Below are 286296 nucleotides of genomic sequence, written 5' to 3'. Positions count from 1 at the left end.
CACCGTTTTGTTATGGGTCCTCTTAGGTCATCAACATCACATATATGCTTCTTCAGAAACCTCTTTCTCATCCTAATGTCTGCTTTAATCTCTCTTCTCCTATGGAAGACTCTGAGACGCCCAACCTGTTCTGAGAGAAGCCCGCTCCCAGCACCTGACCTCCTGCCACAAGACTACGCAGACGACCTGACAGCCTGCTCTGCTATCATCAAAGGAGACCTGAAGGGCATCGACAAGGAGCAGCTCAGAAGACTTCTGAAAACAAAGAATAAGCCCACGTTTCTGTCTGAGGCGTTCTACCACGACGTGACCCGAAACTGTAAAACGTACGTTACAGACAGAGGGTTCGTCATGATGCCGCTGAGTGTGGAGGAGAGAGACTTCCCCATCGCCTACTCCATGGTGGTCCATGAGAAGATTGAGATGTTTGAGCGACTCCTGCGTGCAGTGTACACACCTCAGAATGTATATTGCGTGCATGTGGACCAGAAATCCTCAGAGGAATTCAAGACTGCAGTAAAGGCTATTGTGACTTGTTTTACCAATGTGTTTGTGGCAAGTAAGACAGAGAGTGTGGTTTATGCATCGTGGTCTCGAGTGCAGGCAGATCTAAACTGTATGAAGGACCTGTTGAAGTCACCTGTCCAGTGGAGGTACCTGCTCAATACCTGTGGAACAGATTTCCCCATTAAAACCAACGCAGAGATGGTTCAGTCACTCAAACTGCTCAACGGGAGGAACAGCATGGAGTCTGAGACCACCGTCGACTATAAGAAACGCCGGTGGCAGTATCAGCACAATATAACCAATAACATAGTAGTCAGAACGAGCGTTACGAAGAGCCCTCCTCCAATCAGCACCCCCATGTTCTCCGGAAACGCCTATTTCGTGGTCTCCAGGGACTTTGTCCATCACGTGGTTGACAGCCAGGAGGTTCGGGCCCTGCTGGAGTGGGAGAGGGACACCTACAGTCCTGATGAGCACCTGTGGGCCACTCTGCAGCGCATGCCCTCAGTGCCAGGGTCTAACCCTCCTCACGTCAAGTTCCATGAATCAGACATGAACGCCATCGCTCGCATGGTGAAGTGGAGTTCCCTGGAAGGAGATGTGAGGAAAGGAGCCCCATATCCACCCTGCTCCGGTGCCTCCAGGAGAGCTGTGTGTGTCTACGGGGCTGGAGATCTCCGGTGGCTCCTACAACACCACCATCTCATCGCTAACAAGTTTGACCCAGAGGTGGATGATGTAGCCATTAGATGTCTGGAGTCATACCTTCGTTTCAAAGCAACATATGGTTCATCTGGAAGTATCTGGAAAAAGCTACGAAATGAGAAAGGGTTGCACATACAGTAATGTAAAAAAAAATATTTGTGTTTTGGTATAATTTTTATATGTGGTTGTTTTAACTGTTGAATTGAATGCACTGATTGGAAGAGGCTATGGACAAGAGCATCTGCTAAGTTATACCTAAAATGTCATGTTGCATTTAGAATACACTCTCTAAACAACAGTTATATATTTACACAGTCTATATGATGTCAATATAGGTTGTAAAAAAAAAAATCATAATTGGGGTGTTCAAATAAAAATGATTTATTTACAACCTATAAGATGTTGGGAATAGTTAAACAGGAGAGCCTGAAACTAATGAAACACCCTAACCCTGTTCAATGTCAGCAGCAATTTCCGATGAGAAATTAGACAGTCAGAGGATTTTCTTCTGAATAACTGGTCAGGGTATACCACGTTCCATTCAGCTTCAGGCAACTTTGATGTAAGGCTTGATCACACCTGTACTGACTACTTCTGTCCGTCATGCCCATTGTTGCTTGTTGATTGTTCACTAGAAAAGGCAATCACTTGGTTGCGGTCACTGATAAACTTGGATAGCTGTGGATTAGTGAGGAATGTGGGCTGAGGTCAGGTCAGACGAAGAGAGAACCGTTTTATTACACACTTCACCTGTCGAGCAGCAAAGATGTAGTGTTTAGAGGTGCGAATAGGAGACTCTGCCTAAAGGAGGGTATAAATAATGGTGCTGGTGGGAACATGTTTTTGTCTTTTCAGCTGTTTGACCCAGTGGGTGAATAAACTTGGTTTGAGCTTTGACTAGTTTGTCAGAACCTAACACCTTGTTACAATAGCCTAAATATATAATATGATTGACACAACCGTAATAATCATCATGAAACAGCCTTGGAAGTGCCATAAGTACAAGCCAACATAATTCATTATTTTATGAACTTGTTTAACTGCAGTGATATGGATTAATTAATCAGTCTAGGCTCAAAATACAGTGCATTCGGAAAGTATTCAGACCCCTTGACTTTTTCTTGTTACAGCCTTATTCTAAAATGGATTCAAATGTTTTTTCCCTTATCAATCTACACACAATACCCCATAAAAACAAAGCAAAAACTGGCTTTTATTAATGTTAGCACATTTAAAAATAAAAAAAACTGAAATATCACAGTATTAAAAACTTTTTACTCAGTGCTTTGTTTTAGCACCTTTGGCAGTGATTACAGCCACGAGTCTTCTTGGGTATGACGCTACAAGCTTGGCCCACCTGTATTTGGAGAGTTTATCCCATTCTTCTCTGCAGATCCTCTCAAGCTCTGTCAGGCTGGATGGGGAGCGTTGTTGCACAGCTATTTTCCGGTCTCTCCAGAGATGTTCGATCGGGTTCAAGTCTGGGCCACTCAAGGACATTCAGAGACTTGTCCCGAAACCACTCCTGCGTTATCTTGGCTGTGTGCTTAGGGTAGGTGAACCTTCGCCCCAGTCACCACCATGCTTCATGGTAGGGATGGTGCCAGGTTTCCTCCAGATGTGACGCTTGGCATTCAGGCCAAAGAGTTCAATCTTGGTTTCATCAGACCAGAGAATCTTGTTTCTCATGGTCTGAGAGACTTAAGGTGCGTTTTGGCAAACTTCAAGCGGGCTGTCATGTGCCTTTTACTGAGGAATTGCGTCCATCTGGCCACTCTACCATAAATGCCTGATTGATGGAGTGCTACAGAGATGGTTGTCCTTCTGGAAGGTTCTCCTATCTCCACAGAGGAACTCTAGAGCTTTGTCAGAGTGACCATCAGGGTTCTTCTCCCCCGATTGCTCAGTTTGGCCAGGTGGCCAGCTCTAGGAAGAGTCTTGGTGGTTCCAAACTTCTTCCATTTAAGAATGATGGCGCCCACTTTGTTCTTTGGGATCTTCAATGCTGCAGAAATGTTTTGGTACCCTTCCCCAGATCTGTGCCTCTACACAATCCTGTCTCGGAGCTCTACTACCAATTGTTTTGACCTCATGGCTTGGTTTTTGCTCTGACATGCACTGTCAACTGTGGGACCTTATATAGACAGGTGTGTGCTTTTCCAAATCATGTCCAATCAATTGAATTTACCACAGGTGGACACCAATCAAGTTGTAGAAATAGCTCAAGGATTATCAATGGAAACAGGATGCACCTGAGCTCAATGTTAAGTCTCATAGCAAAGAGTCTGAGTACTTATGTAAATAAGGTATTTCTGTTTTTTTGCTTTGTCGTTACGGGGTATTGTGTGTAGATTGCTGAGTGAAAACATGTATCTTTATCCATTATAGATTAAGGCTGTAACGTAACAAAATTGATGCATGTTGTGTTTATATTTATGTTCAGTATAGTTAGTAAAAATGTCAAAAATATAATTCCTCTTTGAAATTATGGAGTATTGTGTGTGGGCTAGTGACAGAAAATCTCAATTGAATCCATTTTAAATTCAGGCTTTAACACAACAAAATGTGGAAAATGTCAAGGGGTGCGAATATTTTCTGAAGGCACTGTAACTGTCAAGGGAAGCCTCGTTGTTGCCTTTCTAACGAGGCAATCGAAGCAATAAGGAAAGCTGGAATGGAAATTTCAGTTTACTTCCTGAAATGTCCCCAACCAACCCCAGTCTCTCATGACAGGTTTAACTATTAAACTAAATGGAAGTGGTTCTGGATAAGAGTGTCTGCCTTATCATTAGACAGTATTGATGACGTCAATGGAGGTTGTAAAAAAAACTCATATGACGGGTGTTCAAAGAAAACTTTTGCCCCCTCAATTTTGCCTTTCATGTCTCTAAAAAGTTGGCTGCATTGTTTGTCACTTCCAAACCAAATAAACTGTTCACCTCAAGTAAATAAATGACAATATTGCTTGGCTAGTTGCCTTACTCTTTAACTCTCCTTTTCATTTGAAGAGAATGCCACCTGCTGATTGAAATGTGATATCAAATAGTCCTTAACTGACCATTTGAATTGATAAGGAACATTTCATGATCTCTTTTTTTCATGATAGCCATTTAACCCACTTTAGCAGACATTGTCCTGAGGCTGAGGCTGCATTCATCGTAGCTGGGGATTTTAACAAGGCTAATCTGACAACAAAACTCCCTAAATTCTATCAGCATATCGATTGTGCTACCAGGGCTGGTAAAACCTTGGATCATTGTTATACTAACTTCCGCGACGCATATAAGGCCCTCCCTCGCCCTCTTTTCGGAAAAGCTGACCACGACTCCATTTTGTTGCTTCCAGCCTACAAACAGAAACTAAAACAACAAGCTCCCTCGCTCAGGTCTGTTCAACGCTGGTCCGACCAATCTGATTCCATGCTTCAAGACTGCTTCGATCACGTGGATTGGGATATGTTCTGCATTGCGTCCAACAACAATATTGACGAATACGCTGATTCGGTGAGCGAGTTCATTAGAAAGTGCATTGACGATGTCGTACCCACAGCAACAATTAAAACATTCCCAAACCAGAAACTGTGGATTGATGGCAGCATTCGCGTGAAACTGAAAGCGCGAACCACTGCTTTTAACCAGGGCAAGGTGACCGGAAACATGACCGAATACAAACAGTGTAGCTATTCTCTCCGCAAGGCAATCAAACAAGCTAAGTCCCAGTATAGAGACAAAGTAGAGTCGCAATTCAACAGCTCAGAGACAAGAGGTATGTGGCAGGGTCTACAGTCAATCACGGATTACAAAAAGAAAACCAGCCCCGTCGCGGACCAGGATGTCTTGCTCCCAGACAGGCTAAATAACTTTTTTGCTCGCTTTGAGGACAATACAGTGCCACTGACACGGCCCGCTACCAAAACCTGCGGGCTCTCCTTCACTGCAGCCGAGGTGAGTAAAACATTTAAACGTGTTAACCCTCGCAAGGCTGCAGGCCCAGACGGCATTCCCAGCCGCGTCCTCAGAGCATGCGCAGACCAGCTGGCTGGTGTGTTTAAGGACATATTCAATCAATCCTTATCCCAGTCTGCTGTTCCCACATGCTTCAAGAGGGCCACCATTGTTCCTGTTCCCAAGAAAGCTAAGGTAACTGAGCTAAACGACTACCGCCCCGTAGCACTCACTTCCGTCATCATGAAGTGCTTTGAGAGACTAGTCAAGGACCATATCACCTCCACCCTACCTGACACCCTAGACCCAATCCAATTTGCTTACCGACCCAATAGGTCCACAGACGACGCAATCGCAACCACACTGCACACTGCCCTAACCCATCTGGACAAGAGGAATACCTATGTGAGAATGCTGTTCATCGACTACAGCTCAGCATTTAACACCATAGTACCCTCCAAACTCGTCATCAAGCTCGAGACCCTGGGTCTCGACCCCGCCCTGTGCAACTGGGTCCTGGACTTCCTGACGGGCCGCCCCCAAGTGGTGAGGGTAGGTAACAACATCTCCACCCCGCTGATCCTCAACACTGGGGCCCCACAAGGGTGCGTTCTCAGCCCTCTCCTGTACTCCCTGTTCACCCACGACTGCGTGGCCATGCACGCCTCCAACTCAATCATCAAGTTTGCGGACGACACTACAGTGGTAGGCTTGATTACCAACAACGACGAGACGGCCTACAGGGAGGAGGTGAGGGCCCTCGGAGTGTGGTGTCAGGAAAATAACCTCACACTCAACGTCAACAAAACAAAGGAGATGATTGTGGACTTCAGGAAACAGCAGAGGGAGCACCCCCCTATCCACATCGACGGGACAGTAGTGGAGAAGGTGGAAAGTTTTAAGTTCCTCGGTGTACACATCACGGACAAACTGAATTGGTCCACCCACACAGACAGCGTTGTGAAGAAGGCGCAGCAGCGCCTCTTCAACCTCAGGAGGCTGAAGAAATTCAGCTTGTCACCAAAAGCACTCACAAACTTCTACAGATGCACAATCGAGAGCATCCTGTCGGGCTGTATCACCGCCTGGTACGGCAACTGCTCCGCCCACAACCGTAAGGCTCTCCAGAGGGTAGTGAGGTCTGCACAACGCATCACCGGGGGCAAACTACCTGCCCTCCAGGACACCTACACCACCCGATATCACAGGAAGGCCATAAAGATCATCAAGGACAACAACCACCCAAGCCACTGCCTGTTCACCCCGCTATCATCCAGAAGGCGAGGTCAGTACAGGTGCATCAAAGCAGGGACCGAGAGACTGAAAAACAGCTTCTATCTCAAGGCCATCAGACTGTTAAACAGCCACCACTAACATTTAGTGGCCGCTGCCAACATACTGACTCAACACCAGCCACTTTAATAATGGGAATTGATGGAAATTATGTAAAAATGTACCACTAGCCACTTTAAACAATGCCACTTAATATAATGTTTACATACCCTACATTACTCATCTCATATGTATATGTATATACTGTACTCTATATCATCTACTGCATCTTGCCATCTTTATGTAATACATGTATCACTAGCCACTTTAAACTATGCCACTTTATGTTTACATACCCTACATTACTCATCTCATATGTATATACTGTACTCTATACCATCTACTGCATCTTGCCTATGCCGTTCTGTACCATCACTCATTCATATATCTTTATGTACATATTCTTTATCCCTTTACACTTGTGTGTATAAGGTAGTAGTTGTGGAATTGTTAGGTTAGATTACTTGTTGGTTATTACTGCATTGTCGGAACTAGAAGCACAAGCATTTCGCTACACTCGCATTAACATCTGCTAACCATGTGTATGTGACAAATAAAATTTGATTTGATTTGATGATTTGTTGAACAAAGTGCTCATTCTACTAGCAGAAAGTGGCGGTAGAGCTGCAAGCATTGCATTTGCCTTTGACATTAAGGGTGATGCACATGAATTATCTCTGGATGGAATGGCTAATGACATCTTTGAACGTAAATTTGCCCAACAGTTTTGATATCCGTTCATCATGATCCATTTAACCTCATGGGACAGCAAACTGCTTAATATTCATATAGGAAGTCCTCATGAGCACATGTGGGCCACTCTGCAGTGCAGGCCCTCAGTCCCAGGGTCTAAACCTCCCCACATAAAGCACCATGAATCAGACATGAAGCCATTGCTCGCATGATGAACTTACCTGGAAGGAGATGTGATGAAAGGAACCCATATACACTCTGCTCCGGTGCCTCCAGGAGAGCTGTGTGTCTCTACTGGGCTGGAGGTCTCTGGTGGCTCCTACAACACCACCATCTCATCGCTAACAAGTTTGACCCAGAGGTGGATGATGTAGCCATTTGATGTCTGGAGTCATACCTTCATTTCAAAGCAACATATGGTTAAGATAGGAGTGTCTGCTTAGTTATACCAAAAGCATATAGGTATGGCAATAAATAGGCCATAGTAGCGAAGTAATTACAATTTAGCAAATCAACACTGGAGTGATAGATGTGCAGATGATGATGTGCAAGTTGAAAGACTGGTCTGCAAAAGAGCAAAAAAAGTAAATAAAAACATTATGGGCATGAGGTAAGTAGTTGGATGGTCTATTTACAGATGGGCTGTGTACAGCTGAAGCGATCGGAAAGCTGCTCAGATAGCTGATGCTTAAAGTTAGTGAGGGAGATATAAGTCTCCAACTTCAGCGATTTTTACAATTCGTTCCAGTCATTGGCAGCAGAGAACTGGAAGGAAAGGCAGCCAAAGGAGGTTTTGGCTTTGGGGATGACCAGTGAGATATACCTGCTGGAGCGCGTGCTACGGGTGTGTGTTGTTATGGTGACCAGTGAGCTGAGATAAGGCGGAGCTTTACCTAGCAAAGACTTATAGATGACATGGAGCCAGTGGGTCTGGCGACGAATATGTAGCGAGGGCCAGCCGACGAGAGCATACAGGTTGCAGTGGTGGGTGGTATATGGGGCTTTGGTGACAAAACGGATGGCACTGTGATAGACTGCATTTAGTTTGCTGAGTAGAGTGTGGGAGGCTATTTTGTAAATGACATCACCGAAGTTGAAGATCGGTAGGATAGTCAGTTTTACGATGGTATGTTTGGCAGCGTGAGTGAAGGAGGCTTTGTTGCGAAATAGGAAGCCAATTCTAGATTTAATTTTGGATTGGAGATGTTTAATATGAGTCTGGAAGGAGGGTTTACAGTCTACCCAGACACCTAGGTATTTGTAGTTGACCACATATTCTAAGTCAGAACTGTCCAGAGTAGTGATGCTAGTCGGGTGGGCGGGTGCGGGCAGCGACCGGTTGAAGAGCATGCATTTGGTTTTACTAGCGTTTAAGAGCAGTTGGAGGCCACGGAAGGAGTGTTGTATGGCATTGAAGCTCGTTTGGAGGTTTGTTAACACAGTGTCCAAAGAAGGGCCAGATGTATACAGAATGATATCGTCTGCATAGAGGTGGATTAAGGAATCACCCGCAGCAAGAGTGACATCGTTGATATATACAGAGAAAAGAGTCGGCCCGAGATTTGAACCCTGTGGTAACCCCATAGAGACTGCCAGAGGTCCGGACAACAGGCCGCCCGATTTGACACACTGAACTCTATCTGAGAAGCAGTTGGTGAACCAGGCGAGGCAGTCATTTGAGAAACCAAGGCTGTTGAGTCTGCCGATAAGAATACAGTGATTGACAGAGTCGAATGCCTTGGCCAGGTCGATGAAGACGCCTGCACAGTACTGTCTTTTATCGATGGCGGTTATGATATTGTTTAGTACCTTGAGCGTGGCTCAAGTGCTCCCGTGACCAGCTCGGAAACCAGATTGCACAGCGGAGAAGGTACGGTGGGATTCGAAATGGTCAGTGATCTGTTTGTTAACTTGGCTTTCGAAGACTTTAGAAAGCCAGGGCAAGATGGATATTGGTCTGTAACAGTTTGGGTCTAGAGTGTCACCCGCTTTGAAGAAGGGGATGAACGCGGCAACTTTCCAATCTTTAGGAATCTTGGACGATACGAAAGAGAGATTGAACAGACTGGTCATAAGGGTTGCAACAATGGTGGCAAATAATTTTAGAAAGAGAGGGTACAGATTGTCTTGCCCAGCTGATTTGTATGGGTCTAGGTTATACAGCTCTTTCAGAACATCTGCTATCTGGATTTGAGTGAAGGAGAAGCTGGGGAGGCTTGGGCAAGTAGCTGCAGGGGGTGTGGAGCTGTTGGCCGGGGTTGGGGTAGCCAGGAGGAAAGCATGGCCAGCCGTAGAGAAATGCTTATTGAAATTCTCGATTATCGTGGATTTATCAGTGGCGACAGTGTTTCCTAGCCTCAGTGCAGTGGATAGTTTTAGGGAGCGTTTGACAGTGATGAGGGGTGGTTGTTTGATCGCGGACCCATAGCGGATGCAGGCAATGATGCAGTGATCGCTGAGAGCCTGATTGAAAGCAGCAGAGGTGTATTTGGATGGCAAGTACGATATCGCACCCGACGCCGTTCCACCACAGGGTGACCCACAACACTGTGGTCAGAATGGGCGTTATGAAGAGCCCTCATCCAACTATCTATAAGAAGACAATAGATGGTTGTTCCCAAATATATTTAGATGAATACAAATATATGGCTCTGGTTGTTCCTAAATCCATGTGAAAGATCACTTGAGTTTATTTTGGCTTGCTATGCTATGGCTCAACATCCACCATCATTTCCATCAGTAACATAGACTATTGTTTGTCTTTCTCTATCAAAATGCTATGGTTGAGTTTTGGTATTTGTTTTCTTCTGTTCATGGAATAATTTGTTTTCACATTTTTTCACTGTTTCCAAAAAGGTTAAGTTCCAGAAAGTAGATGAAGAAGAAATTAATGCAATGGTCAAAGAGGTCTATGATGCCCATTTGAATTGATGAGGAACATTTCATGACCTCTTTTCCGTTATATATTGTTTGTTTTTGAAAGCCATTTGTATTGTTACACAGTCACTAAACTCAGTGGTAATATTGTACCACCACCCTATTTTATTCCTATCCAGGCCTGGCCAGTTTGATGTGCAGTTCTCCTTTCTCTCATGACAAATGTTTACATGTAACTCACATGTAAATTGTGGAATCAAAGTACATAACTGACAGATGTTATACTAATTAACCCCCCCCCCCCCCCCCCCTATATAAAAAATAAGTATATGATGATGTAATCCTCACGAGCCATGTGTTTAAGTTTGTGTCTGCAGAGCCATTTACTTTATGTTCATGTTCTTATCTTTTATTATTTCTTACTGTTGCATTGTTGAGAAGGAACCTGCAAGTAAGCATTTCGTTGGACAGTATGTACCATGTGTATCATATACATATGACTAATAAAACTAAACGTGTGTGTGACTATGTGTATGTGTGCCAGGGTTGTGGTCAATTCAGGAAGTTAAGTGAAATTCAAATTCCACTAAAGAATTCCCTCATTGCCGCTCTTTGAGAAAAAAAATTGAATTCAAACTGGAATTTCTGTTTACTTCCTCAATTGACAGAATTGAAATGGAATTGACCCCAAACTCTGATGTGAGCGGAATATCAGTGACAATGCTCCCTTCTCTATCTGGCATTTGTGCGAGCTGATGTCTTCTGCTTTACATCAGCTGGCTGCTCTCTTGCTCCAAATGTTGCCAGACTTTTTATCTGAAGTGCTGACTGGCTTCTACCTCTGTCGCTGCTGCTTCAGTTTAGGCCTCTTGGACTGGCTCAGTTCCTGATCGAGACTATACCTCAGCTGCTTCCAGGAAAGGTACCCGGACACCTGACTGGCATTGGCACAGGCCTCCACATGCTTCACAGCACTCTGTGGCAGATCTGGATGCTGCAGGGCCTGCTGGGTCAGCTCAGGACACGACACAACCTTCTGAGTTAAGCCTAAACAACCAAACTTCCTCAGGATCATCTTGATCACAGAGGGGTTTCTGGGGTCAGCATACAGGGTTGACTCCCAGAGGACTGTGGCCTTGCGCTGGTCAGCAGTTCCAGCACAGTAAGTGGCTTGGACTTTGGAGTCAAGATATGGAGCTGTGGTCGGGTTGTTCTCACCCGAGAACAGACTTGACTGGTAGTCCACTTTCAATATGGAAACTGAGGTTCTCTAAGGTGTGTCCTACGGTAACCTCAGCACACAGATCCAAGAAAATTTGTTTTCTCTCAGAAGAGAGAATTAGAAGAGATTAATCCTATGGACACCTGAAAAATGGGGATAGTATTTCGATTTTACAAGCTAGTTGAATTTACACTATTTCTTAAAGACCCACTCCAGCCTCCCTAGCACCTCAGTTATCACCTGATTTACTTAACAAAAGGTGCATTTCAGTAGCTGGTGCAGATCTCCTCATGACATGGCACAAGTGGATGGGTGGGCCTTTTGTCTTCTATTGCTCCTCTATTGTTCCAGCAATCAAGGGGGAATGCTGATGACATCTGAGTGCACCAATCAGAGAGACCAACTCCTTGAATACATTTGTTTCTTCTCCTGAAAAACACTATTTTGCTCAAGTATGTTTACTTTACCCTTACGTGCCGGTACTTTACTGTATATATACTCAGAATATCTTTTTCAATGGTGGAAGTAAAACAAATAGCTAATTAATAAGACAATTATTTTGACTTTTTAGAGTGTTTGTCATAGGCCTACAGGTCAAACCAGTCCACTTTCTACTAATGTAGTTTATGAAAGTTAAATCAGGAAGGCTGGTCTGAATGCATAGCTGTGGGAAGTAGGGGTTCACCATCAGCACCCCCTGAAAAATCTGAAGAAATTTTGTAATATTTTTTGTTTATATTTATTTTTTTTTTGGGGGGGGGGATTCCCAACAAAAGTAGTGCACTGTGTTATTAATAGTTATGTATTAGCGGACCAATTAAGCCGTGTCCTCCTGCTCAGCATCATTCTGTTTCTCCAAACCTCAAATTTTGAAGTTGCTCCAAACGTAAGCAGTTAAGGGTTAAGGTTTTTGATAAGGTCAAAACATAAAGTTTAGGCATTCATTACGAATTGTTAACCTTTCTGAACCACCAATCCCGGATCCGGGATAATTGTCATCAGAAAGGCTGACTAGCATAGCGTAGCATAGCGCCACAGGTAAATAATATTACTAGAAAATATTCATATTCATGAAATCACAAGTGCAATATTGCAAAACACAGCTTAGCCTTTTGTTAATCCACCTGTCGTCTCAGATTTTGAAATTATGCTTTACAGCGAAAGCAATACAAGCGTTTGTGTAAGTTTATCGATCGCTCGACAAAACAATAAGTACACTTAGCATCAGGTAACTTGGTCACGAAAATCAGAAAAGCAATCAAATTAATCGTTTACCTTTGATGATCTTCGGATGTTTTCACTAACGAGACTCCCAGTTAGACAACAAATGTTCCTTTTGTTCCATAAAGATATTTTTTATATCCAAATACCTCCGTTAGTTTGCTGCGTTATGCCCAGGAATCCACCGGAAAGAGCGGTCATGACAACGCAGACAAAAATTCCAAATTATATCCATAATGTCCACAGAAACATGTCAAACGTTTTTTATAATCCATCCTCAGGGTGTTTTTCAAATATCTATTCGATAATATATCAACCGGGACAGTTGGCTTTTCACTAGGACCGGGAGTAACAATGGCTGCCTTTCCCTTTTGCGCACAACTCACTCTGAGAGCCCCCACCTATCCACTTACGCAATGTGGTCGTTCACGCTCATTCTTCAAAATAAAAGCCTGAAACTATGTCTAAAGGCTGTTGACACCTTAGGGAAGCCATAGAAAAAAAAGTCTGGTTGATATCCCTTTAAATGGGCAATAGGGATGCATAGGAACAGAGAGGTTTCAAAAACAGGGGCACTTCCTGATTGGATTTTCCTCCGGTTTTCGCCTGCAATATCAGTTCTGTTTAACTCACAGAAAATATTAAGACAGTTTTGGAAACTTTAGAGTGTTTTCTATCCTAATCTGACAATTATATGCATATTCTAGTTTCGGGGGCTGAGAAATAGGTAGTTTCAAATGGTTACGTTTTTTAGCCAAAAACGAAAATACCGCCCCCTAGTCTTAAGAAGTTTTAAATTAAGGGTTTGGAATACGGAAAACAATTGAAAAAATGAGTGTGTACCACTGGGATTAAACACGCAACCTTCAGATCCGGAGTCATGAGATTACGCCCATCTGCCACCCCCGTCCACAACGCTCTAGCAAAACCCAAGCCCACCGCTCCTAGAGGGCGGTTTTGAAGGCATTTGCCATCATCCTTCGGACATTTCAAAGTGATCTTGAGTGATCTTGAGCCTGATGTGGTGACTATTGGGAAAGCAGCAGGTAAAATTAAAGTGCTTATATCTAACCTGTGCTAATCCCAAATCGTGCAATTATAACAGTGCACACGTAAATAATGTTTCAGAACCATGGACAGTACTGCAATTTGAGTTAAAAATAGAAGACAGCTGATTGCTGATTTCAGCTCCTTGGACACTGAACAGCGTGGCACACAGTGCCGCTCCCAGCTCCCAACACAGACAATTATGGCAATACTGCTCAAGATCTCTGGTATCTAGTAGTTTAACCATGCTCTGATGTGCTACAATGGTATACTGACAAGGATCATTATGATATGACATGATAAGGGGGCTTGAAAGTGCATTATAACAGCATCATGCAGGCCTTTGTAACACAGGTAACACACAGAGACAAAGCTCAACATAAGGCATGTCATAAACTCTTTAGACACGTTCTTGTTGATCATCTTTTATCTACAGCTCAATTTAAATGTCAATCTTTGAACATCTTTGCCCAAATGTTCATATTCATTCATCATCATAGCACAACAAACTGCTTAATACCAATATAGAAATATATTACTTTTCTTTCTTCAAAAATGCATAAAACATTGTGTAAAAATATCATGAAGTCAACAACAACAAAAATACCCACAATCCTCTAAAAAGGAGCCACGTGTTAAGTTGTTGCAAGAACATAACATTCTTAAGTTGAGAGAAAATATTATGCAAGTTGTTTTTACATGCAATTAATCATTCAGTTTTGCAATATTTTAAATTGAATTTACATTTTCAAAAGTCAAGCTTTTTTAACACAAAAATTAAGTAAAACCAGAAACATGCATTTTTCTGTGAAAATAATAGCATTTACTAAGCCACTGAATTATTTTTTACACAATGCATCACCAGGTGGTTTGGACTTTACCACCACCTTCTCAGAAGGAAATCATTCAGCAGAAATAACATACTGTTTGACTGTGTCATTTATCACTACAACTTGTTAACTTGTTATTGTCATGACTTCTGCCGAGGTCAGCCCCTCTCCTTGTTCGGGTGGCGTTCCGCGATCGACGTCACCGGCTTTCTAGCCATCGCCGCTCCATTTTACGTATATCCATTTGTCTTGTCTTGTTTCCATACACACCTGGTTTTCATTTCCCAATTAAGCTACTTGTATTTAACACTCTGTTTCCCATCATGTGTTGTGTGTAATTGTTTTCATGTTAGGTGGTGTTTGTTTACGCGTTCTACTTTTATGTTCCGTTTTTTGAGCGCGTTTGTTTCATGTAGTGCTCTCGTTTATTTGGAACTATAATAAAGTGTGCCTGTTCATTCTAATCTGCTCTCCTGCACTTTACTTTGCCTCCAATACACCATCCTGACAGTTATTGCCTCTCTAATGACACAATTGAAGCGATAAGAAAAGCTGTGATGGGAATTTCAGTTTACTTCCTGAATTGATCTACTGTAATTGACCCCAACCATTTCCCTACCATAACCCGCTCCAACTGTGGCCAACTGTTTAAGATGTTCATAATTCTATATGAAAAAATATATATTGTAATATCCAATAATATTGGTTGCGTGGGGTAAATTGGTTGGAATTGTGTACTTTGGAGCATCATGCCATTCATTGGAACTGCTGAAAATGTTGGTATTGTAGGCTAGTATTTCATTTCAACCCACATTTGTTCCAAGTTTAGTACCTTTTAATTTAAAGTATTTCTAGACAGTACAAAGCCATGCCTACTAAAGTTAATGATTCCCTACTCATTTTAAAGTGAGTGTGTGTGTGTGTGTGTGTGTGTGTGTGTGTGTGTGTGTGTGTGTGTGTGTGTGTGTGTGTGTGTGTGTGTGTGTGTGTGTGTGTGTGTGTGTGTGTGTGTGTGTGTGTGTGTGTGTGTGTGTGTGTGGTGTGTGACATTAATCATTTAACAGAATTGCTCCCAGGCTATGGTCTGCAGAAATACTAATAATACATACAGTACCAGTCAAAAGTATTGTATGTCTCCAACAATATTGATTGCGTTGGGTAAGTGGGTTAGAATTGTGTAATTCAGAGCATCATGCCAATACTTGGAAATGCTGAAAGTGTGGTATTGTAGGTTAGTAATTCATTTTCAACCACATTTGTTCCATGTTTAGTACCTTTTAATTTCAGTAGCCATGCCTACTAAAGTTAATGATTACCTACTCACTTACCTACTCACTTTAAACTGAGTTGAGTGTGTGTGTGACATTCATTATTTAACAGCAGTGCTCCCGGACTATGGTCTGCACAAATGCTAATAATACATACTGTAGATAGATAGTTTTGTTATGGGTCCTCTTAGGTCATCAACATCACATATATGCTTCTTCAGAAACCTCTTTCTCATCCTAATGTCTGCTTTAATCTCTCTTCTCCTATGGAAGACTCTGAGACGCCCAACCTGTTCTGAGAGAAGCCCGCTCCCAGCACCTGACCTCCTGCCACAAGACTACGCAGACGACCTGACAGCCTGCTCTGCTATCATCAAAGGAGACCTGAAGGGCATCGACAAGGAGCAGCTCAGAAGACTTCTGAAAACAAAGAATAAGCCCACGTTTCTGTCTGAGGCGTTCTACCACGACGTGACCCGAAACTGTAAAACGTACGTTACAGACAGAGGGTTCGTCATGATGCCGCTGAGTGTGGAGGAGAGAGACTTCCCCATCGCCTACTCCATGGTGGTCCATGAGAAGATTGAGATGTTTGAGCGACTCCTGCGTGCAGTGTACACACCTCAGAATGTATATTGCGTGCATGTGGACCAGAAATCCTCAGAGGAATTCAAGACTGCAGTAAAGGCTATTGTGACTTGTTTTACCAATGTGTTTGTGGCAAGTAAGACAGAGAGTGTGGTTTATGCATCGTGGTCTCGAGTGCAGGCAGATCTAAACTGTATGAAGGACCTGTTGAAGTCACCTGTCCAGTGGAGGTACCTGCTCAATACCTGTGGAACAGATTTCCCCATTAAAACCAACGCAGAGATGGTTCAGTCACTCAAACTGCTCAACGGGAGGAACAGCATGGAGTCTGAGACCACCGTCGACTATAAGAAACGCCGGTGGCAATATCAGCACAATATAACCAATAACATAGTAGTCAGAACGAGTGTTACGAAGAGCCCTCCTCCAATCAGCACCCCCATGTTCTCCGGAAACGCCTATTTCGTGGTCTCCAGGGACTTTGTCCATCACGTGGTTGACAGCCAGGAGGTTCGGGCCCTGCTGGAGTGGGAGAGGGACACCTACAGTCCTGATGAGCACCTGTGGGCCACTCTGCAGCGCATGCCCTCAGTGCCAGGGTCTAACCCTCCTCACGTCAAGTTCCATGAATCAGACATGAACGCCATCGCTCGCATTGTGAAGTGGAGTTACCTGGAAGGAGATGTGAGGAAAGGAGCCCCATATCCACCCTGCTCCGGTGCCTCCAGGAGAGCTGTGTGTGTCTACGGGGCTGGAGATCTCCGGTGGCTCCTACAACACCACCACCTCATCGCTAACAAGTTTGACCCAGAGGTGGATGATGTAGCCATTAGATGTCTGGAGTCATACCTTCGTTTCAAAGCAACATATGGTTCATCTGGAAGTATCTGGAAAAAGCTACGAAATGAGAAAGGGTTGCACATACAGTAATGTACATTTTTTTATTTGTGTCTTGGTATCATTTTTATATGTGGTTGTTTTACCTGTTGAATTGAACGCACTGATTGGAAGAGGCTATGGACAAGAGCATCTGCTAAGTTATACCTAAAATGTCATGTTGCATTTGGAATACACTCTCTAAACAACAGTTATATATTTATACAGTCTATATGATGTCAATATAGGTTGTAAAAAAATAACATAATTGGGGTGTTCAAATAAAAATGATTTATTTACAACCTATAAGATGTTGGGAATAGTGGCACAGGAGAGCCTGAAACTAATGAAACACCCTAACCCTGTTCAATGTCAGAAGCAATTTCCGATGAGAAATTAGACAGTCAGAGGATTTTCTTCTGATTTTCTTCTGAATAACTGAATAACTGAATACCACGTTCCATTCAGCTTCAGGCAACTTTGATGTAAGGCTTGATCACACCTGTACTGACTACTTCTGTCCGTCATGCCCATTGTTGCTTGTTGATTGTTCACTAGAAAAGGCAATCACTTGGTTGCGGTCACTGATAAACTTGGATAGCTGTGGATTAGTGAGGAATGTGGGCTGAGGTCAGGTCAGACGAAGGGAGAAGGAACCGTTTTATTACACACTTCACCTGCCGAGCAGCAAAGATGTACTGTTTAGAGGTGCGAAGAGGAGACTCTGCCTAAAGGAGGGTATAAATAATGGTGCTGGTGGGAACATGTTTTTGTCTTTTCAGCTGTTTGACACAGTGGGTGAATAAACTTGGTTTGAGCTTTGACTAGTTTTTCACTCTGTTTGTCTGAACCTAACACCTTGTTACAATAGCCTAAATATATAATTTGATTGGCACAACCGTAATAATCATAATGAAATAGCCTTGGAAGTGCCATAAGTGCTAGCCAACATAATTCATTATTTTATGAACTTGTTTAACTGGAGTGATATGGATTAATAATTCAGTCTAGGCTCAAAATACAGGGCATTCGGAAAGTATTCAGACCCCTTGACTTTTCCACATTTTGTTACAGCCTTATTCTAAAAAGGATTCAAATGTTTTTTTCCTTATCAATCTACACACAATACCCCATAATGACAAAGCAAAAACAGGCTTTTATAAATAATAGCACATTTAAAAATAAAATTAAAACTGAAATATCACATTTACATAAGTATTAAAATCCTTTACTCAGTACTTTGTTTTAGCACCTTTGGCAGTGATTACAGCCTCGAGTCTTCTTGGGTATGACGCTACAAGCTTGGCACACCTGTATTTGGAGAGTTTATCCCATTCTTCTCTGCAGATCCTCTCAAGCTCTGTCAGGTTTGATGGGGAGCGTTGTTGCACAGCTATTTTCTGGTCTCTCCAGAGATGTTCGATCGGGTTCAAGTGTGGGCTCTGGCTGGGCCACTCAAGGATGCTCAGAGACTTCCCCCGAAGCCACTCCTGCGTTGTCTTGGCTGTGTGCTTAGGGTAGGTGAACCTTCGCCCCAGTCATCAACATGCTTCACGGTAGGGATGGTGGCAGGTTTCCTCCAGATGTGACGCTTGGTATTCAGGCCAAAGAGTTCAATCTTGGTTTCATCAGACCAGAGAATCTTGTTTCTCATGGTCTGAGAGACTTAAGGTGTGTTTTGGCAAACTTCAAGCAGGCTGTCATGTGCCTTTTACTGAGGAATTGCGTCCATCTGGCCACTCTACCATAAATGTCTGATTGATGGAGTGCTGCAGAGATGGTTGTCCTTCTGGAAGGTTCTCCTATCTCCACAGAGGAACTCTAGAGCTCTGTCAGAGTGACCATCAGGGTTCTTCTCCCCCGATTGCTCAGTTTGGCCAGGTGACTCTAGGAAGAGTCTTGGTGGTTCCAAACTTCTTCCATTTAAGAATGATGGCGCCCTCTTTGTTCTTTGGGATCTTCAATGCTGCAGAAATGTTTTGGTACCCTTCCCCAGATCTGTGCCTCTACACAATCCTGTCTCGGAGCTCTACTACCAATTGTTTTGACCTCATGGCTTGGTTTTTGCTCTGACATGCACTGTCAACTGTGGGACCTTATATAGACAGGTGTGTGCTTTTCCAAATCATGTCCAATCAATTGAATTTACCACAGGTGGACACCAATCAAGTTGTAGAAATAGCTCAAGGATTATCAATGGAAACAGGATGCACCTGAGCTCAATGTTAAGTCTCATAGCAAAGAGTCTGAGTACTTATGTAAATAAGGTATTTCTGTTTTTTTGCTTTGTCGTTACGGGGTATTGTGTGTAGATTGCTGAGTGAAAACATGTATCTTTATCCATTATAGATTAAGGCTGTAACGTAACAAAATTGATGCATGTTGTGTTTATATTTATGTTCAGTATAGTTAGTAAAAATGTCAAAAATATAATTCCTCTTTGAAATTATGGAGTATTGTGTGTGGGCTAGTGACAGAAAATCTCAATTGAATCCATTTTAAATTCAGGCTTTAACACAACAAAATGTGGAAAATGTCAAGGGGTGCGAATATTTTCTGAAGGCACTGTAACTGTCAAGGGAAGCCTCGTTGTTGCCTTTCTAACGAGGCAATCGAAGCAATAAGGAAAGCTGGAATGGAAATTTCAGTTTACTTCCTGAAATGTCCCCAACCAACCCCAGTCTCTCATGACAGGTTTAACTATTAAACTAAATGGAAGTGGTTCTGGATAAGAGTGTCTGCCTTATCATTAGACAGTATTGATGACGTCAATGGAGGTTGTAAAAAAAACTCATATGACGGGTGTTCAAAGAAAACTTTTGCCCCCTCAATTTTGCCTTTCATGTCTCTAAAAAGTTGGCTGCATTGTTTGTCACTTCCAAACCAAATAAACTGTTCACCTCAAGTAAATAAATGACAATATTGCTTGGCTAGTTGCCTTACTCTTTAACTCTCCTTTTCATTTGAAGAGAATGCCACCTGCTGATTGAAATGTGATATCAAATAGTCCTTAACTGACCATTTGAATTGATAAGGAACATTTCATGATCTCTTTTTTTCATGATAGCCATTTAACCCACTTTAGCAGACATTGTCCTGAGGCTGAGGCTGCATTCATCGTAGCTGGGGATTTTAACAAGGCTAATCTGACAACAAAACTCCCTAAATTCTATCAGCATATCGATTGTGCTACCAGGGCTGGTAAAACCTTGGATCATTGTTATACTAACTTCCGCGACGCATATAAGGCCCTCCCTCGCCCTCTTTTCGGAAAAGCTGACCACGACTCCATTTTGTTGCTTCCAGCCTACAAACAGAAACTAAAACAACAAGCTCCCTCGCTCAGGTCTGTTCAACGCTGGTCCGACCAATCTGATTCCATGCTTCAAGACTGCTTCGATCACGTGGATTGGGATATGTTCTGCATTGCGTCCAACAACAATATTGACGAATACGCTGATTCGGTGAGCGAGTTCATTAGAAAGTGCATTGACGATGTCGTACCCACAGCAACAATTAAAACATTCCCAAACCAGAAACTGTGGATTGATGGCAGCATTCGCGTGAAACTGAAAGCGCGAACCACTGCTTTTAACCAGGGCAAGGTGACCGGAAACATGACCGAATACAAACAGTGTAGCTATTCTCTCCGCAAGGCAATCAAACAAGCTAAGTCCCAGTATAGAGACAAAGTAGAGTCGCAATTCAACAGCTCAGAGACAAGAGGTATGTGGCAGGGTCTACAGTCAATCACGGATTACAAAAAGAAAACCAGCCCCGTCGCGGACCAGGATGTCTTGCTCCCAGACAGGCTAAATAACTTTTTTGCTCGCTTTGAGGACAATACAGTGCCACTGACACGGCCCGCTACCAAAACCTGCGGGCTCTCCTTCACTGCAGCCGAGGTGAGTAAAACATTTAAACGTGTTAACCCTCGCAAGGCTGCAGGCCCAGACGGCATTCCCAGCCGCGTCCTCAGAGCATGCGCAGACCAGCTGGCTGGTGTGTTTAAGGACATATTCAATCAATCCTTATCCCAGTCTGCTGTTCCCACATGCTTCAAGAGGGCCACCATTGTTCCTGTTCCCAAGAAAGCTAAGGTAACTGAGCTAAACGACTACCGCCCCGTAGCACTCACTTCCGTCATCATGAAGTGCTTTGAGAGACTAGTCAAGGACCATATCACCTCCACCCTACCTGACACCCTAGACCCAATCCAATTTGCTTACCGACCCAATAGGTCCACAGACGACGCAATCGCAACCACACTGCACACTGCCCTAACCCATCTGGACAAGAGGAATACCTATGTGAGAATGCTGTTCATCGACTACAGCTCAGCATTTAACACCATAGTACCCTCCAAACTCGTCATCAAGCTCGAGACCCTGGGTCTCGACCCCGCCCTGTGCAACTGGGTCCTGGACTTCCTGACGGGCCGCCCCCAAGTGGTGAGGGTAGGTAACAACATCTCCACCCCGCTGATCCTCAACACTGGGGCCCCACAAGGGTGCGTTCTCAGCCCTCTCCTGTACTCCCTGTTCACCCACGACTGCGTGGCCATGCACGCCTCCAACTCAATCATCAAGTTTGCGGACGACACTACAGTGGTAGGCTTGATTACCAACAACGACGAGACGGCCTACAGGGAGGAGGTGAGGGCCCTCGGAGTGTGGTGTCAGGAAAATAACCTCACACTCAACGTCAACAAAACAAAGGAGATGATTGTGGACTTCAGGAAACAGCAGAGGGAGCACCCCCCTATCCACATCGACGGGACAGTAGTGGAGAAGGTGGAAAGTTTTAAGTTCCTCGGTGTACACATCACGGACAAACTGAATTGGTCCACCCACACAGACAGCGTTGTGAAGAAGGCGCAGCAGCGCCTCTTCAACCTCAGGAGGCTGAAGAAATTCAGCTTGTCACCAAAAGCACTCACAAACTTCTACAGATGCACAATCGAGAGCATCCTGTCGGGCTGTATCACCGCCTGGTACGGCAACTGCTCCGCCCACAACCGTAAGGCTCTCCAGAGGGTAGTGAGGTCTGCACAACGCATCACCGGGGGCAAACTACCTGCCCTCCAGGACACCTACACCACCCGATATCACAGGAAGGCCATAAAGATCATCAAGGACAACAACCACCCAAGCCACTGCCTGTTCACCCCGCTATCATCCAGAAGGCGAGGTCAGTACAGGTGCATCAAAGCAGGGACCGAGAGACTGAAAAACAGCTTCTATCTCAAGGCCATCAGACTGTTAAACAGCCACCACTAACATTTAGTGGCCGCTGCCAACATACTGACTCAACACCAGCCACTTTAATAATGGGAATTGATGGAAATTATGTAAAAATGTACCACTAGCCACTTTAAACAATGCCACTTAATATAATGTTTACATACCCTACATTACTCATCTCATATGTATATGTATATACTGTACTCTATATCATCTACTGCATCTTGCCATCTTTATGTAATACATGTATCACTAGCCACTTTAAACTATGCCACTTTATGTTTACATACCCTACATTACTCATCTCATATGTATATACTGTACTCTATACCATCTACTGCATCTTGCCTATGCCGTTCTGTACCATCACTCATTCATATATCTTTATGTACATATTCTTTATCCCTTTACACTTGTGTGTATAAGGTAGTAGTTGTGGAATTGTTAGGTTAGATTACTTGTTGGTTATTACTGCATTGTCGGAACTAGAAGCACAAGCATTTCGCTACACTCGCATTAACATCTGCTAACCATGTGTATGTGACAAATAAAATTTGATTTGATTTGATGATTTGTTGAACAAAGTGCTCATTCTACTAGCAGAAAGTGGCGGTAGAGCTGCAAGCATTGCATTTGCCTTTGACATTAAGGGTGATGCACATGAATTATCTCTGGATGGAATGGCTAATGACATCTTTGAACGTAAATTTGCCCAACAGTTTTGATATCCGTTCATCATGATCCATTTAACCTCATGGGACAGCAAACTGCTTAATATTCATATAGGAAGTCCTCATGAGCACATGTGGGCCACTCTGCAGTGCAGGCCCTCAGTCCCAGGGTCTAAACCTCCCCACATAAAGCACCATGAATCAGACATGAAGCCATTGCTCGCATGATGAACTTACCTGGAAGGAGATGTGATGAAAGGAACCCATATACACTCTGCTCCGGTGCCTCCAGGAGAGCTGTGTGTCTCTACTGGGCTGGAGGTCTCTGGTGGCTCCTACAACACCACCATCTCATCGCTAACAAGTTTGACCCAGAGGTGGATGATGTAGCCATTTGATGTCTGGAGTCATACCTTCATTTCAAAGCAACATATGGTTAAGATAGGAGTGTCTGCTTAGTTATACCAAAAGCATATAGGTATGGCAATAAATAGGCCATAGTAGCGAAGTAATTACAATTTAGCAAATCAACACTGGAGTGATAGATGTGCAGATGATGATGTGCAAGTTGAAAGACTGGTCTGCAAAAGAGCAAAAAAAGTAAATAAAAACATTATGGGCATGAGGTAAGTAGTTGGATGGTCTATTTACAGATGGGCTGTGTACAGCTGAAGCGATCGGAAAGCTGCTCAGATAGCTGATGCTTAAAGTTAGTGAGGGAGATATAAGTCTCCAACTTCAGCGATTTTTACAATTCGTTCCAGTCATTGGCAGCAGAGAACTGGAAGGAAAGGCAGCCAAAGGAGGTTTTGGCTTTGGGGATGACCAGTGAGATATACCTGCTGGAGCGCGTGCTACGGGTGTGTGTTGTTATGGTGACCAGTGAGCTGAGATAAGGCGGAGCTTTACCTAGCAAAGACTTATAGATGACATGGAGCCAGTGGGTCTGGCGACGAATATGTAGCGAGGGCCAGCCGACGAGAGCATACAGGTTGCAGTGGTGGGTGGTATATGGGGCTTTGGTGACAAAACGGATGGCACTGTGATAGACTGCATTTAGTTTGCTGAGTAGAGTGTGGGAGGCTATTTTGTAAATGACATCACCGAAGTTGAAGATCGGTAGGATAGTCAGTTTTACGATGGTATGTTTGGCAGCGTGAGTGAAGGAGGCTTTGTTGCGAAATAGGAAGCCAATTCTAGATTTAATTTTGGATTGGAGATGTTTAATATGAGTCTGGAAGGAGGGTTTACAGTCTACCCAGACACCTAGGTATTTGTAGTTGACCACATATTCTAAGTCAGAACTGTCCAGAGTAGTGATGCTAGTCGGGTGGGCGGGTGCGGGCAGCGACCGGTTGAAGAGCATGCATTTGGTTTTACTAGCGTTTAAGAGCAGTTGGAGGCCACGGAAGGAGTGTTGTATGGCATTGAAGCTCGTTTGGAGGTTTGTTAACACAGTGTCCAAAGAAGGGCCAGATGTATACAGAATGATATCGTCTGCATAGAGGTGGATTAAGGAATCACCCGCAGCAAGAGTGACATCGTTGATATATACAGAGAAAAGAGTCGGCCCGAGATTTGAACCCTGTGGTAACCCCATAGAGACTGCCAGAGGTCCGGACAACAGGCCGCCCGATTTGACACACTGAACTCTATCTGAGAAGCAGTTGGTGAACCAGGCGAGGCAGTCATTTGAGAAACCAAGGCTGTTGAGTCTGCCGATAAGAATACAGTGATTGACAGAGTCGAATGCCTTGGCCAGGTCGATGAAGACGCCTGCACAGTACTGTCTTTTATCGATGGCGGTTATGATATTGTTTAGTACCTTGAGCGTGGCTCAAGTGCTCCCGTGACCAGCTCGGAAACCAGATTGCACAGCGGAGAAGGTACGGTGGGATTCGAAATGGTCAGTGATCTGTTTGTTAACTTGGCTTTCGAAGACTTTAGAAAGCCAGGGCAAGATGGATATTGGTCTGTAACAGTTTGGGTCTAGAGTGTCACCCGCTTTGAAGAAGGGGATGAACGCGGCAACTTTCCAATCTTTAGGAATCTTGGACGATACGAAAGAGAGATTGAACAGACTGGTCATAAGGGTTGCAACAATGGTGGCAAATAATTTTAGAAAGAGAGGGTACAGATTGTCTTGCCCAGCTGATTTGTATGGGTCTAGGTTATACAGCTCTTTCAGAACATCTGCTATCTGGATTTGAGTGAAGGAGAAGCTGGGGAGGCTTGGGCAAGTAGCTGCAGGGGGTGTGGAGCTGTTGGCCGGGGTTGGGGTAGCCAGGAGGAAAGCATGGCCAGCCGTAGAGAAATGCTTATTGAAATTCTCGATTATCGTGGATTTATCAGTGGCGACAGTGTTTCCTAGCCTCAGTGCAGTGGATAGTTTTAGGGAGCGTTTGACAGTGATGAGGGGTGGTTGTTTGATCGCGGACCCATAGCGGATGCAGGCAATGATGCAGTGATCGCTGAGAGCCTGATTGAAAGCAGCAGAGGTGTATTTGGATGGCAAGTACGATATCGCACCCGACGCCGTTCCACCACAGGGTGACCCACAACACTGTGGTCAGAATGGGCGTTATGAAGAGCCCTCATCCAACTATCTATAAGAAGACAATAGATGGTTGTTCCCAAATATATTTAGATGAATACAAATATATGGCTCTGGTTGTTCCTAAATCCATGTGAAAGATCACTTGAGTTTATTTTGGCTTGCTATGCTATGGCTCAACATCCACCATCATTTCCATCAGTAACATAGACTATTGTTTGTCTTTCTCTATCAAAATGCTATGGTTGAGTTTTGGTATTTGTTTTCTTCTGTTCATGGAATAATTTGTTTTCACATTTTTTCACTGTTTCCAAAAAGGTTAAGTTCCAGAAAGTAGATGAAGAAGAAATTAATGCAATGGTCAAAGAGGTCTATGATGCCCATTTGAATTGATGAGGAACATTTCATGACCTCTTTTCCGTTATATATTGTTTGTTTTTGAAAGCCATTTGTATTGTTACACAGTCACTAAACTCAGTGGTAATATTGTACCACCACCCTATTTTATTCCTATCCAGGCCTGGCCAGTTTGATGTGCAGTTCTCCTTTCTCTCATGACAAATGTTTACATGTAACTCACATGTAAATTGTGGAATCAAAGTACATAACTGACAGATGTTATACTAATTAACCCCCCCCCCCCCCCCCCCTATATAAAAAATAAGTATATGATGATGTAATCCTCACGAGCCATGTGTTTAAGTTTGTGTCTGCAGAGCCATTTACTTTATGTTCATGTTCTTATCTTTTATTATTTCTTACTGTTGCATTGTTGAGAAGGAACCTGCAAGTAAGCATTTCGTTGGACAGTATGTACCATGTGTATCATATACATATGACTAATAAAACTAAACGTGTGTGTGACTATGTGTATGTGTGCCAGGGTTGTGGTCAATTCAGGAAGTTAAGTGAAATTCAAATTCCACTAAAGAATTCCCTCATTGCCGCTCTTTGAGAAAAAAAATTGAATTCAAACTGGAATTTCTGTTTACTTCCTCAATTGACAGAATTGAAATGGAATTGACCCCAAACTCTGATGTGAGCGGAATATCAGTGACAATGCTCCCTTCTCTATCTGGCATTTGTGCGAGCTGATGTCTTCTGCTTTACATCAGCTGGCTGCTCTCTTGCTCCAAATGTTGCCAGACTTTTTATCTGAAGTGCTGACTGGCTTCTACCTCTGTCGCTGCTGCTTCAGTTTAGGCCTCTTGGACTGGCTCAGTTCCTGATCGAGACTATACCTCAGCTGCTTCCAGGAAAGGTACCCGGACACCTGACTGGCATTGGCACAGGCCTCCACATGCTTCACAGCACTCTGTGGCAGATCTGGATGCTGCAGGGCCTGCTGGGTCAGCTCAGGACACGACACAACCTTCTGAGTTAAGCCTAAACAACCAAACTTCCTCAGGATCATCTTGATCACAGAGGGGTTTCTGGGGTCAGCATACAGGGTTGACTCCCAGAGGACTGTGGCCTTGCGCTGGTCAGCAGTTCCAGCACAGTAAGTGGCTTGGACTTTGGAGTCAAGATATGGAGCTGTGGTCGGGTTGTTCTCACCCGAGAACAGACTTGACTGGTAGTCCACTTTCAATATGGAAACTGAGGTTCTCTAAGGTGTGTCCTACGGTAACCTCAGCACACAGATCCAAGAAAATGTGTTTTCTCTCAGAAGAGAGAATTAGAAGAGATTAATCCTATGGACACCTGAAAAATGGGGATAGTATTTCGATTTTACAAGCTAGTTGAATTTACACTATTTCTTAAAGACCCACTCCAGCCTCCCTAGCACCTCAGTTATCACCTGATTTACTTAACAAAAGGTGCATTTCAGTAGCTGGTGCAGATCTCCTCATGACATGGCACAAGTGGATGGGTGGGCCTTTTGTCTTCTATTGCTCCTCTATTGTTCCAGCAATCAAGGGGGAATGCTGATGACATCTGAGTGCACCAATCAGAGAGACCAACTCCTTGAATACATTTGTTTCTTCTCCTGAAAAACACTATTTTGCTCAAGTATGTTTACTTTACCCTTACGTGCCGGTACTTTACTGTATATATACTCAGAATATCTTTTTCAATGGTGGAAGTAAAACAAATAGCTAATTAATAAGATAATTATTTTGACTTTTTAGAGTGTTTGTCATAGGCCTACAGGTCAAACCAGTCCACTTTCTACTAATGTAGTTTATGAAAGTTAAATCAGGAAGGCTGGTCTGAATGCATAGCTGTGGGAAGTAGGGGTTCACCATCAGCACCCCCTGAAAAATCTGAAGAAATTTTGTAATATTTTTTGTTTATATTTATTTTTTTGGGGGGGGGGGGGATTCCCAACAAAAGTAGTGCACTGTGTTATTAATAGTTATGTATTAGCGGACCAATTAAGCCGTGTCCTCCTGCTCAGCATCATTCTGTTTCTCCAAACCTCAAATTTTGAAGTTGCTCCAAACGTAAGCAGTTAAGGGTTAAGGTTTTTGATAAGGTCAAAACATAAAGTTTAGGCATTCATTACGAATTGTTAACCTTTCTGAACCACCAATCCCGGATCCGGGATAATTGTCATCAGAAAGGCTGACTAGCATAGCGTAGCATAGCGCCACAGGTAAATAATATTACTAGAAAATATTCATATTCATGAAATCACAAGTGCAATATTGCAAAACACAGCTTAGCCTTTTGTTAATCCACCTGTCGTCTCAGATTTTGAAATTATGCTTTACAGCGAAAGCAATACAAGCGTTTGTGTAAGTTTATCGATCGCTCGACAAAACAATAAGTACACTTAGCATCAGGTAACTTGGTCACGAAAATCAGAAAAGCAATCAAATTAATCGTTTACCTTTGATGATCTTCGGATGTTTTCACTAACGAGACTCCCAGTTAGACAACAAATGTTCCTTTTGTTCCATAAAGATATTTTTTATATCCAAATACCTCCGTTAGTTTGCTGCGTTATGCCCAGGAATCCACCGGAAAGAGCGGTCATGACAACGCAGACAAAAATTCCAAATTATATCCATAATGTCCACAGAAACATGTCAAACGTTTTTTATAATCCATCCTCAGGGTGTTTTTCAAATATCTATTCGATAATATATCAACCGGGACAGTTGGCTTTTCACTAGGACCGGGAGTAACAATGGCTGCCTTTCCCTTTTGCGCACAACTCACTCTGAGAGCCCCCACCTATCCACTTACGCAATGTGGTCGTTCACGCTCATTCTTCAAAATAAAAGCCTGAAACTATGTCTAAAGGCTGTTGACACCTTAGGGAAGCCATAGAAAAAAAAGTCTGGTTGATATCCCTTTAAATGGGCAATAGGGATGCATAGGAACAGAGAGGTTTCAAAAACAGGGGCACTTCCTGATTGGATTTTCCTCCGGTTTTCGCCTGCAATATCAGTTCTGTTTAACTCACAGAAAATATTAAGACAGTTTTGGAAACTTTAGAGTGTTTTCTATCCTAATCTGACAATTATATGCATATTCTAGTTTCGGGGGCTGAGAAATAGGTAGTTTCAAATGGTTACGTTTTTTAGCCAAAAACGAAAATACCGCCCCCTAGTCTTAAGAAGTTTTAAATTAAGGGTTTGGAATACGGAAAACAATTGAAAAAATGAGTGTGTACCACTGGGATTAAACACGCAACCTTCAGATCCGGAGTCATGAGATTACGCCCATCTGCCACCCCCGTCCACAACGCTCTAGCAAAACCCAAGCCCACCGCTCCTAGAGGGCGGTTTTGAAGGCATTTGCCATCATCCTTCGGACATTTCAAAGTGATCTTGAGTGATCTTGAGCCTGATGTGGTGACTATTGGGAAAGCAGCAGGTAAAATTAAAGTGCTTATATCTAACCTGTGCTAATCCCAAATCGTGCAATTATAACAGTGCACACGTAAATAATGTTTCAGAACCATGGACAGTACTGCAATTTGAGTTAAAAATAGAAGACAGCTGATTGCTGATTTCAGCTCCTTGGACACTGAACAGCGTGGCACACAGTGCCGCTCCCAGCTCCCAACACAGACAATTATGGCAATACTGCTCAAGATCTCTGGTATCTAGTAGTTTAACCATGCTCTGATGTGCTACAATGGTATACTGACAAGGATCATTATGATATGACATGATAAGGGGGCTTGAAAGTGCATTATAACAGCATCATGCAGGCCTTTGTAACACAGGTAACACACAGAGACAAAGCTCAACATAAGGCATGTCATAAACTCTTTAGACACGTTCTTGTTGATCATCTTTTATCTACAGCTCAATTTAAATGTCAATCTTTGAACATCTTTGCCCAAATGTTCATATTCATTCATCATCATAGCACAACAAACTGCTTAATACCAATATAGAAATATATTACTTTTCTTTCTTCAAAAATGCATAAAACATTGTGTAAAAATATCATGAAGTCAACAACAACAAAAATACCCACAATCCTCTAAAAAGGAGCCACGTGTTAAGTTGTTGCAAGAACATAACATTCTTAAGTTGAGAGAAAATATTATGCAAGTTGTTTTTACATGCAATTAATCATTCAGTTTTGCAATATTTTAAATTGAATTTACATTTTCAAAAGTCAAGCTTTTTTAACACAAAAATTAAGTAAAACCAGAAACATGCATTTTTCTGTGAAAATAATAGCATTTACTAAGCCACTGAATTATTTTTTACACAATGCATCACCAGGTGGTTTGGACTTTACCACCACCTTCTCAGAAGGAAATCATTCAGCAGAAATAACATACTGTTTGACTGTGTCATTTATCACTACAACTTGTTAACTTGTTATTGTCATGACTTCTGCCGAGGTCAGCCCCTCTCCTTGTTCGGGTGGCGTTCCGCGATCGACGTCACCGGCTTTCTAGCCATCGCCGCTCCATTTTACGTATATCCATTTGTCTTGTCTTGTTTCCATACACACCTGGTTTTCATTTCCCAATTAAGCTACTTGTATTTAACACTCTGTTTCCCATCATGTGTTGTGTGTAATTGTTTTCATGTTAGGTGGTGTTTGTTTACGCGTTCTACTTTTATGTTCCGTTTTTTGAGCGCGTTTGTTTCATGTAGTGCTCTCGTTTATTTGGAACTATAATAAAGTGTGCCTGTTCATTCTAATCTGCTCTCCTGCACTTTACTTTGCCTCCAATACACCATCCTGACAGTTATTGCCTCTCTAATGACACAATTGAAGCGATAAGAAAAGCTGTGATGGGAATTTCAGTTTACTTCCTGAATTGATCTACTGTAATTGACCCCAACCATTTCCCTACCATAACCCGCTCCAACTGTGGCCAACTGTTTAAGATGTTCATAATTCTATATGAAAAAATATATATTGTAATATCCAATAATATTGGTTGCGTGGGGTAAATTGGTTGGAATTGTGTACTTTGGAGCATCATGCCATTCATTGGAACTGCTGAAAATGTTGGTATTGTAGGCTAGTATTTCATTTCAACCCACATTTGTTCCAAGTTTAGTACCTTTTAATTTAAAGTATTTCTAGACAGTACAAAGCCATGCCTACTAAAGTTAATGATTCCCTACTCATTTTAAAGTGAGTGTGTGTGTGTGTGTGTGTGTGTGTGTGTGTGTGTGTGTGTGTGTGTGTGTGTGTGTGTGTGTGTGTGTGTGTGTGTGTGTGTGTGTGTGTGTGTGTGTGTGTGTGTGTGTGTGTGTGTGTGACATTAATCATTTAACAGAATTGCTCCCAGGCTATGGTCTGCAGAAATACTAATAATACATACAGTACCAGTCAAAAGTATTGTATGTCTCCAACAATATTGATTGCGTTGGGTAAGTGGGTTAGAATTGTGTAATTCAGAGCATCATGCCAATACTTGGAAATGCTGAAAGTGTGGTATTGTAGGTTAGTAATTCATTTTCAACCACATTTGTTCCAAGTTTAGTACCTTTTAATTTCAGTAGCCATGCCTACTAAAGTTAATGATTACCTACTCACTTACCTACTCACTTTAAACTGAGTTGAGTGTGTGTGTGACATTCATTATTTAACAGCAGTGCTCCCGGACTATGGTCTGCACAAATGCTAATAATACATACTGTAGATAGATAGTTTTGTTATGGGTCCTCTTAGGTCATCAACATCACATATATGCTTCTTCAGAAACCTCTTTCTCATCCTAATGTCTGCTTTAATCTCTCTTCTCCTATGGAAGACTCTGAGACGCCCAACCTGTTCTGAGAGAAGCCCGCTCCCAGCACCTGACCTCCTGCCACAAGACTACGCAGACGACCTGACAGCCTGCTCTGCTATCATCAAAGGAGACCTGAAGGGCATCGACAAGGAGCAGCTCAGAAGACTTCTGAAAACAAAGAATAAGCCCACGTTTCTGTCTGAGGCGTTCTACCACGACGTGACCCGAAACTGTAAAACGTACGTTACAGACAGAGGGTTCGTCATGATGCCGCTGAGTGTGGAGGAGAGAGACTTCCCCATCGCCTACTCCATGGTGGTCCATGAGAAGATTGAGATGTTTGAGCGACTCCTGCGTGCAGTGTACACACCTCAGAATGTATATTGCGTGCATGTGGACCAGAAATCCTCAGAGGAATTCAAGACTGCAGTAAAGGCTATTGTGACTTGTTTTACCAATGTGTTTGTGGCAAGTAAGACAGAGAGTGTGGTTTATGCATCGTGGTCTCGAGTGCAGGCAGATCTAAACTGTATGAAGGACCTGTTGAAGTCACCTGTCCAGTGGAGGTACCTGCTCAATACCTGTGGAACAGATTTCCCCATTAAAACCAACGCAGAGATGGTTCAGTCACTCAAACTGCTCAACGGGAGGAACAGCATGGAGTCTGAGACCACCGTCGACTATAAGAAACGCCGGTGGCAATATCAGCACAATATAACCAATAACATAGTAGTCAGAACGAGTGTTACGAAGAGCCCTCCTCCAATCAGCACCCCCATGTTCTCCGGAAACGCCTATTTCGTGGTCTCCAGGGACTTTGTCCATCACGTGGTTGACAGCCAGGAGGTTCGGGCCCTGCTGGAGTGGGAGAGGGACACCTACAGTCCTGATGAGCACCTGTGGGCCACTCTGCAGCGCATGCCCTCAGTGCCAGGGTCTAACCCTCCTCACGTCAAGTTCCATGAATCAGACATGAACGCCATCGCTCGCATTGTGAAGTGGAGTTACCTGGAAGGAGATGTGAGGAAAGGAGCCCCATATCCACCCTGCTCCGGTGCCTCCAGGAGAGCTGTGTGTGTCTACGGGGCTGGAGATCTCCGGTGGCTCCTACAACACCACCACCTCATCGCTAACAAGTTTGACCCAGAGGTGGATGATGTAGCCATTAGATGTCTGGAGTCATACCTTCGTTTCAAAGCAACATATGGTTCATCTGGAAGTATCTGGAAAAAGCTACGAAATGAGAAAGGGTTGCACATACAGTAATGTACATTTTTTTATTTGTGTCTTGGTATCATTTTTATATGTGGTTGTTTTACCTGTTGAATTGAACGCACTGATTGGAAGAGGCTATGGACAAGAGCATCTGCTAAGTTATACCTAAAATGTCATGTTGCATTTGGAATACACTCTCTAAACAACAGTTATATATTTATACAGTCTATATGATGTCAATATAGGTTGTAAAAAAATAAATAATTGGGGTGTTCAAATAAAAATGATTTATTTACAACCTATAAGATGTTGGGAATAGTGGCACAGGAGAGCCTGAAACTAATGAAACACCCTAACCCTGTTCAATGTCAGAAGCAATTTCCGATGAGAAATTAGACAGTCAGAGGATTTTCTTCTGATTTTCTTCTGAATAACTGAATAACTGAATACCACGTTCCATTCAGCTTCAGGCAACTTTGATGTAAGGCTTGATCACACCTGTACTGACTACTTCTGTCCGTCATGCCCATTGTTGCTTGTTGATTGTTCACTAGAAAAGGCAATCACTTGGTTGCGGTCACTGATAAACTTGGATAGCTGTGGATTAGTGAGGAATGTGGGCTGAGGTCAGGTCAGACGAAGGGAGAAGGAACCGTTTTATTACACACTTCACCTGCCGAGCAGCAAAGATGTACTGTTTAGAGGTGCGAAGAGGAGACTCTGCCTAAAGGAGGGTATAAATAATGGTGCTGGTGGGAACATGTTTTTGTCTTTTCAGCTGTTTGACACAGTGGGTGAATAAACTTGGTTGAGCTTTGACTAGTTTTTCACTCTGTTTGTCTGAACCTAACACCTTGTTACAATAGCCTAAATATATAATTTGATTGGCACAACCGTAATAATCATAATGAAATAGCCTTGGAAGTGCCATAAGTGCTAGCCAACATAATTCATTATTTTATGAACTTGTTTAACTGGAGTGATATGGATTAATAATTCAGTCTAGGCTCAAAATACAGGGCATTCGGAAAGTATTCAGACCCCTTGACTTTTCCACATTTTGTTACAGCCTTATTCTAAAAAGGATTCAAATGTTTTTTTCCTTATCAATCTACACACAATACCCCATAATGACAAAGCAAAAACAGGCTTTTATAAATAATAGCACATTTAAAATAAAATTAAAACTGAAATATCACATTTACATAAGTATTAAAATCCTTTACTCAGTACTTTGTTTTAGCACCTTTGGCAGTGATTACAGCCTCGAGTCTTCTTGGGTATGACGCTACAAGCTTGGCACACCTGTATTTGGAGAGTTTATCCCATTCTTCTCTGCAGATCCTCTCAAGCTCTGTCAGGTTTGATGGGGAGCGTTGTTGCACAGCTATTTTCTGGTCTCTCCAGAGATGTTCGATCGGGTTCAAGTGTGGGCTCTGGCTGGGCCACTCAAGGATGCTCAGAGACTTCCCCCGAAGCCACTCCTGCGTTGTCTTGGCTGTGTGCTTAGGGTAGGTGAACCTTCGCCCCAGTCATCAACATGCTTCACGGTAGGGATGGTGGCAGGTTTCCTCCAGATGTGACGCTTGGTATTCAGGCCAAAGAGTTCAATCTTGGTTTCATCAGACCAGAGAATCTTGTTTCTCATGGTCTGAGAGACTTAAGGTGTGTTTTGGCAAACTTCAAGCAGGCTGTCATGTGCCTTTTACTGAGGAATTGCGTCCATCTGGCCACTCTACCATAAATGTCTGATTGATGGAGTGCTGCAGAGATGGTTGTCCTTCTGGAAGGTTCTCCTATCTCCACAGAGGAACTCTAGAGCTCTGTCAGAGTGACCATCAGGGTTCTTCTCCCCCGATTGCTCAGTTTGGCCAGGTGACTCTAGGAAGAGTCTTGGTGGTTCCAAACTTCTTCCATTTAAGAATGATGGCGCCCCCTTTGTTCTTTGGGATCTTCAATGCTGCAGAAATGTTTTGGTACCCTTCCCCAGATCTGTGCCTCTACACAATCCTGTCTCGGAACTATACTACCAACTGATTTGACCTAATGGCTTGGTTTTTGCTCTGACATGCACTGTCAACTGTGGGACCTTATATAGACAGGTGTGTGCTTTTCCAAATCATGTCCAATCAATTGAATTTACCACAAGTGGACTCCAATCAAGTTGTAGAAATAGCTCAAGGATTATCAATGGAAACAGGATGCACCTGAGCTCAATTTTGAGTCTCATAGCAAAGAGTCTGAGTACTTATGTAAATAAGGTATTTCTGTTTTTTTGCTTTGTCGTTACGGGGTATTGTGTGTAGATTGCTGAGTGAAAACATGTACTTTATCCATTGTAGATTAAGGCTGTAACGTAACAAAATTGATGCATGTTGTGTTTATATTTATGTTCAGTATAGTTAGTAAAAATGTCAAAAATATAATTCCTCTTTGAAATTATGGAGTATTGTGTGTGGGCTAGTGACAGAAAATCTCAATTGAATCCATTTTAAATTCAGGCTGTAACACAACAAAATGTGGAAAATGTCAAGGGGTGTGAATACTTTCTGAAGGCACTGTAACTGTCAAGGGAGTCCTCGTTGTTGCCTTTCTAACGAGGCAATCGAAGCAATAAGGAAAGCTGGAATGGAAATTTCAGTTTACTTCCTGAAATGACCCCAACCAACCCCAGTCTCTCATGACAGGTTTAACTATTAAACTAAATGGAAGTGGTTCTGGATAAGAGTGTCTGCCTTATCATTAGACAGTATTGATGACGTCAATGGAGGTTGTAAAAAAAACTCATATGACGGGTGTTCAAAGAACTTTTGCCCCCTCAATTTTGCCTTTCATGTCTCTAAAAAGTTGGCTGCATTGTTTGTCACTTCCAAACCAAATAAACTGTTCACCTCAAGTAAATAAATGACAATATTGCTTGGCTAGTTGCCTTACTCTTTAACTCTCCTTTTCATTTGAAGAGAATGCCACCTGCTGATTGAAATGTGATATCAAATAGTCCTTAACTGACCATTTGAATTGATAAGGAACATTTCATGATCTCTTTTTTTCATGATAGCCATTTAACCCACTTTAGCAGACATTGTTGAACAAAGTGCTCATTCTACTAGCAGAAAGTGGCGGTAGAGCTGCAAGCATTGCATTTGCCTCTGACATTAAGGGTGATGCACGTGAATTATCTCTGGATGGAATGGCTAATGACATCTTTGAATGTAAATTTTCCCAACAGTTTTGATATCCGTTCATCATGATCCATTAAACCTCATGGGACAGCAAACTGCTTAATATTCATATAGGAAGGCCCTCGGTTCCAGGGTCTAACCCTCCCCACATCAAGCACCATGAATCAGACATGAAGCCATTGCTCGCATGATGAACTTACCTGGAAGGAGATGTGATGAAAGGAACCCATATACACTCTGCTCCGGTGCCTCCAGGAGAGCTGTGTGTCTCTACTGGGCTGGAGGTCTCTGGTGGCTCCTACAACACCACCATCTCATCGCTAACAAGTTTGACCCAGAGGTGGATGATGTAGCCATTTGATGTCTGGAGTCATACCTTCATTTCAAAGCAACATATGCTTAATCTGGGAGTGTCTGCTTAGTTATACCAAAAACATATTGTCATAAACCTGGGGCACATAGAATGCACTGTCTTTACGACAGTTAATTCACTAGGCTTACGCAGTATAAAGAACATAAATGGAGGTTGTATAAAAAACTCATAATAAGGGTGTTCAAATAAGTCAATAAAGACTTATTTAAAACTTAATTTTACCCTCAAATTTGCCTTTCATGTAAAGTTGGTTTCACCAGTCAATAACACTTGCTATCTGAGCGTCATGTCTGTCATTACAGGAAATTGATCAGTATGTGAAATTGTATAAATGAGAAAACATCAGCTGTCAATTCTCATTCCTCCACAACACACCTGTTTTTACAAATGCACCGCTACTGAGAACAGCGGAGTCCCTGCATAACCTTACTGAGAACAGCGGAGTCCCTGCATAACCTTACTGAGAACAGCGGAGTCCCTGCATAACCTTACGGAGAACAGCGGAGTCCCTGCATAACCTTACTGAGAACAGCGGAGTCCCTGCATAACCTTACTGAGAACAGCGGAGTCCCTGCATAACCTTACTGAGAACAGCGGAGTCCCTGCATAACCTTACTGAGAACAGCGGAGTCCCTGCATAACCTTACGGAGAACAGCGGAGTCCCTGCATAACCTTACTGAGAACAGCGGAGTCCCTGCATAACCTTACTGAGAACAGCGGAGTCCCTGCATAACCTTACTGAGAACAGCGGAGTCCCTGCATAACCTTACTGAGAACAGCGGAGTCCCTGCATAACCTTACGGAGAACAGCGGAGTCCCTGCATAACCTTACTGAGAACAGCGGAGTCCCTGCATAACCTTACTGAGAACAGCGGAGTCCCTGCATAACCTTACTGAGAACAGCGGAGTCCCTGCATAACCTTACTGAGAACAGCGGAGTCCCTGCATAACCTTCCGAAAACATTTAAAACCCGACTTCTTTGAAGAGTAGGCCTATCTTAAATAACTTTCACGGCGCACCCGACGCAGTAACACCACAGGGTGACTCACAACACTGTGGTCAGAATGGACGTTATGAAGAGCCCTCATCCAATCATCTATAAGAAGACAATAGATGGTTGTTCCCAAATATATTTAGATGAACACAAATATATGGCTCTGGTTGTTCCTAAATCCATGTGAAAGATCACTTGAGTTTATTTTGGCTTGCTATGCTATGGCTCAACATCCACCATCATTTCCATCAGTAACATAGACAATTGTTTGTCTTTCTCTATCAAAATGCTATGGTTGAGTTTTGGTATTTATTTTCTTCTGTTCATGGAATGATTTGTTTTCCAATTTTTTCACTGTTTCCAAAACAGGTTAAGTTCCAGCAAGTAGATGAAGAACAAATACATTTTTCAAATTTATTTAAAAGGTATTACAGTGTTACTAATTTGTCACCAGGAAACAAACCAGTTGCCTTAATTTTTCACTTATTCTTCACATGAGTAGACTGCCATCTTCTGACGTGCGCCTGAAATGCAATGGTCAAAGAGGTCTATAATGATCATTTGAATTGATGAGGAACATTTCATGACCTCTTTTCTGTTATATTTTGTTTCTTTTTGAAAGCCATTTGTATTGTTACACAGTCACTAAACTCAGTGGTAATATTGTACCACCACCCTATTTTATTCCTATCCGGGCCTGGCCAGTTTGACGTGCACTTCTCCTTTCTCTCATGACAAATGTTTACATGTAACTCACATATAAATTGTGGAATCAAAGTACATAACTGACAAATGTTATACTAATTAACCCCCCCCACCGCCACCCCCCCAAAAAAATAAGTATATGATGATGTAATCCTTACGAGCCATGTGTTTAAGTTTGTGTCTGCAGAGTGTTGGGGATGAATCAGAATTAGTTGGGTAACATAGATAAGATGTTTTATTTTCATAATATGCTAGTGAGATACTTGTCATTGGAATGTTTCCCTTTGGACTATAGGGTTGCCAGTTGTAGTTATTCCTTCTCAGCTAGGGCTCAGAAACTTGGGGCCCAGAGAGGGGAGAGGTCAGGCTTGTCTTCTTATGGCAATGTGTCTGTAACTATTCCTAAACCATGTGAAGGGATGGCGTGATTAATGTGGAACCAGTTAGTTATCTCCACAATGTCTGTACGCCAGTCACTCCCTCCTTTTCTCATTGGGGGGAGGAGTTTGGCAGTGTCTGGAACCAGTTGCCCTTCTTCTCTTCTCTTGACCTAGTATATGACCTAGAGGCTCACTCCCCTCCGTGAGCTTGTCCAGGAGTGGGTGTATTTGAGATGGGTGTATCTAGAATTGACAATTGATATATGCCATTGGATGAGGTAATGTTTTGGTACCAAGAACGAGATTAGAACCTCGTTTTAGAGACCAAACTGAACGATAATTTATAGCGAATGCTGTCTGGCTATGGGATACCCCTCTCTCAAGTAAAAGTCTTTCTTTGTGAACAGTTCCTATTATCTGTGGTTTGTCATGTCTAGGAGGTGGATCTTTACTATAAAAGATCTCAGTTGCCATTATGTTGACCACTCTCAACTTTTCATTAGAGATACTGAAATGTTGAAAGTCAAATGCTATTGCAAAAGCTTAATTATTATTAAAGGTGAAGTTTAAGTATAACTGACTGGTGTGTGGTTTGCTCTCTCATCATTTGGTAATACAGGAAATTGCCACAACAAGAGCCATTTACTTTATGTTCATATTCTTATCTTTCATTATTTCTTACTGTTGCTTTGTGTATCCTGTACATACGACTAATAAAACTAAACTTGTGTGTTCCACTTAAAAATTCCCTCATTGCCGCTCTTTGAGAATAAAAAAAAAAAATCAAACTGGAATTTCTGTTTACTTCCTCAATTGACAGAATTGACCCCAACCCTGATGTGAGAGGAATATCAGTGACAATGCTCCCTTCTCTATACTCAGAATATCGTTTTTCAATGGGGGAAGTAAAACAAATAGCTGGAGAGTGTCTTTAAATACATGGACGTCTTGATTTGAAAGGCTCTGGGAAGATAATTATTTTGACTTTTTAGAGTGTTTGTCATAGGCCTACAGGTCAAACCAGTCCACTTTCTACTAATGTAGTTTCTGAAAGTTAAATCAGGAAGGCTGGTCTGAATGCATAGCTGCGGGAAGTAGGGGTGCACCATCAGCACCCTCTGAAAAATCTGAAGAAATGGTGTAATATTTTTTGTTTATATTTTTGTTTGGGCGGGGGATTCCCAACAAAAGTAGTGCACTGTGCTTTTAATAGTTCTGTATTAGCGGACCAATAAAGCCATCTCCTCCTGCTCAGCATCATTCTGTTTCTCCAAACCTCAAATTTTGAAGTTGCTCCAAATGTCAGAAGTTAAGGGTTAAGGTTTTTGATAAGGTCAAAACATAAAGTTTAGGCATTCATTACGAATTGTTAAATTAAGGGTTTGGAATACGGAAAACAATTTAAAAAATGAGTGTGTACCACTGGGATTAAACACGCTACCTTCAGATCCGGAGTCATGAGATTACGCCCATCTGCCACCCCCATCCACAACGCTCTAGCAAAACCCAAGTCTACCGCCCCTAGAGGGCGGTTTTGAAGGCATTTGCCATCATCCTTCGGACATTTCAAAGTGATCTTGAGTGATCTTGAGCCTGATGTGGTGACTATTGGGAAAGCAGCAGGTAAAATTAAAGCGCTTATATCTAACCTGTGCTAATCCTAAATCGTGCAATTATAACAGTGCACACGGAAATAATGTTTCAGAACCATGGACAGTACTGTAATTTGAGTTAAAAATAGAAGACAGCTGATTGCTGATTTCAGCTCCTTGGACACTGAACAGCGTTGCACAGTGCCGCTCTCAGCTCCCAACATAGACGATTATGGCAATACTGCTCAAGATCTCTGGTATCTAGTAGTTTAACTATGCTCTGACGTGCTACAATGGTATACTGACAAGACTTGTCATGAGTGCATGAAGGATCATTAGGATATGACCTTATAAGGGGGTCTTGAAAGTGCATTATAACAGCATCATGCAGGCCTTTGTAACACAGGTAACACACAGAGACAAAGCTCAACATAAGGCATGTCATAAACTCTTTAGACACGTTCTTGTTGATCATATTTTATTTACAGCTCAATTTAAATGTCAATATAGAAGACTTGAAGCTCAATGTACCATCTCAGAAAGGCTGCTCTGATTCTGACACAGCATGCTGAGTTGAACATACATAACCTGCAAGGTCCACACAAGTCATTTAATGTCCCCACAAGCCATTCAAGGTCCCTACAAGTCTTCCAGGTTAGATAGAGTCGTTGCGAAAGCTGGCCATTCCATGGGGCAGCATGTAACTTTCAGGGCCCACCCCTCACTGTTGGCTGCTCAGAACATACAGTGGGGAGAACAAGTATTTGATACACTGCCGATTTTGCAGGTTTTCCTACTTACAAAGCATGTAGAGGTCTGTCATTTTTATCATAGGTACACTTCAACTGTGAGAGACGGAATCTAAAACAAAAATCCAGAAAATCACATTGTATGATTTTTAAATAATTAATTTGCATTTTATTGCATGACATAAGTATTTGATCACCTACCAACCAGTAAGAATTCCGGCTCTCACAGACCTGTTAGTTTTTCTTTAAGAAGCCCTCCTGTTCTCCACTCATTACCTGTATTAACTGCACCTGTTTGAACTCGTTACCTGTATAAAAGACACCTGTCCACACACTCAATCAAACAGATTCCAACCTCTCCACAATGGCCAAGACCAGAGAGCTGTGTAAGGACATCAGGGATAAAATTGTAGACCTGCACAAGGCTGGGATGGGCTACAGGACAATAGGCAAGCAGCTTGGTGAGAAGGAAACAACTGTTGGCGCAATTATTAGAAAATGGAAGAAGTTCAAGATGACGGTCAATCACCCTCGGTCTGGGGCTCCATGCAAGATTTCACCTCGTGGGGCATCAATGATCATGAGGAAGGTGAGGGATCAGCCCAGAACTACACGGCAGGACCTGGTCAATGACCTGAAGAGAGCTGGGACCACAGTCTCAAAGAAAACCATTAGTAACACACTACGCCGTCATGGATTAAAATCCTGCAGCGCACGCAAGGTCCCCCTGCTTAAGCCAGTGCATGTCCAGGCCTGTCTGAAGTTTGCCAATGACCATCTGGATGATCCAGAGGAGGAATGGGAGAAGGTCATGTGGTCTGATGAGACAAAAATAGAGCTTTTTGGTCTAACTCCACTCGCCGTGTTTGGAGGAAGAAGAAGTATGAGTACAACCCCAAGAACACCATCCCAACCGTGAAGCATGGAGGTGGAAACATCATTCTTTGGGGATGCTTTTCTGCAAAGGGGACAGGACGACTGCACCGTATTGAGGGGAGGATGGATGGGGCCATGTATCGCGAGATCTTGGCCAACAACCTCCTTCCCTCAGTAAGAGCATTGAAGATGGGTCGTGGCTGGGTCTTCCAGCATGACAACGACACGAAGCACACAGCCATGGCAACTAAGGAGTGGCTCCGTAAGAAGCATCTCAAGGTCCTGGAGTGGCCTAGCCAGTCTCCAGACCTGAACCCAATAGAAAATCTTTGGAGGGAGCTGAAAGTCCGTATTGCCCAGCGACAGCCCCGAAACCTGAAGGATCTGGAGAAGATCTGTAGGGAGGAGTGGGCCAAAATCCCTGCTGCAGTGTGTGCAAACCTAGTCAAGAACTACAGGAAATGTATGATCTCTGTAATTGCAAACAAAGGTTTCTGTACCAAATATTAAGTTCTGCTTTTCTGATGTATCAAATACTTATGTCATGCAATAAAATGCAAATTAATTACTTAAAAATCATACAATGTGATTTTCTGGATTTTTGTTTTAGATTCCGTCTCTCATAGTTGAAGTGTACCTATGATAAAAATTACAGACCTCTACATGCTTTGTAAGTAGGAAAACCTGCAAAATCGGCAGTGTATCAAATACTTGTTCTCCCCACTGTATGTGATGACGTTCCAACACAAATGTCTTACATCCATTCAAGCGGTGTGTCAACATTATCTCATCCATTTTCTACTGTTTTCACATTCCAATGTTGAATCGTGCACCATTTGTGTCCATGAGCGAGAAAAATGACTTTCCTCAACTTTGTAAGCAACAATCCCTGTAGTCTTTCGTCTATCATTGTCAGTATTCTTCTCACAGTCTGCCACACATTTTGAAATTATTAGTGATTATGCCTCATCTGTTTGGGAAGGGACTGGTTAATGGGTTCGCTAAAAACGTTGTGCAAATTGATTGCCACATCTGAAATTACCAGTTGTCATAGGCTGTGGATTACAGTTTATTTCAATCCCTTTGGTGCAATTTTCACAAGTATGTGGTACATTTTCACAACAAGCACAAACATCTAAACAGATCATCAAAATGGCTCAGGTTTCAAAACTCTAAGCACATTTTCAATTGACTGAGTAGAACAAACAAATTCACAAAGTTACTGCATCAAATCACTCTTTCAATTTGGATATATATTCAATCTAAGTACCTGCTTTTCAAAATGCAATATTCCCTTTATTTTTTATATGGTTTTCTTATAATGTGTTAAGAATACAATTATCTATCACTTAATAAATCTGCTCAAAACTGATAACTACTGAACCAAAATGATGTAATGCCTACTTACGTATACAGTTCGATAACTGCTGAACACTGTACATTTCTATATTTTTACCTCATAAATGTATCAGTTTGACATCAATTTATGTTGGAAGGTAAATCCAAATCATATATGGATGTGACTGTAAATACTACATCATTCTCCATCAGCCAGTGTGCTTTAATAGGACAAAATGGAAAGAGTCACTGTGTGTGTAACGGAATTCCTCCTCCTCTTCATCCGAAGAGGAGGAGCAGGGATTCGACCAAAATGCAGCGTTGTCATAGGACATAATGAATTTATTGAACAAGACAAAAACGAACTATACTTGAATAACTAACAAAATAACAAACGACGTAGACAGACCTGGACATGCGAACTCACGAACAGGAAAATGACTACACAAAAGAACGAACGTACAAACAAACCGAGACAGTCCCGTGTGGCGCGACAAACACAGACACAGGAGACAACCACCCACAACAATCAATGTGAAAACACCTACCTTAATATGGCTCTCAATCAGAGGAAATGAAAACCACCTGCCTCTAATTGAGAACCATATCAGGTCACCCTTTAACAAACATAGAAACACATAACATAGACTACCCACCCAAACTCACGCCCTGACCGTCAAACACATACAAAATAACAGAAAACCGGTCAGGAACGTGACATAACCCCCCCCTCAAGGTGCGTACTCCGAACGCACCACCAAAAGTCTAGGGGAGGGTCTGGGTGGGCGTCTGACCACGGTGGTGGCTCAGGCTCTGGGCGAGGTCCCCACCCCACCATAGTCAATCCCAGCTTACGTCTCCCCCTTAGAATGACCACCCTCATATTACACCCACTTAATTTAAATGGTAACCTTAAGATAAGGGGCAGCACCGGGACAAGGGGCAGCACCGGGATAAGGTAGCTCAGGACAGAGAGATAGCTCAGGACAGAGAGGTAGGTCAGGATAGAGAGGTAGCTCAGGATAGAGGGGCAACTCCGGACTGAAGGGCAGCTCCGGACAGAGAGACAGCTCTGGACTGAGGGGCAGTTCTGGATAAATGGCAGCTCTGGGCTGAGGGGCAGCTCATGACTGGCTGACGGCTCTGGACGCTCATGGCTAGCTGACGGCTCTGGACGCTCATGGCTAGCTGACGGCTCTGGACGCTCATGGCTGGCTGACGGCTCTGGACGCTCATGGCTCGCTGACGGCTCTGGCAGATCCTGTCTGGTTGGCGGCTCTGGCAGATCCTGTCTGGTTGGCGGCTCTGGCAGATCCTGTCTGGTTGGCGGCTCTGGCAGATCCTGTCTGGTTGGCGGCTCTGGCAGATCCTGTCTGGTTGGCGGCTCTGGCAGATCCTGTCTGGTTGGCGGCTCTGGCAGATCCTGACTGACGAATGGCTCTAGCGGCTCCTGACTGACTAACGGCTCTGACGGCTCGGGACAGACGGGCGGCTCTAATGGCTCGGGACAGACGGATGGCTCAGACGGCACTGGGCAGACGGATGGCTCAGATGGCACTGGGCAGACGGATGGCTCTGGCCGGATGAGGCGCACTGTAGGCCTGGTGCGTGGTGCCGGAACTGGAGGCACCGGGCTAAGGACACGCACCTTCAGGCTAGTGCGGGGAGCAGGGACAGGGCACACTGGACTCTCAAAACGCACTATGGACCTGGTGCGTGGTACCGGCACTGGTGGCACCGGGCTGAGGGCACGCACATCAGGACGAGTACGGGGAGAAGGAACAGTGTGTACAGGGCTCTGGAGACGCACAGGTGGCTTAGTGCGTGGTGCCGGAACTGGAGGCACTGGGCTGGAGACACGCACCATAGGGAGAGTGCGTGGAGGAGGAACAGGGCTCTGGAAACGCACTGGAAGCCTGGTGCGTGGTGTAGGCACTGGTGGTACTGGGCTGGGGCGGGGAGGTGGCGCCGGAAATACCGGACCGTGCAGGCGTACTGGCTCCCTTGAGCATTGAGCCTGCCCAACCTTACCTGGCTGAATGCTCCCCGTCGCCCGACCAGTGCGGGGAGGTGGAATAACCCGCACCGGGCTATGTAGGCGAACCGGGGACACCATGCGTAAGGCTGGTGCCATGTATGCCGGCCCGAGGAGACGCACTGGTGGCCAGATATGTAGGGCCGGCTTCATGACATCCGGCTCAATACTCAATCTAGCCCTGCCAGTGCGGGGAGGTGGAATAACCCGCACCGGGCTATGCACACGTACAGGAGACACCGTGCGCTCTACTGCGTAACACGGTGTCTGCCCGTACTCCCGCTCTCCACGGTTAGCCTGGGAAGTGGGCGCAGGTCTCCTACCTGCCCTCGGCCCACTACCTCTTAGCCCCCCCCCAAGAAATTTTTGGGGTTTCTTCACGGACTTCCGTGCTAGCCGCGTACCTTCATATCCTCGGTTCCTCTCTCCGGTTGCCTCTGCTCTCCTCACTGCCTCCAGCTGTTCCCATGGGAGGCGATCCCTTCCAGCCAGGATCTCCTCCCATGTGTAGCAACCCTTGCCGTTTAACACGTCCTCCCATGTGCCTTCCTGTTTAGTATTCCACTGCTCGAACTCACGCTGCTTGGTCCTGGTTCGGTGGGTGGTTCTGTGGGTGGTTGGTTCTTCATCCGAAGAGGAGGAGCAGGGATTCGACCAAAATGCAGCGTTGTCATAGGACATAATGAATTTATTGAACAAGACAAAAACGAACTATACTTGAATAACTAACAAAATAACAAACGACGTAGACAGACCTGGACATGCGAACTTACATACAACGAAGAACTCACGAACAGGAAAATGACTACACAAAAGAACGAACGTACAAACAAACCGAGACAGTCCCGTGTGGCGCGACAAACACAGACACAGGAGACAACCACCCACAACAATCAATGTGAAAACACCTACCTTAATATGGCTCTCAATCAGAGGAAATGAAAACCACCTGCCTCTAATTGAGAACCATATCAGGTCACCCTTTAACAAACATAGAAACACATAACATAGACTACCCACCCAAACTCACGCCCTGACCGTCAAACACATACAAAATAACAGAAAACCGGTCAGGAACGTGACAGTGTGCTACAATTTGGAATGGTAGTGTAGTGTTGAAATGCCTGTATTGTGTATAATAATATATTTCACTCATCATCTGAATTTCATTTGTACATTGTAAGCTAATGAATTTCAAGCAGAGCGACAGGCGATACTGTATTAGTTGACAAGTCACGTAGAAAAGGTGATCTTTCACAATGTTGCATGCAGCAGAAATAGCATACAAAACACCGTACGACGTTTTTACAGTAGCCAACTGCTTTACAATACCCCTATTTCTGATGATTTGTCCTACACATGTGCTGTATAAGGATTATGAAACCGTTAAACTGACATATTTCTCAACATGCTCACAACCTGCCATTGGATACAAATTGTTTAAAAAAATGGTATGTCAAGTTAGAGTCAAATACTGTATGGAAAATATATATTTACCATCTAGTATGCTTTCTATTTAGCACTTGAAAAAGAACAGTTTTGAAATGTGTATCAGCAGTGCACAACCCAGGTATTTCAGCAGTGCATTGTGCACTACAATATAATCCCAAATTGTAGCACATAGTGACTCTTTCCCCTTTTGTCCTATTGGAGCACATAGTGACTCTTTCCCTTTTGTCCTATTGGAGCACATAGTGAGTCTTTCCCTTTTGTCCTATTGGAGCACATAGTGACTCTTTCCCTTTTGTCCTATTGGAGCACATAGTGACTCTTTCCCTTTTGTCCTATTGGAGCACATAGTGAGTCTTTCCCTTTTGTCCTATTGGAGCACATAGTGACTCTTTCCCTTTTGTCCTATTGGAGCACATAGTGACTCTTTCCCTTTTGTCCTATTGGAGCACATAGTGACTCTTTCCCTTTTGTCCTATTGGAGCACATAGTGAGTCTTTCCCTTTTGTCCTATTGGAGCACATAGTGACTCTTTCCCTTTTGTCCTATTGGAGCACATAGTGACTCTTTCCCTTTTGTCCTATTGGAGCACATAGTGACTCTTTCCCTTTTGTCCTATTGGAGCACATAGTGAGTCTTTCCCTTTTGTCCTATTGGAGCACATAGTGACTATTTCCCTTTTGTCCTATTGGAGCACACTGGCTGATTTGCTTTTACCTTCCAACATAAATTGATGTCAAATTGATACATTTAGGTAAAAATATAGACATTTACAGTGTTCAACAGTTATCAAACTATATACGTTAACTAGGCAGTACATACTTGTGGTTCAGTAGTTATCAGTTTTGAGCAGTTTGATTAAGTGATAGATAATTGTATTATTAACAAATGACAAGAAACTCATATCAAAAGTAAAGTGAATATTGCATTTTGAAAAGCAGATACTTAGATTGATTATTTATCCAAATTTGAAAAAAAGTGATTTGATGCAGTGAACAAGTGACTTTTTTTGTTTGTTTTACTCAGCCAATTGCAAATGTGAGTTTTGAAACATGAGCGATTGTGATGATCTGTTTTGATTTTTGTGCTTGCTGTGAAGATGTACCACATACTAGTGAAAATTGCACAAAAGTGATTGAAAAAAACAAACAACTGAAAATAGTCGTTAAAATGACTACATGGTGAGCCGATAATTATCTGATGTATTGGTGACAAAATAAATGGGCTCATGGTATTTAATGGAAAACTTTGATTTTGCATAAATGACTCAGGGGTGAAAGATGTGAGGAACCCCAATGAATGCACAATCAAAGGTTCTGAACATAAGATAGGGGGCATTACACATGTTATCAGTTTAGAGTTTTGTACTTAAGAGTTTAGAAAATATATTACTTACATCTGAAAAAAAGGAGAGTTCTTGCTTTTAAAGTGATACTAGTATTTTTATACAATGTCCATTTGATTCAACCTTACCAAACCACCCATATGAATTATGCCTTTTTCGTATATATGCTAATATATACACACATGTTTTATGTGTGTGGTATGCCTGTGTGGGTATTTGCGTCGTTTCATGTTATTCACTCTCATATTGTTCTCCATATCTTGGAGAGAGAGAGAGAGACAGAGAGAGAGACTGTGTGTGTGTGCTTGTGTACGCATGTGTAGGTCCATATGTATGTGTGAGTTTGCCTGTGTGCACATACAAACACACAGATAACACATCCTAACAGCTGCACCTTCCATAACACCTCGATAAAGGATGGCGAGAGTCCACAAAAAAGACCAACAAGATTCCCATATCTCACCGTGGAAACTATGTTTCATCTCTGGTTTCGTACAAATAAAACATCTCTGATATTGGTCTTCAGTCAGCAACAGAATGTCCACACCAACAATTCATCCTCCGAATCTACAGGGGGCGCTCAATTCTCTCACACTGCTCATACAGCTCATACCGAGGACTCCCGGGCGGTTTTGGAGTGCAGGGCCTTGGCTTGGCTGAAGAAGGGGTAGGTGGTGCAGAGGCAGCCCGATGCCACGGTAAGTCCCAGGCTGACCCAGGCGCAGAAGATGGACCAGCCGTAAGCATGGTCCACGTCGCCGGGCAGTCCATAGATGAAGGGTGGGTTCCGGGAGAGGTCGTAGGAGACGCTGGCGGCGTAGGTGCACAAGGAGATGGTGCAGAAGATCCCTGGAGGGGACACATTTTTAGCGCCAAGATTTTTATTAAAGAGGTCATACAGGACTCAAATAACAACAAAGGACAGACTAGGCAGTTGAAGTAAGATCATGAGGCATTTCTAAGTTATATTCTTCAAGAATCAATGGCTATATATTATTCATTAAAAAGTACCAATCCCGAATTGGTAACCATCTGCATTTAATAACCATCTGCATGGAATGGTAATTAATGAGTATAACATCAATAAATAAACAAAAAAACACAAGTTGAAAGGAAATCTAAAACTCAACTGAAATGAAAAATGAGCCGCCCTATTGTGTAATGTTATAAATATGTTATAGGAATGTTTGCATACAACCATTGAAGTAGTCTCCTGTCTGTAGCGATTAGCTATTATGAATGGCTATGGCATGTTTTATTATGCATATTAACACCTGTGTTTAAGGTATTATGAATGCATCTGTATCCATTAGGCATTTTCAAATTCTGCTAAAAAAGAGCCTTTACTGTATGTGTTTGATGAACAGTTGGGAGGAAGATTTGGACGAGAGAAAGAGAGGGAGAGAGAGAGAGAGAGAGAGAGAGAGACAAAGGGGGAGAAAACTAAAGATAGAGATATAGAGATAAGCTGTTGTAAAAGAGGCACAGAGAGACACAAGTTGAAACAAACAATGATAGGGAAAGAGAAGCACACACTCTCTCTATATCGCTCTCTCTCTCTCTCTCTCTGTCTCTCTAACACACACACACATAGGAGAGGTAGGGTGTTGGTAGTTGGCAGGCTTTGTACCTGCCATGAGGAAGAGCAGGCCGGAGACGTGCTGGGTGAGGCTCTCCTCCCAAAAGAAGCCCACTGTGGCCACAATGCTGCCACACAGCAAAACGGCAGCCGCCATCCCAAGGAACCCCGCCGTGATTCGCCGCAGATCTGAGACACACACACACACACACACACACACACATATAAACATAACACACACAAGCAAGTACACAAAGATACAGACACCAGCATACACAAAAGCGAACACATAAGCACACACACACACACACACAGACAAACACAAAGCGTACACACACACACAAGGGCACACACACAAGTGAAAACATTAGCACACACGCACACACCAACATTTCCATGACAACCACCCCTTAGTAAACCCGCTCATGCTACCCCTCAACAGTCTCCAAACAACCACGGGAAACGTTTGTTTTTATTCGGTAATACTTTGCATTTCGTCTCCCCTGTCCTACATTTGTTACAACCCTGTCATAAGAGTGACATGACGCCTGTCATAACGTAAAATGGCCAGCAACGAATGTTAAAAATAGGTGAAAAATAGGTGAAATAGGTGAAAAATGTCCTTAATGCATCATGACAGCATTGTGCCTTGTTTTTCCGTACACGTTATGGCAAGCATTATGTCACTCAACACACAACAGTGTTATAGCAGGATATATTGATGGGAATATTCAATTCCTGCAACTATACTGTAACAACATTATGACACATTGATCATAAATCACATACCCGATACTATACCCCCCCCCCCCAAAAAAAAATCTCATACACTTGTCAGATCGAGTTGCAGTATCCTAACACAGGATCAAACTCGAACAGGAAAAACACTGGCGGCGTCCCAAATAACACCCTATGCACTTAATAGGGAACAACTGTGCACTCAAAAGTAGTGCACTTAATAGGGAATAGGGTGCCATTTGGGATGCAAACACTGTCTAAAGGTGGCAGGCAGACAAAGAAAACCAATCGTATGTTGACTTTGATGAATGTTCTTCCTCAGACTAGTTGTGCAGTAATAATACGACTGTGTGAAGTTAATATGTTTTTCTTTTACAAGCTGACATTTACTTCCTCCCCGTGAACATTTTCTATAACCATGTAGTAATCCGATCATCAGGGGTCGGACACTGGAGTAGGAATGCTAGCTTCGAAAGGTTAGCTTAACATATTCAGCATGTGGGTACAGTATTAGCTTTATTACAGATCATGGTTCTCTGAAGAGATCACTATGGTTGTCTGAAGGTTCTAAAGGTTCCACAGCATGAAGCCAAATGAATATGGAGCACTTGTAACGGCTGTCAATGTCGTTCTCCTCCTCAGACGAGGAGGAGCATGGATCGGACCAAGATGCGGAGTAGGAGGTATTCATGATTTTAATGGCAAACCAACAAACACTACAATTTAACAAAAACAACAAACGTGACTAACCTGTAACAGTCCTGTGTGGCCCAAACGCTATCACAGGAAACAAACACCCACAAACCACCAGTGAAACCCTGGCTGCCTTAGTATGACTCTCAATCAGAGACAAACGATACACACCTGTCTCTAATTGAGAATCATACCAGGCCGAACACAAAACCCCACATAGAAATAGAAAATATAGACTGCCCACCCAACACTCACGCCCTGACCAATAAAGACATATAAAACAAGAGAAAACAGGTCAGGAACGTGACATAACCCCCCCCTTAAGGTGCGAACTCCGGGCGCACCAGCACAAAGTCTAGGGGAGGGTCTGGGTGGGCATCTGACCACGGTGGTGGCTCAGGCTCTGGGCGAGGTCCCCACCCCACCATAGTCACTCCCCGCTTCCGTATCCCCCTCCCAATGACCACCCTCCAACTCAACCCACCTAAATGAAGGGGCAGCATCGGGATAAGGGGCAGCAGCTCCGGGATAAGGGGCAGCAGCTCCGGGATAAGGGGCAGCAGCTCCGGGATAAGGGGCAGCAGCTCCGGGATAAGGGGCAGCAGCTCCGGGATAAGGGGCAGCAGCTCCGGGATAAGGGGCAGCAGCTCCGGGATAAGGGGCAGCACGTTCTGGCTGAGGGACTCCGGCAGGTCCGGGCTGAGGGACTCCGGCAGGTCCGGGCTGAGGGACTCCGGCAGGTCCGGGCTGAGGGACTCCGGCAGGTCCGGGCTGAGGGACTCCGGCAGGTCCGGGCTGAGGGACTCCGGCAGGTCCGGGCTGAGGGACTCCGGCAGGTCCGGGCTGAGGGACTCCGGACTGGGTGGCAGCTCCGGACTGGGTGGCAGCTCCGGACTGTAGGGCAGCTCATGACTGTAGGGCAGCTCATGACTGTAGGGCAGCTCATGACTGTAGGGCAGCTCATGACTGTAGGGCAGCTCATGACTGTAGGGCAGCTCATGACTGTAGGGCAGCTCATGACTGTAGGGCAGCTCATGACTGTAGGGCAGCTCATGACTGTAGGGCAGCTCATGACTGTAGGGCAGCTCATGACTGTAAGGCAGCTCATGACTGTAAGGCAGCTCATGACTGTAGGGCAGCTCATGACTGTAAGGTAGCTCATGACTGTAAGGTAGCTCATGACTGGAGGGCAGCTCATGACTGGAGGGCAGCTCATGACTGGAGGGCAGCTCATGACTGTAAGGCAGCTCATGACTGTAAGGCAGCTCATGACTGTAGGGTAGCTCATGACTGGAGGGCAGCTCATGACTGGAGGGCAGCTCATGACTGGAGGGCAGCTCATGACTGGAGGGCAGCTCATGACTGGAGGGCAGCTCATGACTGGAGGGCAGCTCATGACTGGAGGGCAGCTCATGACTGGAGGGCGTCTCTGGCAGCTCCTGACTGGCGGACGTCTCTGGCAGCTCCTGACTGGCGGGCGTCTCTGGCAGCTCCTGACTGACGGACGGCTCTAGCGGCTCCTGACTGACGGACGGCTCTACTGGCTCGGGACAGACGGGCGGCTCTAATGGCTCGTGGCAGACGGATGACTCAGATGGCGCTGGGCAGACGGATGGCTCAGACGGCGCTGGGCAGACGGATGGCTCAGACGGCGCTGGGCAGACGGATGGCTCAGATGGCGCTGGGCAGACGGATGGCTCAGACGGCGCTGGGTAGACGCATGGTTCAGGCGCCGCTGGGCAGACGGCAGACTCTGGCCGGCTGAGACGCACTATAGGCCTGATGCGTGGTGCCGGAACTGGAGGTACCGGGCTGAGGGCACGCACCTCAGGGCGAGTGCGGAGAGGAGGAACAGGGCTCTGGTGATGCACTGGAAGCCTGGTGCGTGGTGTAGGCACTGGTGGTACTGGGCTGGGGCGGGAAGGTGGCGCCGGATATACCGGACCGTGAAGGAGGACACGCGCTCTTGAGCACCGAGCCTCTCCAACCTTACCAGGTTGGATGGTCCCCGTAGCCCTGCCAGTGCGGCGAGGTGGAATAGCCCGCACTGGGCTATGCAGGCGAACCGGGGACACCACCTGTAAGGCTGGTGCCATGTACGCCGGCCCGAGGAGACGTACTGGAGGCCAGATACGTTGGGCCGGCTTCATGACATCCGGCTCGATGCCCAACCTAGCCCTCCCAGTGCGGCAAGGTGGAATAGCCCGCACTGGGCTAAGCACGCGTACTGGGGACACCGTGCGCTTTACCGCATAACACGGTGTCTGACCAGTACGACGCCCTCTCACTCCACGGTAAGCCCGGGGAGTTGGCTCAGGTATCCAACCTGGCTTCGCCACACTCCCCTTTAGCCCCCCCCCCCCAAGAAATTTTTGGGTGAGCCTCTCGGGCTTCCAGCCGCTCTGCCTTGCTTTTGCCTCATAAAACCTCCTCTCCGCTTTTGCTGCCTCCAGCTCCGCTTTGGGGCGGCGACACTCCACTGGCTCTGCCCAGGGTCCTTTACCGTCTAGGATCTCCTCCCAAGTCCATTCCTCTTTTCCCCATTGCTGTTGTTCTCTCCGTCCTTCTCCAATCCGCTTGGTCCTGGTTTGGTGGGTGTTTCTGTAACGGCTGTCAATGTCGTTCTCCTCCTCAGACGAGGAGGAGCATGGATCGGACCAAGATGCGGAGTAGGAGGTATTCATGATTTTAATGGCAAACCAACAAACACTACAATTTAACAAAAACAACAAACGTGACTAACCTGTAACAGTCCTGTGTGGCCCAAACGCTATCACAGGAAACAAACACCCACAAACCACCAGTGAAACCCTGGCTGCCTTAGTATGACTCTCAATCAGAGACAAACGATACACACCTGTCTCTAATTGAGAATCATACCAGGCCGAACACAAAACCCCACATAGAAATAGAAAATATAGACTGCCCACCCAACACTCACGCCCTGACCAATAAAGACATATAAAACAAGAGAAAACAGGTCAGGAACGTGACAGCACTGGAATTTGGACTTCCACTGTTATTTCATTGTCAAACCTAGACACAACAGACATGCTCAGAACCTTTCGTCTACAGTACTGTACGAAGCACTGAAAAACATATTTTAAAAACACACATATAAAACATGTAACTATTTATACAAAAAAACACACAATACAAGGGATGGGAAGAGCAAGTAACAGTAAAACATTTCCCCAATAAATCATGGAAATATTATGGTTAGGGATACAATGATATTGTTTGACAAAGATGGTGGTAGAAATTTGCCCCAAATCCGTAAGATGAAAGTTAGGGTCGCTATGTTTTTTGCACCAACCACTACCTGGAAAAGCTCATCTAAAAAGGACCCTAACACTACTCATGATAGACGTCAGACTATCCCACCACAGACACCAACATAGATCAGTTGTAGGGCACCTGGAATCAAACTTCTCACACCACACCAAGAGCATCTAACCATTGTTCAAAAGACTTTTGGCTCAGACCAAACCGGAAATGAGCTAGCATTTTCTACCTCTGGTTCGTTGGGCATTGCTATGGCGGAAATTAATGGGGAAAGAATGGGATTTTAGGATAAACTCTGAAAATAAGATCTGAAGTCAACACATGCTTAGGAGATCTTATATGTTTTGTTCTATGAGATAATATCAGTCAGTTTACATGACATTTATGATTTCTAAAGTATTTATGTACTATATGTGCTTGTTTTGATTACATAAATGCTTCAAAATTCACAAAGTGACATTAGCTGAGGAAGATTATCTCATAGAACGAAACGTATAAGATCTCTTAAGCCTGTGTTTACCAGATACCTTATTTTTGGCATATATCCAACCCCCCCCAAAAAACACACATTTCCCCATAGGCTTTGGCCAACGAGCCATGTTGCAGTTAGCCTCCTTTAGTTCCTACAAAAAGACACCATTACTATTTATCTCTATAAAAAACAGCTAGCCATGCAAGCGGTTTTATTGCTGATGGTTCTGGGACTGCAATACATACGTAAGAGATGCCATTCATCTTGCTGAATGGTTCTCGTCAGGTTGAGCGGGATGTTTCGAAGCCGAATAGGCTGAGAGAAATGGTACTTGACAGTTGTGCATCGGTCCGCAATACCTGTAGAGAGAATGGATTACTAAAAAGCTCTACGTTTTAACATTAGCACGTATGACTTCTGTTATGTAAAATCGTTGCCCTACTTACAGATCTTTACTTGAAGTTACCATAAGATGTATATGGCATAATGCCATATTATAATGGTTTATAATCATGTACTGTATAAAAGTTTCATTTAACTATTAATGTCATAACAGCTTTATGTCAGTGATCGTTAATAAACCAATTAGGCACATTTGGGCAGTCTTGATACAACATTTTGAACAGATAAGCAATGGTTCATTGGATCTGTCTAAAACGTTGCACATATGCTGCCATCTAGTGGCCAAAATCTAAATTGTGCCTGGGCTGGAATAATACATTATGGCCTTATCTTTTACCAGATCTAATGTGTTACATTTTCCTACATTATTTTTACATTTCCACAAACTTCCAAGTGTTCTCTTTCAAATGATATCAAGAATATGAATATCCTTGCTTCAGGTCCTGAGCTACAGGCAGTTAGATTCGGGTAAGGAATTTTAGGTGAAAATTTCAAAAAAGGGTTGGATCCTTTTGTGTCATAAACCAGGCATTGCATATTATACAGGGAATGCTTATAACAGTGTTATAAATTTGATGTGTCAGGTCACATTGTAAAGGGCAATACTCAATATATTTTTTTACCGTCATTAACTGCCTCAAACTGTGACATTTGAGCTCTTGTATTTCCATGCAATGGCTAACTTGGTTTGAAAATAGTAAACACTGTGACATTTACTTGGCTTTGAAGCAGCGCATGACTTGGGTTGTCCAGTTTCCCTTACGCGCATGGCAGGCCTAGGTCTACTGTAGAGTTGAATTGGTATAGTAATCAACTATATGCAGGACAAATTAATTTAACTTGGCCTGTGCTGTTGCCTATTTTGTTATCTTTCCAAACTGGACAGGTTTAGACAGGTTTACATTGTGAGTTCTCAGTAACACTTTATAAGGTACCCTTTTTAATGTGTTTATAATGCATTTACAAATGATTAAATAACTGTTATAAGCCGTTTAGAAACGGTACCTTTATAAAGGCTGCCTATAAAGTGTTACCAAGTTACCTTTGCTGATGTTACGGTGTCTCTAAAGGTGAGCTACTGTAAAATGTTGTCTCTTTCTTATATGAGAGTACAGTTGTCACGTGTGCTCCCTCTCCGGCCTCTGGGTCACCAGGCTGCTCGTTATGGCGCACACCTGTCACCATCGTTACACGCACCTGCGCGTCATCAGACTCACCTGGACACCATCACGTCCCTGATTACCTTCCCTGTATATGTCACTCCCTTTGGTTCCTTCCCCAGGCGTCATTGTTTCTGTTTCTGTTCCAGTGTTTAGTCTGTGCGTTGTTCGTGTTTCTTGTTTTGTTTTATGTTGTGTTTATTTATTAAAACACTCACTCCCTGAACTTGCTTCCCGACTCCCAGCGCACATCGTTGCAGAATGACGCCTCACCTAAGGGAAGTATCAGGGAGTGTTTTTATTTTGTTTGGTGGGAATGACGTCGGGTCCGGGAGCCGCTACAGCCTCTCATACCTCAGACAGATCGCCACACTCCCCTGCCTCCGCCGCTTCGTCAGGCTCTCATGCCTCAGCCAGATCGCCAGGCTCCCCTGCTACAGCCGGTCTGTCAGGTTGCCGCGCCCCAGCCGGCGACAGCATCTAGCTGTGATGATGTTTTTCAGTGGCAGGGACTGGGAGACTAGTCAGGATCGTGGGAAAGATGAACGAAGCAAAGTACAGAGAGATCCTTGATGAAAACCTGCTCCATAGCGCTCAGGACCTCAGACTGGGGTGAAGGTTTATCTTCCAACAGGACAACGACCCTAGGCACACAGCCAAGACAACGCAGGAGTGACTTCGGGACATGTCTCTGAATGTCCTTGAGTGGCCCAGCCAGAGCCCGGACTTGAACCCGATTGGACATCTCTGGAGACACCTGGAAATAGCTGTGCAGCGATGCTCCCCATCCAACCAGACAGAGCTTGAGAGGATCTTCAGAGAAGAACGGGAGAAACTCCCCAAATACAGGTGTGCCAAGCTTGTAGTGTCATTTCCAAGAAGCCTCGAGGCTGTAATCGCTGACAAAGGTGCTTCACCCAAATACTGAGTAAATGGTAATTTGCAAAAATGTCTAAAAACCTGTTTTTGCTTTGTTGTTATGGGGTATTCTGTGTAGATTGATGAGGTGGAAAAACTATTTCATTTTAAAATAAGGCTGTAACAAAAAAATGTGTTAAAGGTCAAGGGGTCTGAATAGTTTCCTAATGCACTGTATATATGGTTCTATGTAGAACCCTTCATGCCTTCCAAATAATCCTTCTTGCTTTCCAATCATCAAATAACCCTTTCTTCCAAAAACGGTTCTTAGGATGTTAAAAGTTCTAGGTTAGAAACCTTCGCCTTCCAAAGAATCATGTCTTCCAAAAAGGGTTCTTCTGATCAAAACGGTTCTTGGTAGAACCCTAACCTTCCGCAAAGAACACTTTTGGAATGCTATTTTCTTACAGTGTATGGGCACAATTCTTCACAGGTTGAAGCAGGTATCAAATGAAATCCACATTGACAGAAATCAAACGGTAGGTGTTGAAGCTCGAAGTCCTTCACATGACACCTCAGCTGTTTTAAATGCAAGGTGGCAAGTGGGTTTCGGTGACATTTAACCGCTGGCTTAATCAGGGCGACATTAATCTTGATGGACTGGACACCGCGCGCAAAAGTTATCATTTCATCCCGATCGACTTTTTGAGTTTCAACCTTAAAAATACTTTGTAGGAACTTGAACTTCAGCACATTGGGCATGAATTCAGTTTTAGAAAAAGGTTTATTCTGTCGTTTCCCTGAAAGAGATCCCTTTATGGTTGTAGGTAGAACACTTTCAATCAAATAAACCTTTTAGATCCCTTTTTTCCAAAGAGAAGGTTCTTAAGAACCCTGTAGAATTCCACGTTGAACACTTTTCCCTGGAGAATAAAAAATGGCTTCCAAGGGGGTTCTTCGTGGGTAAAAAAAATGTGATATCTAAAACCTAAAAGGGTTCTTAGGCTGTCCCTTCCAGGTAGAACCCTTTTGCTTCCAAGTAAAACCATTTTGGGTTCCATGTAGAACCCTTTCCACAGAGGGTTTAACATGGAACCCAAAATGGTTCTACCTGGAACCAAAAAGGGTTTAACTGTAATCAAAAAGGGTTCTCCTATGGGTACAGCCAAAGAACCCTTTGGAATATTTTTTTCTAAGTGTAGTCAATCAACACTTTGGCTTTTGTAGCCCTATAGATGGCTCTATTGACAATTTGACTGGGATAACAACATAAACAAACACTTCCAAGGCCTGTCTACAACGATTACCACTGTGGGAAAATGAGAGGGAAATAAAAGTACAAATGTTCCTCATAAATTAGCATATTAATAACCTAAATCATTAGGCTATAATTTCCCAGCACCCTCATCATGATGCGACAATTATAGAAATCATAATAGCCTACTAAAGCAAGCCTTGGTAATGAGTTTGAAATAGCAATTAATGTTCCTGGAAATTCGTTTGGGCGTGTATATTCATGAGCCCTTGTGTATGAGCCCTCATAAACCTTGTTTTGACGCAATGCACGTATGCAGAATCATCACCACAGATGGAGCTACCTCGATTAAAGGGATGCAAAACAGTCCTTGCCTATAGTCACGGATTATTGACAGCAAATTTGACAACTGTTTTTCTTTTCTCCCACTTTTTGTGCACATTAAAACTTACCCTTTGATATGAGTTTATCGATATCCCGGTCCATGCCTTGAAAGTAGCATTTTCTCCAGAGTCCAGAATATGTGGAGAACAACGGACGCCCACATTCCGTCTCAAGAATCCCCATCCCCAGTATCGCCCTCCAGTTCTCAAGTAATTCCTCCTCTCTACTCCCGACGTGAATCGGCTTCATAAGCGCCACGTTCCGTTTGGAGTTGCTGTTGTCCACAAGAGGCAAGTGGTATATTGGCATCTCCCTGTTTTTCTGGTCGTTAGAATCCGACCCATACTTGTCGCAGTTCTCCTTATGCCTTCTGGTGTCTGTCTCGTACCAATGGTCGGTGAAGATAGCGGTGACCAACAAGAGTAAAGAGATAACGCTCATGGACACGCTCAGAGCCGTTGCAAGAGCTTGTTTCTCCATGGTTTGAACATCAGCGCTCGGCGCTATGCGCACAGTTTAGACGTGTTGACAGTCGGACGCCCTTCTTCCAGCACCTACTATTCCAGTTACTACGCATTTTTACGCATCCTCTGACCTGCGAACATGGTCTACAGTCGAGAGCGCATTGGCATTGGCTGCTTCCCACCCGCGGGTTGCTGAAAACAACACAGGTGGATCGGTACGGTGTCCGCAAGCGTGCTGGGTGTGGGCTAAACTCAGCACTTGCCTCTCTGTGCTAGAGATTACTAGTGTTTACCTGCAGAAACCACACCACCCCTATCGCTCTTTCCCTCTCCTCAGCACCTGGGCTTGTCCTCTTCGTCCGTGACACAGTCGGGTAAAACGGAGGGCTCCTCCTATTCGCATGGAGAGGAAAATGACCATCTCCCGGAGGCGACATACAGCGTATGTGAGGGAATGTCAAGGTTGTCCTACTCTTTCACAGTCAGTAATAAAGATGGGTGTGTCTATAAGAGAAAATAATGGTTTCCTGTAACTTAACCCTTGCATCCTAATTTTGATAAAACATCAATTTCCCCAATATACCAAGTAACAAGTAACAGGTTGACAATTTTAATGTGTAAAACTTAAATTACTCTCTCTCTCTCTCTCTCTCTCTCTCTCTCTCTCTCTCTCTCTCTCTCTCTCTCTCTCTCTCTCTCTCTCTCTTTCTCTCTCTCTCTCAGATGCAGACACATACACATACACACACACATCAAACATATGATACAGGCCGAAACGTTTGTCTATCTACCTACCCCTAAATTAAATTAATACTAAAAAGAAACCTTGAATCTCCTTTTTGAGTGCAGACCAGCTACAATGTTGGAATTGTATTACATTTTGGTTGACGCACCTGTTCTGAGCACAGTGGTCACACAAACTATGAATGATATGAGCCTTTACTGCAGTACTCTCTCTCTCTTACACACATACACACTACCAAACAATTGACTCCCATTCAAAATCCTATTTTCACTAACCCCTAAACCTAACCATTAACCCTAACCCCTAATCCTAAACCAGACACAAACTCCTAACGCTAAACCTACCCCCTAACCCTAATTGTAAACCTAATTGTAACCCTAAACCTAACTCCTAAGCCTAAAATAGCCTTTTTCCTTTTGGGGAAGGATGGCAAAAAGTCCCCAATTTTCCTTGTTTTACTATCCTTGTGAGGACTTCTGGTCCCCACAAGGATAGTGAAACCAAACACACCCACACAATGGCCATATCAAAGTGAACTAATGAACAGAGTTCATGAACTGTACATAAAGCTTTCAGGGGACTTATCCAAAATGTCAGGATTTTCAACAGTCCCCAAACAAATGATCAATAGCCATTTCAGCATCATGCTATTGCAATTCTATTCTGTCACAGTATCAATGTCTGAATTGAGCTCATAGTGATGAAATAATTGCCACAAAGCGAGCATTGCTGAAATGGATTTGTGGGTGTTTATTTGGCTTGTTTGATCTGCACCTTTGCCAGCTCTAATAATGGCCCATTAAAATGGAGCCTGGATGTGTGCCTGGCATGACAAAAATTGCATAACTAAACATGTAAATGGTGATGACAATGATTGCAATCTGTACTGGTGGAGTGAACATGGGAAAAAAAATTGAGCAATTAAATTGGCACATTTGCTAGTTGACCAAATTGGTACAAATCACAAATCAAATATTATTTGTCACATGCGCTGAATACAAGAGTGAAATGCTACTTACAACCCTTAACCAACAATGCAGTTTTAAGGAAAATAAGTGTTAAGAAAGTAAAAAATAAATAAATACAAAAATAAAAATAGAAAAATAACAAATAATTAAAGAGCAACAATAAAATAACAGTAACGAGGCTATATACGTACAGCGTCAATGTGCGGGGGCACAGGTTAGTTGAGGTATTTGAGGTAATATGTACATGTAGGTAGAAGTAAAGTGAGGGGGGGTGGGGGGTCAATGCAAATAGTCCAGGTAGCCATTTGATGAGCTGTTCAGGAGTCTTATGGCTTGGGGGTAGACGCTGTTAAGAAGCCTTTTGGACATAGACTTGGCACTCCAGCACCGCTTGCCGTGTGGTAGCAGAGAGAACAGTCTATGACTAGGGTGGCTGGAGTCTTTGGCAATTTTTAGGGCCTTCCTCTGACACCGCCTGGTATAGAGGCTCTGAATGGCTGAAAGTTTGGCCCCAGTGATGTACTGGGCCGTACGCACTACCCACTGTAGTGCCTTGCAGTCAGAGGCCGAGCAGTTGCCATACGAGGCGGTGATGCGACCAGTCACGATTCTCTCGATGGTGCAGCTGTAGAACTTTTTGAGGATCTGAGGACCCATGCCAACTCTTGTTAGTCTTCTGCGGGGGAATAGTCTTGTCGTGCCCTCTTCACAACTGTCTTGGTGTGTTTGAACCATGATAGTTTGTTGGTGATGTGGACACCAAGGAACTTGAAGCTCTCAACCTGCTCCACTACAGACCCGTTGATGAGAATGGGGGCGTGCTTGGCCCTCCTTTTCCTGTAGTCCACGATCATCTCCTTTGTCTTGATCACGTTGAAGGAGAGGTTGTTATCCTGGCACCACACTGCCTGGTCTCTGGCCTCCTCCCTATAGGCTGTCTCATCGTTGTCGGTGATCAGGCCTACCACTGTTGTGTCGTTGGCAAACTTAATGATGGTGTTGGAGTCGTGCTTGGCCATGCAGTTGTGGGTGAACAGGGAGTTGGAGGGGGCTGACCACGCACCCCTGAGGGGCCCCCGTGTTGATGATCAGTGTGGCAGATGTGTTGTTACCTACCCTTACCACCTGGGGGTGGCCTGTCAGGAAGTCCAGGATCCAGTTGCATTCTCACATTGATGTTCTTTTTGTCCGGGTCGGTAGTCATTTAGGCAGGTTACCTTGGTGTTCTTAGGCACAGGGTCTGCTTGAAACATGTTGGGGTTACAGACTCGGTTATACTAACGTCCTTGTAATCTGTTTGGTCTGGTGCCTTGTGAATGTTGACTTGTTTAAAGGTCTTACTCACATTGGTTACGGAGAGCGTGATCATACAGTCGTCCGGAACAGCTGGTGCTCTCATGCATGTTGGAAAAGGTTACATTGTGTGTGTGTGATTGTCTTTGTTGAATACATTTTTTTGTGCTGTGCATTCCTATTTTCAGATTAGTATAGGCCTAGGGAGTAGGGACAGATCCATCTAGTGACACCTGTTTTTCTCTGGAGGATATTACACAAAGGCAGGACATAAAGGGAAATTAAGAATAAGAGTGATGTGTGATATGGTCAAATGTAATAATGCATTGGCTTTGTATTAGTCATTTTTCGATCATTCAGTAATATGGACTTTTTAATAGTTCTGTACAATAATACATTCAATCAAATAGTAAGTTATAAATAATACATGTATTGCAAACTTTCCACATGCACAACTGCCTAGTAATTCTGGCTCACAAGACAATAGATTATAATAAATTCCCACAATATGATTGACTGTATGGTGTTATTTTGTGTGCTTTCCAGTTTTACAGAAAAGCAATACAATGTATCAATATAGTAGGCTAATGCAGCATATTATCTATTATACCATAATTATTGATTGGTATAATCAAACTCATAAGATTGTTTTTCCAAGTTTATGATCCTTATTTTCCTAATTCTCAAATTCTATGCTATTTTACTCTATTGCACTCTGGATATTTGTGAGAATGAGAAGAAATGATCCAGCTGTAAACAAGTAGAGAATTACTAGGGTATTCATGATCCTCGTGTCAAAAACATTTCTGTAGGATACACAAAACCAAACTAGTCGCTCCTAAACTCTGGTTTCAGATCAGTTTAGCGTTTCACCCCCAACGATTGAGAATTTGTGGACGCTAAACGGATCCCAGATCTGTGTCCAGGGGTAGAATTCTACCAGAGACCCCAGCCAGCCAGCGACCCACCCTCTTGTCGCCCATTCCTTGCATTCCCCTCTTGGACAAGCTGGCTGCGGCGCACGCGCAGTGCTCAGAGGAGGCCATGTTAAAGTTACAGTGAAGTCAGGCAGTGATATTTTCTGACGACGTGTGTTTATATTGTATGTTTTTCGTTATATGTGGTGTCAGTGTTACAACAAATATAGCGACTGGATAACTAAACCGGGGACCTAAAAATGGCTTCCACTTTCGACCTTTCAAGGCGAAATCCGCAAGAGGATTTCGAGCTAATACAGAGAATTGGGAGCGGGACCTACGGAGATGTATACAAGGTAAAAGGGATTTTAGCTATACATTGTCCTCTTTTTTGATAAACCATTGATATGCTACCAATAAAGACATTGTTATTAGTAACCTGACTACAATGTAGGAACTTGGAGTAGCCTTCAGGAGTTTAGACAGTCGGGAAATAACAGTGGTTGTTGAGATAGTAACTACTGTATATCCAAGCTGTTAGCATGTTTACCAACTCGCTACAGATGTGTTCCAATTCACAAAGCCTACTACATCCGTAAGGAATTCTACCTATTATTGTAATACATGTATACGTATCCCGGTCAAATTCCACGAACGATATTGTTATAATGTTTTCAATTTGCTTTCACAGTGTTGTCATCGCAATCCTTAGCACAATAGTGGACTAAAGTAGCCTAACATTATTCCTTATAGTCATAGGACCTTACATGTTCTGTACTTCTTCTATGGTATATTGACGATCGCACAATGTTATGTGCATCCCGCCACCTACTGTACGGGATGGAAACAGGATTCCCCCACAAAAATAAATAAGCTAAACTAAATCAAAAACGTTTCTGATAAAAAATATAACAGATCTGATCGCTACACAGGCCCAAAAACTTTTCTGCCGCAGCCACAATAATGTCCAGTTTCTTAGACTTCTTTGAGACTTGTGCCGTAGATTTTATAACTGTGGCAATGAACGCCATAAAATCCACCTTTTTTAGGGTATCTTTTGACTGGCAGCAAACATTTACTCCAGGCTGTGGTCGGTCCACTACCATATCTTCACAACCATCACTTGTTTTCTCTAACCTTTTAATCACCTCCGCATAGGAAATTTGATTAACCGCTCTAACTTTTGCAACCTCAATCTCCTTCACCCTTACAGGGCACTCTAGGAACTCGGGATCATGATCCCCACCACAATTGAACACCGGTGTCCTTCTACACACCATTCTTCAGTATACTCTGTCCGTCTGCACCTCACTTGAAACATGGCCAAATCCTTTACAATTCTTTCACTGCAATGGTTTGGGGAAGAAAGCTCTTACAGCGTATCTTACATAATCAAACTTCACATGCGTAGGTATTTGCTCTGTATCAAAAAACAACAGGACCGACATACTTTCTTATTTTTCTCCATTCACCCAACGGGTCAGACGCCGGGCACCAATCACACCAGGATTTCTCTTCAGGTATTCAACCTGAACATCCGTCGTCACCCCTGAGATGATTCCTTTGACAGTTGATGTACTCCAAAGTTCAAAACTTCTGTTGTCCGGATTCTTTTGAGGCTCACTGCAATCTTCCTCTATTCTTCAGAAATACAATTAAATCTAAATAAGACAACTCCTGTTCACTCTGACAAACTCCACTTTTCACAGTGCGTACTTCACCCCTTTCGACACCTCAAATGGGTCTACTGCATATGCATCCTTACTAGAGGTCGACCGATTATGATTTTTCAACGCCGATACCGATTATTGGCGGACCAGAAAAAGCCAATACCGATTAATCGGCCGATTAAAAAAATAAATAAAAAAAGAATATATATATATATAATAATAATAATAATAAATAAAAAACAAATAAATAAATAAATGTATTTGTAATAATGACAATTACTATACTGAATGAACACTTATTTTAACTTAATATAATACATCAATAAAATCAATTTAGCCTCAAATAAATAATGAAACATGTTCAATTTGGTTTAAATAATGCAAAAACAAAGTGTTGGAGAAGAAAGTAAAAGTGCAATATGTGCCATGTAAAAAAGCTAACGTTTAAGTTCCTTGCTCAGAACATGAGAACATATGAAAGCTGGTGGTTCCTTTTAACATGAGCCTTCAATATTCCCAGGTAAGAAGTTTTAGGTTGTAGTTATTATAGGAATTATAGGACTATTTCTCTCTATACCATTTGTATTTCATATACCTTTGACTATTGGATGTTCTTATAGGCACTTTAGTATTGCCAGTGTAACAGTATAGCTTCCGTCCCTCTCCTCGCTCCTACCTGGGCTCGAACGAGGAACACATCGACAACAGCCACCCTCAAAGCAGCATTACCCATGCAGAGCAAGGGGAACAATTACTCCAAGTCTCAGAGCGAGTGACGTTTGAAACGATATTAGCGCGCACCCCGCTACCTAGCTAGCCATTTCACATCGGTTACACCAGCCTAATCTCGGGAGTTGATATGCTTGAAGTCATAAACATCAGAGCTGCTGGAAAAACGCACAAAAGTGCTGTTTGAATGAATGTTTACGAGCCTGCTGGTGTCTACCATCGCTCAGTCAGACTGCTCTATCAAATCATAGACTTAGTTCTAACATAATAACACACAGAAATACGAGCCTTAGGTCATTAATATGGTCGAATCCGGAAACTATCATCTCGAAACAAAACATTTATTCTTTCAGTGAAATACGGAACCGTTCCGTATTTTATCTAACGGGTGGCATCCATAAGTCTAAATATTCCTGTTACATTGCACAACCTTCAATGTTATGTCATAATTACGTAAAATTCTGGCAAATTAGTTCGCAAAGAGCCAGGCAGCCCAAACTGTGGCGTATACCCTGACTCTGCGTGCAATGAACGCAAGAGAAGTGACACAATTTCACCTGGTTAATATTGCCTGCTAACCTGGATTTCTTTTAGCTAAATATGCAGGTTTAAAAATATATACTTCTGTGTATTGATTTTAAGAAAGGCATTGATGTTTATGATTAGGTGCAGTCGTGCAACGATTGTGCTTTTTTCGCAAATGCGCTTTTGTTAAATCATTCCATGTTTGGCTAAGTTGGCTGTCGTTGTTAGGAAGAAATAGTCTTCACAGTTTGCCTCTTCACTGTTGACGTTGAGACTGGTGTTTTGTGGGTACTATTTAATGAAGCTACCAGGTAAAGACTTGTGAGGCATCTGTTTCTCAAACTAGACACTCTAATGTACTTGTCCTCTTGCTCAGTTGTGCACCGGGGCCTCCCACTCTTTCTATTCTGGTTATAGCCAGTTTGCGCTGTTCTGTGAAGGGAGTAGTACACAGGGTGGTAAGAGATCTTCAGTTCCTTGGCAATTTCTCACATGGAATTGCCTTCATTTCTCAGAACAAGAATAGACTGACGAGTTTCAGAAGAAAGGTATTTGTTTCTGGACATTTTGAGCCTGTAATCGAGCCCACAAATGCTGATGCTCCAGATACTCAACCAGGTTAAAAAAGGCCAGTTTTATTGCTTCTTTAATTAGAACAACAGTTTTCAGCTGTGCTAACATAATTGCAAAATGGGTTTCTGATGATCAATTAGCTTTTTAAAATGATAAGCTTTGATTAGCTAACACAACGTGCCATTGGAACACAGGAGTGATGGTTGCTGATAATAGGCCTCAGTACGCCTACGTAGATAATCCATAAAAAATCTGCCATTTCCAACTACAATAGTCATTTACAACATTAACAATGTCTACACTGTATTTCTGATCAATTTGATGCTATTGTAATGGACAAAAAATGTGCTTTTCTTTCAAAAACAAGGACATTTCTAAATGACCCTTCACTTTTGAAAGGTGTATATATAGATATCTATATATCTATACGCACACACACACACTACCGGTCAAAAGTTTTAGAACACCTACTCATTCAAGGGTTTTTCTTTATTTATAATATTTTCTACATAGTAGAATAATTGTGAAGATATCAAAGCTATGAAATAACACATGGAATCATGTAGTAACCAAAAAAAGTGTTAAACAAATCAAAATATATTTTATATTTGAGATTCTTCAAATAGCCACCCTTTGCCTTGATGACAGCTTTCCACACTCTTGGCATTCTCTCAACCAGCTTCACCTGGAATAATTTTCCAACAGTCTAAAAGGAGTTCCCACATATGCTGAGCACTTGTTGGCTGCTTTTCTTTCACTCTGCGGTCCGACTCATCCCAAACAATCTCAATTGGGTTGAGGTCGGGGGATTGTGGAGGCCAGGTCATTTGATGCAGCACTCCATCAATCTCCTTCATGATAAAATAGCCCTTACACAGCCTGGAGGTGTGTTGAGTCATTGTTCTGTTGAAAAACAAATTCTAGTCCCACTAAGCTCAAACCAGATGGGATGGCGTATCGCTGCAGAATGCTCTGGTAGCCATGCTGGTTAAGTGTACCTTGAATTCTAAATAAATCACAGACAGTGTCACCATCAAAGCACTCCCACACCATAACTCCTCCATGCTTTACGGTGGGAAATAGACATGCGGAGATCATCCGTTCACCCACACCACGTCTCACAAAGACACGGCGGTTGGAACCAAAAATCTCCAATTTGGACTCCAGACCAAAGGACAAATTTCCACCGGTCTAATGTCCATTGCTTGTGTTTCTTGGCCCAAGTCTGTTCTTATTATTGGTGTCTTTTAGTTGTGGTTTCTTTGCAGCAATTCGACCATGAAGGCCTGATTCACGCAGTCTCCTCTGAGCAGTTGATGTTGAGATGTCTGTTACTTGAACTCTGTGAAGCATTTCTTTTGGCTGCAATTTCTGAGGCTGGTAACTCCAATGAACTTATCTTCTGCAGCAGAGGTAACTCTGGGTCTTCTATTCCTGTGGCGGTCCTCATGAGCCAGTTTCATCATGGCGCTTGATGGTTTTTGCGACTGCACTTGAAGAAACTTTCAAAGTTCTTGAAATGTTCCTTATTGACTGACCTTCATGTCTTAAAGTAATGATGGAATAATTTCTCTTTGCTTATTTGAGCTGTTCTTGCCATAATATGGACTTGTTCTTTTACCAATTGGGTCTATCTTCGGAATACCTCCCTCTACCTTGTCACAACACAACTGGTTGTCTCAAACGCATTAAGAAGGAAATAAATTCTACAAATTAACTTTTAAGAAGGCACACCTGTTAATTGAAATGTATTCCAGGTAACTACCTCATGAAGCTGGTTGAGAGAATGCCAAGAGTATGCAAAGCAGCCATCAATGCAAAGTTTGGCTATTTGAAGAATCTCAAATATAAAATATATTTTGATTTGTTTTGCTCTTTTTTGGTTACTACATGATTCCATATGTGTTATTTCATAGTTTCGATGTCTTCACTAATATTCTACAATGTAGAAAATAGTAAAAAAAAGAAAAACCCTCAATGTGGCACCGTCATAGGATGCCACCTTTCTAACAAGTCAGTTCGTCAAATTTCTGCCCTTCTAGAGCTGCCCGCTCAACTGTAAGTGCTGTTAGTGTGAATTGGAAACGTCTAAGATCAACAACAGCTCAGCCACAAAAGGCGTTCTCTGGAGTGATGGATCACGCTTCACCACCGACAGACGAATCTGGGTTTGGAGGATGCCATGGAAGCGATACCTGCCCCAATGCATAGTGCCAACTGTACAGTTTGGTGGAGGAGCGATAATGATTTGGGGATGTTTTTCATGGTTCGGGCTAGGCCCCTTAGTTCCAGTGAAGGTAAATCTTAACGCTACATAATACAATGACATTCTAGATGATTCTCTGCTTCCAACTTTGTGGTAACAGTTTGGGGAAGGCCCTTTCATGTTTCAGCATGACAATGCCCCCGTGCACAAAGCGAGGTTTATACAGAAATGGTTTGTCGATATCGGTGTGGGAGAACTTGACTGGCCTGAATAGAGCCCCTACCTCAACCCCATTTGAACACTTTTGGAATGAATTGGAACGTCGACTGCGAGCCAGGCCTAATCGTCCAACATCAGTGCCCGACCACTAATGATCTTGTGGCTGAATGAAAGCAAGTCTCCGCAACAATGTTCCAACATCTAGTGGAAAGCCTTCCCAGATGAGTGGGGGCTGTTATAGCAGCAAAGGGGGGACCAACTCCATATTAATGCCCATGATTTTTGAATGAGATGTTCGATGAGCAGGTGTCCACATACATTTTGTCATGTAGTGTATGATACCACATTCATGTCAGTAGGAATAACACTCATTTTGTATTCCATTGTGTAAATACAAAAAACCCTAGACTATTTAAATTGTTGTAAATTACTCACTTAAAATGTATAAAGTATAATATATGATACTTGTAAATATTATTTTCATATAAATAAAACAATTATCCAAAATGTGATGAGAGGATGATATTCAGATGGTATTTAAAAACCCACACAAAGTAGGCCATTTGATTGACAACAATTCCTACTTCTGTATCATTGTAAAAATTCAAATTATTCAGAGAATCTTTCAAAATGTTGGTTAGCTCTCTCAATAAGATTTAGTACAGACCAGGCCTGACACAAAATGTAGAAATAGTAGCCTATTTTGACAACAATTCAGTGAACGCAACAAGTATTCGATAGAGAAGATACAAAACACAACTGTTCAGAGACAACAAAAGATTTGTAGGAGAAATTCTTATTTCACACTGTCACTTTAGTATTGGCGTTTAGCCTACAACATGTCATGGAACTTCTGGAAGCACTGCCCCATCCTGCAAAGTGGAACAGAACACGTAGAGCACCCAAAATACATTTCTACACATCTCCCACTCTGCCCTGTGTTCACTCCAGATGCACACCACTCCCTCTCTTGCGCCCTTCAAACTTCACCTGCTTTCAAATTAGTTACAACTCGGTCCTCCCCTCTTCCTGCCACTGTAGCCATATCCCAAAGTGAATGCACAAGCTGCATTTTGAATGCCTTCAGGGACCAGAGCCTGGGGTTTCTGGGAAGGGGCCTTTGCAGAGTTCCCCACAATGTGCCATCATAAATGCGTAATGTTGAGCATCCCCCAAAACACATACTTCCACCATTTTCTGCCAGTGCATCCAACATTGTAATAGCTCCTCAGTTGCTCAAGATGGTCAACCCCGTCCATTGTCTTTTTGAAATCCATTACAAGCTCTGGAACAGATAGAAGTTCCTACCACTTTTAAAAACAACTCCAAAACGACTCGCTTTAGTCCTAGGCTGTGACATGGCAAATAGGCTCCCATTCCCCATTCTCTGTGTGTGTGTGTGTGTGTGTGTGTGTGTGTGTGTGTGTGTGTGTGTGTGTGTGTGTGTGTGTGTGTGTGTGTGTGTGTGTGTGTGTGTGTGTGTGTGTGTGTGTGTGTGTGTGTACTCAGCAAAAAAAAGAAACGTCCTCACTGTCAACTGCGTTTATTTTCAGCAAACTTAACATGTGTAAATATTTGTATGAACATAACAAGATTCAACAACTGAGACATAAACTGAACAAGTTCCGCAGACATGTCATTAACAGAAATGGAATAATGTGTCCCTGAACAAAGGGGGGGGGGGGGTCAAAATCAAAAGTAACAGTCAGTCTCTGGTGTGGCCACCAGCTGCATTTAGTACTGCAGTGCATCTCCTCATGGACTGCACCAGATTTGCCAGTTCTTGCTGTGAGATGTTACCCCACTCTTCCACCAAGGCACCTGCAAGTTCCCAGACATTTCTGGGGGGAATGGCCCTAGCCCTCACCCTCCGATCCAACAGGTCCCAGACGTGCTCAATGGGATTATGATCCGGGCTCTTCGCTGGCCATGGCAGAACACTGACATTCCTGTCGTGCAGGAAATCACGCACAGAACGAGCAGTATGGCTGGTGGCATTGTCATGCTGAAGGGTCATGTCAGGATGAGCCTGCAGGAAGGGTACCACATGAGGGAGGAGGATGTCTTCCCTTGAGATTGCCTGCAATGACAACAAGCTCAGTCCGATGATGCTGTGACACACCGCCCCAGACCATGACGAACCTTCCACCTCCAAATCGATCCCGCTCCAGAGTACAGGCCTTGGTGTAACGCTCATTCCTTTGACGATAAACGTGAATCCGACCATCACCCCTGGTGAGATAAAACCGCGACTCGTCAGTGAAGACCACTTTTTGCCAGTCCTGTCTGGTCCAGCAACGGTGGGTTTGTGCCCATAGGCGACGTTGTTACCGGTGATGTGTGGTGAGGACCTGCCTTACAACAGGTCTACAAGCTCTCAGTCCAGCCTCTCTCAGCCTATTGTGGACACTGAGCACTGATGGAGGGATTGTGCATTCCTGGTGTAACTCGGGCAGTTGTTGTTGCCGTCCTGTACCTGTCCCGCAGGTGTGATGTTTGGATGTACCGATCCTGTGCAGGTGTTGTTTCACTTGGTCTGCCACTGCGAGGACGATCAGCTGTCCTTCCTGTCTCCCTGTAGCGCCGTCTTAGGCGTCTCACAGTACGGACATTGCAATGTATTGCCCTGGCCACATCTGCAGTCCTCATGCCTCCTTGCAGCATGCCTAATGCACGTTCACGCAGATGAGCAGGGACCCTGGGTATCTTTCTTTTGGTGTTTTTCAGAGTCAGAAGAAAGGCCTCTTTAGTGTCCTAAGTTTTCATAACTGTGACCTTAATTGCCTACCGTCTGTTAGCTGTTAGTGTCTTAACGACCGTTCCACAGGTGCATGTTCATTAATTGTTTATGGTTCATTGAACAAGCATGGGAAACAATGAAGATCTGTGAAGGTATTTGGATTTTTATGAATTATCTTTGGAAGACAGGGTCCTGACAAAGGGATGTTTCTTTTTTTTGCTGAGTTTATTAAATCAACTCTTGCCTGACAGACTAACTACAGAGTTAGCCGATTTAGTTACGAAGCTGGGACAGTTGCATCATTAGAAACAGGACAGAACAATCAACTTGTTAGCTGGCTATGTAAACAAATATCCAACTCATTATATGAGCTCCGCTGCGCAGGAATCTACTACTCTAATAGGACAGCTAAGCTGTCAAATAATAGGAAAACGAGGCAATGTATAGCCTGTGGATATCTGCACCAAGCAAACATGACAAACCCTAACCTAAACCCAACAGATAAACACAAATTACTCTAGCCTTCATTTCGGTGGCTAGTTGTCTGTAATGCTAGCTAGTGAAATGGACAGCTGAAGTTGACGCTTCGTGAGAGCAGGCCAAATTTACCGCTACACTCGCCTGACAGATTTACTAGTTAGTTAGCTACAGTAAGCAGCTTGGGCCGTTGTCATATGAATTAAATAGGTAGAAACAAGACAAAACAACCAACTAGTTAGCTGGCTATATACAGCTAAACACTGCAACTATTTCCATGAGACAGAGAGCAATCAATCGAGCTCCACCGCTGATGTGCTCGCCTGTACCAACCAAGTTATCATGAGCTATTCTGTGAGCTATTCCCAAAGTTTCACAGTATCAAACATCAACAACACCAAACCTACAGTGTTTTCAGAAAGTATTCAGACCCTTGACCTTTTCCAAATTCTGTTATGTTACAGCCTTATTCTAAAATGTATTACATTTATTATTTCCCTCATCAATCTACACACAATACCCAATAATGACAAAGCAAAAACTGTTTTTTAGACATTTTAGCGAATGTATTAAAATAAAAAATGAATATTACAGTTAAAGTTGGTATTTACATACACTTAGGTTGGAGTCATTAAAGGCACAGTCAACTTAGTGTATGTGAACTTCTGACCCACTGGAATTGGATACAGTGAATTGTAAGTGAAATAATCTGTCTGTTAACAATTGTTGGCAAAATTACTTGTGTCATGCACAAAGTAGATGTCCTAATCAACTTGCCAAAAATATAGTTTGTTAAAAAGAAATTTGTGGAGTGGTTGAAAAATGAGGTTTTACAGCTTGGAAAATTCCAGAAAATTATGTCATGGCTTTAGAAGCTTCTGATGGGCTAATTGACATCATTTGAGTCCATTGGAGGTGTACCTGTGGATGTATTTCAAGGCCTACCTTCAAACTCGGTGCCTCTTTGCTTGACATCATGGGAAAATCAAAAGAAATTAGCCAAGACCTCAGAAAACTATTGTAGACCTCCACAAGTCTGGTTCATCTTTGGGAGCAATTTCCAAAGACCTGAAGGTACCACATTCATCTGTACAAACAATAGTACGCAAGTATAAACACCATGGGACCACGCAGCCGTTATACCGCTCAGGAAGGAGATGCGTTCTGTCTCCTAGAGATGAACATACTTTGGTGCGAAAAGTGCAAATCAATCCCTGAACAACAGCAGAGGACCTTGTGAGGATGCTGGAGGAAACAAAAGTATCTATATCCACAGTGAAACGAGTCCTATATCGAAATAACCTGAAAGGCCGCTCAGCGAGGAAGAAGCCACTGCTCCAAAACCACCGTAAAAAAGCCAGACTACGGTTTGCAACTGCACATGGGGACAAAGATCGTACTTTTTGGAGAAATGGCCTCTGGTCTGATGAAACAAAAATAGAGCTGTTTGGACATAATGACCATCGTTATGTTTGGAGGAAAAAGGGGGAGGCTTGCAAGCCGAAGAACACCATCCTAACCGTGAAGCACAGGGGGTGGCAGCATCATGTTGTGGGGGTGCTTTGCTGCAGGAGGGAGTGGTGCACTTCACAAAATAGATGGCATCATGTGGAATGGAAAGTTATGTGCATATATTGAAGCAACATCTCAAGACATCGGTCAGGAAGTTAAGCCTAGGTTGCAAATGTGTCTTCCAAATGGACAATGACCCCATGGCTTAATGGCTTAAATGGCTTAAGGACAACAAATTCAAGGTATTGGAGTGGCCATCACAAAGCCCTGACATCAAATCAACGTTTATTTGTCACATGCGTCGAATACAGTGAAATGCTTTACCTTACAGCTTCACCTTACAGTGAAATGCTTACTTACAGGCTCTAACCAATAGTGCGAAAAAAAAGGTGTGTGTGTGTGTGTGTGTACGTAAAGAAATAAAACAACAGTAAAGATACATTTGAAAATAAGAGTAGCAAGGCTATATATAGACACCGGTTAGTCAGGCTTATTGAGGTAGTATGTACATGTAGGTATGGTTAAAGTGACTATGCATATATGACGAACAGAGAGTAGCAGTAGTGTAAAAAGAGGGGTTGGTGGGACACAATGCATATAGCCCAGTTAGCCAATGTGCGGGAGCACTGGTTGGTCGGGCCAATTGAGGTTGTATGTATATGGATGTATGGTTAACCTTTTCTCAATAGGGGGTGCTGTTTTCACTTTGTAAAAATTTCGTTCCCAAATTAAACTGCCTCGTACTCAATTCTTGCTCGTACAATATGCATATTATTATTACTATTGGATAGAAAACACTCTCTAGTTTCTAAAACAGTTTGAATTATATCTGTGAGTAAAACAGAACTCAAGTTGGAGCAATTTTCCTGTGAGGAAGTGAGAAATCTGAAATCAGGCAGGCTGTTCTGGGGTCAGTATATTAATTTGCATGTCTTCTATTGGTCGAGATGCACTGCATACGCCTTCCCCTAGATGTCAGCAAATAGTGAGAATTGGAATGGAGTTGCTAGGCAGATCTGAGGCCATATAAATGGGCTTGGAACGTGGGGTGCAGTCTTTTCAACATTCGCCATGACGCAAGACAGACCTCAGGATTGCGTTCTGGAAAGCTCCCGTTATAGGCCTTAGATATATCCGGCTCTGATTTTATTCGATATAGGTGTTAAAGACATCATAATGTTGTTATTTTAAACCGAGTTATATCAGTTTATATCAGTATATTGCGATTTTCGGATATTTCTTAGTGCTGCGTTATAGTGAGTTGGACACGTCTTCGCCACATGGCTAATGTTTACTGCTAATTCCAAAGTTGAAGGCGACAATCTACAACCGAGCAACGATTCCTCTGGACAAAGGACAACTTGCCCAAGATTCTGATGGGAGCTCATCAAAAAGTAAGAGGTATTTATGATGTTAATTCGTTGTTCTGTTGAAAAATGTAAAACTCCTATTCCACCATTAATTTCGGTGCGGTCTCGCTTTAACGCACGCTGTATGTCGTAGTAACGTTAATTTTAAAAATCTAACACAGTGGTTGCATTAAGAACTAATGTATCTTTCATTTGCTGTCCAACCTGTATTTTTTTGTCAAGTTTATGATTAGTTACTGATTAGATTAGGTGCCTCTCCCAAGATTTCTCCCGACATTTTGTTGGCAGCTTGGCTACTATTCTCATTGTATAACCACGATTTGTGCCGCTAAATATGCACATTTTCGAACAAACTCTATATGTATTGTGTAATATGATGTTATAGGACTGTCATCTGAAGAAGTTTGAGAAGGTTAGTGAAAAAATTAATATCTTTTGCTGGTTTATTCGTTATCGCTATTGTTGGCTTGAATCAATGCTGTTGTGTGGTTGGCTATTGTACTAAGCTAATATAATGCTATATTGTGTTTTCGCTGTAAAACACTTAAAAAAACTGAAATATTGGCTGGATTCACAAGATCTTTGTCTTTCATTTGCTGTAGGCTGTGTATTTTTCATAAATGTTTTATGATGAGTATTTAGGTAATTCACGTTGGTCTCTGTAGTTATTCTAGTTGCTTTGGTGAGAGTTGTGATGGTGGCTGCAATGTAAAACTATGATTTATACCTGAAATATGCACATTTTTCTAACAAAACATATGCTATACAATAAATATGTTATCAGACTGTCATCTGATGAAGTTGTTTCTTGGTTAGTGACTATTTATATCTTTATTTGGTCGAAATTGTGATAGCTACCTATGCAGGAAAAAAATGGTGGGAAAAAAAAGTTGTGTCTTTTGCTATCGTGGTTAGCTAATAGAAATACATATTGTGTCTTCCCTGTAAAACATTTTAAAAATCAGAAATGATGGCTGGATTCACAAGATGTGTATCTTTCATCTGGTGTCTTGGACTTGTGATTTAATGATATTTAGATGCTAGTATTTACTTGTGACGCTATGCTAGGCTATGCTAGTCAGCTTTTTTACTGATGGGGGTGCTCCCGGATCCGGGATTGTCATGAAGTAGAAGTTAAAGTGACTATGCATAATAAGATAAACAGAGAGTAACAGCAGCGTAAAATGGGGGGGGGGGGGGGGGGCACACAATGTAAATAGTCCGGGTAACCATTGATTACCTGTTCAGAAGTCTTATGGCTTGGGGGTAAAAACTGTTGAGAAGCTTTTTTGTCCTAGACTTGGCACTCCGGTACTGCTTGCCATGCGGTAGTAGAGAGAACAGTCTATGACTGGGGTGGCTGGGGTCTTTGACAATGTTTAGGGCCTTCCTCTGACACTGCCTGGTGTAGAGGTCCTGGATGGCAGGCAGCTTTGCCCCAGTGATGTATTGGGCCGTACGCACTACCCTCTGAAGTGCCTTGCGGTCAGAGGCCGAGCAATTGCCGTACCAGGCAGTGATGCAACCGGTCAGGATGCTCTCGATGTTGCAGCTGTAGAACCTTTTGAGGATTTCAGAACCCATGCCAAATCTTTTTAGTTTCCTGAGGGGGAATAGGCTTTGTCGTGCCCTCTTCACGACTGTCTTGGTGTGTTTGGACCATTCTAGTTTGTTGTTGATGTGGACACCAAGGAATTTGAAGCTCTCAACCTGCTCCACTACAGCCCCGTCGATAAGAATGGGGACATGCTCGGTGCTCCTTTTCCTGTAGTCCACAATCATCTCCTTAGTCTTGGTTATGTTGAGGGATAGGTTGTTATTCTGGCACCACCCGGCCAGGTCTCTGACCTCCTCCCTATAGGCTGTCTCATCGTTGTCGGTGATTAGGCCTACCACTGTTATGTCGTCTGCAAACTTAATGATGGTGTTGGACTCGTGCCTGGTCATGCAGTCTTGGGTGAACAGGGAGTTGGAGGGGACTGAGCACGCACCCCTGGGGAGCTCCAGTGTTGAGGATCAATGTGGCAGATGTGTTGCTACCTACCCTCACCACCTGAGGGTGACCCTTCAGGAAGTCCAGGATCCAGTTGCAGAGGGAGGTGTTTAGTCCCAGGTTCCTTAGCTTAGTGATGAGCTTTAGGGGGACTATGGTGTTGAACGCTGAGCTGTAGTCAATGAATAGCATTCTCACATAGGTGTTCCTTTTGTCCAGGTGGGAAAGGGCAGTGTGGAGTGCAATAGAGATTGCATCATCTGTGGATCTGTTTGGGCGGTATGCAAATTGGAGTGGGTCTAGGGTTTCTGGGATAATGGTGTTGATGTGAGCCATTACCAGCCTTTCAAAGCACTTCATGGCTACAGACGTGAGTGCTATGGGTCTGTAGGTTGCCTTTGTGTTCTTGGACACAGGGACTATGGTGGTCTGCTTGAAGCATGTTGGTATTACAGACTCAATCAGGGACATGTTGAAAATGTCAGTGAAGACACCTGCCAGTTGGTCAGCACATGCCCGGAGCACACGTCCTGGTAATCGGTCTGGCCCCGCAGCCTTGTGTATGTTGACCTGTTTAAACGTCCTACTCACGTCGGCTACGGAGAGCGTGATCCCACAGTCATCCGGAACAGCTGATGCTCTCATGCATGCCTCAGTGTTGCTTGCCTCGAAGCGAGCATAGAAGTGATTTAGCTCGTCTGGTAGGCTTGTGTCACTGGGCAGCTCGCGGCTGTGCTTCCCTTTGTAGACTGTAATAGTTTGCAAGCCCTGCCACATCCGACGAGCGTCGGAGCCGGTGTAGTATGATTCAATCTTAGCCCTGTATTGACGCTTTGCCTGTTTGATGGTTCGTCGCAGGGCATAGTGGGATTTCTTGTAAGCTTCCGGGTTAGAGTCCTGCACCTTGAAGCGGCAGCTCTACCCTTTAGCTCAGTACGAATGTTGCCTGTAATCCATGGCTTCTGGTTGGGGTATGTACGTACAGTCACTGTGGGGACGACGTCCTCAATGCACTTATTGATAAAGCCAGTGGCTGATGTGGTGTATTCCTTAATGTCCTCAGAAGAATCCCGGAACATGTTCCAGTCTGTGATAGCAAAACAGTCCTGTAGTTTAGCATCTGCTTCATCTGACCATTTTTTAATAGACCGAGTCACTGGTGCTTTCTGCTTTAATTTTTGCTTGTAAGCAGCAATCAGGAGGATAGGTTGTGGTCGGATTTACCAAATGGAGGGCGAGGGAGAGCTTTGTACGCGTCTCTGTGTGTGGAGTACAGGTTATCTAGAATTTTTTTCCCCTCTGGTAGCACATTTAACATGTTGATAGAGATTTGGTAGAACTGATTTAAGTTTCCCTGCATTAAAGTCTCCGGCCACTAGGAGCGCCGCCTCTGGGTGAGTGGTTTCCTGTTTGCTTATTTTCTTATACAGCTGACTGAGTGCGGTCTTAGTGCCCGCATCTGATTGTGGTGGTAATCCTATAGAACATTTGTGGGCAGAACTGAAAAAGTGTGTGTGTGCGAGGAGGCCTACAAACCTGACTCAGTTACACCAGCTCTGTCAGTAGGAATGGGGCAAAATTCACCTAACTTATTGAGGGAAGCTTGTGGAAGGCTACCTGAAACGTTTGACCAAGTTAAACCATTTAAAGGCAATGCTACCAAATACTAGTGTATGTAAACTTCTGACCCACTGGGAATGTGATGAAATAAATAAAAGCTTAAATAAATCATTCTCAGGGCCTCCCGGGTGGCGCAGTGGTCTAGGGCACTGCATCGCAGTGCTATCTGCGCCACCAGAGTCTCTGGGTTCGCGCCCAGGCTCTGTCGCAGCCGGCCGCGACCGGGAGGTCCGTGGGGCGACGCACAATTGGCATAGCGTCGTCCGGGTTAGGGAGGGTTTGGCCGGTAGGGATATCCTTGTCTCATCGCGCTCCAGCGACTCCTGTGGCGAGCCGGGCGCAGTGTGCGCTAACCAAGGGGGCCAGGTACACGGTGTTTCCTCCGACACATTGGTGCGGCTGGCTTCCGGGTTGGAGGCGCGTTGTGTTAAGAAGCAGTGCGGCTTGGTTGGGTTGTGCTTCGGAGGACGCATGGCTTTCAACCTTCGTCTCTCCCGAGCCCGTACGGGAGTTGTAGCGATGAGACAAGATAGTAATTACTAGCGATTGGATACCACGAAAATTGGGGAGAAAATGGGATAATTTTTTTTTTTTAATTAATAAAAAAATAAATCATTCTCAACTATTATTCTGAAACATTCTTAAAATAAAGTGGTGATCCTAATTGACCTAAGAGAGGGAATTGTTATTAGGATTAAATGTCAGGAATTGTGAAAAACTGAGTTTTTAAATGTATTTGGCTAAGGTGTATGTAAACTTCCGACTTCAACTGTACATATGTATTCAGACTTTTTACTCGGTACTTTGTTGAAACACCAAGTCTTCTTAGGTATAACACTACAAGCATGGCACACCTGTATTTGGGGAGTTTCTCCCAATCTTCTCTGCAGATCCTTTCAAGCTCTGTCGGGTTAGATGGGGAGCATCGCTGCACAGCTATTTTCAGGCCTCTCCAGAGATGTTCAATCAAGTTCAAGTCAAGGCTCTGGCTGGGCAACTCAAGGACATTCAGAGACTTGTCCCGAAGCCACTCCTGCGTTGTCTTGGCTGTGTGCTTATTGTTGTTATCCTGTTGAAGATGTCAAAGGGTGGTCACACCAAATATGGATTTGATTTAGATTTTTGTTCTGCTCACTCACTTTGCATTTAGTTAATTGACAAATATAATCTATTAACATGTCTATTTTTGAAAGCATTCTTACTTTACAGCATTTTTTCACACCTGCCTAAAAGTTTTGCACAGTACTGTGTGTGTGTGTGTTTTATTTTTTTCTTGCTGATATGAAAGATAAGGAACTGAGAGTCATGATCAAGGGCTATGCTCTCCCCTGTTATATTTATCAATGTACATTGTATATCTAAAGATGGACAGGACAATAGTCTACAGTTGATGACTTTAGTTGTCCTATTGTTACATTCACAGTAGCCTATCTTTAACAAATGTCATTTTCAGGCCCAAGAAAACAATCGCTCAAGGGGCTCTCAAAGATAAATGCTGGCTTACACGGTTAAGGGTTTCTCAGTTTTAACTTATTATGTGAATGTTGGCCATGTTTTGAAATACAAGGCCACATTTTTCTGTGCAATCTTTAGCTAAGCTTGAATATTTTAAAAAGACTTCAAGCCTACTTTGTTTTTCTAACCCTTTTAAAAGGTGCATCGATGACTGTTCATATAATGAGTTTATATCCATACTTCAACGTTGGGATTCAACCCACTAGTCAATCTTTTCATTCTGAAGGTTTTAGCTTGCAAGCACCAGAGTGGTCCGAGTTAGGCCAGAAAATGAGCTACTATACCAATTTTCTATTTTGAAGTAAATTGGTCCATTTCAGAAACCAGCTAAACAGGCCCTCTAAAAGGTTTCTTACTTTCTTTCATGAAATACTTAGGTAAATACCTGGTAATTGGTGCTAACATGGGTAATTCTGTCATGACAGTTGGCACACGATTATTAACAAGCACTTATAATAATACGCAAACTTATTTTTTACCGTCAGTGCCCACAGTGCCCCTAAATAAGAGCGGTAAGGGAGATGGCCTATGCTGCAATAAATATAGATTTGTTTTAGGTAGACCTATCCCCCCGAAAGTGCACTACACATCAAAGATCTTGTGCATTTCCTTTTACACACTATCTCTCTTGAAATAGGCCTAATTATCATTGTGCTGTAGTATCCATTAGTGCTAAGTCAGGAACTACTTATTTCATGAGAAAAGCATTGTGAAAGGAAGTCTTGCTCAAAGGTACGGGAAAAGGAAGCAGTAGGATCAAAGCCCTTGTCATGTGACTGAAACTGAAAAACAAAGAAACAATTCGGCTATGTACATACTCTCTCTCTCGTGCTCAACACAACTCATTGTCTTTGGGCCATAAACAATGCTTACTATCTTATACCTTACCGTATCCCTCTCCCCCACTGTTTCACTCCTCAAACTACAGTGTGGTTGGAAATTATTGACACCATTGATAAAGATGAGCAAAAATGACTGGGTCCTGGGGAACCTTGTTACGGTCAACGGCATCATTAACTTTACCCAGTACCAGGACATTTTAGACAAAACACTGGTTGCTGAAACTTGTCCACAAGTGGATTTTCCAGCAGACAATGACCCCAAGAACACATCAAAATCCACAAAGAAATTTCCATCTCAGTCTTAGGACTTGAAAACCTGTGATTTGAATTGAAGAGCCGGAGGTGCAGACGAAGGATCTCAAGGATCTGGAATGATTCTGTATTTAGGAATGGTCTAAGATGTGTTCTCCAACTCCTTGTAAGGTGATGTATTGAAAACAGGGGTGTCAATTTTTAGCCCTACCTTTTTGAGAATAAATAATGTTGCTTTTTAAACAAAATATCTTTCTCTGAGTAATTGTATTATTATAATATGTCCAATAATTATTATTATTTTTTTGTTGCATGTAATATAGCTCAGAACTTAAATTTTATTTTATATTGTCATTTTTGCTAAATGTTATGATCAATAATTTCGGATCCAACTGTATGTCTAAAAATGCCAATTGAGTTGATCACCAATTTCATTGTAAATGTATTGACAACCCAGTTGACGGACATTTTTTAAAAACTGCCTAGATAGACTTGCTGAAATAATGAAAGCCATAGTTGTTCCATTTATCTGTTTTCTTTGCCTATACCCTGCAGCCAATTTCATAGCTGCTGGGTTGTTTTCAGTCATCAGCATCATCTCTGCAAGTGAGAACATTTGGTAACATGGGAATGTATGCTACCTACAGTGCCTTGCAAAAGTATTCATTCCCCTTGGCGTTTTTACTATTTTGTTGCATTACAACCTGTAATTTAAATTGATTTTTATTTGGATTTCATGTAATGGACATACACAAAATAGTCAACTGGTGAAGTGAAATGAAAAAAAAAAACTAGTTAGATTGCACACAGGTGGACTTTATTTAAGTGTCACATGATCTCAGTATATATACAGTTGAAGTCGGAAGTTTATCTTAGCCAAATACATTTAAATTCAGTTTTTCACAATTCCTGACATTTAATCCTAATAAAAATTCCCTTTTCTTAGGTCAGTTAGGATCCCCACTTTATTTTAAGAATGTGAAATGTCAGAATAATAGTAGAGAGAATGATTTATTTCAGGTTTTATTTCTTTCATCACATTCCCAGTGGGTCAGAAGTTTACATACATACACTCAATTAGTATTTGGTAGCATTGCCTTTAAATTGTTTAACTTGGGTCAAATGTTTCGTGTAGCCTTCCACAAGCTTCCCACAATAGGTTGGGTGAATTTAGGCGCCTTTCATCCTGACAGAGATGCTGTAACTGAGTCAGGTTTGTAGGCCTCCTTGCTCGCACACGTTTTTTCAGTTCTGCCCACAAATTTTCTTTGTGATTGAGGTCAGGGCTTTGTGATGGCCACTCCAATACTTTGACTTTGTTGTCCTTAAGCCATTTTGCCACGACTTTGGAAGTATGCTTGGGGTCATTGTCCATTTGGAAGACCCATTTGCGACCAAGCTTTAACTTCCTGACTGATGTCTTGAGATGTTGCTTCAATATATTCACATAATTTTCATACCTCATGATGCCATCTATTTTGTGACGTGCAACAGTCGCTCCTGCAGCAAAGCACCCCCACAACATGATGCTGCCACCCCCGTGCTTCACAGTTGGGATGGTGTTCTTCAGCTTGCAAGCATTCCCCTTTTTCCTCCAAACATAACGATGGTCATTATGACCAAACAGTTTCTGTTTGGCCACATTTATCCAAAAAGTACGATCTTTGTCCCCATGTGCAGTTGCAAACCGTAGTCTGGCTTTTTTGGGGCGGTTTTGGAGCAGTGGCTTCTTCCTTGCTGTGCGGCCTTTCAGGTTTGTCGATATAGGACTCGTTTTACTGTGGATATAGATACTTTTGTACCTGTGTCCTCCAGCACCTTCACGAGGTCCTTTGCTGTTGTTCTGGGTTTGATTTGCACTTTTCGCACCAAAGTACGTTCATCTCTAGGAGACAGAACGTGTCTCCTTCCTGAGCAGTATGGCTGCTGCGTGGTCCCAAGGTGTTTATACTTGCGTACTATTGTTTGTACAGATGAACGTGGTACATTTAGGTCTTGTGTCATGCACAAAGTAGATGTCCTAACCGACTTGCCAAAACTATAGTTTGTTAACAATACATTTGTGGAGTGGTTTAAAAACTAGTTTTAATGACTCCAACCTAAGTGTATGCAAACTTCCGACTTCAACTGTACACCTGTTTTGAAAGGCCCCAGAGTCTGCAACACCACTAAGCAAGGGGCACCACCAAGCAAGCAGTACCATGAAGACCAAGGAGCTCTCCAAACAGGTCAGGGACAAAGTTGTGGAGAAGTACAGATCTGGGTTGCGTTATAAAAAACAAATATCCTAAACTTTTTACATCTCACTTAGTACCATTAAATCGATTATTAATAAATAGAAAGAATATGGCACCACAACAAACCTGCCAAGAGAGGGCCACCCACCAAAACTCACGGACCAGGCAAGGAGGGCATTAATCAGAAAGTCAGCAAAGAGACCAAAGATAACCTTGATGGAGCTGCAAAGCTCCACAGCAGAGATTGGAGTATCTGTTCCTAGGACCACTTTAAGCCGTGGACTCCACAGAGCTGGGCTTTACGGAAGAGTGTCCAGAAAAAAGTCACTGCTTAAAGAAAGAAATAAGCAAACACGTTTGGTGTTCACCAAAAGGCATGTGGGAGACTCCCCAAACATATGGAAGAAGGTTCTCTGGTCAGATGAGACTAAAATTTAGCTTTTTGGCCATCAAGGAAAACGCTATGTCTGGTGCAAACCCAACACCTCTCATCACCCCAAGAACACCATGTTTTTCATCGGCAGGGACTGGTAAACTGGTCAGAATTGAAGGAATGATGGATGGTGCTAAATAAAGGGAAATTCTTGATGGAAACCTGTTTGTCTTCCAGAGATTTGAGACTGGGATGGAGGTTCAACTTCCAGCAGGACAATGACCCTAAGCATACTGCTAAAGCAACACTCAAGTGGTTTAAGGGGAAACATTTAAATATCTTGTAATGGCCTAGTCAAAGCCCAGACCTCAGTCCAATTGAGAATCTGTGGTATGACTTAAAGATTGCTGTACACCAGCGGAACCCATCCAACTTGAAGGAGCTGGAGCAGTTTTGCCTTGAAGAATGGGCAGAAATCCCAGTGGCTAAATGTGCCAAGCTTATAGAGACATAACCCAAGAGACTTGCAGCTGTAATTGCTGCAAAAGGTAGCTTGATAAAGTATTAACTTTGGGGGGGTGAATAATTATGCATGCTCAAGTTTTCAGTTTTTTTGTCTTATTTCTTGTTTGTAAGCAAAATATTTTTTATTGTGAATCTTCAGAGTTGTGTAAATCAAATGATACAAACCCCCCAAAATACATTTAAATTCCAGGTTTTAAGGTAACAAAATAGGAAAAATGCCAAGGGGGGTGAATACTTTCGCAAGCCACTGTATATGCATTCACATTCCAGAAAACACTTGCATGAGTGCAATATCAAGACTATTATGGAGGCCCGTAGAGGCTTTCTAATGGTGATTTACCTAGCTGCAACATGACAACATTTTGCTTTCCAGTGAAAAAATTCCAGTAGGTACAGATCTAGAATCAGCTGCCCATCACCCAATCCTAACCTTAACCATTAGTGGGGAAAATGCTAAACTGCCCCAAGATCTGTGTCTAGGGGCAACTTCACCCTACTCCCTTTGGCTCCATAAGATTCCTCGTCGTCTATCATCCTAGACTTTAAGATAACATTCTTGCATGTGAAAGAATGCTAATGAAATGTCTGAGTTCCTTCAATGTTTTTTTGTGAGTAGGAGGACTTGGCTTTTCCAGACAGTGTGCTTCACTTGAAGTGTGTCATACTGTCGTAAGAATGACGGAACAAGTATAGTAATAATCTAATAACTATGAATAATTTGCCATTGTCAGGAACATTATTGTCATATGCTGAGACAAAGGTTGCTCTGGATAAGAGCGTCTGCTAAATGACTAAAATGTGATGTATATTTATTTACCTATCGAGAGCTTGGGATTATAAGATTCTATCTGCAAAAAGATGACTCTGAGATAATTGGCTTTAAAGTCCCGAACCCTCATTGGTTTGAATGGTGTCAGCACTTTCTGTCTTGTATTCTTTTGAACTTAACAACATTTTCATGGCATATTTAGGTAGAGGACATTGAACAGAACAAGGCTATGTCAAATAACTACATTTTGAGAAAAATGCAGATAGAGCCTTAGAGTCCCAATCTCTCGCTTTGTCATTATGACTATGTCATGAAGGTGTTATAACTGTTATTGTAATGGACAGCATACCAGTTGTTTGCTAACAAATAGCTTATACTTAGTGGCCAAAATATCATATCACTGTATTTTTCAAATTTTGGACGGTATTTATGTTTTTCAATAATAAAAGTTCTTAATTTGCTTTATAAGTGATTTCATTGGGTCTTTCTCAATTTGGATTGTTTTATACTGTTCAATTCAACCTAAAATAATTTCCTGCATTCCCATCAATTTCTGCATTTCTTGCACTCATTTGAGATAATTTCTACGCTGCCACATAGGGCTGCACTATATGGAGAAAGAAAACTAGGCCTTATTTTTAACCAAATGTTGCGATTTGACTTGCGATTTAGATCAAAATACTTGGGTGAACTGTTGGAGTAATGGAAATACACTGAACAAAAATAGAAATGCAACAATTTCAAAGATTTTACTGAGTTACAGTTCATAAAAGGAATCAGTCAATTTAAATAAATGCATTAGGCCCCAGTCTATGGATTTCACATGACTGGGAATACAAATAATGCATCTGATGGTCACAGATAAAAACAAAAAAAACAAAGGTAAGTGCGTGGATCAGAAAACCAGTCAGTATCAGGTGTGACCACCATTTGGTAACTGGAAAATGCTGTCGTATACGTCGATCTAGAGCATCCCAAACATGCTCAATGGGTGACATGTCTGGTGAGTATGCAGGCCATGGAATAACTGGGACTTTTTCATCTTCCAGGAATTGTGTAGAGATCCTTGTGACATTGGGCCATGCATTATTATGCTAAAAAATGAGGTGATGGCGGTGGATGAATGGCACGACAATGGGCCTCAGGATCTCATCACGGTATCTCTGTGCATTCAAATTGTCATCAATAAAATGCAATTGTGTTCGTTGTCCGTAGCTTATGCCTGCCCGTACCATAACCCCTGTTCACAACGTTGACATCAGCAAACCGCTCTCCCACACAACGCCATACACACTTTTTGCCATCTGCCCGGTACAGTTGAAACAGGGATTAATCCGTGAAGAGCACACTTCTCCAGCATGCCAGTGGTCATCTAAGGTGAGAATTTGCCCACTGATGTTGGTTACGACGCCAAACTGCAGTCAGGTCAAGACCCTGGTGAGCACGCAGATGTGCCGGTTTCTGACAGTTTTTTGCAGAAATTCTTTGTTTGTGCAAACCAACATTTTCATCAGCTTTCCGGGTAGCTGGTCTCAGACAATCACGCAGGTGTAGAAGCCGGATGTGGAGGTGATGGGCTGGCGTAGTTACACGTGGTCTGCGGTTGTGAAGCCAGTTGGACGTACTGCCAAATTCTCTATGATGTGGCTCATGGTACAGAAATTAATTAAAATGTTATCTGGAAACAGCTCTGTTGGTCACTCATGCAGTCAGCATGCCAATTGCACGCTCCCTCAACTTGAGACATCTGTGGCATTGTGTTGTGTGACAACTGCACATTTTAGAGTGACCTTTTATTGTTCCCAGCACAAGGTGCACCCGTGTAATGATCACGCTGTTTAATCCGCTTATTGATATGCCACACCTGTCAGGTAGATATATTATATTGGCAAAGGAGAAATGCTCGCTAACATGGATGTAAACAAATTTGTGCAAAACATTTAAGCGATATACACTTTTTGTGCATATGGAACATTTTCTGGGATCTTTTATTTCAGCTCATGAAACATGGGAACAACACTTTACATGTTGTATTTTATATTTTTGTTCAATACATAATGTTTATTCTAATTCTATGGTTGGAATATAAATAATAGCGGGCACTTTGAATACAGTGTTGTTTGACATTACAACAAAGGAAAATGTCAGGGAGGAATTATTGTGACAGGGTAGGAACCAAAGTGATGGTCAGTGTTTCCTTGGAGACCCTATAATCTTTGGCTACATTAAATGTTTCTTCATCTAGCCAACATATTCATGCTTTGCCTATTCGTCTTTGATTTAAAAGATACTGTTGCACAAACAACATGCTGATTTACTACAGCACTGGTATCAGGCTGTATTAGCAAGCTACTTTTGCTCGGACTCTGTACATTTATTAGCTAGCTAACTAGTGATTAGCATTAGCGGCTAACATGATTTAGCTAAAACTTGCTAAGAAAATCCTGCATGTGCTGCATTGACCATGCAGACTGAACGCAAGTGTCTCGTGGTCAAGCAACAACAACTCATTGAGTGACATTGGGCGTGGCTAAGTCTGTGTGGAAAGTTGCATGGAGAGAGCGGATAGGGATGACTCAAGTAGTGGTGTAAACTATAAAAGTGGACATAACACAAGGCATATCACATTTAACATACCAAACTTTCAAATACCGTTATAGAAGGTAAAGTAAAAACCCGTAACCGGTCCATGCAGCAATACTGGTATATAGTAAAATACGGTTTACTGCCCAGCCCTACTTTTAGCTGTGGCTCTCTACTATGACATTCGAATGACTGTGGCATGAGAGTGTTATATCATGGTCATGATAGTAAGTGTTAACTGTTATTGTAATGAACACCAAGTCCAGGTAGCAGACAATGTACCAACCCTAACATATATGTATGTAGTTGGTGCTGTATATTAACTAATATACATGGGTTCTTTAGAAATGGGTTCTTGAAAAATAATTGTTTGTTTACAATTGTACAGTTTATGCTCCCTGCATATAAAAGCCATGAAAACTGATGGAAAGCCACGAACGCAAGATTGTAATTTCTATGACTCACACGGTTGAGGAACATGTTGCCTGTAACCTACTGTACTGTGGTAAGCTGTAAGTGGCACTTCACTTTTTAATATGGAAATGTCTGTCAGGATTTTTCTACAATATATCAATTATATGTGGAAATATGTGTTTGATTTAGCCAGCAGCTGATGAAACCAAGTGAATTCTTTCCTCCCTCTCTCCGGATTTAGCTTGTGGCTATCACTGTCTAGCTGGCTAGGTTAAGGATTTTTACTAGCCCATAGCAGTGCCAAACTTAGTTATGTATTCAACATATGGCAGTACACAAAATCTAGCTCACTTATTTTGCCAGCTAGAAAGAAATGGCCAGAAATTGATTCAGAAAAGGAGGAAGAGGATAGCTAGCGACGGCATTGGAATGTTAGCTGCTACCTCTTCAACGAGAAGCAACTGTGACAACATTGATCCTAAAATCAAAAAAGAAACTTAAGCAAAATCCACAATCCACCCCTCCAAAGAAAGCATGGCTCTCGGGATTCTCCGAAATGCCACCAGATCCGCGATCGGATCTATGGCCAAAGCGTGGCATTTCAGTTTAGCCCGCACCTGGCAGGCTGTATAGAAAACTTCCCCGGAGCCACAGAATGGCCGAATTACCACAACATGCAGCCCCCACAAACACCTTAAACTTGCTCTGTACAGTAACAGTGACATCCGCGGCCAAAATGACTATTTCCCATAGGCTTGTGCTGTCTATAGCAGTGATCACCAACCTTTTTTGAGTCCAGATCACTTTCGCAGTTAAAAAGCAAGCCGAAAGCTACTGCTCAGATTTTTTTTAAACATGACTTTAAAAACAGTTCTGTCGGACTGAAGTTTGTGCAGTAGTCTGTATATACTGTATTATCACAGCATATTGGCTATGTGCTTGGCCTGACAATATTGTTATTTTAAGACCATATTATATTCCAAAACACGAGCTTTGATAACAAAATAGATCAGTTGTTGTATCACTTGCGAGGCACAGCATAAATTGAAATAATTAGCTTTTTGTTTATTTTACTGGACTGATGGCGCCTGCATCTGATGGTCAGTCTCAACGGAGGGAGGGAGTGAGCAGCAGAGGGTCTGCCTCTCACTGTCCCTGCTTTCTCCTTTCCTAAGGTGAGACTGACAAGTGATGGGATACCGTCCTCCCACTCCTTTTTTAAATAGCTTAACTGCCTGTTTGGACAGTACATCAGGCTTGGGTCGGGTTGTTTTGATAGTTCTGCGGCTTCTATGCGTCTAGAAAATGGTTTTGTATTGATTTCAACAATCTGAGGAAGCCCTATTGTCCGGGGAGGGAGTGTGTCAGTGTGGAGTTGGGGGATGGAAAGAGGAAAAATGGAGGGGAGGAGGGAGGGGGAGGCAGATGGATAAATAGATAGAGGAAAGAGTGAGGGGAAGCGGGAAAGTGAACAAGAGAGATACAGTGAGAGGCAGAGTGCGGGTCTAAAGGAAATATGGTGACGCTGCATATTTGCGTCACAGTCCTGGTTTGAGTGGAATTTGTTCATTCTCTTTCTAAGGGCTGTGGTGGTTAACTGGGGAATGGATTGTGTAAGCAGATCTCCTCAGAGTTAGGCCTCCTTCAAACTCAATGGCCTTGTTAGAATGCTTAAATGCATGCATCCTTGTTTCCTTGAGGTAATCAACAGATCTATAAGTGATTGGAAAGATGAAAGCAAGGTTACCACCCCATTACTTCACTGATCCAACCAATTCCGATCTGTGATTACTTCAAGAAAGGAAGGAGGGAAGGATGCATTTGAAGTATTCCAACAGGGCCATTGATTTTCCTGCATTTCAGGAAGTACTGCATTTCATGTGCTACCTCAACGTTCAGGGGTGTATTCACTAGAAACCAAACAGAAGAAAACAAATTAAACGAGGACTGACCTACCTGAATTTGTCCAATAGAAACTCGTTGCGAAACATTTTGCTACGGTGTGCACTGAATACACCCCAAGTTCAGCTCAACCGGAACTCTTTGAAGTTTGGGGCTGAACTTTGAATAGACATTGACTGGATATGGTCCAGCAGCAGCCATTGTGTAGAGAGAGTGTAGTGAAGAGCCTACTTGGCATCCAGTCATCTCAGTCCATTTAAGCTGTCCAGAGGCACGGCTATGGGGGGGATGCTCTTGATTTGGTTAAGGTGATTAACACTTTAGCTTACTAACCCTCTTGTCTTGATCCTTGTCGGCCTGCCTTCTTCACAACACATACTACTCTCTCTCTCTCTCTCTCTCTCTCTCTCTCTCTCTCTCTCTCTCTCTCTCTCTCTCTCTCTCTCTCTCTTTCTGTCTCTCTTTCTGTCTCTCCTGTTCTCTCTTCTCTTCCTCCTAGCCAATTAGATACTAATCTGATACACGTTCAGTCTGTTGAGATCGCACTCTCTCTGTCACTCTCGCCATTAATCTCTCGGTAGGCCGACATATCTCTTGGTACGTCTTTCTCATTGTATGAAAATCAAATCAAAAGTCTGCCCTTAGCTAGGAGACAGTGAGGCCATCCTTTTCGTGTGTCAATACAAAGCATCTATTTTACAGTATCAATGAACTGTCTTTGCATAAAAAGCCTGTTGCGAAACACAAGACGGCACCAATGTTCTTTTCCTCGGCGAACCCTCATAAATGTTGTCACCCAATCCTTTCACACTTGGAATTTTTCATCAATTATTTACCCGAGTCCCACAACTGGGCCATTGTCCCTTCCTGTTCCGCTATCACAGCGCCGAGATTGGAATCTCCCCATGCGGACCAACCGGGGCTCACGACCCTGACTTTGAACACACCTGGCTCTGATATGTCGTCGGCAGTGTTTTATTTGAAGGGTACCTACATAAGGCCTTTATAACACATTCATAACCCTTACATAACACAGTCATAAGAGGTATATGAGCGGTTCATAAATGGTTATGTCACTACTGCTTTAAAATAGCCTAACACTTTGTTTTAAATGTGTCGTCATAATGCCTAGCTACATAAGGTTGTCATAAACACTACTTAATTGGCGTTACATTAGAAGTTGACAAATGATGTCACATAACCAGATTCTGTCTGGTATGAAGCACAAGACCCTAAACCCATCTCCTTACTTTGTGCTTGAATGACATGCTTATGACACCTCTATGGAGGCATTATAAAGGAGCCTTTTAAATAATGAATACATATTTCTAACATTACAGAATGGAGTTAATGGTCAGACACTGAAATCACACTAGACTGTCCTTCACAGGCACTTTGTATGAACGCGTATCCACATCCGGGAATCGTCAAAAACACCCTATTCAGGAGTCAAATGCTTAGAATAATAAAAGGCCTCCTTTTTTGTCTCGGCACCCTTTCGGATCCCCATCTACCCTTTTTGTGGCTATGGTTAGCATTAGGGATGTGCATATTTCCCTTTCAAGACGATTCGATACGTATCTAGATACATGGCCTCAGATACGATACAGGAATGATAATACGTTTTAGTTTGAATTGATTCGGTGCTATTCGATACACTAACATTTGTTGCATAAATACATTAATTTTCCATACTAAATTCAAAACTACTGCTGATGGCACTCGTGCTGGGCCTCTCTGAGCTGGATCTCTCTGAGCTGGATCTCTCTGAGCTGGATCTCTCTGTGCTGGATCTCTCTGAGCTGGCTCTCTCTGAGCTGACCTCTCTCTCTCCGTTTGTCTGTCTGTATGTGAGAATTATATACATGTGTAATGTAGGCACCTGTGCTGAGCCATAAGGGAAACAGGGCATCTACCACCCCACTATCAGATAAGGGAGGTAATGTTAGCTTTTTCTCCCTCCACTTTTGATCTGAAATCACCATCATCCACTAATTAATTAGTAATTTTTGCAGATTCAAAGTGTTTGAGCTAGTAATGTAATCAATATTTATATTTAAAAAAAAATCATATGACATAGCCAATGAATATACAACACATCTTTGGATTTCATCCCCCATGTCAAACCGTTTGGAAGTTTTCTGTTCTCATGAAATGATCAACTTTACCCTGTATATCTAAATATGACCAAAACCCATGTCAAACCGTTTGGAAGTTTTCTGTTCTCATGAAATGATCAACTTTACCCTGTATATCTAAATATGACCAAAACTATTGCTGATGGTAAACCGGAACAATTGAAAATGAAATGTAATGTAGCCTAAGCCCCGATCAGCAGGTATGCTATAGCCTATAGCCAGATGAGACGTTTCTCAGGCGGTAGTTTAGGCTACTTTATTCCGGTAAAAACACTTTTCAACAGCGCATTTGATTACAATAATCTAGAAAATGACATTGGTTGTCACTCAACTAATAAAGCCTAATAATGCGCAAGCCATTTTACAAACATTTTGATGCTGAAGGTGACGCGCGGCCTACCTCTTGGTCAGCGTGCTAAGCCGTGCACCGAGCGCGGTTTGACTAGGCTACTGATAATGCCTGAGTTGTTTGGCATGTAAAATGACTTGTTCATCAATGACTGTCAACACAGTTGCTTAGTTCGACACAAAGACAGGACGCATCAGTTGTCACAAAATATGAGGTATTTTCAGAAAGTAGAAAGTAATATGAGCAAAACATTTTTCTGCACCGCCGATTCGTAACGTTTCAATCGATTTTATGACCGATTCATGCTAAATTTGGAACAGTTTGGGGACCCGGGGACATTTGAACCGGGACCAATGCGTATTGCTGAATCGTTACATCCCTAGTTAGCAGTTGATTTTGTCCTTGATCTAGGGTCAGTTTCTTTTTGCATCCTAAGTAATTATCGGGTCATTAATATGCAATTACCATTTATATGTATAATATATGCCTTTTAGCAGATGCTTTTATCCAATGCGTCGTACAGTCATACCCGCATACATTTTTCATATGAGTGGTCCCAGGAATCGAACCCACTATCCTGGCATTGCAAGCGCCACGCTCTACCAACTGAGCTACAGAGGACCACAACATTTTTTAACATTTCATTAACATGACTTACAAGTAGCCTAAATAGAGACCTGTAAAACAAAGTGAAACAAAGACTTGGACCTAGGGGCCTGAGGAGGATGCATGTTCAGATAGAAATGTACTGTTAGAACATGTTGGATTATCTGTCATGTACAGTAGAATAGGGAGTTGTCAGCTCTATTCATTCTATTTCTATCTGCAATGTTTAGAAGCACGCCCCAGCGTGCTCCGTACCCCCCTCTCACAGAGGTGTCACCAAAGGTGTGAGAGGCTGGACGCAGAGGTTTTCTCACTTTTGGACCCTGTGGTTTGGAAAGCTGAGGAAATCCTCTTTCAGCTCTTAACAGACCTGATCTTCAGTAGTCTTGAAAACCCGACCCTAAGCAACCGTAATTAGGGTCTGGTTTCAATGACGGACTTTTTAGGTATAGAGTAACTACGTCACTGCTCACATCACGATCTTATCCTCTTGAATAAAATACAAAATAGTATCTAGCAAGATGGAGATCACAGAGGTTATTTCTAATGAGTGCATTTCGCAAGTGGCTAGTTTGCTTCAGCTACCTTCACTAAAACCACTGCAAAGGTTTTGCCTGAACTTTGGTTTCGAATTACAACGTTCTGGCATGTCTGTCTCGTGATTTGTTGGGAGAGTTGTCTGTCTGAAAAAAAACCACCCTGGACATTTTTTCCCCCCTTATCGAAGTTGCCAAAAGTCTGTTATTGAAACCAGACCCTAGTCACTGTTTCCTAGGGTTGGGTTTTTGAGACTTGTTCCTCAGGCCTTGAAGTTGAGCAAGTTGAGCAAACATTGAGCTAGCAACGTCAATATCGCCTGTGCAACTCCCGCAGTGATCACATGCACTTACTAAACAATAAGTCACTTTGGATATAAAGCTAAGTGACATGTTTTATTATATTATAAATATGTAATTCTGAGTGTTTGTCCAAAGTCAGAAGTACACTGTTGACATTAAAGTGGCCTGGATTCTATCAAACCTGCATCAAAAATTTGTGGCTGTATTTTTGTAAAACATTTTGTGGTTTGCATATTTCAGACGGGAGTCTACGCAAAACCATACACCGGTTTTACTTGACTCAGGAAAATGTTAAACGGTTAGTTCACCCAAATTACAAAATTACATATTAGATTCCTTACCCTGTAAGCAGTCTATGCAAGTCAATGCATGCCATTTTGTAATTTGGGGGAACTATCCCTTTAACATGTTAAATACTTCATGGATGCCTTCTCTCCACTGTAACATTTTTTCAGTACAAGTTCAAAAGAGGTCTTCTCTTTCCTCACCATGAAAGATTAGCATTTAGCATTAGCTACCCTTATCTGTCATACTCCCTTTGTAAACAAAGCTGCTGGATCAATGGTAGTTCTTGTTTCACTCAGACCAGGAAGTGAGTGGAATTCCACAGCACTGCTATGAGCAGGCATGCAGAAGGGAAATGGAACAAAACATGACTTATTTCTCAATCCATTTGGAGACAGACGTGAAATGTATAATAAACATCTTTCCTCCAAAGGTCATTTCTATGGGTTACATTTCAGAAAAGTCCACAACGTCAGGGTCATTAGTTGCTCCGTTTTCACATTAAATGACCCAATAAAGACAGAAGTGTCTGCCATGAACATCCTTTTTTTAGTCTCCCTCCTGACATGTCTCTGATGTTTGAGTGTTGACGTTCAGGAATAGATTGATCAGACACAGAAAACAACATGCCTCACTGCATTTCTGGATTATATTTCCATCCGTTATTCTTACAAACAGTGACAGTAATTGCATCACACATTAAACACCACAAAACCGCTATAACTGACCACATCCAAAAGCAACAAGCCTACACATTGCCTTGAACATGTATCTATCTCATTTGCTCAAAATGCAGAGAAATAAATGCTACCCTGGTGCAAAGAACTGGTTGCTCCAGATTCTGCTCTGCAGTCTGTGCGAGCCCTGTGGCCCCTGCGGCCCGTGTCGCTTTGGCCTATGTTGCGATTTATTTTCTCTGGCTGTAATTACCTGAGATGGTAGCCAAAGGGCCTGCTGTGCCCTGCGCCTGTGCTGCCTGAGCTTGGCTGAGTGCATGGCACTGGGGCGGAGGAGAGTTGGGTCAGCGTTCCCGATGGAGGGGAAAGCTGTATCTTGACCCTGTGTTGCCTCGGCTGAGTGGCGCTGGAGCGGTTGGGGTGGGGTTAGTGCTCCCAATGGCGGGATAAGGGGCATGGGAAGGTTGGAAGGAGTAGGGGTTGAAGTTCGTAGAGGGGTCGGAGAAGAATTAGGTGGGGGCCGGTCAGAGTAAAGGCTCCATGGCCTGTCTGCTTCTCCTCCTTTTCCTTTGTCACCGTGATGACATTTGCTCTAAGCTCATTTGCTTTAATCACTCGCCGACAGAGTGCGTGACATGAATGTTCACGTAACGTCCGTCAACAGACTTTGGGATGCGCCAACTAGCGAGGAACATTGTTGCACTGCACTGGGTTTGCGTCACTGGTTATATTGAGGAGTCACAATTTCGCAGGGCGGGACATCCTTTGAATTTCGGAAGGGGAGGTGACATTTTGGCCCCTTAGACTTGCGGAGAGGGGGATGCAGCCACCAACGACAAAAGCATGTATTGGAACATAGCCACTTGACTCCAGATGGCTAGATGATGGTGCCATTCTAGTATCTAACTAGATATGGAGAAACTAGACAGAGGGGGAAACACAACGGACTTAACCATACCGAGACCGTGTGACATGATCATCATCAACCAGCCCCTTCCTCTCCCTTCGCCCCCTCAAGGGCACTGGTCGATACCCGGTGGGCGGTTTCCCACGGTCCTCAACTCTCACCTTAGGCTGGTGGTGGGATGAGGTGGCGGGGGGGGGTGCTGGTGGTGGTCGTTGTACTTCACAGGCGTAGTTTGCATTTAACATGCGTTAATGGCCAATATGATTTGCCATTTTCTATGAAATTAGATATCGACCTTTAGTAGAAGTGCCTGTTAACACCACCAGTGAGGTTGATCCCGCGATTGATCTCCGAGCGGTCTACGTTTCCCATAAGGTGCTAGTTAACCTTTTGGAGGTGTTTTTCGCAAAGCGCATCCAGGTCATTAGTGAAAGATGGCGCAGAAATTTGTATTCAATTTCACCAAGGTTTTAATATGCCTCACAAGGGTTTGTGTGTGTGTGTGCTAATTTGTTTCACTGTCTTTTGTGGAAAATCAATGTGTTGCTTTTCCCAATCGCTTCAAAGGAAGCGTAGAAGTGTCACCTTTGCTGTGACACATGCCAAGATGCCATTATAAGTATGACATTGATTCTTGATGCACTTTGCTCCCGGGGTCAGGTATGTTGTATAGTACGTCTATCCAAAGGAACTTGAGTATCTTATGACTGTACCCTGCTGGCGTTTTCATGTTATGTGTCATTCTCTCCAAGCTCAGCCCTTCATGAATGTAACATACAATGTGAGCTTGCTGGCTCTGAAGAGTTTTTTCTCTCTCATTTTTTCTCATTTTTGCGGTGAATGATTTTCTTGCTCATCACATCTGCTTCTAAACTGGGATTCTCTGCATCTGATGGTGGAGCAGATAGAAGGCGTGGAAAAATAGACTCAAGTCATTGATCCTGCGTCTTGTTTCCTCCCATGCCTTCCATCCACTGCCCCCCTTGTGCTTTTGTGGAAGAAATTCCTTTTGAGAGTGCAGTCTGAACGGGATGAGTGCCCATACATGTTTAATGCTTGGCAGTGGTAACCCTAACCTTAACCCCCCCCCGACCCTAACCCTAGCTCTAACTCACCCCTCCTAAACTCAACCTCAATCCTAAACCAATTTCGATTAACCTTTGAATCCGCCGGCTAAATGTCTGCCTTTATGCTTCTTTTCTGTGTTTGGATTTCCCCATCTAGTAATAACCTGTATTGAAGGTAGGCCTATTGCATTTCTCCACAATAAAATAGACGTATTATCTAAATGATCATTCCCTGATCCTGAATGACCACATGTTGGTTTTCAATCCATAATGACTTGAATATCTTCTCACTGAACACATGAAATATGAGTTTCCTTGTGACCGTCAATTCCGCACTAGTCCAGTTGGGATTAAAACCAAAATACACAGTAGTCCCATTATACCAGAATCTCGAAAAACCGGAGTCATCATGACTATGCAAGTTTTATCTGTAGCTATTTAAAGGCCCAGTGCAGTCAAACGTGATTTCCCTGTGTTTTATATTTCCACACTATGAGGTTGGAATAATACTGTGAAATTTCAGCCTGCTTTGGTGGGATGGAGTTTTGGACACCAGGTAAATAATTAGTTAATAGACCAATAAGAAATAGAGTTCCAAACCAGTCTACCAGTAACAGCTAGTTTTCAGTTTTCCTCTCCTCACTCAGACCACTCCTCGACAGTCCTAGCAAAATTCTTGCTTGAGAAATTGCTCTTTGCTAAGAAAATATTTTTGTTTGTTTTCATTTAAAATGGTCAAAAAGAATCACAGTAAGATACTTAATTGTTACACAGAAATGATTTTATATTCAGATAAAAACATCTCCGTTGGACCTTTTTTATGTCGGGCCCCGGTTCCAAAACACATCCTCCTCAAGGTATGCTCTTGGGCAGCTCTCCATCGATCGCCCGTGGTTTTCTGCGTGTGGAGACTGGTCGATGTGCTCACCCTCTGTCTTGTTTGTCTTCCAGGCTCGGAACGTCACCACAGGGGAGCTGGCGGCCATCAAGGTCATCAAACTGGAGCCCGGTAAGGATCTTTGCCTCCATCTTCTCACACTCTGGGGTGAAGTTTCCCCTACGTACAGATCTAGGATCAGCTTGCCCTCCACCAATCAGTGGGGAAAATACAAAACTGACCCAAGCTCAGCGTCGAGGGGCAACGTCACCCTACAACTCATCTCACTGTCTCAGCTAGTTTAGCCTCTCCTGACCTATTATTCCATTTGACTTACTTAAATCTTCTCTCCCCCACCATCCTACTTCTCCAGTCATTACTGTGCCTATTTCTGAGACCCACTAAACATTTGTAGGAATTGACTTAAGACCGTAGGCAAAATACAAAAGTGTTATGCAAATGCAACCCACTTGAATGCCCCAGGCCATATGCATGGAAGTACAGTATATTATGACCCAGTGGGAGCATAACATTAGTGGTTAAGTTGGTTGGAGCATGTTGCTTACAGTAGAGTTGTGGGTTTAAATCCTGTATAGGCCACACACCGGCCTTATTAGCGTAAAAGGCATCTGCTTCATGCCTACCATTATCATTGGTTACCCATCGCTTTCGATGAGAGTGTGTTTATCTGGGACTTTTTCTATAATAGTCAGGTAGGCCTGGTTGCGTCCCAAATGGAATGTGTCCCACGTCAGGCCAGGAATGTGGAGTGGAGCTACCCTTGGGAGCCATATCAGACCAGATTTACCTTAATCCCAGCCTCAGATGGCAGGGCTTGATTAAGTTGGAGTGTTAGAGTAAACCTGTTGGAGCTTGCGGCCAAGCTCTTTGTCTGCGCCACAATAAGATTATCATTTTCTAATAGAGAGGAATATCAGATTTGAAGTCTCTGTGTTATTTCAAAAGCTGCCTGCTTATATCGAATGCATCAAAATCCAAGATGTACTTATAATTTGATAAGATGACAATGATGGATATGAATTGTTATTCAGAAAAACTTAAAGTAACACTGTTGATATTCTTGTAGAGCTGTTGCTTGTAAGTACCCTGGAGGGATCCTGTGCAATTTCACATTATTGCATAGCTCAAAACCTTGTATTATTAAAATGCATTGAATGTCACATCCTGTCACGATGCAACAATGTGTGAAGATTGCAGGACTTCCATAGGCGAAGTGTTACCTGTTACTCTACATCAGTGCTGCTCGTCCATTTGCGTGACACCCTCAGGGGGGTACACGTTTTTATTCTAGCCCAGCACTAACACAAAATATTCAGAATAGGGTTAAAAAAAATCTTGTACCTGGTAATTTTGGGAAAGTTATCAGAATTTTGCAACCCTAACTCTGATTCCCCCCCCCCCCCCCCCACACACACACACAACCTTGTTCATAAGGATAAACTAGGCGTGGTATAGGCCAACTGACTCACTACTCCAATAACCTATAGAGGCGATGTCTAACAATCCAAAAAGCTATTTTTATTGTGTTCTTCTTAGTTAGCATTAGCAGGCTATCTCATTGATCCACAGTTAGTCATAATTGCTACTATAAAACAGCCTAATTATAGTTGGTTTGTGTTTGGTGATAATCTGTCACCGGTCAGTTGCGCAATTGAATTCTGCTATGAATAGCACGTTATCAGTCTCCTTGCAATCTCTAAACTGCATTCTGTTCTGTTGCTTCCATATGTGGGAATAATAGCAAACTAGCTCTCGTATGCTAACTTTTTTAGCCTAAGGCCATTTCTGTCTCTTGGCTATGATACGTGGATTGATTAGGTCATCTATTGAGGTTGAATTGATCATATGTAAGTAATGTTAGAATTAGTTTGGTAATGGCGTTCCATTCACGTGAAACACGCGTTTGACGTATTGGATACCATTCCAATCCAGCCATTACCACGAGCCCGTCCTCCCCCAATTAAGGTGCCACCAACCTCCTGTGGTTCCATTCTAGTAATCATAATCTATTCATTTGCTAAGGATGTTTGCTATGTGTGAAAACGCAACCTTAAGGAAACACTCCATTGCTATGAGCAATCTCATACTTTTGAGCTACCTATAACACTATTTCCAAGTCAACCGATCGCCCTTAATACGAAATCAGAGAGGTTCGGATAGATATAAGCCTCATCACGAAAACAATTGATGACAAAGTGGAGCTATTACTTTATTGCTTATACCTATCCAATCCTTTCAGATCTACAATGGGTGGCTAGGGGTCAATGTGGAATTCTCATTTTGTACAGTCATATTATATTGGTATTTTACTGATTCTAATAGGTATGGCGCTATTAGAATCCGAATCAAACAACAACTCAATACATCTTATTAACATTTTGGTCTCAGTCAACTTTCAGAATCATTTTACAGTTAACTGTTGATGCTGTAGTTGGGACAAACCAATCCAGGGGGTGGGAACTGGTGGGTGTAGGCTAGGCTAGAGACTAAAGAAATGTTTACTTACATTTTCTTGCTATAAATCAACAGGGATTCACTTTGAGTTTGGCTTGTTAGACTGGGTGTCAGCAGGTGGTAGGCTTGATGGACTGTGAGTGTGCGTGAGTGTGTGCGCGCAAAATTGTGTACGGGCATGTGAGCGGTTATCTATGTGTGTGCGGGTGTGTGTACAGATATGCAGCCTGAGGCTTGTGGGGTACCATCTGACGTTGCGGCTGGTAAGAGTTCAGACAGGAAGAACTAGCTCCTATAGAAATAATGAACACTACTACAGCCCCTGCTTGTGTGAAGCACGCTTGTGTGTGTTACCACTAATATTCAACTTTCAGGCAGTCCAGTTAAATCTACAGTACAGAATAGGATCATAATTTGATTAACCTGTTGCAGGAGAATATTCCTACAGTACAGGACATTTAAAACGTGTGGTGTATTTGCGGTTTTAAAAAGGCTTCTGAAGTTTGTAATTTCCACTTTGACATTTCAGACTTCATTTTCCCTTACAAAAAATGTATCAATCCCTACAAAAATGTCCATAAATTATAATAATTCACATTTCCTGTTGCTGCAGGATTATTTTCCTGCTGTAGCAAACTGGCTCAAATGAAGTTACTACATCTGTAGCTATCCAATGTTAACTTTCATCATTTTGTGTTTGTGTGTGTGTGCACGTGCGGCCGTGTGTGTTGTTGTCCTTGTACGTGAGTGTGTTCTTCAACAACCAAAGCTATTCTTGGGTAGAAGGTTGAGGGGTCAGTCAGCATTGAACCGCTGATCCTCTCCTTTTAATGTCAAACCACCTCTTTACCATATCCGCTGTGACAGCTCCTGCCTTGCTTTTGGTCTTGTGTCCCAAATGGCACCCTATTCCCTATTTAGAAAAGTATGAAATAATCGTGCACTACATAGGGAATTAGGGTTCCGTTTTGGAAGCGGCTTTAGTATAGACACACAAGACTGGAGTATTTCTGCAAGGCTTTTGGAGAGACCTCTGTCGTAGCGCTTTTAACGTTAATAGGCACTATTGATTTGCTGCAACTTTCCTCTCCCTTTGTGTGTCCGTTCTTGTAAGGACACTGCATAACTCTACAGTAACAGGAATTGATTTGGGGTTTATTTGTGGCATATTTTTAGGTTGTGCTCGTGCCATGGTCATTTCAAACATTTGATTTGTGTCAGTTGTATTATCATCCACAGCTGACTGTAAACCATGTTTTATTTATATAAAGGGATAGTAAGCCAAATGACAAAATGACATATTTGTAACCTTACCTTGTAAGCAGTCCTTACAGGGTATCATTGTCTTATGCATGTAGTCGCTCAAGGCACTTTTTTCAAAGCCCCCTTTATGAAAGACCATCAATGTTAGGTGTGTGATCCTGTTTATCATAAAAGAACACTGTACTGTGATGTTGTTGGGAATTCCAGTCACTTCAAGGTTGCGTTTCAAATGACTATTCCCTATATAGTGCACTACGTTTTACCGGGGCCCATTGGGTGTCGACTTATCATTTGTTACATATTCGTCACCAAACCCACTGGCTCCAGGTCATCTATAAGTCTTTGCTAGGTAAAGCTCCGCCTTATCTCAGCTCACTGGTCACCATAGCAACACCCACCCGTAGCACGCGCTACAGCAGGTATATTTCACTGGTCATCCCCAAAGCCAACACTTCCTTTGGCCGCCTTTCCTTCCAGTTCTCTGCTGCCAATGACTGAAACGAATTGCAAAATCACTGAAGCTGGAGACTTATATCTCCTTCTCTAACTTTAAGCATCAGCTGTCAGAGCAGCTTACCGATCACTGTACCTGTACACAGCCAATCTGTAAATAGCCCATCCAACTACCTCATCCCCATGTTGTTATTTATCTTCTTGCTCTTTTGAACCCCAGTATCTCTACTTGCACATCATCATCTGCACATCTATCACTCCAGTGTTAATGCTAAATTGTAATTATTTTCGCCTCTATGGCCTATTTATTGCCTTACCTCCCTAATCTTCTACATTTGCACACACTGTACATAGATTTTTCTATTGTGTTATTGACTGTACGTTTGTTTATGTGTAACTCTGTGTTGTTGTTTTTGCTTTATCTTGGCCAGGTTGCAGTTGTAAATGAGAACTTGTTCTCAACTGGCCTACCTGGTTAAATAAAGGTGAAATAAAAAAATTCAAGATGGTGTTTCTGATGTCGTTTGAACTTACCTTGCGGATGTTTAGGGTTGAAATGCTTATTGTCTTCTTACAGTGCATTAGAGGTAGAGAATGCACTTGACAGGCCTTTGATGGTTTGCTAGATTGACGGTGACAATTGGAGCTGGAAAGTGGTCAGAAGCTTTAAAGAGAGAGAGAGAGAGTGTGTGTGTGTGTGCCCGCATTTATCAGGTGGACCACATGCGGTGGAGTTCAGCCCGGAGGTCTCTTATTAGCCATTCCCGCTAACGCACTGCAGGAACCCCATCTAACATTCATGCTGCCAAGCTTTTCACCCTACCTCTTAAAATGCCAACAGCGCGGCAACACGAGGGGAAGGTGCCACAATCCACCGTGACAGTGTGGAGTGACATGGAGGTGCTTGTCAGTACGCATCACGGCCAGGGCAGCTGGCACTCTTGACAGATGTCGCCATGATGTCCAGGAGTGCGTTTCGTGGCGACAGGGTTGATGGCTCGAGGTGTGTCGCCAATGCCAGGACCATGGAAACCTACGTAGGCGAGACATAGGCTGACAGATTGACTATCATAGTGTGTGGAGTGGACAAACACACACACACACACACACACACACACACACACACACACACACACACACACACACACACACACACACACACACACACACACACACCAAGGGTGGGCGGCTAACACCCTCTAACATGTCACAGTTAACCAACGCCGGACACCATATTCAGCACCTTGTTATATCTGCCTGTCTGTTTCAATCTCAAATGTAAAACTGTTTCCCAAAGATGCTTTCAAAGCTTTAGCCCAACTAACATTCCCTAGCAACAGTTTGCTGGGGTCTAATTGGCTTATCTCGCTTTAGTGGCGTGCTGTGCAGAATTCAAATAATGAATTTAATATTTGCAATTTTTTTTACTTGTTCTAATTTGTGCTGTTAGATTTTCAGATGGCATCTCGGTCACAGTTTCCTTTTCATTTGGGCTGGCTGCCAGGCTTTATCTTCATCTTGTGCTTTGTGCTGTCCGTGTACAGTCCAACAATCTTGCTTAGAGGCTGCCAAGATCTGTGTAACTGTTCCAATAGATCACAATCTGTTTCCATAAGGCCCCCTCCACCAAATCTGGATCCTGTTCATTAGGGCATGCAACGGGAAAAGTTTGAAAACATTTTGCAACGGAAAACCAAAATGAGCATTTCTGTTTTTAATTCCTTTTTTCTTCCGTTTGGTGCCTAATGTGCACAATCTTGATGGCTTCCAGTCGTCCATGGTATCTGCCAACTCTAAGCAATTTTCTGTTAGCCAACATGAGATTGTGGTTGTACAGCCATCACATTATGTGGTCCTTGCTTGCTGTCAGTGTATGTGTGCATTCCAAAGGGTGCACCCTATTGCATAGTGCACTGCTATTGACCAGAGGCTTAAACTGCCCCCGGTCAGGGGGTAAAGCTGCAAAGAAACGGACCTTATGTCAGAGCTTAAGGGGAACCGCATTCCATTATCCTTGTGCTAAGGTAAGCTCGGCTCTTCTGGGGTCAGCAATAAAAGTCTTTATTCCATGTCAAACATTCACTACTGTTTGCTAAATAGCTCAAATAATAAACGACCATTTGGTCCATACATGTACAACATGTAAGAGCTAAGTGACCAGAATGTAAATACTAAACACTGTTTTGTAACTGCAGATAAATACTTAATTCCATGTATTTGTAGGATATTGTGATCAAAAGGAATACAGAAGAGTAAATGAATGACAGAAGAGAAAAATACTTTTAGAATGATTCATTGTTGACGCCATGTTCTTAACTTTACAGCTTACATTACATCTCTGTAATAAGCCAGTAAACCTCCAATTGTGTTCTAAAAATAACATATTTATAAATTGTTTTGAGTCCAAAGACTCTGGCAAGCTCGAGATAAGTGTGCAGGAGTTTATCCAAAGTCAGTCCTTTGGTGTTAGCACGTAGAGGCGATTGCAGTCAGTAGTAGGCTTCTCCCCCAGTCCTACATGGCCCTAGACGCTGATCTTGGGTCAGTTTAGCCTTTTCCCAACGAATGGTTAAGGTTATGATTGGAGCAGGAGACGCTGATCCTGGATCTGTACCTAGGGGAAACTTCAACCCCCAGAGCATCCTACACAGTCAGCCCCTCTCTCCAATCCCCTCTGTGCTGGAAAAATGTCACCGAGTCACCGGAGAAGGACAGGCTCACCACGACAGGAAGCACCAGGGCCATCTGACCTTGGTCACTGTTGAAAGTGAATCCTGGGACACTCCCTCAGGAGGAGGCCGTAAGCAGAAAAAGACCCGCAAAACCCCCCCATATATAAATCCCCCCTATGATATTTCATTCATCGTAGGGTCCGAGTAAACTTTTATTATTTTTTCTTCTGCAGCTTCAACGCTATAGACAACCCTCGCCTTGCATATCCAGCACGTTACATACATTTTAATGAGCCATTACGTAAGCCAGCATACATATTTATTTTCATCTCTCATTGAGACTACAGAAGGAATTTTGAACGCGGAGCAAGCGACCGGCTTAGAAATATTGAATAGTGGAGAGGGAGGTGTAAAAAAAATAAATGATCAGCTTTTTAATGAGGCCTGGAGCGTCCATCATTAAGCCAGCAGTCACACTAAAGTGACTGTTCTCTCTCGCGCTCCTCCAAAGCGTTTGTCCCGGCGCACACGTTTATAGACGTTGAGACCCGAGACGGAGATCAAGGTCAGCCCAGATCGGCGCCGTCAGGTCCACGAACCCCAGGGGACATTGTCGAAAAAAAATACATTCTCATCCAATCAAACAGGCCCGCCGTCTGTCCCTCGGGCCAATCGAGAGCTTCATGGGCAGTCATTTCTTGTTAAAACCAATAAACGAGCCCTGCTTCTCCCTCTGAAGAAGCATCGGGTGGAGCTGCGCTCGATAGCTCTGCCTGGGAGAAATGCGCTGACCTAGCAACAGTGCTCGTGCTGATGGAGAGTGCCGGGTTTGAATGTGCAGCACGCATCCCGTATTGACAGAGCTGCTAAAAACGAAAAGCAAGCATCCCCAGCAGGTTTTAGTCAAGGGCTATTCACTGCCGCCTTGTCATTGAGAGAATTTCTTATCTGTGATTGTGTGTGCATGTGTTTGAGTGTGTGTTTTGAGTGCACCCTCAAGGAGACAGGCCCCCCAAAACGTAGCTTCTATTGGTTTCTATTTCCCCAGTTTCCAAGCCCATCACGTTCCCCCGCATTAGAATAGCGTTGAGTGTCAGGAAACACTGGCCTTCTGGTGGTGTTGACAAGCTGCCAAACTGAATATTGCCAGCCTGGGTAATTATGATCTGTGGAATTGATTCCCCTCAGTGATCGTAGTTGGACGTCGTGCGGCTCATTGATTCTGAGATGTATGGTCCTCATTTGGGAGGTGTGGAGCTTAATGTTTGCAGTGATAGCTTTGCCAGTTTGACAGATGCCTTCATCAAAAGGGACTAGCATAGATTACAAGTAACGCATTGATTCTGCTAAATCAATCCTCCGAGCCATTATCTCTGCACATCCGGGTCAGTATGCAGACTAATGCACAGTTGGTACTTGTTTAGAGACAGAGAGGAGTCCACTTACTTTTTTTGCCAATTCTGTAAGTTCCAAGCTAGTCTTGCCAGAGTGCTTTGGTTCAGCAAGGTGGTCTAAGCGTGTGTCTGGGTCTGCATTAAAAAAAAGAATAATTCAAACTTATTTTATGCCATTTTATTCATGTAGAAGCTACTGAAGTTCCTTTTAAAGTTATTCAAGTGTGTTTACATTTATGTGTGTATGTGTTTATAAATGTGTGTTTATGTACATATGTGAATTTGTCTCTCTCCTCACCTGCTCTCTCATGTCTGCCGTCTCTCCACAGGGGAGGACTTTGTGGTGGTGCAGCAGGAAATCGTCATGATGAAGGACTGCAAGCACTCTAACATCGTGGCCTACTTTGGCAGTTACTTAAGGTAGCATATTTAAAGGCCCGCACCCCGCGCTCCCTCCGTCACCACCTCTAACCTACCCTTCCCTCCTCCACCCCTGCTCTGGCTCAGTCAATTCCCAGCCACTCACACTCACACTCACACACACACACACACACACACACACACACACACACACACACACACACACACACACACACACACACACACACACACACACACACACACTCAGTGTGGAGTCTTACTCCACTGCAGTCAAGCTACAGTCAGAGCCTCCGGTCCTAGCCGCACTAACGCTAGCTAGCGATGTGGCTAATTGCTAGCTCTGGGGAAATGCTTTGTATTGAACTGCTCAAGACAAGGGGAGGTGAGGGAGGTGGAGGGTGGCCATACTGAGAAGTTGCAGGGGCTGAAGAGAGGGAAGTATCAACGCGTTGGTTGCCCGGAGAGCGGTTGTGGCCTAATAGCCAAACCGCATCATGCTGTGTCACGACCTACAAAATACTCCCAAAAGCATTCATCCTCCTCATACTCTCGCTCTGCCCCCCCAGACTCCACCCTACCCCCTAGCATTTGGTTTTTACTCAGACTATTTTGAGACGTACAGTATCAATTGTAATGTCATTTGTTTCCTTTTGCTCTTTACAGGAGAGATAAATTATGGATATGTATGGAATATTGCGGGGGAGGGTCCCTACAAGACATATATCATGGTAAGCATACACAACAACATACAGCACACACACACACACATTTGAAAAATGACAGCCGTTTCGGTGTGTGGTTTTAAGCTAATTCCTCACTCTAGCTAGGCGTCTTCTTACTAGTGGTACGTCCTAAATGGCACCCTATTCCCTTTGTAGTACACTGATTTATACCACGGCCCAGAGGGAATCGGTTGCCGTGTAGGAAGTAACCTAGCTCCTACCACATAACCAGACAGTTAACAGATTCGTATTACTCTTTTTCTTCTTCTTCTTGTCTTGGTTGTTAGAGGGAGAATCTGCAGTTGCTACGTCCATTTTTGGACTTTAAAAGAGATGATATATATACCCATTTTAATTCTGGAAGAATATAATTTATAAATTGCCTCGCGCTTAGTTCAACTGTCTTACCCCATCACAACCCAAAATATGAGCTGGTTTTACTCCAATGTTTGTAAACATTGTAAGTTGTAAACAAACACTGTATAGGTTTAAAACATGGCTAAAACTATAAGTTTGATGTCATGGGTGGTCAGTCCTTTCATCCATAGCTCCCTCTATACATTGGAGCAGTTACATTTCTCCAGCCCCGTCCCGGAGTTATGTACGAAAGCACTGGTGGCGTGACCTCTTTGTAATTGTTTGAACTGCAGATTGCCCATTTAAAGCACAGGTCATTAGAGCGGCTGTCTTAAGCAGCTGTTGTCGCACTTGTGTGTGCGCACACACACACGCTCACAAGAGACCGTGTTGATTCTGCTCTTAATGACTGTGCTGGGCTCAGTCGGCTGCGAGGCCCCTCATTAGAGAGACAGAACAGCAGTCGACACCACCAAGTACCGTTGATCTCAGCCTCCCACATATCAGTTCCCCGCTGCCACGGAGACGACACGCTGCTCGTAATGTCCCCAACCCAAGGCTCCGTCTACGTCTCCGGAGTAAATAGAGGGTCCCCGAAACGGAAGGCCTCTGAAATGCCCTGTAGTTCCGTTGCGTCGTTACATTCCTTGGACCTTTTAACCGCCGTCGTTTAGATGTTGGGTATTCTTAACAAGGCTTTAGACCCGCCCTGTAGGCAGGTGGCGGGGGAGGTCAAGGGGGCATGTCGATAGTCTAACATAGCTTCCTCTCCGTCTGCATTGATCTGAACATGGAGGATAGGTGAAAGCAGTATGGTAGACCATAGCTGGGAGTATGCTGTCACCTGTATAGGTTCTTTCAGGTCAGTGCCGATGAAAGAAAGAAAGAATATAAAGGTAGGAGGTCATTTTCGACTGAGTTTTCCAATTGAAAACGGGTCAATGAGTTACATTTACATTTACATTTAAGTCATTTAGCAGACGCTCTTATCCAGAGCGACTTACAAATTGGTGCATTCACCTTATGATATCCAGTGGAACAACCACTTTACAATAGTGCATCTAACTCTTTTAAGGGGGGGGGGGGGGGTTAGGAGGATTACTTTATCCTATCCTAGGTATTCCTTAAAGAGGTGGGGTTTCAGGTGTCTCCGGAAGGTGGTGATTGACTCCGCTGACCTGGCGTCGTGAGGGAGTTTGTTCCACCATTGGGGTGCCAGAGCAGCGAACAGTTTTGACTGGGCTGAGCGGGAACTGTACTTCCTCAGAGGTAGGGAGGCGAGCAGGCCAGAGGTGGATGAACGCAGTGCCCTTGTTTGGGTGTAGGGCCTGATCAGAGCCTGAAGGTACGGAGGTGCCGTTCCCCTCACAGCTCCGTAGGCAAGCACCATGGTCTTGTAGCGGATGCGAGCTTCAACTGGAAGCCAGTGGAGAGAGCGGAGGAGCGGGGTGACGTGAGAGAACTTGGGAAGGTTGAACACCAGACGGGCTGCGGCGTTCTGGATGAGTTGTAGGGGTTTAATGGCACAGGCAGGGAGCCCAGCCAACAGCGAGTTGCAGTAATCCAGACGGGAGATGACAAGTGCCTGGATTAGGACCTGCGCCGCTTCCTGTGTGAGGCAGGGTCGTACTCTGCGAATGTTGTAGAGCATGAACCTACAGGAGTTGCCAGCTAACCTGTGTAAATATTTGGAAGTAACGTCATCATTTTTTGGAAAGATAAGCTTGAAATGGGAATGTTACAATTGATTTGAACTGACTAACTTGGTGACCCTGCTTTTTGATATACCCCTTAGAGGCCTAAGAGAAGGTTAGTTTAATTAGCCCTGTCATGTGACTGACTGCACCTTTTAATCAGACCCCAATCAACTGGTGCTATCATGGCTTGCAATCTACTTAGTAGAGACGTTAAGAAGATTAGCCTCTCAATGGTATGGCCAAAGCACTCACACAGCCTACGATTGAAGCAGGATGGTGTATGATGCGTGTTCTCACTCGAACTGAAGACAGACAGGCAGAGAGACAGGCAGAGAGACAGGCAGAGAGACAGGCAGAGAGACAGGCAGAGAGACAGACAGACAGACAGACAGACAGACAGACAGACAGACAGACAGACAGACATGTGAGCCAATTCCGGAGGATCATGTTTGAATAGACAGTTATTTTATTTGTTTATTATACAGGCGATCTCATTGAGAATATGCAGTTTCCTGTATAGTACTATAAATGATATTGAAATCTAAGAAGCACCTAGGAATCTAGCTCTGTCTAATTCAGTAGCAAATCTATTTTTGTTCCGTTTTTAATAGGGTCCTGTTGCGCCTGGTCTGTTCTATAGTCCCAATAATGACCTTGAAATAACCTAACGTTGCCAGGTAAAGCTGTCAGATCAACATCCAGTTGTGAACCCTATTGTTGATTTGATGTGATTTGGTTGACGTTGGGGTTAAACGACACAAATACTTCAAATGTGGCTTGAAATGCTAATATGTGCCCAAATAAGACCTTTAGCTTAAATAATATTAAAGAAATACATGATACATTTGAGTTCAGGTACCAGATGTTGTCTCAAGCACCAACGGCCGAGGAACGTTTTAATAAAGCACGTGCGCTTCTCAGGCTCCAACCATGTCTCTCCTTATCTTTCAGTGACGGGGCCTCTCACAGAATCACAAATAGCCTACGTGTCTCGAGAAACTCTTCAGGTACGTTGATTCAGTTTGCCTCCTCCAACGCTCAAGCGTTCACTTTTCCTCTGACACACGTCTTTCATCTCAAAGTGTTGCCTTTGAACGTCCTCTTACCTTTGATTTGATCCATCCACTCGAAATGAGACTGAAAACAGCCTTTAGCAATAGGAATTGGAAAGGGAGATACCTAGTCAGTTGTACAACTGAATGCCTTCAACTGAAATGTGTCTTCAGCATTTTACCCAACCACTCTGAATCAGAGAGCTGCGGGGGGCTGCCTTAATCGACATCCACGTCTTTGGTGCCCGGGGAACAGTGGGTTAACTGCCTTGCTCAGGGGCAGAACGACAGATTTTTACCTTGTCAGTTTGGGGATTTGATCCAGCAACCTTTCGGTTACTGACCCAATGCTCTAACCACTAGGCTACCTGCATAGCAACATCGTAAGGACTATTGTTGTCATTAATTTGTTTGATTTTGATACACAACTATTATACCATAATAAATCCATCATTACAAATCCCCGAAAATAAGTAACCAGACTATTGCTTTCCTGGTTAAATGACAATGCTCTCATGATTTGGAAAAGTATATGTGGCTGATTTTGGTTGGATGTAAATTGGCTTGAAAGGGACACCATATTAGGATAGGATATTATTTGTGAAGAGGTCAATGGACTGTAGGCATTTTTCCCTCCACAGGGTCTCTACTATCTACACAACAAAGGGAAAATGCACAGAGACATAAAGGTAAGGTGGGAAAATGCACAGAGACATAAAGGTAAGGTGGGAAAATGCACAGAGACATAAAGGTAAGGTGGGAAAATGGCACATTGTAGCAGGAATACATGGCTTCCATTGCATAGAATAGAATAGAGTGCACAAAGACAAAGGTAAGGTGGGACTGGGACAATAACCGTTTCAAGCAGGAATACATTGTGTAGTTTAGGATAGAATAGAGGTTATTGTCCTCTTTAAGGAAATACTTTTACACAAGCTTGTACGCACACACAAACAGACCAACAACACTTTTACCCAGACATGTACAATTACATTGACAGTAGTTTTAGTGTCCTCCTCTGGAATTTCTTGGCATAGATGTGCAATAGCCATTATAAAAACATTTCTGACACTAATGGCCACCATTTTAATCCCCAACAAGACATCTTTCAAAGTCACTCCAGGCTTTTCCCGGTTTGGTCTTTCCCCTGTGAAGTTTCCTTTTGATAGATGGCCTTGTTAAGAGACTGCTGCAGAAATGAAATTGCACTGAAAATGTGCAGATACAAGTTAGTTAGACATTTGATACGTTGTTGAGGGGGAAAAAATACGTAGAAACGTACTAAACGCTTCCATAGGCCTATGCAACTGCAGATCCATTGTGACGTTCTGATCTTCTTTTATGTGTACAAAGGGAGCAAACATACTGTTGACAGACAACGGGTACGTCAAACTAGGTAAGGAGTCCAGACGTGCAACTGTTTTCTTTGATGTGTGTTTCAATATGATGAATAATGGCAATTTGATGAGCGTGTGAATCATCACCTGGCGAAGATTGACAAGCTGTTAATTGCGCTTGGCTGTGAAGAGCACCTTCTGCTTTCACATTCTGTCTCTCTGTCTGTCCTCTCTCTCTCTCTCTCTCTGTGTGTGCGTGCTTTCCTATTCAATGTGTGTAGTAGGCGAAATCAAGTCTGCGACGCACGCACAGCTTAGACAGGGATAATTGTATCAGTGCTAACACTACAATTTATATCGTATTCCTTTTGGAATATTACCTGCGCCAGCTTACAAAAGATGTATAATTATTACAATACATGAGCATTGCATGATTTTAATAATTTCAACATCGTTATGCATAGTTTATCATCATCAAACATGTATTAGACATTCACATAAACTGTTGTTGATTGCATTTGCATTTATTTGCCATTTATTCCTGATAAACTGTTACTGTATTAATGTAACTCTGACTTTAAACAAATCATTTACAAATCATTCATTGGTGAGTAATGACATGTTAAAAAGGCATAATTAATTACGCCTAATGGAGGCCTCGTGTAGATATAACTACAAAGTCAGGCTTCTCACGTCTTTCTTTCTTCACTTGGCAGCTGACTTTGGCGTCTCGGCTCAAATCACGATGACCATTGCCAAGAGAAAATCCTTCATCGGCACACCTTACTGGTAACGTCCTTCATCATCCCCCCCCCCCCTCCCCTTCTATCGATTCTCTCTGTCCCTTGATACCCAAGTCAGGGGAATCTATCCATGGATCTATCGTTCCACCATTTTGTCAAGCAGGATATGAATGTGCCCTTCAATTGATTTTAAAAGGTGTTGGACCCCCTAGAGCCGATTTCCGCGGCCCGCATAATAAAAACATCCCCATCAAAATCTATCAGTTGAAGTTCTGCATTGCATCTGCCGATGTTGCACTTCCGCATATGCAGTAAAAGGTGGTAGAGCCAGAGCGGTGTCTGTCAGACCATGAGACATCCCGAAAAATTGGTCTTCTTACGAAAACGTCTGTAGCGTTTGAACGGTTTGGCCTACAAAAAACTATTACGACTATTGAAAGATTAGACGCACAAACACGATGGTGTTCTCTGTTTTGCTATACGGCCCCCACAAGCCTCACAAGACTTGTCTGAAGGTACCAGTTGAAACATTTTTTATGTAAGTGTATATTTTGAGATAGTCTCGTGACAAAAATTAGGGCTTAAATACACATTTCAATGCGTGTCTGTCACCAGAGATTTTAACAGTTTGAGAATGCTTGACAAAAAGATATGCAAGCCTAAACATGTTTTGCATTTCAAACTACAAAGCTAGTAGAATATATATATATATATATTTTTGTTTTTTCTAAGCCCAATCCCACACATTACCCTAAACCGGGTTTGTATCCCAACCCCAATCCAGCCCCTTACCCTAAACTGGGTTTGTATCTTAACCCCAATGCCGCACCTTGCCCTAAACCATGTTTGTATTTAAATCCTGACCCTACCCTGCCCATACACTGATACATCACACTCTTTCCCTGCTTTGAGCCCACCCCTCTCTTTATTCATGTTTTGTTTAGTCTGATGTTTTGTTTTGACTCCTATTTTGTAGTTTTTCTTTTTAATATCTATAAAGCGCAATATAATTTATATATTAAAAATTGTTCAGGGGCAGAACGACAGATTTTTACCTTGTCAGCTCGGGGATTCGATCTCTCAACCTTTCGGTTACTAGTCCAACGCTCTAACCACTAGGCTACTTGCCGCCCCATATAAGTCCCATGTATTATTATAATTATTATGCTTGGCGAAAATCAAACACTGCATTCCACAGTAAGAACCTCATACCAATAGTCAAGCATGGTGGTGGGAGTGTGATGGTGTGGGTATGCTTTGCTTTGCTGCCTTAGTACCTGGACGACTTGAATTCTGCTCTGTATCAGAGAATTCTACAGGAGAATGTCAGGCCATCCGTCTGTGAGCTGAAGCTGAAGTGCAGCTGGGTCATGCAGCAAGACAATGATCCAAAAACACACAATCAAGTCTACATGAAAATGGCTAAAAAGCAACACATTTGAAGTTTAGCCTATTAATGTCCAGACCAAATCCCAATTGAGACGATGTGGCAGGACTTGAAACGAATAGTTTCATAGTTGAAAACCCACAAGTGTTGCTGAGTTACAGCAGTTCTGCATGCAAGAGTGGGCCACAATTCCTCCACAGCGACGTGAGAGACTGATCAACAACTACAGGAAGCGTTAGGTTGGAGTCATTGCAGCTAAAGGTGGAACAACCAGTTATTGAGTGTAAGGGGGCAATTACTTTTTCACACAGGAGCATTGGGTGTTACATAAACATTATTTCATAAACAAAGTTATGCTTATGTTTTTTTTTTTTGTTATTTGTAAACGCAGGTTCCCTTTATCTAATATTAGGTTTTGATTGAATATCTGATAACATTCCGTATCAAAAATATGCAAAAATAGAGAAAATCGGAAAGGGGGAAAATACTTTTTCACGGCACTGTAGGACAGACACTTCAGAACAAACTTCCTTTCGATTTTTGGGGGGGTAGTATCTGTTCTTCCATGTAGTGACTGTTATTCAGTATGTTCGTATGGGCTAATTCAATATTTCATCAAATAATAGTTTTATTCATATTTTTTAAGGGGTCTTAAAATTCAAAATAAAATAACTAAATGATCTTTGGTATGACCTTAAAACAATTCCATATGTTAGCTTAGTAGAACCCCTGCCCAGTTTAGGCAGGGCTTCGACTCTAGTCTAGAAAGTTAACGAGTCAAACATATTCTGATTTATATTGATTTGGTGGTGGTGGTGGTGGTGATGATGATTGATGATGGGCGGCAGGTAGCCTAGTAGTTATGCGCGTTGGGCCAGTAACCGAAAGGTCGCTGGTTTCAATCCCTAAGCCAACTAGGTGAAAAATGTGTCTTTGCCCTTGAGCAAGTAACTTAACCCTAATTGCTCCTGTAAGTTTCTCTGGATAAAAGCGTCTGATAAATGACTCAAATGCAATGATGATGCTGGTCTAAATTCTATCATCAAATCCAATTTAGGCCAGTGATTCGATTTAGATTTTTAAAAGTAGCCTATTAAACAAGTCAAACGATTCTGATTATATTGATTTCAATGATGATAATACGATAATGCTGTGATGAGGATGACTGCTGGTATTATCAAATTAATTTAAGACCAGTGTTTGGGTTACACTTTATAATGATTTTCATGAATAAGCCCTATAAATTCTTATGAATTTTAATACTTACAAAAGTGCTGGCTGTAGCCATTTTTGGGCATTACGCGAGATTTGGGTGGGTTGCCACCCCAGACCGTGGGGGCAAAACTATTTTAGTGGCCCCCCACTTGGCGGCTCTAGTTGTCGCGCCACTGCTAAACAAAAGTTTTGAAATATTTACAAAATGTGTTCATATTTATAAACATTTATAAGCGAGTTATTGGCACAGTGGGTTATACAGTGTGAGTTGAGAGATCAGTGTGAGTTGGTTGAGATGGCCCTGTAGTGTTAATTGCTATTGACTGTGCCAAGGCTATGTGGTGAACGGTTCATTTGACTGAGCCGACTCCCTGTGTGCAGGATGGCACCCGAGGTGGCAGCCGTGGAGAGGAAGGGCGGGTACAACCACCTGTGCGACATCTGGGCAGTGGGCATCACTGCCATCGAGCTGGCAGAGCTGCAGCCGCCCATGTTCGACCTTCACCCGATGAGGTTAGTGTTTGGACCCATTGGCATCAGACCAGGGTTCTTCTTTTATTTTTATTTTTAAAGGAGAGTGGATTTTCCTTTCGTATTTTGTTGTTTTTGACAGAGACCGTTATGAAATGAAGAGCAGACAGAGAGAAGGGGCCAGTAGGTGCCCGGATGCCTTATCCATACAGGCAGGGGAATCGTATACACTCACACCCCCCATATGTATTTGGACAGGGAAGCATATATCTTTTTGGGGCTCTATACTCAAGGATTTTGGGTTTGAGATAAAATGTTTCATATGAGGTGACAGTACAGAATGGCACCTTTTATTTGAGGTTATTTTCATACTTATCTGTTTTAGTGTTAAGAAATGAAAGCACTTTATGTAGCTAGCCCCCCATTTGAAGAAGTATTTGGAGAAATTCACTTAGTGTATTGAAGTAGTCAAAAGTTAGTTATTTGGTCCCATATTTCTAACATGCAATGACTCTACAAACTCGTTGTATGCATTTGCAGAACACAGAGGAAGCAGAACATCATTATTTTAAATGTATGCTTAGTAAGTTAGCACCTCTGAGTAAAAGCAAGGATTGTAAGTGTAAGGACTGATTTCCTTAAATACACAACTACAAATTTTTTCCCTTTTTCTCAGAGCCCTGTTTTTAATGACCAAAAGTAACTTCCAGCCACCCAAGTTGAAAGACAAGGTGAAGTGGTAAGTGTATTTTAGGGTTGCTGCCTGCAACATTACCTACACCCTGGCCAGTTCTATTTCGCTACTTGAACACACTGTCCTCTCCCACCCCAACTCTTATACATTAGATCTGGATGGAAAAAAAGACGTAATACAATATTAACGAATCAAATCAAAATGCTGCTAAAATATTAACAGTCAGACACGCCTGTCACGGCGGTAAAGGAGCCTCAGATTCGTGTCGATGTCATTGGACTCAGAGAAAGGCTGTTTTTTTGTGGGGAGGGGCTGGAGAATTGACAGCCTAACTCGATTTACACATAATATGGGGTCAGGTTTCATCCCAAAGAGGTTCTGATCGTTATTAGCATATAAATGGAATATTTATGATCGAATAGGCGGAATATATATATTTTTTAATCCAATTTCGTTCTCCCTCCCCAAGGACCAGTAATTTTCATCATTTTGTAAAGATATCGTTGACGAAAAATCCAAAGAAAAGGCCCTCTTCAGACAAGCTGCTGCAGGTAAGATGTTCAGCAATGGGATTGTAGTGACGTCATTGTGTAGATCAAGGGATTTGGTTGCCGCAGTGACAACCCATAGAGCATTGTTTGTAAGTAACTCTTTCAAATGTTCAAGGTCAAGATTTAGTGAAATAGTGTGAATATTTGGAACTAGAGCCCTCTTTGCATTTGTTATACGTAGACTGGTTAAACGGGCAATATGAAGTTTAAACAATAACACAGCAGTTACCCCGCCACTGTTTTTGTACACAGCTGAGGGATGGTGCTGGAGAAATGTAACCACTCTCAAATGTATAGAAAGAGCTAACGGATGCAAGGACTGACCATTCATGATACAGTATCAAAATTATAGTTTTAAAGGTATACAGTGTTTGTTTTTTAGTAAAACAAGTTTATATTTTGGGTTCTGATGGTTGAGCTAAGCTCATGAGGCACTTAAAATATTCCTCAAGAATCAATGGGTAAAAATGATTTAAAAGCCTGAAAAAGAATGTCGCAATCTCAGAAAGTGCTGCAGTTTTTACATAGCAACTCTTATTTACTAGTAGCCTGAGGTTTGTGTTCTTAGAACTTCCATGTTTATTACTCAAATTAACATGGACAGAGTAACCCACCTAACTCTTACAAGCTCAAATGTTTTTTTAAATATTTTATCTTAGAAATCTTGTTTATCAAATCATTTGAAGATCTACTGCACTTATAGTGCCTTTTACACATTACTCTTTAGCCTTTTAATAATATATTGCACTAGCATGTGATAAAAACAGGATAAAATCTTGTCTGAGGCAAATGGCACAGTATTCCCTATATAATGCACTACTTGACCAGGGCCCATATTTGGGACGTAGCCTAAATGTTTTGTGTCTGTCTAGTGTTTGTATATCAGTTCATATCAGATGCACCACTTTAGCCCTGAATCGAAATGTCCTAAGGGATGGATAAAGTTGTATCTTATCTCATCTTAGATAACATTTTCTCCATGCCAAGCCAACTCCTATTTTATTCAAATGCTATTTGGCTCAAGAGGGAACGACCACGGCAGGAAATGTTTTTATCATTTTTTAAATAATTGAGTGCTATGATTAATTTGACAATATAGGTACCAAAAAAAGTGTTTTATTCGATTGCATTTCTCATAATGCAGTCTTTCTGACACATGGATTTTCTTGACTGAATCTGGCCCATAGTCTCCTACAGTTAGTCCCAGTCCCAGATCTGTTTGTATAGTTTTGCCAACTGCTATGGTCATTGCCCCACCAATAACCATAGGATTTGGCAAGACAGCACAAACAGATCCGAGACCAGGCTATCCTACAGTATGAACTCAGCTTCATTGTTGTCCCCTGATGTTTCCCCAGCATCCCTTTGTCTCGCAACCCCTGAGTCGAACGCTGGCCATCGAGCTCTTGGACAAGGCCAGCAACCCGGACCACTCCTCCTACGACGACCACTTAGATGACGAGCCCGAGGAGCCTGAGGAGGTACAGTGGAGCTGCAGACACTCAATCAGAACCAGTAACCTTTGCCTCTAGCGAGGGTGCTAGTCTGTTTCTGCTATCTTGCCAACTCCTTGTCACTCAGCGTCAATCCAAACATTTGGCATGACTATTCCATAAGGAGTTGGCAAGATAGAGGAAACAGATTGGCACCCAGGCTAGGTTGCCTCCGGGGTTGCCATTTTAAAATGGTGACATCGATTCTCACAGCGGAATAGTAATAATTTAGATTTTTGTTTTCTTACCTGTATTCATGGTTACCGGTTTTGATTGATCAAGGCCAGTAAATCATTTTAATTGACTGTAGAGGACAATAATTGGTTATAGAGCATCTACTGTACTTTGTCATACAGAACATTTTGTCACTGTAGGTTTTAGGGGTCAATTTAGTCTGTGTATTATGCACAGCAAGAGCTTGACGAGTGGTTTTGCTATTCATAGCCACAGTATTCACACTCAGCAGTACTTTCTGTCGTTGCCAATATTATACTAGAATACACTGACTGAACAGTCTGTCCTGTTCATTGGCACACTTAAATGCATATTTGTAAGACAATTACAGAATGTATAATATTATACAGCATCTATATATTTTTGTTTTAATTTTAAAGATGTACTAGCCTTAGCATAAGGGTTAATTAGCCTCTTAGCTTCTTACACATTTTTATTTTTTACAATTTCCTCATCAAATGTACACGCCACTAATTCTAAAAAGTTGCACTGTCACTTTAGCTGGCAGCAGTCACTTTGTCCAAGGTCAATAATACCTGTCTGTAGGTGTTGACTCTGTGCCTTAAAGGAATTCTTTAGGCCGTTTCACCCCTTGCCCTGTCCTCAACTGCTCCGGGGTAAAGTTTCCCCTAGGTACAGATCTATGATCAGCTTCCCTTCCCCCAATCCTAACCTTAACCATTAGTGGGGGAAACGCAAAACTGACCTGAAGATCAGCATCTAAGGGCAATTTCACCCTACTCCTCCTCAACTCCTCTCATCAGTTGGGCTGAGTGTATCTGCCTCTCTCCTTCGCCCTTAGTTGAAATACAAGAGGGTCGTTTGGCTCATACTGGGGTGTGTTTCAACCTGTTGACCCCCCCCCCCCCTTTCGCTGCAACTCCCACGTATTGCCGTTGGCAGAGAGGTACCGTGTGTGTGTGTGTGTGTGGAGGCATTGTGGGCCTACATGTGTGTGTTTGCCTGCTCTGGTAAATTAGATTGTGTGGACACAGACATAGATGTTTTGTGCATGAGAAGTGTGTTTGTGTGTAACTTCAGAAATGGACATGTGCTGAAATTGTTTGATGTGGAGAATGGTGTGATACCATTGGGTCCTTGCTAAAGCTAAAATGTATGCTAAATCTTACCTTTTGAGTACTTAGTCCGATAATAAATATTTACATCAGGTAGTGTAATTACAGTGTAAAAAAACGGATACTGTAGCTCTACATGTAAATACAAAGGTATCGGGGACACTTATTGTAAATTGGAGCCAAATGCTATTTGTCTTTAACGGTAGACCCGTGTGGCTCAGTTGGTAGAGCATGGCGCTTGCAACGCCAGGGTTGTGGGTTCAATTCCCACGGGGGACCACAAGAAAAAGTATGAAAAATGTATGTACTCACTACTGGATAAGAGCATCTGCTAAATTAATAAAATATAAAATACAGACAAGAATGATCCTATAATATATCCCGAGATTAAGTTGTACTGGTGAAGGTCCTTCAACCGCCCTTCGTTTCCGACGGTTTGGCTCTAAATGCTTTTAGTCTCTTCTTCAAAACAACCAGGCAGTGAAGGATGTCATTCAACTGCCATTTTGTGCCCTGGAACTGTCAGTTCCACTGTGAGCCCTTCACATAAAGTAAAGTGCATGTCCTCTGATGCACGAGGGAGGACACACTGCTAAATAAATAACAGTGGAAGCCATCCTGGGACTACCTTGGCTGCCCCCAAATATCACCCTGGTCCCTACGTAGTGCACTATGTGCGCTGCTGTCAAAATTAGTGCACTATATAGGAAATGGGGAGCCATTTGGGATGCACACTTATTGATTTTCCCCACAGGGCTTGGTGGGAGGGTGGATATAAGGTTGACGACCCCCCCTCAGAAGGGTCATTTTCATTACGCATGTGTCATCAAAGTGCGACATTCAGTGGTGTTATTTTTACACCAGCCTTTTTAATCAGGGAAACATGGAAGGTTGCCAGAAAGATGTGACTCACCGGAGTGTCCCAAATGGAGCCCTATTCCCTATATGGTGTACTACTTTTGAATAGGGCCCATAGGGGTCTGGTCAAAAGTAGTGCACTATAAAAGGAATAGGGTGCCATTTGGGACTCATACTCCGTCTGCAAAGACGGTTACACATTTGAATTCTTGTTCTTCTCTCATCATCGTTATCGCTGATTGTCGTTACATTATATTGATCTTATCAGAGAGGAAGAGGCAAAGCGAGAGGTTTCACTTTCACCAAAATCTAAGCTTGTCGCATGCCTTCCGCCTTTTGGACAACAATTCCCATTGTTAGTGCGGAGACATGAGCATCTATACAGATCTCTGATCTTACCTCTTGACGCTATATACAGTACATTCGGAAAGTATTCAGACCCCTTCCCCTTTTCCAAATGTTGTTCTTATTCTAGAATGGATAAAATAAAATAAAAATCCTCATCAATCTACACACAATACCCCATAATAACAAAGCAAATACAGGTTTTTAGAAATGTTTACACATTTTATGAAAAAATAATAAACAGAAATACATTTTTTACATAAGTATTCAGACCCTTTGATAGGAGACTCGAAATTGAGCTCAGGTGCATCCTGTTTCCATTGATCATCCGTGAGATGACTGTGTTGAGGCACAGATCTGGGGAGGGGTACCAAAACATTTCTGCAGCATTGAAGGTCCCAAAGAACACAGTGTCCTCCATCATTCCTAAATAGAAGAAGTTTGGAACCACCAAGACTCTTCCTAGAGCTGGCCGCCCGGCCAAACTGAGCAATCGGGGGGGGGGGGGGAAATGACCTTGGTCAGGGAGGTGACCAAGAACCCGATGGTCACCCTGACAGAGCTACAGAGTTCCTCTGTGGAGATGGGAGAACCTTCCAGAAGGACAACCATCTCTGCAGCACTCCACCAATCAGACCTGTATGGTAGAGTGGCTAGACAGAAGCCACTCCTCAGTAAAAGGCACATGACAGCCCTTTGAGACGCGGTGTGGGTGAATGGATGATCTCCGCATGTGTATTTCCCACCGTAAAGCATAGCGGAGGAGGTGTTATGGTGTGGGGGTACTTTGCTGGTGACACTGTGATTTATTTAGAAATCAAGTCACACTTAACCAGCATGGCTACCACATCATTCTGCAGTGATACGCCATCCCATCTGGTTTGGGGTTAGTGGGACTATAATTTGTTTTTCAACAGGACAATGACCCAACACACCTCCAGGCTGTGTAAGGGCTATTTTACCAAGAATGACAGTGATGGAGTGCTGCATCAGATGACCTGGTCTCCACAATCCCCCCGACCTCAACCAAATTGAGATGGTTTGGGTTGAGTCGGACCGCAGAGTGAAGGAAAAGCAGCCAACAAGTGCTCAGCATATGTGGAAACTCCTTCAAGACTGTTGGAAAAGCATTCCAGGTGAAGCTGGTTGAGAGAATGCCAAGAGAGTGCAATGCTGTCATCAAGGCAAAGGGTGACAATTTGAAGAATCTCACTTTTTTTGGTTACTACACTTTTTTTGGTTACTACATGATTCCATATGTGTTATTTCATAGATTTGATGTCATCACTATTATTCTAGAATGTAGAAAATAGTAAATATAAAGAAAAACCTTTGAATGAGTAGGTGTTCTAAAACTTTTGACTGGTAGTGTATGTAAATGTGATATTTCAGTATGTTATTTTTTATAAATGTGCAAAAACTTCTAAAAACCTGTTTTTGCTTTGTCATTATAGGGATTTGTGTGTGGATTGATGAGGGAAAAATGTTTGTCTGTTTTAGAATAAGGATGTAACGTAACAAAATGTGGAAAAAGTGAAGGGGTCTGAATACTTTTTCTACACACCCCTTGCACAGTCTTCACATTTTGCTAAAAAGGGATTACACTGGATTTTTTACCTACAGATCTACACAATCTACTCCACATTTAAAGTGATAGAAAGTTTGAGAAAAATGTCTAAAAGATGTCTTGATGGCATATGTTAATACTTGGTGGAAGCACCTTTTGGCAGCCATTACAGCTGTGAATAATATTCTACCAACTTTGCACAACTCTTAAGGCAACATTTGTCCATTATTTTTGTCAAAATTGCTTAATATTAAGCTCAGTAAATTTGGTTAGGAATCATTGATGGACAGGAATAATTCAACCTTATCTCTGATTTTTCGAGCAAATTTAATTCAGGACTGAGACTAAACCAGTCAGGAACACTCACCACTTATTGGAAAGCCATTCTGGTGTGTCTTTGGCATAACAACGTGTGTAATTGCCTCGCTGAAAAATATAACTCTAGGTTTTCAGAAGACAGGCTGGTTTTCCTTTAACTTTTTACCAGGGCTTTGATCCTTTCATATTTCTTTTGATCCTGACAAATTCCCCAGTCCCTGCCGATGACCAGCATACCCATAACATAATGCTGCCCCCACAATACTTGAAAATACAATTTAATCCCTTTTTATATGTCATTTTAAGGCAGTGTCAGATGCGTACAAGCACATTGAAATAATATCAAACACACAACAGTGCTTTACTTTTTAATACAGGGTTTTTGTGACGCTTTCATAAACGGTACTGTAGGTGGAATGTATGTCAGAATGCCTGCATCCAAAAATGCTACATTTTTGACTAATGTATTTACTAGCCTGGTCCCTGATCGGTTTGGGCTGACAATGTCCATAAAAGTTGGCAATACAGCACAAACAGATCTGGGACCAGGCTAGTTAGTGTTGTACTGTCTCCCTCACTCCACTTGATCTGTTTTGACAGCCCCCTGTACCTGTGCCGCATCGGATTCGCTCCGGGAACACACGAGAAGGGAAGACCCTCTCTGAGATCAACTGTGAGTGTCTTCAGTAGCATTTGTTTTAATCCCTCTGGTATAAGACTGTTATGAGAGTGACATTAGCATGCCATAGTATGTCGTAAGCAGTCATGACTAGTGCTGTTGCGGTGACCGTAGCGGTCACGAGTCATGAAGGCATTCAAATTCCACATGACTGTTTAGTCACGGTAATTAAGCTTCTCCAAGCTCTGATGCCACTGATGGTCATTAGTAGCCTACCAAACTTGCTAACTGCCTGGTACTCAGCATTCTATTGTCCTTCTAATCGCTCTGACATCAATGCAAATGTATTCGAAAATCTAATCAAACACTTCATGAGAGGCCATGAGCTAATGTTGCGCAACATTTCAATAGGCTATGCAATTGCGCGAGAAAACAGAGTAATGGCCTCTACTAAAAATAGGAGGGTCAGCTTTCTATAGGCTTGGCCTACTATATTTATTTCTCAACTATCCTAATATTAAGCACATTGCTTATATTTACAACAGGAGTACCTAGCTGGCATGAAAATAAACCACAGGGAAAAGCATCCACCATTCGCTATTTAAGTGCAAAAATTACATGTATTTTTTCCCGCTGCCCCTGTTTCGAGACCGGTGCATGATAATGGTCCATTCTAAATAAAAACAGATTTCACACATATATTATTTAGTATATGTAAAGACAATATTAAATCAAGAATAGTCTGATGGGTGACAATATTAGCCTATCACTTGTGAATTATATATTATCACTTGTGAATGATGCCTAGCATAAGAAAGAAGGCCTTTTTTTAAAACTTTTTGAATCATAGTTGCAGACCTCATGTAGCATAGCCCATAGTCCTATATGTTTTAGCAAGGTTTGTATCACAACTGAAGTGGCCAAAAGAGCCTAACTGGCATACATAAGCAGCGAGTGAGTTTCAAGTTTGGGGAAGATCATTTTCACCATAAAAATGCACCTTTTTAATAAAAGCATTACAAGCATAATTGCATTTGCAGTCACTTTTGATAATGGTGTTTTCCGCTAATGGAACATTACGCATATAGCGTACTACCATGTGCGCATTGCAGCGCTTATAATGGGAAGAAATAGCCTAATAGTTTATCAACATTTTAAGTTAAACGTTCTGATCTGTTGCATCAGCCACATTGCGTAAAAAAGTTTTTGGGGATGCTAGTGGTTGTATTAATTTGGGATCTATCGCATCCCACAACTGTCCCAGACTATGTTTGGAATATGTATTTCTCGCACAGAATAGAATAGGTTGACCTTTGTACTATGGGGATTGTAGATTGACATAGGCTAGTGCTGTCGCTGTTCGTTAGGCCTACTCATATTGTTGGCTGACGAAAAGTAAATAGACGGGTCTTCCAATATCTTCAATATGCACCTCGGAATTGGATAAGGACGCACTCCGTTGCATCCCCGATGTGTCTGTCTTCACTTGTAACCTGTGGGAAAGACCCGATCACGTGATGGAGCACTCAGGACAACTCGGAGTATGTTATTCTGTTCTTCTGAAATAGACTACATTTTCTTCATATCATGTCTAAAGTAAATCATGGATTTATTGTGAAGTTGTAGGCTATATTAAATGGATTTATTAGACTTTTTAAAATGTAGATGTTCCAAAGGTCTGCATCAGTGGCTTGTAGGCTATGTGTGGAAGCCAGGAGATGCTAATGTGTTTGTGCTAATTAATGGTCAATTACCGTGAGACCGACAGTTATTTGCTTGACTATCACAGGAAGATTAAAAACGATTACAAAAATGTAAACCTTCTGTTTTGGACTCAACGTGTCGTTGTATGGCTCATACATGCATAATAAACGATCTACAGTTCTCTCCAAGCGGATAAAAGCAACGGAATACTTACTTTCTAACCTGTCATCATTGAGTGCATGAGATTACGCACTCGTGCCTGTCATGTAGTGAACGTGTGCTCCTCTGAAGCAAGTTTTCAAGTGCCTGCATGGTTTACCATTAGTTGATTTGATAACAACGAAAATACATCAAGTACATTGATCAAATCCATGCATCATAAATTAGAAAATATCCGAAATTAGAAATTATATATTTTCAACTATTTCTTTTGTAATCTAGCAGACACTCTTTCCCAGAGTGATTTACAAGAGCCATTAGGTTTAATTACCTTGCTCAAGGGCACATTGGCAGTTTTTTCACCTAGTCAGATCAGGGGTTCGAACCAGCAACCTTGTATTTTGTTAGAATTTTTGAATATATTATGTTCGTGAATCGCGAATGTGACAACACACGCAACTGTAATGCGCTCGAGAAAAGTATACTGCAAACTTTCACCCACTTTAAAATATCGGCCCAACTTTATGTTGTGTCAACCATACGTTCAAGTCAAATAAATCCATGTGTCCACCTTTTAAACTTTCACGCATGTATGATTGAGGTAATCCCAATGTGGGCAACACTGCAGCTGTTGATTGCCAGCGATCATCATTCATCACGTAGTCATATAATACAATCAATACACGACTTTCAAAGAGTAGGACATTTGATGCAAACACACTATATATACAAAAGTATGTGGACACCCCTTCAAATTAGTGGATTTGTCTATTTTAGCCACACCCGTTGCTGAGAGGTGTATAAAATCGAGCACACAGCCATGCAATCTTAGTAGACAAACATTGGCAGTAGAATAGCCTTACTGAAGAGCTCAGTGGCTTTCAACATAGCACCGTCATAGGATGCCAAGTCAATTTCTGCCCTGGTAGAGTTGCCCCTGTCAATTGTAAGTGCTGTTATTGGTCTAGGACCAACGACGGCTCAGCCGCGAAGTGGTAGGCCACCCAAGTGCTGAAGTGCTTAGCGTGTAAAAATCTCCTCACTACCGAGTTCCAAACTGCCTCTGGAAGCAACGTCAGCACAATAACCTTTTATCGGGAGCTTCAGCAAATGGGTTTCTATGGCTGAGCAGCCGCACACATGCCTAAGATCACCATGCTCAATGCCAAGCGTCGGTTGGAGTGGTGTAAAGCTCACCGCCATTGGACTCTGGAGCAGTGGAAACACGTTCTCTGGAGTAATGAATCACGCTTCACCATCTGGCAGTCCAAAGGACAAATCTAGGTTTGGTGGATGCCAGGAGAACGCTACCTGCTCCAATGCATAGTGCCAACTGTAAAGTTTGGTGGAGGAGGAATAATGGTCTGGGACTGTTTTTAATGGTTTGGGCTAGTTCCAGTGAAGGGAAATCTTAGCACTACAGCATACAATAATATTCTGCACAATTCTATACTTCCAACTTTGTGGCAGCAGTTTGGGGAAGGCCCTTCCCTTTTCTTGCATGACAATGCTCCCGTGAAGCGAGGTCCATACAGAAATGGAATGTCGAGATCTGTGTGGAAGAACTTGAATGGCCTGCACAGAGCCCTGACCTCAACACCATCGAACACCTTTGGGATTAATTGGAATGCCAACTGCGAGCCCAGACCTAGTCACCCGACCTCACTAATGCTCTTGTGGCTGAATGGAAGCAATTCCTCGCAGCAATGTTCCAACATCTAGTGGAAAGCCTAGTGGAAAGCCCAGAAGAGTGGAGGCTGTTATAGCACCAAAGGGGGGACCACCTCCAAATGAATGCCCATGATTTTGGAATGAGATGTTTGACGAGCAGGTGTTCTCATACTTATAGTCATGTAGTGTAGAAGTATTTCATTTTCCATTGTTTAAAATTACATTCTAACATTTGCTTGCTCGTTTGCCATATTAGTCTGACACCATACCCTACAACGGGAGCTAGCCTGCCAACAACCAAACTTGATGGACAATGTTGATTGGCAGGTGGAATGAGGTCCAATAAGGTTGCAAGTTTATAGTGGGAGGCGGGATCAGGTCAGCACAGTGTTGTCCAATGAGGTTGCGGGGTGAGCACAACATGCACATCCCCACATGTACTGACGTTGTACACAATTGTGCACAATGTTCGGGGAACCGTTTTGGCTCGTGAGCGCTTCTTTCAAAACTACTGGCTGAAATTATACAAATCCTTTATAATGCATCTTTACAACTGCGTCAAGTGAGTAGCCACAATCTAACATCTACTAAGGTCACTGTGACTGGTTAGGACATCTATAATGTCACGTTTATAACAATGTAACGAACGCTTTTCAGATTTCTTCCGGATCGGTCCTTCTCATGACCTTGTGGTTAAGTATGGAAAACCACCCCCCCCCCCACACTCCCTCCTTATCTCTCCAGCTCTCATTTTTGTCACTCAGAGTGGCAGAGACATCACTTCCCAAGAGACTTGAATATTCACCCTGCATCTGCAAAAGGCACATGGGGAACTGCTTACTGTTCATTCAGGGACTCTATATGTGAGGGTCTATATCTTTGCCATTACGTTTTGACTCCATGCCCACAGGGATTATGGGGGAAAGTGCCTGCACTAGTAGGAATATGCCCATAAGCAATCTTTAGCGATATGTTGTGCTTATGTTACTGTTCGACGCATGCGTTTTTAATGATTTTTTCTTTGCCAGGCCACTGGAACTATATTTTGAAATGTGTCGTGTGTTCATTTCTTGGTACTGCAGTTTGTTTAATTCTCTGTGTTTTATTTTTTTTTAACCCTGATAGTTGATCAAGTCAAGTTTGATCCCCCGCTTAGGAAGGAGACTGAACCTCATCACGAACCAGCAGTGAGTGACTCTCCTAACACACACACACACACACAACACAACACACGCTTGCCCATCAACATTTCACACTTTTCGACCAACCAAATCACGCTTTGCAACAATAACAACTGTTTAAATTCAGAACCTCACAATTTCCATGGCTACTGCTATTACTATTGCACTGCTATTATCCCTTAACTGTGCATTGTATTTTGGATGAGGCGTACTACAGAATTATATGTTATATAGACTATATTAACTGTATGTGGCACAATAGGGATGACAGAGTAGCTCAATAGCTCATACAAAGCTATATTGGAAACCCAGAATGTGTGCTCCAAATGACACCATATTGTCCCTGGTCAAAGGTAGTGCACTATATATGAAATAGGGAGTCATTTGTGATGTACCCACAGTCAACAGATAGGAGTTGTAGTTTGTGTGTTGACCTCAAAAATTACCGAAGGGGTGAGAGACTCTCGCGTTGTTAAATAAATTTTCGAACCCTTCCAACAATGAAATATCTAACCTAGTCTAAACGGTGTTTGAATGTAGCAGTGTTTGAAATTGTGTGTGAATCAACACAATTATAAAGTCTGTACACAGTGCCTTCCCATCCTCCAGTCTTGAAGTATTCTCATCTTTTATGCTTTTTTTTTCTTATAACCCCCCCCCTCCACACACGTGCGCGCACACACACACTCGGGCGACTAAGCAAAATATTATATTTGTAACTTTTTTCTTTATTATTCTAAATATATTTTTATATTTTGGCAAATATTAATTAAAAATAATAATAATTATAAAAAAAAAAAATCGTAGGCTTGTAATACCACGCTCTTTCTCTCTTTCAACTTCTGTCTTTGATGTTCTTCTGTTGGAGGGGAAGGTCGGCCACTTATTTTAGAAGCGCAAGTCCATGAAAGATAATTTTCTGAAGGCCCCACTTGCATGGTATCCTTTTGGTCCCCTGGCCAGCCTTTTGAGTCTCTCACCCCTTATGTGTGTTTTATTTGTGTATACATTTCTTAACCCAACCATCATCCCACCTCTTCGGAGAACAACTTAAACACTTCACCAAAAAATTATACTGTGTGTGTGTGTGTGATTTTTTTTTATTTTTATAAATACCAGATGACTGTGAATAATCTATATTTTCTTGGTCTGTCTACTAAACAGCCCGACTCTGACGATTTTTTGGACTGTGTGGAAGAACAATACTACACGGCAAGATCTAACATGGTACTTTTGTTCTTATTTTTGCCCATATTTGACCTCCGTTTTGTGTTGTCTCATCCTCATCGCAGTTCATATGTTGTCAGTTCACGTTTGGACGCTTTTCACTCTGAAGGCCGCTGTCTTGCTCCTTTCGTTGGCATCCCATAACACTTTCACTTGTTGTTGCATGTAAAGACATAACCCGTGCCCTTGCGACATGTACTCTCTTTTGTAACATATAGTTTGCAGCCTATAGTTCCTTTTGGTTATTACAGCGTCATGCATCACTGCACATTTATTAATGCCCTGTATACCTTACAGTATGGTCACTTTGTATTCCTAACTGGTTTTGACGTGGATGATGAAATAGCGCAGTAATATCAGCATGAAAAATCACCAAACAGGTTAAAATGATGAAATATATTGCATCTAACTCGTCCCCTAGCCTATTTTGTAGTAAGTTTTATTTTTTTTGTGTACGCTTGTTGTTTACAGGGGCACAAAAGGGCTTTATTTTTAGGCCTTGTCACAATGCGACACGTCTCTTTTTCAAAGAGAGAGAGGTTTAAAGAGAGGGGGACGGTTATCAAAGTGCAATGCCCTCTCAATGATGGCAGACTCAGACGAGGGAGGACAGGGAGCTGGAGAGATGAGAGGAAGAGGGGTTGGGATGGAGATATAGGGATGTTGAGAAAGGGAGAGGTTTAGAGGGGGAGAGAGGTTTAGAGAGGGAGAGAGGTTTAGAGAAGGAGCGCGTTTTAGAGAGAGAGCGAGGTTTAGAGAGAGAGCGAGGTTTAGAGAGAGCGAGGTTTAGAGAGAGAGCGAGGTTTAGAGAGAGAGTGAGGTTTAGAGAGAGAGAGTAAGGTTTAGAGAGAGAGTAAGGTTTAGAGAGAGAGTGAGGTTTAGAGAGAGAGAGTAAGGTTTAGAGAGAGAGAGTAAGGTTTAGAGAGAGAGAGTAAGGTTTAGAGAGAGAGAGTAAGGTTTAGAGAGAGAGAGTAAGGTTTAGAGAGAGTAAGGTTTAGAGAGAGAGAGAGTGAGAGCGAGGTTTAGAGTGAGAGGGAGGTTTAGAGTGAGAGCGAGGTTTAGAGTGAGAGCGAGGTTTAGAGTGAGAGCGAGGTTTAGAGTGAGAGCGAGGTTTAGAGTGAGAGCGAGGTTTAGAGTGAGAGCGAGGTTTAGAGTGAGAGCGAGGTTTAGAGTGAGAGCGAGGTTTAGAGTGAGAGCGAGGTTTAGAGTGAGAGCGAGGTTTAGAGAGAGCGAGGTTTAGAGACAGAGAGATAGAGTGTGAGGTTTAGAGAGAGAGAGTAAGGTTTAGAGAGAGAGAGTAAGGTTTAGAGAGAGTGAGAGAGTGAGGTTTAGAGAGAGTGAGAGAGTGAGGTTTAGAGAGAGTGAGATAGTGAGGTTTAGAGAGAGAGAGAGAGTGAGGTTTAGAGAGAGAGTGAGTTTTAGAGAGAGTGAGGTTTAGAGAAAGAGAGAGTTCAGAGAGAGCTCAGAGAGAGCAAGGGATGTTGAGGTTAAGAGAACGCTTGAGAGAGGCGGGAGAGGCAGAGGTTGAGAGAGAAAGAGAGAGGTTGAGAGAAGAAGGGATGGAGAGAGCGGTTAAGAGAAGGAGGTTGATAGAGAAAAGTGTCATTGTTTGTCCCATTGGTACAAACTCTCCGTGTTGGACGGGACTGCTGCCTAAGCGCCCGCTACAGATGCTTTGCGTAACAAACGGTACATACAGCAACCATACAACAGCTGCACCGCAGTAAAACAGGCCTCATCTTAGCCTCACAACCTCCTCACAACCTCCCCACAACCTCTGCATGAATGTGTTGTGATATGGTAACATTTTACAAAAGTTACCCTTTTTTAAAGGGTTTATTGTCAAGCGTTTCCCATTAGGCCATACAGCAGCAATGTGCCCTAGAAATATAATATTGTAATATGGAATTTAGCTGATGCTTTTATCTAATCTAAAGATACAATTATGCACACATCTTACGCATATATTTAGTTGTACATATACGCTGTAGTTGAACATATATATTGCCATTATTCACTATGTCATCACGTAGACACTAAAGATGGTAGCTGAACAGTTTCTTAACTGCACCCTCTGAGATTCTGTGTACATTGAGTTCAAGGCTGACACCTGGTTTGTCCCAAACGGCCCCCTATTCCCTATAGGTCACTACTTTTACTACTCAATATAGGGGATAGGGGGCCATTTGGGACGTAGCCCCGGCATCTCTGTGACTAAGAGACCGTTATTATAGGGGAAGGAATGGAAGAAAACGACAGGGACGGTTATCAAAGCGCATCGCCCTCGCAATGATGGCAGACTCAGACGAGGGGGAGGACGGAGGGATGGAGGAGGACAGAGAGGTGACAGAGTCACTGAGCTGCAAAGCCTGAGATCTTCTGTCAACTCTCCTTCCCTCCCTCTCTCTTTCTCTCTATAGCTTCCTTCCCTCTCTCTCTCTCCCTCCCCTGCCTCCCTCTCTGAAAATCCCTCCCTCAGCAGAACGCATAGCGGTGAATAACGTAATTTTGGCTGATAATCTAGGGGTGAAAAAAATCGATGCGGTTTTGCATGACTGAGAGTTCCGCTCCAAAGGCAGAAGGTGGTAAATCTGATTAAGACAGATGTGTCATCCACACAGTTTATCCAGTCTTTACTGTGGAGATAGAGTTTAAGCTCAGAGAAAAGAGTTAAAAAGGCCTTTGCCATTAGTTTACCCCTCCTACTCTATACAATTTTAAGACTAAACTGACAGAATTACCAAGCTTTTCTGATTTATTAAGCAACGTTTAATCTTTCAAAGAAAACTGTAGTTTAAAGCTGAGTTAAAACTGCTAAATTTTGTTCTGACTGTAAACTATGTCCTGTATTAGATATCTGCATTATTTCTGAGTTGCTGTGTCATTGTCGACCTTGGCCATTTGTCATCATTGTACTAAATCCTCAAAACGTCTCACCTTATAACGATTGTCTCCTTTTGACATGTTGGTGAGAACTCAATTAGAGCGCCTAGAAACGAAACCTTAAAAGATGAGTTACCCCACTTAAAATACGTAGTTGTATCAACTAATAATATGTTTTAAGTTTTGTCATACCAACTTCATTTCCTGAGTTTAACGCTATGGTCTAACCAATGATGCATCTTATCTTTTCAAATGTATACTGTAAATATTTAAAATTATTTTAATGTGATTATTGTCATAACCAGTAAGGACAAGTATTGTGTCCAGCATAAACAGCTATTTGTTTGGTTCATATACAGTAGCTGCCATTAAATGAAGTGTCAACCAACATGTATTTTGTTGACGTTCAAACAAACCGCTCATCCACCAATCAGCATCTTCTTTGCTTGTGTGTATCCATTACATGCTTAACCAATTAAATTGTTATTATTAAGAGGTATGATGTATTTGCATGCATGAATGAATGCTATAGGGCATGCCAATGAATAGAAGTTCACCAACTGAATAAATCAAAAAGCAATCACATTGCCTTTCGACTAGAATTACAGTATACATAGCACCTCTTCACAACAAAACCTCAATGTCACCTATCACTCATAAGAGATGGAGCTTTAACATGTCATGATTTCATCTCTGTCCAACCTTATTCATTTATTTCTCATTTCTAATGCACGTCATCATGCAGTTATAATGACTTTCTGACTCATGAGGAATGGAACATGCAAAGTGAAATGAAATAAGGCTTCTGTCTTGTGTAACGGTCTTCATTTCCCCTAGGACTTGCAGATGGATTACGAAGAGGGATCCCCCAAAAGCTCCTTCTTGGGAGGGCATAAGTAAGTGAGACTGCATGCATGGAGGTTTCAAAAAGTGCAGTGAAATGCTAATGCAAGCTCTAAACTCAACAATGTAAGCATTTTCGCTACACCCGCAATAGCATCTGCTAAACGTGTATACGACCAATAAAATGTCCTTTTCGATTTGATTTGCAGTAATCCATATCAATGCAGTAGTAAAAATAACAATTTAGAACAAAAACACAAGAAATAAAAATAAGAACACAAGAAAGTAAGTGAGCTACTGTATATACAGGGTCGTTTCCAATACCATATTTCCAATATGCAGGGATACAGGAGTGATAGAGGTAGATACAGTGCCGTGAAAAAGTGTTTGCCTCCTTTCTGATTTTCTCTATTTTTGCATATTTAATACTGAATGTTATCAGATCTTCAACCAAAACTAATATCTAATAATATTAGATAAAGGGAACCTGAGTGAACAAATAACACAACAATTACATACTTATTTCATTTATTTCTTAAACAAAGTTATGCAACACCCAATGCTCCTGTGTGAAAAAGTAATTGCCCCCTTACACTCAATAACTGGTTGTTCCACCTTTAGCTGCAATGACTCCAACCTAACGCTTCCTGTAGTTGTTGATCAGTCTCTCACGTCGCAGTGGAGGAATTGTGGCCCACTCTTGCATGCAGAACTGCTGTAACTCAGCAACACTTGTGGGTTTTCAAGCATGAACTGCGCATTTCAAGTCCTGCCACATCTCATTTGGGATTAGGTCTGGACTTTGACTAGGCCATTCCTAAACTTCAAATGTGTTGCTTTTTCGCCATTTTCATGTAGACTTGATTGTGTGTTTTTGGATCATTGTCATTATTTAACTAGGCAAGTCAGTTAAGAACAAATTATTATTTACAATGACGGCCTACCCCGGCCAAACCCTAACCCGGATGACGCTGGGCCAATTGTGCGCCTCCCTATGGGACTCCCAATCACGGCCGGTTGTGATACAGCCTGTACTCGAACCAGGTCTGTAGTGATGCCTCTAGCACTGAGATGCAGTGCCTACACCGCTGCACCACTCGGGAGCTCGGGAGTATAAGGGTAAGATGACTAGGCAAGTTGCCCAGATAAATTATTTGAACCCAACTCTGGTTGTATTGCACTGAATCTTAATGGGAATCTTGAGCGTGTGTCGTTTTTTTCCCTCCAAACTTTTCCACTCTCCTTAAGTATTTTATTGTTTATTTGTAGAGACAGCCATTCATGAAGGGGAGGGGGATAAGAGGGGAAGATGGAGATTTGAGAAGGCCGGTGGGGCGTTGAGACAGATGGAGTGACACACGAGTGAGACAGAGGCGAGAGGTGCCGCTCCCAGTTACACTAACAGATGGGCCTAGTCACAACCTGTGAAGTTTGAGCTTTCCACACAAAGCTATGCGGCACTCTTATACATTATTAGTAATAATATGACAACCTGGTCATTTAGCGTAGCCACAACCTGTGATCCTAGGGCTTTCCACACAGAGCAACATAACAGTACTAGTAATAATATGATAATTTAGTTTAGCCACAACCTGTGTCGCTAACGCTTTCCACACATAGCAACGTAGCATCCTTTCTACAGTACTAGTAATAATACAGTATATTTGTAGGTAATTTAGCTTAGCCATAACATGTGAAGCTAGCGCTTTCCACACACAGCTTAGCAATGTGGCGTCCACTGTTCTTATACAGTGCTAGTAATAATCATTAAATGGTAATTTAGCTTAGCCACAACTTGTGTAGCTAGCGCTCTCCACACAAAGCAACATACTAGCATCCTCTCTTAAACAGTAGCCTACTATGCAGACCCTGGCAACATCTCTGATCCAGTGCCACTATGACTATGCTTGTATCTCATGGTCCAGTGGCATAAAAAAAAATCTGAAGGACAAACTTCAAATGGCCCAAAACCAACTGATGAGAATTATACTCAAGCTCAGCCCTAGGATGCACATTTGTCCTAATAATTTCAGGGAACTGAAGTGGCTTCCAGTTGACCTCCGGGTGGTGCAGATCAACAAAAAAAATAATTAAGTTCTACATGACCTTGCCCCCAGTTACTTGTCTGGTTTTTTAAATTTCATTAGACTCTCATAGCCATCACATCTCATAGCCAGAGGCAGTGTTGCCAATATCAGACCGCTGCACTATAGGAGCATGGCTGGAAAAAGCTTTTTCCTTAACACTGGTGCAGAGGAATGGAATGGTGTACCGAACCATATAAAATCCATCCCTACGCAAAGGAGTTAAGATAAAACTGCTGACCCTGTTTTGTTTATCTCAGCTTTAAACCGTCACCCAAATGACAAAATAACATATTGGTTTATGACAGCAATCCATGCTTTGGTTTAGTTTCCCTGGGACTGTTCCAAATGCATTTGTGGCACAAATCCTATTTAGCATTTGTGGCACAAATCCCATTCAAGTCATGGGACCGATAATAGCATTTTTCACGCATCATATTCAAAACATCTATAAGTGACTTTGTTAAGCTTCACAATCAATTTTAGATACTTTCGGATGATTTGAACATGATGTACGAAAAATGCTAATATCGGTCCTGTGACTTGAATAGGATTTGTCCCACAAATTGTAAAACGTTAGCATGTGGAAACGGTGACAGGGAAACTAAACCATATCATGGATTGCTGTCATACCTCGTCCATTGTAACGACTTTCCTCTTCTTCTGACGAGGAGTAAGAAATATCGGACCAATGTGCAGCGTGGTAAGTGTCCATTTTAATATATAAAAACTGAACACTACAAAAATACAAAATAACAAAGTGAATGAACAAACGAAAATCGAAACAGTCCCGTATGGTACAGACACAGGAAACAACCACCCACAAAACACAAAGGAAAACAGGCTACCTAAATATGGCTCCCAATCGGAGACAACGACTGACACCTGCCTCTGATTGAGAACCATACTAGGCCAAACACATAGAAATAGAACAACAGAACAAAACATAGAAAAAACAACATAAAATGCCCACCCCAACTCACGCTCTGACCAAACTAAAATAAAGACATAAAAAAGGAACTAAGGTCAGAACGTGACATCCATAGACTGCTTACAGGGTAAGGAAACCAATGTGTCCTTTTGTTATTTGGGTTAACTATCCCTTTAAGAAATGGTTTATGGGCAAAATGCTTTAAAGCGACACAGGCTAAAAGAAAGTATAATTGGATCAATGAAGGTTACGTGGTCATCTATTTTATTCCTTTGACTCTTTCCTCCCTATTGATGAGATGTATTTTAGATGTACACTACTGTTCAAAAGATTGGGGTCACTTAGAAATGTCCTTGTTTTTGAAAGAAAAGCAAAACAAATGATCCATTAAAATAATATCAAATTGATCAGAAATACGTTGTAGACATTGTAAATGACTATTGTAGCTGGAAACGGATGATTTTTTTTTTAATGGGATATCTACAGTTGAAGTCGGAAGTTTACATACACTTAGGTTGGAGTCATTAAAACTCGTTTTTCAACCACTCCACAAATTTCTTGTTAACATACTAAAGTTTTGCCAAGTCGGTTAGGATATCTCCTTTGTGCATGACACAAGTAATTTTTCCAACAATTGTTTACAGACAGATTATTTAATTTATAGTTCACTGTATCACAATTCCATTGGGTCAGAAGTTTTACATACACTAAGTTAACTGTGCCTTTAAACAGCAGAATTCCAGAAAATTATGTCATGGCTTTAGAAGCTTCTGATAGGCTAATTGACAAAATTTGAGTCAATTGGAGGTGTACTTGTGGATGTATTTCAAGGTCTACCTTCAAACTCAGTGCCTCGTTGCTTGACATCATGGGAAAATCAAAAGAAATCAGCCAAGACCTCAGAAAAATAATTGTAGACCTCCACAAGTCTGGTTCATCCTTGGGAGCAATTTCCAAATGCCTGAAGGTACCACGTTCATCTGTACAAACAATAGTACACAAGTATAAACACCATGGGACCACGCAGCCGTCATACCACTCAGGAAGGAGACGAATTCTGTCTCCTAGAGATGAACGTACTTTGGTGCGAAAAGTGCAAATCAATCCCAGAACAACCGCAAAGGACCTTGTGAAGATGCTGGAGGAAACAGGTACAAAGTATCTATATCCACAGTAAAACGAGTCCTATATCGACATAACCTGAAAAGCTGCTGGGCAAGGAAGAAGCCACTGCTCCAAAACCGCCATAAAAAAGCCAGACTACGGTTTGCAACTGCACATGGGGGCAAAGATCGTACTTTTTTGGAGAAATGTCCTCTGGTCTGATGAAACAAAAATAGAACTGTTTGGGGCCTCCCGGGTGGCGCAGTGGTCTAGGGCACTGCATCGCAGTGCTAGCTGCGCCACCAGAGTCTCTGGGTTCGCGCCCAGGCTCTGTAGCAGCCGGCCGCGACCGGGAGGTCCGTGGGGCGACGCACAATTGGCATAGCGTCGTCCGGGTTAGGGAGGGTTTGGCCGGTAGGGATATCCTTGTCTCATCGCGCTCCAGCGACTCCTGTGGCGGGCCGGGCGCAGTGCGCGCTAACCAAGGGGGCCAGGTACACGGTGTTTCCTCCGACACATTGGTGCGGCTGGCTTCCGGGTTGGAGGCGCGCTGTGTTAAAGAAGATTGGGGAGAAAATGGGAGAAAAATGTAAAAAATAAAAAAATAGAACTGTTTGGCCATAATGAACATCGTTATGTTTGGAGGAAAAAGGTGTTCATTATGGCCAAACAGTTCTATTTTTTTATTTTTTAAATTTTTCTCCCATTTTCTCCCCAATTTTCGTGGTATCCAATCGCTAGTAATTACTATCTTGTCTCATCGCTACAACTCCCGTACGGGCTCGGGAGAGACGAAGGTCGAAAGCCATCCCAACCGTGAAGCACGGGGGTGGCAGCATCATGTTGTGGGGGTGCTTTGCTGCAGGAGGGACTGGTGCACTTCACAAAATAGATGGCATCATGAGGTATGAAAATTATGTGTATATATTGAAGCAACATCTCAAGACATCAGTCAGGAAGTTAAAGCTTGGTCGCAAATGGATCTTCCAAATGGACAATGACCCCAAGCATACTTCCAAAGTTGTTGCAAAATGGCATAAGGACAACAAAGTCAAGGTATTGGAGTGGCCATCACAAAGCCCGGACCTCAATCCTATAGAAAATGTGTGGGCAGAACTGAAAAAGCGTGTGCGAGCAAGGAGGCCTACATACCTGACTCAGTTACAGCAGCTCTGTCAGGAGGAATGGGCCAACATTCACCAAACTGATTGTGGTAAGCTTGTAGAAGGCTACCCAAAACGTTTGACCCAAGTTAAACAATTTAAAGGCAATGCTACCAAATACTAATTGAGTGTATGTAAACTTCTGACCCACTGGGAATGTGATGAAAGAAATAAAATCTGAAATAAATCATTCTCACTACTATTATTCTGACATTTCACATTCTTAAAATAAAGTGGTAATCCTAACTGACCTAAAACAGGGAATTTTTACTAGGATTAAATGTCAGGAAAAACTGAGTAAGTGTATTTGGCTAAGGTGTATGTAAACTTCCGACTTCAACTGTACATAGGCGTACAGAGGCCAATTATCAGCAACTATCACTCCTGTGTTCCAATGGTACGTTGTGTTAGCTAATCCAAGTTTATCACTTTAAAAGGCTAATTGATCATTAGAAAACCCTTTTGCAATTATGTTAGCACAGCTGAAAACTTTTGTTCTGATTAAAGAAGCAATATACCTGGCCTTTAGACTAGTTGAGTATCTGGAGCATCAGCATTTGTGGGTTTGATTACACACTCAAAATGGCCAGAAACAAATAACTTTCTTCTGAAATTCGTCAGTCTATTCTTGTTCTGAGAAATGAAGGCTATTCCATGCGAGAAATTGCCAAGAAACTGAAGATCTCGTACAACACTGTGTACTACTCCTTTCACAGAACAGAGCAAACTGACTCTAACCAGAGTCAAAAGAGGAGTGGGAGGCCCCGGTGCACAACTGAGCAAGAGGACAAGTGCATTAGAGTGTTTAGTTTGAGAAACAGACACCTCACAAGTCCTCAACTGGCAGCTTCATTAAATAGTACCTGCAAAACATCAGTCTCAACGTCAACAGTGAAGAGGCGACTCCGGGATGCTGTTCTTCAAGGCAGAGTTGCAAAGAAAAAGCCATGTCTCAGACTGGCCAATAAAAAAAAAAAAATGAAGATGGGCAAAAGAACACAGACACTGTACAGAGGAACTCTGCCTAGAAGGCCAGCATCCCGGAGTCGCCTCGTCACTGTTGTGTATATTTTGTTTTTAAAAGTACTTTCAAGAGGACTACAATGAAAATGTTTTTATTCTCATCCTCAATGATTTTAATGCCATTGTACTGTATCCACGTGTGGTTCTATTGTGTTTAAATGGTCACCCCCCCAAAAATATATATTTTTTAAAAATCATAGTAATTATGGTAATATGGTAATTTAGTGTAGCTGCAACCTGTGTAACTAGCACTTTCCACACAAAGCAATGTAGCGTTCTCTCTTATACTACTAATATGATATAATTTCGATGTATACATTTTAGCAGACCCTTCCAAAGCAACGCACAGTTAACCTATACCCGGTGTGGCCCGTGCAGGAATCAAACCCACAACTATTGTATTGCAAGCATCATGACATAACTAACTGAGCCATCGGAACCACCAATAGAAGATTGAGTAGCCAACTGCTGAGCATAGTGTGTTTGAGAGGTTGTTGTGCACTAGCAGGGAACCCTGTCAGCTTTGATGTTTGTTTGTTTTTTAATGTTCAGCCAACATTCCTTCTACCTATCGAGAGGTTTCGCCGAGTGCTAATTCATAAAACATAAGTAGCCTTTTATTTTTGGCTCTTCCACAATCACTTGGCAATTTGTTTGTTGGAACTGCCCCCAGCGCACGACCCCGGGTCGCACTAAATAATTTAAATCCAAGACATGGAGAATCTAGATTGGAGAAACAAAGTTCTTTTACAAAAAGGAATATGGCTCCACTGATATTTTTAGACAAGAAAGCGGAGGTTGGTTGGGTACTTTCACAGCATCTTCCGAAAAACGGACGGGAAATCGTCCTTTGAACAATCAACATCAATCTAGCGCCGTCTTTACACTTCAAGTCAATAAAAGCCTTTTTGTAAAACAGTGTTTTGGGAAATCGTCTCCCTCATCCTCAACCACTCCCTGCAAGTACCCCTTGTGTGCAAATGTAAATCTATCTCCTTTTATCTGTTTTATCTCTTATCGCCTGTCTTTATCTCGCAACAGGAGTCTTCTGAAATCGGTGGAGGAGGAGCTAATCCAGAGGTAGGCCCAGCTGTGCTTTCCTTCCTGTCCCCTTTTTTCTAGTTTTTACTCCTCTTTCTCTCTCTCACACACACACACTCTTTCTGTCTGTCAGTCTATCTATCTATCTCTTCCTCTCTTTTCACTGAAACTATTTCTCTCTTTCAATTTTTTTCCTATCCTCTCTTCTCATTTCTATCTCTATATTGGACTGGGCTCACTTGGAAAAATAAATGTGGCTTCCCTGTTAAATAAAGAATTTATAAAATAAAAGTTATTATTATCTCTGTCATCTCTTTCTCAACTATTTTATTCTCATCCCTTTCCCCTCATATATTTTTCTCATCTTTAGCCTCTCTCCCTCGCTTTCTCACTCTGCTTCCCTCTCTCTTTCTCCTTCCCCCACTTTTTCTCTCTCTCGCTCTCCCTCCCCCCACCCCTCTCTCTTGAGCCTCTTGCTCTTGCTCTTGCAATACTCAATATTTAATGTGACCTAACCTTCTGCCTCTGTGCTTGTCCGAGTGATATGGACGACTAATTTGCTTTAGAACCACTCCCGCGAAGACCGGGGGGGATTTCTCACCCTTGCTAAGGCGTTAAAGCCGTATGGCCAGTTATAGCGCAGCCGGGGCTGAAAACCGTCGGGATGTCCGCTATTGTTTATTGTAGTCTTTGTCTCTCGGCGGCTAGGGTGGTGTCCCGCTGGCATGCATTAATTCTCAGCGTTAGGGTAAAAAAAAATACACCTTGTGCAGGAAAGATACCTGCACACTGATTTCCAATACACAAGTGACGAGCAGGTCAGCTAGCCTGATCCCAGATCGGTTTGTGCTGTGTCGCCAACTCCTATGTTGGCTGTCTTGCCACACGTGACGTTTGGCAAGACAGCACAAATGGATAGCTAGACTCGGTTCAAAATAAGGCAATGACTGTTTCGGATGTCTTCTCTACTTTCATCTTTGTTGATGAAATGGCACTTACAGAAGCAGGGCACTCTCAAATGTTGGCCGGTTCACTAATAAAGGCGTCAGCTGCTGGCGGCTATCCAAAGTTGGCTAGGCGAACCGAATGAGTGTGCTCGCATACTCCCTTAAAAGACCTCTGCTTGAAAAAAACTGAAAAAAGCAGAAATAGTAATTTTGTTCATTTTGAGATGCCATAGCCAGTATACACTTCCTCAAAATAGACCGAATTAATCAAAAAGAACTCCAGAAATATCATTAATTTTGACATTTTTGCAGAGGAGATCTTAGTCGTGCAATTTTACATCTAACTAAGATGTTTGGTGCAGTATTTTTGAACAACAACAAAATTGCATGAAAACGAGTCGCTTCGTTGAATGACAAAGACTTTAATTGAGGAATCCCTACTGTTAAACAATCACTGATGAAGGGGCGTAGACTTCGGCTACCAACTTCAAGAAAAAAAACTGTGTGCCCGAAAAATCCCTCAGCGAAGTCCAAAACGAACAAAAACCTCACAAAATGTCGTCATAATATATGCACAAACTCTTCTGATCGGTTTCGGTTGGGAAGCATGGAAGACACCTTAAGGTAGACCTCACATTGAAATGGATAATGGTGCTTAGTATCACATTTCACTGTTGAAATGTTTTGGACACGGGGAGCCTACTAACAATTTTCCTACATTGGACAGGAGAAGAGCATGTTTCCCACTGCTGAAATGCTGTTCAATAGGATTGTTGTTATGGGGTGGATCTTTCCTCGTCTCTCCAAAGCCCTTAGAAGGGAGCGCTCAGCTGATTCTGGCCACGATTGAGAAATGCCTCTCTGTACCTATTCAATACAACTACAAATAATTGTATTGTATTAATCCCAGAGGGGCAATTACAAAGGCATTAATAAAGTTGTATTGAATTGAAATGTACATCCCTCTTCTTCTCCCTTAGGGGACACGAGACTCATTTAGATGATGATGATGGTGGTGACCATGATGATGAAATGCAACAGTAAGTCCCACTGTCTTCAACCCCTTTCAACTTATTAACTGGCCTCTTAACATTTCATCTGTAAACTGTTGTTATGAATGTTTCGTTATGCAAATGATTGGAACTGTCTACTCTGCTAGGGGCCAGGTTCATGTCCATTAAGCGTTTCTTATTGGACAAGTCCAGATAGTCCATCTTTTATTTACTCTGTTTTCTTCCATTTGATGCTTAATAATGCCTAATAGTGCCTAATGAACGTGACCCAGGATATACACTGAGTGTATGAACACCTGCTTTCTCCATGACAGACTGAATCCAGGTGAAAGCTATGATCCCTTATTGATGTCACTTGTTAAATCCACTTCAATCGGTGTAGATGAAGGGGAGGAGACAGGTTAAAGAAGGATTTTTAAGCCTTGAGACATTGTGTATGTGTGCCATTCAGAGGGTGAATGGGCAAGACAAAATATTGAAGTGCCTGTGAACGGGGTATGGTAGTAGGTGCCAGGCCAACCGGTGTGTGTCAAGATCTGCAACGCTCAACAGTTTCCCATGTGTATCAAGAATGGTCCACCACCCAAAGGACATCCACCCACCTTGACTCCTGTGGGATGCATTGTAGTCAACATGGGCCAGCATCCTTGTGGAATGCTTTTGACGCCTTGTAGAGTCCATGCCCTGACGAATTGAGGCTGTTCTGAGGGCAAAAAGAGGGGTGGTGCAACTCAATATTAGGAAGGTGTTCTTATACACTGTACACAAAGGTATAACTGTTAGTAGAATAATTTGTTCTAATAGTTATGCCCTCTCTCTCTCTTAGTGCCAAGGGCTCCACATTGCGGCCCAAAGAGCCTCCACCACCGCCTCCCAACGTCAAGGTATGTGTTCTTCAAATGACTCCTTGTCCAACGTATGAGACTGAGAGCGTAGTGTTTCCTCACAGATCAACCTGTAAGATGATCTCTTTTCTACAGTGTACACACAGGAATCATTTTTTTGGCACCGCTTTAAATTGAACATAGCACAACACTTGTTCATATATCCTATAGCCCTATTGTGTGCAGTAGAGCATAATACTTTACATACAATGATGATGATTACATGTTGACGTGTGTGCTTTTATGCCGATCATGTAGCGTTGTGGGTCACATCAATTTCAACTTATGATTTTTAATTTTTTTTACAAACGTAATTTGTTTAAATTCAGTTGACTTCCTCCATTAAATGGGAATTTTCCAGAACTCTGTTTTGTCTTTTGCTCTCAGCCCATCCCCATTCCACAGGATAGTGCCAACTCCCACGCTCACCATGGCTCCCCTGCTCACCATGGCTCCCCCGGTCTCTACGGCTCCCCCGGTGACCATGACGACATTGGGGGGACCATAAAGCGGTGTCCGGCCGCCGAGAGCCCCGCCCGCTCTGCCACCCATGTTCCGCCCAGGCCGCCGCCCCCCAGACACCCCCCACACAGGCAGCTTAGCTTAGGTAGGTAACGTAGTCTTCAGGCATGCTCACAAACTGAATGGGTGCATTCTGGGAGTGGTGGTATCCCCTATGTCAGAAATGCATTAATGCTCGTTTTCTTATCTCCCCTGCACTTAATTGGAGAACCAAAGCTGTGGTCCCCTTGAATGAATGAATGAATGGGTCGGTGGGTGAATGAGTCAATTAATAAATTAATGAATCAGTCAGTCACTTCAATTCAACTCATCACAATACCAACCACAATACCCAACCTGGACCACTTAGACAATACGTCTGATGATGCTGAGATAAAAGCTACCACTGTTTTCAGGGATCTCTCCTTCCAACCCTGCCAACATCTATCCACCCACTCTACTAAACTCAAGAAGCTCCACCCCACTTCCTCCCTCTCTTAGCCAGTCAGCTTTTCCAAAGTGGACCCTGTGTGTATGTGTGTGCCCCAGCTATTATTTATAGCCCGTTTAATTAGGAGCAGTGGTGTGACTGGTGTTGCGATAATGTCACACACCCACTCTGCCACATGAGTCACCTTCCAGTACACACACACTCACACAAACTTCCTCAGTTTCCACATCCTGTCTGCTTCGAATAGTCTGGTGGCAGGGGCAAACGTTCAAACGAAGCTCACTGTCCCTCACGTGTGCATCGCACTAGTTTTCCTCCCCTCATCAGCTTTCCTTCGTTTGCACTTGACGTGAAAGAACTGGACTAGTACCTGGGCTATTCCATCCTATTGCATTCGCCTGTCCTGATGTTTTCAGATATGTCAAGGAGAAGAGACGAGGACGCCACTTTAGACTATTGAGACAAAGTCTTAGTTTAGTCACCGTGGCGATCTTAGTCGTATCAGTGTCTTGTTTCAGCACAATTGTTGGAATTGCTCAGTTCCCACAGAGCCACATTTTTCTCTTGCTTCCTTTTCACTCTCCACAGCACCATTCAGATTGTGGCTATCAGGGAATCGTTTAAATAAATCATGTAATATTTAAAAATGAATCCATAATTAATTTCCCTCCCAACAGGCAATGGGTTCAGCTCGTCAGAAGTGAGCGGGGATGCTGGTGGTGCCGAGAAGCAGTCTACTATGCCACCTAGCGTCACCACGAGGAAGGACAGGAAAGAGATTCCGGTAACACCATAGTAATGTAGCCTTGGTCAGAAGCTGTGCGTAAAAATTGGTGGCAAATCTTTCTGTGAATAACTTGTGTATAATGCACTTAAAGTGGATTTTGTCAAATCCATAGTGCGTTATAAGACTTCCTGTAAGCATTGTTTTAAACATACAGGTAGTAAAGTGCATTATATTGATAAGTGGTCATGGCTGTCATTAATTCATTAATACCTATAGTGAGGTGTTCATTATATACATAATGCATTTTTGCATAATGAATTACACACAGTGCTGGTTCATAGAAAGTGTTATTTAGACAGTTTCTGACCTTTTCACATTTTTACACACTAATTTGACTACGTGTTACCTGAAAGTAAGTTATTTGGAGAATAATTTATGTAAATGGTGATTAATTCATTAACATGTTCGAACAGCTTTGATAACAGGCTTACATTTTCATTGCAACATATATAATTATGCAATTTTACATTATGACTAAACATACATCTTCTCGTTCTTCTTAGAAGTGGATTTTTATTCGCACCCAGAGCTCTGAAAAAATAGCATTTATTCTATGTTTACCTCATTAGTTACTCATTAATAAGCAACGACTCATGAATTAAAGATCACTTACAGTGCGTTCAAAGTGTTACCGTGTCATTCCCAAGTTATTACAGCACTGATAAAGACAGAATGATAACATTGTTAACGCATAGTTAAATGGAACTCTATAAGATCCACATATCATTTTTATATTTCACAATATTACAGTATAATATACAGTATATTTGAACTATGATTGTTAATCATTCTACGCTGACCTTGGTATGATGATGTAATTTCCTGTTTCCTCAGAAACCAATCAGTAATGGCCTTCCCCCTACGCCAAAAGTCCACGTAAGTCTTAACACCCCTTACCTGCTCTTACACACACGCATTGTCAAGTAGAAAACTATAACTCTGCACTGTAGGAAAAAGCAAATGAGCACTAAGATATAGAAACAAAAGCACAAATGTGTTGATTACACATTCATTATCTAAATAATTTATGTGAATTGTAATTCAGTCATTAGCAACCTAAAAGTAGTAGTGTTGAGTTCATAACACATTTGTAATTACCGCGACTCTCGAGCTAGAGATCCTGCCACAACTTTGTTTCAAAATAAGCGATTTATTATATTGTACTGAATTTTATAAAGGGCTTTTCCAGGTACTCTACATTGTGATATGCTCTATATTGATCAACTATAACTAAACACCTACAATCCTCTACATTTTGTTTTCTATTTTCGCTGGACAGATGGGAGCCTGTTTCTCCAAAGTCTTCAATGGCTGCCCTCTAAAGATCCACTGTGCGGCGTCTTGGATCAACCCCGACACGAGAGGTGGGCCTCGTGCCAATTCATTTCTGTCTAACTGCCATGGACCCTGATTCCATCAATTGCAGATAACAGGAAACTGTATTTATGCTGTGTTTTAAGGACAGATGTGGTTTCGTGTCAGTGTTCAATGACAATGTCCGCAAAGGGTGTGCAGGGTGTGACAGACAGAGTGCGGTTCATATTTTGACCGAACCCGCTGTGCGATTTACCTTTATCTGCAATTGATTGAATTGAAGCATTTGATAACTTTATTTTTCAGTCTCACGCTACCAGTCGTCCCACCGTATTCTTGTTCGAGAAAGGCTTGGAGAAGCCTAGAGCAGGAGTCGAAGCTAACTTGATTTTAGTCTTACCCCATGTCTTATTTGCAGTTTGCGTGTGCTACTATTAGTAGTTTCCTTCTTAGGCAGTGTGCTAAGCAATGTGTGTATTATCCAAGTTTGCCAGTCTCTCTCTGCTATAATACTTAATCGTTTCATTCTCTGTTTTAGACCAATACCTGCTATTCGGCGCCGAAGAGGGCATTTACACTCTAAATCTCAACGAACTACATGACTCCTCCATGGAACAGGTCAGTGTCTCATTATTTCATTTGTATTATCTTTTTGTCAGTAAATTAAAATTGTTCTAACTGCTTCCAATGTTTTTACAGTGTAATGTGTAAAACATAATCAATGTATTTATGTGAAGGAGGAAAATATTCTCTTATCGCATCATACTACAGGTTATAGTTCAATTTGAATGGTTCCTTCTTTGTGACGCAAGTAAAGGATTTGAGGTTTGATCCACAACTGGTCAATAAGACACGGATTATGATTCATTGTACCACCCATTAAAAACTTAAACATGTTTTTTTCCCCTAGCTCTTTCCCCGGAGGTGTACATGGCTTTATGTCATGAGTAATAGTCTGCTCTCCATATCTGGTAAGGATTCATCATAGAAACCTGTATTGCCAAACATTGCTAATATACCTCAACAAATAACTGTAGTGCACACTCAAAGTTTTACGTTGTTTGTTTTATTTGTAGTTAATAGAATAGATTCTCCAGACACATCATATAAAATGTACCTTTAGCCGCACACATTTTTTAAAATAGTTTTTTTTATTTAACCTTTATTTAACTAGGCAAGTCAGTTAAGAACAAATTCTTATTTACAATGACGGCCTACCAGGGAACAGTGGGTTAACTGCCTTGTTCAGGGGCAGAACAACAGATTTTTACCTTGTCAGCTCGGGGATTCGATCCAGCAACCTTTCGGTTACTGGCCCAACGCTCTAACCGCTAGGCTTCCTGCCTCCCCAATGACAGTGACAGACATTAAAAACATAAACCATAAGCAGCAATATGTCATCAAGCGCATTAGTCTTATTTTATCATTAAATATGCACTCGTAAATATAAATCGTAAATAGTACTTGTCAATACTTGCTTCAGATATACAAGCAGTTAGACACTGTACTGTTTGCGTGAAAATCAAAGATATAATTGCATTCAAAGCATTCAAAAGGTGTGTTCGTTGTGTGTTTTGGCAGGAAAAGCTTCGCAGCTATACTGTCACAATCTGGCGGGTCTGTACGAGCATGCTCGACAGATGCAGAAGCTGCCAATGGCCATCCCCACCCACCGGCTCCCAGACAAAATCATTCCAAGGTAAGAAGATGGCGATGTCTCTGTGTGTAGGAGTTTTCTGTGGGAAGAGTCCCACTTTTCTGACTAAATTCCTTGTTATTGTGGTTTTTAGGAAATTTTCCATCTCCAATAAGATTCCCGACACCAAGGGATGTCAGAAGTGTTGTGTGGGTGAGTAGACATGGACATTCTCTTTTTCTCTCCCCCTCAGTTTTCCCCTCTTTCCACATCCAACCCCTTACTTTCCCACAAGTTGCTACGTCATCTTGCTACAAGATTGAGAGTAGTTGCTACACTACTGTGTTTCTTAGATGCATCACTTCACTACATGTAATAAACACAATACTTCTCCATTCCCCTTATAACCAATTATGACAACAACCTCTTCATCTGAGTACCAATAGTAGAAAGGTCTTTGAAATACATTATTGTGGTCACAGCTTAGTATGATTGACAAAACCGGCTGACTACCAACTATTCCCCCTTAGTGAGAAACCCTTACACAGGCCACAAGTACTTGTGTGGGGCCTTCCAATCCAGTGTGGTCATGTTGGAATGGGTGGAGCCCATGCAGAAGTTCATGCTTATCAAGGTAAGAATTTTTGCATCTGTGTGCATTTATTTAGCCATCTCTTTGTGTTTGCCAGGCTCACGGTTGACTCTCCAAACCTTTGAGGAGTGCTGACAGCCCATGTCATAGCTATATGAGGTTTCAACCAAAACAATAAAGCATTGATGGTAGCTATGCTAAGAGCCTCCGGGGAAGATAATCCACAACCTTCCGCTAACTCTCCTGTCAAATGGAAGTGTTTGAGATATACTAAGAGACATCCCTTTACTTTGTAGCCTACATGCTAATGGCAACACACTTCCCTCTTCCTAAACACACTGACTTCCCCCTGCCCACTGGCACTGGAGGTATTTGTGTTTCAGATAAGCATGCTAACCCGCCAACATAAACTAAGCTACCCTTGCTTTGTAACCGACGAGCTAACGCTTACCCTGTCCTCTCCTAAGAACATTAACTTTCCTCTGCCATGCCCATGGAGGTGTTCGGGTTTGAGATAATCATGCCAACATAGACTGGGCTACCCTTACTTTGTAATCTACAAGCTAATGCTAACTCTAGCCGTCTCCTCCCAAGAACACAATTTTAGATTAGCATGCTAGAGTCTAGACCAGGGAGTTTTTAGGTCAGTCAGGATTGTAGAATTGACCAGGTGCAATTTCTAAATTTGATTGTGCATCAGCAGTTTCTCCTCTTATGTCAGTCACTGATAGTCAGTCAATTAGCCCATGTCAGCAAACACATTTTTCGATTGCTAAAGTTAGTTTAGCAGCAAGCTACTAAACTTGTTATCGTGATCGAAATACCGGTCGGGGGACCCATTGATTTTGTAAGTCTCACTTAATCATATTAAAAACTGCAAACATTTCTCTCCACCATATTGAAAAATGTGTAGAATTGCAGGAAATTAACTGTAAAACAACCAATTTTCTTCTCCACCCCATGACAAAATTAGTAGAATTGTAGGAAATTTGTTTTAAAACTGCAAAATCTTCTTTCCACGCCATTGCAAATGTATAGAATTGCAGCAAACTTGCATTAAAACTGCACCACGAAATTAACTCTAAAACTTTTTAAAAATCTCTTGACAGAAGGGGGTCACTCAGGTGTTTTGATGTCAATTAGCCTATCAGAAGCTTCTAAAGCCATGACATCATTTTCTGGAATTTTCCCAGCTGTTTAAAGACACAGTCAACTTAGTGTATGTAAACTTCTGACCCACTGGAATTGTGATACAATGAATTATAAGTGAAATAATCTGTCTGTAAACAATTGTTAGAAAAATGACTTGTGTCATGCACAAAGTAGATGTCCTAACCGACTTGCCAAACCTTTAGTTTGTTAACAAGACATTTGTGGAGTGTTTGAAAAACGAGTTTTAATGACTCCAACCTAAGTGTATTTAACCTTCTGACTTCAACTGTATATTGTACATGTTGTTAATAATACTTTGATTTTAAACCAACCCCGTCTGTTTTTACTTTGTGTTTGCGTACGCACGCATCGGTTTTGTTGGTAAACACCCCACCCGTCTACATGCCTAATGCTAACTCTCCTCTACTCCCAAGAACATTGAATATGAGATTAGCATGCTAACATGCTAGAGTCTAGACCAATGTAGCATGGTGATAATGCTAACCCTCTTTCTAACATTGACATAGCTAATGCTAACCCTGTCTTCCTAAGAACATTGACTTTCCCCTGCCCTGCCCGATGGAGGTGTTTGAGATGCTTGTGGTGCCCGAGCACCAGTACCCCCTCATCTGTATGGGCGTCAGCAAGGGCACGGAGCTCAACCAGGTGGTACGCTTTGAGACGCTGGATCCCAACACCGCTTGCCCCTGGCTCAAAGAGTCCGGTAAGGTCTCATTCAAAGACTGACCTTGACTCCTCATTGACATAGATAGCCTTGACACAACTCTAGAGAAAATATAGTTCTATTTGATTCCATTCATAATGGAAAATGTTTGACGCTAATAAAGCAACAGATTAAATGGTTAGTTGACGTTTTTATGTTTTATCTCCTCCTAGACACTCCACAGACCTGTGTTATCCATGTGACTCAACTGGAAAGAGACACTATTCTTGTCTGCCTGGATCGTGAGTCTAGCAGCATGTCTTGGCTATCCAAAAATCTGATTTGCATTGTAATATTATCTATGTAGATTATACATGAATTGTACGTTCATTGTATGCATTTCTAATAACATTATGACATATTAACAGTGTATCATGTTTTATCACTGAGCAGTCCTTTAAATGAGATGGAGGGAAACTCACCTCAATAGCCACCAATGTGTTGCACCCTGCCTGGGTGAACGGCAGCCATTTTGTGCCTGGATGTCTTCAGTTTCTTGTAATAGCATCATTGTTTAACTCCTCAGGGTCCATTAAGATTGTGAATCTGCAGGGGAGGCTGAAGTCCAGTAGAAAGCTTTCAGCTGAGCTGACATTTAATTTCCAGATTGAGTCGATAGGTAATCGCCCTTGACCCCTTTGCTAGAGTTTAGCCAACACACACACACACACACACACACACACACACACACACACACACACACACACACACACACACACACACACACACACACACACACACACACACACACACACACATGTATCAACAGCTATAGAATGGAGAGCAGAGTATCACAGTCATGTTATGATGAATGACGTTCTGGTAAAATAATAACAATTTTCATATGGTATGTTAAACATCCATCTTTTCCACAGTCTGCCTTCAAGACAGTGTTCTGGCTTTCTGGAGACATGGCATGCAAGGACGGAGTTTCAAATCTAATGAGGCAAGTTGTGTCAATGCCCCGGCTGATGCAATAACTGTATATAACAATAGTATTTGAACTGTTTATTGTTGTTGTAATATGATGACTATGATAATGACTGCGATGACGTGAATATTAGATCCTGTCCATATTCCCACCAGATTACACAGGAGATTTCCGACAACACCAGGATATTCCGACTCCTAGGATCAGACAGGTGAGAAATCCATTTTTAGATTGAGGCTAAATCCGTTTAGCAGGGATCATCAACTAGATTCAGCCTCAGGACAGGGGGGGGGGGGGGGGGGGGGGGTGTTGGATGGTCAGGGGGCCCAGAACATAATCAGAAAGAATTTGTGAACTGCAAATTGACCGCAAGAAGCCCAAACGGATAGAATATGTGACTAAAACATAATCATGTCAAACCTTGCCTACATTTGTATACGATCACATACTGTATGTCTCTCTATTATGCGTGGGAATACTTTGGAACAGATTTCCAAAATTAAAATCACTTGGAGCTGATTTGCTGGTGTTTTTACAGTATTTTATGTCCGACAATAAAATAATAACACATTTTAAATAAAATAAATATTTTATTTTTGCTCAGAAAACTTGTAAATAAAATCACCACCATTTGGGGAACTCTGTGTTTAGTGTTGTGGATACAAATTCGTTTTGAGACCTCTGCTAACATGGGTACGAATCCCCTCTGTCCTTTTCATCTATCTGTTCCTCTACACATATCTCCCTCATTTCTGAATGTGCTGTCAAATTAATAAATAAAAATATGCAAGGTAAATATATTTTTAAGTGCCTCGATTATTGCCTGTAATAGCTATGGTGGTGTTCCAGATCTTATTTTTTGCAGTCGCATCTCAGAAGATTGCTATATCGTATTCATGCAGTTCATTTTATTTCTATCTGCAACATTCAGAACATTTCACATCACTGAATATACCCCTGTTGTACCTTTGATTGCAGGGTTGTGGTGCTGGAGAGCAGACCTACAGACAACCCTACAGCACACAGCAACCTATACATCCTGGCTGGACACGAGAACAGTTACTAACCACCCTGCACTCTGGGAACCAGGGTATGGTTCAGTAGGCATAACACTTTCTGAAACGGAGTGATACAGGGATGTACAGTCTGAACCTGTCCAATAAGAAACCTTAGTTTCATTGTCAGTTGCAAAACATTTTTCCATTGTATGCCTTAATGAACATGGCCCAGGATTGGTTTCAGTTACATTTTAAGAGGTTATAAATCTGAATGAAATTCATTCATTGAAAATTGCAATTAGGTTTATTTTTCTATTCATAAATTGGAATTCATGTCCTGAAATTAAACTATGGAACTGACCCCATCCCTGATGGGAACAGACTATGATGAGGAGGACATGTCTAACTCTGCATCTGAGACCAAGGAGTTGCAATCGGACCATTCATCGAGCAAGCGACCTTGGATGTGTCCGGTTTTTAATTGAACCTTATGATTTGAATTGAAAGTCGACATTTATAGTAACACAAACCCACATTCCTGGATATCACACTATTTCAGTATTGACCAACTTCTGAGAGCATGCATCCTTACCTAACAAGTGCTTGACCGATGTGTTTGTAATTAATGTAAATAGAATATTGAGGTTGTACACTATAAGTATGTCATGTAGATAACCATGCTGCATATATTTTGTACAGTTGCCCCCCAACTTGAGAGATATAAAGAGTTGTTGCCTAATCAATGTGGGGTACTACTTTTAAGGGCTTGTCAACTAATGTAATTTTACAAAACAGTGGTAGGATGTCAAAGAGCAAAGTGTCTGTTCATTTTGATCATGCGTTGCCTTTTTTTAATATGTTAGACTCATTTTGATATGAAGCCATATGCAATGTCATTTTATTTTCCCACACTTTAATTCAAACCCCATAGAAAGTTGTCAATACTCAGATATGCACTGGTTGTGAAATTTGCACATAGGTGTACACAGTAAAACACTTTATTCTTACATTTAAGGTATGGTTAAGTTGTGCTTATAACAAAGTATCTGCACGAGTGCATTAGAATACATCATACTACACACTTTAGATGTAAACTCAGACATTTAACCAGGCAATATAAGGTTTATTTTTTACATACACGCCAAGCTATTGTTAAAACTGCATTCAAACTGAAGAGACTGGGCAGTTGTACCATCTTAGAATCCTTTTCCTTATGGTGGCCAATGAGTTGAATGTTGAATGTTTGCTAAATTGCATTGTTCATAGTGTGGGGCCAAATTGAACACGTAACACTAAATGTCCCTTGCTGACTCCATGTAGCTTATACAACTAAAGGAGGGTATGATGAAGTACAAGGATTTTCTGACTTGGTTTCTTTCCATATTGCTTTTGTGTCATGTAAATACAGTAAAATAAAATTGCTTCATTGTGCCTGTACAACTGCTAATATTCGAACATGTTACATATTAAACATTTTAACTCACGATGGGCTAAATTGATTGACTGATGAGCCATAGGAAGCCTGTTTTTTTTTCTCCAAAATTTTAGACGGTATGATGAAGTATAAGGATCTTCTCACTTGGTTTCTTTCCATATTGCTTTTGTTTCATGTAAATACTGTAAAATAAAATTGCTTAATTTCGCCTGTACAACTGCTATATTTGGACATGTTACATATTAAACATTTTAACTCGTAAAGGGATACATTGATTGACTGATGAGCTATAGAAATAAAATAAAAAATTATATTAAAAAATATAAAATAAGAAAGCCTAATGTTTTTCTGTCTGATATTTTAGTGGTTATATGTATTTTTAAGCCTATTAAACCTATGGAATAATTTCTGCCAAGATGTAGATGTGTATTTTGAACATTGGGAATACTTACTATACCATGAACTGCTCCACCCAGTTAGTTAGTGGAGGTGTCTGCTTTGGGAAGTCTCCACAAAAAGATGAATGCTTTCCATTATGTTTTCTCTGGGCTCTGTTAGTCAAGTCTGCGACCTCACCGCGTGCGCACAAAACTAGCACTAGTTCACATGCATCGTTGGTATGTTGTAAATTTCATGTTTTAACATCACATGCACAAGTACAGTGAAATGCCTTTCTTGCAAACTCAACCCAACAACGCAATAATCCAGAACAATGTATTACTAGTAAAAAGCACAAGAGAAATAATAAAAAAAAATACACCATGTAATTAAGTAAGCATACTAAATACGGATTTAAAAAAAAATCAGTTCCAATACTATATGTACATGTGCAGGGATACTGGAGTGACGGAGGTAGATATGTTTGGAGGTAATGTGACTAGGCACATTGAGTTTGCAATGGTTTCAATTGATCTTTCTCATCAAACGATATTTTTCATGCTATCGTTTAATCAATTATTAATCTCGGTTTATCCAGATTGTATACAGATGTGCGAATGTGGGCAGGCGCGATGATTATCGAAAACAAGCCCTAACGACGTCATTAGCTATCATCTGCGCCTGTGCAATTCTTCAACTAGCAACTGCACCCGACCCGAGTCATAACAATCGTCTAAATAAATAATTTTGACCAAAGGTAAACTGGTAATTAAAGCCAGGCTTTGCGTGGATTCTTTGGTTTTCGCGATAACCAAACAAAAAGATAAATATTCTGGAGACATGTTTTGGAAATGATAAATTCATGGAGGATAACACGGTTATCAATATCCACCCTGCCGAAGATTCGGTGAAAATGGGCGATTAATGTACCGAAGAGGTTTTTTATGCCCAAAATATAGGGAATGATTCAACTGGCCGAAAAGGACGAACAGTATCGCATTTCCCGAAACGTGAAGTGACACATTCACTCCCAAGTTGGATACTAGCTAGTCAGCTACGCCACTGTCCACATATTGCTAGTTAGTTCATCACGACTGCCAACCATCTTCCGATTCGGATCGATCGGCTACGGCTAGTAACATCACCAGCTCGGCTGCTAGCTAGCTACTACTAGCTTGCTAAATTAGTTAGGCTAACGTTTGTTGCCACCAACAACGTAAGTTCGGAACTTGGAATAATTTCCATCTGCCAACGCAACGCAAGCTTGCTAGTTAGCGTTTGAAGTATCTTTGGTTTCGTGAATTTTAGCTCTTTTAAACTCTCGGTGTCCGAAAGAGCAAGCCTGCTAGCTAACGATAGCTACTTGCTTCGGCAGCTGGAGACGGCTAGCTAGCAGCTATCAACATCTGTACACTGCCGATGCAATGGTCGCATTGTTAACTGTTTTGGTAGAGGAATGCTCATTTGGTGGATATTCTGAGGCAGCGGGCCGCACAGAATATTGCACCTCTCAGTTCCAACCACAGGCCACACTATATACTGTTTTGATGTGAAAAGTGGCCGTGAACACACATCGCTCACTGGCTGCAAGATAGCGCACGAAGACCGGCAGCTGAAGCCATGCAAGCGGCCCAGGTTCAGTACGACTTTTTCAGCGAGGAGAACGCACCGAAATGGCGGGGGTTATTGGTACCCTCCCTGAACAAGGTAAGCTAGGAAGTTGGCAGGTGCCAAGCGAACAAATTAACGTTAGACGGCGAAGGTATGCATTACAAGCAAAGTGGCTATTATTAGCTAGTCAGCTAACGTTAATTAGCTACCTTAAACTGTGTTGTCTTGTAGGAATTGATTTTTGCCACATTTAATGGTGCCACGTCAAAACACACCATGTTGCCAGTGACACATGGTTTGGTTGGTCAAATCACATTTTATTGGGTGCGACATGTATTTAGCATATGTTATTGCGGGTGTAGCGAGATGATTGTGTGTGCTAATAGTACCAAGATGACATTGTATTTCGACTACTGTTAGCTGCCCCCTGCTCATTATTGGGGTGCACCCGTGGGGACGCGATGCTTCTATATGACACAGCCCTATGTTTGACTCAAATGGTTTTGTTTGATTCCCACACCTAAACTCGAACGTCACTAGTTCCCCATCCATTACACCATTCCTAAAAATGTCACATTTTATCTGTATCTGCTATCTCAGCGTCACTGTATGCACATCTTGTCCACAGTGTCAGTTTGAGTGTGACGGAACTGGAAGCTTCTGTGGGGGAGGACGCTGTCACGCTCACGGAACGTCGTCCCCCCTCGACAAAACTGCATCACTTTTTCCTAAGCTAAGGGGTCCATAGTAACGTTGAAACTGGGCCCTCAATTTCAGACATAGAATAAATAAAGTACTTGCTAGCAGCAACCCTGAATATTGTAGTACTAATCATCATCATGAAACGAGTCATTTGTTTGTTCTTGTCCCCGAAGGCAGTTTTGGAAATTCTATGTTGGTGGAAGTGATGGTGGACTGTCATAGCTTATCCATGACCAATCAATGACTATTTGACCATTTACATGGACAACATCATTAACACTACAGAAGTTGTTGCTAGATTAGTCATATGTATCTTTTTATATTGTTGTTGTGATACTCTGCTTTACTCTACCTCCTACCAAAGAAAATAAGAACATCAAATTGCACACCTAGACTTGCCAGGTATTTGAAGAGAAATTAGGTTTTGAAACATTACATGGGTCACAGCTCATCAAGATTGACTCGGGCACCTTTTTTCAAGTAGGTTCTGACTCAGTCTCGATATTTTGGGACACCCTCATATAGTCTCATGAAGGTGGTGGCCATGTTTTTAGGGATTTACAGACTCGCTGCTGAGTGAACTTGTTGTTGTTGATCAAACAAACGCATATCAGCCTTTGGGGTGGTTTGAAATAACATGTCTGATGTGGGCAAATTTTTGTGACACCACACACGTTACCTTGGTCTACACAGAGTGTACACTGACTAGCGCCTCTCTGGGGCCTGTTGCACAAAACTAGGATAAGGGATTAAGCCAGGATATCTTGGTGATCCTGGCTCAATTGATCCGTAATCCGGTTGCACTAAAGATGGATAGGGTGCAGGAGGATATGTTATGGTATAAATTACCATGGAGATTTATTCTGTGGAGCTAGCCTGCTCCAGACCAGGCTAAATTCCAGGATCTATTTAATCTCATCCCTAATGTCAGTCAGCAGTCACCACAAATGGAAACCAATAGTTATTTCACTGCTCACTATACATTGTTATCACATATAACTAGACCCACTGTTATTATTTAAACGTTTGTGATCATTAATTTCAATGATTTTGGATAAAAAATGATTTTTAGATGATGTTGCTATCATTAGATAATTTACAGTTTCCCATAGACTATAAGGCTATATATAAAATGATAGAATATTAGGGCCACAGAGGGGAAAAAAACACAAGTCATAATATTGTAACCAGTTGTTTTAAAGGAGGACAGTTGTTAAAATGACAGATGTGGGGCATTTCGTGAAATTGTACTTCAGTATGGTTTCATAAACAAAGACATGCTGATGTGCCAGAATATTAAGTATCACATTGTCATAAGTATCAAAACTGTAAAAACAATATGTAGCTTTTCTGCAGAAAGAACCAGCCTCATAAATTTATGACTTTATCCTTTTTCTTCAGTGTGGCCCTAGTACTCTGTCATATAAACAAATACACATTCCATATGAATATAAAAACACAATGTGTAACATTATGTTCCTTTATTGAATAAGGACAAAACAAAGCAGGTAAACCATCAGCTCCTTTCGAAACTGAAGTCACAGTGACTCTACAAGATGGAAAGCACAGAATCCAAGCATATTATACAAAATGATACATACACATTCAAAGGTCTGTATATAACACACCCTGCATGTCTGCACACTAAAATAAATGCAGGACAAATCCATACACATCAACTGAACAGACAAATGAATGGATGCAGTAGCCTCCCTGCAGCCTTGTATTACACACAGTATACCGCACAAACATCATAAGAGGCCAAATTCGTCAAAAAACGAACCCAAAAAAACCCAAATTCCTCTGCCACCGCAGGACATATTTAACCAAAATTGAAAGCACACATACTAACTAAAATAATTCAACACATATTGGTCCCTCAGCAGCCGACCACTGTCGTCATCAGGGAAGATTGCCGGATTGTCCCAGTCCATGGCTGGTGGCACTCTGGGGGCCCTCTCCTTCCTCAGGCAGGCCACATTGTGGAGGACAGCACAAGCCACAGTAATATCACATGCCCTAACAGGGCTGACCCTTAATTTGTGAAGGCAGTGAAAGCGTGCCTTCAGGAGGCCAAAGGTCATTTCAACTCTGGCCCTGGTCCTGGCATGGGCATGGTTGTAGGCCTGCTGTGCTTCCTGGGGGTCTGTGAAAGGTGTCAGGAGAAAAGGCTGGCAGCCATACCCCCTGTCTCCCAGCAACACACCAGAGAATTCACCTGTCAACACAAAATCTCATCATTACTACCTCATAAACACAGTGATATTCTTGACACAGCCATGATGGTTATAAATAGGGGTTGTGTGGCTTACCTTGTGATAGGCACTGATAGATTTCAGAGGCCCGAAAGATTCTGGAGTCATGGACTGAGCCAGGCCATTTTGCCACAACATTGCTGATCACACAGTCAGCATTGCAGACCATCTGAAATCATAAGATGAGGAATATTACACCAATCAATGCACATCACTGGCAATGCAGAGTGTTCGTCAATGGACAATATCAAAAAGTTATGTTCACCTGAACATTAATGCTGTGAAAGGATTTCCTATTCACAAAATCGGCCTCATGGGCACCTGAGGGGGCTTTTATCCTTATGTGTGTGCAGTCCACTGCACCAATGACATTGGGGAAACCTGTCACACAAAGTAATGAGTATCCTACTATGTGTTAACAGTTGTCCTGTAATTTGTAGATCCTCTTACCTGCAATCCTATAGAACTCCTCTTTGATGTCACAGAGTCTTCTGTGGCCAGGGAAGGAGATGAAGACATCTGCTAATGCTTTGATAGCCAGACACACACTCCTTATTGTGCGGCAAATTGTGGCCTTGTTCAGCTGTTCTGCATCCCCCACTGAGTACAGGAAGGCTCCACTAGCAAAAAAGCGCAAGGCCACACAAACCATTTGCTCCACACTCAGTGCATGGCTCCGTGCAGTGCGGTGCTTAATCCTGGGACCCAGTAGTCTGCATAGATACCTGATGCCATCTGCAGAAAACCTGTATCTTTCATATAGATGGTCATCAGGGAAGGCCAGTGGGTCCAACCGGTCCCTGAAGACCCTTTCTCGCCTGAAGGCTCTCCTCAGCACAAGTGCTTCTTCATCCACCACATCTCGCACGAATGGGCATGCCATTGTCAGAGCAGAAAGGAACACACAATTTTGGGCCTTCATATAGGTTAGTGGCCACACCTGGTGCTGGGGGGGTGGGCAAAAGAGGGCGATGCCTTATAACGATGACTTGGTTGTACTGATTGCTGGGAAAATAAAAAAAACCTTAGAAAGATGCCACCGTCCTGTGTGCTCACAATAAGAGCTCATATGTCATGGCTCACTTGACTTTACGAGAATATACCTAATTTTTATTTTGAGCTGTGTCATCTTCTTGGAGCTGGGGGAGGAAAGAAAAATAATGATTAATACATTTGTGTTACAGTTAGCATACAGTGTACATTGAAGGCATATCTCACCTCCCTCTCAAGTTTTTTTATTTCAAGGTCCAGTTTCCTAATTGTCCTCTTTTTTATTTCGGACTCCAGTGCAAGATTTTCCATATTTTTCTTCTTGTACTGAATGTCTATGTCTGCCAGTTCTATTTGGCGCCGGAGGTGGTTGCCATACAACTTTCTGATAGCTTGTGAGCTCTGTGAACACAATACAATTAGCGCAGCTGGAATTTGGCAGGATGTGGTGTCCTTTTATTAATACGCACTATGTTGCCAGGCTGGTTTTCCCACTGTATAGCATCTGGGTCCTGTAAAAGAAATTAGATTTTTTGATTTTGATGAGGACTCCTCACCATTGTAGAGTAAATAGTACTTTCACAGTCTTAACATGATACCTCATGCCTTCTGGAATCCAGAGAGATGGTCTCCTCCTCATCATCGTCTCCATCATGTGCTGTTGCTGCTGCACTGGGGCCTTCACCCTATCACATTTAATCGGATTCATATTGAAGCTAGTAGACAAGACATGCCAGGCCTACAGTATGCCTTTGATGGAGTACTCACTGGATCAGCATCGTCTGGTGCTTGTGCTGGTGGCTCTAACAGGAACACAGTGCTGCCAGACACTGCAAGGCAATAGGTAAACCAAAGTCAGACAGTCCAAATTGATTCAATATGAATGTGGTTGTATCCCATGTAGAGATGGAAGGACATACCTTGAATGAAGCGGGTGGCATCTTGGGAGGAACCTATGCTCGTCTCTTTCCCCCCAGGGATCCCCTCTAAGACGGGCCTGCCTTTATTTAGCTCCAAGGCCATGTCCTCTGCTGGGGTAAGGTCAGCCTTTGGTGACCCACCACCCGTTCCTTGTCTGTGGGTATTCTTTTTCACTGATAAAACAGTACAGACAATGTGTGAGCAGGCACCTTCTGGGTACAATATATGCTTGTGCTTTGTTAAATATTAGTCAGGGACCATACCATTCTGCAGAATGTTCTTGTATTTGATTTTGACCTGCTGCCATGTCCGTTTTGGCCCGTTCATGTTTAATCTACACACACACACACACACACACACATTTAATGGAGTCACACTGCAAAAAATTACTTGGTATTTTTGTCTTGTTTTCAGTAAAAATATCAAAAAATGTATCATAGCTTTATACAGTGTGATGGAGTTACTTTACACAATTTCACTCATATCTGCAGTGCATTTCAATTAAAAATTTAACCGTTTCATAATTACAGTACAACTGCATTTTTGGAGATGTGAATTAAATATTTGAATTGTAATTGTGATGTTTCAGCGGAGCGGTGAGTGTGTAATTGTGCACTACTTACGCATTCAGGCGGTCTGCAATACTTTGCCACGCTTTTTCTCTTTGCTTTATCACTGTGGCGGTGTTGCCTTTCTTCTTAATTATATCTTTTACCTCCTCGTATGCCTCCATGAGGATTTGTGCTTCCGACGGGGAAAAGTACGCGGCTCTAGTTGCCATGGTAAATCAGTTAATCTGTGATCTGTGGCGGGGTCTATTTGAGTGAGCCGTGAGCGCGCACCTATCCAGGATTGGTTTCACCTGGCTTAATGAATCCGTGTCTGCTCATCCTGGCTTGGTCTTTGTGCAACCAATTAAGCCTGGACGCACATGTTTTGGCTTCATTGAGCTCAGCTGAGTCATTTATCCCGGATGTCTTAATTCTACTTTTGTGCAACAGGCCCCTGGTTTGCCTGTGTGTGTTGGTAAATAGAGGCCTATAGCTGGCGTGAGGCGATTAGGGTGGGGTTTTTCAGCAAGATGCTGCAAGCAGGGGAATGCAGAGTCAGTGAACTTCAGTCACAGCTCTCGAGTGAGATGTTACAATGACAGTTGAGCAAATTGTTTATTTAAAAAAAAACGTATTTAAAAAAAAAAAAAAAAAAAAAAAAAATCATCCCAGTGCATTTTTAAGATGAATGTTGTCAATGACTAGCATATATTTAGTTCACGGCAGCCTAGGCCTTGCCCAATTTTGGGCACTGTAACATTCTTAATTAAAACCACTCCAGACCAACCAATTTAGGCCTAAACAGAAAAACTATTAGGCCTATATAATGGTAGTAGTCAAGGTGAAAGGACACCTGAATAACAAACACAATAGCTATCCCAATTTACAATGGGGGTTTGACATGAAGGGGCAGGCTCAGCCTAAGCCCCTCTGTGTCACGTTAGACCAGAGGTAGTGATCAGGAGAAGAGATTGCTAAGAAGAACTGGAAGAATCAGAACAATACTTAAACAGTAGGTTAATAATACCGAAACTGAATTCTAGCCTACTGAAAGTAAAACATCCTAATGGGCCAGCTAGAACTGAATTATGTAATGATAGTGTGCCGCTTGATATGAATCTGGAAATGAAAATGACCTTTGACATGCCTCGGTTAATCTTTTAGCTAACGCTGCAGAAACGGTACACTGTGAATTATGTTGAGGAGTTGGTTTTATGTGGGAGATTGAATGAACTGTGGAGGAATGCCGCAGAAGTCTTTGCTCGAGTTCTCACTTTTGGATGACTGGCACATGTGGAATCCCAACGAGGGGGGATGGCCTCTGCATTCCTGTTGTGTGTAGACTGGCAAGGGCCGGCAAATGCCAAAGTGCGATGATGCCGTAGCAATGCAACGCCACAGGCATGGCAGGAATGTAGCCCAATGCATGAGGTCAGAGCAAGTCAGCCCTCGCAGAAAACAGGAGTGAGAGACAACGAAGGGGAGGTTATAGCCCCAGTGGGTCACCTTAAGGACATTTTTGTGACAAGCTTTTACCCCCTTCTCCTCCAAACCACCCCCATTGGATCCCTCAAGTGTTGCTTTCCCCGCTCAAGCTGTGTCAACAAGTCTAGGAGAGGTTATGGAAGACTTCAAAAGAGCCCCATGGCAAGACCAGCTTCTCCTCATTGAGCCGTTCAAAGTTGACACCCTCTGTTCACCCTATTGATTTAGCCATTGGCCTATTGGCTTCAAAATAATTGTTACATTTGTCTGGAATGTGCTGGCACAGGGAACTGAGAGGATTTGAAAACGTGCATGCGCTCCAGTGGATGAGCATTGTTCAGGTTTCTGCTGTGGAATGAAATGGGGAAATCGGTTTGTTTTGTCATGCCATTTTAAAATATATATTTTCTCCATGGTTCACTGCTCAAGACATTTTGGCCTGCTTTGCCAAAGCCAAAATGCCAGGTTTGCCAGCCCTGCCAGGAAAAGCTTTGTCAAGAGCAAGGCCTCATTTTAGCCTCCCCACACATTTCCAATGGAGTGAGTTGGCAAAGTCTTTGAAGTTCTCTGCTGGAATTTTTGAACTTTATTCACAGAGAAATGTGTTAATTTTGTGGGGAGAAGTTGTGGTCAGGTTTTTTTTTTTTTAAACAGCTGTAGTCTGTAGAATAGCCCTTAATATTCTCCCAGCCCTGCTAAACATCAATGGACATAATCTTAAATTGGGGATGGAAAATGTCACACTGATTCTTCCATATGTACTTACAAAGACTTTTCACATTACAATGGCATTAACATCCAAACATACTGCATCTTGCCTCTACTCTTCGGCGATAATCAATCAAATTAATCAGTTTAGCTGCAGTAATAACAATTTTCAAACCGATCCAAATGTAGCTTGCATCTGGTCATAAAATCAATTAAAACTTCACGAATCACCCATTCACAATTTTTGGGGAGTTGTATTAAATTCTTTCTACCTTCCGAAACTACCTCATCTTTTGTGACAACTGATGTGTCCTCTCCTTCAGTGTCGAACTGCGTGTGACTGTTGACAGTCATTGATCTACAAGTCATTTTGCATGCTGAACAACCCCAGACATCATCAGTAGCCTAGGCGAACTGTGCTCAGCTTTGGGCGCTGACCAACATGGGGTAGGCGGTAAGTTCCTGATATTGCACATCTGCTCGGCACCTTCAGCATTCAAATAGTAAAATGGCTTGCATGATATTAGGCTTTATTAGTTGAGTAAAAATCTGTGTTTGCTGGATATTGTTGTCTATGCACGGTTGAAAATTGTGTTTTAGGGGAATACAAGTAAGCTACCGGAGACAACTCATCTGGATTTACCTGCCGAACAGTGCTTAAAATAGATTTGATTTTGATTGTTCAGGTTCACCATCAGCAATAGTTTTGTCTGTATATGGTCATTTTTATATATAAAGGGTAAAGTTGATCATTTCATAATGAGGACCACAATCCTTTTTTGCGAGGTGCACTGCATGGTTGAAGCGAGAGAAGAAAATGTCACTCTGTAAAAACTTCAAAATGGTCAAAACCATTAGATTTTGAGATGGGGTGAAATCCAAAGTATTGCTATGTCATAGCTAATTTGTAAACAATAAATATTGATACAATACTAGCTCAAACAATTAATCCACTAATTAACTTGTCATTTTAGCAGGTGGTGATTTTAGTAGTGGGGTTGACAGAAAACAGGCTCCATTGCCCCCCCCCCCCCCCCCCAAATATGATAGTGGTAGTGGGGTGGTAGATGCCTAGTCTCCCTTATGGCTCAGCTCAGGTGCCTACATAGTACACCATAGACATACATCATTTACACAAGGACACACACACCCATAAATCAGCTCAGACAGATCCAGCTCAGGGAGGCCCAGCTCATGAGTTCCATCAGCAGATTTTTATTTAGAATTGAAAATGAATGTGTTTATACAACAAATGTTAGTGCGTCAAACCGAATTGCATTGATTCGTTGTCCAATCAAACTGAATCGTTTCAAACTAAAAAGTATCGTTCCCGTATGGGAAAGATGCACATCCCTACTATTTGCATGTCGTGCCGTGCAGGCCCGCACTGGCTGGGGTTCCTGGGAATGAAATTCCTGGCATTGCTTTGGGTTAGTCTGGCATGCAGGAACCAGGGCCTTCTCTCCACCACACCTACCTGCCTGGGACGTGCAGCTCCGGCCCAGATTCCTTCTGCTCTTTAACCCCTTTTCATAAACCCTTAGCCCCTTCTCACATAATTCGCACAGACCTGACAGGACCTGGACAGGTGAAAGCAATATGGTGGAAGTGCTATTGGAGAGCTAGGTTGCAGATTAGGAGATCTGTCTGGTCCCTTCAGTTCTGTTAAGACTCTTGACGAAAGGGCTATGGGCAAGGGTTGGGGACTGGATTTGAGCTGGGATTGAGGGAGGAGCACCTGGGTACACCAGTTTAGTTGTCATCGGCAACCTCTGGGCCAAGAGGGACACAGGATCAGGTGAAGAGGTCATGTGGGGCTAGGGCTCACAAGGCCACCTTGCACATCTGGAGCCAATTAACTTGAGCTTGAATCGTCATCAACAAACTTGATTCACATGATCAGCAGCTTACTCTGGATTTGAGACTCCCATGCTTCCTTTTAGAATGACACTCAGTCCACTCATAACCTGGGGTTGGAGAGTGACCTTGGATTTGCAACCAAGTATTTCATTCTACTCTTTACTTGATGTTGTCTATCAGAGGACCACACTGCTCTACTACACATATCTGGAGGTGAGGACACTGCTTGAAGAACAAGGCTTGAAGAACATTTAAAACACAACACTTTGAGTTGAAGTCCACCTTAGGCATTGTTTCTGTGGGGGAGCATTGAGTTGGCCCCCAATTTTCAGTTGGAATAATGAGCCTTTCTTCCAATTTTTCTGGGAGTTTCCCATAAACCTATACTCCATATATTATCTTGTGTGTGCAGATTTTATTTGCAACTCATTTATTCAGATTATTACCTTATTATAATGGGTTTTAAGACTTGTTTTCATTTTTTGGTTTATTCATCATTTGCCTTCACAAGGAGGCAGAGCAAAGGAAGAAGTCTGATCAAACGGTCTAAAGAATTGCAGCATGCAATTTTCCATCTACAAGCAGAGCTTTCTAGTCAATCTTCCAGTTTTTTCCCCCATTGGCAATCATGATGTAGCCTAACCACGAGCCTTGTGTCAGGCTAGGCTACATCTTTTACATTATCTCAGGACCTCCTGTTAGACCTTGATCGTTCCCCACTCAAAACACACTTCTGAAAGCACCTACGTACAGTGGGGAGAACAAGTATTTGATACACTGCCGATTTTGCAGGTTTTGCAGGTTTTCCTACTTACAAAGCATGTAGAGGTCTGTAATTTTTATCATAGGTACACTTCAACTGTGAGAGACGGAATCTAAAACAAAAGTCCAGAAAATCACATGGTATGATTTTTAAGTCATTAATTAGCATTTTATTGCATGCCATAAGTATTTGATCACCTACCAACCAGTAAGAATTCCGTCTCTCACAGACCTGTTAGTTTTTCTTTAAGAAGCCCTCCTGTTCTCCACTCATTACCTATGATACAAATTACAGACCTCTACACGCTTTGTAAGTAGGAAAACCTGCAAAATCGGCAGTGTATCAAATACTTGTTCTCCCCACTGTATATGCCCACGACAGATGAATACCTCTGTGCGTTACGACGCGAGGAAAGGTAGGTAGGTGTGTGTTAGTCACGGTCGTTACAGTTTAAGATGAGGGAGGATGATCTTTGTTTATGAGCATTGTCTTCTTTCAATTACAGCATAGTGGATGACTCGTTCATGTTCCATTCACCCAGCTCAATGTAACGCCCAGCTCAATGTAACACCCAGCTCAATCTAACGTCGATAGTTTTAGGCTCATATGCTACTCACATTTTCCCTGTACCAATCATGAGATTGCTTCAACCTAGCCTATGTTTGAAAGTTTACATTGTAGGTGCACCGGTCGAGAGAATTTTGAGTAATCAAGGTGCGAGACAGTGACTCAATACCGCCTTGCACACTCTTGCCTGCATCTAGCTGATATAGGGTGTAATCATTAGTCCAACAGTTATAAATTAGTTTCTATTGTACAAATTCAGGTATGTTCATCCCGCTTCCGTTTTAAGGAATGTTTTTCAACCGACTCGGCGGGTTCAATACACCCCTGATCAGACACAGTTCACATTCATAGCAGCCACCAGAAAAATAGCATGCTCACTTTGCTCGTTGTATATATAATTCCTTCTCGCAACTATCGATGCGCTTTCCTCCTATCACCTTTTCCCGTCGCGTGTGGACTTCATTGCACAACACATCAGCTGTCTGGACCAGGCGAAAAAACATTTCCAAGCCAAACCTTCATATCAGGACCACTGGCCGCTATACACAGCCTACATCGTTGTCCCGTCATAGTCAACACAGCTACGAGAACTAACGTGTTAGTAAACCGGCTACAATCATGCAGTACAATGTACAGTCAGAAAGCAGTTTAGCAGTTACAACGGCGGGCCCCGGTGGCAATAAATTAATAAAACCAAAAGCTTGACTTGGAAGAGTTCCAGTGTTGGATAGCCAGCTAGCTAACATGGCATCCCTCTGTTTGAGTAGGCTAAACTAGCTAGCTACATTCAATAGCTAAGTGAAAGTTTAAAAAAAAAACATACAACCTTATATCTCACTCTTGCTTCTCCTTAATTTAGGAAGAAATTGATGTTCAAAACTGTTCAACTGTCTTTCTCGCTCTGAGTCAACTACTCACCACATTTTATGCACTTCAGTGCTAGCTAGCTGTAGCTTATTTTTTCAGTACTAGAGTCATTTTCTGATCCTTTCATTGGGAGGACAACATGTCAGTTCATGCTGCAAGAGCTCTGATAGTTTGGAGGACGTCCTCAGGAAGTTGTCATAATGACTGTGTAAGTCTATGGAAGTTGTGAGAACCATGAGTCTCCTAGGTTTTGTATTGAAGTCATTGTACCAAGAGGAGGATGGAAGCTATCTGTCCTCCAGCTACACCACGGTGCTACACTACAGATTACTGTTGAGGCTACTGTAGACCTTCACTGCAAGACGGTTTGTTTTAATTAATTATTTGGTGAGGTGAATATATTTAGTATAGTTTTATTTCTATTAAATTCATTGAGGATGGTCCTCCTCTGAGGAGCTGTGTGTGTGTGTAAAATGGAGGCATTAGAGAACATTCAGGCTTTATAGACCCAGTACAGCAACCTCTGTATTTCCATAGAAGATGGGTGTTTCCTTTGCCTTGTGATGGGAGAAGATTGCACTTAAGCTGCAGTATGATTTTCGCCACGTTCCGATTCTCTGCCTTTCTATCTGAAGTTTTGTCACTTGCTCACTACCTTGTTGAATTGGTGTTTGTCATGGGCTCGAATTGGTTTCCACCGTATGTCTTGCTCCAGTGAAGTGTCAAGCGTGTGCAAAGCTGTCATCAAGGCAAAGGGTGGCTACTTTGATGAATCTCAAATATATTTAGATTTGTTTAACACCTTTTTTGGTTACTACATGATTCCATATGCGTTATTTCATAGTTTTGATGTCTTCACTGTTATTCTACAATGTAGAAAATAGTCAAAACAAAGAAAAACCCTTGAATGAGTAGGTGTGTAAACTTTACTGGTACTGTATGTATTTTGGAGTTTGTATTTAGTATTTTATTTTAATTGTTGGACATAAATGACTGTTAACAGCAGGAAATCAGCTCCAAGTGATTTTAATTTAGGTAACTGCTCCAAAGTATTCCCGTGCCTAATAGAGAGATGCGTGTAATTGCATACAAATGTAAGCAAGGTTTGAAATGTATTGTTTTAGTCAAATACATCTATTTGGGCTTCTTGCGGTCAATTTGCAGTCTCCAAATAATTAGTAATTATGTTGAAAAAATCTAAATGATCCCTGCTGTAGTTTATAGTCCCCTCTTTACTTACCTCGCTTTCATTTTGCTTTTCACGCCATCTGTGCCTTTTTGCTTTTATTCACTCTGCACCATTTTTAGCGATCAGTTTACTATTTTATGCAGTCTCTCCCTCAAAATGAAATGGCATATTCATAGAAATAGTTTTACTTTCTATTTCTAAGGTCTCCATCTTAATACCATCTGACCTCAGTTCCAAAACACCCTCTCTCGCTCACACTCTCTCCCTTTGTAACTCTCCCTCCCTCTCTGCCTCTGAAGAGCTGCCAAGTTGAGTAGAGACCGTGCCCTCTCTAAGATGGGGGGGGGGGGGGGTGGAGTAGAGACTCTCAGAGCTTGCTTAGTCATGCTCTGATAGGAGGCCTCGGCTGGCGATGCGAACTGAGGAGACCGGAGTGTCTATGCTGTGCTCTCGTCACTGGGCTCAGTCAGTTACCAAGGGACACAGCGTTAGAGGCAGTAGTCCCACTCCACGAGCTACAACCGCAAACGTATGCTTATTCCAATCTAAACTCAAGTAGCCTAATTGTGTACTTTTTCCCTAACGTATTTGACCCATTACCAGCCATAAAGTTAAGATTGATGTTTTGTCTTGTACCAACTCAATGGATGATGGTTAGGAGATGCAGGACCAAAAGGTAGACCTCAACGTTAGAGTAATGTGTCTTTATAGTTATGTTTGTAGCGACAACCCTTCATCGCTAGTCATCTCTTTTTCTAGCCATGTTTGTCACTGTTTGACAAATTCATGACTGCATGAAAGTGGGCACAAGTTCGGCAGTAGTCAACACAAAATGAGTTTGGGACAATGTGTTCTTAAATAGCAATTTATAATAGCAAATATATGAATTGACTTGGAAAATAGCTTTCATCAATAATCATGTAGCCTACGTCTAGTGTTTGATTTAAAGCCAACCATGGGCTGTGTTCAAGGAGTTTAGGTCTATGTTATGATGTGCATGTTCTGCAAGAACTCATGTAGCTTTTTCTATACAGTGACTTGTGACTGTTATGATGGAGTGCACTTGACTGGAATGCAGATGGGCCTATCCAGAGTAAGAATGTATTTGAGTAGGCTAGGTACTGGTGAACACAGCGCTCTGAATTTGCATTTCATCAGGTAGGCTTAATACTAGTCGGCTGTATTGCAATTTGCAAATGCATATCTAGAGGGCATTTCTAAAGGGGAGCCACACTACAAGCCTATTTGTCTTTTTTGTTCATTACATTATATTCCACCGCATCCTATCCAACCAAAAGTATCTCTGAGAGTGTGAAGTCTAGCCTACTTTCAGTAAAAAGTTGACTATTATTGTATTCTGTCTGTTTTCGAGTGGTCCAAATGAGAAATCCCCATTTATTTTGAATTTTTACGAAGGGTATTTTCTCATAGTCCTCTTAACGCGAACTCTGGGGTAAATTTTTTTTTATATATATACACTGCTCAAAAAAATAAAGGGAACACTTAAACAACACAATGTAACTCCAAGTCAATCACACTTCTGTGAAATCAAACTGTCCACTTAGGAAGCAACACTGATTGACAATAAATTTCACATGCTGTTGTGCAAATGGAATAGACAAAAGGTGGAAATGATAGGCAATTAGCAAGACACCCCCAAAAAAGGAGTGATTCTGCAGGTGGTGACCACAGACCACTTCTCAGTTCCTATGCTTCCTGGCTGATGTTTTGGTCACTTTTGAATGCTGGCGGTGCTCTCACTCTAGTGGTAGCATGAGACGGAGTCTACAACCCACACAAGTGGCTCAGGTAGTGCAGTTCATCCAGGATGGCACATCAATGCGAGCTGTGGCAAAAAGGTTTGCTGTGTCTGTCAGCGTAGTGTCCAGAGCATGGAGGCGCTACCAGGAGACAGGCCAGTACATCAGGAGACGTGGAGGAGGCCGTAGGAGGGCAACAACCCAGCAGCAGGACCGCTACCTCCGCCTTTGTGCAAGGAGGTGCACTGCCAGAGCCCTGCAAAATGACCTCCAGCAGGCCACAAATGTGCATGGTGAGCAAAAATCCCAGAACCACACGGGGGGACCTAGTGAATGACCTGCAGAGAGCTGGGACCAAAGTAACAAAGCCTACCATCAGTAACACACTACGCCGCCAGGGACTCAAATCCTGCAGTGCCAGACGTGTCCCCCTGCTTAAACCAGTACATGTCCAGGCCCGTCTGAAGTTTGCTAGAGAGCATTTGGATGATCCAGAAGAAGATTTGGAGAATGTCATATGGTCAGATGAAACCAAAATATAACTTTTTTGGTAAAAACTCAACTCGTCGTGTTTGGAGGACAAAGAATGCTGAGTTGCATCCAAAGAACACCATACCTACTGTGAAGCATGGGGGTGGAAACATCATGCTTTGGGGCTGTTTTTCTGCAAAGGGACCAGGACGACTGATCCGTGTAAAGGAAAGAATGAATGGGGCCATGTATCGTGAGATTTTGAGTGAAAACCTCCTTACATCAGCAAGGGCATTGAAGATGAAACGTGGCTGGGTCTTTCAGCATGACAATGATCCCAAACACACCGCCTGGGCAACGAAGGAGTGGCTTCGTAAGAAGCATTTCAAGGTCTTTGAGTGGCCTAGCCAGTCTCCAGATCTCAACCTCATAGAAAATCTTTGGAGGGAGTTGAAAGTCCGTGTTGCCCAGCAACAGCCCCAAAACATCACTGCTCTTGAGGAGATCTGCATGGAGGAATGGGCCAAAATACCAGCAACAGTGTGTGAAAACCTTGAAGACTTACAGAAAACGTTTGACCTCTGTCATTGCCAACAAAGGGTATATAACAAAGTATTGAGACAAACTTTTGTTATTGACCAAATACTTATTTTCCACCATAATTTGCAAATAAATTCATTAAAAATCCTACAATGTGATTTTCTGGAGAAAAAAAATCTAATTTTGTCTGTCATAGTTGAAGTGTACCTATGATGAAAATTACAAGCCTCTCTCATCTTTTTAAGTGGGAGAACTTGCACAATTGGTGGCTGACTAAATACTTTTTTGCCCCACTGTATGTAAACTTCCGACCTCAAGTGTGTGTGTATATATAACTTTGTTAAAACAATTCAAAATACGTTTCTATTGACTCTTCAGATACCCTAAAATGTAATCAAACTATAATTTTTCATACGGACAGTAGTATGTTCCTCGTGCGACCAAACACGAATTTCCAATAGTGTGTCTCAATACTAAAACTCATATTTCTTACTCGTTTTGGAAGAAACACGCCTGAAACCTTGAACACAGTGTGCTGACACCCTGTGGAAGCCATAGGAATTGCATTCTGGGAGCTAGATTACATTTTTTCCCTATACTTTCCATTGTAATAGTATGGGCTCTCTCAAAAATAAAATTCTGGTTGGTTTTTCTATGGATTTTCTCCTACCATATCTTCTGTGTTATAGTCTCCTACATTATTTTAACATTTCTACAAACTTCAAAGTTTTTTCTTTCCAATGGTACCAATTATATGCATATCTGGCTTCAGGGCCTGAGCAACAGGCAGTTTACTTTGGGCACGTCAGTCAGGCGGAAATTGAGAAAAAAGGACCCTAGCCTGAAGTGTCAGAACCCACATTTATTCAAATAAGTTTTTTCTCTGCCAAGAAGTTTCCTTTCCATTCTTATGTAGGTTTCATAATAGCAAGGAAATAACACTGTCACAACAGGTCTTAATATGCGTCATGACAGTGTTATGTCAGCTGTTAGGACATGACATGGTTATGACCGTGTTATGACTCTGCGGGTCAAGTAAAGGGTTACCTCATCTTCTCTCTTTTTTTAGTTGGGTGAAAAAATTATAAAATGTCTCTAAATTCCCTTACGTTGATTACTTTTTCCACGTTGATTCTATTCCGTGGAAACACCATTTATTCAACCAGTTTGGGCCCAGCTGGAATCCATACTGAACTAATAGCCTAGCCTCATCTCTCTTAGTTTCTGTGTGAAGGTGCTGAGCCAGATGCACCTCAAGCTTTTTAACAGTTGATCCAAAAAAAAGTGTAATGATAATCAACTCAACCTATACTGAACTAATACATGTTTACCACGTATTCTGCCGATCCAACCTTTTTAACAGCTGATTTAAAAAATAAAAAAAATAAACTCACACTGAATTAATACACGTCTCTCTCTGTGAAGGTGCTGAGCCAGGTACATCCCAAACTGTCGTCCCAGGAGGATGCGCTGCAGTACATCGAGGAGCTGATCCTGCTGCTGCTCAGCATGCTCTGCCAGGCACAGCCACGCAGCGTGCAGGATGTGGAGGTGAGGATCTCCGTCAATAGCGCAACAGTGTCTGGACCAAAAACCTTGTTGACCCCTTTTTTACAGGGTGTAAACAGAGGGGGTTTTACACACTTCCAAAGCAATAACAGGAACTTTGGACAAAAAGGTCCTTCACATAGAGAAAAAGGAATGTGTGTGCTCAGTGTTGTTTTGCCCTCAAATGTGATCTTTTACTGAAGCGTAGTTCCAGGTGATAATATCACAACATTTCAATCACAATTAAGTTGAATCGTTGTGATTGTGTTGTCTAAGCTGTATTATTAAAAGATCCCGTTTGGAAGCAGAAAAAGAGTGAGCAGACCTTCCCTTTTGGAGTCCCTCATGGAAACAACAACGAACTGTGGCGAGGTAGAAGTTGCCTCTAAATCACAGGTCTAGGATCAGACGACTGTTCCCCTGATCCTCTCATTTAACCAATCGTCTGGGAAATAAACTGACCCTTGACCGGTGATGGGGGCTACTTCTACTTAAAGGGGCAATCAGCATTTGCTACACTGAACTTAAATATAAACGCAACATGTAAAGTGTTGGTCCCATGTTTCATGAGCTGAAATAAAAGATCCCTGACATTTTCCATATGCACAAAAAGCGTATTTCTCTCAAATCCTGTGCAGCAATTTGTTTACATCCCTGTTAGTGAGCATTTCTCCTTTGTCAAGATAATCCATCCACCTGACAGGTCAGGGATATCAAGAAGCTTGATTAAACCGCATGATCATTACACAGGTGTATCTTGTGCTGGGGACAATAGAAAGCCACTCTAAAATGTGCACTTTTGTCACAACACAATGCCATAGATGTTTCAAATTGAGGGAGTGTACAATTGGCATTCTAACTGCAGGAATGTCCACCAGAGCTTTTGCCAGAGATTTTAATGTTCGTTTTAGAGTCTTTGGCAGTACGTCCAACCGGCCTCACAACCGCAGACCACGTGTAACCACGCCAGCCCAGGTCCTCCACATCCGGCTTCTTCAGCTGCGGGATGGTCTGAGACCAGCCACCCGCACAGCTGATGAAACTTTGGGTTTGCACAACCGGCGAATTTCTGCACAAACTGTCAGAAAACGTCTCAGGGAAGCTCATCTGTATGGTCGCTGTCTTCACCAGGGTGACACAATTGCAACAAACACAATTGCATTTTATCGATAGCGTGACGAGATCCTATATTTGTCACATGCGCCAAATACAACAGGTGTAGTAGACCTTATTGTGATATTCTTACTTACAAGCCCTTAACCAACAATGCAGTTCAAGAAATAGAGTTAAGAAAATATATATATAAAATAAATTACCAAATAAAATAATAACAAGGCTATATACAGGGGGTACCGGTACCAGGTCAATGTGCGGGGCTACAGGTTAGGTGAGGTAATTTGTACATGTAGGTAGGGGTAAAGTGAATATTCCGGGTGGCCATTTGATTAATTTTTCAGCAGTCTGATGGCTTGGGACTAGAAGCTGTTAAGGAGCCTTTTGGACCTAGACTTGGCGTTCCGTTACCACTTGCCGTGCGGTAGCAGAGAGCACAGTCTATGACTTGGGTGACTGGAGTCTTTGACAATTTTTTGGGCTTTCCTCTGACACTGCCTGGTATATAGGTCCTGGATGGCAGGAAGCTTGGCCCCTGTGATGTACTGGGCCCGTACACACTACCCTCTGTAGCGCTTTACGGTCGGATGCCGAGCAGTTGCCATACCAGGCGGTGATGCAACCAGTCAGGATGCTCTCGATGGTGCAGCTGTAGAACCTTTTGAGGTTCTGAGGACCCATGCCAAATCTTTTCAATCTCCTGAGGGGGAATAGGTGTTGTCGTGCCCTCTTCACGACTGTCTTGGTGTGTTTGGACCAGGATAGTTTGTTGGATGTGGACACCAAGGAACTCACTCTCGACCTGCTCCATTACAGCCCCGTTGATGTAGTCAACGATCAGCTCCTTTGTATTGCTCACATTGAGGGAGAGGTTGTTGTTGTCCTGGCATCACACTGCCAGGTCTCTGACCTCCTCCCTATAGGAGGGAGAGGGCACGACAACACCTATTCCCCCTCAGGAGATTGAAAAGATTTGGCATGGGTCCTCAGAACCTCAAAAGGTTCTACAGCTGCACCATCGAGAGCATCCTGACTGGTTGCATCACCGCCTGGTATGGCAACTGCTCGGCATCCGACCGTAAAGCGCTACAGAGGGTAGTGTGTACGGGCCCAGTACATCACAGGGGCCAAGCTTCCTGCCATCCAGGACCTATATACCAGGCAGTGGCAGATGAGATGAGACAGCCTATAGGGAGGCCTACCACTGTTGTGTCATCAGCAAACTTAATGATGGTGTTTGAGTCGTGCCTGGCCACGCATTCGTGGGTGAACAGGGAGTACAGGAGAGGACTAAGCACGCACTGCTGAGGGGCCCCCGTGTTGAGGATCAGCGTGGCAGATGTTTTGTTGCCTACCCTTACCACCTGAGGGTGGCCCGTCGGGAAGTCCAGGATCCAGTTGCAAGAGGGTGTTTAGTCCCAGGGTCCATAGCTTGGTGATGAGCTTTATGGGCATTATGGTATTGAGCGCTGAGTTATAGTCAATGAACAGCATTCTCACATAGGTGTTCCGTTTGTCCAGGTGGGAAAGGGCAGTGTGGAGTGTTTTCAACATGATAATCCACGGCCCCATGTCGTAAGGATCTGAACACAATTCCTGGAAGCTGAACATGTCCCAGTTTTTCCATGGCCTGAATATAAGACATGTCACCCATTGAGCACGTTTGGGATGCTCTGGATTAACGTGTACGACAGTGTGTTCCAGTTCCAGCAAAATATCCAACAACTTTGCACAGCCGTTGAACATTCCACAGGCCACAATCAACAGCCTGATCATCTCTATGCGAAGGAGATGTGTCGCGCTGCAAGAGACAAATGGTGGTCACACCAGATACTGACAGGTTTTCTGATCCACGCCCCTACCTTTTTTTTAATGCATCTTTGACCAACAGATGCATATCTGTATTCCCAGTCATGTGAACTCTATAGATTAGGGCCTAATTTATTTCAATTGACTGATTTCCTTTTATTAACTGTGACTCAGTAAAATCGTATAAATTGTTGAAAGTTATGTTTTTTTAAATATTTTGTTTCAGTATACATCAATTTTGGGACTTAAATTAATGATTTGTACGTATTGATTCTTGAAGAATATAATTTATAAATGCTTCATGAGCTTAGTTCAACTGTCGTACCCCATCAGAAGCCAAAATATAAGCTTGTTTTACTCCAATGTTTGTAAACAAACACTATATAGCCTCAAAACATGGTTAAAAGTATAATGTTGATATCATGGATGGCCAGTCCTTGCATCCATAGCACTGTCTATGAATTTGGTTGGTTCCATTTCTCTAGCCCCATCCCTCAGCTTTTTTCCGAACCGGGGCGGGGAGTCCACTTTGTTATTGTTTCTACTGCTGATTGCCGCTTTAAATGTCTGTCACAGCATAGCATTCCACTTAATTTCATTCTGTAGCAGACACACTTTTTATTGACAGCTGGTGAAGTCAGGGTTGCAGTAAAAGAGGATGTTGATTTTATGTGCCCACCCAAAAGGGGAAATTATCAGTGTTCGTGAAGTAAATTTATTTTAAACTCGGGTCACGGTGTACTTTAGATGGTTTGATTTGCACTGAGATAAAACTCAGTTTTCATTCATTTGTATTCTTACGAATCCAATCCATTTACCCAAAGTGACAGGTAGAAAAGTTAAGCTATTTACGGACATGTATTTTGACTGATATTGCTTTGACAATCATTTGAACAGAACTCACAACATTCTCATATCTTGATTGATTGGATGTCATTGAACAGTAGAACGTTTTCTTGCGCATCATCACACTGTTGCTTTTTGCTATTCTACAATGATAACTGACATGAGCTAATGCAGAAAACATCTGAAATCTTGCTTTGTTCAGTCCATGTTTTAGATGGCCAACCTGTTTTCACCTCTTGTTTTTGTTTTGTCTACCTTGACTCATTTATTGCGAGCAGAAGGTTCACGTGAAATCCGCAGGTGCTTTTTACGGTCCGTGACCCTAGCCATGGGGCATGGTAAAGTCAAACCATGGATATGTGGTCTCTTTTTACCATGTTTACTCCTCCCTTAGTTCTGTGCTCTCTCTTTCTGTTGACCTCTCCCTGTGACCCTGTCTGTATGAACTTTAACCCTTGACCTGCCTGGGTTGGTGACTGACCACTCTCATTTATGCTTGTGTATATTGTAGTTTGTGACCCATTGAATCCAATGGATTGCTGGAAATTTGTATTGTTTGTGTACTATGCATGTACTCTACATAAGAACTACATAACGCATTCATAAAGAGCTCCTTAATACCTTTTGTAAGCACAACATAAATGTTTGATTCCCTCAAATATACAACACAAACATTTTGTAAATGCCTAGGCCTCAGAAAGCCTATGTCAACTTGAAGTTGTTGACATAAGCTCTTATGACTTTTTATGTAGTGCTTATGAAGATGTCCTCCGTTAACTGTGGATGTATTTTGTAGTTCTCACCCTTTTTTTAAATGGTTACAGAAACTCTTAGCCTAACTCATACGTCAAGGGAGGGACATCCTGGTAGTGCCTGCAGCAGAAGTGTGACATGACACTTGACATGTACATGTCATGTACCCGCCCCCTCATTAACATAACCTGTTAGATGTCCCTTTTTTAAGGGAAAAGTCCCATGTGAAACGTCTGCGACAATAAAACAATGGTGAACGCATGGAAATGCTTATGTCAAGTGTCATAGGGCAGTTTGAAGGAGGAGGAGTCATGTTTGCCCCCAGTGAACGAAGACATGTTTGCTTTGCCTATGGATGCAGCATCAACAGAGGACCAGGAAATATGTAATTAAAGTAAATAAGAGATAAGTAAGGCCTGACTGCAGCCCAAATGGCACCCTATTCCCTATGTAGTCCACTACGTTTGACAAGGGCCCATAGAGCTCTGGTCAAAAGTATTGCACTATTGAAGGGCTCTCAATCTCCCTCACTCCTTCCCTCCTTTCCTCCCCTCAGGAGCGAGTGCAGAAGAGTTTCCCTCACCCTATCGATAAGTGGGCTATCGCCGACGCCCAGGCAGCCATCGAAAAGAGGAAGAGGAGGAATCCTTTGGCCCTGCCAGTGGATAAGATCCACCCGCTGCTCAAGGTAACCCATAATCCCAAATGTCTCTGGGTCATGTTCAGTAGGGCAAAGCATTTTGAAATGGAAAGCGAAAATGAATGTTTCTTACTGGACACTTTCAGCAGGATCAGACATTGATGCTGGCCAGTAAAAACATGTTGGGGCAGTATCTTCTCAGCTCATTTTGTTGTTCCAGTTTACCTGCTGTGTCACAGTCTGCTATTGAAAACCATTGAAAACTACACACTGAAAAGTAATGTTATTTGTATTTGAGCAAAATGATTGGCCGTTAATTCAACCACGCTCCTCGCAAGTCAGAACTTCTTGAGCACTCGCACTACATGAGTTGATGCCTTCACACGGCACACACGAGCTGTCCAGAGTAGAAAGAAGGGCTCATCAATCTACTCGCCAAGCTTATTTCTTTTAGGGAAAGTGGTTTACAAAAGTAAAACTTCAATAGTGAACATACTAGCAAAAATAATACAATGTCTACATTGCTAAATTATATTTGTTTTTTTTAATACAGTAATACCATAATAACCAAATGTAGCCTATTACAAGTTGAATATATATACAGACCAAGGATATCAACCTAGGCCCCTGCATGACCCTAATGCATTTACAAAGAAAAGGTTAACGTTGGACCCTGATTTCAGGTAGTTCGTTACTGTTTCAAAACTTTTTGTACCTACTGAACATGACCCTGGTGGCTAGACCAATCATAATGAAGGGACCTGTAAGGTCAGGATGTAGCCTAGGTCTTCAACGCCAAGTACGTTAGTCAGGCTGTGAACCACCCTGAGGAAACGGCTGGGTGTATTCAGTGATGTACAGTGCCTTCCGAAAGTATTCACACTACTTGACTTTTTTGCCCAAAACATTTTTCATTTGTTGTCAAGGATCTACACAAAATACTCATGTCAAAGTAAAAAAAAAATATAATCATATCTTGATTAGATAAGTGTTCAACCCCCTGAGTCAATACTTGTTAGACCTTTGGCAGCGATTACAGCGGTGAGTCTTTCTGGGTAAGTCTCTAAGAGCTTTGCACATCTGGATTGTACAATATTTGCCCATTATTCAAAAAAATTATCCAAGCTCTGTCAAGTTGATTGTTGATCATTGCTAGACATTTTCAAGTCTTGTCAAAATCGCCTTGAAAATCGGTCCGTAACTAGGCCACTCAGGAACATGCAATGTCGTCTTGCTAAGCAGCTTCAGTGTATATTTGGCCTTATGAAAGGTGAATGTGTCTCCCAGTGTCTGTTGGAAAGCAGACCGAAATCAAGTTTTCCTCTAGGATTTTGTCTGTGCTTAGCTATATTCCAATACTCTTTCTATCCCCAAAAATCTCCCAAGTCCTTGCCGGAGATGAGCATACCCGTAACATGATGCAGCCACCACCGTGCTTGAAAATATGGAGAGTGGTACTTAGTGATGTGTTGGATTTGCCCACGCTTTGTGTTCAGGATATAAAGTTCATTTCTTTGCAACATTGTGTGCAGTATTACTTTAGTGCCTTACTGCAAACCGAATGCATGTTTTTGAACATTTCTATTCTGTACAGGCTTCCTTTTCGCTCTGTCATTTAGGTTAGTATTGTGGAGTAACTACAATGTTGATCCATCCTCAGTTATCTCCTATCACAGCCATTAAACTCTAACTGTTTTAAAATCACCGTTGGCCTCATGGTGAAATCCCTGAGCGGTTTCCTTCCTCTCCGGCAACTGAGTTAGGAAGGATGCCTCTATCTTTGTAGTGACTGTGTGTATTGATACACCATCCTAAGTGTAATTAATAACTGCACCATGCTCATAGGGATATTCTATGTCTGCTTTATATTTTTATTTTAACCATCTACCAATAGGTGCACTTTGCGAACCATTGGAAAACCTTGTTGGTCTTTGTGGTTGAATCTGTGGTTGAAATTCACTGCTCGACTGGGGTACCTTACTAATTGTATGTGTGGGGACAGAGATGGGGTAGTAATTTAAAAATCATATTAAACACTATTATTGCACACAGTAAGTCCATGCAACTTATTATGTGACTTGTTAAGCACATTTTTATTTTAAAAATAAATAAATATCAATATGTGGATGAGGTAGTTGGGTGGGCTATTTACAGGTGGGCTATGTACAGGTGCAATGATCTGTAAGCTGCTCTGACAGCTGATACTTAAATTTTGTGAGGGAGATATGCATCTCCTGCTTCAATTATTTTTTTCAATTCGTTCCAGTCATTGGCAGTAGAGAACTGGAAGGAAAGGCGTCCAAAGGGGGAATTGTGCTCTACACTTCAGAAACATTTTTATGAAACAGACAAAGGATTGATTGAACCGCTTTTAACGTGACTCAATAAACAAAATAGACATTTTGTTTTTTCTTTGTCCAAAATGTTTTCTGTTTCAGTGCCTACTGAACACAGCTCGAGGAGCGGTATTGGCCACTTTTCTCACAGTACCTATACTGACCAATAGAGGGAGACATTTAACTGTTTTGTGGAATTGGTCACTTACTGAAAATCCATGATGAACCTGTCATGCTTAACAAAATGTATTCACCCATGCCAAATACTTTAATTGAGATGATATTAAAGGGGCAATATGCAGTTGAAACAATAACACATTTTGGTAAAAAGCTGTGGGATGGGTATGAAGAAATGTCGAAAGCCAGTATGAGGGTTTGCGCTCAGGCTAGAATGAATGGTGGCTGTAGAGTTCAAAGGGTACTCGCACTCAAACCATGAAAAGGAAAATTCCAAGGAGGCCGAGATGCAAAGATTTACTTAATTTAGACCATGCTTCCAAGAATACAAAAGGTTCTGAAAGACCTAAACTTTTTTACACTTTTTGTTGTATTCTTTTACCTATTGCCCCTTTTAAATAAGGAATGATAGGATTTACATTTTAGAATGGTAACTAACACCTAACCATATAGATGCTTTATTCGTGACCAAGCAACCTTTAAAAAAAACATGACTCTTATTGGATACTTGATAAGAACATTCCAACTATATTCTTTAGACCTTTTTTGCTATGAGCTGTTAGTGCTCTTTGTTTTAGAAATACACATACTGATGTACAGCAACAACAGAATTACTTGATTAACATCATTTTAAGAACACCGGTTATACAATTCTGAGCCTTGCATGACCATATTACATGACTTAATTAGTATTTAAAGTACCTATAGTGCCCAATTACTGTTCAATGATGTGTACCGGTAACCAAAACGCATAAAGGAATTCTTACCCTGCACTTTCTGTGTTCTGTGTACCATTCAGTTCTGCACCGTTTACATTAGTTTGAAAGTACGGCAGGGTCAGATTGTACAGTAGTCAAACCACACGGACCCTGCTTTTTACCCATGATTCCTCTCTTCCTGGGTCATGTTCAGGAGGCACTAGGGTACAAGACCGCCAGTACACAGTAGGTTTACGTAGTGGACTCATTTTCCCATAATCCCTCTCCCTTGTTCAGGAGGTACTAGGGTACAAGATTGACCACCAGGTGTCGGTGTACATCGTGGCCGTGTTGGAGTACATCTCAGCAGACATCCTGAAGCTGGCAGGGAATTACGTGAGGAACATCCGCCACTACGAAATCTCCCAGCAGGACATCACCGTGGCCATGTGTGCCGATAAGGTGAGTGTTAACACCTGTGTTGTGCTTCACAGTGTGTTGTAATGCATTATGAAGAGGATCTTCAACATCAGCTACTGTGAGATCCCCCAGCAGGACATCACTGGCCGTATGTGCCACTAAACCATTTCTAGTCGTCTTCAAGATTGACTGTACCAATCCCAGATTGCCCCTTTTATGTTGCTATGACTATGAAATTAGACTATGAAATAAATGCTATTGTTGTTGTTGTTGGCCTAAGTATGGCTGGTGGCGTGTGATGGTGAGAAGTCTCAGGAACCATACCGACTGGCCAATATACAACTAAATCTGGAGTCCGTAGGGTCATTTCTGAACGTACGCTGATGAAGAATGCCAGCTGAATGAGCGAGAATGTGTGCCCGCTTTTGTTCGCCTGTGCGTGCGCATGCATGTTTCTAAGCTTGGGTCTCTCGGGATCCATTTCAATTCAGGAAGTAAACTGAAATTCCAATTCCACATCTTCTTTACAGAGAATGACTGAAGAAAATGGGAATTTCAGTTTACTTCCTAATTGACTGAACTAAATGGAATTGACTCCAACCTGGTATCTATGCTGATGTCCCTCTGTGTGATTATTCAATCTATGAATTTTATTTTTATAAAGGTTCTATTGAACCTTTATTTAACTAGGCAAGTCAGTTAAAAATAAATTTATTATTTACAATTACTGCTTTCCCCGGCCAAACCCGGATGATGCTGGGCCAATTGTGTGCTGCGCTATGGGACTCCCAATCACAGCCGGATGTGATCCGCCTGGATTCGAACCAGGGACTGTAGTGACGCCTCTTGCACTGAGATGCAGTGCCTTAGACCGCTGCGCCACTCGGGAGCAAAAAGTGGTCCGTAACACTGAGTAATTGGTAAGAATATGTCTGGCCGCTTCTATTCCCCCCTCTCCAGGTTCTGATGGACATGTTCCACCAGGATGAGGAGGACATCAGCGGTTTTCCCCTGATGGACGAGGAGCCGTCCACCAGCGAGGAGCAGACCTACTACGACCTGGTCAAGACCTTCATGGCCGAGGTCCGACAGTACCTGCGCGACCTCAACCTCATCATCAAGGTGTTCCGCGAGCCAATTGCCTCCGACGCCGGACTCTTCTCCCACCATGTGAGTAGTGATGGAGGTACCCTCGCACACACTTGCACATCTATGGTCTTCCATCAGGACTTTGTTTGACTCGTCTTTTTCCACTCCTTTTCTCCCCTCTACCACCACTCTCACTTCTCTCCTGCCACCTTCCTGCATTACTCTGCTCCCCATCTCCCCATTCCACCCATCTTTCCATCACCCTCTCCCTATTCCCACACGACTCTCTCTCTTCCCCCAACTCTCTCCCTGCCTCCTTCCCCTTCCTTAATTCCCTGTCTCCCATCCTCTCTCGCTCTCTCCCCCTCTCTCTACTACCCCCTGCAGGACGTGGAGAACATCTTCAGCCGCATCGTGGACATCCACGAGGTCACCCTCAAGCTGCTGGGCCTCATTGAAGACACGGTGGAGATGACAGACGAGGGGAGCCCACACCCGCTGGTGGGCAGCTGCTTCGAAGACCTGGCCGAGGTGAGTGTGTTTGTGGGGGGATGGGAGGGATGGTGCGTGTGTATGTTTATGTGGTGTTTGTGGGAGCCCAGCTTGTTTGTGGTGGGCAGCTGCTTCAAAGACCTGGCCAAGGTAGGTGTGTGGTTGGGGGGGATTGTTATGCATGTGTGTGTGAAGCTGTCTGTGTTAAGAAATTGCTGTCTGCAAAAAAGTGTGTTTTTGTGGGGATGTGTGTTTACGCGCATATATATTGTGTTGGTGTGTGTGCTGTTTCTGCAAATAAATTGCTCCTGGGCACCCAAAGACTGAGCTAAAGCTTAGGCATTAGCTTGGGGAGCTAACAGGAGTCTTCAGGTACCAGTGAAGGTTGCTCATTACACAAACCACTTCTGTTACACTTACACCTGTGTCTGAAAATACATTGCTCTTGTGCACCACAATGCTGTTAGTCCGCCGAGCTTAAGCTTAGGACCTAGACATTAGCTCAGGGAGCTAACGCAAGTCTTCAGGTCCCAGGCAAGGTTCCTTGTCATTCACAGACCCCACTTACACCCTGTGGCCATTGTCATAAAACATGACATTTCATATTTGATACATCTTTTTTATATCCAGGAGCTGGCCTTCGACCCCTATGAGACGTATGCTCAAGACATCCTGCGGACTGGCTTCCACGATCACTTCCTCAGCCAGCTGTCTAAACCGGGAGCTGCCTCATACCTCCAGGTCAGAAGCCACACTCACCAGCCCCCCGCTGACCACACTCACCAGCCCCCCGCTGACCACACTCACCAGCCCCCTGCTGACCGCCCCCCGCTGACCACTCCTTATCATAAGCCCAAAAGTCAGTCTTGATTACTCCAATGTTTATGTTTTTGTTGTCGACTGATGTATTTAAATTATGTTTTTACAAAGTTATGAGTTGCTCTGATGGAATGTAATTAATCGTGTACTACAAATGTTAATCACGCGCTATTTGCATGTGAAGCATTTGCTTGTGGCCATTCTTGGATGTGCATCTAACAGAGTTTGGCGTTTAAATTCTGACTGTTAGGGCAACCAGGCAAGGTCCACGCCAGGAAGGCCCAGAAATATTTCTGGTATCTGATTGTTCTGGAAATTCTCACATAGGAACTTCACTGTGTGGAAGGATGTTTGATATGCTTTTTACATTTGTATCGCAAACACTTTTTTTTCATCTAGATGAAAGTGGCCATTTTAAGCCCTTTTTAGACCTGTACATGCCTCGTGTAAAAGCCTTTGATTTGTGAACCATACATGATACAGACAACATCTTGGTGTCATTGTGCTCCAAAATATGAATTAGAATTGTGAACAATTGTATTTCAGAATCTAGACATACTCCATATTTCAGAGCACACTACAATGAGTATAATTGCATCAAGATGGTGTCTGTATCATGTACGGTTCATGGATCATAAGGTCTTACAGGAGGCATTTTAGGTCTAAAAAGGAAAAAAGGCCACTTTAATAAATAAAATAAAAAGTGACTAAAATGTAAAAATGCATGTCAAACATTCCTCCCAACGAAGTCCCTGTGAGAATTGCCAGAATAATCTGAGATACTAGAAATGTTATCGGCCATTTCTGGGTGGATTTTCCCTAAGGTAAGAACTTTATAAACCCCCCCCCCCCCCCCCCCCAGACCACTGTTTGCATATCCCTGGTCAATATACCTTGATAAGATTTGACACTGTATTACCTGCCCAAGTTAACACTCATTTCTGTCTGTCTCTGAACCCCCAGTCTATATGCGAAGGCTTTAAGGAAGCGGTCCAGTACGTCCTGCCCCGGTTACTCCTGACACCTGTCTATCATTGTCTCCACTATTTTGAGATCTTAAAGGTAGGCATATATGAGCATTCATAATGTGATTGTTCCTCTGTAGCTCAATTGGTAGAACATGGCACTTGCATTGCCAGGATTGTGGGTTCGATTCCCAGGACTACCCATACGTAAAATGTATCGCTTTGGTTAAAAGCATCTACTAAATGGCATATATTATGTTTAATAATAAAGTTTATAAATAGCTTGTGTATCTATTACTGAAAGGTACTGCATATGGATCAGAAAGCCTTGGTTTCTCCCCAAACGATGATCCACCAGCCCACATTTGATGGGCTCAATGTTTTTTCTCTTAATATCTCCAGTTCCAAACAACAACAAAGGGGTCCCAGCTAAGGGATGGGGCAGGAGAAATGTAACCGCTCTCAAATTCATAGACCGATCCATGAATTCAAGGACTTGACCATCCATGAGATCAAAATGATAGTTTTAACCGTGTTTTGAGGCTATATAGTTCTTGTTTACAAACAATGGAGTACAACAAGCTTATATTTCGGTTTCTGATAGGGTACGACAGTTGAACTAAGCTCATGAGGCATTTTTGGGGTTATATTTTTCATGAATTAATGGCTATATATCATTAATTTAAGTTTTTTTTATTTTTTTTATTTTTATGGATGTATCAGTTGCAGATTGAAATTGCCCCTTAGAAGGAGAGTGAGGTTCCACTCTCCTCGTATTCTTTAACTTATTCAGACAGGTTTGAAATCAGAGAAGGGAGAGTAGGTGGGAGGGACAGATAATAGAAAGGGAGGATATGAAGATTGGTCTCTGGTGGGTAGTCATGCATGTGTTTAGAGCAGAAAGTGTTACTGCTGGACCACATGATCTGTACTAGTGTGGAATATCTGCTACCCGAACCATGTGCCCCCTCCGAGAGAGCCTTAGTGTTTGGGCTCCTTGTTCACCCTTAGGCCTAGATTTGCCCCCCACAGTCCCTATTCTCCAGTGAGCCTCTTTCCAGCAAGCCATGGAGGTGGCGGCTGCTCTGCAGAGGGCTAAATCGCTGAAATCCCTCATCTTAATTTTTTTTTATACCCCCAGCTTACTTACTGCGAGTCCAGGGTAAAGGAAAAGCGGGTGTGGAGAGAAGTAGTTTCTTTCCTTGTCTTCAGATGGCATAGCCAAAGGGACAGACTTAGGATGCAAACACATGGGTTATGTTCATTAGGCACCAAACGGAAGACAACAGACAAACCGGGAGGGACTACCTTTTTTTGTGCAAAATGCTTTTAAAACCTTTTGTGTTGCATGTTCTAATGAATATGACCTCGGTTTCTCCATCCACTCCTGGAGGTGCGTGGTTTCTCAATTTTCTCACAAGGTGGCAAACTTATGGTGTCTCAAGCCAATTCCAAGATGTAAAAACATGATTATCCTGGTTTTTGGGGAGATAGTTATCTTCTATCGTTGTGCAAATACAGTATGTAGACTTATACCATGGCATTGTAAAATACTTGTTTCTGATTGGCTTGAAGGGAATTCTAGAGTGTGCATTATTTCCCTACAGTGCACGGTAGAATTCAAAGGCTATATTTAATCCTTACATGTTCTATGTTTGAGCTGCTTTTGAAAGCAAAAGTCAAATTGAAAACATTTGCCATTGTTGAATTAGATTTTCATAGTACCACGTCTGGTTGTTTGGTTACCAAGGAAACTAGTAAACTTGCTAGCTACTTCAGTGGATGTTGAGTACATTTCTACCTGCAAATTAACACATTTTTAGTTGCAAATGTGTTTAATTATAGCCATGGTATAAAAGGGATAATCAACTCAGGGCTCTATGCGTTCTCTGGAAAATAATGCAACTCCGTGGGAGGTTAGTTCCACTCCGCTAGCACATCGTAGAACACTCCTTCCACGTCGTTCATTATTTTCCATAGAACGCATAGCCCCTCATTGATTAGCCCTTACATGTCATGTGTTTGTACAGGTATATACAAGCTTATATCAAACTATAATATAGACACTGTCACTACAGATGCAAAAGGTAGGGCTTTCTGTACTTTAACCACAGCATGCTAGCAACAGCCTTATTCTAAAATTGATTAAATCGTTTTTTCCCTCATCAATCTACACACAATACCCCATAATGACCAAAAAAACAGGTGTTTAGTTTTTTTTGCAACTGTATTAAAAATATTAAACTGATATCACATAAGTATTCAGACCCTTTACTCAGTACTTTGAAGCACCTTTGCCAGCAATTACAGCCTTGAGTCTTCTTGGGTATGAGGCTACACGCATGGCACACCTGTATTTGGGGAGTTTCTCCCATTCTTCTCTGTAGATCCACTCAAACTCTGTCAGGTTGGATAAGGAGCCTCACTGCACAGCTATTTACAGGTCTCTCCAGAGATGTTCGATTGGGTTCAAGTCCAGGCTCTGGCTGGGCTGTTCAAGGACATTCAGAGACTTGTTTGAAGCCACTCCTACGTTGTCTTGGCTGTGTGCTTAGGGTCGTTGTCCTGTTAGAAGGTGAACTTTCACCCCAGTCTGAGGTCCTGAGCGCTCTGGAGCAGGTTTTCATCAAGGATCTCTCTGTACTCTGTTCCGTTCATCTTTCCCTCAATCCTGACTAGTCTCACAGTCCCTGCCGCTGAAAAACAGTCCCTGCCGCTGAAAAACATTCCCACAGCATGATACTGCCACCACCATTTTTCACCTTAGGGACTGTGCCAGGTTTCCGCCAAACGTGACGCTTGGCATTCAGGCCAAAGAGTTCAATCTTGGTTTCATCAGACCAGAGAATCTTGTTTCTCATGGTCTGAGTGCTTTAGGTGCCTTTTGGCAAACTCCAAGCGGGCTGTCATGTGCCTTTTACTGAGGAGTGGCCTCCGTCTGGCCACTCTACCATAAAGGCCAGATTGGTGGAGGGCTGCAGATATGGTTGTCCTTCTGGAAGGTTCTCCCATCTCCACAGAGGAACTCCGGAGCTCTGTCAGAGTAAACATTGTGTTGTTGGTCAGGCCATTTTCCCCCTGATTGCTCAGTTTGGCCGGGCGGCCAGCTCTAAGAAGAGTCTTGGTGGTTCTAAACTTCTTCCATTTAAGAATGATGGAGGCCACTGTGTTCTTTGGGACCTTCAATGCTGCAGTAATTTTTGGGTATCCTTCCCCAGATCTGTGCCTCGACACAATCCTGTCTCAGAGCTCTACGGACAATTTCTTTGACCTCATGGCTTGATTTTGCTTTGACATGCACTGTCAACTGTGGGACCTTATATAGACAGGTGTGTGCCTTTCCAAATCATGTCCAATCAATTGAATTTACCACAGGTGGACTCCAATCAAGTTGTAGAAACATCTCAAGGATGATCAATGGAAACAGGATACACCTGAGCTCAATTTTGAGTCTCATAGCAAAGGGTCTGAATACTTATGTAAAGGAGGTGTTTTAGTTTTTAAAAATAAATTTGGTAAAATTTCAAAAAACCTGTTTTCACTTTGTCATTATGGGGTATTGTGTGTAGATTGATGAGGAAACTTTTTTTTTTTTAATAAGGCTGTAACGTTAACAATGTGGGAAAAAATCAAGGGGTCTGAATACTTTCCGAATGCACTGTATATATAAAGGAGGGTAAGACTTTCGTTGTATTTCACAAAGGGTCATGTGGTGTCAGTTGAATGTTGGTAGCCATTTTGTTCCTAGGTCGTCGCTAAAGAAAGTAAGAATTAAGGGGAAAACACTGGAGTTGAGGGGGTTGGGAATGCGAGAATGATGGAGAGGGCGAGCGATGAAGAATTTATTCTTTACTCAGCCCTAATCTTGCTCATGAGTTTGGCCTTATACCGACCGCATCATGATCCTTCACCGGACTCCCCCTACCAGCGAAACCACCTGACCCAACATTTTATTCTCTACCCACTCTTTCTCTGCCCTCCCTCCCTTTTTTCCACAGCAACTGGAGGAGAAAAGTGAGGACGAGGAGGACAAGGAGTGTCTGAAGCAGGCCATCACGGCGCTGCTCAATCTGCAGAGTAGCATGGAGAGGATCTGCTCCAAGAACATGGCCAAGAGGAGGCTGAGGTAGGCAGGGGAGCGCCAACTTACAACCCCTCCCGGTCCGTCCACACCTGGTTCTCTTTACCCAAGAAGATACAAAGCTAGCTCTGACACACACAATACATTTTGCACACACACTGACTGATGCAATAATAGAAATCCACAAGCAAAATATGGAAAGCTAACTCAGACACACACATAATGGCACAGACCAGAGATGCACATATGTACCACATGTGCATCAGTAGGTGGATATGTCTTGAATGTGCACTATGTATGCTCAAAGAGGTGTTAACACTTACACAACACACACATCACGATAGACACACACAGCAATTCTTACTACTCATTGGTGTACTCCTCCCATCCTCTGCACACCCCCCACCCTAAGCTCAGTTCTGAGTTTCCCTCTGGACCTAAAATAGACCTGTGGGGGGAGGGAAAGGGTTGGAGGGGGCTCGCCAGTGTTGTCGGAGGGAAGTTGTGACAGGAATTGGGCTGTCCTGTTCTGGTATTATTGTTCCAGGCTTTGAGAAAAGAAAAAAAAGGTGAGAGAGTTTGAAAGGGGGAAAAAAAGAATCCCCTTGCTTTCAGCAGTGGACTTTAGCATCCCAACCTTGCAGACCATTTTTCTCTCCATCCCTCCTTTTGTATTGGTGAAGAAAACGGGGTGTTTTTTTGGTTACATGCGGTTGTTGCTCGTTCTTTACCTGCGTGGAGGCGAAGAGCGTTGAGTATGAGGACGTAGGGTATAAACCCCCCAAAATTACCCCTTTGTTGCTGTTCTTTTTGGTTTTGGTTTTATTTTTCATGGGGAAAGGATGGCTTATCTTACGGTATGTCTTTGCACCCCATACTTTGGCGGGAACATGGGGATGGTGACACAAACAGGAGGCTAAAATGGACAGTTCGAGAGGACACACTGAGTTGGGGTACCCGACAAGGGTTACCTTTGTTGACTTTGGCTGTTTTTCGCAACACCTTTCCTGTCTCTAGGGGTCTTTGTATTTCGAGAGCCAGAACAAAGAACAACCCAAGAGTTCTATTGTCACAGCCATTTGAATTATGCTTGCTCTTTCGCAAGCTTGCTGTTCATTAGGAAAACGTAATAACCTCTTAGTCGCTAATGCTCTGGCGAGGTCCATCGCTGCCTGGAATAAATGATCATTTGATAATGATGCTCGTTATATATATATTTTTGCTATAATTAACTACTTCATTTCATCATAAGACTGCTAGTTTAAAGATGAATGTAAATGCACTTCAAATATAACCTCTGATCAGACTTGAGAGTAGGCAAAGTTTTGACTTTCTTTCTGTATATAGTTTTTAGAGTTTCACACTTAACGGGACTGGGAAATGGGAATGAAAGATTTTGGGGTGAAGTTTTGAGTGTAGTCTATCCCTTGCCCTTCAGAGGTGCCCCTCGTCTCTCGGGGAAGCTAATTCTGGCCGGTTGACAGTCATCCTGTACTTTGAGGTGCTGGTATGAAGACAGGCGCGCACAAGTTGGCTTTGCCTGCCTCCCCTGCCTCTCGGGAGTGCTGATGCAAGTCGTTGTGCGTCCGTGAAAAACAAAGTAAGCTCCCCCCTGCGATTGTTTACTACTAGGTCTAGTTCAGATGCACTGTACGAGCGGGTGTAAAATCCTTGTTGATTTTTTTTCTCCATCCCCTCTCACTCAATCGATTGTAGAACCCCCAATAAATCTTTAACCCCCCCCCCAGTGGCTCAATGCTGTTCTATTATTCTAAGTAGGTGGTTTTAGAAGTGATCATTGGAATTATTGCTCAGCTGATTTGTCATGTGCAATAGAGGTGAGATTCTGGTTCTGGTGGGCCGCAGAGCTTTCTCGTCTTCTGTTTACTTACGTTTTGTCATTCTGCTTTTGAAAGACCACCGCATGTGCTGGTTTTCACTCAAACCAGTCTTTTCGTAGTGAATTTCTGAAAGGGTTTTGAACTTACTACTCACATGACCTAACTATTACAGGGGGCATGGCCCTTAATAATGAGTAAAGACTGAAAATAGACATTGGTGTAATATGAGAATAAAGAGATTGATTAAAACAAAGACTAGTCTACATTGTGCTCCTAAAAGAACTGGAATGAGAGATACTCATACCTCATTTTTGAATATGATAGTCATACCATAGACCATATTAAAGGTATGATGAACCAAAACAATATTTAAATAGTGTCTGGCTCAAAGAAATATAATCAGATGCTCTTTATTCTTTTAGACTCATTCTATTCTTATGCACTTTCTCAGTTGGTCATCCGAGGCACCCTGTTAACCATGGGTGTGGGCCCTTCCTCGGTAGACTACCGTTTTGTTCAACTGCTGGAATGGTGAGGACGTCTAGTCAATCGGCCTGCTGGTCCACCAGTGTTGGGTGGAAACTGAAGGGACATGACTGACCAGCAAACCGATATTAAATTAGTTACCTAATTGGTTCTGGTTGGGTTAAGTTTAGGATTATTGGTGTGGTTAAAGGAAAACTCTACCCAAAAACTATCTTTTGGTATTTGTTTCTTTAGGCCACTGTTGATAAAGTTACAAAATGTTTTACATGTCAGCAATCCAGTTTTCAAGATATATGCAAAATGCATCGTATTGGCTGTATATCTGTATTTGAAAGTTATATATCTTGAAAATCTGATGAAACAAATACCACAAGATTGTTTTTGGGTGGAATTTTCCTTTAAGGTTAGGGTCAGGATTATAGTTATGGGTGGGGATGCCAGTCACGTCTCTTCAGTCGCACCCAGTGTTTTGTTAATGAGATGTTGTTTGTAGGAACCCCCTCCTGGACCAGTTTTAGTTATACCGCTGCTTTAGAAACTCAGCCACCCACACTTGACCCTACACTCCATCTCAGTCTCGCTGGCTTTGTTGATTTGTTTTCCATTGTCAATGTTCTGTGAACATCAGACCCACATTTCCCTACCTCTCTCCCCCCCCTCTCCCTTTTTTTTCTCTCACATTCTTTCTCTTACATTCAACTTTTCCCCTCAAACTCTTCGGTGGCGCCAGCGAGTCGGCCTGCCGCTTCTACAGCCAGCAGATGAAGGGCAAGCACCTGGCCATCAAGAAGATGAACGAGATCCAGAAGAACATTGACGGCTGGGAGGGCAAGGACATCGGCCAGTGCTGCAACGAGTTCATCATGGAGGGGACGCTGACACGCGTGGGCGCCAAACACGAACGGCACATCTTCCTCTTCGACGGTCTGATGATCTGCTGCAAGTCCAACCACGGCCAGCCGCGCTTGCCTGGTGCTTCGTCCACCGCCGAGTACCGCCTCAAGGAGAAGTTCTTCATGCGCAAGGTGCAGATCAACGACAAGGACGACAAGGAGGGCGAGTACCGGCACGCCTTTGAGATCATCCTCAAAGACGGCAACAGCGTGGTGTTTGCCGCCAAGTCGGCCGAGGACAAGAATGGCTGGATGGCGGCGCTCATCTCGCTGCAGTACCGCTCGACGCTGGAGCGCATGCTGGACTCGGCCATGCTGCAGGAGGAGAAGGAGGAGCAAATGAGGCTGCCCGGGGCGGAGCTTTACCGGTTCGCCACGCCCGACTCTGAGGAGAACGTGGTGTTCGAGGAGAACGTGCAGTCCAAGTCGGGCATCCCTATCATCAAGGCGGGGACAGTGCTCAAGCTCATCGAAAGGCTCACCTTCCACATGTATGCAGGTGAGAAAAAGCACACGACACAGAAAGGGTTTCCTGTGTATGACCTGTTATGACCTTTTGAAATGCGTGCCTTTTTCATACAGCGGGCTATACAAATACCTCCCTCAGATGTGTGGAGTGACAGTAGTTGCTAAATCCTGAAAGAGAACATCTTGCAGACCCTTTCCCATCGTAGAAAAGGGGGGAAGGGGCAGGGTTTTGGGGTTAAAAAGTGGTCGGTAGGAGTCAATTTGAAAGAAATATGAGATTATGGGAACATTATTAGACCAAAGTTGAGGACACGATAGTCCACCTTTCACAAGACTGAATCCAAACATTACACTGTTGATTTTATGTGCATTTGACGTTTACTGTACTTCTCACCGCGTTTGTTGATAATGAAATCTGAAAATACTCTGGATACATTCAGTAACATGATAACAATATTCCTGGAAAATGTGGGGTAGGTGCAACCTCGGATAAAAAATAGTTTGAGTGAGAGGACTAACTGGTGCGCAGAGTTCCTAAGTAATTTCAATGCACTTTAATGACTCAGTCTTCAACTATAAGTTTTTTTGTTTTGTGTTCTCCTAGCTGAGCCGTTAAGGAACTAGAGCAAGCACACTTGTATTTGGTTTGTTTGTAACACGGACCTGCATCACCGCCGTCACACAACTACTGTTGTTCATGCAATCCAAAAACTGACCATTATAAATCGCAATCTGTGTCAGCTGGGCATCATGAAAGCTTGTTCTATTGCCAACATGATGACTAGCTAAGTTATAAAATACTATCTTACAGTGTTAGGCTTTCACAGGGCAATTCAGAGAAACGGGTCGTGATTTTGGTGCGGATAGAAAAGAGTCATGCTTTAGACAAACAGGCTCATTCTGTTCAGAACCACCCAGGGTATGACGCCATGTCATCTTGTAACTGTACATCATACATAGTGATCATAAACGTTAACACTGCATGTTATTGTACTGCCACATATGCTATTTTCAACCTGTATACAGGTACGAGTGTAAAGGGCTACGAGGAGCAGGAAGTAGACATGGGTCGCATCTTTTATGGCTCCCTCTCCACATTTCTTTTCCTGAATGTGAGAGAACTGGACAGGTGAAAGTGAATTCCTAGAAACCTAGATATTTTCTGTATCTTGTTAATTTTGTCCTGACCTTCTTTTTTTTTACTCATGTGTCCACACCATGTTTGTGTTTATGCAATTATTCACTTGCCCAGTGCCTGGCGTGCATGTTCCTGTTATCACCTTGTTGTTCTACACACAAAACCTTGAACTTGGCGCAAACGCAGTTTATGCTAAACATAAAAGACAAGATAGTGGAAGGCCTATTTCTTCCCCCCACTTTCGTCATCCCCGCATCCATTTATAGCTGTTTTCACACTGCTCGTAAATATTTGGCCACAGTTGACGTCAGAACGCACATATGCGATGACCTGCTTTGTTTCAGTGTCATTTTAGCCCCAGATAACACAACGAGAACTGATAAAGAACAAAAAACAAGTGGATGAAGCCTATTCATCTTCACGTCGCCATTTAGTAAGCGACCGGTAGTAGCAGATCTTTCCTGCCTGTAATTTGCCTATCTGTTTGGTGTTTAAAAGGGAAGTTCAGTATCCTCACCTTGTGCGTAGCTGTTTAAAGAAAATCAAACCACAGATTACAGTTTTTTCCGGCCCATAGACTACTTTCAGGGTTAGGAACCCTCTAGCATCATGTTATAAAATACTGAACTTCCCCTTCCACTGGTTGATGCTTATTTACATAGTGGGGAGTGAGACCTAAGAGGGCTATCTGAGATATCTACTGCAGCCCTCATCCTCCACATACAGCACCCGTTCTGCCAGTCACATTCTGTTAAAGGTCCCCAAAGCACACACATCCCTGGGTCGCTCCTCTTTTCAGTTTGCCGCAGCTGGCGACTGGAGCGAGCTGCAACAATTACTCAAACAGGACAGTCTTATCTCAATCTCTTCATTCAAAGACTCAATCATGGACACTCTTACTGACAGTTGTGGCTGCTTTGTGTGATGTATTGTTGTCTCTACCTTGACCTTTGTGCTGTTGTCTGTGCCCAATAATGTTTGTACCATGTTTTGCGCTGCTACAATGTTGTTTCTACCATGTTGTTGTTGTCATGTGTTGCTGCCTTGCTATGTTGTTGTCTTAGGTCTCTCTTTATGTAGTGTTGTCTCTCTTGTTGTGATGTGTGTTTTGTCCTATTTTTATATTGTATTTATTTTTTTTATTTTTAATCCCAGGCCCCTGTCCCCGCAGGAGGCCTTTTGCCATTTGGTAGGCCGTGATTGTAAATTATAATTTGTTCTTAACTGACTTGCCTAGTTAAATAAAGGTTAAATAAAAATAAAATTTAAACACAGCCCTTTGTGGAATGTTGGTGAGCTAGCCATTACAGTGTTGTTGAGGTAATCACTTTGCAGACTTCAGTGACACCTGAACTCCTTTAGTGATTCCTCACTAAAGCCAAACAAAAAGATGCCATGATTTTCAGGATGGTCACGAAATGTAATCCATAAAATAGTCCTTTGGAGACAGGGTTGTTGACATACACAGTTGAAGTCGGAAGTTTACATACTTAGGTTGGAGTCATTAAGACTTGTTTTTCAACCACTCCACACATTTCTTGTTCACAAGCTATAGTTTTGGCAAGTCGGTTAGGACATCTACTTTGTGCATGACACAAGTAATTTTTCCAACAATTGTTTACAGACAGATTATTTCACAATACCAGAACAACAGCAAAGGACCTTGTGAAGATGCTGGAGGAAACGGGTACAAAAGTATCTATATCCACAGTAAAACGAGTCCTATATCGACAACCTGAAAAGCCGCTCAGCAAGGAAGAAGCCACTGCTCCAAATCTGCCATTTAAAAAAACAGACTACGGTTTGCAACTGCACATGGGGACAAAGATCGTACCTTTTGGAGAAATTTCCTCTGGTCTGATGAAACAAAAATAGAACTGTTTGGCCATAATGACCATTGTTATGTTTGGCGGAAAAAGGGGGAGGCTTGCAAGCGGAAGAACACCATCTCAACCGTGAAGCACGGGGGTGGCAGCATCATGTTGTGGGGGTGCTTTGCTGCAGGAGGGACTGGTGCACTTCACAAAATAGATGGCATCATGGACGAGGAAAATTATGTGGATATATTTAAGCAACATCTCAAGACATCAGTCAGGAAGTTAAAGCTTGGTCGCAAATGGGTCTTCCAAATGGACAATGACCCCAAGCATACTTCCAAAGTTGTGGCAAAATGGCTTAAAAACATCAAAGTCAAGGTATTGGAGTGGCCATCACAAAGCCCTGACCTTAGTCCTATAGAACATTTGTGGGCAGAACTGAGAAAGTGTGTAACGAGCAAGGAGGCCTACAAACCTGACTAAGTTACACCAGCTCTGTCAGGAGGAATGGGCCAAAATTCACCCAACTTATTGTGAGAAGTTTGTGGAAGGCTACCCAAAACGTTTGACCCAAGTTATACAATTTATACAATGCTACCAAATACTAATTGAGTGTATGTAAACTTCTGACCCACTGGGAATGTGATGAAAGAAATAAAAGCTGAAATAAATCATTCTCTCTACTATTATTCTGACATTTCACATTCTTAAAATAAAGTGGTGATCCTAACTGACCTAAGACAGGGAATTTTTACTAGGATGAAGTGTCAGGAATTGTGAAACTGAGTTTAAATGTATTTGGCTAAGGTGTATGTAACCTTTCGACTTCAACTGTATTTATCTAAAAGTTGGCATATTTATGACATTTTGGGCTTACCCAGGCCTCCTTTAAGACTCCACAATGCTTAATCTGTAGGTGCTACAAAGCAGAAATTGTCGTATGAAGCTTTACCACTTGTTCTGTAATATGAAGAGTTTTTTGATAAAAAAATAAAAAAGATTATTGAAGTTGCATATCAAAGTTCCAGAGTGGGATCTCTGCTAGTTTTAAAGTTATGGCCCATTTTATACAGAGAAATTGGCATAGTAGGCAATGTAACCAATCACAGCCCTCCTTTTACTTGCATATCACCAGCAGAGAGCGACAATTTTGAATACATTTTCACGTTCACTGTTGGTAATACTTACAAATTGGATCATGACTAAGAGTAGCAGAGATCCCATCTGGAACTTTGATATGCCTGTAGAGTAGGCATATATCATGTTCAAAAATATATATATTTTTTTAAATGCCAAATCAAAAATGTCTATTCATGTTTATTTTTCTATATTCATAAATTAATGTAAAAATGTGATTTGAAACCAAATTACTACTCCTATTTCAGAGCAAGCAATAAAAATTCATATGACACCAATGTTTGCTTAGTAGCACCTACAGATGAAACACTATGGAGTTTTAAAGGCGGCCTGGATAAGGCTAAAATGTCAGAAATATGCCAACTTGTATTAATTCTTTCTCAATTATGCTTTTAGATATATATGTCAACAATCCTTCAACCTAAGGACTGTTCTATGGATTATATTTTGTGAAAATTCAGAAAATCATGGTCATTCTTTGTCTGGGTTTTGTGAGAAGTCACTCTTTAGAAATGCTGAATGACCCATCATGCATAGTAGTAGTTAGACCATGGGGTCTGTATTCTTCTCTACTGACGGGTGCCATTGTACCTAACCAGATACAAGGCTGCGATTGGACCAATAAGCTCTTCATTAATTAAAAGTAATGACGTCGTTTTGGGGAAATAAATCGCCAAATTCAATCGCTCAAAGTCCAAGTGGATGTGTGCTCTGGTAATCCGGGGAGCAAAACATTTAGGCCAAGCGCTTCTGAATTTGGTCTGTTTCTATGTGTTATTCAATGTCATGCAACCATACAGGTGTTGTATAAAATCTTCTTAAAGACACACGTTTTCCTTTGTTTATAGCACGGAATCCTTTCTGAACTCTTACACATACGTTTGGGTTTTGTCTCTGCAAGTCTAGAGCAGTGTTTCTCAACTGTGGTCCATGAGTACCCCCCAAACTGTACACTTTTGTTGAAGCACACCTGATTCAACTCACCCAAGTGCTTGATGATTAGTTGACTAGTTGATTAAGGTGTGCTTGTTCTGGGCTACACCAAACCTGTGTGCTGTGGGGAGTATTGAAGGACTGGAGTTAAAAAACACTGGCCCAAGGTTATTCCAGCACAATACAAAGCCAGGAGAGAACATTCCTCTTATGGGTGGACTGTCCAGCTCACACCCCTGTGTAAACTTCCTCCCACGAATAAAAAGTAGGGTGTAAATATAGGCCACTATTTTCCTTTTTAGTTTCCAACAGTCTGTGTGCCACTGATTTCAAATAAGCCAAGGGAAACAAGCCTTTTGAGGAAAAGTGTGTCTGTGCGGCCAGGGTAATTTGAAAAGGGGAAAAAGGTGCTTCCTGTGCGATGCACCTCATGCCTGGACACACACCCTACTCCCACCCAGGAGACAGCAGGGCAGGGACAACACACGCTTTCTCTCTTATCTCTCTGTCCTGACTATCTGCATTACAATTTGCATGGAACTATGCTTCTCTTTTGCCATAAATTGTAGTCAAGAATCAATATAGTCCATGAGCCAGGAGGGTCGGTCGGGCTGACTTGGGACAATGATGTCTCTAAGTGATTTTTTTGAAGGTCAATGTCCCTAGAGTTGGAAAATGTGTGATATCAGTGCAGCAATGATAGCTTTCTGCGTGTTGTCTTTCATCCCTCCGTCCCATCTATTTTTCCCATAGGGATTTTGCCCTATGACAAACAATATCACTATACAACAAGTTATTGCTCACTTGTACCCTTTAATCTTATATGATTGGAAAGCTTAGAGATTCAGACACATTTTCGGAATGTTCAGGTCAACAGAACGTTGACCATTGACCCCTCTGGTACACAACAGCAGTGGTGGAAAAAGTACTCAATTGTCTTGAGTAAAAGTAAAGATACCTTAATAGAAAATGACTCAAGTAAGTGAAAGTCACCCAGTGAAATACTACTTGAGTAAAAGTATTTGGTTTTAAATGTACTTAAGTATCAAAAGTAAACGGAACTGCTAAAATGTATTTAAGTATCAAAAGGAGAAGTATAAACCAACCATAAAAAAATCATTTTATTAAGCAAACCAGACGGCACAATTAAAAAAAAAATATTTTTTTATTGACGGATAGCCAGGGGCACACTCCAACACTCAGACATAATTTACAAATTACGCATTTGTGTTTAGTGAGTCCGCCAGATCAGCGCCAGTAGGGATGACCAGGGATGTTCTTTTGATGTGTGTGAGTTGGACCATTTTCCTGTCAAAATGTAACGAGTACTTATGGGTGTCAGGGAAAATGTATGGAGTAAATAGTAAAGTACAGATGCACTAAAGTACTACTTAAGTATAAATACTTTAAAAAATTACTTCAGTACTTTACACCACTGCATATCCAAATGACCTGTAAGCATTAAAAAGGAAATCCTGATACATTTTAAACTTTGTTTGACAAGTGGTTCTTTCATGACCTTTCAAATGATCTATAATACAGTGCATTTGAAAAGTATTCAGACCGCTTGACTTTTTCCACATTTTGTTACGTTACAGCCTTATTCTAAAATTGATTAAATCGTTTTTTTCGCCTCATCAATCTACACACAATACCCCATAATGACAAAGCAAAAAAAAGTTTTTTAGAAGTGTTTGCAAATATATATAAAAATACATTTAAAAATATTACATTTACGTAAGTATTCAGACCCTTTACTCAGTACTTTGTTGAATCACTTTTGGCAGCGATTACAGCCTCGAGTCCTCTTGGGTAGGACGCTAAAAGCTTGGCACACCTGTATTTGGGGAGTTTCTCCCATACTTCTCTGCAGATCCTCTCAAGCTCTGTCAGGTTGGATGGGGAGTGTCGCTGCACAGCTATTTTCAGGTCTCTCCAGAGATGTTCGATCGGGTTCAAGTCAGGGCTCTGTCTGGGCCACTCAAGCACATTCGGAGACTTGTCCCAAAGCCACTCCTGTGTTGTCTAGGCTGTGTGCTTTGGGTCGTTGTCCTGTTGGAAGGTGAACCTTCACCCTAGTCTGAGGTCCTGAGCACTCTGGAGCAGGTTTTCATCAAGGATGGTCTGAGTCCTTCATGGTCTGAGAGTCCTTTAGGTGCCTTTTGTCAAACTCCAAGCGGGCTGTCATGTGCCTTTTTACTGATGAGTGGCTTTCGCCTGGCCACTCTACCATAAAGGCCTGGTTGGTGGAGTGCTGCAGATATGGTTGTCCTTCTGGAAGGTTCTCCCATCTTCACAGAGGAACTCTGGAGAGCTGTCAGAGTGACCATCGGGTTCTTGATCACCTCCCTGACCACGGCCCTTCTTCCCCGATTGCTCAGTTTGGCCGTGCAGCCAACTCTTCCATTTAAGAATGATTGCGGGCAGTGTGTTCTTGTGGACCTTCAATGCTGCAGAAGGGTTTTGGTACCCTTCCCCAGATCTGTGCCTTGACACCATCCTGTCTCTGAGCTCTACAAACAATTCCTTTGACCTCATGGCTTGGTTTTGCTCTGACATGCATAGTCAACTGTGAGACCTTGTATAGACAGTTGTGTGCCTTTCCAAATCATGTCCAATCAATTGAATTTACCACAGGTTGACTCCAATCAAGTTGTAGAAACATCTCAAGGATGATCAATGGAAACAGGATGCACCTGAGCCCAATTCGAGTCTCATTGCAAAGGGTCTGAATACTTATGTAAATAAGGTATTTGTTTGTCATACATTTGCTAACATTTCTAAAAACCTGTTTTCGTTTTGTCATTATAGGTTATTGTGTGTAGATTGATCAGCAATTTTTATTTAATCAATTTTAGAATAAGCGTGTAATGTAACAAAATGTGGAAAAGTCAAGGGGTCTGAATACTTTTTTGTGAGTGTGAGAGGGACCATTTGCTCACACACACATGCACACATTTATACTGACTCTACACACACACACACACACACACACACACACACACACACACACACATACAATCATCATGTAGGCTGCTACTCTGTTTATTATATCCTGATGCCTCGTCACCTTACCCCTATACATATTTACAGTATGAGTCAAAAGTTTGGACACACCTACTCATTCAAGGGTTTTTCTTTATTTTTTATATTTTCTACATTGAATAGTGAAAACATCAACTATGAAATAACATATATGGAATCATTTAGTAACCAAAAAAGGCTTAAACAAGAAAGGCTTAAACAAAATATATTTGAGATTCTTCAAAGTAGCCACCCTTTGCATTTATGATAGTTTTGCGCCCCCACTTGGCTTTCTCTCAACGAGCTTCACCTGGAATGCTTTTCCAACAGTCTTGAAGGAGCTCCCACATATGCTGAGCACTTGTTGGCTGCGTTTCCTTCACTCTGCGGTCCAACTCATCCCAAACCATCTCAATTGGGTTGAGGTTGGGGGATTGTGGAGGCCAGGTCATCTGATGCAGCACTCCATCACTCCTTGGTCAAATATCCCTTACACAACCTGGAGGTGTTTTGGGTCATTGTCCTGTTGAAAAACAAATGATAGTCCCACTAAGCGCAAAACCAGATGGGATGGCGTAATGCTGCAGAATGCTGTGGTAGCCATGCTGGTTAAGTGTGCCTCTAAATAAATCACAGACCATGTCACCAGCAAAGCATCATCACCTCCATGCTTCACGGTGGGAACCACACATGCGGAGATCATCCGTTCACCTACTCTGCGTTCCACAAAGACACGGCAGTTGGAACCAAAAATATAAAATTTGGACTCACCAGACCAAAGGACAAATTTCCACCAGTCTAATGTCCATTGCTCATGTTTCTTGGCCTAAGCAAGTCTCTTCTTATTATTTGTCCTTTTAGTAGTGGTTTCTTTGCAGCAATTTGACCATGAATGCCTAATTTCACGTAGTCTCCTCAAACATTAATTGTTCAGTCTGTTACTTAAACTCTGAAGCATTTATTTGTGCTGCAATCTGAGGTGCAGTTAACTTCAATGAACTTATCCTCTGCAGTAGAGGTAACTCTTGGTCTTCCTTTCCTGTGGCGGTCCTCATGAGAGCCGGTTTCATCATAGCACTTGGTTTTTGCGACTGCACTTGAAGAAACTTCCAAAGTTCTTGAAATATTCCGTATTGACTGACCTTCATGTCTTAAAGTAATGATGGACTGTTGTTTCTCTTTGCTTATTTGAGCTGTTCTTGCCATAGTATGGACTTGGTGCGCTATGTCTAATATTAAAGAAGTCTCAACGTATTGCTCGCCTGAGGTAGAGTACCTTATAAGCTATAGACCACACTATCTACCAAGAGAGTTCTCATCTATATTATTTGTAGCCGTCTATTTACCACCACAGACCGATGCTGGCACTAAGACCGCACTCATCCAACTCTATAAGGCCATAAGCAAACAAGAAAATGCTCATCCAGAAGCGGCGCTCCTAGTAGCCAGGAACTTTAATGCAGGCAAACGTAAATCAGTTTCACCAGATTTTCACCAGCATGTCACGTGATACCAGAGGGAAAAAAACTCTGGACCACCTTTACGCCATACACAGAGATGCAAACAAAGCTCTCCACCGCCCTCCATTTGGCAAATCTGACCATAATTCTATCCTCCTGATTCCTGCTTACAAGCAAGTAAGTAGTACCAGGAGTACCAGTGACTCGCTCAATACGGAAGTGGTCAGATGACGCGGATGCTACGCTACAGGGTTGTTTTGCTAGCACAGACTGGAATATGTTTCGGGATTCATCCAATGGCATTGAGGAGTATATACCACCTCAGTCATCGGCTTCATCAATAAGTGCATCGACGACGTCCCCCCCCCAGTGACCGTACGTACATATACCAACCAGAAGCATCGAGCTAAAGGCTAGAGCTGCCACTTTCAAGGAGCGGGATGCTAATCCGGACACTTACAAGAAATCCCGCTATGCCCTCAGACAACCCATCAAACAGGCAAAGCGTCAATACAGGATTACCATTGAATCCTACTACACGGGCTCTGACGCTCGTCAGATGTGGCAGGGCTTGAAAACTATTTCGGCCAACAAAGGGAAACCCAGACACAAGCTGCCCAGTGACGTGAGCCTACCAGACGAGCTAAATACCTTTTTATGCTTGCTTCGAGGCAAGCAACACTGAAGCATGCACGAGAGCATCAGCTGTTCTGTATCTGTGTGATAAGATAATGCTCTCGGCAGCCGACAGATCCACAGATGACGCAATCTCAATCGCACTCCACACTGCCCTTTCCCACCTGGACATAAGGAACGCCTATGTCAGAATGCTGTTCGTTGTCTACACCTCAGCATTCAACACCATAATGCCCACGAAGCTCATCACTAAGCTAAGGACTCTGGGACTAAACACCTCCCTCTACAACTGGATCCTGGACTTTCTGACGGGCCGCCCTCAGGTGGTAAGGGTGTCAACAATACATCTGCCACGCTGATCCTCAACACTGGGGCCCCTCAGGGGTGTGTACTTAGTCCCCTCCTGCACTCCCTGTTCACCCACGACTGTGTGGCCAAACACAACTCCAAAACCATCAAGTTTGCTAACGACACAACAGTGGTAGGCCTGATCACCGACAACGATGACACAGCCTATAGGGAGGTTTAGGAGGTCAGAGACCTGGCAGTGAGGTACCAGGACAACAACCGCTCCCTCAATGTGAGCAAGACAATGGAGCTGATCGTGGACTACAGGAAAAGGCGGGCTGAACAGGCCCCCATTTAACATCAACAGGGCTGTAGTGGAGCGTGGGTCCTCTACAGCCCCACAAGTCTTGTGTAGACCTCCACAAATCTGGTTCATTCTTGGGAGCAATTTCCAAACACCTGAAGGTACCACGTTCATTTGTACAAACAATAGTAAACACCATGGAACCACACAGCCGTCGTACCGCTCAGTCTCCTAGAGATGAACGTACTTTTGTGCAAAAAGTGCAAATGAATCCCAGAACAACAGCAAAGGAGCTTGTGAAGATGCTGGAGAAAACGGGTACAAAAGTATCTATATCCACAGTAAAACGAGACCTATATCGACATAACCTGAAAGGTCGCTCGGCAAGGAAGAAGCCACTGCTCCAAAACCGCCATAAAAAAGCCAGACTACGGTTTGCAACTGCACATGGGGACAAAGATCGTACTTTTTTGAGAAATGTCCTCTGGTCTGATGAAACAAAAATAGAACTGTTTGACCATAATGTCCATCGTTATGTTTGGAGGAAAAGGGGGGAGGCTTGCAAGCCGAAGAACACAATCCCAACCGTGAAGCACGGGGGTGGAAGCATCATGTTGTGGGGGTGCTTTGCTGCAGGAGGGACTGGTGCACTTCAAAAAATAGATGGCATCATGAGGGAGGAAATGTATGTGGATATATTGAAGCAACATCTCAAGACATCAGTCAGGAAGTTAAAGCTTGGTCGCAAATCGGTCTTCCAAATGGACAATGACCCTAAGCATACTTCCAAAGTTGTGGCAAAATGGCTTAAGGACAACAAAGTCCAAGTATTGGAGTGACCTTCACAAAGCCCTGAGCTCAATCCTATAGAACATTTGTGGGCAGAACTGAAAAAGTGTGTGCGAGCAAGGAGGCCTACAAACCTGACTCAGTTACACCAGCTCTGTCAGGAGGAATGGGCCAAAATTCACCCAACTTATTGTGAGAAGCTTGTGGAAGGCTATCCAACACGTTTGACCCAAGTTAAACAATTGAATGGCAATGCTACCAAATACTAATTGAGTGTAATGTAAACTTCTGACCCACTGGGAATGTGATGAAAGAAATACAAACTGAAAAATTATTCTCTCTATTATTCTGACATTTCACATTCTTAAAATAAAGTGGTGATCCTAACTTGACCTAAGACAGGGAATTTTTACTAGGATGAAATGTCAGGAATTGTGAAACTGAGTTTAAATGTATTTGATTAAGGTGTATGTAAACTTCCGACTTCAACTGTACATGTACAAATTACCTCAACTAACTTGTACCCCCGCACACTGACTCGGTACCGGTACCCCCTGTATATATATTCTGGTTATTGTGTTTTATTTATTTTTTACTTAAGAAAATATTTACCAAATCAACTGAACTCTTCTTGAACTGCACTGTTGGTTAAGGGTTGGTACTTTTCACATTTTGCGATAAAGTCTACACTTGTTGTATTCGGCGCATGTGACAAATAAAGTTTGATTTGATTCTGCATTTTGCCAAATAGGGCTATCTTCTGTATACCACCCCTACTTTGTCACAACACAACTGATTGGCTCAAATGCATTAAGAAGGAAAGCAATTCCACAAGTAAACTTTTAACAAGGAACACCTGTTAGTTGAAAAGCATTCCAGGTGACTACCTTATGAAGCTGGTTGAGAGAATGCCAAGAGTGTGCAAAGCTGTCGTCAAGGCAAAGGGTGGCTACTTTGAAGAATCTCATATATTTAAAAAAATATATAATGATTTGTTTAACTTTTTTTGTGTGGTTACAACATGATTCCATGTGTGTTATTTCATAGTTTTGATGTCTTCACTATTGTTCTACAATTAAGAAAATAGTAAAAATAAAGAGAAACCCTTGAATGAGTAGGTGTCCACACTTTTGACTTAAATAAGTTACAAAATAAGGTTTGGGATGGTAAAAGCTGTTTTGAATAAGATCATCTTTGAGAACTAACAACCACCAGAATAAAAACTAAACTGTCAGTGACAATCTAAAATGTAATTTTGTTTTAAAGTTTGAGTCACTCAGATAGCATAAGAACACAACATAAGCCAAGGCAAAAAAATTGTAAAATTGCAGGCAGTTAACTTTAAAGTAACTGCCCAGTGAAAATCTAACTTTTTATAAGTTCATATTCTGTTGAGTCCCCAAGTAATGTTGTTGACTTGTCCCACAGTATACTTGTATTTGTGGCCAAAGCCTAGGAGAAACACTGCAGTGTGTATGTCGGTGGTGGGAAGGACAGGCGGGTAATCTATTTTTAAGCGTGTGTGTGGTGGAGTGGCAGTTGCGTGCGTCAGAGCAGCGTCTGTTTCCTGGCTGAAATGGTTCCAGGCCGATTGTTTGTAAATCCACACTGAGGCAGCTATTGTTCCCCCCCCCACCCACTGCCCTCCAACCCCAGCCAGACCCGGCGAAAGGGCTTGGACAGATCCATCATGTGAACCACTAGCTGACGATCCTGTTCGGACTGCAGAAGATCTAGCCCTTGCTAGGTGCCCTGTAGCTCCCACTCCAAGACCCGCATAACCACAGCATCCGCACTCCTAATATACACACAGACCTGGGTCATGTTCACTAGGGAATGTTTGACATTTTTCTTATTGGACAAGTCGAGTTGTCCCCCATGTTTCAGTCTTTTTTCTGTTTGTTGCCTAATAATACACATGACATTGGTTAGCATATCTTAGACTGTTAACTTAATAGTTATAAGATATCTAGCTGGCAACCAGTAGCAAATTTCATACTGAAAGTCATGAAAGAAAAATAGATACTTGCACAATGCTGGGAATGATTAACAAAATGGCTGACAATCCCATTGTTTTTCCTTCTTGCAGATCCAAATTTTGTCCGAACATTTCTAACAACCTACAGGTCCTTCTGCAAACCTCAGGAGCTGCTGGGTCTTCTTATGGAGAGGTGAGAATGTTGATGCCATTCTACGATTTATGTGGATTCTACGATTTGGGCTCCACTGTTATTATTCCCTGAAGAACCGCCTTTGTCTAATATTGTATCATATTTTTCAACATCAGATACATTGCCTTTCACTTCGGACAATGTTTTCAGTCAACAAGATATTTGTCCGTGCTCGTTGACTCTGACCTTTGTCAGAACAAAGACAGGGATGTATTTATCACGGACAAGATATTCCTATATACATTTATAGAAACTAGGGCTGTCCCTGACTAAAATAAATCTTGGTCAACCGAGAGTCGTCTGTTCTTTCAACCAATCGATTGGTCGACATTTTTAAACTTGTATTTTTAAATTTTTTATAAAATCAACTATATGTAGCTTGTCTGATGCTTTAAGTACACTGTTTGATTAAATAATTGAGACACACAAATCACTCGAGAGAGCCAGAGATCAAGATGGCCTAGACGGAAGGGGCAAAAACATGTGCCGCCCTCCTCCCTCTGCTGCTAGCCTTCACAGATAATAGGCTACAGTAGGGGTGGGCAACCTTTTCCATTTGGAGTGCCAATTTATGTTACCATTTCTACCGTTCTGCGTGCCAGTTAGGATTATCAATTAACAGTTTCATTTAATTTATAATAGTCTTCGTATCTCAAAATCTTTGCCATGTGGTTCATCTAAGTTCTATCTAAATGAATATAAAACAAATCTAAAAGTAACTTCTATTGCCATTGCCAACTCTGTAAAAAATAGCCTACATAAAGCCAACAAATATTAACATTGCAGCCTGCAGGTAGAAAATATCCTGATTTTAAAAAAATATATATATATATACAGTGGGGAGAACAAGTATTTGATACACTGACAATTTTGCAGGTTTTCCTACTTACAAAGCATGTAGAGGTCTGTAATTTGTATCATAGGTACACTTCAACTGTGAGAGAAGGAATCTAAAACAAAAATCCAGAAAATCACATTGTATGATTTTTAATTAATTCATTTGCATTTTATTGCATGACATAAGTATTTGATACATCAGAAAAGCAGAACTGAATATTTGGTACAGAAACCTTAGTTTGCAATTACAGAGATCATACGTTTCCTGTAGTTCTTGACCAGGTTTGCACACACTGCAGCAGGGATTTTGGCCCACTCCTCCATACAGACCTTCTCCAGATCCTTCAGGTTTCGGGGCTGTCGCTGGGCAATACGGACTTTCGGCTCCCTCCAAAGATTTTCTATTGGGTTCAGGTCTGGAGACTGGCTAGGCCACTCCAGGACCTTGAGATGCTTCTTACGGAGCCACTCCTTAGTTGCCCTGGCTGTGTGTTTCGGGTCGTTGTCATGCTGGAAGACCCAGCCACGACCCATCTTCAATGCTCTTACTGAGGGAAGGAGGTTGTTGGTCAAGATCTCGCGATACATGGCCCCATCCATCCTCCCTTCAATACGGTGCAGTCGTCCTGTCCCCTTTGCAGAAAAGCATCCCCAAAGAATGATGTTTCCACCTCCATGCTTCACGGTTGGGATGGTGTTCTTGGGGTTGTACTCATCCTTCTATTCCTCCAAACACGGCGAGTGGAGTTTAGAGCAAAAAGCTCTATTTTTGTCTCATCAGACCACATGACCTTCTCCCATTCCTCCTCTGGATCATCCAGATGGTCATTGGCAAACTTCAGACGGGCCTGGACATGCGCTGGCTTGAGCAGGGGGACCTTGCGTGCGCTGCAGGATTTTAATCCATGACGGCGTAGTGTGTTACTAATGGTTTTCTTTGAGACTGTGGTCCCAGCTCTCTTCAGGTCATTGACCAGGTCCTGCCGTGTAGTTCTGGGCTGATCCCTCACATTCCTCATGATCATTGATGCCCCACGAGGTGAGATCTTGCATGGAGCCCCAGACCGAGGGTGATTGACCGTCATCTTGAACTTCTTCCATTTTCTAATAATTGTGCCAACAGTTGTTGCCTTCTCACCAAGCTGCTTGGCTATTGTCCTGTAGCCCATCCCAGCCTTGTACAGGTCTACAATTTATCCCTGATGTCCTTACACAGCTCTCTGGTCTTGGCCATTGTGGAGAGGTTGGAGTCTGTTTGATTGAGTGTGTGGACAGGTGTCTTTTATACAGGTAACGAGTTCAAACAGGTGCAGTTAATACAGGTAATGAGTGGAGAACAGGAGGGCTTCTTAAAGAAAAACTAACAGGTCTGTGAGAGCCGGAATTCTTACTGGTTGGTAGGTGATCAAATACTTATGTCATGCAATAAAATGCAAATTAATTACTTAAAAATCATACAATGTGATTTTCTGGATTTTTGTTTTAGATTCCGTCTCTCACAGTTGAAGTGTACCTATGATAAAAATGACAGACCTCTACATGCTTTGTAAGTAGGAAAACCTGCAAAATCGGCAGTGTATCAAATACTTGTTCTCCCCACTGTATATATTTTTTTAAATATATGTATATTCTATAATGGCCTGTCTGCATCAAACTTGAAACATTGTGTCAACTATGCCAGTGGTTTCCAAAATTGTTATAGTCCTGTACCCCTTCAAACATTCAACCTGCAGCTGCCTACCCCCTCCAGCACCAGGGTCAGCACACTCTCAAAGGTTGTTTTTTGCCATCATTGTAAGCCTGCCACACACACACACTATACAATCAATGTATTAAACATAAGAATGAGTGTGACATTTTGTCACAACCCGGCTTGTGGGAAGTGACAAAGAGCTTTTATAGGTCCAGGGCACAAATAATAATATAATAATAATAATAATCAATAATTCTGCTCTTTATTTAATCATCTTACATATGAAACCATATTTGTTCATCGAAAATTGTGAATAACTCACCACAGGTTAATGAGTCGGGTGTGCTTGAAAGGATGCACATAACTCTGCAATGTTGGGTTGTATTGGAGAGTCTGTCTTAAATCATTTTCCAAACACAGTCTGTGCCTGTATTTAGATTGCATGCTAGTGAGGGCCGAGAATCCACTCTCACATAGGTACGTGGTTGCAAAGGGCGTCAGTGTCTTAACAGCGCGATTTGCCAAGGCAGGATACTCTGAGCGCAGCCCAATCCAGAAATCTGGCAGTGGCTTCTGATTTTAAATAAAATTGTCACAGAACCGCTTGTTGCAATTTTGATGAGGCTCTCTTGTTCAGATATCGGTAAGTGGACTGGCGAGAGAAAAACCTCACTCAAATGTATAGCCCCGTTGGAAAATATAAATGGAATGTTTGAAAATGTGAAAGAAATATATTTATTTTTATTTAAAAAATGTAAAAAATGTTAATCACATTTTTATTTGGCGTACCCACGACGGCATTGGATCCAGATTTTATGATGTTTGCACTGGATCAGAGCATTACACTTTTCCCTTTCATGCTGAGTGGTTCGATCGAAAGGGAGAGAGCTGGAAATATTTTTCAAATATGTTGAGGAACTGTTGTCATTATCAATAAAAAACACCTTTACTCGCTGTTTGAGGTGAAGAATAAATTATTTTGAGAAGCTCCACAACTAGAGGCGCAGCGGTCTAAGGCACTGCATCTCAGTGCAAGAGGCGTCACTGCAGTCCCTGGTTCGAATCCAGGCTGCATCACATCCGGCTGTGATTGGGAGTCCCATAGGGTGGCGCACAATTGGCCCAGCATCATCCGGGTTTGGCTGGGGTAGGCCGTCATTGTAAATAATAATTAGTTCTTAACTGACTTGCCTAGTTAAATAAAGGTAAAATAAAAAATTTGTGGTGGGGAGTTAAGGCAATCAGACATTTTTTCTCACAAAGGTAGGATAGATTGTGAGCTCTGCAAACAAAACAACTTGTCCACTCCGACGATGAGAATGGTAAACAACTGTAATGATATATTGAATGCATTAACAGAAATTACTGTAACCAAACAAACATTATCAATTAGAAATTATGAGAATTAACGGTAAATGTACTACTCTGCTGATGATATATGTAATGGGGGATTATGCACGAAATGTCGGGAGAGACATTGTGCATCTTAGCCACACTCCCCTTCTTGGATCTCCGGGGCCTCCGCATATTCCACTAAGACATGCGTGAATCAGACAGGTGTCTTGTATGCAATGAAAAAAATATATAGGTTTGCGACTGCTCCGCTCAAAAAATCTCGGCCGACCAACAGCCTATCAACCAAACAATCGAACAGTCGACTAAATGGCGTCAGCCCTGGTAGAAACATACCTAGGTGTTCAAATATTTCGAATTATACCAATCTTTATTGTTGCCATCTAGTGTATAGCAATCACCATCTACTGTCTGGTTAAAGGTGTCTCCCAGATTCCACACCGCTGTGTCTTCTCAGTTGTGATTTTGTTTTCCGGAACCTTCCAGGTTTGAAATCCCAGAGCCAAAGCCCACAGAGGCAGACCAGATGGCCATAGAGAACGGAGACCAACCTCTCAGCGCCGAACTCAAACGATTTCGCAAGGAGTTTGTCCAGCCAGTCCAACTCCGGTACCTCTCCACCCCTCCCAATTTACCACACCTAATTCCAGAGGTTGTGTTCATTAGGAACTGTAACAAAACATTTGACAGGAAAAAAGTTGAGGTAGCCCCCGTCTGTTTTCTTTCATTTTGGTGCCTAATGAACATGACCTAGGGGTCAACAGAACATCCTGGTTTTCTTGTGATACTTATGGTGCCACATGGAGGGTAGTCTGTCCTGATTAGCAGAGAAAGGTTTCAAACTGTTTCAATGCTGGGTTGAAACAGAAGCATGCACTTTTTTTTTTCTTTTTTTTTATATACAGTGCGTTTGGAAAGTATTCAGACCCCTTCCCCTTTTCTACATTTTTGTTACATTACAGCCTTATTCTAAAATGTATTTTTTTTAATCCTCAGCAATTTACACAATACCCCATAATGACAAAGCGAAAACAGTTTATTTTACATTTTTTGCTAATATATTAAATATAAAAAACATACCTTATTTACATAAGTATTCATAGCCTTTGCTATGAGACAAGAAATTGAGCTCAGGTGCACCATGTTTCCATTGATCATCCTTGAGATGTTTCTACAACTTGATTTAAGTCCACTTGTGGTAAATTTAATTGATTGGACATGAGTTTGAAAGGCACACACTTGTCTATATAAGGTCCCACAGTTGACAGTAAATGTCAGAGCACAACCCAAGCCATGAGGTCAAAAGAATTGTCTGTAGAACTCAGAGACAGGATTGTTTCGAGGCACAGATTTGGGGAAGGGTACTAAAACATTTCTGCAGCATTGAAGGTCCCCAAGAACACAGTGGCCTCCATCATTCTTAAATGGAGGAAGTTTAGAACCACCAAGACTCTCTTCTTAGAGCTGGCTGCCTGGCCAAACTAATCAATCTGGGGAGAAGGGCCTTGGTCAGGGAGGTGACCAAGAACCCAATGTTCACTCTGACAGCGCTCCAGAGTTCCTCTGTGGAGATGGGAGAACCTTCCAGAAGGACAATCTTCTCTGCAGCACTCCACCATTCAGGCCTTTATGGTAGAGTGGCCAGACGGAAGCCACTCCTCGGTAAAAAGCACTTGACAGCCTGCTTGGAGTTTGCCAAAAGGCACCTAAAGGACTCTGACCATGAGAAACAAGATTCTCTGGTCTGATGAAACCAAGATTGAACTCTTTGACCTGAATGCCAAGCGTTACATCTGGAGGAAACCTGGCACCATCCCTACAGTGAAGCATGGTGGTGGCAGCATCATGCTGTGGGGATCATTTTCAGCAGCAGGGACTGGAAGATTAGCCAGGATCAAGGGAAAGATGAACGGAGCAAAGTAGAGAGATCCTTGATGAAAACCTGCTCCAGAGCGCTCAGGACCTCAAACTGGGGCGAAGTTTCACCTTCTTACAGGACAATGACCCTAAGCACACAGCCAAGACAACCCATGATTCGCTTCAGACAAGTCTCTGAATGTCCTTGAGTGGCCCAGCCAGAGACTTGAAAATAGCTGTGCAGTGACGCTCCCCATCCAACCTGACAGAGCTTGAGAGGATCTGCAGAGAAGAATGGAAGAAACTCCCCAAATACTGGTGTGCCAAGCTTGTAGCATCCTACCCAAGAAGACTCAAGGCTGTAATTGCTGCCAAAGATGCTTCAACAAAGTACTGAGTAAAGGGTCTGAATACCTATGTGATATTTCAGTTTACAATTTTTTATAAATGTGCAAACACTTCTAGAAACCTGTTTTTGCAGTGAAAAACAATTGTGGACAAAGTCAAGGGGTTTGAATACTTTCTGAATGCATTGTAAATATATATAATTTTTTAATGCATATATTTTACTACTTTATTATTTTCCACTAACCCTACCACCCCTCCTCTAATTGGAGTAAACTAATGGACAACAATACTCAGGCTTCACTTCAGGTTATACATACTACATAGATTTCACGGACAATATACTTTACGTTAATTATCTTTTTTGTTTGTTTGTTTTTATGTCCCAGCTTTCAGCTACCCTCAAACCTTCCCATCTATCTCTGAAGAACATCCAGTTTTCATTTCTAGCTGCCATATATTTTTCCAGCATGCACTCTTTGTAGCTCTCAATTCATATGTGGCTCTCTGGTCTCTTATCAGTCAACTCATCTCTTTCCCAGTCTCTTAGGAGTTGGTTTAAGTTGCTAATCCAGGGTCAGATTTATTTAGTTTTTAGGTCAGGATTTGTAGTTAGCGGTCTCTTACTGGTCTGTAACTGCTATCTAACTGGTTTTGACCTACTCTCTCTTCCTGCAGAGTACTGAATGTATGTCGCCACTGGGTGGAGCACCACTTCTATGACTTTGAGCGGGACTGCCAGTTACTCAAGCGTCTGGAGGAGTTCATTGCATTGGTGCGAGGTATGTGTGGATAAATCGGGGCAAGGACTTTCTCTTCTCCTCTCGTTGCATATCCTCTCTTTTTGTCTTGTATTTTCTCCTCTTTCTTCTTTTCCTCTTGTCTCTTCCTCTCCCGTCTCTTGTATTCTATTTTCTTCTAATTTTGTGTATTTTTTTCTCCTCTCTTCTCTTCTCTGAGTGACAATATCCCTCTCTGTGACCCCTCCCAGGCAAGGCCATGAAGAAGTGGGTGGAGTCCATCACCAAGATCATCCAGAGGAAGAAGCAGGCGCAGGCCAACGGGCCCAGCCACAACATCACCTTCGAGAGCTCGCCGCCGCCCATCGAGTGGCACCTCAGTAAGCCGGGCCAGACAGACCAGTTTGACCTCATGACCCTCCACCCCATTGAGATCGCCCGGCAGCTCACACTGCTCGAGTCCGACTTCTACAGGTAGGCCTACAGTACCGTATGGCCGTCCAAGCCAGTGTTTTTTAACTCCATTCCTTTTTGTTACTGTCCAGTACTAAGGCACCTCAATTTATCACTGGCTTGATTACTTGGATCAGCTGTGTAAGTCTTGTCCTAGAGCAAAAATGTGACCCACCACCTGGATTCGGTCCTATGTAGCAACATTTGAAATGGTGTCTTTTACAATGGATAAAAGTACAGACTCAGAGCTAGAAATGTGGATATCATACACTCCAGTTGAGAAACATTGAGAAAGTAATTCTGCTTAGAAAGTTGATAAACTTGTAACCCCACTTTTGAGAAAATTGCCCTTGAAAGTTTTGGTACACCAACTTGGAGCGCTCTTCTTTGTCTATACCCATTCAGCATTGTTCACACCCTCTTAAGCCTTAGCCCAACCCATCTCTTTAAGGATTCACATTTGAGGCCATGTGCTAAACCGAGTGAGTAGTGTAGTAAACAACCAAGTATTTCAAGACTAAAAGTGCTAAAAGTAGTAGCCTACAATAAGTTGAGGCTCCAGGAAAAAATACACTTTATCTAGTCCTTGTCCAATATCCTAATTTGACTTTGGTGCAGGTCATGTTTTTCTTGACTTTACCATCTCTGGTAAACACACACTATATCAAATCAAAGTTTATTTGTCACATGTACAGGATACAGAAGGTGTAAATGGCACTGTGAAATGGTTACTTGCATATTTGCAAGTAATATAAAAAATAGAAAGTGTCCAGATAATAATATAGTGTCAATATTTGATCAATTATTAGATGATGCTTACCCAGACACACTTGCCTAAATTGATAGGCCATGTGAAAGAAATGCTATATTCACCCCCCAGCCACATCTAGCTAAGTGGATGGGTCACTATTGTCTAGACGTACACGTGTTCATGAAATACAACAGATGGCCGTAATCACCCTCAGACACACCTGGCTAACTTGATGGGTTGTGTAATGATCTGGCGAAGTGGATTTTTTTGTTTAGACATGTAGCTATCTAAACAATGAACCGTCATAATCCCAACTCGTACTAATACAAACTGATTGTTGTAGCTAAAGCTAACCAACAATGTCCAATGTTAGGTAGCTAGCTAACATTAAGCTATAACTAGTAATGAAAATCGTTTTCTAAATCAAATAATATTACTACAGATCATACACGTAACGTCAGCTAGCGAGCCAGCAAGCTAACATGCGCTAGCTAGCTAACAGTACGCTTTAACTTGCAATGAAAAATGACTTTCTGACAAAATTAGAAACTTATAATATCTGAAAATGTAGCTAGACTCTTACCCTTATACATGGATGAAATCTTCACGGCAGACTGGAACCATTTAACTCCGTTTTGTTTGTAGCTACATCTTGTTTGGCCAGCGTTGTGTTACGTCACTCCGGTTCACACTAACCGTGGCGTGTGCAGAAAGTAGCCCATCACAACTTTTTCCAACTGATCTGTCAATAGCGCCTGCTAAATTCAGGGCATCAGTGTTGTTGAGAAAAGTAGCAAAACTTTTGTAGTTCTCAATGGCTAATGTAGCAGAAGCCTGCTACATGGCAGACCAAACCAAACTCATCTCCCGGCATGTCCAGCCCACCCATCTCAGCCAATCATGGCTAGCGGGAAGGTTCCTGTCTTTTTCCGTGGCTAAACCAACTAGGCTTGTAATTTTAACAATTTAATTCGTATTTACAGATGCAATACACATTTTCTATTAAGGCACATGAAAGTTCACATGTTCCAGGAGGTATTTCTGCCCAAAAACACATTTTGATAAAAAGTAAAAGACGTTCAAATGCCTCTCCTGTGAAGTAGTGACGTGCGACATACGCCTAGCTTCCTGAAACGGGGCACAAATGTGCTGTATTTGTTGCCTTCATACCAGGTGGGGAGTGAAGGGTTGAGGTGTACCACCTTATTTAGTCCCCTAAATACCTGGTAATTATTTGTTACCAATTGTGTTGGTAATAGGTAATAGTTCTCAGTGGTAATAGGACTTTAAAAAACGAACAACTGTAGTTTGGGATGTTCTTTCAGGATTCGTATCTTTGCAGTTGCACCCAGATCCTCCTAAGAGGTCACCTACATTGGAAGATACTCCTTCATGGACATTTCAAATGATATTTTTTCCCCCAGTGAATAAAATTGAGTTCATGATTCGTCACACTTGATGCAGTCTTCACTTTGGATCCACCTCTTGTCTGAATGTGTTTCTATGTTTTCCCATTTTGCCAGATTAAAGTTGTTTAGTACAATAGAGGACACATGCACACACGCACAATTTTCCTCACATATACTTACACACACAAACATGCAGCACCAGAGAGGGGATGCAGGAACACACTTCCCCCTCTGACGTCGCTGGGCCTGTGGGAACAGCTAGGGTGGACCATACCCAAGGTTATCCCCTCACCTCTTTCCCACGCTCCGGGGTGAAGTTTCCCCTAGGTGCAGATCTATGATCAGCTTCCTCTCTCCCAATATTAACCGTAACCGTTAGTGGGGGAAATTCTAAACTGACCCAAGATCAGCATCTATGGGTAACTCAATGTATGTACTGTAAGAATATCAATTGAAATGTCCATGAAGGAGCTGGTCCTCACTAATGCCCCGTAGGTCACTTCATTACTCCCTATTTGTTTACTATACAAGCATCTGATTTACCTAACTTTGTTGTTGAAGGATTAAAAACATGAGTTACAAAACGCATTCGCAGGGTTGGTTAACTCTTAACGTTCCTCGGGTCTCCACCGATTAGGTAAATCCGCTTTTAGTTTTAATGCGTCCCATTGCTGGAACAATTTACAGATCTCATTAAAACTGGATGTTCTGGTGCTGCTTGGATGTTGATTGAAAACCTAGTAGCTGAGAAATGTAACTGTTTATGATTGTGTATTTGCGTTTTGCATATTTAAAAAAATATATATATTAACACTTATTTATGCACGTGTAGTTTTAAATGTGTATATTATATATTGATGTGTATTGTGTACACAGGGCTCCCCTGGAAAAGAGACCCTTGGTCTCAGTGCAGACTACCTGTTAAAATAAAGTTCAAATAAAAACATTCACATATTCACCCTACTCCATTTCCTACGACGAGATCACAACACACTGGCTCGGTGGCCCAAAAATGGTCGCCGGTATTGTCTGAAAGTCTTACCGCAATGCTGGCACAGAAAGCTCCCGCAGCTGCCAAGACTGGAGTCGGTAGAAGTTTGCACCTAACCACTGACAGTCAGATTTTTTTTGTTTGTCATTAAACTAATAATGGTGGTACTCTGTGGCTCACATGGTGAATGCATGGTGCTAGCCACACTAAAGTTGTGGCTTCAATTCCTGCTGGGATCACATAAACATACAGTATAGTGCCTGCATACATTTTTTGTAAGTCGCTTTGGATAATGGCATAGAATAGTTAGGGTATATGGTAATCTCCTCCTACATCTTTGGTTTGGAGCATTATTGACCTCTCTCTCACCTATATCTGCAGGGCGGTGCAGCCATCAGAGCTGGTGGGTAGCGTGTGGACGAAGGAGGACAAGGAGCTGAACTCGCCCAACCTTCTGCGCATGATCCGCCACACCACCAACCTCACATTGTGGTTCGAAAAGTAAGAGCGCCAATTTTGTTTTTTTGGCAGCACAAAGAAGCGGTCCTCATGTGAAATGTGACCCATGATACTCCTTACACTTGCAGTGTTGACCAAGCATTTTCTATGATTAATTTATGGCATGATAAAGTAAGTTATGTAGCTCAATGTATACTGAACAAAATTATAAACACAAGTATAGTGTTGGTCCCATCATAAGCTGAAATAAAAGATGACAGAAATGTTCCATAAGCACAAAAAGCTTATTTCTTCTCAAATGTTGTGCACTAATGAGTTTACATCCCGGTTAGTGAGCATTTCTCCTTCGCCTAGATAATCCATCCACCTGACAGGTGTGGCATATCAAGAAGCTGATTAAACAGCATGATCATTACACAGGTGCACCTTGTGCTGGGGACAATAGAAGGCCACTTTAAAACATGCCGTTTTGTCACACAACACAATGCCACAGATGTCTCAAGTTTTGAGGGAGCATGCAATTGGCAAGCTGACCATAAGCCACGTCCAACGACATTTTAGAGAATTTGTCAGTATGTCCAACCGGACTCACAACCGCAGACCACGTGTAACCACGAAAGCCCAGGCCCTCCACATCCGGCTTCTTCACCTGCGGGATCGTCTGAGACCAGCCATCCGGACAGCTGATAAAACTGAGCAGTATTTCTGTCTGTAATAAAGCCCTTTTGTGGGTAAAACTAATTCTGATTGGCTGGGCCTGGTTCCCCAGACAGTGGGCTTGGCTCCCAAGTGGATGGGCCTTTGCCCTCCCAGGCCCAACCATGGCTGCGCCCCTGTCCACTCATGTGATATCCATAGATTAGGGCCTAATGAATTTGTTTCAATTGACTGATTTCCTTATATGAACTGTAACTCAGTAAAATCATTGAAATTGTTGCATGTTGTGTTTTTATGTTTTTGTTCAGTATGGTTATGTCATGTCCTTTGCATACAGATGTTATGAATGCTTTATGTAGGTGGCAGAATTGCACCCTAAATAAGGCTGTGATTACTCCTATCCTCCCTATCTTGATTCTCAAGGTGAAAAGGAAGGAAACATTTGGGACTGTTCTTTGTGTATGAGCTGCTAATCCCTGTCTGATTTTACATGTGATATTACACCAGGCTTGTTATCTCCAGAGACTTCCTGATTCGTTTTCAGGGACTACTGAATTGGTTGAGTGAAATGTGTCCTTACACTGACTTAATAGCTCACCATGTTAACAAATGAGGACTAACAGGTCAATATGATGTTACTAATTAAACACATTTGGGAGCATTAAAATGTACCAGTGCTTATTTTCTTGCTCCCACTTACCTTACGCCAGCTGTGGAAGTTATTGACCGAACTATGCTGACCTGAGTCATGTTTATTAGGGCTTGCAGCAGAAAACGTTTTGCAATTCAAAGCAAAAATGTGTGTTTCTTGTTGGACAAATCCAGGTAGTCCCTCCATGTTTATCAGTTGTCCGTTTGGTGCCTAATGAACACAGCCCTGGCCCCTGGGTTTAAATAGCATTTATTTTCTATGTACTATGTTCTACACCAGGTGTATCGTAGAGACGGAGAACCTGGAAGAGCGGGCAGCGGTGGTGGCGCGTATCATCGAGATCCTGCAGGTGTTCCAGGAGCTCAACAACTTCAATGGCGTGCTGGAGGTGGTCAGCGCTATGAACTCCTCGCCCGTCTACCGGCTAGACCACACCTTCGAGGTGAGGAAGGCCGGAGGGGTTCTTTCTGCAAGATTCTTTGGTGGTGGTGTTAGGAAATAGTACCAAGACTGTGTTATCACAGTGTCTGGCATTGCATGAATCCAATGAAAATTGCGGTACCAAATAAGTGCCTAGTGTTGATGAGTATTGAAATTAGTACGTCTCTACGTTGAGGTAACATAAAATGACGGATTTCTTATCAATAGAAGCATGACACAATGTGCCTCTGTGTACAATAGAGATGCATCTGTAGGACGAAATATATATACTTGTTTTGACTGTGAACTTCTGCCCCCTCTCCAGCAAATTCCAAGCCGACAGCGGAAGATTCTGGAGGAGGCCCACGAACTGAGCGAGGACCACTACAAGAAGTACCTGGCAAAACTACGCTCCATCAACCCCCCCTGCGTCCCCTTCTTTGGTATGTTCTAGAGCAGTGTTTCTCAACCTTTTTGAGACCAGGGACCAGGAAGCTATGGTCCCTTTTGTGTCAGGGACTCACAAGTAATGTACAGTTTTTTTTCTTTTGTATACAGCAGTACTGTGTGTCTAAGACAATTCCCCCCTCGGGAACATTGAAGTTGATCCTGTCCTATTCTAGGGTTTTTCTTCTTTGGAGGACCACTTACATTAAAACTAGTGTTGGTTAACCATCTCGGGGACCGGCCAGCAACATTCCACGGACCGGTGCCAGTCCATGGACATCATCGCTCCGCTCTCTCATGTCTTTTCTTTCTCTCTTCTCAGGGATCTACTTGACGAACATCCTGAAGACAGAGGAAGGCAACCCTGACTTCCTGAAGAGGCATGGCAAGGAGCTGATCAACTTCAGCAAGCGACGGAAAGTGGCCGAGATCACCGGGGAGATCCAGCAGTACCAGAACCAGCCCTACTGCTTACGGGTGGAGAGCGATATCCGGGTGAGGAGCGAAAACAATGATGTCACAAGTTCCGTTGAAGTCGGCTCCCACTATATGGCCAGCCTGCGTAGTCAACATTTTTGTAGAAATTGTAATAATTCCGGCTTTGCAGCATGGTCCGACCCATCGACGTTTCACAAATACCATTTAGTTACGTGGAATATGAATGGGTGTAAATATGAGTAACACAGGGAAGTAATATAACGATTTCAGCTCTACAGTTACCATGTACAGTTGACAGTTTGCCAAGTCATAGCAACCTATTCGTTTTTGATTAGATATACATTTAGTGGTGATCCCTAGCTTCAACTTTAGTCTCATTGACATCAGTGCATGACTAAGTGAAAAATCGACATAAGTGGAAGGTAGGATTCACCACTTAGTAGAGAGTTACTGCCAATCAGCTCCTGACATGTACTATTTGGTTATTTATCCAATTGTCCCCAATCACCCACACCCTTGTCTATCGTCATTAGGACAGCAATGTATATTTCACGATGGATCTTTCTTTCTGACGACTCCCTCTCCTTTGTGTATCACAGAAGTTCTTTGAAAACCTCAATCCAATGGAGGACAAGGCAGAGAAGGAGTTTGCTGACTATCTGTTCAACAAGTCGCTGGAGATCGAGCCTCGGAATGCCCGGTCGTTGCCTCGATTTGTAAGTGTCTTGTTCCTCTCCGATCTTACGGTTCACATGAATATCCTCTCTCGGACTCCCGATGCAGTTTGATCAGTTATTGTATTTCAAAAATGTGTTGGAAGGACATTGGATCTTCACGAGTTCAGATGAAAAATACTTTTTGTCAACTATAAAAATAAAAATAAATACATTTGAGTCATTTAGCAGACTCGACTTACAGTAGTGAATGCATACTTTTTAGTAGTGGCCCCCCGTGGGAATCGAACCCACAACCCTGACGTTGCAAGTGCCATGCTCTACCAACTGAGCCACGGGACCAGACTGGGCCACACTTAAGCATGTGCGGCTCCATGTATACTCTTAAGCAGTGGCGTCTCGTGAAATATCCAACAAGTGGGGCTGTTGTCAATACGTTGCAAACTGGCAATAAGTAGCTGACAAATAACGCTTACGTAAGTCCACATTTCCAAACGGAATGAGTAGGCTACTGCAAATGTTCAACTTATTTGCTAGACTTACAAGCATATGGGAATACAGTAAGGGACAAAAACTTGTGTAGTTTAGTTTTAGCTAACGTCATGGCTTGTTTGACAGTGTCATCTTCTGTGTCTGAGCTCACTTCATACCTGACAACAGTCCAGCGTTTTTGTAGATCGTCGCCATCTGGTGTTCAGAGTTATAACTGAAAACCAGGGGCTCTTTGGAAAGGTTCAGTAAGAGTGGCTAAAATCCTATGATAATCAAATTGTATTGGTCACATACACGTGTTTAGCAGATGTTATTGCTTGGTGTAGCGAAATGCTTGTTAAAAAAATAAGGATTAGTAGCGAGGCAGCCCTCTGTTGGCGCCGTTTTTTTAGGTTCTGCAAGGGGTATAGGGATCGCTTTGCATTGAATTGCATTGAACGCTGGAACTACGCTGCCGATTACAGCAGCACATTTTCTTTTTGAAAACTCGATTTGTAATCTAAATGCAGCTATTTATATACACAAACTTGATATTACATTTTATAATTATATACATTTTTGTAAATCCATTTTTATCTCATTGCTGCCAGGTGGGGCGGCGTCCGAGCGCCCTCTATGGACGCAACGCCCCTGCTATTAAGGTAGAAAAAAGACTGACAATTTGTCAGCAGAATTGATACCTATAACAATTACAGGTAACTGCCAAAATAAAGGAAACACTTGAGTAAATGAAGGATATAAAGTATATTGACAACAGTTTCTTCCGCACAGGTGTTCCTGAGCTAATTAAGCAATTAACATCCCATCATGCTTAGGGTCATGTATAAAAATGCCCAGTTGCCCATTTTGGCTACCATGGCTAGAAGAAGAGATTGGTGACTTTGAAAGAGGTGTCTCAAAGGTGCATAGAGGGTTTAAAGTGTGTGTGTGTGTGTCAGCCACCAGATCTCACCCAATTGAACACGTGGTAGATTCTGAAGTGTCACCTGAGTCAGCGTTTTCCACCACTGTCAACAAAACAGCAAATTATGAAATTTCTCATGGAAGAATGGTGTCACATCCCTCCAATAAAGTTCTAAACACTTGTAGAATCTATGGTTTATGTTTGTTTGTGTTTATTTTGGCAGTTACCTATAGGTAACACACTAACCAGATAGTTCCCCAATCTTCCGACATTAATTTATCAATTAACTACCAGATAGAAAAGAATCAGCAGCACTTGAGGGCTGAGGGTCTGCAGTTGAGTAGCCCTGACATTATAGTGTTGCCCTGACCCCTCCTTCACCTCTCTTCTCTCTCTCCCTTTCTCCGTCCAGCCCAAGAAGTACAACTGCCCGCTCAAGTCGCCCGGCGTGCGCCCGTCCTCGGTGCGCCCGGGCACCATGCGCCACCCGACACCACTGCAGAACGAGCCACGCAAGATCAGCTACAGCCGCATCCCTGACAGCGAGATGGAGAGCGCCGCCTCTGCGCCCAACTCGCCGCGCACGCCCCTCACGCCGCCGCCGGCCTCGGCCGCCTCCAGCTCCACGGACATCGGCAGCGTGTTTGACTCGCCCCAGGGCCCCTCCAGCCCCTTCCACTCCAGTAGGTGGTCCTTCGAGCTGGACGGGGGAGCAGCTTGGGTGGGGATCGCGGCGGAAGGGAGGGAAGGTTGGGTGGGTGGGAGCACAGCTAGAGATTATTGAGAAAGTTTTTGAGAGTTAAACACAGTTTGAGAGTTTGAATTTAAGGTGGTACCTAAAGAAAATGGTCAAAATGCTTCCTTCCTCCCCTTCTTGGAGTAATCACTGAGCTAAGGTAAGTGATTAGCTAGGTGAATGCAAAGTGTTCCACTTCTTAGCTTTCACCAATCCAGTCATGTCAGATCAGTGATTACTCCAAGGAAGGGAGGAAGGAAGAATGCATGCAAGACCAGTCAGAGTGCAATTGAGTGTTATCGCTGTGAAATGTTTGGCGCCGACATGGATAATGACAGTATTCCAATTTATTTACAGTATATTGTTCTGAGCACAGCCAAAGGAACACAACCTCTTGCCCTAAAGATACTAACCCATTTTACATTACCCTGTAACTCGCATTATACCAGTAACTTTCCCATTTTCAGAACTCCGTTGTAACAAGGCTTGTGTGTGTGGGGGGGGGGGGGGGATGACACCCGCAGTCTTTCAGAATTGTGAACAGTGAATACATAAACGGGTTAATGGGTGATAGGTCCAGTGGTCCGAAATGAAACTGGTCCATCTGCATCAGTCTCTCCTCCTCTCAGGGCCTTTTCTCTCTTTTCTCTCCTCCTGCCTCTCCCTCCGTCCAGACTGCGACAGCATCTTTGCCCCGGTCTCTTTACCACACGGCCCACGTTAGTATGACCCTCTCAAAGCCAGCCTACCTGTTGTCAGTGAACCCCCCCCCCACACCCCATCCAAGCAACTACATCAACTCGCCCCCCGTCTCTCACTCATTCTGACCCTCCCAAGCCCAACTTGCCTCTCCCTACCTGCATGCAACTGACATCCACCTCATTGCTCCCATCTCCGCACACTGTTGTGCCTGTCCATCTCCATGGCAACGAACGCTCATCTGTGTGTGAGTTTCGTAGCTCCAAGTAGACGTTGCCCACGGGTACAGCTCTAGGATCAGTTTACCTCTCTCTGAATACCGACCCTAACCAGGCTACTAACCAGCTAAACTGACCCTAGATCAGTTGTCACCCCCTTCTGTTCTCCTGTCCTGAATTCATTGTCACTGTGAGGTTTTGCTCTAAGCATCCTTGTACAATATCACTCTGTGGTGTGTAGTTAGTTATTGAAGTTGGTCGACGTGATTGCCTCGAACATAATACTTTAGGGGTGTCATTTGCATACCCTTCCCGAAAGGAGAGTGTCTATTACCCATCCATTCCTCATCCTCTATTCTAAATGTTTTAATTTTGCTTGTTTTTTTACTCCATTCTTCGTGGGCCTGAATGTCTGGAGAAATTGTCTGATTTAAGACCTAGGAAACAGTCAAGCAAAAGAGAGAACCCCCCAGACACTGTTGCCCATCCCTGAGTTGTAGAGTCCTGTATGGGATGAATTTGGGGAATTAGGGCTAAATATGTGTAATTACTCTCTTCCTGTAAGACTTAATTTGAATTCCTGATTTCCTTCTATTCCAGGGTCCTCCTCAGTTTCCTCCATGGTGAGTCTCCACAGGAGCACTGAAGACGCCACCGTCCCCCCGCCTGTGCCCCCTCGCAGACGCCCCGAATCCGCCCCCGCTGAATCTTCCCCTTCGAAGGTGACTCTATTTTGACATGTTTGCTACCTAATGTTGTTCTGAGACTGTACCATTAGGAGGATTCTCGATTGATTTATTCAAGAATGTAGATGTGGAATGCTAAATATCCAATGAAACACAACTAAGTTGCGCTGTCAGTTATTTGCTAGAGATTTAGATGACAATTTTGAGAGTTTGTCGAGTCGTTCTCCCACACTCTTCATAACGTTTGTGCTTCTCCTTCTTTCTCCTTTTCCATCTGTGCGTCTCTCACATTCCAGATGATGTCCAAGCACTTGGACAGCCCCCCCGCCATCCCACCGCGGCAGCCCACCACCACCAAGGTCTACTCGCCGCGCTACTCGCTCTCGACCGAGCGCACCTCCTTGTCGGAGCCGCCTGACAGCCCACCCACCCTGCCACCGCGGGAGCCCGTGAGAACGCCGGACGTCTTCTCCAGCTCCAACAGCCCCCTGCACCTGCAGCCACCCCCGCAGGGCCGCATCCGCAGCAGCGAACCCACGCTGAGCCAGACCTTCTTCCCCCCCTCGCCGTTCGGCCCGCTCACCCCGCCACCACCCCCGACTCCCTCGCCCTCGCTGGGGCCGCGCAAACACCTGCCCTCCCCACCCTTACCACTGCCGGGGTCCGGCGGCCCAGACTGCTGCGGCGACTCAGCCCTCCTCCCTCCGGGGGGTGCAGCTGGCCCCCCTGTGCCCCCCCGCCAGAGCACCAGCAGCGCTGCTGCCCAAGCCATCCCCAAGCTCCCCCCCAAAACGTACAAAAGGGAGTCGGTGTCATACCCGTCCCTAGCGCATCGAGACGGCCCACCCCTGCTGGAGAATGCCAACCCCTTTTAAAAAGACTTGTGTATGTAATCTGGGGCAAATTATTACACTAAAGACTTGGACAAAAAACAACATTAATTGTGATGTTGACTTTGAGAAGAAAAAAAAGACAATACCAGTGTAGGTTCTTAGCTACCTGGAAAAATAATCATGTGCCCTTATAAAAAAAAATACTTAAACGAAAGATGATTGTCCTTTTTCATTCGTGCAGACCATTTGGAGATTCCCTATAAAAATCATTTCGGGGGGGGGGTATCTTACTGTTTGTTTTGTTGTGTGTGTTTGTATGTACAGTATGTCGTTTGTCATTGTCTAATGTTTATTTCATTATTTCATATTTTTTAAGTGAATCGATTGCAGCATTACTTGTCTATGAGCTCGGTGGCCTACCCGTGCACATACAGCTTGAACCGTAATAAACCATGAACAAGTACCACACAAGTCCACTGCACGCTGGAGGACTGAACGATAAAGACTGCAGCCCAGCTCCAGGAGAAATCCACAAAATTAATAGTGTTTTAACTCCCTGTGTATGGGCTAAACGATCTACTAAAGTGGCCCATATTGACCAGAGACGGACCAGAGAGGACTCAAGCTATCACGGTGTTGCAAACCCATTCAACTCCCCCATAACAAATGTCTGTCGTTCAATCCACCTCACTCAGATGGAAAAAGGAACTTGGGAACTCATGTTGTTAGATGGTGTTTAAGGCTTTGTGTAGAGACTCAGTCCGAGGCGAGCGTTTTTTTTTATGCCAGTAGATCGACCAGAGTACCATGATTTAAGGCAGGGTTTCCCAACCTTGGTCCTGGGTGCATGTTTTGTTTTTTTGCCTTAGCACTACACAGCTGATTCAAATAATCAAAGCTTGATGATGAGTTGGCTAATTGAATCAGATGTGTAGTGCTCGGGCAAAAAAACTAAATGTGGTGGGCCCAGGACCGAGTTTGGGAAACCCTGATTCAAGGTACCCATCCACACCAAAGAGGTACTTTTCAAGAAACACAATAAGTGATTGTTCTTAAGTTCGTGTTAGTACTTTTATGTTCTGATTCATTTCTGCCAATGAGTATGTAAAGAAAATTACGATTTGACTTCTTTAAACAAGGGAATAAAAGTGTTTCTACCACTCTATGCAGTAGGTCCGCTATGAAACTAGTGAAGAGCTGGCTACGGTCCTGAATGCAAAAGGCCCAGTTAGAATATATTTGTTTAATGATTCCTTCCTTCCTTCAAAATGGTCACTGATCTGACTGAAGCTGATCCGAGTTATGTACTGGAGACCTTGCTCTATCAGTGACATAAAGGGTCTGTATGGAAATGTAGTTGCTAATTGTTTACCTCAAACTTCAGCTTGTGTATATGCCCCATACATGCAAGACCAGTTTTGTTTTTACATTTTAGTCATTTAGCAGACGCTCTTATCCAGAGCAACTTACCGTAGTGAGTGCATATGTTTTTCGTACTGGTCCCCCGTGGGACTCGAACTCACAACCTTGGCATTACAAGCGCCGTGCTCTACCAAATGAGCCACATGCTACAATTTCTTAACTCATGAAACCACACAATCCTTAGTTTTAGCCTACCATATGATTTTGCTCATGGGTGTCAGGAGATAAGCCCCTTTCTGTCCAATGAGGTCATTTCTGGGCACGGTTCGAATTACACAGGCAATATTTCTGTCAATTCAGGGGACCCCTTTTGACTCAAGTGCACCCCAGAGGCAAACGTTCCATATAACCCAATTTTTAAAGGAAGGATGAAGGGATGCCTTTTTAAAGCATCCAAAAAGGGCCATAGCAAAATGCAGTTGAATTGCTGGTGCTACCTAGATGGCTAAATATGAATGACTAGCCACAACGAATTGTCTTTGTCCTTATTTTGCTTGATCATGAATACAATCCATTTAATCACAGGTAGACCACACTCCAGTCAAATGTTACCAACTCACTATGGAATGGTCATATATTAACAGTACATCTTGAGTACACATTTTAATTAAGAGAACAATAGCCTGTGGCAATAGTTTATGTATGTATCAAACTATTTGGTTTATTTGAAGAAGTGCAAGTGTTCCACCTTCAGGTTATACTATGGTTTGTTCCCTCGGGTCAAAATGTGGGCTGTGAGTCACCCAAATGGCACCCCATTCCAGACACAGTGCACTACTTTTGACGAGCCCTAAGTACCCTGGTCAAAAATAGTGTACTATATAGATTCCGTTTGGGACACACCCAATAGCCTAAAGTAGTTAACCTGGGTTTGTTGTCTTCATTGTAATCATTCTTGGCTATTCTCCCAGGTTTCTTCCCAACGGACAAAGTGCCATAGGGTCATCCTGTCAGTTGCTTCCAAAAACATGTTATTTTTCTGGCCCATGCACGGCTGGAGTTTGAGAATCATAGAAATCGAAAGACTAGAACGTGCATTCACATTCAAGTCACGTTCCGCGATGGGTCAACTGACGGCAATATCAGTGTACCAATATCTAGGAAAGTAATAATGACCTTTTTAAGGAAAGTTACTTGAGTTTAGCGACCAGGTTGTATGTGTGTTCTGTATGTATGTGATCATCTCATTGACAGTGACTCTGGTGTTTACCAGCAATACTGTGAAAAAGCCTTGGCAATAGAGACCTCTTTAACCCACAACACATTGCTGCAGTGTCAGAAACAATAATTGTGCCACATCGGTAATAAACGATGAGTAAAGGAATTTGTTTCACTGCTATGTTGAGTTAGAATGTCAACAGACACTCATATTTCACTGTCACGTTAAACTACATACACACTCAGGTTAGGAATACCCATTTAGCCATTAGTCAAATGGGGCGCTTAGGGGATATTTGTTTGACTGATTAATGTTAGAGTTGTACTGAAGTTCCTGACTTGGTGCAGCTGGTCACCTAGAGACTGTGGCTAATATGTGTGATTTGAGTGTTTCTGATAGTATTGGGAATTGATTACGCCGTTTCAGGAGGAACCTTTTAATCATACGACACATCCCATACACAGCTGGAGTCTTTCTAAGCAGTAACTTCCGGGCTCAACCTTCCATCGTCTTGCCCAATCAGGCTTCCTGCACAATGGGGGTGACGGCTCACACCCTGTTGTAAATTAAAGGAGAGAGAACATCCCTCTCCAAATTTCACTGAGGAATGTGCTTTGTCTACTACATGTACGAAGTCTCCATCCTTTACGTTGTGCATGAAATATGAAGAATTCAAGTTTTTTAGTTCAGATATGAATGTGATTTTAGGAGCCATGATCTCAGATCATTTGTGTCTTATAAACTTTGCACATTAAGTAGCCACGCCCCTAGGGAGGTCAGAGAGCGTGTCAGCCTAACGGAACCGTCCCTTTCGATCAGAGTGCATAAAAGGATTGGTAAAGAAAAAACAGCGAGATCAGAAAAGCATGAAGTGGGAGCTACATGTTTAAAATGGTTGGAACTTTGAACCTCAACACGAGGTGAAGAAAGGAAACTCACCTCGGAGACCAGAACGTCTGTTCAGAATGATGATATGATGCGAAGTTATGATTAATACGTCAACTGTTTTATGGATGTGATAGGTAAAGACCTTTAGAGTTTAATTTGGGAGATGGTAACTCTAAACAACCTCTCTTATGGTGCCCCAAATCCTAATGAGCTAATTGTTAGATGATTCATTTAATTGGGTAACAATTAAACATAGTTGATTAGATAAATAACAATCATCAGATGAATGAAAGTAAAGTCACGACAACAACTAAGGCACTGCCAGCAGACTCAACACAGTCATCAACTGGGGGCTGATCCAGCCGGGAGCCCAGCTACCATCCTCAGTCCACGGCCGGGGCTTGCCACTCATACCATACTCCATCTACTACCACCCCTTCCAACATGTTTGTCAGATGGCGAGAAGCCAAACTAGTGAAATTTGGTTTCCCGTAATGATATTACATCACAGTGACCTTGGTTTATCTGGAAGGACGCCACTAGTCTGTCTGTCCCTCTTGCATTTTAAGAGTCTATACATGTGTTATTATTGATTCCTTATTAAAGTTTACAATCTCAGCAAAAAAATAAACGTCCTCTCACTGTCAACTGTGTTTATTTTCAGCAAACTTAACATGTGTAAATATTTGTATGAACGTAACAAGATTCAACAACCTGAGATATAAACTGAACAAGTTCCACAGATGTGACTAACAGAAATGGAATAATGTGTCCCTGAACAAAGGGGGGGTCAAAATCAAAGGTAACAGTCAGTATCTGGTGTGGCCACCAGCTGCTTTAAGTACTGCAGTGCATCTCCTCCTCATGGACTGCACCAGATTTGCCAGTTCTTGCTGTGAAATGTTACCCCACTCTTCCACCAAGATACCTGCAAGTTTCCGGACATTTCTGGGGGGAATGGCCCTAGCCCTCACCCTCCGATCCAACAGGTCCCAGGCGTGCTCAACGGGATTGAGATCCGAGCTCTTCGCTGGCCATGACAGAACACTGACATTCCTGTCTTGCAGGAAATCATGCACAGAACGAGCAGTATGGCTGGTGGCATTGTCATGCTGGAGTGTCATGTCAGGATGAGCCTGCAGGAAGGGTACCACATGAGGGATGAGGATGTCTTCCCTGTAATGCACAGCGTTTTGATTGCCTGGATTGACAACAAGCTCAGTCCGATGATGCTGTGACACACCGCCCCAGATCATGATGAACCCTCCACCTCCAAATCGATCCCGCTCCAGAGTACAGGCCCCGGTGTTATGCTCATTCCTTCGACGATAAACTCGAACCCAACCTTCACCCCTGGTGAGACAAAACCGCGACTCGTCAGTGAAGAGCACAATTTGCCAGTCCTGTCTGGTCCAGCGACGGTGGGTTTGTGCCCATAGGCGACGATGTTGCCGGTGATGTCTGGTGAGGACCTGGCTTACAACAGGCCTACAAGCCCTGTCCAGCTTCTCTCAGCCTATTGCGGACAGTCTGAGCACTGATGGAGGGATTGTGCATTCCTGGTGTAACTCGGGCAGTTGTTGTTGCCATCCTGTACCTGTACCTGCCATCTTGTCCCGCAGGTGTGATGTTCGGATGTACCGATCCTGTGCAGGTGCTGTTACACGTGCTCTGCCACTGTGAGGACGATAAGCTGTCCTTCCTGTCTCACTGTAGCGCTGTCTTAGGCGTCTCACAGTACAGACATTGCAATTTATTGCCCTGGCCACATCTGCAGTCCTCATGCCTCCTTGCAGCATGCCTAATGCACATTCACGCAGATGAGCAGGGACCATGGGTATCTTTCTTTTGGTGTTTTTCAGAGTCAGGAGAAAGGCCTCTTTAGTGTCCTAAGTTTTCATACCTGTGACCTTAATTGCCTACCGTCTGTAAGCTGTTAGTGTCTTAACGACCGTTCCACAGGTGCATGTCCATTAATTGTTTATGGTTCATTGAACAAGCATGGGAAACAGTGTTTAAACCCTTTACAATGAAGATCTGTTAAGTTATTTGGATTTTTTCGAATTATCTTTGAAAGACAGGGTCCTGAAAAAGGGACGTTTCTTTTTTTGCTGAGTTTATATGTTTACTGTATACCCTTTATATCTGTTTACTCTAATGGTTTTACCATCTGTTAAATGGTGTGCAGAGTGTGTATTGACACAGTGTTACTCTGTGTGTGTGTGTGTGTGTGTGTTGATACTCCTGTGTGTTTCAGATGTCTGCAGCTATGAGGGGGGTTGTCCTTCTCTTTATGCTTTCTCTCTGGGCTGGAGACAAGGTGGATGCTCTGATCAGTGAAGACAATTTAGCTAAACTGATTACAGAGATGAAAAAGTGAGTGCTTCTCTGTTTCGTTGTAATTATATAACAGGTGATTTTTGTGAACTATTATGTGCCTGTCTTTAGCTTTAAGTGGAGAGATTATCATATATTCCTGGCCATGATGAAACAGCTGGACAATCTTTTCCAACATCGTAAACAATTATGTCGCTGGGCGCTTCTATCCTTAAGACAGACCCAGGGTCTAAAGACAAGACGTTTGCTCTATCCTGGTAAAGAAAACTTACGGAACGTGGAGTGTGCGGGATATCTTGCGAGGAAGAGACCCTGTCTGGATGATGGCGAATTAGAGACGGACGGGTGTCTGGGTTAACCATATAGCCTCAGAGAGAATACAGTAGACGGCACGCGTCAAACGTGTGATTTATGACCCTATGTCCGGGTGATGTGTGTATGCCCATATATGGGCATCCTGTCAGGACATCCTGGCGGGAAGGTATCACGTGGTTATGCCCATATATGGGGATCCTGTTCCTGTTCTCACACCTTAGAGTGAGTGTTAATTTATGCATATAGTGCATCTATTCCTTTGAAACTGTCACGCTTTAGAGTTAGTATTTATTTAACAAGATAGTGCATCTGTGTATGTTAAAGCAGGTAGTTGCAGTTTATCTATCCTGGGGTGTGCGTGGGAGTGTGTGTGTGTGTGTGTGTGTGTATGCAATTGTGTTTCAAAACAATGTTTTTTTTGAGGGTGTGTGTGTGTCTGTGTGTATCCCCTTACAACCCAAAGGAGAGCTGCTCTCCAGGGGGTGGCTGTCACAGTCAACCATGCCATCCTCTTTTTGAAAGGGTAATTGTACTCTTTAAGTTGGGCCTTTTACTTATGACGTAAACAGATTCATTTTCTACCCCCTTAATAATTAATGCACTGGGCTAAATCAGGTGTTTATTGGTGGTCTTAAACAAATCTACTGTGAAACAAAAGTGTACACTTTACACACATGTTTATTGACTTTTTTTTTTAAAGACCATGTTGCCAGATATAGTTCAAATGCTACAAAATCAGTTAGCTCGTATGTATTTTCCAAAGCCTGTCTGGATGTGAACTACTTTGTGCCTGGAAAACTTACGGAACGTGGAATGGGTGGGATATCTAGCGAGCAAGAGAGTCTGTCTTGACGGCGGTATATGGCCAATATACCACGGCTAAGGGCTGTTCTTCAGCACGACGCATTGCGGAGAGTATGGACACAACCCATGGCCATAAACCACAAACCCCCGATGTGCCTTATTGCTATTATAAACTGGTTATCAATGTAATTAGAACAGTACAAATAAATGGTTTGTCAAACCCGTGGTATGCGGTCTGATATACCACAGTTGTCAGCCAATCAGCATTCATGGCTCGAACCAACCAGTTTATAAATAGTATTACCGGCTTGGTACACAATATTGCGCCAAAACAAAAAGCGCCATTGGGCGTCTATACCAGAATGCTAACAACATTTGCACAAGTAATAGCGCATTTCAATGGAGGCTGCTCGCTGAATATGCAAACAAAAATAAACCAATTGCAAAGACATGCAATCCAGCTCATAAAGTAAAAAATACAGTACCAGTCAAAAGTTTGGACACACCTACTCATTCAAGGGTTTTTATTTATTTTTACTATTTTCTACATTGTAGAATAATAGTGTAGACATCAAAACTATGAAATAAAACATATGGAATAATGTAGTAACCAAAAAAGTATTAAACAAATCAATATATATTTCATATTTTTGATTCTTTAAAGTAGCCACCCTTTGCCTTGATGACAGCTTTGCACACTCTTGGCATTCTCTCAACCAGCTTCACCTGGAATGCTTTTGAAACCGTCTTGAAGGAGTTCCCACATATGCTGAGCACTTGTTGGCTGCGTTTCCTTCACTCTGCAGTCCAACTCATCCCAAACCATCTCAATTGGGTTGAGGTCGGGTGATTGTGGAGGCCAGGTCATCTGATGCAGCACTTTATCACTCTCCTTCTTGGTGAAATAGCCCTGAAGCTGGCAACTCTAATGAACTTGTCCTCTGCAGCAGGGATAACTCTTTGTCTTCCTTTCATGTGGCGATCCTCATTAGAACCAGTTTCATCATAGCGCTGGATGGTTTTCGTGACTGCTCTTGAAGAAACTTTTAAAGTTCTTGACTGGCGTTTCCCTTTGCTTATTTGAGCTGTTCTTGCCATAATATGGACTTGGTCTTTTACCAAATAGGGCTATCTTCTGTATACCCCCATACCTTGTCACAACAAAACTGTTTGTCTCAAATGCATTAAGAAAGAAAGAAATTCCACAAATTAACTTTTAACAAGGCACACCTGTTAATTGAAATGCATTCCAGGTGACTACCTCATGAAGCTGGTTTCGAGAATGTCAAGAGTGTGCAAAGCTGTCATCATGGCAAAGGGTGGTTATTTGAAGAATCTCAAATATAAAATATATTTTGATTTTGTTTAACACTTCTTTGGTTACTACATGATTCCATATGTGTTATTTTATTGTTTTGATGTCTTACTATTATTCAACAATGTAGAAAATAGTAAATAAAAACATTTGAATGAGTAGGTGTGTCCAAACTTTTGACTGGTACTGTATAAAGGTAGGAGCTACCGAATGTCCTTTTGTGTGAGTTTGGACATTTACAAGCGAATGTGAACCAGAGACATTGTGCAAATGTCTTTATTTTTTTTGTATTGTTTGATAACTTATTTTGTACTTAATGTTGCTGCTACCGTCTCTTATGACCGAAAAGAGCTTCTGGACATCAGAACAGCGATTACTGACCTCGAATTGGACGAGATTAATAACCATAGTTGGTAGTGAGTGGAAAAGCCAAGCGAAGGCTTCACATTTATACATCTGGTGAAATATCTGCCTCGTTGCTCTATCTGTGTATATATAGGCTATGCTGAGTCTGTGTGGAGTCTGGAGTTGCTAGGGCAATGGGCCTGCCTGCTCTGAGAATAGGGGAAAAAAGATAGGAGAATAGGGGAGAGAAGAAGATAAGACTGAAGAAGGAAAAAGGGCCAAGAACAGAGAGAAAAACCCCAAGGATTTCAAGATAGTGGCAGCAATACAAATAACTCATCCAAAGGGCTTTGACTTCTCAAACATGGCAATTAGCTAACACAATATGATGCCCCATCACCTTATTAATTCAGCCACTTACTTAGATTAAAGAGCAAGTTAAATTTAAGGGTTACATTAATACATAATTCTGTGTTTTTCAAGCAGGAAAAAATTATAAAACGCATAAGAAATATCTTGCTGCGTTTTATAAACGCAGAAATTAAAACGCTTGTTATTGTAATTTATGCTCGGCATCAGACTAATTTCGTGGTTCAGTTGCACTTCTCCACTCAGATGAGAATTCACAAACAGGCATTATATGAGCAGACAGCGCTCTGACTGATTTGTAGCTATACTGAACAAAAATATAAACCCAACATGCAAAAATTTCAACGAGTTTACTGAGTTACAGTTCATATAAGGAAATCAGTCAATTGAAATAAATAAATGAGGCCCTAATATATGGATTTAATATGACTGGGCAGGGACGCAGCCATGGGTGGGCCTGGGAGGGCATAGGGCCACCCACTGGGGAGATAGGCCCAGCCAATCAGAATGAGTTTTTCCCACAAAAGGGCTTTATTACAGACAGAAATACTCCTCAGTTTTATGGCTGGTCTCAGACGATCCTGCAGGTGAAGAAGCCGGAAGTGGAGGTCCTGGGTTGGCGTGGTTACAGGTGGTCTGTGGTTGTGAGACTGGTTGGACGTACTGACAAATTCTCTAAAACGAAGTTGAAGGCTGCTTATGGTAGAGAAATGAACATAAAATTCTCTGGCAACAGCTCTGGCGGACATTCCTGCAGTCAGCAGGCCAATTGCACACTCCCTCAAAACTTGAGACATCTGTGGCATTGTGTTGTGTGACAAAACTGCATGTTTTAGAGTGGCCTTTTATTGTCCCCAGCACAAGGTGCACCTGTGTAATGATCATGCTGCTTAATCAGCTTATTGATATGCCACACCTGTCAGGTGGAAGGATTATCTTGGCAAACAAGAAATGCTCACTTACAGGGATGTAAACAAATTTGTGCACAAAATTTGAGAGCAATAAGCTTATCCACCTTATTGACCACATTAAGAAGGAAAATGAGAAGGGGAACTATACAGGTATGGTCATGATAGACTTGCAAAAAGCTTTTGACACTGTGGACCATGATATTATCCTGATGAAACTGAAATACATGGGTCTAAATTATGTAGCAGTGAATTGGTTTAGGTCTTATCTGACCAACAGAACACAAGTATGTAATGTTGGTGATGTTCAGTCAGAGGCCAAAGAAATATCCCGTGGAGTACCGCAGGGATCTATTTTAGGGCCTCTCTTATTTCTTATATACGTTAATGATATTCCAGATACAGTAAAGGGCAAATTCCTGCTTCATGCTGATGATTCAGCCATACTGGTATCAGGGAAGGATGCAGTTTACATAGAGGAGACCCTGAGTAAGGAATTGCATTTTGTTAGAGATTGGTTGTCTGACAACAAATTGTCACTACATTTGGGGAAAACTGAATCGATTTTGTTTGGAACAAAACGTAGATTGCTTAAGGCTGACAAGATAATGGTAAACTGCGCAGGCAAGGAGATTGAATCTAAAACAAGTGTATCTTATCTTGGTGTGTTCCTAGATCTTTCCCTTTCCCCAGACCTGATTGCTGCTAAAATGATTTCTAAAATGGCAAACAAATTGACATTTTTATATCATAACACTAGATATTTTAACATTAAAGTTAAGAAACTGCTCGTCTCAACCTTGATTCAGTGTAATTTTGATTACGCCTGCTCTGCTTGGTATAGTGGGTTCTCAAAAAAGCTGAAAAACAGAATGCAGGTCAAGCAAAATAATGTTATCAGGTATATGCTGAATGTCCCCCCTAGAACCCACATAGGGGTACAGGAGTTCCGGGAGGTGAGCTTGTTGCCTTTGGAGTCCAGAGTGGACCAACTTGAACTAAACCATATGTTTGACATCTTAAATGTTCATGCCCCAGGTTACATGAAAAACCACATTGATATGGTCTATAACCAACACAGTCACAATACCAGAGCTAGTGTTATGTCATGTACAATCCCAAGAGTAAACAGTACTGCGAGGAGCACAGTTTTCCAAACAGGCATTTGTCTATGGAATAGCCTGCCCTTGGAGATCAAGCAAAGAAAAAGTAAAAATAGCTTTGAAAAGCAGGCAAAGGTTTTCATTTGGACAAGGTTGTCTAAGTAAGGGAAACCACTCCACTGTCCCTTGTACCCCCTTACTGCTGGTCAGGTGTATTATTTGAAGGATCGGTATGATGTGCAATGAATAGATTGTTTTAATGTGAAATTAATATTGTTGATTTTTAAGGTTAGGGAGAAGTGCAGTGATTAGTGACACATTTTAGGATGTCAATATAAATGAATGTATTTATGGTTGGTTGTAATTTTGTCTTGTCTTTTAATCATTATATGTGTTGTTGTTTTTACCATCGAGGGCCACTTTGGAAACAAGCGTTTTAATTAAATACTTTCCAGTGATATCCTCTGGGTCCACATTGTGCATTTTGTTGTTTAAGTCTGTTGGCCAAAATAAATTCAATTAAAAAAAAAAAGCTTTGTGTGCGCATGGAACATTTCTAGGATCTTTTATTTTAGCTCATGAAACACAGGACCAACACTTTACAGGTTGTGTTTATGTCTTCGTTCAGTATACATTTCTCCAGTACTTTTCTCGGTGTAGCCAGCCTACTTTACTCTGGTACGATTAACTTTAAGCAAAACGTTAGAAAATGTAGCAGGCTACGTTCTTCCTATGATAAACATTAGATGGCCGGGCATTGTTTTTGCATAAAAGAATTTGCTTTTTCAATGTAATTTAATTTTCTGCCAGCCAAATAACATTGCACTTCTTTTGTCATCTGATGAAAATGAAGCTATTTTCTGCTGAATGTGTTGCGGTAATGTATTTTCTGTGAAGAAAAACTGTAGTTGCACATCCCTGATCACTCTATTGATGCAAACTTTTAATATAAAATGCGACCCCTGTCAATACCCACCTGGACTCACCTGCTTCCGCTTTCTTCCATTGTGCTATTTACAAACAAACCCGTGACTAGGTCAACTGTTCTGGGGAACTAAGGTAAGCGTCATAATGTAAAATAATGTAACAGGGGTCAAATGAAAAAACGTGATCTGCTTTATCTCTTAACATTTTGCACAAGATGACTGCAGGTATTTACTTAAAAAGTAGCTACAAGTATTAAAATGTATTGAAAAAAAAAACATCCTGTGGCTTTTTCCAAATACACCGGTGTACAGTATACCGCCCAAGCCTAATTATCGGAGATTTATTCAAGTTTTATCAAGTAAAATGATTTAGGATTAAAGATTCATAACATACATTTTCTAGGCACAGGTATTTTATTGGTCTTTTTTTATAGATATTTAAGTGTAGCGGGACAGATGAAACTATTGGTTTGTAAGTAACAGTGCACGTTTAATTACAAAAGTGCATTACAAAATTACAAAAAAGGTATCTTTAGAACCAAAACTTCACATTTCTAAATGTTGCCAACTGTTTGCTTTGTGATAGCAATGTCCATTGTTGAATATGATTATAGTAACATTTGAACCATCAACAATCCAAAGCATTTTAAGTGTCTCTCAGTTCATCCCAACAGTCTAGAGTGGCTTTCCCTCCTCCTCTCCTCGACCTTCACTTATCTAAAAACGTGGGATAGGTGAAAGACACATGGCCAAGACCCAATTCCCAGTCCATTTTTTCCCCCACATAGAGGCAGATGAAGGAGACGAGACCATTTTAGACTATTGACATCAACTATGAGCCGGTTTCCCTGACACAGATTAAGCTTAGTCCTGAACTAAAAAGCTATTTCAATGGAGATTAAGAAAATAGACAATGTATTTTATTCCAGGACTCGGCTGAGCCTGATCTGTGTTTGGGAAACTATCCCTATACGTCAAAGTGAATCCTTCATCAGGAGTTGGCAGGCTGATCTGGAGTTGAATCAGGGTTGCTCTCCACCAGGCTCTGCACTCGGGCCAGGATGATCTCGTTGGAGCTGCTACAGTCTTCCGCTCCGTAGGGGGCGCTCACTGTCAGCACGTTGGCCACGCACAGCATCTCGCCCTTCTCTTCCACGGGGATGCGGTTCTTTTCCAGCCACAGGCGGAGGCTCTCTTTCCTGTGCTTCACTTCTTCCGGGCCAAGGGCGTGGGCTCCTGGGGGTGTGAAAATGACCCTCAGCCGCCCCGACGTTTCTTCATTGCCCTCCTGGAGGACCTCTACTTCCTGCACTGCATGGCCTGTCACAACTCGGACCGTCGGCGTGCCTCCTTTCTCCTGGAAGGTCACTAGGACTATACTGGGGGAGGGAAAATAGGTAATGCATTGAGTGTCAACTCAGCCGATATACACCCCTTTCAAAGCAACAATCCTGGTATTGTCTATGACTGAGTCACATCAAAAATATCACACTGTAGCTAGGGATAGCAGTTACGAAGTAGGATGCTCAAACTTAGGTCTCATAACAGAGTGGTGTCGTCACTCGTCACTGTTGTAGCTAGGTACCACACTATATAAGTGGGAGAAAAAACTGACAAATCAGTGCATTGGTGTATTATTTTCATATGATAGTTTAAGCTATCCATCAACAAATTGTGCACATGGCCATTGGGGAAGAGTACTGGGAAGGTGACGAAGTTACCTGGCAGATACTGGATCAACGGTAAAAACCCAACCATGATGTTGTTGTTTCTCGTGCGCTGTCACTTTGACCTCTTTGTTGACATATTTACACCACTCCAGTGGCTTCAGTTGACGCCACGTGTCCATTACTATTTCAATATACTGACCGAGAATAAGCTACACTGGGTTTTAATCTCCAAATCATGTGATTGAGCTGGCTGCTGGATTGAGCCTGTGATTAAATTTGTCCGACGGTCAAATGTGTCGTAGAAAACAGTGATACAATTCCAAAGGTTCCAGCCCGAAGAATTAAGTACCTCGTTACACATTACTAACCTCTTCACCAACCTAATACTCTACTGTGTGATTCATGGTATGTACTATGGTATGAAATCTTAGTAATTTAGCAATTTATTGCATTGCACGAGTACATTTAGTGACCCGTCATGTCTCTGACAGTCCTCTCAGGAGAATCAGTTTGACACACGCATGCGCAGGTTGATTGTAAAGCGGGCCTTGAATCATGTCAAGACACGGTCGAAACGGAGGAGGTAAACTAAATAGCAAAACAGATTTTAACTTCACAAAAAGATAATCTAACGCATGTTCAATAGTAGACAAAATACAGTATTCGTGAAGATAATCGCATGCTTAGTTAACTATCTAACGTTAGCTACATTAGGCGTAACGTTACTTAGCTTTCCTAGCTCTTGCCCTAAACAAGCACACCCGATTCTCTAATCAATGGCTTGATTATGTAGCTATTTTTCTATCAAAATGTTTTAAAGGGGCAATCTGCAGTTGCTACATCCATTTGTGGACGTATAAATGAATGAAATGTGCCCATTGTTTGTTGAAGAATTGAATGGTGCAATATGCGGAAATCTCTCCGCCATTTCCTGGTTGCTAAAATTCTAATAGTTTGCGACAAAACAAACAGTCGTTGTGTAGAGAATCATTGTACCATTTAACCCGCCGTGAAATATATTTTCCATAACAAAAAGTTACATATTGCAGCTTAAATGCCTCATGACCTTAGTTCAACTGTTGTACCCCATCTGAACCCAAAATATAAGTATGTTTTACTCCAATGTTTACAAACAATGTAAATGTTAACACATACTAGCTATAAAGCCTCAAAACAAGGTTAAAACTATAATTTTGATATCATAGGATGGTCATTCCTTATATCCATTGCTCTATGAATTTGAGATGGGTTACATTTCTACAGCCCCACCCCTCAGCTTTTTAACAAAACGGGCGGGGAAAGCTTTCTTATTAATGCCATACATTTGTTTGGAAAATTTCCTCTCGCAAGCCAGAATGTTGAATTACTTACATTCCTACAGACAACCTGTAACGTGAGACAATATATTCACAGGAAAGTATACTTACATTAACTTTTCAAGGCGCCGGTGGTGCGTTCAGATTTTTCACCTGAAGCATGCGCAGAACCATGTAAACGCATGCACGAGCTCGGCAAGTATGCATACTTCAAGTGATAGAAATCTGAACGCACTACCAGCGCTTTGAAAAGTTTGTGTTTATACTTCCTGTCGATATGTCTCACATTCCTACCTGCAAAAGGACCAACCACATGGACAACCGGGAAAGTGAGTAAAAATATCATTTTATCTGTGTCATAGCCGGCCGTGACCAGGAGACCCATGAGGCGGCGCACAATTGTCCCAGCGTCATCCGGGTTAGGGGAGGGTTTGGCCGGCCTGGATTTCCTTGTCCCATCGCGCTCTAGTGACTCCTTGTTGAGGAACCAGGTGCCTGCAAGCTGACTTCGGTCGTCAGTTAGACGGTGTTTTCTCCAACACATTGGTGTGGCTGGCTTCCGGGTTAAGCGAGCAGAGAAGCAGTGCGGCTTGCCAGGGTTGTGTTTCGGAAGACGCATGGCTCTCAACCTTCGCCTCTCCGGAGTCCGCAGGGGAGTTGCAATGATGGGACAAGACTGTAACTACCAATTGGATATCATGAAAAAGGGGGTAAAAGTACAAAAAACAAAAATATTATTTTATTCAACATTCTAGCTTGTAGAGGTCAGGAGAGGAAACTTTCCTGATCCAAATGCCAATTTCTGCCTGACGTAGAAATCAATGCAATTCAACTTTGGGTCTTTAGGCTAAACTGCTGATTGCGGCTTTAAATATATCAGTAGTGATTTAGTAGACAAGTTGAATTAGGTGTGCTAGCTCTGGAATAGATCAATAACATGTAACATCTGTGGTCCACAAGACGTTTGAGAACCACTGATAACGTTAGTGTAGCTAAAGAGTCTATGGGTTAAGGTGCTAAACTCTTACTACTTTTGTAGAGGGCAGCTCATGAGTCAGAAATGGTCCGCAAAATTGGACCTTATTTGCAGTTTAATTAGGCTAAGTAACAAAAATAAACAAAATCCTCACCTCACTAGCCGTTCTACCTTCTGTCTTAGTTGATGTGTTGACTCGTTCACCACAGCCAAACATAGCTACGCTTGATGAATACACCATGCCTCTGTAACGTTAGTTGGTGTCATAAAGAATTCAATGGTTATGTATGACATATGTTAGGGGATGGATTACATCTAAATTCAAAGAGCAAATTACACGTTCACTTGGCAACTAATGCAAATCAAACATGGCCCTAGGCCTAATCATAACCCTATAAACCTTTTGTCTTATCATAAAGAAAGGGAAAGGGGGATACCTAGTCAGTTGTAAGTGAAAGTATTCTGAAAGTATTCAACTGAAATGTGTCTTCCGCATTTAACCCAATCCCTCTGAATCAGACAGGTAGCAGATTGTAGAAATTGATAAATTACTAGATGTTACACAATTTAGTAGCAAGGTATGGAGATAAGGTTGATCCTTTGCCTAATTTATCACATTTTCAGGCTTCAAATATTTGCTCTAGTGTGATTTAGGTGATACGTAATTGTATTTTATTTATTTATTTAACCAGGTAGGCAAGTTGAGAACAAGTTCTCATTTACAATTGCGGCCTGGCCAAGATAAAGCAAAGCAGTTCGACACATACAACAACACAGAGTTACACATGGAGTAAAAACAAACATACAGTCAATAATACAGTAGAAAAATAAGTCTATATACAATGTGAGCAAATTAGGTGAGATAAGGGGGGTAAAGGAGGTCATTGCAGTAAATCACTACATACAGCTCATTGTCATGTGGAAAAGTACACAATATTATATTCATATGAATGACACTAGTAATTTATAATTTTATTTAGACCATAGCATGAGGAACTGCTATGCTAACCCTATGCTAATTAATCACTGACCTCAATACATATGGGATGCCTTGAGAGGGCTGCATTTCAATGTGATTTTTACATTTGTGCAGTTACTTCCAGCAACCCTTTTGATACTGAGCTTAGGGGAGTGGGAAATCAAAGGCCTCTCAGAACAGAAGTCAGCGAGTTGCAGCAGTGGTGGCACCTCTTTCTGTTTTTCCTTTGCAGACTCTAAGATTTACGTCGGTAACCTGGGCACTGGTGCAGGGAAAGGAGAGCTAGAGCGGGCGTTCGGGTATTACGGACCTTTAAGAACGGTGTGGATCGCTAGGAACCCCCCGGGCTTTGCCTTTGTGGAGTTTGAAGACACCCGGGATGCAGAAGATGCGGTCCGAGGCCTTGACGGCAAGTAAGTGGTACCTCAAGACTTCAGACTTTGCCCCCAAGTTTAGCCTACTTTCCAAGACCTAAAAGCTGAACGGGCTCAAAGGGCACTTGTGTTGTTGACGTTTGCCAATCAATAATGTAATTTGCTCTTTGCAAATATTGAAGGATTTTATTGGTTTAGGGACATCTATCAGTAGAAGGTAAGCAGGTAGCTGGTATTATCTTGTTACTCATTTGCTACTATCCAGATCATACACTTAAGGTATGTTCCTAAATGCTTGTTACACTTTAGATGGGTTTCCTTAAGTCCTCTTTTTAAAGTGAACTATGCCATTGTGCAATTTGCTGACTGTCGAACTGACTGTTTTTCAGGTTGATTTCTGGATCTCGAGTTCGAGTTGAATTATCTACAGGGATGCCGCGGCGATCTCGGTACGAGCGTGCGCCCACCAACCGGCCCTTTGACTCCAACGACAAGTGCTATGAGTGTGGTGAGCGGGGGCACTATGCCTACGACTGCCACCGCTACGGTCGACGCAGGAGGACCAGGTAAAGCCTCCTTAACCAATGCATCAGATTTAGCTTGTTTTGGTCTTTTCTTATTTTGATAGTTGTGGCTTATTTTCCATTGTCTTGATTTTTCAGTGTCTTATGTAGATAAAAAAAATTAAGATGATTATTATACTATCATACAACCTGTTGTTGCAACTTTTGTCTCTCCGTCTGTCACTTAATCCCTTTTAAAATATGGAAATACTTCTGAAATGTTATGTGGGTTTTTTTTGTTAACAACTCACCTGGTCAAAACATTTCAGGTTTCGTCGTTTGATTCAGAGTGTCACGATCCTTAACGATTTCATGAGGCATCTAGCAAATTCCACACTTTCGATCCTATGACCATGGGGTTGATCGATCAGCCAGACCTCCCCTTCTCAAGCAACTGCCACTTCTAGCTGCACCTTAAAGATTTCATAGAGGGCTGACAATTCACCAGATGATTTGGTTATCAATTTGAGCCTGGGGTTTTGTAAAGAGGACAACCAGGTAGACCATGGTCCCGTCTAGACAAATCGCCTTGCATCTATCAAGTCTCAATCAAGCGATTTGGCTGTCAATACAATCATCATCGTTAGAAATCGAAGAACACGACTAGATGCAGAGGTCGGCTGATAGATACTTCTAGAACGCCTAGATCTGCTCGAACCTTGGTCCAAAGTGGGTCAACCGGGCAAACTCGCAAGGTTTATTTCAAGTACCAATTAATGTGTTTTTATCTCCAATGTATGACTTGACAATAACATTCCTCTCTTCCACTCTTTACTAGAGAACTGAAAGGCCTGCTTTAAGCAGGATACGTTAGCTCCATGAACAGCTATGTCTATATTAGAGGTCGACCGATTATGATTTTTCAACGCCGATACCGATTATTGGAGGACCAAAAAAAGCCGATACCGATTAATCGGCCAATTTTTATATATACAATTGAAGTCGGAAGTTTACATACACCTTAGCCAAATACATTTAAACTCAGTTTTTCACAATTCCTGACATCCTAGTAAAATCCTAGTAAAAATTCCCTGTCTTAGGTCAGTTAGGATCACCACTTTATTTTAAGAATGTGAAATGTCAGAATAATAGTAGAGAGAATGATTTATTTCAGCTTTTATTTCTTTCATCACATTCCCAGTGGGTCAGAAGTTTACATACACTCAATTAGTATTTGGTAGCATTGCCTTTAAATTGTTTAACTTCGGTCAAACGTTTTGGGTAGCCTTCTACAAGCTTCCCACAATCAGTTGGGTGAATGTTGGCCCATTCCTCATGACAGAGCTGCTGTAACTGAGTCAGGTTTGTAGGCCTCTTGCTCGCACACGCTTTTTCAGTTCTGCCCACAAATTTTCTATGGGATTGAGGTCGGGGCTTTGTGATGGCCGCTCTAATAACTTGACTTTGTTGTCCTTAAGCCATTTTGCCACAACTTTGCAAGTATGCTTGGGGTCATTGTCCATTTGGAAGACCCATTTGCGACCAAGCTTTAACTTCCTGACTGATGTCTTGAGATGTTGCTTCAATATATCCACATAATTTCCCATCCTCATGATGCCCTCTATTTTGTGAAGTGCACCAGTCCCTTCTGCAGCAAAGCACCCCACAACATGATGCTGCCACCCCCGTGCTTCACGGTTGGGATGGTGTTCTTCGGCTTGCAAGCCTCCCCCTTTTTCCTCCAAACATAACAATGTTCATTATGGCCAAACAGTTCTATTTTTGTTTCATCAGACCAGAGGACATTTCTCCAAAAAGTACGATCTTTGTCCCCATGTGCAGTTGCAAACCGTAGTCTGGCTTTTTTATGGCGGTTTTTGGAGCAGTGGCTTCTTCCTTGCTGAGAGGCCTTTCAGGTTATGTCGATATAGAACTCGTTTCACTGTGGATATAGATACTTTTGTACCCGTTTCCTCCAGCATCGTCACAAGGTCCTTTGCTGTTGTTCTGGGATTGATTTGCACATTTCGCACCAAAATACGTTAATCTCTAGGAAATAGAACGTGTCTCCTTCCTGACCGGTATGACTGCTGCGTGGTCCCATGGTGTTTATACTTGCATACTATTGTTTGTACTGATGAATGTGGTACCTTCAGGTGTTTGGAGGTCAATTGTTTTTCTTCTGAGGTCTTGGCTGATTCCTTTTAGATTTTCCCATGATGTCAAGCAACGAGGCACTGAGTTTGAATGTAGGCCTTGAAATATTGACCCACTGGAATTGTGATACAGTGAATAATAAGTTAAATAATCTGCCTGTAAACAATTGTTGGCAAAATTACTTGTCATGCACAAAGTAGATGTCCTAACCGACTTGCCAAAACTATAGTTTGTTAACAAGAAATTTGTGGAGTGGTTGAAAAACAAGTTTTAATGACTCCAACCTAAGTGTATGTAAACTTCAGACTTCAACTGTATATATGTAATAATGACAATTACAACAATACTGAATGAACAATGAACACTTTTATTTGAACTTAATATAATACATAAATAAAATCAATTGTCTCAAATAAATAATGAAACATGTACAATTTGGTTTAAATAATGCAAAAACAATGTTGGAGAAGAAAGTAAAAGTGCAATATGTGCCATGTAAAAAAGCTAACGTTTAAGTTCCTTGCTCAGAACATGAGAACATATGAAAGCTGGTGGTTCCTTTTAACAGGAGTCTTCAATATTCCCAGTTAAGAAGTTTTAGGTTGTAGTTATTATAGGAATTATAGGACTATTTCACTATACCATTTGTATTTCATATACATTTGACTATTGGATGTTCTTATAGGCACTTTAGTATTGCCAGCCTAATCTCGGGAGTTGATAGGCTTGAAGTCATAAACAGCGCTGTGCCTCAAGCATTGCTAAGAGCTGCTGGCAAACGCAGTAAAGTGCTGTTTGAATGAATGCTTACGAGCCTACTGCTGCCTGCCACTGCTAAGTCAGACTGCTTTATCAAATCATATACTGAATTATTATATAATAAACACACAGAAATACGAGCCTTTGGTCATTAATATGGTCAAATCCGGAAACGTTCATTTTGAAAACAAAAGTTTATTCTTTCAGTGAAATACGCAACCATTCTGTATTTTATCGAACGGGTGGCAACCCTAAGTCTAAATATTGCTGTTATATTGCTCAACCTTCTATGTAATAATTATGTACAATTCTGGCAAATTAATTACGGTCTTTACACAGTTCGCAACGAGCCAGGCGGCCCAAACTGCTGCATATACCCTGACTCTGCTTGCACTGAACGCAAGAGAAGTGACACAGTTTCCCTAGTTAATATTGCCTGCTAACATGAATTTCTTTTAACTACATATGCAGGTTAAAAAAATATATACTTGTGTATTGATTTTAAGAAAGGCATTGATGTTTATGGTTAGGTACATTTGTGCAAAGTAAGTGCTTTTTCCGCGAATGCGCTTTTGTTAAATCATCACCCATTTGGCGAAGTTGAAGTAGGCTGTGATTCGATGATAAATTAGCAGGCACGCATTGATTATATGCAACGCAAAACAAGCTAGTTAACCTAGTAAGATCATCAACCATGTGTAGTTAACTAGTGATTATGTGAAGATTGATTGTTTTTTTAATAAGAAGTTTAATGCTAGCTAGCAACTTACCTTGGCTCCTTGCAGCCACAAGGTCCTTTTTATGCTGCACTCGCGTAACAGGTGGTCAGCCTGCCACGCAGTCTCCTCGTGGATTGCAATGTAATCGGCCATAATCGGCGTCCCAAAATTGCAGATTAACGATTGTTGTGAAAAATTGAAATCGGCCCTAATTAATCGGCCATGCCGATTAATCGGTCGACCTCTAGTCTATATAGTGACTCCTACTACCAGTACCATTGCACGTGTAATGCTAAATCTAATGTAATCCCCCTCTTTTTGTGTGTTGATTTGAGCCAGTGTCAGAGCATCAGTGGGCTTAGGGTGATTGTTGTTGTCAGAGGCCAGGTCAGAATTAAAGACAGACTGAGGCAGTGTTATGTGGGGCTTCGCGGGGCCTGCTCTGAACTGTCCATCTTTCCCTCCCCACCCCTCGTTTGGATGTGGTTTAGGTCCCGGTCTCACTCCAGGTCCGGTGGGAGGAGGTACTCTCGCTCTCGCAGCCGGGGCCGTGGCAGGAGGTGAGCATTCTAATGCACATTTTTCTCGTTCCAAAGGCTCTGTTGTCCAACTTCCTCGGAAAAGGGTCACATCAATCATCGATGGAGTTCCTCAGGGGTCTATTCTTGGACCTCTTTTTTTCATAACACATATAATGAAATAAAAATGATTGTACAGTACATTCAGAAAGTATTCAGACCCCTTGACTTTTTACACATTTTGTTACTTACAGCCTTATTCTAAAATGTATTAAATTGTTTCCCCCCTCATCAATATCTCATTTACATAAGTATTCATACCCTTTACTCAGTACTTTGTTGAAGCACCTTTGGCAGCGATTACAGCTTTGAGTCTTCTTGGGTATTACGCTACAAGCTCGGCAAACCTGTATTTGGGGAGTTTCTCCCATTTTCTCTACAGTTTCTCCCATTTTCTCTATTTTCTCTACAGGCATCACTGCACAGCTATTTTCAGGTCTCCAGATATGTTCGATCGAGTTTAAGTCAGGGCTCTGGCTGGGCCACTCAAGGACATTCAGAGACTCGTCCCGAAGCCACTCCTGCATTGTCTTGGCTGTGGGCTTAGGGTCGTTGTCCTGTTGGAAGGTGAACCTTCGCCCCAGTCTTAAGATCCTGAGCGCTCTGGAGCAGGTTTTTTTCAAGGATCTCTCCGTTCATCTTTGCCTCAATCCTTACTAGTGTCCCTGCCGCTGAAAAACATCTGCACAGCATGATGCTGTCGCCACCATGCTTCCCCCGTAGGGATGAAGGCCTCATTGGTGGAGTGCTGCAGAGATGGTTGTCCTTCTGGAAGGTTCTCCCATCTCCAAAGAGGAACTTTGGAGCTTTGTCAGAGTGACCATTTGGTTCTTGGTCACCTCCCTGACCACAGCCCTTCTCTCCCGATTGCTCAGTTTGGCCGGGCGGCCAGCTCTAGGAAGAGTATTTGTGGTTCCAAACCTCTTTTCATTTAAGAATGATGGAGGCCACTGTGTTCTTGGGGACCTTAAATGCTGCGGAAATGTTTTGGTACCCCTCCCCAGATCTGTACCTCGACACAATCCTGTCTTGGAGCTCTACGGACAATTCCTTTGATCTCATGGCTTTGTTTTTGCTCTGACATGCACAGTCAACTGTGGGACCTTTATTTAGACAGGTGTCTGCCTTTCCAAATCATGTTCAATCAATTGAGTTTACCACAGATGGACTCCAATCAAGTTGTAGAAACATCTCAAGCACGATCAATGGAAACATGATGCACCTGAGCTCAATTTCGCGTCTCATAGCAAAGGGTCTGAATACTTATGTAAATAAGGTATTTAAAAGAAATTAATGCCAACATTTCAACAAATCTGTTTTTGCTTTATCATTATGGGGTATTGTGTGTAGATGTTGTTGATGTTTAATCCATTTTAGAATAAGGCTGTAACGAAACAAAATGTGGAAAAATGGAAGGGGTCTGAATAATTTCTGAATATACTGAGTGTATAAAACATTAGGAACACCTTCCTAGTATTCAGCAGCACCCCCTTTTGCCCTTAGAACAGCCCCAATTTGTCGGTGCATGGACTCTACAAGGTGTCAAGTGTTCCACAGGGATGGTGGCCCATGTTGATTCTAATGCTTCCCACAGTTGTGTCAAGTTCTCTGGATGTCCTTTGGGTGCTGGACCATTCTTGATACACACGGGAAACTTGAGCATAAAAAAACCAGCAGCATTGCAGTTCTTGATACACTCAAACCGGTGCGCCTGGCACCTACTACCATACCCCGTTCAAAGGCACTTACATCTTTTGTCTTGCCCAATCAATCAAATGTATTTATAAAGCCCTTTTTACATCAGCAGATGTCACAAAGTGCTATACAGAAACCCAGCCTAAAACCCCAAACAGCAAGCAATGCCGATGTAGAAGCACGGTGGCTAGGAAAAACTCCCTATTCACCCTATGAATGGCACACATACACAACCCATGTCTCAAGTCCTTCTTTAACCTGTCTCTTCCCCTTCATCTACACTGATTTAACAAGTGACATCAATAAGGGATCATAGCTTTCACCTGGTCAGTCTATGTCAGGGTTCTCTAGCCCTGTTCCTGGAGAGCTACCTTTCTGTAGGTTTTTGCTCCAACCCCAGTTGTAACTAACCTGATTCAGCTGATCAATCAGCTAATTATTAGAATCAGGTGTGCTAGATTAGGGTTGGAGGGAAAACCTACAGGATGGTAGTTCTCCAGGAACACGGTTTGGAGAGCTCTGGTCTGTCATGGAAAGAACAGGTGTTCCTAATGTTTTGTGCACTCAGTGTAGATTAAATTGTCATTACACTGTTATGCTGTACACAACTCCATATACTGCATGCATACATACATTCACCACAGATACATATACAGATTTGTATGATAGAGTAGTTGATCAGGAATGGCAGTGCAGAGTTTACCGGGTCTGAATGTATGTTAGCTAACAGCTTTTGATATTTATGTTCTAGATCAAGATCCTTCTCTCCACGCCGCTCTCGTTCTCCTAGAAGATCTAGAGCCCTTACCCCCAAGAGATCAAGGTAAATTGTAGAAAAATTGACTTGCTTGCATTATTTAAAGATCCCACATTGTGTAAAACAATAACATTGTTCACTTATTTAGTAAATGATGGGTGTTGATGCTTTCCCCCCTAATTTATTTTTAGATCTCGATCAAAGTCCAGATCAAGGTCTAGGTCACTTTCTCATGCAAAGACCAGGTGAGAAATATAACTGTTTCAATGCTCTGATCAGCATTGCATTGCTATTGTCAACAATGCAGCTACATAAGTTGAGTAATTAACACTTAATGCAACAGTTTGTGTCAATCCCCAAAGATTGTCACTACTGCAACAAAATACAATTTTGTGTTGGTATTGACAGTTTCGGGTATTACAATTTACATTTACATTTAAGTCATTTAGCAGACGCTCTTATCCAGAGCGACTTACAAATTGGTGCATTCACCTTATGATATCCAGTGGAACAACCACTTTACAATAGTGCATCTAACTCTTTTAAGGGGGAGGGGGGGGTTAGGAGGATTACTTTATCCTATCCTAGGTATTCCTTAAAGAGGTGGGGTTTCAATTGTCTCCGGAAGGTGGTGATTGACTCCGCTGACCTGGCGTCGTGAGGGAGTTTGTTCCACCATTGGGGTGCCAGAGCAGCGAACAGTTTTGACTGGGCTGAGCGGGAACTGTACTTCCTCAGAGGTAGGGAGGCGAGCAGGCCAGAGGTGGATGAACGCAGTGCCCTTGTTTGGGTGTAGGGCCTGATCAGAGCCTGAAGGTACGGAGGTGCCGTTCCCCTCACAGCTCCGTAGGCAAGCACCATGGTCTTGTAGCGGATGCGAGCTTCAACTGGAAGCCAGTGGAGAGAGCGGAGGAGCGGGGTGACGTGAGAGAACTTGGGAAGGTTGAACACCAGACGGGCTGCGGCGTTCTGGATGAGTTGTAGGGGTTTAATGGCACAGGCAGGGAGCCCAGCCAACAGCGAGTTGCAGTAATCCAGACGGGAGATGACAAGTGCCTGGATTAGGACCTGCGCCGCTTCCTGTGTGAGGCAGGGTCGTACTCTGCGAATGTTGTAGAGCATGAACCTACAGGAACGGGTCACCGCCTTGATGTGAGTTGAGAACGACAGGGTGTTGTCCAGGATCACGCCAAGGTTCTTAGCGCTCTGGGAGGAGGACACAATGGAGTTGTCAACCGTGATGGCGAGATCATGGAACGGGCAGTCCTTCCCCGGGAGGAAGAGCAGCTCCGTCTTGCCGAGGTTCAGCTTGAGGTGGTGATCCGTCATCCACACTGATATGTCTGCCAGACATGCAGAGATGCGATTCGCCACCTGGTTATCAGAGGGGGGAAAGGAGAAGATTAATTGTGTGTCGTCTGCATAGCAATGATAGGAGAGGCCATGTGAGGATATGACAGAGCCAAGTGACTTGGTGTATAGCGAGAATAGGAGAGGGCCTAGAACAGAGCCCTGGGGGACACCAGTGGTGAGAGCACGTGGTGCGGAGACAGATTCTCGCCATGCCACCTGGTAGGAGCGACCTGTCAGGTAGGACGCAATCCAAGCGTGGGCCGCGCCGGAGATGCCCAGCTCGGAGAGGGTGGAGAGGAGGATCTGATGGTTCACAGTATCAAAGGCAGCCGATAGGTCTAGAAGGATGAGAGCAGAGGAGAGAGAGTTAGCTTTAGCAGTGCGGAGCGCCTCCGTGACACAGAGAAGAGCAGTCTCAGTTGAATGACTAGTCTTGAAACCTGACTGATTTGGATCAAGAAGGTCATTCTGAGAGAGATAGCAGGAGAGCTGGCCAAGGACGGCACGTTCAATAGTTTTGGAGAGAAAAGAAAGAAGGGATACTGGTCTGTAGTTGTTGACATCGGAGGGATCGAGTGTAGGTTTTTTCAGAAGGGGTGCAACTCTCGCTCTCTTGAAGACGGAAGGGACGTAGCCAGCGGTCAAGGATGAGTTGATGAGCGAGGTGAGGTAAGGGAGAAGGTCTCCGGAAATGGTCTGGAGAAGAGAGGAGGGGATAGGGTCAAGCGGGCAGGTTGTTGGGCGGCCGGCCGTCACAAGACGCGAGATTTCATCTGGAGAGAGAGGGGAGAAAGAGGTCAAAGCACAGGGTAGGGCAGTGTGAGCAGAACCAGCGGTGTCGTTTGACTTAGCAAACGAGGATCGGATGTCGTCGACCTTCTTTTCAAAATGGTTGACGAAGTCATCCGCAGAGAGGGAGGAGGGGGAGGAGGGGGAGGAGGATTCAGGAGGGAGGAGAAGGTGGCAAAGAGCTTCCTAGGGTTAGAGGCAGATGCTTGGAATTTAGAGTGGTAGAAAGTGGCTTTAGCAGCAGAGACAGAAGAGGAGAATGTAGAGAGGAGGGAGTGAAAGGATGCCAGGTCCGCAGGGAGGCGAGTTTTCCTCCATTTCCGCTCGGCTGCCCGGAGCCCTGTTCTGTGAGCTCGCAGTGAGTCGTCGAGCCACGGAGCAGGAGGGGAGGACCGAGCCGGCCTGGAGGATAGGGGACATAGAGAGTCAAAGGATGCAGAAAGGGAGGAGAGGAGGGTTGAGGAGGCAGAATCAGGAGATAGGTTGGAGAAGGTTTGAGCAGAGGGAAGAGATGATAGGATGGAAGAGGAGAGAGTAGCGGGGGAGAGAGAGCGAAGGTTGGGACGGCGCGATACCATCCGAGTAGGGGCAGTGTGGGAAGTGTTGGATGAGAGCGAGAGGGAAAAGGATACAAGGTAGTGGTCGGAGACTTGGAGGGGAGTTGCAGTGAGATTAGTGGAAGAACAGCATCTAGTAAAGATGAGGTCAAGCGTATTGCCTGCCTTGTGAGTAGGGGGGGAAGGTGAGAGGGTGAGGTCAAAAGAGGAGAGGAGTGGAAAGAAGGAGGCAGAGAGGAATGAGTCAAAGGTAGACGTGGGGAGGTTAAAGTCACCCAGAACTGTGAGAGGTGAGCCATCCTCAGGAAAGGAACTTATCAGGGCGTCAAGCTCATTGATGAACTCTCCAAGGGAACCTGGAGGGCGATAAATGATAAGGATGTTAAGCTTGAAAGGGCTGGTAACTGTGACAGCATGGAATTCAAAGGAGGCGATAGACAGATGGGTCAGGGGAGAAAGAGAGAATGTCCACTTGGGAGAGATGAGGATCCCAGTGCCACCGCCCCGCTGACCAGAAGCTCTCGGGGTGTGCGAGAACACGTGGGCAGACGAGGCGAGAGCAGTAGGAGTAGCAGTGTTGTCAGTGGTAATCCATGTTTCCGTCAGTGCCAAGAAGTCGAGGGACTGGAGGGACGCATAGGCTGAGATGAACTCTGCCTTGTTGGCCGCAGATCGGCAGTTCCAGAGGCTGCCGGAGACCTGGAACTCCACGTGGGTCGTGCGCGCTGGAACCACCAGGTTAGAATGGCAGCGGCCACGCGGTGTGAAGCGTTTGTATGGTCTGTGCAGAGAGGAGAGAAGAGGGATAGACAGACACATAGTTGACAGGCTACAGAAGAGGCTACGCTAATGCAAAGGAGATTAGAATGACAAGTGGACTACACGTCTCGAATGTTGAGGAAGTTAAGCTTACGTTGCAAAAATAAAATAAAATCTTATTGACTAAAATGATATAGTACTGCTGGCGGTGAAGTAGGCTGGCTAGCAGTGGCTGCGTTGTTGACTTTGTTTGAACGTGTAGCTGGCTAGGTAACCTCTAACTGGCTAGGTAACCTCGACAATTTCTCAAAACTACACAATTATCTTGGATACAAGGACAGCAAAGACAACTATGTAGCTAGCTAACACTACGCTAATCAAGTCGTTCCGTTGTAATGTAAGTTGTAATGTGAGTTTCTACAGTGCTGCTATTCGGTAGAAGTTGGCTAGCTAGCAGTGTTAGCTAGCAGTGTTGACTATGTAGGAGACGGCAGCGCAGCGCGGCGGACGAAAATAGCTGGCTAGTTAACCGAATAATTACTCTAACCAACTCTAAGCTACACAATTATCTTAGATACAAAGATAGCAAAGACAACTATGTAGCCAGCTAACACTACACTAATCAAGTCGTTCCGTTGTAATGTAATCGTTTCTCCAGTGCTGCTATGCTGCTATTCGGTGGCTAGCTGGCTAGCTAGCAGTGTTGACTACGTTACGTTACGAAAATAGCTGGCTAGTTAACCGAATAATTACTCTAACCAACTCTAAGCTACACAATTATCTTAGATACAAAGATAGCAAAGACAACTATGTAGCCAGCTAACACTACACTAATCAAGTCGTTCCGTTGTAATGTAATCGTTTCTCCAGTGCTGCTATGCTGCTATTCGGTGGCTAGCTGGCTAGCTAGCAGTGTTGACTACGTTACGTTACGTTCGGACGAAAATAGCTGGCTAGCGAACCTCAATAACTACACAAATATCTTTGATACAAAGACGGCTATGTAGCTAGCTAAGATCAAACAAATCAAACCGTTGTACTGTAATGAAAATGAAAATGGTAAAACTACCTGTGGAGCGAAGCGGAATTGCGACTGCACGCTCCAAACCGGAAGAACAGATTTAGACATTTGATTTAGACATTTGACATTTGATTTAGACATTTGTCCCCTTGATATATTACATCACTGACTTAAGAGACTAAAGCAGGTTCCTCATTCCATGGAGGGCATAGTGTCTGCGGGTTTTCCCTTTAGATGAAGAGAGAGACAACCAGGTGAGGAGAGTTACTACGTTGAACAAAAATATAAACATAACAAGTGTTGGTCCCATGTTTCATGAGCTGAAATAAAAGATCCCAGAAATGTTCCACAAAAAGTTTCTCTCAAATTTAGTGCACAGATTTGTGTACATCCCTGTTAGTGAGCATTTCTCTTTTGCCTAGATAATCCATCCACCTGACAGGTGTGGCATATCAAGAACCTGATTAAACAGCATGATCATTACACGGGTGCACTTTGTGCTGTGGATAATAAAAGTCCACTAAAATGTGCAGTTTTGTCACACAACACAATTCCACCGATGTCTCAAGTTTCGAGGGAGCATGTTGACTGCAGGAATGTTCAGCAGAGCTGTTCCCAGAGAATTAAATGTTAATTTCTTTACCGTAAGCCTCCTCAATGTAATTTTAGAGAATTTGGCAGTAGGTCCAACCGGCCTCGCAACCGCAGACCACGTGTAACCACGCCAGCCCAGGACCTCCACATCTAGCTTCTTCACCTGCGAGATTGTCTGAGATGAGCCACCAGGACAGCTGATGAAACTGTGGGTTTGCACAACCAAAGAAAGTCTGCACATATTCTCAGAAACCGTCTCAGGGAAGGCAATCTGTGTGCTCGCCTTCCTCACCAGGGTCTTGACCCGACTGCAGTTTGGCGTCGTAACCAACTTCAATGGGCAAATGCTCACCTTCAAAGGCCACTGGCACGCTGGAGAGGTGTGCTCTTCAAGGATGAATCCTGATTTTTAACTGTACCAGGCAGATGGCAGACAGCCTCGTGTGGATCGAGTGGTTTGCTGATTGTGAACAGAGTGCCCCATGGTAGCGTTGGGGTTATGGTATGGGCATGCATGAGCTACGGACAAAGGGACACAATTGCATTTTATTGTGATAAATTATAATTTTTTCACAATTGGCAATTTGGATAACCAGAGATACCGTGACGAGATCCTGAGGCCCATTGTCGTGCCATCCATCCGCCACCATTACCTCATGTTTCAGTATAATAATGCACGGCCCCATGTTTGGGATGCTCTGGATCAACGTGTACGACAGCGTGTTCCAGTTCCCACCAATATCCAGAAACTTTGCACAGCCATTGAAGAGGAGTGGGACAACATTCCACAGGCCACTTTTTTTTTGGTTTGTTGAAGATATGTGACCAACTGATGCATACCGTATCTGTATTCCCATGTGAAATCCATAGATTAGGGCCTAATGAATTTATATCAATTGGCTGATTTCTTTATATGAACTGTAACGCAGTAAAATCTTTGACATTTTTGCATATTGATTTATATTTTTATTTTGTGTAATTAGTGACCTAATTTCATCAATCAACTACAAGGGAAGAGCAAAAACCCGCAGGCCCTCGGCCCTCCGTAGAATGAGTTGAAGTGAGGCCTAAAGCCTTGTTCACACTGCAGGCCTTAATGCTCAAATCAGTTTTGTAATGGTGACTGTTCAAACAGCAAGTTACAAGTGACCAAATCGTACTTGCCCTTTTGTGCTGTCTGTGCCCAATAATGTTTCTACCATGTTGTGTGCTGCTGCCATGTTGTGTGCTGCTGCCATGTTGTCATGTTGTGTTGCTACCATGCTATGTTGTTGTCTTAGGTCTCTCTTTATGTAGTGATGTGTGTTCTGTCCTATATATTGTTTAATTCCCAGGCCTTTTGGTAGGCCGCCATTGTAAACAAAAATGTGTTCTTTACTGACTTGCCTAGTTAAATAAAAATACATGTGTGTGTTCAGATAGCAGTCATTTGCTGACATGGCTACACTAGTTGTCATAGTAATGATGGGTGTGTGTGCAGTGGTGTAGGCTGATTGGTGGTGGTGCTCGTGCTTCCTATTACTCAGAAGTTTTGTAGCAATCCTAAGGTGACAGCAATGCCTGCCATGGACTTTTACCCAGTTGCTTTGTATGTTCAAAATCATAGTGTAAGAACACTTTTAAAGCCTCAGGATAAGATGATCCAACTTTCCAAGCTAGTTCTTTTTGGCTAGCCGCAGCAGTCAACTAGCTAGCTAGGTAGCTGTTTAGGTTTGTAGTACATTCACTAATTTGTTTATAAGCAATTAACAAGCTAGCTAGCTACAACGTCACGTTCTTGTCAAACTCAACAAAGTATCTTGAGGGAAAATAAATCTGATTTGACTGTTCAGACAAGTCGCATTGCCAGCAATCAGATTGAAGGTGGTTTGCAATGGTGGCTTGAAATATCAGATTCCATGTAGCTTTTGAATGTTCAGACTGCAGGAAAAGTAACAGAAGTGATCTTAACCCATTGGTGGAGATAAAAACAACAATGACCAACAAGAAAAAGGGACACTAGAATATGAATGCCTTGTATGTTTACTTCTTCAGGTCTGGTTCTGTGGGCAGATCCAAGTCTGGTTCCCCCACGAGGAGGTATGCAGAAGTCTTGAGTCTGACCCCAATTTTCTTTCCACCATTCTGCTCTCTATACGAGCTGTGGAACAGTTTGACAAATGCATGATAAGCAGCAAAACGAGACAACGAAAATGTTGTCCGTGCGGGAGGGCAATCGTTATGCATGGTTACAGTTAACGGTGTAGATGCATGATGGTTCATTAAGTCAGGCTACTTAAGCATTACATGTGAAAGGTAGACTCTGCAATAGATCAACAACAATTACATTCACATCTTTAATTCAATATGTGAAAAATGTATTAAGAGGTTATTTGAATTGTGTTCTTTAAATTCATTTTGCATGACGAACTTATATTAAATGCATGGTCTTTAAATACTTTGCTTGCTACAAATTGCCGCTGTCGAAGTCTGGTAAGAATGACCTCTAAAATGAAAATTCTATTTTAAATCCCAGCTGTTCAAAATCTAAAGCTTCACCTCAAAAACTAAGGTGCGTTTTTCTTCCCAGCTGAGGTAATGACTTTAATGTGGGGTTAATGCACAGCAAATAAATGAAGAGGGGAAAGCTAACTTCTGTTTTTCTCTCTTTCAGCCACTCTACCTCGAGGAGTCCTCGTCGAAATGGCAGCTCGGAGAGGGACGACTGAACTTGGGACGTTTTTGTTTCTTTATGTTAGCATCTCTAGTGACTAAGTTCTTTGTAAACCCATTGTATTGTATCATTTGAACATATGTGGTGTTGTTAATTTCCTTCTGAGGCATATTACTGACGGTTCAAGAAGAAGCAATGGGGACCCAGTTTGGAATGCTTTTTTGTGTTTTGTGTTTTAGAAATAGTTGTTGGTTAATAAAGTATATTTGATTTAAAATGGTTGTGATACTGTTTTGGTGCTGTGTTGTCCATCTGGGCACAGTTGGTCTTTATATAGCACAACTAAATGAAATGGTTGATAAATTAAATGTTTTGAATTGAGGGGTACCTATAGAGGGCAATGTTGCACTTGCGAAATGTGCTCTTTGAATTTTGAACTCAGGATCAGAGCACACTGCTCTTGTCTTATCCTTGATACCAAATAGCTACTACTACTACTTTAAGCTCTTGCCTCTACAAATCGTAGGTTAATATTTTATTTCAGACATGTGACCTACTTGTGTACTTATGTACTGACATGTATGTGTAACTGATAGATGCACACCAGTGCCGTTTAAGATGAGGTAGGACCAATTGTTTTCATGAGCATGGCCTTATTTCTATTACAGCGTATTGGATAACTCATTCATATTCCATTCACCCAGTCCAATGTAACAGTGACAGGTTTAGGCTATTAGATGATACTCAAATTTTCCTTATGACCATCATGATGTTGCTACAACCTAGCCTATGAATGAAATTTTACAACGTAGGTGCACACAGGTCGAGAAACAAATTTAAGGTGACGTACAGGGACACATGGACAGACAGTGACATCCAATAGCGCCTTGCACACTTGCCTGCATCTAGCTGACACATTGCCTTCGGATAGTATGCAGACCCCTTGACTTTGCCACATTTTGTTACGCTATAGCCTTATTCTAAAATTGATTAAATGAATAAAATTCCTCAGCAATCTATGCACAATACCACATAATGACAAAATAAAAAACAGAATTACCTTATTTACATAAGTATTCAGACCCAAGGTCATCCTTGAGATGTTTCTACAACTTGATCGGAGTCCACCTGTGGTAAACTCAATTGATTGGACATGATTTGGAAAGGCACACACCTGTTTATATAAGGTCCCACAGTTGACAGTGCATGTTAGAGAAGAAACCAAGCCATGAGGTCAAAGGAATTGTACGTAGAGCTCCGAGACAGGCTTGTGTCGAGGCACAGATCTGGGGAAGGGTACCAAAAAACTTCTGCAGCATTGAAGGTCCCCAAGAACACAGTGGCCTCCATCCTTCTTAAATGCAAGAAGTTTGGAACCACCAAGACTCTTCCTAGAGATGGCCCCCCCAGCCAAACTGAGCAATCGGGGGAGAAGGGCCTTGGTCAGGCAGGTGACCAAGAACCCTATGGTCAATCTGACAGTGCTCTAGAGTTCCTTGTCATGTTGTATTCCTTATTGCGTCTATGTGCTCTCCTCCTCTCACGTCTTCCCTTCCCTTGTGGACATCAATGCACAACATATTAGCTGTATGTGACCAGGTGAAAAAACCTTATCAGGTCAAACACAGCCTACATCGTTGTCACCATATTAGGTAAAGTAATGTCATTGTCAGCATAGCTAATATAACTAACGCTTTAGTAAACCCCTCTACAATCATGCAATAACATTACAGTGTACAGTCAGTAAGCAATGACACCGGCGGTCCCCGGTGGCAATAAAGTTCCAGTGTTGTGTTGGAATGTCATAGCCAGCTATTTAACATAGCATCCCTCGGTTTGAGTAGGCAAAATTGGCTAGCTGCATTTGTTTTGCTAAGTAAGTGAAACTGAAAAAAAATTACAATCTCTCACTCTCTCTATTTCTCTCTTGCTTCTCCTTCATTTTGGAAGAAATTAAATTGTTCAAAACTGTTCAACTATTGTCTTTCTCTCTTTTTGAGTCAGCTACTCACCACGTTTTATACACTGTAGAGCTAGCTAGCTGTTGGTTATACTTTCAGTACTAGATTGATTCTCTGATGCTTTGATTGGGTGGACAACGTCAGTTCATGCTGCAAGAGCTCTGATAGACTGGAGGACATCCTCCGGAAGTTGTCATAATTACTGTGTAAGTCTATGTAAGGGGGTGAGAACAATGAGCCTCCTAGGTTATGTATTGAAGTCAATGTACACAGAGGAGCACGGAAGCTAGCTTTCCTCCAGCTATGATGCTACCCTACAGAGTGCTGTTGAGGCTTCTGTAGACCTTTGTGTTTGTAGACCTTTGTGTTTTAATCAATTATTTGGTGAGGTGATTATATTTGGTATAGTTTTATCTAAAAAGGATAACTTTTTTGATGTTTTACAATTTACATTTTTAGGACATTTTCAGAGGAGGATAGTCCTCCCCTTCTGCCTCTGAGGAGCCTCAACTGATGCACTGTAATATTTTTACATTTTTGTAAATTGTAAAGTATTTTGTTTGTAATGTCTTTTTCATTATGTGTCGGAACCCCAGTTAGACTAGTTGTCGCCGGCTAATGAGGATCCTAATAAAATAAAATCGTAAACACATTTGATTGTGAAAACGCCCAAGGTCACAGAGACAAAGGAGGGGGTAAGAGATGGTCATAAAAGATGATAATCATGATGCAGTTGATGGGCCTCCAGTTACCCTCTCCACTCAGTTTCACTTGGCCAAAGATTTGACAATAATAAAATAATCTCATGGTGAAGTAATATCTGAAGTGTTTTTCAGACACGCCAACATGCTGTTGGGCAGGTAAAGACCAGGGAGCGTTTAGCCTATAACAGCAGTGGGAACGAGGCCTTTATCTACATTCCAAATCACACCCTTTTCCCTATATAGTGCACTACTTTTGACCAGAGCCCTATGGTCCCCTATCGGCACTAATCAAAAGAAGTGCACTATATAGGGAATAGGGTGCCATTTGGGATGCACTCATTGGAATGCAGCTGTTTACCGCTTGTTTCTCCCTCCTTGTTTTTCCCTTTTCCTCCCAGCTGTTTGATCATAATCCAAAGAGACTGCTCATATCTTTTAATAGCCTCATTAGCCAAAGGCAAAATGTCAACTACCTAATGTGCGTGACCTTATTCTGGTATGCAAGGGGTTCGAAGATGAATCAAGGTGGTGTGGTGTCTTGGGGAAATGGGGAATTAAATCCTCTCATATGAGGAAGTCATGTATAAGACAAACATCCATCATCTAAGCCTAACTTTATATCATAATGTCCACCTATATTTTGTTGATACGGCAAGTGCTGTTTCCTGCTGCTTCTGTTTATCCATGTAAACCCTCAAAACAATTGAGATCTTAAACATAGAGCTCCTTCTATTGGTTGGTTGGTTTCTATAAAGGCAAAGGATCAGCACTGGAAAGGAACACAACCAAAGGTGAATCACAGGTGCTATGCAATTGCAAGGACCCTGCATTTATGTTATAGCTTAAATGAAAGTAATTTAATCAGCTCATGACAAATAAAGTATTCTTACCCCTTGACTTATTCCACATTTGGTTGTGTTACAGCCTGAATTCAAAATTAATTAAATTGATTCGTTTTTCTCACCCATCCACACGAAATACCCCATGATGTTTTTATAATTTTTTATCAAATTTTGTGAAAATGAAATACATAAATATCTCATTTACATAAGTATTCAAAAATATGTAAGAATCATATTTGGCAGCGGATACAGCAGCAAGTTTTTCTGGGTAAGTCTCTAAGAGCTTTGCACACCTGTATTGTATACTGAATAAAATATAAACGCAACATGTAAAGTGTTGATCCTAGAAACTTTCCATAAGCACAAAAACATTTAGCAAAAATGACCTGACTGCAGTTCGGCATCGTCAGCGACGTCAGTGGGCAAATGCTCACCTTTGATGGCCACTGGCACGCTGGAGAAGTGTGCTCTTTGCAGATGAATCAAGATTTCAACTTTACCGGGCAGATGGCCGACAGCATGAATGGCGTCGTGTGGGCGATCAGTTTTCTAATGTCAACGTTGTGAACAGAGTGCCCCATGGTGGCGATGGGGTTATGGTATGGGTAGGCATACAAACACAATTTCATTTTATCCGATGGCAATTTGAATGCACAGAGATACGAGACGCGATCCTGAGCCCCATTGTCGTGTCATTCATCCACTGCCATCACTTCATGTTTCAGCATGATAATGCACGGCCACATGTCGCAAGGATCTGTACATAATTCGTGGAGGCTGAAAATGTCCCAGTTCTTCCATGGCCTGCATACTCACAAGACATTGTCACTCATTGATCATGTTTAGGATGCTGTGGATCGACATGTACGACAGCGTGTTCCAGTTCCTGCCCATATCCAGTAACTTCGCACAGCCATTGAAGAGGAGTGGGACAACATTATATAGGCCACAATCAACAGCCTGATCAACTCTATGCGAAGGAGATGTGTTGCGCTGCATGAGGGAAAATGTGGTCACACTCGATACTGACTGGTTTCTGATCCACCATTTTTTTTAAAGGTATCTGTGGCCAACAGATGCATATCTATTCCCAGTCATGTGAAATCCATAGATTAGGGCCTAATAAATGTATTTAAATTGACTTATTTCCTTATATCAACTGTAACTCAGTAAAATCTTTGAAATTGTTGCATTGTGCGTTTATATTTTTGTTCAGTGTACAATATTTGCAGATTATTGCTCTATTGCGTTTCTTTTCATCCTAAAACTCCCTAGTCCTTGCCGGAGACGAGCATACCCATAACATGATACAGCCACCACCATAATTGAAAATTTGAAAGTGGTACACAGTGATGTTGTGTTGGATTTGCCCCAAACATAACGCTTTGTATTCAGGACATAAAGTGAATTTCTTATAGGGTATTGTGTGTAGGCCAGTGACACAAAATCTAAATGTAATTAAATTCAAGCTGTAAAAGGACAAAATGTGGAAAGTCTCAAGCCTGCTCATAGAATCATGAAGCTGACTAGGGACACTGGCACACATTGTACATTGTCTTCTCAACGTAAATAGTTGGCTACCTTTTAATATAGTATATAATAGGATACTTAATTATCCATTAGTACATCTAATTTGCATCATAATACGGGCAGATGTGGCCCACAGACATCACGAGACATTTTGACAAGGCAAATAAACACAATATATACGGTCCTCGTTTGTGTCAATGAAATAGAATTTGAATAAAGATAGTAAAAGCAACTAGTCAGTGGTGATAAAATTAGGTCTGCATCCTGTTGTGGAACAATATTTCAGACTGCCTCTGAAATGTACATTATCGATCATAGTCTGCTGCTGGCAAAACGAATGTGTTATGGCTTTACACCCCCTGCTATATTGTGGATAAAGAGATACCTGTCTAACATAACACAGAGGGTGTTCTTTAATTGAAGCCTCTCCAACATAATCCAGGTAGAATCAGGAATTCCCCAGCTGTCTAGGCCCCATACTTTTTTCAATCTTTACTAACGACATGCCACTGGCTTTGAGTAAAGCCAATGTGTCTATGTATGCAGATGACTCAACACTATACACGTCAGCTACTACAGTGACTGAAATGACTGCAACACTTAACAAAGAGCTGCAGTTAGTTTCAGAATGGGTGGCAAGGAATAAGTTAGTCCATTGTATTTGGGACAAATCATTCACTAAACCCTAAACCTGAACTAAATCTTGTAACGACTAATGTGGAAATTGAGCAAGTTGAGGCGACTAAACTGCGTGGAGTAACCATGGATTGTAAACTGTCATGGTCAAAACATATTGATACAACAGTAGCGAAGATGGGGAGAAGTCTGTCCATAATAAAGCGCTACTCTGCCTTCTTAACAGCACTATCAACAAGGTAGGTCCTACAGGCCCTAGTTTTGTCCCACCTGGACTACTGTTCAGTCGTTTGGTCAGCGGCCACAAAGAGGGATGTACACAGAGAGCTTACATTAATAATATGTATGTATATCTCTCCTGGCTCAAAGTGGAGGAGAGATTGACTTTATCACTAATTGAATTTGTGAGATGTATTGACATGTTGATTGCACCGAGCTGTCTGTTAGAACTACTGGCACACAGCTTGAACACCCATGCATACCCCACAAGACATGCCATCAAAGATCTCTTCACAGTCTTCATGTCCAGAACAGACTATGGGAGGAGCACAGTACTACATAGAGCCATAACTACATGGAATTCTATTCCGCTTCAAGTAACTGATGCAAGCATTAGAATCAGCATTAGAATTAAAAAACGGATAAAATACACCTTATGGAACAGCAGGGACTGTGAAGAGATACAAACACAGGCAGACACACACGATAACATACGCACTATACACACACGTACAGTCGTGGCCAAAGGTTTAGAGAATGACACAAATATTAATTCCCACAAAGTTTTCTGCTTCAGTGTCTTTAGATATTTTTGTCAGATGTTACTATGGAATACTGAAGTATAATTACAAGCATTTCATAAGTGTCAAAGGCTTTTATTGACAATTACATGAAGTTGATGCAAAGAGTCAATATTTGCAGTGTTGACCCTTCTTTTTCAAGACCTCTGCAATCCACCCTTGCATGCTGTCAATTAACTTCTGGGCCACATCCTGACTGATGGCAGCCCATTCTTGTATAATCAATGCTTGGAGTTTGTCAGAATTTGTGGGGTTTTGTTTGTCCACCCGCCTCTTGAGGATTGACCACAAGTTCTCAATGGGATTAAGGTCTGGGGAGTTTCTTGGCCATGGACCCAAAATATCGATGTTTTGTTCCCCGAGCCACTTAGTTATCACTTTTGCCTTATGGAAAGTTGCTCCATCATGCTGGAAAAGGCATTGTTCGTCACCAAACTGTTCCTGGATGGTTGGGAGAAGTTGCTCTCGGAGGATGTGTTGGTACCATTCTTTATTCATGGCTGTGTTCTTAGGCAAAATTGTGAGTGAGCCCACTCCCTTGGCTGAGAAGCAACCCCACACATGAATGGTCTCAGGATGCTTTACTGTTGGCATGACACAGGACTGATGGTAGCGCTCACCTTGTCTTCTCAGGACAAGCTTTTTTCCGGATGCCCCAAACAATCGGAAAGGGGATTCATGAGAGAAAATGACTTTACCCCAGTCCTCAGCAGTCCAATCCCTGTACCTTTTGCAGAATATCAGTCTGTCCCTGATGTTTTTCCTGGATAGAAGTTGCTTCTTTGCTGCCCTTCTTGACACCAGGCCATCCTCAAAGTCTTCGCCTCACCTGCCTGCTGCCATTCCTGAGCAAGCTCTGTACTGGTGGTGCCCCGATCCCGCAGCTGAATCAACTTTAGGAGACGGTCCTGGCGCTTGCTGGACTTTCTTGGGCGCCCTGGGCGCGCCATCTTCACAACAATTGGACCGCTCTCCTTAAAGTTCTTGATGATCCGATAAATGGTTGATTTAGGTGCAATCTTACTGGCAGCAATATCCTTGCCTGTGAAGCCCTTTTTGTGCAAAGCAATGATGACGGCACGTGTTTCCTTGCATGTAACCATGGCTGACAGAGGAAGAGCAATGATTCCAAGCACCACCCTCCTTTTGAAGCTTTCAGTCTGTTATTCGAACTCAATCAGCATGACAGAGTGATCTCCAGCCTTGTCCTCGTCAACACTCACACCTGCGTTACCGAGATAATCACTGACATGATGTCAGCTGTTCCTTTTGTGGCAGGGCTGAAATGCAGTGGCATTTTTGGGGGGGATTCAGTTCATTTGCATGGCAAAGAGGGGCTTTGCAATTAATTGCAATTCATCTGATCACTCTTCATAACATTCTGGAGTATATGCAAATTGCCATCATACAAACTGAGGCTGCAGACTTGGTGAAAATTCATATTTGTGTCATTCTCAAAACTTTTGGCCACGACTGTACACATGGATTTTGTGTTGTAGATATGTGGTAGTAGAGTAGTGGCCTGAGGGCACACACTTAATTGTGTTGTGAAATCTGTTGTGAATGTATTGTAATGTTTTAAAATACCTGCCTTCATTTTGCTGGACCACAGGAAGAGTAGCTGCTACCTTGACAGCAGCTAATGGGGATCCATAATAAATACAAACACAAATACAGTGTGAGTCATAACTTTTGGGACTGTCACACCCTGAGCTGTTTCACCTGTCTTTGTGCTTGTCTCCACCCCCCTCCAGGTGTCACCCATCTTTCCCATTATCCCCAGTGCATTTATACCTGTGTTCTCTGTTTGTTTGTTGCCAGTTAGTTTTGTCCGTCAAGCCTACCAGCTTTTCCCCCCTTGCTCCTGTCTTATTCTACAGTTCCTGTTTTCTAGTTTTCCCGGTTTTGACCATTCTGCCTGCCCTGACCCTGAGCCTGCCTGCTGTTCTGTACCTTTTGACTCTGATCTGGATGAATGACCTCTGCCTGCCCTTGACCTGTCATTTTTCCTGCCCCTGTTCTAGTAATACACCTCGGTTACTTCGACACTGTCTGCATCTGGGTCTTCCCTAAAACTTGATAGGGACCTAAGATCAACCACTAACTGTCATCTAAGATCAACCACTAACTGCCTGACTCTTATCTTAGTCTCTGCTTTTAGCGTCTGCCCACTGTTGAACATGGTTGTGTTCAGTGTGCACAAAACAGAAGGAAACAGACTGTTGCAAAGCTACCGGTAATTTAACAAAGTAACCAGAATCTTTAGTAATTTTGGTAATTACCAGGTAATCTATGGCAATCTATGGTAATTTATACTTCAATAGCTTTTTTAAAATGTATTATTCTACAGTGCATTCAGAAAGTATTCAGACCCCTTGAATTTTTCCAAATTTGATTACGTTACAGCCTTATTCTAAAATGTATTAAATTAATGTTTTACCTCATCAATCTACACACAATACCCCATAATTACAAAGCGAACAGGTTTTTTGAAATGTTTGCAAATGTATAACTAATTAAAAACAGAAATACCTTATTTACATAAGTATTCAGACCCTTTGCTATGAGACTCGAAATTGAACTCAGGTACATCCTGTTTCCATCCATCATCCTTGAGATGTTTCTACAACTTGATTGGAGTCCACCTGAATTCAATTGATTGGAAATAATATAATATAAGCTCAGAGACAGGATTGTGTCAAGGCACCGATCTGGGGAAGGGTGAAAAAAACATTTCTGCAGCTTTAAAGGTCCCCAAGAACACAGTGGCCTCCATCATTCTTAAATGGAAGAAGTTTGGAACCACCAAGACTCTTCCTAGAGCTGGCCGACCGGCCAAACTGAGCAATCGGGGGAGGAGGGCCTTGGTCAGGGAGGTGACCAAGAACCCAGTGGTCACTCTGACAGAGCTCTAGAGTTCCTCTGTGGAGATGGTTGTACTTCTGGAAGATTCTCCCGTCTCTGCAGCACTTCACCAATCAGGCCTTTATGGTAGAGTGAAGTCACTCCTCAGTAAAAGGCACATGACAGGCCGATTGGGTTTGCCAAAAGGAACCTAAATACTCTCAGACCATGAGAAACAAGATTCTCTGGTCTGATGAAACCAAGATTGAACTCTATGGTGAAGCATGGTGGTGGCAGCATCATGCTGTGGGGATGTTTTTCAGTGGCAGGGACTGGGAGACTAGTCAGGGTCGAGGGAAAGATGAACAGAGCAAAGTACAGTGAGATAGTTGATGAAAACCTGTTCCAGCGCCATCAGGACCTCAGACTGGGGCGAAGGTTCTCCTTCCAACAGGACAACGACCATAAGACCACAGCCAAGACAACGCAGCAGTGGCTTCGGGACATGTCTCTGAATGTCCATGAGTGGGCCAGCCAGCACCCGGACTTGAAACCGATCTAACATCTCTTGAGAGACCTGAAAAGAGCAGTGTGCCAAGCTTGTAGCGTCATACCCAAGAAGACCCGAGGCTGTAATCACTGCCAAAGGTGCTTCAACAAAGTACTGAGTAAAGGGTCTGAATACTTATGTAAATGTGATATTATGTTTTTTAATACATTTATAAAATTCGAACAAAAATCTAAAAACCTGTTTTTACTTTGTCATTATGGGTATTGTGTGTAGATGAAAAAACAATTCAATACATTTTAGAATAAGACTGTAACGTAATAAAATGTGAAAAAAGTCAAGGGGTCTGAATACTTTCCGAATGCACAGTATACACTGAACAAAAATATAAACGCAACTATTCGTAAGATTTTACGGAGTTACAGTTCATATAAGGAAATCAGTGAATTGAAATAAATGTATTAGGCCCTAATCTATGGATTTCACATGACTGGGAATACAGATATGCATCTCTTGGTCACAAATACCATTTACCTCATGCATGTCACGTTCCTGACCTGTTTTCCTTGTTTTTGTATGTGTTTAGTTGGTCAGGGCGTGAGTTGGGGTGGGCATTCTATGTTATGTGTTTCTATGTTGGGTTAAATGTGTTGCCTGATATGGTTCTCAATTAGAGGCAGGTGTTTGACGTTTCCTCTGATTGAGAACCATATTAACTTCTAGTTCCTCCCAAACCCGGATCCGGGAGCACCCCCCACAGTAAAAAAGCTGACTAGCATAGCCTAGCATAGCGTCACAAGTAAATACTAGCATCTAAATATCATTAAATCACAAGTCCAAGACACCGGATGAAAGATACACTTCTTGTGAATCCAGCCATCATTTCTGATTTTTAAAATGTTTTACAGGGAAGACACAATATGTAAATCTATTAGCTAACCACGTTAGCAAAAGACACCACATTTTTTTACTCCACCAGTTTTTTACTCCATCAGTAGCTATCACTAATTCGACTAAATAAAGGTATATATAGCCACTAACCAAGAAACAACTTCATAAGATGACAGTCTGATAACATATTTATGGTATAGCATCTGTTTTTTTTGAAAAATTTGCATTTTTCAGGTATAAATCATAGTTTACCATTGCAGCCACTATCACAAAACTCACCAAAGCGACTAGAATAACTACAGAGAGCAACGTGTATTACCTAATTACTCATCATAAAACATTTCTTAAAAATACACAGTGTACAGCAATTGAAAGACACAGATCTTGTGAATCCAGACAATATTTCAGATTTTCTAAGTGTTTTACAGCGAAAACACAATATATCGTTATATTAGCATACCACATGAGCTAACATCACCCCAGCATTGATTCAAGGCAAAAAGAGCGATAACGTTATCACCACCAAAATATATTAATTTTTTCACTAACCTTCTCAGAATTCTTCAGATGACAGTCCTGTAACATCATATTACACAATGCATATAGAGTTTGTTCGAAAATGTGCATATTTAGCATCACAAATCGTGGTTATGCAATGTAATCAGTCAAAACATGGCATGCATTCTGGTCGGCGCCATCTTGGAAAGGCACCTAAGTTTACGATTATTTATCGATTAGATTGACAAAAAAAATACAGGTTGGACAGCTAATGAAAGATGCATTAGTTATTAATGCAACCGCTGAGTTAGATTTTTAAAATTAACGTTACTAGACATACAGTGTGCGTTACAGCCAGACTAGTGCCGCAATAATGGCCGACAAATGCGTTTACATTTTTCCACATAAATACGGAATAAAATCATAAATAGCTCTTACTTTTGGACGAGCTTCCATCAGAATCTTGGGCAAGTTGTCCTTTGTCCAAAAGAATCGTTGCTTTGTTGTAAAACGTCCTCTTCAACTTCGGAACTAGCAGCTAACAATAGCTACGTGGCACACACATGTCCAAATCCTCAAAGCGCAATACTACGAAAATTCCGAAAATAGCAATATACTCGCATAAACTGATATAAATCGGTTTAAAATAACTTCGTTATGATGTTTCTAACACTTATATCGAATTAAATCACAGACGGATATATCTTATACCGATAACGAGAGCTTTTGAGCATGCCATTCTGATGTCCTCTCTTGCGCCTTGACGAGCGTCCAAAAGAACGGACATGTCACTCCATGGCCTTTTATAAACTCTGAGAAATACGTAGAGACTCCATTCCACTTCTCATTGGTTACTGACATCCAGGGGAAGGCGGGTGCAGTTCATTTCGACCCATAGGGCACACACAGAGCTTTAAACTGATCTGAGAACAGAGCCTAGATTTCTGACCTTCGCATGTCCTGTCATGATTTTCACTGTAGAAAGAGTTCTGGTTCACCCACAGACATAATTCAAACGGTTTTAGAAACTAGAGATTGTTTTCTATCCAATAGTAATAATAATATGCATATTGTACGAGCAAGAATTGAGTACGAGGCAGTTTAATTTGGAAATGTAAAAAAAAAAATAGTGCTAACAGCTCCCCCTATTGACAAAGGTAGGCTGTTCTCACTGTTTGTTTGTGGGTGATTGTTGCTGTGTCTGTGTATGTCGCACCACACGGTACTGTTTCGTTTCGTTCTTTCATTCATTTTCGTGTGTTCCTTCCTGTTCGTGCGTTCATGTTATATGTTCTCTAGTTCAGGTTTGTTCACATCGTTTATTGTTTTGTAGTTATCAAGTGTTCTTCGTGTTCGTCGTCTTGATTTAATAAATTCATTATGTATTCAACCAACGCTGCATATTGGTCCGATCCATACTCCTTCTCCTCATCCGAGGAGGAGGAATTAGACAGCCGTTACAATGCAGCGCAACACATCTCCTTCGCATCAACACGCTGTCGATACAGAGCATCCAGAACTTGGTCAATGGGTGACATGTCTGGTTAGAATGCAGGTCATGGAAGAACTGGGACATTTTCAGCTTCCAGGAATTGTGTACAGATCCTTACGACATGGGGCCGTGCATTATCATGCTGAAACATGAGGTGATGGTGGTGGATGAATGGCACGACAACGGGCCTCAGGATCTCGTCACGGTATCTCTGTGTATTCAAATTGCCATCGATAAAATACAATTGTGTTGTTGTCTGTTGCTTTGCCTGCCCATACCATAACCCCACCTCCACCATGGGGCACTCTGTTCACAACGTTGACATCAGCTTACCGCTCACCCACACGACGCCATACACGGTCTTCCATCTGCCCAGTACAGTTCAAACCTGGATTCATCTGTGAAGAGCACACTTCTCCAACGTGCCAGTGGCCATCAAAGGTGAGCAGTTTCCCCCCTGAAGTCGGTTACGACCCCGAATTGCAGTCAGTTCAAGACCCTGGTGAGGATGACAAGCATGCAGATGAGCTACCCTGAGACGGTTTCTGACAGTTTGTGCAGAAAATCTTTGGTTGTGCAAACTCACCGTTTCATCAGCTGCCTGGGTGGCTGGTCTCATACGATCCCGCTGGTGAAGAAGCCGGATGTGTAGGTTCTGGGCTGGCGTGGTTACACGTGGTCTGCGGTTGTGAGGCCGGTTGGACCTACTTCCCAATTTTCTAAAACAATTTTGACGGTGGCTTATGGTAGAGCAATTAACATTAAATTCTCTGGCAACGGCTGCCAATTGCAACTCCCTCAAAACTTGAGACATCTGTAGCATTGCGTTGTGTGACAAAACTGCCCCGAGGGGCCTTTTATTTTCCCCAGCACAAGGTGCACCTGTGTAATGATCATGCTGTTTAATCAGCTTCTTGATATGCCACACCAGTCAGATAGATGGATTAACTCATTTGAGAGAAATAAGCTTTTTTTGTGCATATGAAACCTTTCTGGGATCTTTTATTTCAGCTCATGAAACATGGGACCAACACTTTACATGTTGTGTTTATATTTTTGTTCAGTGTAATATTAATTTTTAGACATCTTTGTCCATATTTTCCATGAGTTTCTAGTGGATTGGCGATATGGTTCAAGATGAAATAGTTAATAATAGTTAAATATAACTATTATTATTACTTTAAGGAATACCTAGGATAGGATAAAGTAATCCTTCTAACCCCCCCCCCCCCTTAAAAGAGTTAGATGCACTATTGTAAAGTGGTTGTTCCACTGGATATCATAAGGTGAATGCACCAATTTGTAAGTCGCTCTGGATAAGAGCGTCTGCTAAATGACTTAAATGTTAATGTTAAATGTTAAATAGCATCTAATCAACAAGGGCCTTATTTTCAATTAACTTTGCAAGTCCTTCTTTAACCATTGACTTTTTCATAACTGCTGCCAGTTTGGCGACAAAACATTGACAACAAAGACATATTGACAAAGTAAAATAAATAAAAGTGCTTCAAACAAATATTAAGGATATTTCATACGTAAACCCTCGTATTAAACATCAATGGTATTCACTAAGTTGATGTTTTATATTTAGGATAATGTTTTACAGTTTTTCCATTCTATTTTTTATTTTAAAATAATCCTATTTGGTTGTTTTATATATTTAACATGTGGTAAGGCCACACAGAGGGCCATGTATAATTAGACACCTGTGATAATCTGAAGTACACAAAAATGCCACTAGATGTCATCTTCTAAAATAATTCTGGTTGTTTGCTGGTAAAGGTGGAACATTTCCAGTAACATATCCTGGTTTTGCAACCTTAATGCTGAGACATGACCAGACTCAACTTTACATTTTTGGGGCCCAAGCTGATATTCTCAGCTAAATAATTCGGTAACACTGTCTCATAATGCATTTAACCTACCTGCAGGCTACTACAGTGTTAACAATATTTTCTTCTATATATTGCAAAACAGAAAGCCAACATACAGCAAATAAAATATTATTTGCCTCTAGCATTTGGCATATTTAATATGCCACTAGCTGTATTGTAAAAAGCCTTTAAACAATGTCGGCCATTAGACTGAAGAGACTTGACGCAGGTGGACACTCCCTCTCTCTCTGCAATATTAATAACCTATTTTTTCCTTTTACATAGTTTTCAGGCCAGACCTTACGGCCATCTGAATCCCAGCCATGTGTCTCTTAAATAATAATTTGCATCGGGCCTTGTAATAATGGTCGAGGCCGCAATGGAAGAGAATTAAAGATTTATAGCGTAATAAATACTCCAGCTATGTTCTGTGTTGATCTCCCACCTGTTCTCTCTTCAGAACAACACAACGCAACACTAACAGAAATTAAACATCCAGTCGGGCGATGAGTTTCTTTTTGGGGGCCGGATTTGTGGCCAGGAAGACTTTTAAATGTCATCGCTGAATACATTTGAATAATGTATTCATTATTACCAAGGCACCTTGAGCCCCTGTAGTTGTGAGCGTGCCAAGGTGGTTGTATTAGTGAACACAGGTGGGGGCACAGCGGTGGGGGAACAGCGGTGGGGGCACAGCGGGACTCAGCGAATTAGATGAAGCCTTCATTCACACGCACACAATGGGAGTGTTGTCGGATAGGCGGAAACCAAAGGCTTTGGCGAAATACTTGGCCTTGTCTTGTCTGGAACCCACCATCATCGCTATGTGGATTTGTGTGTGTTCAGTGACACTGGTGGCACCTGTGGAGACTTTTGTTAGCTGGAAAATTCATCCAAGGGTCCTTTCCAGTGGACTTTCTTTTTGCCTCCAACAGCAAACTTTGTTTTATTGATTAAACAAACTCCCTCGGCACAAGAACATTTTTGTTTTATCGAACTCTGGAGACTTGTGATTGAGAGTACAGTGGTAATGTATGAAAATATGTATTGCTTTCTATGGCTCATGCAGAGGACAATGTGTGAGCTACTAGGCAGATTGTTGAAAGACAAGTATAGATGTTTTAGGCGGTAACTTCTCAGCAGAGGTGTGTGTGTGTGTGTGTTTGGGAGTTCTTGGAACTGATTCAGCCAACTGATTGTCCCTCTTGTCCATTTTCTCTCACCTCTCCTCTCCCACATCCCACCCTTCACCTCTTCCTCCCCCTCTTTCTCCTCCTTCATCCATGCCCTTCTCTTTCACTGAGCACCTCTTCACAGGGATGAGAGCCTTATCGATTTTTTTCTTCCCCAGCCACCCACTCGCCCTTCAGAAAACTGTGCAAGTTTTGACTTAAAATGGAAAAAACCATCCCATTCTCTCATAGATAATCCAGCTTGAGTAGTCAATCACAAAGTCATTTGTGCCCATCTCGTTTGGGGGGAATATTTAGTAATTTAGTGGAGCAATGGCTTTGAGCAGAGTTCATAGTAATGCCATTCAATCTGTTCTGTTTCACTCCATCATCTACCTAAATGTCTGCCCTTAACACTGTTGTTGCCCAGATTCATGACCCTCTAAACGGGGTGCTTGTAAATATTTTTCGGGGGCCTTTCAAATTAGCATTAAACGTAATAAAAAACAAAGTGTAATTGAATTATAACGCTCCCCAGAAAAATTGCTTTCTAATGACACCCTTCAGGTCTCTGCTGCAACTGAGTTAGAAGACGGAAGCTCATTCAATTCATTCAGCTAGTTCATCTTCCCAACGACGTTCAAGGCCAGCCTCTGTACATTTTACCTCTAGGGCTGATCAACTTGCTGTTTCTATCTTGGGCCTCCTATGGTGCCAGTTTGAGCTGTCGGCAGTGCTTCAGTTACACTGGGGTAAAGCCACTGTCACTGCCGGTGCTTATGACAGCTTATGCTGAGCAAAGTCCTGAATGTATACAAGTTATTTTAGTTGTTTTGCAACCAACTGACTGGGCTCTTAACTGTCCAACTGGGATGACTTGGAACGTCCGAAATCATCCCTCGGGGTACGTTGTGGTATGTCTGCGGAAGGATTCCCACCACTCTGGCTGATCTGTCGGAAGCGGACGCATCTTTTATTTATAAAAAAAAAAGTCGTGCGGACGCGTCTTAAGAAAGACGCTCCAGTAGCCGAGGATGATCCCGCTGCTTTCTCTGGAACTTCTGGGCAGAGCAGAGTTGGCAGCGGCGACGGGCGAGAAAGCAGAACAAGGACTCCATTGAGGAGGGCTTGGTTGCCAGCGGCCCTTTGGCACCTCGCTCAGTGAGTCAGACTGCGCCAATTCAGGAGTGCACAAGGGGAGAGAGGCTGATCATCAGGGCACAAGGGGCTATTACATAAACTGAAAACATCTTAACATGCTCGCCAAAGTGAGACAGGGGAATGACCAAAACTCCTCTTGAGATTTTCTTATTATAAAAATGTTTTGGGTATCCTAGAAGTTCAGTGAACCTTCTATTTCATTTGCTCTGGGTAGGAATTGAGTACGTTACACTACTCGCACCTTTTTAATAGTGCAGTCGGCGTGTCACCTCTTCCAGGAAAAAAACTTTTCGAGGGGGCAAAGGAGCGTGTTACGGAGAGGAGCTGGCAGGTGTAGAGTAAAGCAGAGAGAGAAAAGCAAAGGGCCTTTGAGCACGACTGTCAGCCTATTTTTAAGTGTCAGGGACCTAGGTGCAGCGCTAGCTCTCAATTTGACACAGAGGCTGAGGTCTGCCACAGAGAAGACAAGCAAGCAAGGTTGCCCAGAAAACAAACTAAAGCAAGTCAAGCCAAAACAGACCCAGGATGGAGGAGAACTAGGCTGTTTGAGCTGCCTTGCCAACTCCTATAGTCACAGTGACAGCACAAACAGACCTGGCAGCATGCTAGAGGAGAGCTCAGAGGAGCCGTGAGTGGGGCAGTAAGTAGAAGGTTGGACGGTACTTTGGACAGAGACGGATAAGGTTTAGACTTCTTAACTAGGTGAATTAACTCGAATGAAGTTAAATAAACACATTACTTGTTGGACACCAGAAGAAGTAAAGAAACAACTAATTTGTAAGCCCTATAGTGGAAATAACAACACACACTTACTGTCAAACTTTCTCAGAAGAGGTACTTACTTATTTGTAAGCCCTATAGCAGAAATAAAAACTTTATTTGACCTGTCTTTGCTTTGGTCACACACACCACACACACACACACACACACACACACACACACACACACACACACACACACACACACACACACACACACACACACACACACACACACACACACACACACACACACACACACACACACACACACACACACACACATACAAATGTACTGTCAAACTTTCTCAAACGCTTGCTCTCACTAGTTGACAACACCATCAGCAAGGCTAATTGGGGGAGAGAACTGCACCACAATGGCTGTCAGAAAGAACAGAAGAACAAGACTCTCGAGTGTGTCTGAAAACCACTTGGCTATAATTTCCTTTTTGCCTCATCCCCTTTGACCATTTCCTGCCACTGCGCTTTTGTCATGCTCTATTTTATGCTGGTTTCATTAGAGTAAGAAAGGCCTGAAATAGGTCATAGTTAGCCTTTTTTCGCTCACCCGAGGGGACCGATAGTCTAGTCTTAGACCACTATGTGAAGTGCTCTGAGCGGTACCTGACGAACTTGAGGAAATGTCTGACATCCGCTCTCACAACAAACACTTGTCTCATTACGCAATTGGATTGTGTGATGGCTGTTTCTGCATAACATGACATAACATTCATCTTTTAAAAAAAATCACAAATACTTTTGTTTCCATATTATTATTGTTTGTGTAGGAGTCAAATTTTTAAAGAAAAATTATTGATCCAAGTTACAGCACATTATTGCATCCCATCATCAAATCAAATTATTTTTTATCTATCGTAATCAACATCTATTTTCCTCAATATGGCCCTGCTGCGGCCTGTGTAGGCTGATCGACATTCAATGGCATACGCCTTCAGGGCCAGACATTCACTCTCTCTGCAGTTCATTCCTAACTATAAGAAATCTGAATCTGATGCTTAGCCAGCGTGAGGACAATTTAGCATGAGTTAGTCTGGGTTTACCTCAAGGGGACTGGCAGAGAGCCTGGCATATGGCATCATTTAGCACACGACGGCTGCGGTTCACGTGTCCCTGCTCCGATGGGCACACCAGCCACGGCACCTCGTCTCTCACAAACTCTCACATTAACACCCATTATGCTGAACGCTGTCGACGATCAATACCTGCAGCTGCCTCTTTCTCTTCTCTCTCTTCTCCCCCTCTCTCTCTTTTTCTTTCTCTCCATCTTCTCTCCCGATAATGCAGTGTGCCAGACAAAGATGTGAGGAGAGTGAGGGGGCTGCAAAATGAAACAAGACAAAATGGAAGGACTTGGATGTGAACTTCTTTCTCCCCTAGCTTGTGATTCAAGGCTGAGACACCGCTGCGCAAAAGAGGGATACATGAACAATCTGTTTGATCCTTCTGCCCAGCTGTACATGCAAATGAGGGAGCCAGGCTTTTTTTAGTCCCCATCACACACATAATTGGGAGGCTCATTTGGGTGTGATGTATGCGGTGTGCCTCCACGCAGTTTTAGAGAGAAAGAGAGAGAAAGAGAGAGAAAGAGAGAGAGATCAGATAAAACCACAGAGGTGCCACAGTCAGCAGCAAAAAAGGAGACCAAAGAAGCTCTAATAAAAATAAACGCCTCTCCCGAAGGTAACATAGTCCCAGCAACACACCGAGCGTCCATGAGTCCATGCATCTTCTCTGTGTGTTTCCCTAATGGCACCCTGTTCTCTATGTAGTGCACTACTTTTGACCGGAGTGCTATTGCCCTGGTCAAAAGTAGTGCACTGTAAAGGGAATAGGGTGTCATTTGGGATGAAGCCTCTGTCTAGGAGCAGCCGAAAGGGGACCTATTTACCCGACAACCAAAGATGAAGAACAAAGCCAGATGCAAGACCACAAGGCTCTAAATATTGAAATACAAAGGAACGTCGCGTTAATCGAAGAGATCCGATGGCCACTTATACATCCATCTACCTCCAGATCTCCAGGCTGTATCCCAAATAGCACTCTATTCCCTACACATTGTGCCCTACTTTAACTAGAGTCCTATATAGTGCCATTTCAGCTGTCGAGTATGCTTTCTTTTTTATGGTGGCCCTGGAGGGACATAAAGGCAGTAGACTCATATTCAGACTCAAGCCCTTTATGCCTCTACTGATCCCTTCAGTCCTGTCAAAACATCTCAGTTAACTGTGGCAGGTGCTCTTTTGGTTCCGTAAATGATTGGTTTCTATTTTACCTTGTCTGTCATTTCCATTAGCGTCGATGAGAGCCCTTTTCAGTGGAGGCGAAGCAACCTTGTCCAAAAACACATACATGTCTTGTCTATTTAGTACATGTTTTCTATTTTAGAATATCTCAAAAGGATAGTTCCATGGCTAATTGTGCAAAGGCTGATTCACATACATACACAATGTTTTAAACAGGGTATTTCAGGAATTGACCCCAACGTTGGTTCGAAATGAATTTGACTCTGTCGTGTCAGTAATTCTGTAACTCGCTGTTGTGTATTTTATGGAAGCCTATTTTATATACAATTACTGTAGTGAAGCCAGACTATCTTGCTCCTCATTCAATACAGTTTCATTGAATTTGGGCTGGCTGAGATTTACAACAATACATTTTTCCACATAAAGCATGTGTTCAAGCAATAGCCTACTGTGTCATCGGCTATCATGAAATTTGATTTCCTCCATCTTCCAGTAAACAAATTATACTGGGCCGCCACTACACTAATTTGCATGACGTGATCGAGGCTAAAATAGACAGAGAGAGACATGGCGGGAGGGGGAAACAGACCCAGGTTTAAAATAATTTTTGAAATCTTTTAAATTCTTTGAGCGTTTGCTCTAGCCTGCCTGGACTGCCATCTGGCCGGGGTTTACCGTTTTGGGACTATTCTATTGGTCCATTAAGCCAGGCAAGCTTTTTAATCAAGCACAGATAAAGGATTTGAAATGATTTAAAATAGTATTTTAACCCAGGTCTGTGGGGAAACAGCCTTTGTCTGTGGGGAAACAGCCTTTGTCTGTGGGGAAACTGCCTTTGTCTGTGGGGAAACTGCCTTTGTCTGTGGGGAAACTGCCTTTGTCTGTGGGGAAACTGCCTATGTTTCTTCGTTCTGGAACTCCCACGTGGTTTAATAATTACAAACAGTATTTGGAGATGAAGAGTTTTGTAGGCAGATGAACAAACACCCACAGGATGTAATCTCACAGTTGGATGCACCGATCCTACATCTTCATTGTCCTCCCAACAGATTCATGCAGGTTTTAGTGCTTCGTCATCGTTCGTCCACTGAGCACGGGGTGGTAATCGAGTGTGGTGACCATACGGGAAATGGACAAAAGGAAGCAGGAAGTGCCCTTGAGGGTCCTGTGGCAATGCTGCAGCCACTGGTACACATGCATTCAGTGTAACAGATTCAAAACTGCCCTTTGACACAGCCTGACTATCGTTCAGCATTGTCATCCTCTCACTATCTGTTCAATAAAATCTAAAACATACCTTAAAATATACTTTTAAGATGTAGCCATATGAATAAAATGGCATAGAAATTAATTACATTCTATTTGTGTGGTTGTATACAACTTAGGAGGCCTGGACTGAAGAGAAATATATGGAGAGAGAGAGAGAGAGAGAGAAATATATGGAGAGAGAGAGAGAGAGAGAGAAATATATGGAGAGAGAGAGAGAGAGAGAGAGAGAGAGAGAGAGAGAGAGAGAGAGAGAGAGAGAGAGAGAGAGAGAGAGAGAGAGAAAGAGAGAGAGAGAGAGAGAGAGAGAGAGAGAGAGAGAGAAAGAAAGAAAGAAAGAGAAAGATGCTAGGTGGGCCCTAAAGTAAATGGACATGTTTTGTGTGTTTGTGTGTGTGTTTAGGTGATTGTGTCTTGGGGTAAATCCATTCAATGAAGGTAAAATGAAAACTATTAACAGAAAATGCCACATTTAGCTTCATGTGGATTTCCCTGAACTCACATTATTATGAAATGTGACTTTTTATAGCTCAACTAGAATTGAACCCTGCTGGTTCTCTTGAGATTGGTTAAGTCAGAAAATCAGATTCATTAGTAGAGGGTCCTCACAACAAAAAAATATATTTTTTAAAAGTTAATTTGCTCTTGTTGCCTCAATGAATAAAAAAAGCATAAAATATTAACTCAGAAAATCAACATCCACAAGGGTCCAGGAGAACAAGTATGAATAAAAATAGATTTAATCCATACTACCAATTCAAAATCCTCCTTTGGCAAACAAGCAACGTTGATATTTTACCTCCTAAAAGTGTCATGGATCCTTGTTAATGAATCATTTCTGTTGTGCGTCACAGCAGTGAAAACCAACACTGTGAAAACACAAACCTTATTTGCCAATGCCACTAATGAATAGTCATTATGAAAATGATTATAACTGTAACTCAACAACATTGCACTCTTTCCCCCTGTCATTATACTGTTTCCACAAATGAGTCTCCTTTTGCTTCAAGCTGAAAAACAATGATAAACAAACCGTGATGGACTGAGAAAACCATGAACTGTAAAAAAGTTTAAAACAAAGTCATTACAGATGAATTAATACATTCTCCCATGACTGCCTTTTCCAACCATCACTGAATGTTGTCATTTTTACTCACCAACTAAATATCTTCTAGCTCCCTGTGATTCATTTTGTAGGCACAATTGCCTTTACTTGATTTTGTGTTTCTATGAGCTTACAGCAACAATTTATTTGAAAGTGACATAATATATCTGTAAATCAAATTATAGTCATGAGTGCATACATTTTTTATATATGTGTGGGCCCCAGTGGGAATTGAACCCACTACCCATGCAAACACCATTTTCTACCAACAGAGCCACACAGGACATCCAGTTGACTATATGAGACACAAACGGGTTAACTGGTCACATTGCCGGTCTCCATCGCTAATCGGCTATGACACATTCAGATTCCAGTGAAGTTTCAGTGCATTGTGCTTCAGAACAGGGGTATGGCAAAGACAGACAACATGACGTAAGTTGACATAAAGGGCTGTATAAAGTTCCAAGTTACAACAACCTTATGCAGGCGTTATGACAGTCAAGACGGTGAGTTGTATAGGGAGTCTTAGCCATGGATCCTGCAGTAAAGAGATGAGAGCACTACTCCCTGCATCACACATACATCAGGATAGACACTGCTTGCTACAATATAGAATGTCAACAAAATATTGAATCAATGACGCTGTCTTTTGGTGCAGTTCTTCATTTGATATCATGTTTGGCCAGTAAATGCCAAGTATCTTCCGGAGACACTTGTTTTGGAAAGTCTCTAGTTTTGTAGACAGTCTGGATGTTCGCCTCCATCATTCAGAGTCGTACAGAAGCACACTAAGGACATTACTGTTGTACAGGCGGAGTTTGGTTTTGATGTTGAGTCGGTTGATTTCCATATGGCTTTTAACGTCAAAAGTGTAGGTTGCTTCGATGATCCGGGTGTTGACGTCCTTTTCATTACTGACCTCGCTGCCTAGGTAGAGGAATTCTTGAACTTCCTCCACCGCTCCTCCGTTTATGTTAATGAGCGCGCGTCTTGTGGTTTTTCCTCATGAGCTTAGTTTCCGTTGCATTGATTTTCAAGCCAATTTGTAGGGATGTGTTTGTGAGCTTGTCAACCTGTTCTCGCATGTCAGATTGTCTGCAGGAGAGCAGGGTGATGTCATCTGCATTATCCAGATCTTCCAGAGTTGAGGGGAGTGTCCATCTGATGCCACTTTTTCCATTTGTCAGGGTCTGTGTCATAAGCCAGTTAATGGCTTCAACAAACAGTGTGGAGGAGAGGATGCATCCTTGTTTAACACCAGTGTTGACTCCGAAACTGTTGGTTACAATGTCTGTTACAGACAACCTGACAGTGGAAATCGGTGTACAAGGTCTTGATGACGTTGACTATTGGTGAAGTATTTTCCATAGGGATATTCGGTGGAGAGTGTCGAGGGCCTTTTCAAGATCAACGCTGGTGTATATTGGGACAGTTCCACGGGCTAAATATTGAATATGGAATGCCCAAACTGTAACCAGTAGACCTGTTATCATGTAGCAACAGGGAGCAGTCAGCGCCACATCATTGATTCACATGCAGGCTACATCCCAAAGGCACCCTATACTCTTTAAATAGTGCCCTACTTTTGACCAGGGTCTATAGGGCTCTGGTCAAAAGTAGTGCACTGTAGGGAATTAGGGTGCCATTTGGGACTCCGACCTTATTCTTATTGGATAATGTCAGTCACGCACTGTTATTGGAGAAATGAAGCCTCTATAATGCAACATGTGTCCTAAACTTTGCACTGCTGCAAAATATTGTCCAGCTGGAGTGTTTCCATAGAAACCTTGACATTTTTCTCAAGACCGAGGTGTGATGTGATACAAAATTTGAAAAATGTTAGGGCACAGAGTCATCTCCATCCTCCTCTTAAATTGTTTAGCCTTTGCTTTTTAAATGATATCGTAAATGTTGCCTACTGTGATAAATGGAGGTTTGACAATAATTTTGTGCATTCCACTTACTGTATAAAAGGATCCCAGCGATTGGAATCAACTGCTTAAAGTGGCCAAATACCATTGGAAACATTCCCACACATACAGTGTATGTACTTTACGTTTAAGAAAATATCTGTTATAAAAATGTACAAATCTGGAATCGGTGTGTTTCTTTAAAAAAAATACAAAAAAAAATTAAAAGCTGAAATGTCTTGAGTCAATAGGTTTTCAAACTTTTTGTTATGGCAAGCCTAAATAAGTTCAGGTGTAAAATGTGCTTAGCAAGTCACATGAGTTGAATGGACTCTGTGTGCAGTAATAGTGTTTACCATGATTTGTAAATGACAACCCCAGCACTGTACCCTACACATACGATTGTCTGTAAGGTCCCTAAAGCGAGCCGTGAATTTCAAGCACAGATTCAACCACAAAGACCAGGGAGGTTTTGCTATGGTTTGCAAAGAAAAGCACTTACTGGTAGATGACAAAAAAAAGAAAATACAAATATCCCTTTGTGCATGGTGCAGTTATTAATTACATTTTGGATGGTGTATCAATACACCCAGTCACTACAAACATACAGGCATCCTTCCTAACTCAGTTGCTGGAGTGGTTTTCACCATGATGCCAATGGTGACTTTTAAACAGTTATAGAGTTTAAAGGCAGTGAAGGGAGAAAACTGAGGATGGATCAACAATATTGTAGTTACTCTGCAATACCAACTTAAATGACGGAGTGAAAAGAAGGAAATCTGAACAGAATAAAAAATATTCCAAAACATGCATCCTATTTGCAGTAAGCCCGTAAAGTAAAACTGAAACAAAATATGGTAAAGAAATTAACTTTATCTCCTGAATACAAAGCGTAATGTTTGTGGCAAATCCAACACAACACATCATTGAGTACCACTCTTTATATTTAAAGCATGGTGTTGGCTGCATCACGTTATAGGTACAGTATGCTTGTCATCGGCAAGTCCTAGGTCGTTTTTGAGAATAGAAATAAATCAAGTCAAAGCAAATTGTATTTGTCACATTGTCACGTCCTGACCATAGTGCTTATGTGTTTTGCTTGTTTTAGTGTTGGTCAGGACGTGAGCAGGTGGGCATTCTATGTTGTGTGTCTAGTTTGTCTGTTTCCTGTGTCAGTGTTTGTGCCACACGGGACTGTGACGGTTGATTCGTTTGTTGTTTTGTATTTTGTCTAGTTTTCGTGTTATTAAATCATGGAAACTTACCGCGCTGTACATTGGTCCTCCGATCCTTCTCGCCTCTCCTCGTCCGATGAGGAGGACGACTTAGACTGCCGTTACAGAACCACCCACCTAACTCGGACCAAGCAGCGTGGCAACGGGCAGCAGCGACAGCAGCAGCGGCCAACTACACAGGACTCCTGGACATGGGAGGAAATTTTGCAGGGGAAAGGTCCCTGGGCAGAGCCAGTGGAGTATCGCCGCCCCAAAGCAGAGCTGGAGGCAGCAAAAGCGGAGAGGCGGCGTTTCGAGGAGCTAGCTCGGCAGCAGGAGCCGGATCTGGGTTACACCACTTGGGAGGAAATAGACAGGTGGTCGGTTGACCCAGGGAGAGTGCCGGAGCCCGCCTGGGATTCGATGGAGCAATGTGCGGAGGGATACCGGCGAATGAGGTTAGCACGACGGCGCGGTAAGAAGCCCAAGAAGAAATCCCAAAAATGTATTGGGGGGGGGGGGGGGCTAAAGGGTAGTGTGGCGAAGGCAGGTAGGAAACCTGCGCCCACTTCCCATGCTTACCGTGGAGAGCGGGAGTACGGGCAGACACCGTGTTATGCGGAAGAGCGCATGGTGTCTCCTGTACGTGTGCTTAGCCCGGTGCGGGTTATTCCACCTCCCCGCACTGGCCGGGCTAGATTGAGCATTGAGCCAGGTGCCATGAAGCCGGCTCAACGCGTCTGGTCTCCAGTGCGTCTCCTCGGGCCGGTGTACATGACACCAGCCTTACGCATGGTGTCCCCGGTTCGCCAACACAGCCCAGTGCGGGTTATTCCACCTCCCCGCACTGGTCGGGCTACGGGGAGCATTCAACCAGGTAAGGTTGGGCAGGCTCGGTGCTCAAGGGAGCCAGTACGCCTGCACGGTCCGGTATATCCGGCGCCACCTTCCCGCCCCAGCCCAGTACCACCAGTGCCTACACCACGCACCAGGCTTCCAGTGCGTCTCCAGAGCCCTGTTCCTCCTCCACGCACTCTCCCTGTGGTGCGTGTCTCCAGCCCAGTACCTCCAGTTCCGGCACCACGCACCAAGCCTCCTGTGCGTCTCCAGAGCCCTGTACACACTGTTCCTTCTCCGCGCACTCGCCCTGAGGTGCGTGCCCTCAGCCCGGTACCACCAGTGCCGGTACCACGCACCAGGCCTATAGTGCGCCTCGAGAGTCCAGTGTGCCCTGTTCCTGCTCCCCGCACTAGCCTTGAGGTGCGTGTCTCCAGTCCGGTACCACCAGTTCCGGCACCACGCACCAGGCCTACTGTGCGCCTCAACAGGTCAGAGTCGGCCGCCTGCCCAGCGCCGTCTGAGCTGCCTGCCTGCCCAGCGCCGTCTGAGCTGCCTGCCTGCCCAGTGCAGTCTGAGCTGCCTGCCTGCCCAGCGCCGTCTGAGCTGCCTGCCTGCCCAGCGCCGTCTGAGCTGCCTGCTTGCCCAGCCCCGTCTGAGCTGCCTGCCTGCCCAGCGCCGTCTGAGCTGCCTGCCTGCCCAGCGCCATCTGAGCCATCCGTCTGCCCAGCGCCACCTGAGCCGTCCGTCTGTCCCGAGCCGTCTGAGCCGCCCGTCTGTCCCGAGCCGTCTGAGCCGCCCGTCTGTCCCGAGCTGTCAGAGCCGCCCGTCTGTCCCGAGCCGTCAGAGCCGCCCGTCTGTCCCGAGCCGTCAGAGCCGCCCGTCTGTCCCGAGCCGTTAGAGCCGCCCGTCAGTCAGGAGCGCCAGAGCCGTCCGTCAGTCAGGAGCTGCCAGAGCCGCCAGCCAGTCAGGAGCTGCCAGAGCCGCCAGCCAGTCAGGAGCTGCCAGAGCCGCCAGCCAGTCAGGAGCTGCCAGAGCCGCCAGCCAGTCAGGAGCTGCCAGAGCTGTTCTCCAGTCATGAGCTGCCTTCCAGTCATGAGCTGTTCTCCAGTCATGAGCTGCCCTCCAGTCATGAGCTGCCCTCCAGTCATGAGCTGCCCTCCAGTCATGAGCTGCCCTCCAGTCATGAGCTGCCCTCCAGTCATGAGCTGCCCTCCAGCCCGGAGCTGCCCCTCAGTACGGAGCTGCCCCTCAGTACGGAGCTGCCCCTCTGTCCTGAGTTGCCCCTCTGTCCTGAGTTGCCCGTCTGTCCTGAGTTGCCCCTCTGTCCTGAGTTGCCCCTCTGTCCTGAGTTGCCCCTCTGTCCTGAGTTGCCCCTCTGTCCTGAACCTACCTCTCTGTCCTGAGCTACCTCTCTGTCCTGAGCTACCTCTCTGTCCTGAGCTACCTCTCTGTCCTGAGCTACCTCTCTGTCCTGAGCTACCTCTCTGTCCTGAGCTACCTCTCTGAGCTGTCTCCTAAATCATGTGGGGACCTTGGTGAGGATTCCTAGGTCAAGGTCGGGGGCGAGGGTCGCCACTCAAAGGACGCTAAGGAGGGGGACAAAGACAATGGTGGAGTGGTGTCCTCGTCCTGCGCCGGAGCCGCCACCGCGGACAGATGCCCACCCAGACCCTCCCCTTGAGTTTTAGGGGTGCGTTCGGAGTCCGCACCTCAGGAGGGGGGTACTGTCACGTCCTGACCATAGTGCTTATGTGTTTAGCTTGTTTTAGTGTTGGTCAGGACGTGAGCTGGGTGGGCATTCTATGTTGTGTGTCTAGTTTGTCTGTTTCCTGTGTCAGTGTTTGTGCCACACGGGACTGTGACGGTTGGTTTGTTTGTTGTTTTGTATTTTGTCTAGTTTTCGTGTTATTAAATCATGGAAACTTACCACGCTGTACATTGGTCCTCCGATCCTTCTCGCCTCTCCTCGTCCGATGAGGAGGACGACTTAGACTGCCGTTACACACATGCGCTGAATACAACAGGTGTAGGTAGACCTTACAGTGAAATGCTTACTTACAAGCCCTTAACCAACAATGCAGTTTTAAGAAAAATAAGTGTTAAGTAAAAAATTGATAAGTAAAAAATTAAAATTAAAAATTATTAAAGAGCAGCAGTAAAATAACAGTAGCGAGGCTATATACAGGGGGTACCGATACAGAGTCAATGTACAGGGGCACAGGTTAATCGAGGTAATTGAGGTAATATGTACATGTAGGTAGAGTTAAAGTGACTATGTATGGATAATAACCAGAGAGTAGCAGCAGCGTAAAAGAGGGGGTGGGGGCGGGGGACAATGTAAATAGTCTGGGTAGCAATTTGATTAACTGTTCAAGAGTCTTATGACTTGGGGGTAGAAGCTATTAAGAAGCCTTTTGGACCTAGACTTGGCGCTCCGGTACTGTTTACCATGTGGTAGCAGAGAGAACAGTCTATGACTAGGGTGGCTGGAGTCTTTGACAATTTTTAGGGCCTTCCTCTGACACGTCATGGTATAGAGGTCCTGAATGGCAGGAAGCTTGTCCCCAGTGATGTACTGGGCTGTACGCACTACCCTCTGTAGTGCCTTGCGGCCGGAGGCTGAGCAGTTGCCATGCCAGGCAGTGATGCAACCAGTC

The 286296-nt window shown here is 42.7% G+C and overlaps 9 protein-coding genes across 22 annotated transcripts; 6 read left to right on the top strand and 3 right to left on the bottom strand.

Moving 5' to 3' along the window:
* Positions 1-12: 12 nt before the first annotated feature.
* Positions 13-1353, top strand: LOC139541168 (beta-1,3-galactosyl-O-glycosyl-glycoprotein beta-1,6-N-acetylglucosaminyltransferase 3-like). The gene has a single exon (XM_071345504.1). It carries the CDS (start codon positions 13-15, stop codon positions 1351-1353), a length of 1341 nt encoding a protein of 446 aa, XP_071201605.1.
* A 14470-nt stretch (positions 1354-15823) lies between these two features.
* LOC139541163 (beta-1,3-galactosyl-O-glycosyl-glycoprotein beta-1,6-N-acetylglucosaminyltransferase 3-like) lies at positions 15824-17164 on the top strand. Its single transcript, XM_071345490.1, has one exon. It carries the CDS (start codon positions 15824-15826, stop codon positions 17162-17164), a length of 1341 nt encoding a protein of 446 aa, XP_071201591.1.
* A 14505-nt stretch (positions 17165-31669) lies between these two features.
* Positions 31670-33010, top strand: LOC139541160 (beta-1,3-galactosyl-O-glycosyl-glycoprotein beta-1,6-N-acetylglucosaminyltransferase 3-like). The gene has a single exon (XM_071345476.1). The coding sequence runs from the start codon at positions 31670-31672 to the stop codon at positions 33008-33010; it is 1341 nt and encodes a 446-aa protein (XP_071201577.1).
* A 14738-nt stretch (positions 33011-47748) lies between these two features.
* Positions 47749-59736, bottom strand: tmem178a (transmembrane protein 178a). Its single transcript, XM_071388136.1, has 4 exons — positions 58874-59736; positions 54992-55105; positions 49610-49747; positions 47749-48828 (listed from the first exon to the last, which is right to left on the bottom strand). Exons 1-4 carry the CDS (start codon positions 59283-59285, stop codon positions 48587-48589), a joined length of 906 nt encoding a protein of 301 aa, XP_071244237.1. The 5' UTR covers positions 59286-59736; the 3' UTR covers positions 47749-48586.
* A 3568-nt stretch (positions 59737-63304) lies between these two features.
* On the top strand, positions 63305-153785 carry map4k3a (mitogen-activated protein kinase kinase kinase kinase 3a). 3 transcript variants are annotated; one of them, XM_071350419.1, is made up of 34 exons: positions 63305-63548; positions 98058-98115; positions 106570-106660; positions 107285-107349; positions 110349-110404; positions 111091-111138; positions 111803-111845; positions 112503-112575; positions 115513-115644; positions 116279-116341; positions 116766-116847; positions 118206-118328; positions 123339-123411; positions 128017-128078; positions 129237-129299; positions 133020-133078; positions 140372-140410; positions 142299-142358; positions 143158-143215; positions 143603-143822; positions 144845-144951; positions 145789-145830; positions 146234-146318; positions 146807-146886; positions 147179-147239; positions 147850-147967; positions 148059-148117; positions 148435-148538; positions 150201-150372; positions 150546-150614; positions 150899-150991; positions 151248-151318; positions 151459-151514; positions 152282-153785. In XM_071350419.1, the coding sequence occupies exons 1-34, from the start codon at positions 63453-63455 to the stop codon at positions 152367-152369; spliced, it is 2769 nt and encodes a 922-aa protein (XP_071206520.1). In that variant the 5' UTR covers positions 63305-63452; the 3' UTR covers positions 152370-153785. The 3 variants fall into 3 exon arrangements, with proteins under 3 accessions (XP_071206520.1, XP_071206527.1, XP_071206535.1); XM_071350426.1 differs by lacking the exon at positions 129237-129299; XM_071350434.1 differs by lacking the exons at positions 63305-63548; positions 98058-98115; positions 106570-106660; positions 107285-107349 and having other exon boundaries at positions 111091-111200.
* A 1010-nt stretch (positions 153786-154795) lies between these two features.
* LOC139543864 (son of sevenless homolog 1-like) lies at positions 154796-226434 on the top strand. Of its 4 annotated transcripts, XM_071350361.1 has the most exons (24): positions 154796-155821; positions 172780-172905; positions 177980-178111; positions 181572-181736; positions 182655-182864; positions 183171-183314; positions 183906-184016; positions 185058-185156; positions 189058-189185; positions 192198-192859; positions 206444-206525; positions 210895-211017; positions 213289-213392; positions 213602-213824; positions 217336-217455; positions 219002-219164; positions 219468-219585; positions 219912-220084; positions 220627-220743; positions 221784-221834; positions 222510-222780; positions 223508-223552; positions 224351-224472; positions 224733-226434. In XM_071350361.1, the coding sequence occupies exons 1-24, from the start codon at positions 155735-155737 to the stop codon at positions 225309-225311; spliced, it is 4155 nt and encodes a 1384-aa protein (XP_071206462.1). In that variant the 5' UTR covers positions 154796-155734; the 3' UTR covers positions 225312-226434. The 4 variants fall into 4 exon arrangements, with proteins under 4 accessions (XP_071206462.1, XP_071206480.1, XP_071206470.1 ...); XM_071350379.1 differs by lacking the exon at positions 221784-221834; XM_071350369.1 differs by lacking the exon at positions 223508-223552.
* On the bottom strand, positions 157873-161810 carry LOC139543886 (putative nuclease HARBI1). Of its 2 annotated transcripts, XM_071350400.1 has the most exons (8): positions 161217-161810; positions 160593-160927; positions 160441-160502; positions 160272-160358; positions 159133-159407; positions 158948-159063; positions 158740-158851; positions 157873-158645 (listed from the first exon to the last, which is right to left on the bottom strand). In XM_071350400.1, exons 3-8 carry the CDS (start codon positions 160449-160451, stop codon positions 158275-158277), a joined length of 972 nt encoding a protein of 323 aa, XP_071206501.1. In that variant the 5' UTR covers positions 160452-160502; positions 160593-160927; positions 161217-161810; the 3' UTR covers positions 157873-158274. The 2 variants fall into 2 exon arrangements, with proteins under 2 accessions (XP_071206501.1, XP_071206507.1); XM_071350406.1 differs by lacking the exons at positions 157873-158645; positions 158740-158851; positions 158948-159063; positions 159133-159407 and adding exons at positions 159436-159687; positions 159786-159821; positions 159901-160074; positions 160143-160184 and having other exon boundaries at positions 160593-161789.
* Positions 226435-237555: 11121 nt separating the features above from the next.
* Positions 237556-239174, bottom strand: gemin6 (gem (nuclear organelle) associated protein 6). The gene is made up of 2 exons (XM_071388131.1): positions 238882-239174; positions 237556-238539 (listed from the first exon to the last, which is right to left on the bottom strand). The coding sequence occupies exons 1-2, from the start codon at positions 239007-239009 to the stop codon at positions 238152-238154; spliced, it is 516 nt and encodes a 171-aa protein (XP_071244232.1). The 5' UTR covers positions 239010-239174; the 3' UTR covers positions 237556-238151.
* Positions 239175-239318: 144 nt separating this feature from the next.
* LOC139566763 (serine/arginine-rich splicing factor 7-like) lies at positions 239319-257646 on the top strand. Of its 8 annotated transcripts, none has more exons than XM_071388067.1 (9): positions 239319-239413; positions 242334-242514; positions 242865-243041; positions 247105-247173; positions 249638-249709; positions 249835-249888; positions 256751-256795; positions 257232-257267; positions 257370-257646. In XM_071388067.1, exons 1-9 carry the CDS (start codon positions 239386-239388, stop codon positions 257422-257424), a joined length of 717 nt encoding a protein of 238 aa, XP_071244168.1. In that variant the 5' UTR covers positions 239319-239385; the 3' UTR covers positions 257425-257646. The 8 variants fall into 8 exon arrangements, with proteins under 8 accessions (XP_071244168.1, XP_071244194.1, XP_071244210.1 ...); XM_071388059.1 differs by lacking the exon at positions 239319-239413 and adding an exon at positions 240409-240475; XM_071388093.1 differs by lacking the exon at positions 257232-257267.
* Positions 257647-286296: the final 28650 nt, after the last annotated feature.

Source organism: Salvelinus alpinus, chromosome 2 (genome assembly GCF_045679555.1).
Source record: "Salvelinus alpinus chromosome 2, SLU_Salpinus.1, whole genome shotgun sequence".
NCBI classification, from domain to species: domain Eukaryota; kingdom Metazoa; phylum Chordata; class Actinopteri; order Salmoniformes; family Salmonidae; genus Salvelinus; species Salvelinus alpinus.
Note: the sequence above shows the minus strand (reverse complement) of the source record. Positions and strands in the feature narration are given on the sequence as shown.

Coding starts and splice junctions, on each gene's coding strand:
- tmem178a (XM_071388136.1), bottom strand. CDS start 59,285: ATGGAGAAACAAGCTCTTGCAACGGCTCTGAGCGTGTCCATGAGCGTT. Junction 49,748..54,991: donor AGATGAATGGCATCTCTTAC/GTATGTATTGCA, acceptor TGTGTGTCTCAG/ATCTGCGGCGAATCACGGCG. Junction 48,829..49,609: donor CCTGCTCTTCCTCATGGCAG/GTACAAAGCCTG, acceptor TGTCCCCTCCAG/GGATCTTCTGCACCATCTCC.
- LOC139543864 (XM_071350361.1), top strand. CDS start 155,735: ATGCAAGCGGCCCAGGTTCAGTACGACTTTTTCAGCGAGGAGAACGCA. Junction 178,112..181,571: donor AGATCCACCCGCTGCTCAAG/GTAACCCATAAT, acceptor TCCCTTGTTCAG/GAGGTACTAGGGTACAAGAT. Junction 184,017..185,057: donor GAGCTGCCTCATACCTCCAG/GTCAGAAGCCAC, acceptor CTGAACCCCCAG/TCTATATGCGAAGGCTTTAA.
- LOC139541160 (XM_071345476.1), top strand. CDS start 31,670: ATGGGTCCTCTTAGGTCATCAACATCACATATATGCTTCTTCAGAAAC.
- LOC139541168 (XM_071345504.1), top strand. CDS start 13: ATGGGTCCTCTTAGGTCATCAACATCACATATATGCTTCTTCAGAAAC.
- map4k3a (XM_071350419.1), top strand. CDS start 63,453: ATGGCTTCCACTTTCGACCTTTCAAGGCGAAATCCGCAAGAGGATTTC. Junction 63,549..98,057: donor CCTACGGAGATGTATACAAG/GTAAAAGGGATT, acceptor TTTGTCTTCCAG/GCTCGGAACGTCACCACAGG. Junction 147,968..148,058: donor CCAGACAAAATCATTCCAAG/GTAAGAAGATGG, acceptor TGTGGTTTTTAG/GAAATTTTCCATCTCCAATA.
- LOC139541163 (XM_071345490.1), top strand. CDS start 15,824: ATGGGTCCTCTTAGGTCATCAACATCACATATATGCTTCTTCAGAAAC.
- LOC139566763 (XM_071388059.1), top strand. CDS start 240,424: ATGTCTCACATTCCTACCTGCAAAAGGACCAACCACATGGACAACCGG. Junction 249,710..249,834: donor CTTACCCCCAAGAGATCAAG/GTAAATTGTAGA, acceptor ATTTATTTTTAG/ATCTCGATCAAAGTCCAGAT. Junction 256,796..257,231: donor TCTGGTTCCCCCACGAGGAG/GTATGCAGAAGT, acceptor TTTAAATCCCAG/CTGTTCAAAATCTAAAGCTT.
- gemin6 (XM_071388131.1), bottom strand. CDS start 239,009: ATGGACACGTGGCGTCAACTGAAGCCACTGGAGTGGTGTAAATATGTC. Junction 238,540..238,881: donor GTTGATCCAGTATCTGCCAG/GTAACTTCGTCA, acceptor TCCCTCCCCCAG/TATAGTCCTAGTGACCTTCC.
- LOC139543886 (XM_071350400.1), bottom strand. Junction 159,408..160,271: donor TGGATTCCAGAAGGCATGAG/GTATCATGTTAA, acceptor AGATGGCATCAG/GTATCTATGCAGACTACTGG. Junction 159,064..159,132: donor GGAGTTCTATAGGATTGCAG/GTAAGAGGATCT, acceptor TTTGTGTGACAG/GTTTCCCCAATGTCATTGGT.